This window comes from Carassius auratus, chromosome 5 (genome assembly GCF_003368295.1).
Source record: "Carassius auratus strain Wakin chromosome 5, ASM336829v1, whole genome shotgun sequence".
Classification (NCBI taxonomy): domain Eukaryota; kingdom Metazoa; phylum Chordata; class Actinopteri; order Cypriniformes; family Cyprinidae; genus Carassius; species Carassius auratus.
In genome coordinates, this window is record NC_039247.1 from 3,914,703 (window position 1) to 4,139,493 (window position 224,791).

The following is a 224,791-nucleotide window of genomic DNA, read 5'->3' on the forward strand; positions in this document are numbered from 1 at the left end:
AATAAAGACAATTCTAGCTCCATAATTTTGTCCTGTTGCTTTTATGGACTCTATGGGCTTCTCCCTTGACTTCATGCATCCACGTACCCCCGATAGCCTCATAGACAGTAAAAGATTGCCTGCGAACTTCTCCTCCTGTCCATACATGGACAGTAGAAGAAATGGACACAGGGACCCCATTGGATTCAACTGAGAAAAAATGAAGTCAATTACAACAAGCACGCACTTCAGGTCAGGCGTACTGCGCAGACTCAAACTGAGCTTGATAACATAGATGTCACTTGAGCAACCTGTAAGTCTTCTAATCGCTGTGCCAAGAGAAATCTGAATCACCCTCCGAATCTTGCAGAGAAGGCGAGCGTGAACAGGAACACATTTTGGTAAGTATTTTGATTAATTATCACCCTTGACTTTATGCCTCCACGTCCCCCCGATAGCCTCATAGACAGATTGCCTGCGAGCTTCTCCTCCTTTCCATACGGTAATTTCTCTACTGTGCGACATAGAGTCGCTGGTTATGATGCAATCGTTAGCCTATTTTTTACAAAAACTGCTTCTACGGGATCTTAACGTAAGATACAAGGTAATGGAGCCTTTTATACATTTTCATGTTTCTTTAGAAATAATTAATGGACAAATGGAATATTTAAACACCTCAGATATAAAGTTATTAGCTGTCAAAGTGACGCCAAAATGAATGGGAGTCAATGGAATGCTAACAGCAGGTGGAGGTCCGCTAGCCAATGGCAGAGCCCAGGGGTGCTTCAAAAAAATATGAAAAACTGCTCCCCTGTGTCCATATTGTAATTTATCTGTTACAGAGTCGCAGGTAATGACGCAATCATTACCCTTTTTTTACAAAAACTGCTTTTTCGGGGACCATCACGTAAGATACAAGGTAATGGAGCCTTTTATACATTTATGTGTTTCTTTAGAAATAATTAATGGACAAATGGAGTCTTTAAACGCCTCAGATGTAAAGTTATTCGGGTGGGGGTCCGCTAGCCAAAGGCGGTGCCCTGGGATGCTTCTATAAAATATGAAACTGAATTCGACTGAAGCCCCAACCGCGAACGAGGCAACGAGCCTTTTGAGCCACTTCCAAATCTGATGACACCCACCTTTTCCCTTTATTTTATATAATCAATGTGCAGTAATAGCAGTTCTTTCAGTATTAATAGTGTAAATAAATAGTGTTTTATATATGTATTGTGTATTGATTTTTATATTTATCATCGTGTATTTTATATTGTGTGTGTGTGTGTGTGTGTGTGTGTGTGAAAGTGGTTACCAATAAAGTCAGCAATGGTGCAGTGCTTTGTACCTGACTGCAATCACCGCTCAGTCGTCAACACATGTCGTTGCCATTACACAAATGTTCAGTAAATCCACAAAAAGGTATGCCTAGGCTAAATATTGTTTTGACAGTGGCATTATAAAATGCTTGATATGACTCATACCATATGAATGCTACAGAAGCCTAGCTAAAGTTGACGATAATGCTTACTAATGTTACCAACCTCCCTGCAAAACTTTCGAGGCAGCCCTTGGCAATCATGATTGCACTGATAAGCCTACCGTGCAAAAACGCAACACAGATTTTTATTTTATTTTTTTATTAATGATCTTCAGTCTTCACGGACCTTCGTGGGGTTTAACCAGACAGTTACAAGAGCTCCACCAATCAGATGCATCACTGTGGGATTGTGGGTAATGAAGTACTTAGCCAAGACATTGCGAATAAAAGGCATTTATATCAAAACAAGGTTAGTGCCCCATGAACTTTTGGCGTTTATATAAGCATATACTATCGCTTAGTACAGCCGTAGCTGTTTTTAAGTTTATTTTTACTTCCAGCACCAGCTGTGGGCAGGACTGTGATGCTCTATGCTTCCAACACACTTGCGTGCAGGTTGAAAAATAGGCGTCAGTTCTATTTCTAGCATGCACGTGTTTTCCGCACAGCTCACGCAGCAGACGGCAAAGAAGTCGACCGGAAGTTGAAGTCGGCTGCGTGCTGCCATCGTGTAGCAGAACTTCACTTGCGTTAGCATTCACATTGACTCCCATTCATTTTGGCGTCACTTTGACAGCGAATAACTTTACATCTGAGGTGTTTAAAGACTCCGCTTGAGTTCACAGTAGACTTGACAGTGTCCTGCTTCCTGACCTGCAGCACAGATGAAATCAAACACATGGCTGAACACCATTCATACATTCCGAGTCCAGCAGGAGTGCAGAACACGACAATGTATAAAGGGCTCCATTACCTTCTATGTTACATTATGGCCCCGTAGAAACAGTTTTTGTAAAAAATAGGCTAACGATTGCGTCATAACCACTCGGCTCTCTGTCGCATTACCGTCAGACAGGAGGAGAAGCTCGCAGGCAGTTAACTTAATATGGCGTACTGGAGTTACATTTTAAAATAATTTACAAAATAATCTGAATACTTACTCCTGCTCACTCACGCCAAAGAACTCCCCGCTCAAGCTCGCCGTCTCTGCAAGATTAACGATGGCAGTTTGCACGCACAGCTACTAGAGGATTTACATCTGTCAGACAGGTTGCTGACCTCTTCAAGCTTCATTTGAGTCTGCACGTCAGAAACGGAAGTGCTAAAAAATGGGCTTCAATTGTCTCAGTTGAGTTCCAATGGGGTTGCTGTGTCCATTTCTTTTACGGTCTATGTCACACAGGCAGTTTGGTTGACCTGTTTACACGTTCAAAACGTGCGTTTTGTCTGACTCAAAACGCAAGCCTTGGACGCCAGTTTCTTTTATGATAAACGCACGTCAAAAACGCGCGTTTTTGGTGACTCCAAAGCGCACGCTAAGATCGCGCGTTTTTACTGGAAATCACGCGTCAAGGACGCGCGTTTTGCTGTAAAATCCCACGCTTTTGAAGTGTCAATTTGCAAACTTCAGGCGTTTGTGACTACTTTAGCTTGCCATAGTCTGCAAGCTCTAACCTGTTAACATGGGGGCCGAATTAAAAACCGACACGCCAGCTGAGACGCTTATTAGGTTGTCTGGCTGCGTGGCGTCTCTGCTGCGTGTCAGGAGCGTGGCGGCTGCCTCGCGTTTAATCGTGCCTGACGCGGCGCGGCGCGCGCTGCTGCTCTAGGTGATAGAGGGAGACCGCCGACAATATCAACTTTTTAAATCCACTGCGTCAGAGACAGGATCGGAGACGAAAATAAAGGACTACACTTTGACTAGTAAATTATTAAAGACCAGCAGCATGATGAACTGAAAACGAGAGATTCGCCACGTGCACCAACTGTGAGCATTTTTTTTTCAATTGTTTTAAATAATCTACCTTCTAACTACATCTAACTCCCTTAATGGTAAGAGCGCTGAACTGCTCACGTAGACTAGATTCAAAGTATTAAAATATAATCCAAACTCTCTTGACCTTTGTATGGTGGTACTAGCGCAACCCAAAAGCCCTTTTTATGGATATTAAATAGGTTGTTCCGAAATTACACCAATGGGAGATGCTTACTAATGAATATTTAATCAGCTTACATTCTCGCCCTCCAATGGCGAAGGTTTTGGCTGCTGAATATTAAGTAGAATTCGTGATTCCGCGGGGCGGCGCTCAATAATGACGCCATCTCCCCCCGCACTGTGTTTTAGTTCCACGCTGCTGTCTTGTGAATGGGTCAAGACTGAAAAAACAGAAAGCTATCCGGTCTTTCGGTTTTAAACGGTTTACCCCTATGTTCCTCCGTTCATTCTGGACCTGTCAGATAACGAACCTGTCACGCGACGATAGATCAAGAGCTCTCAAATTTGGTGAGCGGCATCTATTTAAATTGTCTTGGCTAGTCGGCTAACCATTAACCACGTCAGTGAGGTTTGATGCTTTTACTGAGACTCATCAGATCCTTGCAAGGTTAAATCGTGTTACAGGCAACACATCAGTTGCGTGATTACGGGTAGCAGGGAATGTGTGCGTGTTCGAAGCTGTGACCAGACAGATGATTATAGATGGCCTGTTGTTAGCAGGGATGATTTAATGTTTATTATGACCCGCAGCTGTATGAGTACACAGACATGCATCAGTACCGCTACTCTTAAGATTTCAGGTCCTACGCTGCAGTTTGCTGACCAACCGCGATCTATAAGCCGAAGTCAATCCCACTTGTTTTGTTACTCCTGTTGTAAAACGATCATTATTATATAAGACCAGGCTGTCATACATTGTTGTGAACTTAATTTGTTGTCTTAAATACGGTATAGTAACGACGATGATGATAATAACGATAATGTAATTGTAACTTTCATTCTGTACATTAACTGTTAACATGTCAAGCGTTATAAAGTGTAATGGTATCATGTAGTTTTTTTAGGTGCTGCTGTTAAAACGGATAGATATAGAGGTGGAAGAAGGCCATATAAAGTAGAAATAAAGCGGTTTATTTTTTTGCAAATAAGAATTTGATGAACATTTATTGTAATGCTTAATATTCACAAAAATATGAAAACTGAAAATTTGATCTTAAATTGATGAAATAAATTGCAACTTTTCACAAATGTGAAATGTAACTTGTTGACCAGTAAACTCACCAGACTGATACATCTAGGTCCATAGATATTCATATATCAATATTTATTTATCTCCAAATAATTTTGAAGTATGACTAAAGCTTTGCTATGAAGTATAGCATTAATGATGATGATAATAACAATAAAGATGCATCAGAGGGCACAGAAAATGCAATTATAAAAATTAATTAGGAAATGTTTGTACAGAATATACTGATTTTTTTTTTTTTTTTACTTTACAGTGAATATAAATGTTTCTCCTTACATTTTTCGTCATCTAGAAATTGCTTTTTTTGAGAATCTTTAAAAGGATATTTGCAAAGTTCAACAATATGGACAACTGGAATTATGGAAATCTATTGCTCAAAAATGTATCAGAACCATGATAATAATAATATGATCATATAATAACCTTTTGTGACTAATAGCTCTTTATTTATATTGACATGTAAGAGGGAATGTGTACTTTTGTCTGTTTTCTGGTATAAAAATAAAGATAACCATGATTATAGTAATCACCCTGTTGATTACTCCTCTGATGCATCTTCAGTGACCAAAACATTCTCACAAAATCCCTGAAGGTTTGTCAGGTTTGACGTAGGGTGTGGAAGGCAGCAAAATTACTTATTATCCATTTTTCCAGCTTAGTGGTTAGGCAAGGGTTTAATTAATGCTGGCTGTTGATGCCTGTTTGTTGGTGGTAATTATTTCCGAGGTGGTCCCTTGAGCTGAAGGGAAGTGATCTCTGGCATTACATCATTTTCTTTAATGACAGGTCTGATGATTTAATTTGCAGTGACTCTGTTAACCTCATTGTCTCCTGTATAAAGAGGCTTTGATCACTGAGGACTTGGGCATTTGAAACGTCCTGGGCTGCATGTGTCAATTGCACCAGCTGTTTAATGCTGAAAGAGAACTTCTTTGACGTATGAGCAGCAGGTAAACCTGATTTTTAACATTGTTTATGCATTCAAAAAATGTGAATATGTGAGTTAGCGCCCATTCCAAAAATGTTCATATTTGCTTTGAATGATGCCAGAGTCTTGTCAGCATGCAAAAGGATTGTAAGTCTTGTCAGCAACAGTATTCAAGTTGTCTGCAGTCAGCAAATCTACTTTAACAGTCATAGCTCTCAAATTCCTTATGACCTTCAAGAGGGTTTGTTCAGTAGTACAAGTAGTAACTTGCTTTTCTGCATCACAACACATTTTGATTGCACTCTGTGTCTTAAGCTGTTTGAATTTTAACTCAATAAGTCACATGATTTGAGGTATTATTTATGTCCATATCATGTATGCACTGAAGTGTTGGTTTTCTAACCTTAAAAATGTAGTTCATCCAATTGAATTCTGTAATCATGTATTCCCCCTTACGTCATTCCAAACCTGTGTGACTTTCTGTGGAACCCGGATAAGATATTTTGAAAAAGTTTTTTTTTTTTGTACAGTGAAAGTCAGTGGTGCCCAATATTGTCAGTATCTTATTCTGTGATAAATGTTTTGTTTGTGGTTGAAATATGAGGATATATTTTATATACTACACTTTTACTAGAAATTAGTGTTGCTTGCGCAGCCAAACAACAGTGTCAAAAAAAAAAAAAGGTGTCACTGTAAAGCAGCCAGCAGGCATGTGTGTGATTTGTAGCAGCTATTCTAATCCAAGCCTGAATTCTGCTGCTTAAACTGCTTTTCTCATATTTGGCTGGATCGGGTTGTTTTGGAGCAAAGAGTATTATTGCACATCTTCCATAAAGGCAAAGTACACACTTCCTCTGCTGAACTTTGAAAGGCTTTCTAGTGCTTTCTTTAGAGATCATAGCCTCTTTCCGTCTATTGTTTTCCTGTATTCTTATAGTGTCTGCTTTACAACAGGTGTCTAGTTGTCTACCTCTTCCTTGTGGTAGTCATGCTATAAAAGCTGCCATGTCAGCAGAGTGCAATGCCTGTCAAGTGGAAAGATTTGCTCTCTTTTCCACTAGTGTTCAGGTTAGCCTGCATTCCTAATCTAGACACTTTCAGATATAGTGTGTGTTTAAAAAGCCTCTGTTAAGGGTGCTCCGATCCAGATATTTTGAGCCGATCACCGATCCCTACCAATACTGATCTTTTTGATGCCTTCTTTCTTTCATGTAGAAATCTTAATAGTGCTGCTCCAATCAGCTGATTTTCTTATTTGAAAATTAGGGCATTTTCCCTCTTTAGGTAACTCTTACCTTTTTTTTTTTTAATGAAATGATCCCACCTAAATGTTTGATCATACAGTGCATTTTTGTTTTTACAATGGGACACTTGCTGCACAATAGTTTACACACAGCACACGCCTGATTTTGTGATCTGTATGTGAGGTGGCCTTATACGTGTGCTCTTTGAGTGTGAATGGCCCAACCTTTTAACTTGTAGAAACTCACTCTTTGGTCACTAGTTTTTGCCTCACCATGACTAGCCTGAGTGTTTTCTAAAAGTCATATCAGTGTTTTTACAGGCTTCTTGTAGGTTCTTTCAAGTATTAAATTTTTTTAAAATCAATTTTAGTCAAATTTAAGGTTTTAAGAAGTCTTACATATCTTCAATGGTATAACAAAAGTGCTAATTATCATTTTAGGAGGTCTTAAATATGGGAAAGTAAACCAGGAATCACAATATAACCTAATGTGATGATTAAATCATCAACACATTTTATTATTAATCACAACCTTTTTATACAAAAGAAGGCTGATTTAACAAAATAAGCATGGCACCTTAAACTCATTATTATCTTATTGGAAAAATACAACATCAGTCATCTTCTAATTCATATGTATTGATATTAGTATATAAACCAATTAACAATACGTATATTGATTGCAAAATATTCGGAGATGCATGATTTATTTTGATATTGTTTGTTCTGTATGGTCATATTTTATATGTGCATGTGTTAAAAGTGTCTTAAATTTGTTTTTAAAAACTGATACCCTGTTTTATACTAAAATTGTTGAACATAGTTTCTTATAAATTATTAATATTTAACATTTTTGCATGTACATTTTTTGTTGAACTTTATTTTAGCACAAAACTTTTGAAAGTTATTTCTTAAAGACCTCAGTGCTACTTCTTACTTAATGATCATAAACTTGCAGTATATTGATTTAAGATGCTTATTATTGCTGGTTTGAGCACAGGATGGATCTCAAAGCTTGGCTTTGTATGCGACAGGTTTAATAATGGCGCTGAGATTTCATTGTAGAACCATTGTTTCTCTCATAGCTCTGAGTGACCTCTGAGCTGTGATCAATCCATAAATTCATCAAGTCTCATTCAGTGATTACTTATCCTTCTTGATGCAAATGCAGTGGCTATAGACAATCTCCCTTTAGACTGAATACTAGACATTCTTCTGACTTATCTTGTCTCCTGAAATAGCAGCAGTCCACAAGGATCTCTTCAGACTGGGTCATTATAACCCTCTGCCATTATTAGATGCAATGCTGCTGATGGAAATCATATCAGTGTACTGTGACAGTGTTGAGATGTGATTGCCTATTCCAGTATAGGCTAAATGCTGTTTTTAGCTGGGCTAAGGATTTAGCTTTTTAAAAGCCAAGAAAACATGAATGTATGGAAGGCTATTTCCGCCATATAATTATTACAATAAAAAGCTAATTACGGGATTTTATCTCACAATTTGGACTGACTTGTAATTGCATGTTCAGACTATTTTTCTGCAATGTGAGAAAAAATTCGAAATTGTAACGTAAAAAAAAAAGTCTCTGCGACTGTGCAAGGTTGTTCTACTGTGTAAATATTTATTATTATTATACATGGCCTATTTGACAGCAGTTGAACTGTCAGCTAATCAGACTTGTGTGCTGTTCTAAAAGCTCACCTTGCCATTCGGTGGCCCTCATATATTAATAATAAGAGGATCATATTTCCTCTGTCTCTTCAAACCACACACATAAGCGTAGTCCGCATACCACAGTCGACATCAGCATGGTGCGGTTAACCTCTCCTTCACACACCCTGCTGTTTTTGACACTTTTACACCCACACTGTCATTTACACCCTGACCGTGAGTCAGAATTATCAGCGTATAATGCTGGAGAATAAATATTGTACTTCTCCCTGATGTTTAGCATGAAATCAGATTAAAAAGGAATAATTCACTTTCTCGTATCTACATGATGGCAATCGGTATTGACAAATGAACAGGTTTTACTTCTTTTTCTCAAGCAAACTTTCGAGTGATCCTTCGAAGATACGGTCTCACATTCATTCAAAGATCTGGCCAGTTAAGGTTAAGCGAGGTGGCTGATTTTTGAGTTCTGGTTCTTGAAGGTCCTTTGTGAAAGGTTAATGGCACTTCATTAGTATATTCAGTCTCTTTAACCTACTGTAAACGAGTCGTGTGTCAGACTATAAAGTGAATACAAAGGCATGATTGTGAAATGTTATTCAAATTTATTTTTATTTATGGGTCTTAATCTTTTAACACTAATATATAAATTATCAAAGAAATCTGACTTGAAATGATCCATATATTTGATACTTTGTGTTTCTTTTGGCTGTAGTTTACTGGACATCTATTATTAACATCATGAAACAAAACACAATCCATCCAAAAGAATTTCCAAATAAGAAATGGCATCCGCTGAGAGCTGCTGTTATTTGTGATTTTCTGTAAATATTCTCACTAAATTTAATATTAATTTAAAGCAGGTGAGAATATTTAAATGATATGGACAGAAACGCACAAAAAAATATTTGATTTGCTTTTTTGGACCTGCATTCTTAATTTTTTTCATGATTCATCACAATGAATATTCTGCTGTACACTTCTGCATATTTATTGTTATTGAACTTGCCTTTTTGCATTTCACCATGAGGGTTAATGTGTTACACTTGATATACGATACATCATCAAAGATTCTGTCATTGGATTTTTAAAATAACTGTCCCCATTCTAGGTTGCTTTTGTGGTGGTTACTTTGCTTGAAATCTGCTGTTGTGTAAATCTCCAAGATAGTCATTAGTATTAGGCACTCAGCGATGGTAATGTTCCTTGCCGCTTCACGTTCTTGGTAATGACTAGTTTGTGTTTGCTCTGTCCCACTGCGTCAGTGGCCTTTGAGACCTGTTCCGAAGGGCCTCCCACTTGGGGCCAATTATCCCGTGTTTGTGACTCAAATGTTAGGACTAGGAGTTCATTCATTTAAAATGGAACTTTGCTTCTCATGGTTAAAAAAATCATGGCCTTTCATCCATCAGGACCTTTGCGGACACAGTCTCCGTGTCTTTCCAAGAGTGCTTGAATAATTTGTCTCTGTTGAAGAAAACCTGTTCTGTTTGCCTCTCAACAGCTCCTTTACTCAGGGCTTGACAGTGCGAGCATTTTACTCACATTTGCGACTAAAAATAGATGTGCGAACTGGAAAATGTATTTAGGAGCACGAGTGTGAATAAAATTTATTAAACATTCTAACTTATACGGTAACTTATAACAAATATATGAATTTATTTATGGAAAAACAGTGATACAGCCTCATATGATTATTGAACTTTAAAAAGTTCATTTAATTTAAATGGCACAGATGAGAAGGCGGACGGAGTATTAATATTCGCTTTAGTCTTTTTTGTTTATTTTTTTATTTTGATCTAACCTAAAACATGGACTACCTATATATCGACTGATTCGTTATTATTGTTCCGTAACACTTGACAATAGTTAACTACATTAGTTAACATGAATTAACAATGACTACATTTGTTAATCTTAGTTCATTATTTGCAACTTTTAATGATGCGTTATAAAATAAAAAATTGTGTCTGCTAATTAGATAATATCTTTCTAGTCATAGTGTATGGTTATGTATGTGGTGGGATAAAGAAGTCAATTTTCATTAATTTACCTCGTTTTCTTACCTCATGTCTTTCTGAATATAGTGCTCGACGTGTTGCTGGTAGAGTCATGACCCTGAGACAAGCCAATGGCTGCAAACAGCTGACCTTGACCATTGGCCTGACCCTGACTCTAGGCCTGCTGCAATGGCCAGTAGCAGATGTTAGTGGTCAGAATGGACCGTCTGCTACGCAAGTCCTTCAGGAGCTGCTGACACGCTATGGCGACAACACCAGCATCTCTGTCCCTCAGCTGCGAGCGCTCCTCATGCGCTTAAATGGAGACCAGATTGGAGACCATGTTGCGCAGACACAACCCACCAAAACCAACGCATCTAAGGTGAGTCAAGGAGCTTAGAGGAGAGGAAAGTTCCTCTGTACTTGATCTGAAAGTCATGTTTTCCTGCTTCGGTTCACATTCTTTGGTTTGTAAGAGATGTTTAAAATATTTTTAAAAGATTGGAGTTGGTAAGATTAAAAAAAATGTTTTTCAGCAAAGTGTCTTGTGCGCTACAAGGATGTTTATTTGCTAAAACTACAATAGTGCAATAGTATTGTAATATATTACAAATTAAAATGACTGTTTTCTATTGTAAAATGTATTTCTTATGCACGGTCTTCAATGTTATGTGGTCCTTCAGATATCATTATAATATGCTGATTTGATGCTCAAGTATTTTTTTTTTTTTTTGCAATGTGCTTTACTGTCACTTTTGATTAGTTTAATGCATCTGTGCTGAATAAAAGTTAATTAATAAAACACTTTTTGAAAGGTAGCTTACATGTGTGTGGCCATGTAGTGTTAAAATTCTTGGTTTTAGAATATTAACTGCCAGAGTGTTGCGGAAGTGCAAAGCCACAAATATTTGTCTTTGGTTTAGCATTTGTGTACTCATGTCATTAAGTGTTTTATCAGGCGTTATCGCTTATGCCACCTCGCAATTTGTAAGAAAGCTTAGAGTAACATGTTGTAATTTATCAGACTAAGTGTGTAACATTTACAAGGACCACAAGATATCTGCATGTCTTTATTCAAAATAAACAAAATATATGTTTATGACATAATAACATGCTTGCTGGGTTTGTTTTTAACTTCTTTTTGGCAGCTGAACAATTGTGACCTAAATTGACCTAAGATTAAGTTCTAGCTTTTTCAGTGAATTAAACATTTTCTGAATCCTTTTCAAAAAATATTTTACAATTTAATGTTAAGACATTAATTTCTGTTTTTATTTCATGATTCTAATTAAAAAATTTAAAGCGCATTAATTTCCGCTTCAGATGTTGATTTTTGTAAACACCGCTTAAGAAGTATATGACCCCCCGAGAGTTTACATAAAATGTTTTCAGCATTTTGAACCCTAATCCTCAGTACGACCTTGGAATATTGCATTGTTAGGCCTCAAAGTCAAATCTGTGGTTTCGATCGAGCACAAACCCTGCTCTCACCATGCTGTAATTCAAGCTTCTTCTCTGTGATCAGTAATTGAAACCTCTGTCCTGCCCTCTGTTCTCAGTGCTTGGCTGCAGACACTTTGGCAGTGTATGGGATGAGCGAACAGTCTCGTATAGATGGACGTGGCCTGCATGAAATCTGCCCTTCTATTATACAGCAGCTGGACTCTCAAGCGTGCAAGACCCAACAGGACCAAGAGTCTGAGAGCAACCCCAGACCCACTTATGCTGAGGGTAAGACTGACTGTCCATTAAAAGTCCGTGCATAATATTAAGGATGATGCTTAATTTTTATTGTCAGTCACAGTGATATTGTCATTATATGCTACATGGCCAAAATTATATTTACCCCTTATTTGGCTAATTTAGCTATAATTATTATAGTGACAAAAGGGTAAGGTCAGTCACACAGCTGTGCAAATTTCTTAAACAAACATTTGAAGTAGATGTATGTATGTTTATGCACAATTGCCCCATGCAAAAAGACTCTTCAAACCCAAACCTCATTGAACAATCAAACCATGGTCTTAAAAATTCAACCATCAAATATGGGTGTGATGTTCAGGTGGCCACGTATTTTGGCCCTGTGCCAAGGGCAATATTTTGCTTCTATCTGCTTTCTAATGAGATTTTGCACACTGTGAAATATCATGACACTTATTAACAGTTCTTGGAATATTCTCTCCAAACTCTCATGCGCTGCACGTCCCCAGGTAATGCCATTTGTTAAACTTTATCAGTATAAAGTGCAACGTCTTGGCATGTTTATAGCAGACTGGTTTAGTTCATATCTATTGTACACTGTAGACAATCTTTGACTTTGTCAGCAATTTAGGCTCGTAGGAAAAATACACTGAATCAGCAGAACTTAAAGAGGTTCAGACGAGTGCAGGTGTTCTCTTGTGTTGAGCCTTGATCTCCAGTTAAAGTGTGATAAGAGTAGTCAACTCTGAGCACTGAGAAGTGTAGAAAGGTCACTGAAATGGAAAACAAAACAGTTTAAGCAAGTGGCATTTATTTATTTTTTAGAATGATGGCACAAGCACACAAAATAATAGCTGTATACTACCAAAAGTTTGGGGTTGTTAACAATTTTTTTTTTTAAATGTGAATGCAGTCACTTACTAAGGCTGCATTTATTTAATCAAAAATATATCATATATAATACAGATAAGTTTTCTGTTTTAATGTTTTCAAATGTAATTAATGCCTAAGCTGAATTTTCAGCAGCCATTACTGTAATCTTCAGTGACATGATTCTTCAGAAATCATTCTAATATGCTGATTTGATGCTTAAGAAACATTTTCTCTTCTTATCAATGTTGAAAACAGTTATGCTGCTTAATATTTTAGTGGAAACCATTAAACATCTTATTCAGGATTTTTTTTGATGAATAGAAAGAACAGCATTTATTTAAAATGGAAATCTTTTTGTAACATCATAAGTACTTTTGACTTTTGACAATAAAGATATTAAAAACTGACCCCAAACTTTTGAAAAAAAAGAAAATGCAAAAAAGAAAAATATTGAAATAACCTTTTAAATAGTCAACCTTATTGGATCATGCTCACAGCTAATGTTATGAAATATTGCTGTAGTTACTTTTCTAGGACTATAATCATGTTTGAAGATATCCCTGGGTATGATCTTTTAATGCAGTGGAAATTCACTGAAGTCGATGTCACTGTATAGGCATAGATCGAACCCAGGCAAATATGTGCTTAACACTTTAGACAATTTGAAAGAATCTTTCATATCAGAATAAGACTTGACTTCTAAGATCTTGACTTTTAAAACTGCTAAGCATGTATATTTCAGATCCCAGCATCTGGATTCAATCACAGTACTCCGGTCAGACAGGAGATTTGAAGGGATGCTGTGTGCTTTCCAAGCCGAACTGAAATATCCCTTGTGTAGGCGACAGATATAAAAAGGCGATGCAGGGAGAGTTCAGAGAATTTTATGGGCGTGTGTGAAGTCTGCTGGGACATTTCAGGAGAGAAAGTCATGGACTTGGAGAACAGGAAATGATTTCACATGCACTTTATAATTTGAGATTTGTTATTTATACAGTGGGATAGGCGATACCACATATTTTGTTTTCGATGCAATACCGATACTTTTATTGGCCAGTATCATCGATATCGATACGATACTTTCTAAACTGAATTTTTAGATTATGAAATGTATTTAATTCTTATGAGTAAAATGGGTAATAATACCTACTTTAACTTTATATTTGAAATGCATTTTAACATTTTATATACCTTTATTGCAACTTATAAGGTTATATTTTTGTTTACACATGGTTAAAATGTGTGTACTGTAGTGGTAACCAAGGAAATCTACAAATGCTATAGTTAAACTGTTCACTTTACCATGGTTCATTGTCATAAGGGACTGCCAGTAATAGGCTGTTGCGTGTTGCGAATAACCTTTTTATTCGGAGAGTGTATGATTTATATTAACAATAAAGAATAGAACATGAGCAATATGAACTTTTAACATTTAAATAAATGTACTGCACAATAGGTTTATTGTGCACAATATTGTGCACAATAGGTTTATTGTGAAATAACATATAGCCTATATTTATTTCTGCATGTTCTGGGCTGCCTTTTTCAAAAACATAAATGCTTTCTTATTATAGGCTACGCTTGGCAAACGCAGCTCTATTTAAATGCACTGTCAGAAGTGAGTGAATGCTCTCTGTACTTGATTTATTCTGCCTTGCAACATTTGTGTGTGTTCAGATGAGCAGGAAAATCCCTTCCACACAATTATTTGCTAACATAGGTTATTTGTCCAATTGAAGGCATATTGTAGGCATTGTTTTTTGTTTAATAAACAAAAATCTCTGGTAAATATATATATTTTATTTGAGTATCGATACTTTCGATACTTGCATCAGTATCGATATATCGATACTTCAGGATCGATTCGCCCATCCCTAATACAAACATTGCAGTACAAGTGTGTTTTCGCCATAACTTAAAACAAACCGTCTATAACAGATTTATATATTTTTTTTGAATCAGCCTGCGACTCTTTGAGCCAGAAAACATGGTGCACAGATGTTAAACATGTCAAGTCACAGTGATATTTCCTGTCGCTTTGCATCATGCTGTTCTTTATCTGCTAAACAAGGCACTTCTGGGTTTTGGCATTTCTTGCACATCCTAGCAGCGGGAGAGGAAATGACAGGAGAAGTGCCACCGGAATCCAAGAGATAAGGAGAGAAAAGGGGAATTTTGGCTTTTAGAGACGGAGTCTTAGAGCATCCTGTTCTCAGTGCAGTCTTTCCCTTTCAGCTCTTAACAAAAAGCACTGTACTGACACCATGGTACAGTGATGGTTATATGAATGTGATCACCAAAAAAGATGAGGGAACCGGATTTAGGACAGGTAGCTGGCCAGATCCAAACCAGCATTATTTGCATGAGCACCACAACTCAGTTTGTCTGTAGCATGCTCCACAAATGTTCTGTCTCATCAACGGTGGGATCCTTTCAGGTGTTAAAGTATTTGTTGTACTATGCTTTCTACTACAACACTTTAAATTGCTTATAAATTAAAAGGTAGAATACTTTGAAATTGATTTTGCACAATCATAGAATGTTTTTACAATCAATAACTTAACAGGCCAGCTCACTCCAAAAATAAAGTCTGTTGTTTACTCGCACTCATGTAGGTCCAAATCTGTATGACTTACTTTCTTCTGTTGAACAAACATAACACATTTGGAATATTATATTAATTTATATTATATTGCTGTAATACACCTGCTCTGTGAAATAAATGGCAATATTTCAATGTAAATATATTAGTTTTTTTTTACAGTAGTAAATTTACTATGCTTTTATTTTTGATAAGCTTTTGTTATTTTTTATTATTCGTTTAATTTTTCTGGAAAACTGCAGGGAAACTTAAATTTTGTGAATGTGAAAATGAAGGATAACGGCCGCTCGCGCAGCCCTTTGCAGTTTAATGAGCGCACTAAGCCCTAATTTGATTTTAGTCCGAATGAAAGATGCTTTGCCAAAGCAATGCCGCAAAAAACCTCATCAGTTTATAATAAAACTGTGGAGGCCACCCCAGTCATTCTTCAGACGACAGCAAGGTGAGTAAATAATGACAGAATTTATATTTTTGAGTGAACTATTCCTTTAAATTACTTTGAAAGCCACTTCACTGAGTGGATTATCATTAATAAGCTGACAATATACAAGGTAATTTAAATGCTTAAACAGTGTATTTTATCGGGTCACAGTAAAGGGTAAAAGCCCAGTTCTCTAATCTATTAATTCCATTACAAAATCTCATGGTTTTCTTGAGATTTGGGTTTTTCTAATGAGCTTTTTTTATGATTTATCAAGGTGTATTTGTATGTTGCTTACAGTACACCCTGTCCCAAAGGAGCTTTAGAGCAATAAAAAAAGATAAATAAATAAAAAGTAGTGTGTTGTAACCATCTCGGTGAGAAAAAGTTCCTAACACGTTGGAGTAAGTAAATGAGGAAGTGTGTTATCATTGTGTTGTTGTACATGTACAAGCACACTCATGTCAAATATTTGTATTAATGTTGGTTATGAGTCCTATGAGGTTATGAGAAAAGAAATATATTTCCTAAATGCATCTGTGTTTTGACGAATGATTCTCTTTCTCTGTAGGAAAAGTGCTGACGGCTGTTCTCAGCTGTAAACAAATGCAACTCTTTTGGAGAAAGCCAGTTTATATATGATCTGTACACACACACACACTCACACCTGCCACGGTTCACTCCCAAATAATGACATTCTCTTTCAAACTGCATGCGTGTCCATTCAGCAGTGTGTTTATGACAGATATCTTGTGCTTCCAGGGATTCCAGTCCGACTGGGATAAATGGTAACAAAGCAGTGCTGCCGGCCTGAAGTCTACATTATAATCCATGCACGCAAATGTTGTGGGATGTGTCTGCTGGGGTGTAATGTTATGTAATTAAAGGTTGTGTGTGTGTGTGTGTCCTGCAGTGTGGGGTTACTCATTTTTGAGTGTGACTCTGATAAGTGCGTTCGCTTTGACTGGTGTGTTTGTGGCGCCCCTGATGAGGACGCGCTTCATGCGCAGAGTACTCATCTATTTCATCGCTCTGTCCATCGGAACCTTGTTGTCCACCGCCATCCTGCAGCTCCTGCCTGAGGTTCAGTATCCATCCACCCATTTCCACCCAAACACACTGAATCAACCGCGGATCAAGATTAATCTCAAAGGGGTGTCTGGAATTACCGCCTTTTTCCTTCTCTCCTCCTTTTACACACCGTTTTCTCCCTTTTAACACAACAAAACACCCGTAACCACAGAAAAGATCTCCTCTTCCTGATGCTCTTTCTCTGTTTTAGCTTTAATTTCTTTCATGATCTTACTGTTAGTACACATAAAAGCCATTAAAAACTTTTGTTTTGTGATCAATGTCTCACTAGCCCCCCATCTGTTTAAAAAAAAAAAAAAAAAAAAAAAGCCTTTATTAGAGCCATTATTTTCATTTATTTTAGAGATATTTATATTTTTTATTTTATATAAATATTTTATTTATATTTATTTGATATGAATTCATTTTATAGACCTTAAAAATTTGTAAATTATGATTAAATCTTTAGCCGGATCTATAAAAACAGATTAAAAAATAAATTAGTTAAAAATAGGTCCAGATTAAAGCATTTTCTATGTTTGTTTTGTTTGATTTTGTTTTAAATCTTTAAGCTGTTTGCAACTTAGATTGCATAACCACACATAAAACTTTTTCCTCAATTGCATAACCACGCATAAAAAAAATTCCTCAAAAACACAGTAGTGTACATATATGCTGCTCATTATTATTATATCCCAGTTTAGATTCCAGAGGGTTATTAAAGGACCATTGAATATGCCCAGGTGGAATTAGACATTTACTCTTAAGGAACTTGTATATTATTATCAGGAGCATAGCAGCCCTGAATGTATATTGGGTATAGAAAAGAATCAACTCCCTTTAAAAATTTTTTAAATAAATTGCTTTGCAGCCTGAAATGAAGATGGACAGAGTTTTTGTTTTATCCAGCTGTATTTACTCAGTGCAACTTATAACATACAAGTGAAAGATATTCACTTCATATCAGGCTGCAAAGCAACAAAATGTGATTATTTTAAAAGGGGGTGATTCTTTTCTAAATCCACTGTACCTCGAAAGCTGTAGGAGAAGTTGGGAATTTTGGTTTTGGATTGTTAAGTCAACGTAATGTTTGATGTTTGATCCAACTCTTTTTTTTTTTTTCTTTTTTTTTTGTGAGATGATCATTACCTGCTGCCTCAGCTTGCCTCCGCTACTTTTCAAATTGTTCTTCTATCCCTGAATACTGCTAACACTACAGTTATTCACTGGCTCTTTGGGTATGGAAATCCCGTCCTCATTAGAAGAGCCAATCGTGTGTTGGATGTTCTTTGTTGGGTTGTTGGTGCTGTCATAGCTCAAGCAGAGCTACAAGTACACCTTTTGTTTGCTGGGTGTTGATGGTTCACTGGCTGGTCAACATGAATACGGGTGTTTTCAGTTCCTCTGTTGCCTCGGGTGTTTAAGGAGGTATAGGAGGAGCATGTTCAGCTATCCTGTCAGGTTTGAATGATTATCAGTGACCTCGTGTCTCAAGGCATCATTTGGTCAACAGGAAGCCGCCTCCCCCTACTTCCTCTGTGAATGAAACAATGGATTTTAAAATGTGCACATTTACATTAACACATGTATACCTTACACTACCATTCAAAAGTTTGAAATCAGTCATTTGTTTTTGAATTAAAATTAAGTTTTATTCAGCAAGGATGCATTAAATGGTGACATTTAATGCATTTATAATGTTACAAAAGATTTGTTTAAATAGTTCTTTTGAACTTTCTTTTCATCAAAGAATCCTGAAAAATAGAAAAAGCTGAAAATTTTTAATGGTAGTGTAATAGCATGACTGAAATTTTTTATTTATTGCCATTAATTTAAAAAATTTACATCAAATCGGTGCAATTTATGAATGAGATTTAATATTGTATTAAAATATTTTCCTCATGTAAAAAATTCTTATCGTGGTTGCATGAATTGATTTGGTCATTCAGTGGCCCACAGAATTTAATTTTTCACCTCAGCGAGTAAATCTCACATTTGAGATTATGAATAACAATCTTTCACCAAGTATTAATTATTTAGCTGATTAATTAATATATTCTTCTTTTTTCCCCTTTCTTTTTTCCACTTCTCTCTCTCCCTCTCTCCCTCTCTCTCTGTCTGTCTTGGGGGTTTTTTGGCCAGTGTGGGGGTATGGTTTCCTGTGTGTGACAGTGATATCTCTGTGTTCACTGTTCGGGGCGAGTGTGGTTCCCTTCATGAGGAAAACCTTTTACAAGCGGTTGCTGCTGTACTTCATAGCCCTGGCCATTGGTACTCTGTACTCCAACGCCCTCTTTCAACTAATCCCAGAGGTAGAGTGGACACGTGGGGGAAACGGGTTTATAGACGTGTGCCACACAGCCAGACTGAAGACCGTTCTAAATCCACTCTCTCTAGAGTTCTAGATTTTGGCATTTAAAGGAGTTGTTCACTCAAAAGGAAACATTTTTAAATTACTTGCCCACATGTCGTTCCAGACTTTATATACAGAAAAAAATTTAATATTTTATGCAAAAAATTGTCAAGCTCAAAAAGGTATTAAAATAGACTAGTTTAAGTTCTCAAAATCAGATACTTTACAGTGCATAATATTTTTGTTTCCTGAAGATGATCAATAGAATTTGGTCGGGGTGACTTTGAATAATTTTTTTGCATGCAAAACAGCAGATTGGACATTCTGCAAAAAAAAAAAAAAAAAAAAAAAAAAAAATATATATATATATATATATATATACATATATATATATATGTATATATATATATATATATATATATGTATATGTGTGTGTATATATATATATGTATGTATATATGTATGTATATATGTGTGTGTGTATAATATTGTTGTTATACATTTTTTAGATAATATTTTTTTAAAGTAGATAATAAGTATGTTTTGGAACAACGTGAGGGCCAGTAACTGATGGCTCAATTTTCATTTTTAGGTGAACATTTCCTTTAAACACACATTTTAGTCTTTCTGGCCTCAGTGGTTCTCCCCAGCTGGAAGGCTAGAAAATAGTAAAAAAAAAAAAAAATCAATAAACTTTTATTGATCCATGGAACCGTTGTTGTTGTTGGAGTTTTCATCGGACTAATTATAATCACAGTAATGACCATTTAATGTATATTTTTTGAGGCAAGATGGCATGGAACTGGAGCGCAACATTTAAGTTTTAAGTTTATCTGACTGTGAAATATTCAAATTAATAAATAAATGAATGGCCCAATTTATGGGGAATATATTTTTTTTTTTTTTTATAAAAAAAAAATACATTTGGATGTGAAAAGCCTAGCAAAATATAGGTGGGGGGAAGCCCTGAGGCATTAGTAAACTACACGAAGACCCCATCTAAAATAAATCCTATACTCACTCTTCTTGACAGCTTGTAACTAAATATGAAATAAATGTGAAGAATACTGTTTAAAAAAAAAAAGCCTTCTGATTGTTTCTGGTGTCTAGGAGAGTGATTAGGGGTTTGTATTTAGATCGTATCTATACCAAATCTATTATGTGCTCGTTCATTGATTATTTTATTGACCCCAAACTTTTAAATTGTAATGTTTTTCAGCATTCTGTACATAGTTTTATGTTGATAAAAACACAATAGCTTATGTGATTTGAGGTTAATAACAAATGCTATATTATTTTACATTAGTTTGAATAAAAATTGTATTTAAAAAAATTGTACTTAAAACATGCTTTTTTCTGTATATAGGCCTTTGGATTTGACCCCATGGAAGATTATTATGTGTCCAAGTCTGCGGTCGTGTTTGGAGGATTCTACCTGTTCTTCTTTACAGAGAAAGTCCTGAAGATGATCTTGAAGCCAAAGGACAAGGTGAGCTTGGACTAATGATCCGTTCGGGGTAAACCATGAAACGGTTGTTTTATCAAACAGCTTTATCTGACATTGTCATTGTGACATGGGTTCCCAGTGACATCAAAACAAGGTGCAACAAGGATTTTATTTGTAGAACTTTTTAAAGTTCAAACTCGTGAAGTTTTGCTTTGGAATGTGTGAACAGTATGCACAGTGTGTGCATGTCTGGTTGTCTCTCCTCAGGGGATTCACTATTCCTTTATAGCATTCTTTGAAAGACGGTTTGAAAAAGATGTCATAAAAAAAAGTCATAAAATCATAAAAATACATTCACTGTTTTGTTGTAGTCTGTATTGGTTTGGCCAGTGCCAGCAAATCATTTTACATGAATCTGAAGATTTATGCTTGAACTTTTTTTGGCTTTTGAGATTGTAATGTGTTCTAATGCAGCACCCTCTAGTGGAGAAATGTCTTTGTAAGATTATTTACTTCCTCTAATTTGTTCTGCTTCCATTTCTTATTATCTAATTGTCTCTTGTGTTAGGGGGGGCATGGCCACGGCCACAGTCACTTTCCTGCAGAGCACTATGCCAACTCTAATGGAGACCTGGAGGATGGCGTGATGGAGAAACTGCAGAATGGAGAGGCTGGAGAAGCATCTTTACCCAGAGTGGAAGGTGATGTCAGAGAGCTTAGAGAAGATGACAAAATGATCAGCACTGGGCAGACAGTACAGGTGAGGAATAAAAGAAACGACTCATTTCTATTAGCTCAAAAATATTTTCCAGTTCACAAAATTATTTAATGTTTGAGAAGAAATGTGGTAATCTGCCGTTTCACTTAATTGGGCTTTAGTGACTATACGCCTCACCCACAATTATATCCCTTAAAAACCCTATTCAGTTCTGGCATGTTAATGTCATGCCATTATTACTGTAATTATGAGTTTCCAGCTTCTAAAAGCTTTCCAGATCTTTGTCGAATTTATAATTATAGTTTGGAAACTCTCAATTTATGAATGCTGAGGGTTTTTTTTCATTCATCTGTGAATAATGACTGATGACGTCATGTAAACGAAACCAAAACATAATGAATGTGCTTCAAGAGCATATAGATGTGAACAATAATATAGTCATTTTGCTGTCATCAGAGCCAGTCATGTTGTGAGAGTTGCCATAGAAACACATTTTTTCTGAGTCGGAGGACGGGAATAGCATCTCAGAGTTGTCTTCTTGTAATTGCCATAATTTCAGCACAATGTAAATGGGACATGATTCATCAGTGCGCTAGGTGTTTTAAGGTAAAAGATAACTGTTTTTATAACTTTAATCATTACAATGCAGCAACATCTATATCGAAAACATCTTTTTCTTATCTGAGCTACATGAACCCTGAAGAAGCTAAAAGAATGTTATAAATAAATGAATTATAAATGTATAAATAAAGAAATGTATAGAACCTTTTGCGCTGCTAACTCAATGCTCTACCACTGAGCCACAGGAACACATGTTTCATGATTCAGTCAAATTCTAATGGATACAATTAAGTACCAGACTAATTTATATCATTCTCTCTATATTACGTCACTCAAAAATCTGATTTAAAGATGCAGACATCAAATGCATTGCCAGTATTTTTCCATCTTATTTTGGGTGCTGTTCATCTAAGGTTACAAATAGACAATTTAACATGTACTTGCTGAATAAAAGTATTGATATTTAACCAAAAAACAAAAAAACAATGTTTATATTGTGTCAAAAGACTTTATTCATCAAAGACTTCTGAAAGTACCACAGGTTTTAAACAAATATGAAGTAGCACAATTGTTTCCAACACAGATAATAAATGGGCATATTAGGATGATTTCTGAAGGATCATGTGACCACTATAGACTGGAGTAATGATAAATTACATTTTACAGTGTATTCACATAGAAAACTGCTATTTTTGGTCAAATAAATGAGCATTGGTGAGCATAAGAGAAGAATCAAAAACTCCAAAACTTCTGAATGGAAATGGATATTTACTGTGAACTTCATTTTTCCTGTGTTTTTGTCCCTGTCGCAGGACTCTCAGAGTTCAGGTGGTGCTGGAACGGGTGGATGTTATTGGCTTAAGGGCAGGGCATACTCTGACATCGGTACTCTGGCATGGATGATCACTTTGAGTGACGGTCTGCACAATTTCATTGATGGTTTGGCTATCGGAGCCTCCTTCACTGCTTCTGTGTTTCAGGGCATCAGTACATCAGTGGCAATTCTTTGTGAAGAGTTTCCACATGAGTTGGGTGGGTATTACAGACTCTGTTATATGACCAATCAAAAATGGCCATAAACATGCTGAGTCTGTAATAATGTAAATGCTCTGCTGCATCTGTGTGTCCAGGTGATTTTGTAATCCTGCTAAATGCTGGAATGAGCATCCAGCAGGCACTCTTCTTTAACTTCCTGTCAGCGTGCTGCTGTTATCTGGGCATGGGCTTCGGAATCCTGGCTGGGAACAATTTCTCTCCTAACTGGATCTTTGCTCTAGCCGGAGGCATGTTCCTCTACATTGCATTGGCTGATATGGTGAGAATGTGATGCTGTTCGTTTGCTGGCTTTAAATGACCTCATTTTTGGAGGGCTTTGGGATTGGGTTGGATTACGTTCATTTTTGTTGATTCCTGAGGGTGAGTTTCTATGATCAGTGAAGTGCAAAAGAAGTTATTAGCAGTGCTATTGCAGGGTTTCTGCAAGCTTTAAAAAAAGGTCTTGAAAAGTCTTAATTTACACTTCAGAAATTTAAGGCAGGGGTGTCCAAACTCAGTCCAGGAGGGCCGGTGTCCTGCAGAGTTTAGCTTCAACCCTAATTAAACACACATGAACCAGCTAATTAAGGTCTTACTAGGCATACTAGAAACTTCCAGGCAGGTGTGTTGAGGACTGCAGGAACACTGCAGGACTCCGGCCCTCCAAGACCGAGTTTGAAGCAGAATGTCTTAAATTTAAAGTCATAGCATTAAATGGTGCTTGCACTTTTTTTTTTTAGGCTTTTTTTCTGAGAAATTAAACTAATTAAATGAGTTTATTCTTAAAACACACAAAAACAATCTGTCAATGTAGTGTGAAAATGACTTTTCTTTTGGAATTAATTAGACTTTTCTAAGCCGATTGCCAGATATTAAGTCGCTGGGGTATATTTTTTGCAATAGCCAAAAAAAAGTTTTTCTTTTATGCCAAAAATCATCAGAATATTAAATAAATATCATGTTCCATGAAGATATTTTGTAAATTTCCTACCCTAAATCTATAAAAACGTAATTTTGGATTAGTAATGTGCATTGCTGAGAATTCATTTGGACAACTTCAAAGGAGATTTTCTCAGTATTTCGATTTTTTTGCACCCTCAGATTCCAGATTTTCATATTTTTGTATCTCAGTACATCAATAGAAAGCTTACAGCATTTATCCAGCATTCAGATGATGAATGAATCTCAAGTAAAAAAAAAAAAAAATAGACATTTAAGTTTTGTGGTCCAGGGTCACATTTTTACAGACTTCTTATCTTATGTAACTTATCTTCTCAAGTAAATGCATCTTGCTTTAAGAGTCTTAAGATATTTGCACTGGAAAACAATACAAAAATTCATAATTCAAATTCCTTCAAATTCTAATGTTTGGGAGCAAATTTGTTATGCTAGTCTTATGCAATTGCTGTGTAAAATGATTTGAACAGTAGAATTAAAAATAAATTGTATTTTTAAACTTGAAAGTTGTGATAATTTAACTGATTGTGTGACATTAACCTTCAGAGAACATATTGATATATTCCCATCAACTTATTCTTATTCTATACATTTTCTTCTTTACTAGGTCCCAAGGTCTTTAAAATGTCTAAAATGTACCTTCATTAAACATGAGGAAATCCTGTATAATATGCTAAAATTAAGAAAAAAAATAATTTCTTTTTTTTTTTGGTGTGAGCTAAAATAATTTAATATGAAACTAAACTTAAAAACTGGAAAAATAATAATAAAAAAAAAGTTTGGCCCTCATGTTTGTATGTGAAAATACATTCTACCTGGAGATGGCGCTGTAGCAAGTATGACTTTTCTTAATAAATACAATCATTAGTTACTAAAACTATTAAACCTGAAGCCAATATATAACTATTAAATGGAATTGTTAAATAAAACATAGATGTATAAACAAATGTGGATTTGTTTTAAAAGAAATTATAAATTCTATTTAGCAGGGATGCATACAATTTATCATATGAGCAGCAAATCATCATATCAGAATGATTTCTGAAGGATCATGTGACAGAAAAAGTTAAGACTGCTGAAAATTCTGCATTAAAATAATAATAAAAAAAAATTAACGAATATGTAAATAAATGCCGAATTGGTGAGAATTAGAAACTTGATAGCAGTCTAACTTGATAACTATGAAAACCGAGAATGTAGTTATCCCAAAAACTGATGCTGTTGATTTGATCATTTCTCTTATAATTCATGTGTCTTCTTATTGGTTTGTTCCTGCAGTTTCCGGAGATGAATGAGGTGAGTCGTGAAGAAGAGGAGGCCGGAGGAAGTGGATCTCTGCTAACTTTCGCCATCCAGAACGCAGGGCTGCTCACAGGGTTTGGCATCATGCTTGTACTCACCATCTACTCTGGACAGATACAGCTTGGATAACTGAGGACCTAAATACAAACTCAGACACTGAAGGACTTTCTCAGCACCTGGACTAAAACCTGAGACCTACTGGGACCTCCAGACTTTAATATGAGCTAGCAGTGCTGGCTTGTTTTAAAACGTTTGCCCAGCTGGACTAGGTAATGTCATAAATTGAAGTATTTTGGGCATAGTTTTGGCTCAGAGTAAACCCTGGACTGTTTAAATGAGGCTAGAAATGACTGACCCGCGAACTTTGCTTTAAATTCATCCAAAACCTGGGACCTGTTGATGCATGTGGTACCATTCAATCTAGTTAAGGACTTCTCTTGGTCCTTAGCCTCAAAGCTTTAGGACACTGATGTCCCTATATCGTGTGGATTCTCATTCCCCAACATCTGGGCATTTTTGTATTGATTTCTAAGGTTCTCACGGTTTAATTATTATTGTGTTTTTCAACCAAATGTCTCTTTCCCTCAGAGAAAGGCCTTTCTCCTAATCCTGACCAAGAGATTTAGAGTATTGTCCTGTAACTGATGTGTAACGGGATGAAACTTTCGTTATTTAATTTTTCCCCTTAATGTCATTCCGTTATGGCAAGCAAAAACTATAGATGCTTGAAACACAAAGGCACTAATTCTTGTTTTTGAAGGTTTTTATTTGACCTCTTTAACAAACAAAAAAAGCAGAGACCAAGGTTCTTCTAGAAAAATTTCCTCTTTCTTTTATCTTTTCATTTACATGACCAGAATAAGTGGTGCATAGTTTCACAAACACCCTCCTATCATTTGTACTTTCTAGAACTTTGCGTATTAATTGACAGAGTAAAATGAACACATCGACCTCAATTAATTTAATTATTATGATAATTACTCTTACAAAACTCCATGAAACACCTATTTTCTACATGCTTTTGTTTGATCTGAATGCAGTACTCTTCATTATTTAAGAAATAATTAGGAAATGCAGACAAAATGTGTGCATAAAGGTGGTGTTGTAATGTTTCTATAATAATATGATCATTCCTCTACATACAGCACTGCAGCACAATACTTTGAGCGCTTTGCTAATTTAGCATCTAGACTGACAGAAGTCATATTGATTTAAAGCTGGAGTGTGTAATATCTAAGGCACTAGTTTAGTCATATGTTATTACAAAATTGAGTTTTGAAAAGTTTTTTTCAAATTCAGTGTTTAAACTTTTAGGGGGAAAAAATCAATAAACAAATGACTTGCTTGTAAAATTGATGTTTGCATATTAAGATGGGATAGGAGATTTTTTTCCAACATTGAAAAAATGACACTTCAGCATTAAAGATGGCTTAAGTTTTAGAAGTGAAATTTAGAAGTCAATTCCTAATTCTAAAATCTGCTAGTAGTAATATTCTTATACATATGATCTGTAATACAGATGTAGAATTTATATGCAGCACAATATAATTTCAGTGTTTAGAACAAGCTATGAGATTATTCAGAAACTGATCTTACACTTTTGATTAAACAGTATATCCCTTGGTTTCACTTTTGTCTTCCACATAAAATGTATTTTCCATTATGCTTCCATTGCTTAATATTCATGCTATATTCGTATCTGCTGTTGCACTACTAGTTTAAAGGTGTAATACACAGTACATCAGTTGAACCTGATACCCTAGTATGCTATTGAGCGAATAGTTAATAGATCATTCTGTTCATCTTCTGAAAGGTCATTTTAGCTCTCTGTGAATAAGAACATAAGTTATTGTGCGTATGGTCAACAACAGATCTGAGTAACTTACTATCGGCGTTATTTTTTTTATTTTTATTTTTTAAATGCTCCTTTGTTTGTTAAGTGTATTCAGCTTTGTGTGCAGCCATTGTTTCAGCTGGCGTCTTATTGCTATGCATCAACATGTTCTCTGAAGTGAGTTTATGCCTTAAAGAGAGGAGGTAGTCTCAACGCCATGCATCATTCAGTGGTAAAAATGTTCAAGTTTTTTTTTTACCTCATTTTAAATTCAGTTGATTTATGTATTTTGTCATTAGTAATTGTATTTAAATGATAAGGTGTTTTATTTTGTTGTTGTGTGAGAGTTTGTGAGCACTCTTTTTGTTGTTGTTTGTTTGTTTGTGGCATTTGAGAGCAAGTGTACTTGTTATAATGAAGGCATTTTTTAATTACTGTAAACATCTCAAGTGTTGTGAGTCATGATACCTGTGCAACATGTGAAATCTGATTGCTGGTAATTTTTTATTTTATTATTGTTAAGCCATGAGCTTTTAGTTCAACTTTTGTGCAATGGAAAAAAGAAAAGAAAAACATAATACAATCTGATCCAAATTTGAAACTTTTCATTCATTTAATGTGGTCTTGGTTTCTCGGTTTTTAAATGATAACGGTGACACTAATTATTTAAGATCATTATTTTACTTTATGGCTTTGCAAATAATTTATAGTTATATATATATATATATATATATATATATATATATATATATATATATATATATATATATATATATATATATATATATATATTATAATTAACTTGAATTGACGATCGAAACGTTGGCAGTAATTTGCTGCTACGTGTGTGAATATTCATGATATTCAGATTCTTATTGTATATGGTTTTAATTTAAGTCAGTAATTAACTCTAAATTAGTTTCGCATTTTAATGTGCTTTAAAACATCCTTAAATTCTTAATGCATCTATGAATATTGATGAGTAAACAATCGTGCATTTTCACACGTGAAGAATCGAAGCTTTTCGTTTGGCTAAAGCAGGTACATTCATAAAATTGTCTCTTGTTCTTAACGGCTGACTTTAAAAGCAACTTTTTGTCCTTAGGTTACAGTTAAACATTTCAGAAACTAAACTAAAGGATGATAGCGATATCACCTGCCCTCTACTTATGACTTGAATCAATGAATCAGAAGGAGTCACTTCACTGGAGCTGTGAATCACAAAGCTCTTTAAATCATCACGGTACAACGACATTAGTTTACTTATTGTAAATAAATATAGATGTGTTATAAACCAATATTTAATTCGTCTTGTACAAAAGTGCACTGCAATCGTGGTAACAATTTCTTAAATTGTAATAAAATTATACATCATTTAACAAGGTAGGCTGTAACAATAATCTTCGAAAGTTTAATCTTCAGAAGCTTGAAGGCACCTATTTATTTATTTGGTATATTTAATATTGAATAAATTGCAACTTCATTACAGTAGACTATATACACTAAAGTTTGAACGCATCTATGTATGTACTTAATATAACGTTACACATATGCATACTATTGATCATATTTAAATAAAATGCATGTATTCAGTAAATTAAATATTTACAGATGCTTCCATTTTAAAACCGTATATATACACTAATCCGTAAAAGTTTATTTATTTATTGTTTTATAGTTCATTTATTGATTTCAAAGGACTTTAATTCTGAAGCTTTATTTTTGGGCAATGGGCATTCCCGTTATGGTCACATTGATTTGCACACACCCGCTGTGGGCGAATTCCAAAAGTTGCGCGAGGTCGAGTTAAAAACGTTGCAATCCTAATAAATGTACACGTGCAATGATAATGCTTTGCGCAGATAGCAGCATCATAAGAAATACATGATATGTGCGGCACATTTCTTGTGCCTGGAGTTTCATTTATTGCCTCTTGTATGTTTCTGCAAGCTGCAGCGAGTCCTTGACTGTTAAACAGTTACAAGGTACGTCGAGAGAGAGACCTTTGTCACAATGTCATGACTGAGAACCACAGAGTTTAGAGTTTGCATACGACGCCTAAGTTGATATTAACATTTCGGGTTATTCTAGCCAGAAACAATGCTGTGCAAATATAAAAACAACATCCATCTCTGTATGTTCATAGTGCTGCTCTTTCAGCTGTTTTCCAGGACTGCAGGTAAGCTCTTCTTCTTACATGTACTGGACTGCAGTAATAATCAAATGTTGTTTCTGTTGTTAGCCTGTTATTCTGTCTTCTAGACTAGAGAATGCAGTTGAAGCAATGTTTAACTTCCTTTCTTAGCACAGTCATGTGCCAGGAGCTGTGGGGAGAAGTTTAACTCATGCTCCTGTCATGCAACATGTGAATCTCTGAAGGACTGCTGTGCAGATTATAAACTGTTTTGCCTTGACATTCAACCACACTCTGGCTCTTTGCTGGGAGGCACAGACTTTAAAATCCTCAATGCTACATTTGATCAGAGCATTAACCTCACTTGCAGGTAAGAGTGCAAGAAAACTTGATGTTCACTGAAGCGCACAAATCAACTGTTCATAAACACTGGAGACATTTCAAGTTCCTTGCAAGTTTACTGTAATGTCACAACAACAGTGTGTTTTTAAGTATTTGTTCACCGAAAAAGTTTCCATGTCCCATTTGTGTGTGTGTGTGTGTGTGTAGTTAAAGACGCTATAGACACACACACAAGATCATTTTGTCCAGGTTATCTTTGCATTTTGTGTTCAGTAATCACATATTCTGGCATTACGGGAGTTTTGGCTCAATGTTTTTCTCTTGATTTTGCGCTTCAAGTTTTCTAGAACAACGTTTGAGTTCAAATGTTTGTTTGGTACTAGCAGTGGCTTTGGTGAAGGCTGAAAAGTAAGATAGAAATGTTCTCCTGTCACTGCCAGCTTAGGGTGAATAGCTTTTTTGTGTTCCTCAGTTGCTCAGAATAAAGTGTGTCAGATCTGATCAGCGCTATAATAACACTCCAGTGCTGAACAGTGTGTGTTTCACAGGTTTCATTCAGAGATTTTGACAGAGGGCTATGTGGATGAGAGCGGAGTGGGCCACTGTATCACTCCGCTGCTCTACGAGTCGGGCTGGATCCCTTTTGAGGTGTCTACAGATGGAGTTAACTATTACAGATCAGGGCGCTGGCTCTCAGGTGAGCTACAGAAATCATAGTGCACGTGAGGTTTTGTGGGAAAATCAGTCAAAGTGTACCTTATTTGCACATTTCTTATTTATCAGTGAAAGGTATTCAAAATAATTTGAAAAGTTTCAAAAGTGACATTTTTACATAATCTGTTAACCTAGGATATATTCCATTCTAGAACATTTCAGTGTTGTTCTTTGCTAATATTAGTTATGATCGTATGGTTATTGCATTATGGCCGATTAGATATTGTAGTCAGACCTCCCAAATATTGACACAAGTTCATTGTAATATGTGTTTCTTAACGTAGAAGTGTTTCTTTTAATCATAAGGTGTTCTGTCTGATTGATTAGTCCACCACAGTAAGCTGAGTCCTTTTTACAAGATCATTTTTGACAATGCCACAAAGTGGCAGTACTATGGCACTCCTAACGTCAGCGGAGATTTAAAGATGATATGGATCCCATCTCTAATAAAAGCAGAGAGAGTCAACATTGAGCTGTGGGGTTACAATGAGACTGGTGAGTAGAGCACAGATCTATATTTCTGTCTTGTTTGTCTATATCTATATGTCTCCCGTTTCTATCTTTCTATTGCTCATTCTAGCTATTATTCTCATTCTGTCTGGTTTTTTTTTCTATCTGGATGTCAGTTGTTCTGTAATTCTGTCCGTCGTTTTTTCTTTCTGTCAGTCTTTAAGTCATTCTATCTGTTGGCTGTTCTGCCTTTCCGTCTTGTTTGTTTTAGCTGTCGTTCTGTCTGTAGTTTGTTGTGTCTGTCATTTTGAACTTCTTTTTGTCAGTCTTTCTGTCTTTGTGTCTGTCGGTTGTTTTTGTCGTTATGTCTTGCGGTCATTCTTTCTTATCTGTCGTTAGTTCTATTATTCTCTCTGTTGTTCTTTCTGTCTGTCATTTATTCTGTCTGTCGGTTGCTATTTCTGCCGTCATTTGTTCCTTCCGTCATTCGTTCTGTCCTTGCTGTCTGTCTTTCAGGTTGTGCTTCCTGTTAGTCATTCTTTCTCTCTTTCTGTCTGTTACCATTTGTTTTGTCATTCTGTTTGTCGGTTGTTCTTTCAGTCTGTCAGTTGTTCTGCCTTTCTGTCTATCTGTTTATAATCGGTACCGTCTATTGAAAATGCAAATAAAAGATATACATTATTATTAAACTAACAGGAGAGGCATATTCTGCAAACTGGGAGGCTGAGTGGAAGTATTTGTACACCGTGGGCAGAGATGTACCCAACAGTGGAGTTTTCAGTTTCACCCCACAAATCGCAGAACATTCATATTCCCTTTGGGACCTAGGGAGCATGCGGGTCAGTCCCAGCACTAAACCAGACGGAGCCCGGTAACAACTGTTATTAGTTCATATTAGTATTTCTTTTATAGTTTTTAAAATTTAAATTGTCATGGTTCCAAATTCCAATGCAGACATACTTGTCTGTGCAGAGATGTTAACTCACTGTGGAGTGGAGCGCATGCGATCGCGTGGCATCTAGAGGAGGCGTTCAGGAAGGACTCTGCAGGCTGGGCCCTGGAGAAGTGTATCAATTGGGATAAAGAAGAGAAAGCAATGCCCAATTTCCTTACAGAGATCACCGACTGCCCGTGCACACTGGCCCAGGCCCGTGCAGACACCGGAAGATTTCATGTAGGTGTAGAGTAATAAATAAATCTGATATTGTTTTGGACACAAAACATCATTATTTGAGAATTGTTTGTACTCTACCAATTAAAGATTTTGGCAATTAATAATAAATACATAGGGTAAAACAACTATAACTAAATGTGATAAAGCTATATTTGTTTCTTTATTAGAGCTCATTATGCTGAGTTGTGTGTATGTGTGTGTGTGTTTTTTCAGACTGATTATGGCTGTGATATCGAGGCAGGTAGTTTTTGCATTTACCATCCAGGTGCAGTTCACTGCGTCAGAGCCATACAGGGCAGGTAATATACCACTTAAGTCAAGTCGCCTTTATTTCTATAGCACTTCATACAATGCTTAGTATGTCAAAGCAGCTTAGCAATAAACATGAAAATAGCAGAATTATGGAAACCTAACTCAAATTCTGCTGTAAAGCAGTTTTAAAGAATAAAAGCATTGAGTCAGTTCTGTGTTGGTTCAGTTCATATAGGGCTCACAATACATTTACTTAATTGTGATGGCAGTTTCTGCTTCTCTCGATATATAAAGCATAATTTAGCTTTTCCCTTATATCGATACATTTTCTGCCCAGTGGTCTACTTGATCCTCCCAACCTGGCAACCACGTTACAGAACTAAGTGCTGATGATCAGAAAACTCATATAAGTTGGAGTTTAGTGATCGCAGATGATATATTCTGCCCAAACATGTCTTCTCAAAAAGTACATTCTTCTTTCACGCAGTCATTTGTGCTGTTTGTTGCGATTTTAATCTGTGAGCAAACCTTACTAGTTAATGTTCTCTAGATTTGTGCTTATTTGTGATTTGATTTATGCCTATTCCAATTACCTATTGACCAATATGATGTTTTTTTTTGTTTTTTTAATGTGCATATATGCTGGATATGCATGTATAGACACACACACACCTCTCTTGCCATAGAAAATGAATAGTTAAAGTTTAGGTACATGTTGGATTCCGAGATCTAAAATATGGTCATGCAGAATAAGGCATTAATATGTGCTTTGTAAGTACTAATAAATAGCTTTGTGCAGTTTGATTTTTAGTCTGTTAATGTATATTTTTCCCCTTGCAGTCCTGAGTATGGTGCCGGTCAGCAGTGTTGCTATGACAGCACTGGAGCTCAGGTGCTCACAGGAGACTCCATTGGTGGCAGCACCCCAGATCGAGGGCACGACTGGGGGGAGCCGCCATACAAGAAACCCCCCAGAGTTCCAGGATTCTCTCACTGGAAGTATGATGTCATCAGTTTCTACTACTGCTGCCTGTGGTCAGACAACTGCAAATACTACTTCACTCACCGCCCGTCCAGTGACTGCAGAACATATCGTCCTCCTAGAGCAGGTACAGAAAATATCTGTAATCTAGATTTTATTTCATTGAATAATTTTATTTTTAAATGTTATTAATTATAAATTTTTGACACTTACATTGGAAGCCAAAATAGAAAAAGGACATGAACTGATTGAGATATGTCTTGAACCATATGCAAACTTGTCAAAGCTGTGGACTAACTGATAATCTTTAGATTTTTGTGCAAGTGTTGGTTAATGCATCCCTATCTTTTCTATCTTTTCATCAGCTGCTGTGCTTGGTGACCCACACTTCATGACCTTCGATGGTGTGACTTTCACCTTCAATGGGAAAGGAGAGTACAGTCTGGTTCACTCTTCAGACTATGAGCTGTCTGTGCAAGGCAGGACTGAACCGATGAAATTTGAGAATGGTGAGTTCTGGAGCCTTCCGTATTAAGGGTGGATTGGATCAGACCTGGGCTAAGAAAATTGTTCTCACAGGTACTGTTGCTATGGCAACGCGACTCAGTTCGGTGGCCCTGAGGGAGAAAGACTCTGATGTCATCGAGGTGCGTCTCAGAGACCAGGTAGATGAGCTCCAAGTCTTAATGAACCAACAGGTGCTTCCCTTCTCTGAGCAAAAATGGATCGACCTTAAGGGTGAGACCAGCGTATTGATTCTCTCAAAGTCCGCTTTAGCTAAGCACAGTTTAGCAAAAGCACAAAATAGAAAAATAGTTTCTCAGCATCAAATCAACATATTTTACATGGTTTCTGAAGGATCATGTGACACTGAAGACTGAAGTTATGACAGCTGTCACAGGAATAAATTGCACTTAGAATTAAATTATTTATTTTAATTTCACAATATTACTGTTTTTACTGTATTTTTTTATTACGGTAAATTAATGCACCCTTGGTGAGCATAAGAGACATCTTTTATAAACATAAAACAAACCAACCCCAGCGTATTCTTGTAAAATGCATAATTATTGGCAAATAATTGAGCACATAATTGGCCATTATTAATTAGTGAAGCTTAAATATTTGTCATTAAATTATTTTTGTGTTATGTTTTTCTTTTATACGGTTATGGAGTACTTAAGAAGATGTCTGAAAAACAAATGAATGTGTTAAAATCTTGGCATAATTTCTTAATGCAGCCATTGACCTTCACAGTTTCTGTTATACACATTGTTAAAACAAGCACCCATTATCATGTCAGCAAATGTACATGATGAAAAATAGTATAGTCTGCTACGTTAAATGTTGTGTTACTTGTTTGTATATGTGATCTGTTTTACAATCTCTTGTTTTTTGTGTCTCGTTCCAGGTGTTTTTGTTTTTTCCCCTAAACCTACTGATGTGACGGTGATGTTTCCGTCTGGGACAGGGGTAGAGGTCAGGGCAGGTGGAGGGGTCATGACCCTTACCGTCCTACTGCCGCATGACTTACAGAACCACACACAGGGGCTGCTCGGTACAATGAATGACGAGCCTGAAGATGATTTCACCTCTAGTAATGGCCTGATCATCCCTCTCAATAGCAGTGCACGGGATATATTCATTTATTGTGCTGGCTGTGAGTAACCGTTTCACTTTTACATTACATTACATTACTTTATTGCCAGCACAGTTAGTTCAGTCAGTGTGTGATGAAATCGATTGAAACCGAAATTTATGAAAGGCTCCATATGTTGTAAAGGTAAAGTTTACTAATTTAAAGCCATTTCACATTCTTTCTATGACTATTCCATGTGGCTTATGTGGAATCAGGGATTTAGTGTGTCACATAAATACTGTAAATGCATATGTCTAGTTTTTTGTATTATTATTATTATTATCATATCATTATATATATTCATATTATCGTATATTCATATCATATTATTATTTATTTTAGTTGATTGTTATATATGTTTATGTGGTTGCAATGAAAAAAAAATCGAATTACTGTATGCTTTTTTTGTCTATAAATAAAATATTAATTGAAAACAAAGTGTTACTGAAGCTGTATAGCGGTTATAGAAACTGGGTAAATTAGATTTAATTGCACAAGAACAGCTGCAAATAAGTAAAGTACAAGAGTAAACGATTAAAACCAATCTGGTTTTGAGAGCATAATTTAATGCTTTAAAAGACCTTGAAAAGCAATGTGAAACATTTGTAATATTTCATGCTGTAGTTGAAAACCTTTGCCTCTTTTTTCCCCACAAAGTACCATATATTTTTCTTTTCTAGGGGCCATTACGAATGAGTCTTCACTGTTTACTTATGACTCAACCCACCTCCTGAATGAATATTACTATGCCCCAAAGCACGATCCATCTTTCATCCCAAACTTTTCCGTGACTGAAGACCCAGAGGATCCCCTGCTGGAGCCAACGCTGAACCTATGTGTCGGAGAGGGGGCTTCATTCTGTAAATATGACGCACTAAGCATGCGCAGTCTGGAACAAGGCAATGCCACACTGCTGGCCTACCGGAGTCATACGTCCACCAAGAAAGCTCTGGAGCCTGGTAAGTGGAACTATTTCACAGGAAACCTATAGTGAAAAATCTTCTAATATTTTTAGATTTTTATTTTTTTTTGCAGAAATATTAATTGCAATATTTCCTTTCCCAAACTTCTGTATGTTTTAGGTGCTCTCCTAAAAATACATTTTATAATCCATGTATTTCTGGCTTTAAAATCTAATTGGATGAGCCCTGTTCATAGTTGTTTATGTTCTTTCATAACCGATATATATGTACTCATCCTGAAGAATTATGTATTTATGCATCAAAATACCATATATGGCACTAAACATATACTTTTAATTAAAAATAATTAATATACTTAGAATGCATTTAAAAAAATACTTTATTTTTTGTTTTCTAAAAAGGTGCAAATTGTGGTCACCCGAAACTTGTATTAGTGCTTTTAAGATTTTTACAATGCTAATTTAAGTCTTATCAAATGTTATGTATTTATAACTGGTTGTGAGGATAAAGATCAATGCCAGCATTACATAGTGACGTTTTGCATCCCAATAACCTTTAGCTGTTTGCTGCATTTTAAACGCCATCAAATGCAGATTAAATAACAGCGGCATACTGTTGAAAATGTGATCTTTGACCATATCTCAGTTATGAAGCATTGGAGACTTGCATATAATCTGATTGTTATCCGTGTAATTTATTTTTATGGTTTGGTAATGGCTGTGATTTTGTGATCTCAGTGCAATCCTGTGGTTGGTTGTCACCACCTAATCACGGTCAGAAGGAAGGAACCTTGTACCTGGAGGGGGCAACAGTCACGTTCTCGTGTAACAGTGGATACCGTCTCTATGGGTCCCAAGAACGCACCTGTCAAGACGACGGCAGATGGTCTGGACAGGATACGCAATGTGTGGCTGGTAGGTAGAAGTGGAGAGTGAAAATTCTGAGATCAATTACTCATGACATATCATTCCAAACCACTAGATGACAGTGTTTCCCTTTTTAAAGGGTTCCATTTTTTCCTTCATAAATTGATGGCAAAGCTGAATTTTCAGCAGCAGTCTTCAGTGTCACATGATTTTTTTCAGAAATCATTCTAATATGACTAAAGAGACTTCTCTTGTCAAACTGACCGTCAGTCGTGCATACAGACAGAGAGCGCAGCAGTCATACAGACCGACCTGGATGTACTTGCGCTTGTTAACTCTTGACCCCTCGGTCTCATCAGAGCGGAACAATATACTTCCTCTCGATAGGAATCTTCAGGATGGGTCTGTACAGAATCTGATCTGGACTCTCTCCATCAAACACATGAATCGTTTATCTGCTCCACAGCTGCTGAGAATTCATCCCTGCTGGCTCGCTGGCCTTTCTGGGGGTTCGCTGCACAACACTTTACAAAACACATCAGCCTGTGAGCCAAATGATCGCACGCTGAATTTACTGAATGCACGCTATTGCAAACATGTTGGATCATTCGTATTGGGGGGGGAAATAATAAATCGTTTTGGTTGGGTTGGTGCTCAGCCAGTGCTTTGAAACTTGTAGTTTGTCAAACGTGATATTGATCAGTATTTGCCGTTTATTTGCCGGTAGTAAAAGTACATTGTGTGCAAGTACACTTTCTTAATCAATACAGCCGGAGTTACTTGCTTTATCGATCAATGATCGTGGAGTTTATTGTTTAACTTGATAATCATATTTGTGAACTCTGAAACTTTCAGATAAAGGATTTTTATTAAACTCACACAGTTAAATACCTGCAGAGTTACTTTGGATTGTGCAGGCACATCACTGCAGACCGTCGTTCTCCAGCCGCCATCTCGCACAGCTAAACAGATCATTATTTATCATCAGGAAGTTGTAGGAGAGCATTTTTCTTGATATATGGGTGCTCCCAGACCGCTGCGGTCAGACAGGTCAGTAATGTGCCCAGGGTTTTATCAAACTAAATTGGCTTCCCCTCCTCTTTACCTGTCGCACTCTCCTTTACCTTTTTCTCTCTCTCCATGTTTCTCTCTACGTTTTCTCTCTCCCCCACCTGCATTTAATAAAAATAATATCATGCTATTTTCTTTGTTTGTTTTACATTACAGAAAAGATTGTGATACTAATATGACTGTCCTAAGTTCTTTATTTTCAAATGTTAAGCTGTCCAGATTTTTAGTCAGAAACCTACAGGGAGCCATTAAAGCTCCTCATTTGTTGACAGGAGCCACTTTATAAGTGCTTCTCATTACAATTTTGGTAAGATGGGGCATATTGGGTTCCTAAATGCATGTTATAAGCAACCCAAACTCAGAGCAGATGTAGAGATAGAGTTCTCGCGGAGCAACATTTCCTGTAAACCGGGACTTGAAAACAACAACAAAATCCAATCGGTTCACATAACGGTTAATAACGTTATTTTAAAACTTTTTCTTTGCCAATAATAATAATAATAATCCTAACATTAAAATAAAGCGTTTTCTATTCAAAAGAAAAAGAAGAGATCTGGTATCTTAACCCATAAAAAATTGCGTTTTGAGAGTGAGAAAAAAAACAAGTCACATAGGCTCACATTTTATTAGGCTACATTCAGAAATAATGTGCTAAAATGCCAGTAAACCAAAATGTTTACAAACATAAATATATATATATATATATATATATTTATATATATATATATATATATATATATATATATATATATATATATATATATATACACACACACACAGTGGGGATCGAAAGTTTGGGCACCCCTTGCAGAATCTGTGAAAATGAGTAATTTTCAAAAAATAAGAGAGATCATACTAAATGCATGTTATTTTTTATTTAGAACTGTCCTGAGTAAGATATTGTGCATAAAAGATATGAACATTTAGTCCACAAGACAAAAAAATTGCTGAAATTATTAAAATAACCCCACTCAAAAGTTTGGGAACCCTTGGTTCTTAATACTGTGTGCTGTTACCTGATGATCCTCGACTGTCTTTCTGTTTTGTGATGGTTGTGCATGAGTCCCTTGTTTGTTCTGAACAGTTAAACTGAGCAGCATTCTTCAGAAAAATCTTTAAGCTCCTGCAGATTCTTCAGTTTTCCAACATCTTTGCATATTTGAACCCTTTCCAGCAGTGACTTTATGATTTTGAGATATATATATATATATATATATATATATATATATATATATATATGTATATGTATATATGTATGTATATGTACAGTACAGTACAGACCAAAAGTTTGGACACACCTTCTCATTCAAAGAATTTTCTTTATTTTCATGACTATGAAAATTGTAGACTCACACTGAAGGCATCAAAACTATGAATTAACATGTGGAATTATATTTGGAATTACATACATAACAAAAAAGTGTGAAACAACTGAAAATATGTCATATTGTAGGTTCTTCAAAGTAGCCACCTTTTGCTTTGATTACTGCTTTGCACACTCTTGGCATTCTCTTGATGAGCTTCAAGAGGTAGTCACCTGAAATGGTCTTCCAACAGTCTTGAAAGAGTTGTCTTGAGAGATGCTTTGCACTTGTTTGCCCTTTTGCCTTCTGTCTGCGGTCCAGCTTACCCCTAAACCATCTGGATTGGGTTCAGGTCCGATGACTGTGGAGGCCAGGTCATCTGGCGCAGCACCCCATCACTCTCCCTTGGTCAAATAGTCCTTGATGCCTTCAGTGTGACTCTACAATTTTCATAGTCATGAAAATAAAGATAACTCTTTGAATGTTAATGTGTCTCCAAACTTTTGGTCTTTGCTGTATATATATATATATATATATTTTAGGGCTGGTAAGCGATTAATGGTCATAACATGCTAACTGCTCTCTCTGTGTCAGCGGCAGTGCGAACACGGATCTGAATGATCCAGTAAGACTTTGTCAAAGGTTTAACAGACTCGGAGAATCATTGTCATTTAGAAATGAGATCGAGAGGGTGTCTGAATCGAGATCGCGATCTTTTAACGATTAATCGTGCAGCTCGAATGCTACCTATCAAATTATGATTTCAACACTGTATATATCCTACTGTAAGGGTAGGTTTAGGGTTAGGGTAGGTTAATAAAGCCTCACACCTTATTAATATCATGCTGGAAGCAAAATCTGATAGGTAGCACATTTCACTATCAAATTATTTTAATGTGAGTTAGCAAAATCTGACAGGGTAGGATATGGTCATACCAAAGCTGATTGGTTAGACAGACAGAAGCAAAAGATCACTCAAAACTGTCAAGATTTGCTATATAAATAAAACTGTAATATAAATAATCTGTAAAGCTTTTGCAAAATAAAGAAAACTCTTTTCTGTTGTCTCCTTTTCCTTTCTGTGAACTTTGGAACACGTCACAATAAACCGAAACGTAGCACTTTTTTTCCTTATGTTTTGTTAATCTGTCAGTGATTTGAATGCAATACATTTAGTGTAGGCCAATATAGCCTATAGTTTTATTCTGTTTTCTCCATTAACAAGCGCTGCAGCATTTGCATATCTAAATTCCTGTTTAGTTGACACCAAATTTCAAATATAAAATGACATTTAACAAATTAATGACCATTTCAAATTGTAAATTCTGTTCGGAACAAATTTTTTAGAATTTTGTTTCTGTTCCTGTCAAAAAAAAATTCGTTTCTGGTTTTCAGTTTCGTTCCTTGAACTGGTTCAGAGTCCTGCTGTCCTAATCCTAATGTCCTAATGTCCTAATAATAACACTAAGTCATAATTCTTTTTAGATTTTTAATAGTGCAGCCCAGTCTTTCTTAACCTTTAGCAGGATTTCCCCTCTATCTCTGAATGTGAATGTGTATTAACAGGTACTGACATACACAGTGTTGTTAGTAGCACTTACAGTCCTGTTCCGCATGTACATACTATGCACTTATTATAACAATTACTATAACTGGGTAATAACTAGGTACTATCCCTGAACCTACCTGTAAACCTAACCTTAACCAATGTATTCACCTAATACTAGCCAGTACTTTCTTGGGTAAATAAACTGTAAGAACTTTAAAATAGTGTATAACTCTGTTGTTCATGAGAATGACGTGAGACCATTTTGGAGGGTTTTTTTCATTTACAAAAGTAATTTTTCAGCTGTCATAAAAGTTTCTGACAGATCTGCTCTAGTTACCATGAAAGCACAACCAACAGATAACCTCCCTCTGTACATGAACATCTTTTCATTCTTATGGTGTGGCCATATCTATAGTCTTTATCTTTGTTTTGACTGGTGCTCATAAGAACTGACATGTATCGTAGTATCTTTAGTGAACAAGGTGTTCAGGCCGGGACTCCACCTCCACTTGAATTGATAGTCCCACTAACCTCTGCTTACTCCCATGTTTTAAGTCAGTGTGGTGTCTCAGTCATCTTTCTCCCTCTGTTCTCCCTCTCTCTTACTCTCTCCTTCTCTTTCTTTTGTTTTGGCTACTGGCTGATAAAGGTTGACATTCTAGCCCACATCCCTGTCAAGCATATCAGTGGTGCTGGGATCGGGCCTGTAATTGACTTCCCATTACAGCGCTCAGAACCCCCGGCAAATAACCCTCAACGGTTAGTTATTTGCATGCATTCCAGCCCAGTTCATATTCAGACGAGCAAAAAGCAAGAAAGTGAGGGTGAAATGAAGGAAGTGGCAATCATGTGGTTCTTTGAAGAGCTAAAACCAACAAATAATTCAACAATCTGATGATTTTTTTCCTCAATCATAATTTCAAACATCTCCCAAACAATGTGTGCAGAATTTGTTTCAGATATTAATCAGTAATTTTAACTAGTGAAAGGAATGAAACAAAATCTCTTTTTACCTAATGTAATCAAAAATGGCAGTTGTTCTAGATTAGATAGTATAATATTGCTTACTGGTTCATAATGTAATTATTCAGTTAAATTAAATTTCTTAAAGTTATTTTCTCTTTTCTATTTAGTACACAAAATAAGTTCACAAAACCGTATCAACAATATGGCAGTATCTATATAGATTTAAAATTTACTGAAATTTAAAAAAATGGTGACACTTTTTGCTAATTTACATTTGTGTATAAGCCATCTCAAATGAACACACATTAAATTGTAAATTTAAATCTAATAATTTTCTATCCAACTAGAAGTGTGTTTTTAATGGGAATGCATTGTTCCTGTTGAATAAACTAATCTGTAATGAAATTTAAGGTTGATTGTCAATTTGATTACCAATTTTATCAATTTGATGTTATAGCCCTAGTTTTGAGAGTTAAATAGCGCTGTTTGTCGAGTCTGACCTCATGAAGCCCATCTGGACTGTGTGTTTGTATAAATGTGAGTCACTGCACTGCAGATGGCCTGAGTCTCAACATATGGCACTGATGCTGTACCGCTTTGTCAACTGGTACTAACTCTCTATCCGTAAAGAGGCATAAGATGGGAAAAACGAGGCTATAGGGAAGGGAAGAAGTCTATTAGGGAGAGCAGTAGATGTGAAAAAGAAATCATCTCTCCAAGTTCCAAGAACAGAGAGGGATATATTTATTCATAGAGGACACTCGCATATGAATGCACATCCCAATGAGACAGTCATAGGCCTGGGAGGATGCAAAACGGCATGATGGGAGGGGGGCATGGAGAAATGACAGACAAAGCTGCCAGTGAAAATCTGTTGTGACAGATTGAACTCCGCTGCAGAGAGAGGAGGAATATGATGCAGAATAAAACTGACAATGCGAGTTTAGCCACTAACTTGCTCTTTTTTGTTGTTCCAAAGGCAACATGTCGTCAGCATTGTTCCAGGTCACCTGCAGCCCTCTTGTGTGTTTGAGGGGCTAAAAAACATGTGCAGAAACAATGAGCTCTGCATTGTTGATATCAAATATACCTTGTTGACTGATTGCAGTGCAGTAAAGACAGAGCTGTATAGATTATAAAGTGAAACGAGCAGGAGCTGTTCACCTTAAATGCTGAGCATAATTAGTGATACTTTGAAAAAACATCACTATTTTAATGGCTCATACTACCAATCAAAAGGGATTGGTAATTTTTTTATTGTATGTGAAAGAATTCTCTTATACCAAAGCTGCATTTGGTTAATCAAAAGTACAGTGAAAACATTATTATTGTGAAATAATAATTATCATTTATATTAAAATTATTTCTGTGATGGCAAACCTGAATTTCCAACAGCCATTACTGCAGTCTTCAGTGTCACATGATCCTTCAGAAATTATTCTAATGTGCTAATTCAGTGATCAAGGAACATTTCTTATTATCATCAGTATAGAAATCAGTTGTGCTGCTTAATATTTTTTCTGAAAACTGTAACAGGGTTATTATAGTTGACTAAAACCATAAAAACAGTTTTGTTACTTGAATTAAACTTTAAATAAAATATCAAAACTTAAACGTACTTTATTTCAGCTCATTGCAATGCAAAGGCAACATTTCATGTAGTTTTTGTTCTTAGATGAAAAGAATGTTCAGCTGGCATTTAATTTAAATAATTTTTTGTAACAATATAAAAGTATTTATTTTCATGTTTGATCAATTTAATACCTTTTTAGTTAAATAATAGTAGTAATTAAAAAAAAACTCCTCAGAATGACACCTCAAATTATATTTTATTGAACTGATGACAAAGCAAACAAAACCTGGCTCACCCAGATCACATTTACAGTAACTCAAAACACCTTAGCAACACCCCGACAACCACTAACAAACACTAACAATGCCATATTAGCCACATTCTGGGACCTGAAGGTTCCAGTTCAGTTCAGATGATGTATACACACACCTTTCTTTTGAGGAACTTCTTTTCAGTGATTGGTTTTGATCAACCTGTGTTCAGGCGCTCTTACATACAAATACATTTATCCTGCAGCCATATATCAGAATGTGGTATAACACACAGGGGTATATTAATCAGAAACTTTAGGAAGGAAGTCTCAGGACATGACAGGCGAGTGTGTGTGTTTGTGTGCCTGTTTCGTTCAATGAGCTTTTGATTTGTCAGTAGTTTTCTCCAGTGTCGGAACAACATGCGAAATGCACCTGGCTAAGACTCTCGGAAATCGTTTAACCAAACATGTCTTCGGACCTGTTTGACGTGTCAGGAATTTAGCCTGAGGCCAAAGGAGACTTGTGGTTCTAATAAAGAACACCGTTTTATTTGCATTGGAAAGCGCAACTGATTATTTAACCATTTATCAAGAGCACTCAACTGAATAAAATGCAAAGCAAGATTGGATCCTGCATGTCAGCTGTTGTATTCATCTTAAGTTACTTTGGATAAAGGTGTCTGCTAAATAAAAATGTACAGAATGCAAATACAGCGTAATGTTGCACACTCATATTACACAGGGGGAGGCACAATGATGTATTATTAATTACAAACAAATGTGTATTTCCAGATAATACGTTAGCCATTGTCCTGGGGAGTGTTGGTGCAGTGTTGGCGCTGGCTGTCATGGTGATAGCAATCGTTGTGTACACAAAGAAACAAAAGAAGTGAGTATGAATGTGTTTCTTTTTGTTGTCCAAATATGTTGTACATTTGTTTAGTAGAAATATGTTGAATATTTGTTGAAATCATGCCATTTAAAAAATACTTGTAGAAAAAAAAATCAGTTTTGTTATTTTTTTATTATTTTCATATCATTCAAACCCTTGCTTGTATTGTGTCTGAATATGCATAGTTGAGTGCTACATATACTAATAAATAACCATATATACTATATAGCTGTGAATGGCTATATAGTATTAAGCCACATAAAAGGAGTTGTGAATAGCAGTATAGAGACACAATGATGCTGGTAGGTCATGTGATCGAATTCATACTATATAGAATGTACTTTATAACACTTTGTGAAGAAAGTTTTTAAACCAGATATAGTGCCTACTAGAAATTATGCAGTTTCAGACACAGATTATGACTGTTTCTTCCAATAGAAGACACACAAGATATGCAATGGTCACTGTTTCTATGCATTTAGTTTGGATTTGGTAAGATTTCTAAAAATGTTTGTGAAAGACGTCTTTTGTGCTCACTGACACAGCATTTATTTATTCCTGTAAGGGCAAAGCTGCATTTTTACCAGGCATTACTCCTTTCTTCAGTGTCAATTATTCAAATATGAAGATTCAAAGATTTAATTGAAAGATTAAGTCTTCATCCATTGAAATCGCATGGATTACTAGGGGTGTGACGGTTAGTATATAACCGTGAGACCGGCGGTTATAGTTGAACACTGTCATTAGAACTGTATAACCGGCAAAACCGTGTCATTAAAATATTTTTTACAAACATTTTTTATCAAAAATTATTTTCATTTTTTAGATAGGATCATAAGATCCGCAATATATCGGGAAACATGGTTTTTACCACTTAATGAAGTTTTGTAAATCGTCAGACATATTTACCACTTCATTAAATTTTGCTTTGTAGAAAACCTTTCTTAAAAACGAATTTCGTTTTTTACAAATTTTATCTTAATTTTAATAAATGTTTCATCAACCAATTGCATGTATTTTAATAAATAAAAAGCAAATATAGCAGACAATGATAACCGTGACATGGAAGCACCAGCGCGCCGCGTTCACTTGCACTGCACTGTGAACTAGAGCGCATCTCATCGTAATGAAACTCAGCGTAGGCCTATGCCTCATACATTAGCATTAAATATTTTTGCTGCATCCTTTCTAGAATAGACGGGTGTGGCTTTGAAATTTGCTCAAAAAACTGTGGCGCGGATGATGAGTTTTGTGACACATCTCCTTAATAAACGGAGGTCTGAAATCTCTGCCCCTTTACCGATCAGAGCGCGCGCTGAAACGGAGTTAACCCGCTATCTCCAAGAACAACCAACTGACTCTACGACAGATCCACTAGCATACCCCCCCCCCCCCAGCCCCCCCCCCCCCCCCACCCCCCCCCCCCCCGACGGTTATGTTATGAACCGTCACATTTGACTCACGTCATAACCGCCATCACCAATTCTGAAACCGGCACACCCCTAGAAATAATACAGTACAGTTCTCCAAATCTGCCTTTTGTGTTGAATGAGTTTTGAACCATGGTGGTGCATCTATATTGTAAATTACAGAATGTTCTCTTTTTAGGGTGAACTATTGCTTTAAATATGCCAGTCAATATTTTTGTAGATTTGTCTCACAAAAAAAAAACAGGCTTTTTCTGATGAATTAATGTGACAATGTCAAGCAAAAGCGTCACGGGATGATTTGTTTGAACTTCCAACTGAAATGTGTGCTCATGTCATGTACAGTCTTGATACGTGATGAAGATAAACGCATAAAGCTCAGCTGGGACGGATATACCTCGTATATATACACATTCAAGGAAGACATCAGAGACATGATAGAATTCAACTGTTTTCCAGTGTAAACGCATGATTTATATTACCTATTTATCATTCCTGATCCATTTTCACCCTCATGCCTGTGATTATTTATTTATTTATATATATATATATATATATATATATATATATATATATATATATATATATATATATATATATACAGTATATACATACATACATACACACACACACACACACACACACACACATATATATATATATATATATATATAAAATCATCAACAACAAAGATGTCAACTGATGTTAACTCTCCTCTGCTAACCTTTTCTGCCCCCCACACTTTCAGTTAGATCATGTCTAGAGTTTCAGCCATGGGGGGTAATATGTCTCACCTGCCCCTCATAAAAGCCATCCCTCTTTCATCCTGTGGGGGAAGGTAATCAGAGAGTGCCGGAGACAAAGGTGCACACCTGTATTGAGAGAGATGTACCGTTGCCCTCCTATCTTTACAAATGTGCTGATAAATCTCAAGGGTGTGACACAGACCCCTTCATTATACCCCTATGCGTTCCGGCAGTAACTTTACATAACACTCACGGCACTTCAATAGCACACTTTTCAACTCATGAGTGATTTCAATAGAGTTTGACTTTACAGTGTTGCTAAAATAACGACATGACTCTGTCACGTATAAAAAGTTTTTGCAGAGCATGTTCCATTCTACAGAATTAGAAGAGCTATCTTGGAAATAATTATAATGTGTTGGAAGGGTTTCTATGCTGTCTAAGTAGTTAACTTAATATGTTTTGGAACAGATATATTGTTTGTGTTTTATTTTATCATTTGTTTTTATGTGTGTAATTATTTACTCATTTATTCATAAATAAATAAAATAAAATAAATGTTCTGTTCCAAAACCTATTAAGTTAATTAATACAGTTAAATATTTGCTGTATATATTGCCATAAACATAAATCATTTTAAAGCTGTGATGAACATCATCACTGATTATATACAGTAGGTAAATACATGCACTAAAATAATATCTTGGACAATATCTACAAATGACAGAATGTGTCTGTAAGGGGCAGAGTTACAGTTAAGGTTAGTGTATCGCTGCCATTATTAGCTTATTTTAAGAACAGTAGACACAGTAAAAAACACTTATGATGTGCACCGTTGTGTTCTCTTTTCTATTCTTCTGAGGAAATTTTCATCCCCATCAGGAAAGCAAAACATGTACACTGAATTGCATGAGAAAAATGCTAAATTCTGTATAATGCCATCCAATAGATACACACAGGGAACAAAAGAAACAAATATCTCTAGAACAAATATTTATAGATCTACTGAAGAAGCAGAATGGTATAAGATCAAAGTGCTTGTTTTCAGAGACGTTTATCCCATTGGAAAAATAAAATGCATTAAAAAATACAATAAAATAATAATAATAATACAAATATTGGTAACACTTTACTTTAAGGTTCCGTTAGTTAATTTTAGTTAATGTATTAAAAATACATTTCTTACAGTACATTTTTGTTAATGTTTATGAAAATACAGTTGTTAATTGTTAGTTCATGTTAATTCACAGTGCATTAATTTGTTAAAAAGCCCAACATTTGATTTAAAAATGCATTAGTAAATGTTGAAATTAACATGAACTAAGATTAATAAATGCTGTAGAAGTATTGTTCATTCTTGGTTCATGTTGACTAAAGTAGTTATCTAATGTTAACTAATAAACTAATAAACCATTGTAAAGTTACCAAAATAATTATAATCTACGATATCCATCCATCCATTCTCTATACCAGTTATCTTTATGTTTGTAGGAATTCAAGACAAATTCTTTGAAAGCAAGTCTGAATATCTAATTTTGTTTCTCAAGTATTTTGTTATTTTTAGGATGGATTAAGGTCCTGCTCTATGTCAGGTGTCTTTAAAGGGATACTCCAACCCAAAATGAATTTTTTTTCATTAATCACTTAACCCTATGTCATTCCAAACCAAATACACAAATAAAACTAAAATAATGACTTTATTCAACAATTTGTGTCACTCCACATCAGCGCAGCCCCATTTTGGAGAATCTGAGCAGTACTCAGGCAGCTTACGCTCTTCTGTGCAAGCGTTACTTGCAAATCAAAGCATAAATACACGTAGAAACATATCTTTATGTCGAGTACAGCTCAGATTCTCCAAGATGGGGCTAAGGTGCGATAAGAAGAGATATGGGAGAGCAAATTGTTGAATAAAGCAGTTATCATTTGTTTTATTTGAGTACAAAAAGTATTCGTTACTTCTCACCGCACTATACTTGGCTGAATGTCACATCACTTTCACTTTTTTTTTCACTTTTCACTGTTGAACCACTGATGGCAGACTATTCTGACAATGTCTTTCATACTTTACTGGACCTTGATAGTGTATATTACTTGACAGTCACAAGCCTCCAGGTTTTCATCCAAAATATCTTTAAATAAGACGAACAAAGCTTTGACGGGTTTGGAATGACATTGGGGGGGGGGGGGGGGGGATAAGTGATAAATAACAAAATTTTCATTTTGGTGTGGAGTATACATTTAACTACAGCTTGTAAAAAAATTCAGTTATGAACAATGCACTTATTGAATCCTCGAATTGAGAAATAATTTTGGTGCTATATTGATATAGGGGTGGGTCAACAGTGTGATTATACGGAAGATAATTACATGCAGGTATTTTTAAAGTAAAAATACAATACAATAAATATGTGTGTACACAATAAGTGCAATGACTCCAAGATTATTATTTTTTTCATTAAAGAATCAAATATCAATAAATAACATTTTTACCTTTTTGCATCTACTCTTTTGTCTTTAAACTAAAAGTCTTAGTTTGATAAAAACAAAATGTCAATTTTTCCATTACATCCACTTCAGGTCCTTCTTTGTGCACACGTTGTGTATACTGTAATTGTGTGTTTGTGGTGTATAGCCTATGTGTGTCTTTATGTAGCCACATATGTATCCGTGTCGGCATCGGTGTGTTTCTTTTGTTCCTCCTTTCATCTCTGTGTTCATGTGTGTGTGTGTGTGTGTGTGTGTGTGTGTGTGTGTGTGTTAAATGCTTACCTGACCCTGACACCCTGGTACTTTCCAGCGATTGGGTTTCACAGCAGGCCTCAGCAGGCCTTTCTCCTTCCCATTACAAAGTCATTAACACTGAATCTCTCTCTCTCTCTCTCTCGCTCTCTGATGTGCAATTATGGTTCCTCATTCTGGTCCTATCACACATCAAAGACAGAGCAGGGGCCCACACAGGAGAGATAGTTATCGGTAAACAAGTATGCCCATTGAACATTTAATGTATCTTGTAATTATAAAGGCTCATGGTGTGTATGAAGCTTCTAAATATTTAAGAAATTCAGTTGGTGAGGAGTTTATGTAGTGCTGCCAAATTCACGCTAAATATTTGGGCTACAAAGAAACTGCTTGGGTAAGAAAGGCAAAACGCTTGTATCTGATAGTCTTTCAAAAGAATTGTTTTTAAATAGGTAAATCCGTTCTTCAGTGGTTCTTGGCAGGACCTTAAGTTTAGTTACTTAGTTCATTGCTTTATTTTAAGTTGTATTTGGTTTGAAGCTATCTATATGCTAGAGTACGTTGAGTGTATGTACATGCATAGACCGACTTTCTTTCAAACTAGTTCTCATACCTTTGTCTGTTAGGCTGTGATTTATACATCCAAGAAAAAGATGATAGTCTTAATGAGCTCTTGGAATGCCATATAGAAAAAGCCTCAAGGATGTTTCTGAACATAATGGTGCGGACAGATCCAAAGAGCCAGGACTTTCTGTACACCTGTGGGTAGCCAAAGGGAGGAGACCTGTGTGTGTGTGTGTGTGTGTGTGTGTGTGTGTGTGTGTGTGTGTGCGTGCAAACATGCAATTTGAATGCTTGAAGGTTTTCACATGAGTTTCTGAAATATAACATAGCCATTCTTGATGAGTATACATTTTAATAACTGTTTAATTTTATTACATTTTTCTTTTTCTCAGAGAATCGATGAAACATCAGGACGACAAGGTGACTTATCAGCAGCATGGATCACATCTTTGATATTCATCAGAGGCATCATGTGCGCATTCTTATACAGATGTAAAAAGATTTTAATATGTTTTAAGGATACTGAAAAAGAAACACAAATGTCAGGGCATTTTAAAACTTCTCCATGACCCCAAAACACCCTCAGACCCCAGAGCGTTAACAGTATTAGACTATATTTAAATCTGTGTTTCTAATTTAATGTTCTTTGTTTGAACTGTATTGTCCGTGGACAGAAGTTTAGTGTGTTTCTGTCAGTCTGCTAATATTGTAAAAAATCTGATTATGAGATTAGGTTAATGGCTGCTTCTAGAATTATCCACCGGGGTAAGGCTGCACCAGCCATTTGTAAGTTCTTACTTAAATTAGAACGTTAATTCCACACTAGAGGTTTCGTAACCACTAGCTAGTTGCTCCGTAAAGTTATGCGAAGTCATATAATATGATGTTTAACCTAACTCATCCTATATAAACCTTCAAATACACAAGCAGAACTTGTTTAAATATACATTTTAATTTATCCTTCATTCTAACTTCTTTTGTCTCATGTATACTAACGGTAAAAACAAGTTTAAATAAAAAATGATACAATAATTACATTAGTCTATGTAAATAACATTCAGAAACTTTAATTGAATTCAATAAGGATCAATAAATACTGAAAGAAAAGAAAAACACAAGAAATGCCATTTATTTATAATTTCATCTCAAATGCAACACGGACCAATGCGCACAGAGCCGCGCTGTAGATGGGTTGTTGAACATTCGCTAAAAAATAAACTAAGTAAGTTTTTTCACATGGGCCTAATTGTTGTCTTAGTACGTGAGCGTAAATGTCAGCAGCGTCACATATGCCTAAAGGATTGCAGGTTGTCGTCTAAAAGAAGAGCATATTGATGCATTTCATTCTAACCATTACTCCTAACCAGACGCTTCCTTAAATATTTAGTTTATACATAGTTACACTTTAATTAAGTGTAATGGTGCAACAAAAAAATATTTAGCAGTGTGTAAATTGTAACTTAGTGCCCATTTACGTCAAAACATCGCTAAATTGTAACTTACGTACAGCTGGTGCAACCGGCCCCTGGTATGTAATGCTAACTTACTGTACACTGCTAGTTATGCCTTTTAAGTTGATTCTAGATTTGTGTTGTCTAGCTATGTGCCACAATTTTGAGACTCCAGCATGTCCTTAGGACAGTAAACAATAGATCTGTTCCAAAACCTATTCAGCTGCCCATTTTAAGGCATCAAGGAGCTTCTGAAAAGGTATGATTCACAATGATGCCACCTTCTAAAATACTCAAATATCACAGTTAATTCACTGTATTTAGTTAAGATGAAAGAAAATTGTTTAGCCAAAATGTATTTCAAATACAGTATATGCTTAATATGTGTTGTAGAACTGCACTATAAAAAAAATAAAATAAAAAGGTATAAAATCAGTAAATCAAGTCAGCATGTTTTTCCATTACTTTAACTCATCCAATTAATTTAATAGAGGCAGTTTAATATAATTTAAGTTGAACTGACTCGCACAGCCAATTTGATTACACTTAAAATGTTATGTTACAGTTTAACACAATTTAAAGTCTGCAGATTCGACGGAGACTCCTGAAATTCTATAATGGTTAGAATACTGTTTAGAGGGCAGTTGCCTTATAGTAGACCAAAATCAAGGCAGCTCACTACTGGAACAGAGCACATGTGTGAGTTTGCAGTTCTTCATACTCCTGTATCAGCCTTTTTTTTACATCTTTTTGTCTACTAAGTTTGATTTTGAAATAAAGCCTCAAACGGTGTTCATTTTGTCTCATTTTACACAAACACACACACACACACACACACACACACACACCGCAAATATCACTGGCATAACAAAAGCTGGCTCTGGATCTTTGTACAAGAGCAAATGTCCACTGAAAGCCTATCCATGTTCTAGCCACAGGTCCCCTAAATAGTGCTTGCACTGGAGTAACATTTCCTTGGGAAAACAAATGCGGGGAAGAGAATGGGAAACAGGAGGTATGTACAGCCCATGCCCTGATGACTCTGAGCGATAGATGGTCAGCATGTGCGGCCGCTGCTTACCCCAATTAAAATGATCTGGACCACTTGAAGAGAAGTGTTTCCACTGTGTATGTGATTTGAACTAGCACTTTTTCCCACTTGCAGATGTTCAGTGTGTCTTTTGCCAAACATTCAGTTTCAGAGGTTGCTTTAAAACGGTAAAACGCACAACTGTTGTGGAGCTCTACACTGGTGGTCCTCACAGATAAGACGTTTAATCATACTTTGTTCCAATTTCAAATCTTTCATGTGTTAGTCTGTGTTGGGAAGGAGATGCAATGGAGCAGGACTCATATGAGGTTAGTCAGACTTCAAATGAGATGAATACGTTCTTTGTGAAAGCTTTCAATGTGCTTGTGTTTATTTAGCTTGATTAGTTTAACTGAAGTAAAATGCAGGTACGTTTCTCTTGATTTGTTCTGGCCTGTTTACCTTCAAAGCCCAAATTTCTCATTACATTAGGCTTTTATCCTGTTAAACAGTGGGATTTAACACATCTTCTGCTTGTCTGACACTTTTGTGCAGGTGTAAATGTTGATAAAACTTATGTCAGCCAGTCTTCTAATCCATCAGCTTCAGATATCCAGACACCTCAACACCTTGAGAATTCCCAGACTCACCTTGGATGGGAGTTGAGCGATCTGACTGAAGACAAATGGGTCAAAAATCAGTTTCAAAACTTACCACTTGAATTGTATGGTTTTATCTTGTTGTTGACGCAATGAAACATTTGTATTGAGTCTACACAATAAATCTGCGTTGATGTTTTCTGAGCCTGGTTTTTGTGTTTAGATTGAGTTTGAAGGCTAACTTGTGTGGTGTATTTAGAGTTAGCCAGGGTTGCCATAATGCTGCGACAGCACTTCTTCTGCCACGTTACCTTCAAGACATCTACTTGAACCATGAAAGAAAGAGCAGAGTCCGGGTTTTGAAGAATAGTCACACTGGTAAACTTCCGCTTGAGTTGATTTACTGTAAAGCCATTTTATTTATTCATAGCAAACCATGAATGTGAGGAAGTTTGGAGGAAATAAACATGAACTCTGTAAATGGGTAATTTCTGGTTGTAATGTTTTCAGCTTGACATCTTATAAAGTCATCTACTGTTAAAAACAATTTTATAAAACGGAAACTGGAACAAAAGGAATTATGCAAGTATGAGCTGAAAACAGGTTGTTTTCTTTTGCTTTGACATCAACCTTTCTTTAAAAAATACGACAACGCGTAGACTGTTGACCTCTTATTTTGAATCAGTCACATATTTGATCATTATCCTCACCAGTACTTTCCAGAACTTCTGGAGTGGGCAGACAGTATGTCTTTCATCATCCCCTGAGTCACTTCTGTTTTTAACATTCTGCATCATTCTGCGGAGGCCACAGGAAAGGCCTGTACCTCGCTTTACTACACCACAAAGCGGGAGTGGAGAAAAAAAATGCTCACTCCTCCTTCACACATGTATTCCCCCTTTCCATTACAACGGAAACCATTAGAGTTCCCATCAATCCGCCACCTTTTTGAGGCAAAGCTCTAGGAATTGGCAGCTGCAGAGAAGTGCCAGCTCAACAAACATCCACTGCGTGCAAAGATATGGAAATTATGGAGTTATAAATATTTCTGCGCTAGATGTCTTTCATATATTCACTTCTTTTTTTTTTTCCTTGGACATTGTCTCAAAGTTTGTATTCCAGTTGTTTGCTTATAGCTTCATCGTCTCAGGGCATGCAAATTCTCACTGACTGCAGTCAATTCTTTTTATTTCTTCGCTTCCCTCCTCATTTCTCTTTGCCAACCAAGCTTGAAGACAACATGTAATCTCTGGTGTCTTAATTCAATTAAGGCCTATCATATTTCTTCCATCTCTTGTATACCACCATGAGTATTTAGCTTTGGAACTGTACCCTCCTGCCAACTTAAACAGCGCTGTTTTTTCAAAAAAGCTTTTAGATTGTTCCGTCTGACTTCAGTCTCTACAGGTTGCACTTTTAACTGACACATGCTCAGACATCAGACGTGCAACATTTAGTTTCTCACTATTACATGCTCCTTTTTTGATAATCACCGTGGATTTATTTTAAAACATTAAAGATGAACCATGTCTCAAAGTCTTAATCAAACCCAGTGAGTCTGGTTAAGATGGGCAGCAATGTACTGGCGTTTGCACATGAAAGTTGATTTACGCGACTGATGTGGCTGGAACCACTCTCTCTCTAAAGGAGAATCTAAATCCATCCCAGAATCCCCCCAAATCTGGGAGAGCTTTGTCCCTGCCATTACAGATAATGACTTTGACCCAGCATGGATGATTAAGTGTAATGGTCTGGGCTGAATAGGTTTGATCTGCCAAAAGCAAATTAAAAGCGAGAGAGAGGACAAAAAAGGGGGGTTTCCCCCCATTCTCCATCACGGCTATTAATCAAACAAGTCTCATAAAATGAAATATGACTTACTCTGTATTAGAGAAGAAAAGCAATATGTCATAGTAGTACAGAATTTACCATTTTCATCATCTTTAGTTAGAATGTCAAGTGTAAGTTTCTGAGTTTGAGATCAAATTTAAACATACACTGTAAAAAAAAATGCATATTACATCATTTTAAAATATTTAAGTTTTTGATAGCTATTTGTAAATATGTTTATATTATATATTCTTAGCATATTATTATTTGTAAAACTGACCTTCACATTCTTAAGGTTGACAAGGAAATAATCATAATTATTAATAAGTGTCAAAACAGGAACACTAAATGAACGATGAAATAATGTAATTATGTTTCTCTCCTGTCGCTGTTTGTTACTGTGCTTCAGAGTTGCTATAGTAACAGAATGACACTGTTCTTGATGATGTCACGTGGAACAAATACACTGACAAACATAACTTTTTTGCTGATTAATGCTGAAAATCTCTATTTATATTATATCACACTTCATGACTGAATACTGAACATGAAAGTAGTTTCTCACAAATATTACTCATTTAAATAATATTAGGAGATAAATCTTAGAGAAAATGTTTTTACTTCCTGGCTGAAGAATGTTAGTGTGTATTAAGTAATCACCATTTTCTTTCAGTGTTAAATGAATTAAACATGAATCAGGTGCCCCAAAGCTGCTGTATTCCACCTCTCACTTTACATCAGTATTGTAAATGGAGAAACGCACAAACTAGCACCATGTTTCAAATTCTTTCTTCCCCCTCAAGCACTGCAATGATGCATCCCTGCACCATAAGGACATAATCTGAATGTTTTACATTGTTAAAGATATGGTTCTCTAAAAAGGTTGTTGTTTGCATACTCTCGTGATTTTCAGTACCTGCATGACTTGTTCATTCATGAAAAAATAGAGTTAGTGATAACAAGTGAATAGTTAACAGTGACCAAAGACCATCAAGATATTATATGACTAGAGGACATTGATTATGTTCTTCAACTAGATGACCCATTTAGTTTTTTGTCCTTTTGGAGCTTGACAGTCCCCATTGTATGGAATAGAGAAGTGTAAACATCCTTTAAAACATCATCTTTTGTGTTCCATAGAAGAAAAATTGTCCTACAGGTTTGGAATGACATGAACTATTCCAAACAAACAAAAGCAAATTACACTGATTGACTGTATGCCAACTCATAGCTGAAAAATCTACATCCCAACAGCGACAGTACCAGATATGATCCAGATGGCTTTTATAAGGGATAATAGTAGATCTGAAGTGGATATGAAGTTACCAGGAAACAAAACGCACCTGCTACAGCAAGTGTCGATATCAGAAAGGGTACGATGTTAAAATGCAATATGTTTGAAATAAATTACAAATGCTGCATTATAGCTTTTGGCATCAGCAGCTGGTGTCCATAGTGGAACACATGTCAGCTCCAAGTCTTGACTCTGAGGCCTTTATACACAACAACATTGAAAAGGTTTGGGGTCAAGAAGATTTTTTTTAAATACTCTTGAAAGCAGTCTCTTATGCTCAGCAAGGTTGCATTTATTTGATAAAACAGTTATATTGTGAAATACTATTACAATTTAAAATAACTGTTTTCGATGTTTATATATTTTAAAATGTAATTTATAAATGTGATTGCAGATCTGAATCTGCTACTCCCGTCTTCAGTGTTGCATGATCCTTCAGAAATTAATCTAGTATGAAAGTGACGTGACATTCAGCCAAGTATTGTGACCCATACTCAGAATTTGTGCTCTGCATTTAACCCATCCGAAGTGCACACACACAGAGCAGTGAACACACACACACACATTGTGAACAACTCTCTAACCATTAGGCCACGATTGATTGACTGATTTTCATAATCAGTATTATTTAATGAATAGAAAGTTCAAAAGAACAGCACTTATATGTAATAGAAATATAAAATGCCTTTACAATCACTTTTGATTTAATACATTAATGAAAATTTCAGACCTAAAATTTTAGAATGGATTTTTTGGTGGTGTTATCCTCTCACTTTTTCCTCATATATATTGTTTTTGCCTTTTTTTTTTTTTAAATGTAATTAGTCCAAAGCAAAAGATTGTTCCACCAACAAACCTCTGAAGTTTCTCAGTTCCACCAATGCTGTTGGAAGAACAATTTTACTGTAATTAGCCTCAAGACACAAAACTGGCAAAGTAAAGTTTTTGTACCGAGAAACGAGCCCAGCGAACTGTAGGTCTATGTGCATAACATCAGGTTCATTAATCTACACAATACTCAAGCTTCTGTTAGTAATATGATTGACGCAAGCAGCAAAACAATGCAGCCAACTGTAGTGTCATCACAGAAATTAACCAGATGTTGTTTCAGAAAGATTTCAGATTGGACCAGGTGAAGGTTTTTATTTCTGTGCCGCAGGTCAAAAGGTGTTCTTCCTCTTGCAGGCTTTTAAAACGAGGAGGAGGATCAGAGGGTGCGATGAAGAACATCCTAAGCAGGTGTGAATCATTGCTGTGGGTGTTCTGCTTGTGCTGGGCTGCAGCTCAAAGGCCTTAAAGATGAGAGGTAGTAAAAACACAAACCATTCCTCTGGGTGACATTGTGCTTTAATTATAGAGCTCAAAGCAAACACAGGGAGATGGATGAGTGTGTGTGTGCAGGGTGTGTGTTTGTGCGCATGGCGTGTGTGTGGTGTTTTTTTTTTCTTCTTCTCCAGGTTAAGAATGGTTAAGAACGCCACTTTCATCTTTCCTTTGAGAATGCAAAGGCTTGAAAACCCCAAGGGTAAAGAATGCATAACTATGTATATATATATATATATATTTGTTGCTGGAGGGAGAAGACACAGCTTCAGATAAACTTAGGGACAAGAGATAGAATTTCTATATGTGTAAGTGATCAACTATCAAGCATATTTGCCCCCAATTCTCATTTTAATACAGAAATGTGTGATATATGTTTGTTCTTCTGTCTACCTGTCTATCCGTCCGTCTATCAGATCTGCTCTCAGTAGTGGCTCAGAAGCATAACAGGAGGCAGGCATGATGGTTGCTGTAGATGGGTGTATGCGTGAATTTTGGTTAATAAATCAAATTAAAATAATCTCTGTGAGGTGAGAATAATTGCACTGACAGTGATAAAAAGATTAGATGCGGAATAAAAGAGAGACACAGCCTCATTAATGATACCTTGGCTCGGATTCTCAGTTTTAATATCCAACCCTAACACTCGGAGTCCTTCAAATCTGTATAGATCTTGGGAAATGTGTTAACCATACAAACTCTAAAGAGGCAAGCATAACGATAAAATCCTGGACTTTCCAGTGAACCAATAACCTGCTTTTAACATGTTCTGACAAGTTGGAAAGATTGCATTAGATCCTTAAATCTCAGGGCTTTTGAGATGACAAATTAAGACAAAACTATAACATATGTTAAATAACTACTCAAATAAATGTTCAATATTATAACCAATATCAGCCCTGATACTTAAATAAATAATTCCTTCTACTATGAATCAATGTATCATGTATCTTACAGTATTGCACTGGATTTTAATATGTCTTATATTTGATCTCTAGAAGTTATATTTAGCTATATTTATATATGTTGTAAATGTGTGAGCATGTGTGTGCATGTGCACGTGTGTGTATGCATACATACAGTAGTTCACATTTACAACTTTCAATTACAAATTAATGACTATTTATAACATATACAAAACAAGCATATCATATAATTATTATAGTTTTAGAATATAAATATATAAAATGTATTAAATATAAAATACTATTTAATAGTGTATCCATATACTGATTTAAGTCAAATAACTGTAAACCCTTAAAGTCATACGAAAATAAAAAATAAAATGGATAAATTTCAATTTTCAATTATCTGACATGTATGTTTACTATTATAAGGAAAGGGAGTGTGTCCTCTCTCTCGCAAATGCTTATAATTATCACATACTTACAAACATCAGACAAAGGCTGAAGACACTGACACATCTAACTATCTGGAATACACCTGAGTAACTTGTTTGGGCTCGACAATCGAATTTTGATGTAGTCACATGGTCTTTTAAGTAAGAGCATTGACTTTGCTGATGCATGAGAAAAATCTAATCATGTTGGTTTGGATTTTTTTTGGGGGGGGTTGTAAGTTTACTGGATCAAGCCGTACATATCATCTGTAGACAAATTAGGACACCTTCAAGCCAGCTCTGTGTTATAGTGTTCCGACCATCCTGCTGATGATTCACTGCCTTATGGTCACTTTCATACCCAACCAAATCATTTCAAGCTTAAAAAAAAGGCAGCCGGCAGCGAGTGTTATTTTTACCAAGCCGTTTGGGGTTTTGGGTGAGTTCGTTTTAATTTCAGCGGTGGATGAAGTCACTGAAGAAGCCTGTTATGGCTGCTGTCCCCTGCATGCTCTGCACTGGAGACTGAGGTAATGGATCCTCCATTCGTGTGTTCTCCCACTAGAGAGAGACATTCTGCACAACTGATGGGCTGGAATGTATGACATTGAAATGAGGCTTCTGTTCCAGTGAACAGTGTCATTATTTACCACAGAAGTCTGTCAGGCTTGAAATGTACATTTAAGTTATATTCAGCCCGTTTATGTCAACACAGAAAGAGGGCAAATATTAACTCAGAATAATTGACATGATCATAAAACTACCTTATGAATCTATGGTATGAAAAAGTCCTTATTTTATTTGAGTCTTTTTTTTTCATGCATTTATTAACTGATTGGTTGATTCAAATAGTATTTGCATGTACTGTAAATTATTTTAAACTAACTCTAACAGTTTTGGGTATGTTACTTAAAAAAAGTGTATCAGTGTATTTAGATTACTGTACTAATTACTCTGTTATTACATACTGGTAATAAGAAATGTATAGCCTATATGCACTGTAAGTCGCTTTGGATAAAAGCGCCTGCTAGATATAGTACATAAATGCAAATGTAATTTACACTCTCTAAAAAGTATTGCATTTCTTAGTACACTTTCTAGCACAGTGAACAATACAAGGAAAGACATGAAACTGTAAAAAAAATATGTAAATTGCATAAATAATTCTTGAAACTGACCAAAGTATATTAAAGGGAGAAGGTTACATTAAAAAATAAATTTTAACATTAGATGTTACATTTTGATGTATATCTGGCTTAAACAGTTGCACAAGCAATATTTATCATAGTAAATAATAAATATTTAGTTATTTTTTTCATGTACTCGATTTATTTCATTAAAAAGCTATCTATCTATCTATCTATCTATCTATCTATCTATCTGTCTATCTGTCTATCTGTCTATCTGTCTATCTGTCTATCTATCTATCAGTGATTTAAAAGTCTTCAGGGATTGTTTTCTTAACTCTCCGTGTTGTCTCTCTCACATCTATCGGATTTCTGGCCAGCCCGCTGCGCGCAACAGGTACTGTATATACCCCCATGCATGGGGCAGGTTGAATCTATTGCCCCGATTTCCTGTCACATGATTTGAAATAGGATCCCTAGTTTTTCTGCTATCTGTCTTGTGTGTGAGTGTCTGGGGGCAGCGCTGATTTGCCTAGAAGTTCAGACGCTCTTAACGCGGACGCGCAGCGAGATTTCATGACATTCAGCTGCTCACTGCATCAGCTCGACTGACCTGACTGGACTCGAAACACTTCACCTGCGAGGAGAGAGGAAGAGAAGGTGTTCCGATCTCTTACAGCCTGCTACAGAAGAGCGATGGATTCGTGGAGAATCGCAGCCTTGCTCGTTGCCGCCTGCCTCAGCGCGTCCGCTTCAGACCAGCTCGAATCGGGTTAGTTCTCAACTCTCACGAACTGTAACTTTGTACATTCTGGTGCTTGTAGGTCTTTTATGAGATGTTTCTTACACTAGTGCATTGCGTTGCGCCCGCATTGTCCCGACTCCAGTCTCGAGCTGTGCAGCGCGTTCTGTCACTTTTCTTGCCTTGTCTTGCTTCGGGCTCAGCTTTATGAATCACACAATGCATTTAACGCTAAATAATTACCCAAACTCTCTTTGATCTCTCGACGAAGCTTAGCTTCGATTAGAGCCTCTTTGAAGTCTTAAACATCCGTATGTTTTAGATGTATCATTTATCCGAGAATAAAGAATCTTCAAGTGGATTTTACTATAAAGTGTGATGGTGAGAGTATTTAATATTATGTTTATTGTAATTATGCATGAAGATGACCTTTTTGGACAGTTGGATAAATATGGCTTGCTAACAGAAATGTTAGATAGATACTGTTAATATTATGTTTATAATACTATAATATACTTCATAATTTACTGTGTTTGCATGCTTTAATTTATTTTCAGTTGTCAGGACAGGTATGAAATCCTTTACAAAAATGTACCATGGTAACCGTAGTCTTTTTGTCAAACAGTTTAATCGGCTTGTTTTGTATAGGCAAGTTATGTTCTTTTCATATGATTTCACAGTAGCTGAAAGCTCACCAACAGATTATTTGCACTTAGAAACCACAAATCTCACTTCCAATATACCTCTCTCTGAGGTGAACTTGAGACTTTTAATTGTATCATAAATCCATCTTCAGCATCAGACAAACATCAGGAGTTAGGTACGATGAACTGCATATTGTCTATATGCAATACCCAAAAGAAATGTTTATTTAGATGTTTAGAAATCACCACATAAAGCAAACTTTTTGCCAGATAAAAAGGGTTGTGGATGGAATTGTGACATCAAACAAGTTCATTTTAGGGAAATTTTCTGTCTAATAGAATGAGGACAATCTGATGTAGATTATAATTATTAGGGGTTATCAAACTATCATCAACCTATTATCAGTCTCTTTCTTCTGTTATTGTAATAAGTGTGAAGATAATCACTTGCTAACTTGTATTAGCAAGTCAAAAGTTCATCAAACTTTTTGTCCAAAATCTTAAATACTGAAACACGCTGTGCTAATATTAACATGAAGGTTTATATGAGTTTGGTAACATGGTTAAAAAGTATTATGTTTTGCTAGATTTCAGGTAGATAAAAGTAACTGTAATTGAAAAATCACCCTGTAATCAGTGAAGCTGACTTGACTGAAATGCGCAAGCCGCTTGCGTTCATTACAATGGAGGTGCTTTGGGTCGTTGCATCGCTTCACTACCAGCATAAGCTGTAATTTGTGTTGTGTTTCATGTCTCAGAAGCAAATCCCCTACGCTCTCTTTTAATATATATATTTTTAATTATAGCCTTTCTTTATTCAAATGACAGGTTAGGCTATCTGGCCGATGCGTAAGCACTGCCAACTATAGTATACCTATGCATTAGCAATGTATTTAAAGCTGTTTTCTAGAACATATTCATAATAATTGCTCAGGCTTTGTGGAGACTTATTCCTCTTTACAGGTTTTTTTTTTTTTTACCATTTTGTGACATGGTGACTAATTATGACAAGTTTATACTAATTAGTGCTGTAATAATTAATAAGGCATGTAGTAACATGTCCATCCAGCCAGAAGTTTGAATGTGTTGCTGTAAAACATAATTTAGTGAAATGACTTGATGGCTCATTGCATGTTACTTGCGTTTCCATATAAAATATAGAGAAAACCATTCAACAACAATGAGTCAGAGAAACAATTTGCACTCAATTTGTGAATATGATTATTTGATTGCATGAATTATAAGGTCCATGTATTTTTGTACTTGCTCTGTTGAGGTGTTTTAGAGACTCATAAGAAATAGTCGGCTTATTTGTTAGGCCCTTCAGTTCTTCTTTTCTACAAATCAGTTATTGATATTTGATGAGTGAAAAGGCATTCGGTTGCTCATGTCTATGTGTGATAAAACATGCAGATTAAAGCTTGTGAAGGATGAATTACTTTACAGCTTAAATAAAGGTGTGAGGCATTTGAAGGATGGCACAGTGTCTGTGGGTTTTCATTAATAGAGAGAAATGCATTGCTGTCCTCAGAAAACCCTCAATTTGTTGTTTTTTCTTTGTATTGCATGAATTTAAATGATCAGCTCCTTTGCTTTTAAAGGAAGTAAAACCAAAAATCTACATTTTCTGAACATTTAATCATCCTCAGGTCATCCAAGATGTACAGTAAATGAGTTTGTTCTTCATTGGAACAGGTTTTGAGAAATATATATATTAGTGCTGGGCAACAATTTTTTTTTTAAAATTGCGATTAATCACATGATTGTCTGCGATTAATATGCACAAAATTAATAATGGATTCAAAAGTAGTGTATTACGCACATTTGGTTTGCAAACACTTTAAACAAATAAGGTGTTTTTTTATATAGAAGCAGTTAAAATATTTATTATAAAGCTTAACTTATAAAATGAATGTAATTAAATTAAATATAAAACAAGCTATATGTCAATGCTAGGACATTAATATTTTCATAGAAAATATTTTATACTTTGTTATAGAAAAACAAGTTACTGTTTGCTCAGAGTCCAGAGCCTCGATCATAACATTATAACAGACACCTTCCTATTAGAGACCTGCATGATCACGGCACCCATCAGAGCAGAGTGCGGTGCGGGACAACACTTGATGTGCGGGTAGAGACTCGCGTGTGTGGGATGCGGGAGAATAATTGGGTGTGGTCACACTAGGCAATCTTAACCCCCAAAGCCTGGTTCGTGTGATCGCTTTGTTTAGCAGTCCCTGGCTCGGTTGGAAGAGTTGGGCAAGAGCGCGGTTCAATTATATACATATAATTGATATATATATATATATATATATATATATATATATATATATATATATATATATATATATATATATACTGTTGGAGGGCCGTGTGTTACCGCATCCCATATGACTCAAAATAATAAACCACAAAGTTAACAAAACAATGCACTCCACTGTGTTGAGCGAGAGCGCTTCTCTGCTATCTCTACGTGCTAACGGAAACTCCCTATTTCGCATTTATGAATGATTATGAGCTCGTTGCATTATTTTCTGTTAAAAATAACAGTGGACAGTGGTTTATGAATCCTGATGCTTAGCCTAAATAATTTGATCGGGAGCATCCCCTCCTGTGACCCATGATTTGTCTGTATGTGTATTCAGAGCCAGTGAGCAACAGACTTTCATAATAATAAAAAATAATAATAACGCATTACCTTGCCCAGCCCTTATATATATATATATAACTTGCTCACCAATGGTTCTTCTGCAGTGAATGGGTGCCAAGAATGAGAATCCAAACAGCTGATAAAAACATCACAATAATCCATGCAACTCCAGTCAATCAGTTAAAAGTGAAAAGCTGTGAGAAAGCAATATCATGGACAGAGGAGTCGTACTTTAGAAGGAAGCAAGGGTTTGAAGTTAAAAATGTCATGATGCATTTATTTATTACAAACATGCAACTTTTCGCTTCACAAGACATTAATTGATAGACTGGAGTGGTGTGGATTACTTGTGACTCTCATTTCGACGGCACCCATTCACTAGAGGATCCATTAGCGAGCAACTGATGTAATGCTGAATTTCTCAAAAAATTTCTGATGAAGAAACAACTCATCTACATCATGGATAGCCTGAGAGTGAGTACATTTTCAGCCACTTTTCATTTTTGGGTGGACTATTCCTTTACATATCTAAGAGATACGAGCAGTTTGTACCAGCACTTTGACCAGGCCAAAGACCAATTTATCCTGAGATAAAACAAATTATTAAATGAATAGAGAATTGTCCAGGGACCAGACAGGAGCTTGCCTCATGTAAAGTGGATTTGGGTTTAGATGATAGATGTTGTTGACTGGAATTAAGTAGTTCCCAGAGCTAGAAAGGGTTTATGATGTCATTCTCGTTTCTGTTGAAAATTTGAAGACAGATGCATTGGTAACTGCCTCCCCCTTAAACTTTGACGTGGCCATACTTGTTTTGCTGTGTTTTTCAATGAAAGCAAAATGTGCTGATTTTTAAAATGAATGGAATGGTCATGGCTGAAGCACAAACTGAAGACTTCAAAGTGTCAGCAATTTTGCTTAAGTTATTAAATCCATGTCATGCCTTGTCGGTCGTGATACTTTCATCTTTCGTCTCATTTCAAAAGACAAAGCAAGCACCATGTGGCTAATCGGTCCCGACCAATTGTGAGAAATGAATATGGAGTTATCTGAAATGAGATCTGTGATCACAATCAGCAGCGTTTAAAGTTAGTTTTGCTCTTGATCATGTGATCAACTGAATCAGCACTTCATCTACTGACAATAAGCTAACTTAAATGTAATTTATTCTTGCAACATAGCTGAAAAGGGAACTCCAGAACGCAACCACTCTACTCTACTGTAGCCTACTGTAGAAGGCATCAAAATACTGCCTGATATTTCATCCGAACGGTCATCTGTTACAGGAAATCACGATCAGTCGACTACATCACTGTCAGTCAATTAAAGCATGATAAAACCACACGATGCTGAAAGTGTTAAAGGAGGATTTGCTGCCATATTGCTTTAGTGTCTGTTTGACAGATTCTTTATCGGTTCTGGATCATCTCTCTCCTGCTGTTCCACTCCTTGCCATTGCTGGCTAGCTCTCTCCTCCATTTTTATTCTCTCTCGATCTTGTCTATTCCTCTTGTCTTCCTCCTCTTTTTCTTGCCAGAGCTGTTTGGAGTGCGTTTGCTTTGTTTTTTGTCTTCACCCAAAGCCACTCTGACAGTGAAGTATGGCTTGGGAGGAAAACAGTAGCCAGGTGGTCGGAAATGTGGGCAGAGCAAAAACTTTTGTACTTTTTCTCTGTCCCTTTAACCACTTCCTTTTCTTTTCTTTTTTTGTGTACTTGTTTTTATAATACTGCTGCATTGACCTTTTGGAGTTCGTGGCTATTATTTCAAGACCGTAAATGTATGATTTCTTTTTTTTTTTTAGGGATTAAAGTTTTGTCCTTGCTTTTGTTTGTTCTTGTTCATCCACATAAAATGCTGTCAAAATATTTGAAGCCTTGACTAGTTATTCCTGTGAAACGTGCTTGTCGTGGCATGTTTACCTTAATGTATATGTGTGTAATGTGCGCATGTGTTTGTGTGAAAATGTTTCAAACTGTATGTCTTGTACATCAGCTAGTAGTTCATTCAATATCTACGGCAGTAGCTTTTGTTTTACTGCAGAGGTTGTATCAGCTGAGACTTTGAAATAAATGTCAAGTCTAAATAGGATTAAAACAAGATATGTTTACTTAAGAAGCAAAATTGCATGAGTAATTTGCTAAGAAAAAAAAATATATTAACTTATAACTTTGCTTAAAATAAGATACTCTGAAATAAAATAATAAATAAATAAATGCAATTTATTAGCTCACTCACACATTAATATCTCACTCACTCTAAATTTAAATTTAAAGATTTTTTTTTTTTTTATGTAAATTTAGCTTTTCCATCACTGGAATAAATGACATTTAAAAATGTCAAAAAAAAAAACAGAAAACTTTTTTTGTAATAATTGTAATAATATTTTACAATATTGCTGTTTTTACTCTAACTTTTTTATCCCATAAATGCAATTAAATGGTGAGCATATGACATTTTTTTCTTTCCTTTTTTTTTTACATTTATTTATTTATTTATTTTTTATGAGACATTTAGTTACAAAAACATAAAATGCATATTTATAATATTAATAAAGTGAAAGTGATTTTGAATCAATACATGGTCCCTCATAATGCCTAACCACAGACCATGTGTCCACTCACTCTTTCTGTGTATCTGTGGTGTAGAGGTGGTTAGCTGAGAGTGCTTATTCTAATTTAGCAACAGAAATGCCCACATCAGAGACTGTCGTTTCAGAGGGCACTGGCATTCCTTTGGTCCCTACATTTCCCAGAAATCCTTCCACCCATTTCCTGCCAGCATATCCTCACATTTACACACAACAGGCTGTAATTACCCACCCAGCTGATCCGATCCAGAACCAACCACCGAGAAACATGGAACACAAAGATGCCTCTGTAACCAAAAGTGACACAGTATACAGGCCGCGCTTCTTCTCTGGACAGAGACAGCCTGTGGTCGCTTCTGTCAATCCTGTTTCTGACTCTGTTTCTATGGGAAACTAAGCAGAAAATAAGCCGACAACACGTCATGTGTTAATGACAATACCTGAATGCCAAGTTCGGCTGGGATGTTAGGTGCCAAAAGAGGCTAAATGAACTGAAACATTTCTCATCCAGTTCTACCAAGACCAAATTATTATCTGAGCTTTGCTGCCCACTAGGAACAGGCAATCATTTTTCAGCCTAAAAAACTCACTGACCTTGAATATATATACATATATATTCAAGGTCAGTGAGTTTTTTAAAAAGAAATTAATACTTTTATTCAGCACGGATGTATTAAATTGATCAAAAGTGACTGTAAAGACATTTTTCATATGAAAAATGCACATGACATTCTGTGAATGGTTGAGTGAAGTCATTGAACCGTTCTGAATTGATTCACTGAAATATTTGATTGATTGATTCGATTTTCAAATAAATCCAATTTAATTAGAGACATTCTCAATACTTGCAATCCTTATAATTTTTTTACGTATTATAGTTTAATGTATACTGGATTGCGTAGAAAAAAGATTGCTAATGATATGTGGGTGTATACGGGAGATTTATGATGGTCATCTGCGTCCCTCTCTCTTTTGTTTGATGTTACACCATGGGTCAAAGGTCAAGCATTAGCTGACCTGTGGATAGTTAGGAGCTTCTGTTCTGTACCTGATGCCTGCTCAGACCTGCTCAAACCAGTTCACCTACTAGCTAATGTGGCATCTGCTAATCATTCCCTTTGAAGGCTATTAAAATGTGTTTTATCTTAGGCTACAATTTAACATGCTGTCTATAGACAGTGAACACAAGCCTGCTGATTGGGATGTATTTAATTCTTTCTCTAATCTTAATGTGTTTGCTGCCCATTTAATTAGTTAGAAATATCATAATGCCCTAATCACATTTATCTTTTGCATTTAGGGCAAAGGGCAAAACAGGTCTCAAACCTCCTTTTTTTTTTTTCATTGCACACTGCACAGGAATTTTTGTGTTTTGCTAAAGCTATATCTGACACTGTTATTTTCTCAGAAGTACTCAAGGGTCAGTGAGAGGCGAGAGAGAGATTGAGATCTGCTTAACCACCATCATGGTGTCCAACATGCTGAGATATGTCAGATGCCTAGTTTATAAAAATATCCATATTTATAAACATGAATTTGGAATGTGCTTGTATAAAGCTGGCAAGAGAAAGAATACCTCAGCCGCCTCCCATGCTGCTGTTTTCTGTCTGCGGCCATTTATTTTGGCTCAGGATGTAACAGCCCATGCCATCCACTCACGACTTCCTGTTGACCTTAGATTGGCGCCCTGTGGAGTCTGTACAGGTCAAAAGGTCAGCTATATCTATCTGCTGTCATGTAGGGAAGGGTCAAGATAATCAACTAGTGGTTACAGTAGTCCTTGAATTAGGTTGATTGGTGATCTTTTTCTTCTTTTAAGATTTAGCATGTTTAATCAGTAGGTGATGAATGTAAAAATTCTCAAAAACTTTTAACATGCTGATGTCATTTGAAAATGTTCTCCAAAATTGCTATACACTTTACATATATAGTATCACTACATCATGATACAAATCCAAAAAATAATCCAGATTATGATTAAATCAAGTCAACTTTATTTATATAGCACTTTTTACAATACTGCTTGTGTCAAAGCGGTTTTACAGTGTCAAACAGGAAAATAGTTTGTCAATAATGCAAGAGGACATTAACAAAGATACGTTTTTTCCAGCTAAAGTCAGTTCATTGATGATTCAGTGATGTCATCTGGCTCTCTTCCAATAGTGCAATCAGTCAGTCAAGCGACCCCAAATAAGCAAGCCAAAGGCGACAGTGGTAAGGAACCAAATCTCCACAGGTGACAGAAATGGAAGAAGAAAAAAAAACCTTGGGAGAAACCAGAGAGAAGTAAGAGAAGTAAATAAGAGAAGATATAATCTGTGATTAATAAAGGTCCTCAATGCATACGTTTACTATTGATGAAGTTACATTAGTGCATTGAGAAACATGGGATATATGTTTTCGAATTGCAGATATGATTAATTTCTTTGAGATGTGTCATGTTCTTGGGAGAGTTTGGAAGGCTTATGTATAATCCACATTATCACTCATCACCTGTCCAGAATCCAGCTGTCAGGGTGTGGATACTCCGTGCCTGCAGTGTGATAAAACTGAGTGGCAAAGTGAGTAACTCCTGTCCGACTTTGAATGGGCTGATAAAACCTGACAGGAATGATAGCTGTGTGAAGAGCGGGAGTAAGAAAGAAAGCGATATCGGGAGAGCGACGCCTCGGTTAGGTTTGTCATATCAGCCCTGTCTAATTCAAAGGAGCAGTGGAAGACAGTGGAACATTAAGCTGTCAGGCAGTTGTACCCGTGTCTGTGGATGTGTGCCTGTGTATTCATTTTCACAAAACTTATATAGTATCACACAGTGTAGTTATTTTTGATGGGAATTCTGTATTTCTAATTCTGACATTTGCAAATGCCTGGAAACAGAGCTTGTCATGTTCAGTACGAATTTTTCTCACACTCTTAAACTAAGAGTGAAAAAAGTCTTATGCACTCAATGATGAATTCATTTTAAAGAAGCAAACAATATTTTTCAGCCATTTGCATAGGGTGTGCCTGGCGAGCGCTTTAAGAAAATGTGAAAAAAGCAAATGAAATTGTTTGAGATAATGACCGTTTTCCAAACAACTATTGGTTTTCAGAGCTACATTACAATTCATACAGTATCTAGCACTGCAGCAGTGCTTAGGACAAAAAGTTGAACAGCTAAAACAAACAATAGAGCCACCAGCATGCAAACGCATCTGTCTGGATGCTCGAGGCCGTGAGTGTAGTTATCTACACTGCTGATCCAAGCAAATGCTCTTCTGAAAGCAACAGCGTTTTTGTAATGGGTTGCTCCAGTTCTCTCTAGGGGAGAATGAGATTAGGTGGCGCTTTGAAAGTGTTTGAGGGGCTTTTAATCTTTGTCTGGCCATGTAATAGAGCCGAGAACATTTAAAATGCGGTTGTACAAGATTTTATTCACTAGGGCTTCTTAAATGGCGGTAAAGTCAGCAGATGCTTGGCAAACGCACCTAAAGAGATGCTACCAATTGTAGTGAAAACTGCGCATTATCTGAAGGAAGTCCTCTAACATTCCCACATCTCTGAATGTCCTCTAACATTCCCACATCTCTGAACACCAAATCTGAGCCTTTTCAAACAAGCAAGCAAACATGTACTTATGTGGTGTTTTGTGCAGCTATGATTTCAAAAGCCATGACCAATATCATAATAGTAGGATATTGAACTGCCACAGAGAGGGACGTGACCTGTCCTGTGAACTCTGTTATGTGAACGCTGACTTTGGTTCTCAGCCACTGGCCAAAAGCTCTAAAGGAAGAAGAAAAGGGCAAAAAATAAAACCGTCAGACTGTCCTTCCCCGAATTCACTTGCTCGGGAGCCCAAAAAGACTTTTGCGGCGAAGAAGCAAATTGTCACCTTCCCTTTTCTTTTCGCGGGAAACTGTGACACGGAACAAACAGGAAGAGCATTGTGGAGGGTCAGATACTTGTGGTGGGGATGAAATAACTTTGCGTTTTGCAGTTCGAGCTAACTTGCAATTAAATGAGATTTAAGCTATTTTATTCATCTCGGAAACTTTCAAGCGTGTTTAATTTAGTCAAAGTCGTTTGACTTGAAAAGAATCCGTAACCTTTTGATTTAAAGGGATGGTTTACCCAGAAATAAACATTTTGTCATGATCTGTTCGCCCAAACCTGTATGATATTCTTTCTTCTGCGGAACACAAAAGAAAATATAAAAAAAAAATGTTTCAGTGTTTTTTTCCCCCCTCTCTCAATATAATGCAAAGGAATGAGGTCCACTTTTGTTTGGACGCCTCTGACTTTCATTATACTGACAAAAACAGTTAAAGGCTCAGATTATCTGATTTAGAATTCCACAGAAGAAAGAAAGTCCGAGATTTGGATGACTTACGAGCAAATTATGTTTGGATCACTTTATCCAGTATGTGTTAAACTATAGTAAGTTTGAAAATTAAAAGTGTTGAGAAAGTCAATTCTTCAGTCAGTCTTGTTGGTCTCTTTAATACTGTTTTTCTGTATTTGAAATCAGCAGGGTTCAATGGCTGGTTATCTTATCTCAATGCTGGCGTAGTCAATACACTTTTTTGTGTATTAAGGATGAATGAGGGCTATTCAACAGCGGACTCATAGAATTCTTCCTCAGGTCCAATTCGAGCAGGTCACTCTTAGTGCTATGTAACTGGATCTCCGAGTCCTCAATAGATCCATGAAACTGATCCCGTTCTCAGAAAGGACAACAGGGATGCCCTGGACTTTCTTTCTCACGCCTTCTGTCTCTCTTTCTCTCTCTCGCTATTCCATCTGTTCCTCGGCTCTTTAGTTTTTTCCTAGGATCTTTGAGGAGCTGAATTGGAGCAGGTTTTACTGTCTGCAGTGGGAGAAAGCAAGATATTGATGATTGTGTGTCTTGTGTGGCTGCTTTTGTTTTGTTTCAGATTGCGAAAGACTCATTTCATATGGTGTTTCTTTAGATGTTGAGAAAGCGACATGATATGGGGAATGATATCGATATCAGACCATCTATCAGACAGAAAAGAAAGACGAGGAAAAAATGGTAAAGTGAAGTGAAGAGTACTGACTTGTCTGCTAGAATATCCACATTTATGTTGTGTAAGGAAAGATAATGTTATATAGTGATTTAGAGCTATGGGTTCTCAAACATTTTTGACATAAATTAGTTATTTTAATTAATTAAATTATTATTTGATGAAACATCTTTCCAAATATAATTTAACACCTGTTCACTTGTGAGATATTCCTATTGTTATTTTTCTTGTTTTAATAAACATTTTATATGTATTTAAATAAAATAAAATAAAATTAAATAAAATTAAATAAAATTAAATAAAATTAAATTAAATTAAATTAAATTAAATTAAATTAAATTAAATTAAATTAAATTAAATTAAATTAAATTAAATTATTAATGCTGTTCAACCTGTGTTCTCATTCAACCCATCTGCTGTTTTTTCATGCTGATGTTTTATTTAGTTTTGTTATTTGATATATTTCAATTTCACAAACAAATGTGCAGCTTTTTGTTCTAAGAAACAGTAAAAGGACAACTTTTCATTTATAATTTGTTTAAATATCATTTACTTGAATCATGTGTATCACGAATCGCATCATGAGTTGAGTGAATCATTATATCCCTATTAGCGATTTATAATTTTCACCTGGCCGGATGGAAAACACAGAAAGAGGGACCTGAGCCAGTATCAATGTTTATAGACCAGAATATCATAGATGTTTGCGGGTTGAACTCTTTTGACTTTATCCTGTAAGTAACTCTGTAGCAATCTACCGGAACACCCTAGCAACCACCCAGCATTAAATCCATTAAAATCCACTCAGTCGCTTAGAACCCTGCAGCAACCTCATAGCAACACCCTAACAACCTTTAAATGAGTTTTACAGAGGCAAGTACCACTCACATTTTGTTTTAGAACATGCAATAAGCAAATTTTTGTTTATAATTTATTGTTTTGATCTTTAGCTTTTTGAATAAAAGCATCTGCTTAGTAGATGTAGCCTCATAATTGCTCTCGGAACAGCTCTTAGGGGCAGTCTCTTACTTTACAGCTTGCAGGGAACATCAGTCACAGATGGTGGATGTTTCTGCTCCACGCATGCATGAGCTGATTCTCTGCTGAGGGAAAAGCCGTGAGATTATTGGGCTTTTTTGGGCAATGCCTGTACCTGCCGTGTGCGGTAACCACTCATCTTTCTTTTTACAAAGTAAATCGGTCCCACACAACATTCAGTGTAATTAGATTTAATGAAAACACATGGCTGGGAGAGATTTTCAGACATGTTAGAAAATTAAAATGGAATAAAATCAAATTAAGTATTTCCCCTCCAAACTTCCCTGTTCCATGTTTAATTGGAGCTTCAGTGGAGCAAGTAAAATACTCTAATATAGGTTTGACATTGGCTTTAGGTTCATTGCATGCAGCGCTAATAAGGAAAAAATTAATGTGCACTTTTCATTTGGTTCATCCTTATAACATTTTCTACCTTTGTTCTGACATTATACTGTATAACATTTTCAGAAACAATTTGAAAATGTTGCATTAACTTAAACAACAGTTGCCAAAAATATTAAGGGATTAATATAAGAGTTATGTCAGGATGGTGAACTAGTTGTTTTCTAGATTTTTGCTTTGTGTTTTAAAGTGGATGAATTTGAGGACACAACTTTTCAGAGAATGTTTTAGCATAAGTGCTTTACCTTTCTAATAGTAACTGATGCTAAAGAATACACTGAGAATTGGCTCTAAGTTAAACCAGACTCCAATCTCATCCTGAAACCTTCTTTTATGTTGTGCTCCAAATTAAAGAAAGCATCCTTGGTGAATGTTTACTAAGAAGCCGTTCTGATTGGTGTCAGTTTTAAAAAATATGAACATTTTGTACATTCCTAATACTCATACACTAACATTACCTAACAATGGTATTATAGTGTTTTTTTTTACATGGTGAAATTTTGATGCAGTGGATTTATGTACTATGGTAAAAATGTTTTTTGTTTATTTTATTTAAGTACCCTGGAGTGAAATACTATGGTGAATCATATAAAAAATTATATTCAGTGCAGTTGTATATCAAAGTTGAATATAAGTCTATATGTAAAAAAGAGCTGTAGAAAGATAGACAGGTGTGGCCTGTTGCCTTTTGCCTGTAATTCATGAGACTTGACTCAAGCTCAAATTCTCTTGGACAAAAGTGTGGAGTCTTGGAAAGGAATGAAGTATATGTCTGTTTATATGCCTTTGATTGACTTAACCAATGATTATATGTACATGTTCTTTGAAGACAGTTGAATACAGTTAACACAGACATGGAAACGCTTAAAAATGCTTACTGCAGAATTTCTGTGTTTTGAATTGGGCTTGTTTGGCCTAAAGTAACATGAGACAGAAACTGTGCAGTGGTGAGGCCTATAATCACTCTTTCTCGGTATCAGAGGGTCTAACGTTGCACACACATGCTCTTCAATGTACCCGACACATGTCTGCCTGCCTTAAACCACATATAATTAACATTCTTGCCATACCAATAAACCTGAGCAAAAGCAGGGCGATCCAAAACAGGTGCGAGTTCGTGTGTACACATGTAATAATATACAACACAGGTCTTCGAGGTGTTACAAGCAAGTTGATCCGAACTTTGATCCAGCTTTGCTCTGTTCTGGCCAAACCCAAAGCCTGTGTGAGAGTCAGCCGGTGCAGCTTGGGTTTCTATAATTTAACTGCACTTCCATCAGAGTTGTGGTAATATAAGCATTTCTCATTTCTCAAAGTTAACCAATCCTGATTTGACAGAAACACTGTCCTAATTTGAATTATACATAAAACCATGAACTAGTAACCCAGTTTTCCATAGAAACATTTGGCTGTTGCAAGAGAACATCGGCTGATAATCTTTACATTTATTGAATCTCAGAGTTTAAGCAGAATCTATAGCTGATAGCACTGATTATTGATCGGCTCAGTTGTTTTCTCTATGCTAAGAGCTTAAACATATGTTTCACCCCGTTGTAAATCATGCTCTAAATGTTTTAAGGACCATCTGGGTGTTGTAATGCTGTGCAGAAGGGCAGAGTTAGAGAAGTAGCCTGTGCTTCACTCTTAAAGAAGTCATATCATGAAAAATCACATTGTCTTTAATCTTTTGAATATATGATGTCTATAAGCATGTAAAAATACAGAAAATTTAATGAATTATTTAATTGTCCACCCAGGCTCATTGGAAAAATTGACTGTACCTGTGACAAAATTTCTGCAAAATAATATTAAGTTGATTCATGCAGATTTCGTGACACGGTATAAGTGAAATCTCCAATGAGTTCACTTTTATCAAAAACAGATGAACATGGATCAGGCAATGTTTTATGATGTGTTATTATGGTTTTTGTACGTATCACAACAGTTTGGAAACACTGCAGGTAAATAGGGTAAAATAGGGTAAAAAAAAATAACTAATAGTTATCACCTTACTTGCCCAGTTGATTGATTAAATTGATTATTGCAAAAGATTTTTTTGTATTACAAGTTTTCAAAAATGTTATGTTTAAATATGCAAATGAGGCATTATTTAATGAAATATGTGCGAATTTGCATAAATGTCTAGTACAAAAATCTGAACAGTTTCAATATTATTATTTTTATTTTTTTGACATATTAGAATCAAATGTTTTTACTAGGGCTGTCAAATTATTAAAATTTTTAATCAAATTAATCAGAATTTTCAGTGGATTAATCATGATTAATCACTATTTGCAAATACACCTGAATCCTGACCATTTTTTTTTTCTGAAATGCGTACCAAAGGATAAATAACAGGACACAGATACATAATTTTCATGTATTGATTCATCAATATGTGGTTCTTTTTTTTCTGAATTTCAAAAGTTTAACATTTACTTAATCAAATCAATTCAGAAAATACTTTGAACAGCCAGGAAACAATATATTTTCAAAATTTTGGGGGAAATAAAATGTTGTATATAATCAAGGAAAATATATATGAACAAATCCTTCTGTAAAAACCTTCAAAACATAGACAGGAATAAAAATGTAAAGTGTGGTATGTGTAAGTGCTACTGAAGTGAAGATTTATGACTCAGTGTTGGAGAAAAAACTCATTTTTAAAAAACGGCTTTTAAAAATATGTATTGTAATTTAAATCTATTGACAAAAAACAATAAAGCGTTATAAAATAAATACTTAAGAGTGTCTTTTGGATGTTCCACTAGTTTGAAAAGGCACTTTATGAAAAACCAAAAAGCCCAAACATGAGTCTATGAACATGAGTCTATGAATTTTTTTTTTTTTTTAATCATGGCCTGTGTTTCACTGGACTCGTAGCTCAACTGTGCAGTGCTTTACCAGGTGAGCTTCCGAGCAAGTTTACTGCATCTGAAAAGACATTTATATGGAGCTAATTAAGTGATGTGCGTCAAAATGCTGAAAAGCTGACAAATCATGCATTATGGTCAAAGTGTTTTTAAAGTCATAACACGATATTATGGAAGGAACTGCATTAAAATAAACCTTTATTTAATTGATAATCTGCTCTTGTAATGATAAAGTATTTCATTCTTAAATGATTCAGTGTTTTTAAAGCATTAATGTGGTCGGACAGACTATTCATTGATTCACTCATAATGATGGTCACTTGCTGCCACCTTACACCTGTGGTGTAATGATGTAACTTTGATATAAATTAATGATTATATGACCCTTTTAAGCCTTACTGTAAGAAATCTAAATTCACTGCAGTAGAAAGTCTTGAATCCAAGTGAATAATTCTAGTAGTTTCCTTCTAGTTCCAGAATTGTCTCCTTGAACTCCACACAAAGGGGTTTCTTGGGTAATAGCGCTTAAAATAATCAAGGATCTGTGGGCGGATATCCGTTGAGAGGTCTTGATGTAAGAGAGAGGGTGCAAATGACACAAGCATTATGAGGTCCTGTGGGAACAATGAGCTCTAGTGTCCTCCCAGACAAATCCTGCAACATGACGGCAGTCTACAGCTTAAAACCGCTCTTTTTCTTTCACTCCTTCTATGAATGGATGGGGAGAACAAGAGGCAGAGACAGAAGATGATGCTGAAAAGGGAGGAATGCTGTGGGAAGAAGCTAATCCATGCATGCTTTTATTGCCACATTGTCTGTATCAGAGGTCTCTGTATGCTAGCTTTCATAGGAGTTGTTTTACTCAAGCATGCTTTTAAACAATAAGAATACACCCACATGCTGCCACTCGCTTTAGAGAGAGTGAACTGTTGTGTTTATTATCATGGCTTTGAAAATCCTGTTTATGTTGATGTGTGCAGATATTGAGCATAGGATACAAGGGAACTCAAAACCGGTGTCAGTTCAGGACGTTTGGACCGCAGCTATCTACAACCTTTGATAAAGCTGACAAGTTAGACAGCATATTTTAGCTCTCCAGCGTACATTAGTACAGTGTACATTAGTGCACGCTTACACAACCCACACATGTCTCAGATTCCCATTTTGTGTGTTTATATGCAGGCTCATTTGGCAGTTAGGGTTGCACTTCAAAGGCTGGCTTGAGCAGGTTTGGAAAGTGAACATGACCCCAGCGTGGGCGCTATCTCTTTGTTTTTCTGTTAATTTTACGAGTTTTGGCTTTGTGACCTCCTCCATAACAAAAGGAAATGTAAATGAAACCTGCATTTACCTCACAAGCTAAACTCAGTTTGTGGGAAAAATTGGGGCACTTGAGGAGAGAAGGACGACAATAAGCACATTCCTCCTTTTTCTTCCATTATCTGGCTTTTTATAGACTCTTTGTTTGTTTAGTTTCCTTCACATGTTCATCACCGTGTTTTTATTGCATGTTAATACTGTGGTATTCTTTGACATACCTTAGCAAAATGTTTAATGTTATTTTCGAAAGAAGTCTCTCATGCTCACCAAAGCTGCATTTATGTGATCAAAAATACAGTAAAAACAGTAATATTGTGATATGTTATTACAATTTAAAATAACTGATTTCTATTTTAATATATTTATTTCTGTGATAACTAAGGTGAATTTTCAGCAGCCATTCCTCCAGTCTTCAGTGGAGTCTTCCTGAATGCAGTCTTCAATTTTTTTGCAACCTTACTGAATTAAATAATTAACATTTTAAACTAAATAAATAAATTGATAGATCAATTAATAAATGACAAACTATGGTAGTGCTTTAGTCACAGTATAGTAATTTTTTGCACACACAAAAAACCCTAAATAAACATCTGGTAATATCTACTTGTTGTATACTTGATTGATTTAAATAATTTATTAATTAAGGGTACTCATTTAAAGCTGCATTCGGTAACTTTTGACGCTCTGGCGAATAATAAACAGAACTGCTTGCGTCTTGCGGAAGAACATCGTAGCCGGAACTACTTCTCTCTGTTTATGTCTATGAAGAATCACAAAGGTACTGGGTTACTCCGCCGCGGTACCCCCGAAGCAATCTAAAATAGTCCGAATATAAACACTTATTATAGGTGTACCCTAGTGATTCAGGACAAGCTAAAAACAGGGTTTGGAAAATGGATTCATGGTGTACTCGCTTATTATATACATTTTGTATACTTTGAACAGAAAAAAAAGTTGTAGCTCCGGCTACAATGTCCTTCCGCAACACGCAAGCAGTTCTGTTTATTGACCGCTAGAGCGTCAAAAGTTACCGACTGCAGCTTTAATTTGATCATTTTCTATATTTGTGTAGAACTTGATGGGAAAAATATGATTGTTTATACAAATACATAACACTGACACCAGTATAAGTACTGTTTTACATTGCCATGGTATTTTAATTTGTAAATACCACAGTACAATATATGAAAATGGACTACGGTACATACTGTATGAAATTACTGTGGTATTATGTGATTCCATCACTGTAGCATGGTACAGCCACAATATATTTTTTGCAAGGGAATTTTTCTCTGCTTTCATCTGTGTTATTCCCCCGCTGTTTACTTTCCTGTCAGGGTTGGTTTGAGGTGGTGTCAATGGCGTGTGCCAAGTTAGTCTGCCATTCCCACTTTTATTTATTTAACCTCTTGTGGTCCCACTTTCACGTCACTGCACATGGAGCTTTTGTTCCCGTATGGTATGTGAAGATGAAAGATGTCAGCAAAGGCTTGTGGATTCTGTCACAGTTTTCATCCAGCTGGACTCTGCAGGACCAGATATAGCATTGGAGGATTCCCACTGCAAGAGAGAATGTCTATGCATGAAATAACAATTTCACAGTGTCAGGCACTTGTATGTGTTGGCCAGCACACCAGATAAACCTCTTTGACTGCTCATTCAAGACCTTTATTATTCATCACCCAGAGCCAACTCATATACATCCATTCAGGGTTTTTTTTCTCTGAGAAACTCCGGTGGCGGTTTACATTAAAGGAACAGTTCTTCCAGACATGAACATTTTGTCATCATTTACTCCCTCTCATAATGTTTCCAGACATGCATGCCTTTATTTTTCCGTTAGTCACTGTTTTCATGCAACTTATAAAAGCATAATAAAAGTCCATATAACTTTGGAAAAGAACTAGGACAATGTTTCAGATGTTTTTGTTTTAAAAAGAACGAAAGTCATTCAGCTTTGGAATGATATTAAGGTGACTTTTTTTGTGAAATATCCCTTTAAATCCATAATATGTCTTTCCAATCTTTAGTAAATAATTTTTTAATTAATTCTCACCTTCCAGGAAAGTAGCAACTAGCAACATTGCCTTAAAATTGTTGCTTGCCTTAAGGTGTATCTCATTCTATTTATAATCTTCAAAGGCAATACATGGCACCAGACACTGCTTACTTTTCCCATTAAAGTTAAGAGGATTGAATAATGTGCAGTGTATAAGTGAGTTATGGAGAGGTTAGAGAAGGCTCAACCAGGTTAATGTTAAAGAGTACCACTGAGATGCTGCTATTCTGAACCTGTTTGATTTTACAGAATGTCCAGCGGAAATTTGGGGTTTTGTGAATGAGAAGAACTTAGATAGGTGATACCTTAAAGTATGAAAATATTATCTCTGGGGACAAGTAGTTCACCAGTTATACTATACTGGTTTTGATTCAGGACTAGGAAGTTATACAGTACAAAATACTGCGGTCATCGCATTGACCCGTTTATCCTGGCATGTTTTTTTTTTTTACTTTTGTAGTTTGGTTTTTAGTTTTTAAGGATGAAGCAATGTCATGCAAGATCATCTTTTTTGGCTAGCTTCTACCAAGTGACTTTTGTGCCAGGATATTGAAGATGTAAATAGGCCTATTTATTCCATCAAAACTATGCATGATTACCAAGCGGCAAATTCATCATTTGAATTAACCTCTTAAGCACAAATGCTATTTTGGGGATTTCCGTTTTTCATTTTCCTACCTAATTTTGAATGCCTGCCTATACTAATACTACAGTGTAAGCTCAGAAAGTTTGGTATAATTTCAAAGGAAACCCTTTGAAATTACATAAAACACTGTTGAAATTGATAAAAATGATAATATATGCTGTCTGTGTTATAATAAATAGGGAAAAAAACAAGGCGCTTTTTTATTTTATTTGTGTAAACTGAAGTTTGAAATGTTATAACTCAGGCATTGAAGGGGCTGGCAACTTCAGACAAATGTCTTGTGATTCTTCCAACTGTCTGCTATTAGAGGAAAACAGAAATTTCTTTCTATCCTAATCTATGCAAAAGTTATTCTATTCCAACTGAAGGAAGGAATAATAGCATTTTTGTATAAAATTTTTGTCTAAATAAGTATGAAGTCATCTTTTGCACACTTGCAGTATGGAATAATGTGATCTCTGTATATTATTTGACAGAAAACACTCAGAAGTTACATAAAAAGCTGCTGTTTGTGACAAATAGTATTATTTATGTTGTTTCACATATGATGAACCATCTCAATACATTGTCCTTTTTTTGTGTGTGGGTTTTCTGAACAGTCTTTGAAAGAAAATAATTCATATTTCACAATAGCAGCATGCATAAAATTATAAAAAATATCTGGTCTATCACAATCTAAAATAGAATCCACAATATCCAGATTCATATCGTTTCATTTATGTCTATTCTGCATCGTGTAGAGATTGAGAGACCTCGCCGTCTCTTTCATATTTCATATTTTGATTTTTTATCAGCGTGTATTTTGGTTTCGGTTTCTATATAACGTAAACAAGCTCCCCGAAGCTTTTGCGCGAACTTCGGTGCGTCAGCAAACTAATTTATGTTTATTCCCCCAGTACTGTACGGATTACTGTACATTCACTGAGATGCGGTCGAACACTGCACAGTTATGAAAATAAACATATTAGCTTATTGCTAGCGAAGCTTCCAAGCCTCAGAATAAAGAATCAAATGTATGAAAGCGAGTAGCACGCGTATAGGCTTACCAGATGCGCGTCCTGACCTCTCCACGGCGAAGGTGGCCACCCAGAACTTGTTTTATGAATATTATGCATTATAAATCCGTAGCGTCGGCCATTAGTAGTTTTTTCTTCGCGTGTCCTTTGTTTAGAAGAAGCCAAAGACTCAGTTTCCCAGAGACCATTGCGTCTCCACAAGCGGAAAAGAGTGGGCAGTCGCTGTCCAGTTCCAGCACCCCCGCGGTGCTGAATTCACACCTTCGATTGGAGGAACGACTTGTGAATGACAGCCATCAGGACAAATAGCGCTTCACAAAAGAGGTCAGACGTCTATACCAGAAGAAAGGCTTTTAGACCCATCAATATGAGTAAGAGATCTTGTCAATCATACAGCTCTTGGAGCGCTTTTGCGCACTTGTACAAAACGCTTTATATCTCAGCAATGGAAGCACGCAGAAACGTAAAAATGGTCTTGTTTGAAAGAAGAGATACTAATCTAAAAGATTATATTGAGTATATAGGTATGCGTGGCTGTTTGCGGCTGACTGAAGCGGTGCAAAATGTATAAATAATAAGGTGAGAAATTTTACATCGCGATTCTGTTGAAGATCATTCGATCTGTGATTGTCACACAATAAAATGATCTACATCATCAGATTCCTGAGAATGAGAGCTTTCTTGTGATATATGACTTGACTGTTTTGTGAAAAATATTTTAAATACACATTCTTACGAAAACGTATTCGCAATCGTTAGATGGAAATTTATGGGGGGGGAAAATATATTTCTTAGCTTAATTTGACTACTTTATGTATCATAAAACCCCAATTAATGGTATTCTTTGTAAAGAAAACACTCTAAGCTTTCAAATGAACCCATTTTTGGGCAAATGCCATATAAGGAAGGATATGCAAATGAGACACAAACATGTGGCATGCTATTTTCGGACCCGGTACCGGGTCTGCAGAGTTTAAGAAACTGTTTATTCCAGTCCTGTCAGAACAGTGCTGTGACCCTTTTAGGTCACAACCCACCGGTTGAGAAGCACTCTATTAGACCACCTTGGTGGGGCCATGTCAGATGCGATGCATCATGACACAAGCATCTCTTGAAATTGTGTTCTCTTAATGGGAACTGATTTTGATTATATAGCGGAGATGTTTCTGTGTCTAGTCCTAAAGTGGTTATTTGTAGTTGAAGTTTGTCCAATTGTTGTCAGTTCGTTTTGAAAGCACATCCCCTGAGGCAGCCAGACTCGGTGAGAGTTTCATATGATGTGGCGGATGAGCAGATGGTTTGGCACTGTCACTTTTATACATAATCATTTTCTCTGCTTGTCTCGTAGGCTTGCCACGTTCTTAGCTGAGCCCAAGGCTGGCTAAACCTAGTTGGAGTGGGGAATTGTTTTAGCCTCTGCCATTGTCTCCTCACTCCTTTCAGTGTGACACAGAATGAGAGCTAAAGGAAGCACAGTGTCCTATCGAATTACCTCACCCCCCTCCCAGTGCATTAGTCATTAAGACACACAGCCCACCAGCAAGATTGGGGATGGAATATGCAAATAAACACGGAAAGATTGTGACATGATTAGATGTATTTTACTTTTGAAGTAACTAAAAATCTTTATAGCTGAAGTTAGTTCACCATAAAATTATATACTCACCCTTATGTCATCCAAAACCTGAATGACCTTACTTCCATCATCTGTGGAACATTATATAAGAATATGATTGATTTCTTTTTAGTTTTAGTTGCATTTCATGTTTTACTAAGTTTAGTACTTCAGTTTAAACTAATTGTTATTTCATTTAGTTGCATAGCATAATTTTCATCTAATACTTCAAACACTGATATTTTGTTATTTCAGTTTTATTTCAATTGTCAAAAAACTTAACAAGTAAAAAAAAAATCTCCCTAAATGAAGTGTCAATTTGTGCCAGTGAATACTGACCTAAATTGGGGTATTTTCCTCAGACAAAGCTACTGATGGTTTCAGAAGACTTGAAATAGCCAAAAAGGTCATACAGACCACTTTTATGTTATTTTGCCAAAGTGTCTGGCAGCATTCTGTTTATTGTATAGAAAAGAACACTTAGGCCGAGGCACCCCACTGACCACAACAATGTTTAAAGCCCCCATCACCATTCCAGTTGTTTGTTATTACTGATAAAGATTCCAGTAGATCTATAAATCAGACTTTTGAATGTATTTTGGCTTATTTGAAAGCTTGTGTATTATTCTAAATGAAGTCATCTGAAAGCTCCCTTAGAAGTTTGCTGAAGCCCCCTAGTGGATCTAATTTCAAGCTACTTATTTAGGGTGTTCAGCTACACTTTTTATTTAGTGTTCCATATTTGGATCATTGAACTATTGCTTTAATGACAGAGGATTGACATTTCTATCCTCCTCCAGTTCTTCTGCTGAATTTAATTGAGAATTGTGTCACTGGTGAATCCTGGTGTCTTCAGTTGTCACAGACACAACAAATTGAATCAAATTTATTTATGCCCCTTTTTTTGTACTGTTCACAATACTACATAGTCTCTGTTCGTCACTTACAAAGATGAGCACATCAGCAAACTCAATATGGAACCAATTAGCAATGAATCCTTTCACATATAATAACAGGGCAACTAACTCTTTGCACAGAATCCACTTCTGTCCGCTTTTTTAAGACTCACTTGTTTCTGGTTCTGTGGAGTGGTTCCTCCCTTCCTCCTGATCTGAGCTTCTTTTTCTGTTGATGTACTTGCATTTTATAGTTTTCTTTTTCCATTTGCTCTTTCATGAGGCTGAGACTCTGTTTCCCATCAAGGCCTGTAATCCAACCACAACAAAGGCATCACATGGTGATACAGGGGGAAACTTGATGATGGATTTAGGAATGGTTGGAGGTGATGTTATTACGGCTAGAAGAGGGGGAAAGCTCATCCTCAGGAACATGCCAGTGCAAATGGTTTTGTTTTCTTTTCCAAAAATTGTGTTTCTTTGAACGCCGCCCGGCAACCCACACTGGGTTTTGACTACCCATTCATCTCAATGATGGACCTTCTTATCTGGTTCTTCCCAGTCTACTCACTGCTTCCCTACACTGCCGCAACTTAACGATGCCTCCCGACCACATCAAGTTAAGTTGCTGATAATTGCTACCCTTCCTCGGGCCCTTCTTATTTCAGCCATCCCGTCTGGAAACCTTTTCTGCCGAGGTTAGCCACAGCAGCAAGATGTCTGCCGGTTTGTGGCCCAATACAACGGCAATATGCAGCAGCAGAGGGTTATTTCTCATCACAGAGGCATGAGCAAAGTTACTCTTCAGGGGACTTTTGCCTTTTGCAGGTGAGCATTGCAAAGCATAAATAGGAATAATGAGTCCTATGCTGTGCAGAGAGTGGGTAGGAAGGACGTCCATCCCATTAGTAATGCATGGTTTGGCTGACAGTAACTCTGTCCAAGATTACAAAGAGGAAATCATGATTGCTTTGGGAGATGTGTGACTCTCCAATGTGCCGTAAACTCCCTGAGCTTCACGCGACAGCATCGACCGACCCCTAACGGAATGACAACACCATCCAGTCACACATTGCTTATTGGCATCCTTTATGAATGTCAATCTGCCTAAGTCTGTCACTGCAAGTGTGTCTGGATGAATGTTATTATAAAGCTTTACCGTAACCTTTTTATAATCAACACCATTTTAAAGAAGCACACAAAAGGTCATAATTTACTCCTTGTCAAAATGTATTTTTTAAAGAATATCCTGAATATCCAGTGTAACTTTCTTTTGTAAAGTATTTTAAAAACTGAATTACAGTTATTCACTTAATTTCTATATATATATATATATATATATATATATATATATATATATATATATATATATATATATATTCTAAGAAATATTCCACTAAAGAAAAAATCATGCATATTTCAAATGAAATGAATTGTGTAAATAATGTCAGAATGTAAACGGTTGAGTTAACTTCAGATAGTTCACACAAATTGGGCAAACCACATATTAATATTGAGACTGCATAGGTAGCTTATAAAAAAAAAAAAAAAACATGTCCCAGCGGGGGTTGTTTCTGAGTCTTGCCACCTGCATGACTTTAATTAAAATCTGCATGACACCTAAAAAGCAAAGCCTGTCATTTCACGTTTTAATGAGACCTGGTTTTCTTTCTTCTTGATTCCAGCGAGTATGACTTCCACAGTTCTGCCTGGACACTGTCCAAGTGTTCTCCATCTTTTAGGGCTGTATTTTCTGATTGGATACAACTGTTTCAGTTGTGCGAGCAGCAGCGCAAACACATATGTAGCTGCATGCTGTGTCCATTTGCTCGATTGCGCCTTTTCCAGAGCCAGCCACCGGAAAGCATTTGCCCTTTTTTTGAGGCGAGCAAGCCTCACACAAATCAAAAGTGAGCACTCACTTGAGGCGGTCCTGCCTGAGGTATGTTAATTGCATTTGATTAATGGCATTCAGAAAATTTGTTTAGGGAGGTTGTGTGGTTTTTTGATTTGTTGCATGATGCCCTACTCATCCCCTGAAGGAAGGGCTCGACCCACATCAGTGGTACATCTAGGCAACTCTCCTTGGAAAACAGAGGCTAATTATCTCAGGATCTTCCCTGTGTTCCAAAACGCTGGAAATGTCTGCAATACTTCACTCATTTGTGAAGTATATTTCAATATGTATGTTAAATGAGTGAAAAAAATATCCATATCCATATTCATAAAGAATCTTTCATTTTCAACGGTTCTTTCAAGTTGAAAGAGGTTATTTACATTTTTTTAAATGAACTCTTCACTAAAATCTTTTTTTTTTTTTTGGGAACTAAAAATAGTTATTCTGCAGCATCGCTTTGAAGCCCACCTTGATTTTTGAGTGTAAAATATCTGGGGACCAGAATTTGGGCTCTTTTTGACTTTTTGAGCAACCACTCAGAACATTATAACCACATGGCAAAGGAAATGGAAAATCTAGGTTGCTTATTATTATTATTATCAATATTCATATGAGATGGTATTTTTGCACATTTTCATTTTGTTAGCTTTTGGAGATCTTAGAAAGCAGATCAGAACGGAGATGTTATCAGATTTTGAGGTACCTCACATATGAAAGCCAGGGTTTAAATCCACATACCAGCTTCCTCATTCAAACCAGAACTCAGTCCAAATGAGATGCTTTGAAGTCTAGAGCTTAGAAATGCCAACAGATACCCTTTGATGGAATAGTTACCCTCTTGATTATTTTGACTGCGCATAAGTCCTGGGTCTCTGTTGTTTTTGGTTGAGAAAACGGTCCATATGGTTGCCTTCCAGACTTTTTTGTCGCAGTTTAGCTTTCGGCAGGAGTTGAGAGAAGGGTAAATGACACAATTGTCATTTCACCCGACTGTTGCACTCTTACGTATTTCATTTGCAGACAGGTCATACCACACAAATGCAATTTTGAATCATAATTGATTTATTTCCTCCGTTATAATTATTCACCCCCACCCCTTCCCCGCAGCGCTATGACTCATCCTGGGACAGCAGACTTGCATGCTAACAGATGCAACAACATCTGACTAAAACAGTTTAAGTGTTAAAATTACCATAACCACAATATCTACAAAACTACATTATTTTCTAAATGTATTGTTCCTATAAAAAAAACATAATAAATTAGTATGGGATTTCTATCAAATTTAGAATATTTCTGAATATCTCTGTCTGTTTGTTCTAGCTACCCACAGTTTGCTGGATAAAACGTGTTGAATTTATATCAAATTTCTGTGGAACATTTGGTTTGAAAGAATATTTTCTCTTGTGTCTCTCAGAGTGTTATACAGCAAATGGAGAGGACTACAGAGGTCGACAGAACCAAACAAGTCTGGAAGGAGGGAGGCCATGCCTTTTCTGGAATGAGACTTTCCAGCATCCATACAACACCATCAAATACCCCCATGGGGAAGGAGGTCTTGGACCACACAACTTCTGCAGGTCAGACAAATACTGTAGGGGTGGAAGGACAGCAAAAAAATAGTGAAATTCTGTAACATTTTGCATGATGAATGCAAATTTGCACGTTTAGCATCGCAGAAAGTGTTACTCCAAGGGGTTACACAAAAATGATATTATACTCTAAAAGGTCACGTTTTACATGTTTTTTTAAGCTTTTATTGTGTTTACAGTGTGCAATATAACATGTGTAAAAAACACCATATTTTGAGAAGCAAGTGGGCAGGATTTGTTTTGAAAACCTTGCAATCCTGATCTGAACGCATGTGCTGGAGATGTACTTCTAATCACAGAACGCCTTTACTGACGAGATGCACATGAAAATCGTTTTCGATTTATTTGCACAGCCCTAACATCTAGTTAACAAAGCTAAACAGCGTTGCCCTTTGTGTAATAAGTTACAGAAACTGTTAAACGCACCAACTTAAATAATAAAATACACTTACCTTTTGTGGTCCATAAACAATGCCTTCTCCAGACAAAGAGGGAACTGCTCCATCTTTCAAGAATAATCTTTGTGTGGATCCGGCATTAAACTGATTGAGATTGAGGAAGCTTTCCTCAGCAAAATGTGCTGCATATACGTCTTACTGTACATGTGGATTATAATTTTCGGGAACTGAGTTAAAAATAAATTGTAACCATTGATCTCTAAGTACAGCATCCCTGGGAAGCCCAAACAATGATGATTGGACTCCGATATGAAAAATAGGAGCATTTCGACGACATGGCGACAAACACAAACGCAGCTCTTCCTCTTCTCCGTCGGAGCGCAACAAGACCACGACTCCTTTTTTGTGTATTCCTGTGGGCAGAGGTTAGTCAAAAAACGGTTTCTAGTGATGTCATTAATGAAGGAAGTAGAGGGATGTAGTCCAAACGGGTCGTTCGATGTAGGCGAATTCTGTTAAATAAAATATCTCAGTGGGTTGTGAGAGTGTGCAGTCAAAGAAACAACATCAGCAACAAAAATGTTTTTCTGATGTGATCCTTTTATTTTTAAAAAGGCATGCATGAAAGCTGTTGACACTTCTGTCAGATGCAGTGTAAAGTAAAACGTGCCTGAGAAAAACGCACTGGCCCTATTTATTCTATTGTTATTTTCATAACTTCTTAAAAAATAATTAGTCTCTCACCTGTAGCGTGCACTCTTCAATTGCACCCACAAATGTGGCAACGCACACTATATATCATTTCACTAATGCGCAAAAGGAACTATGTACATGCAACGTGTGAAAAAAAGTAAAGTAGCAACAAATCACATAACTGGAACTTTGTGTATTAGCTGGGAAGGATTTGCATGAAGGTATGATATGCATTCTATTGAGGAGCAGTTTCCATTTTTCATTAACCTTTAATCTTTTCATGAACTTTTTATACCATTTACAATTTATGTGTATGTTAAGTAAAGGGGGATGGTACTTGTGTGTGTCAACATTTTTTGTGAAATAAATTTGCTTTATATATTATCACTTTTGATTTTGCCCCCATCATGAGCTGAACTCAAAGATCTAAGACTTTTTCTATGTACATAAAACCTATTTCTCTCAAATATTGTTCACAAATCTATCTAAATATGTGTTAGTGAGTGCCAAAATAATCCATCCACCTCACAGATGTGGCATATCAAGATGCTGATTAGACAGGATTATTGCACACACACGCACACACAGTAGGGATAGAAAAGAATCACCCCCCTTAAAATAATCACAATTTGTTGCTTTGCAGCCTGAAATGAAGACAGACACAGTTTTTGTTTTATCCAGCTGTATACTGTATGCTCAGTGCAACTTATAACATCCAAGTGAAAGAAATAACGCCAACATGTCAGAGAAAGTGTAAGAACATTTTCAGAATTATTAGGGGGACTGTTCCTTTAAATAAGAGAATGCATTTTAAGAGGGAACAACCAAGAGGGACACTGTTGCAAAATTCTAAGAGACATTGTGTGATTTTGGCGATGTGTTATAAGAATTTTATTGAGACATTCTTCAGTGTCAGAGTGTCCCGGTGTCGCCACAGTCTAAAACATTCACATCCTCAACATTACAGATGTTTTATTCATTCAAGTCTCTCTGTCTTTGACCATGAACAGTATTTATATCTATAAGCATCTTAAACACAGATTTAGTCTTTAAACCACCATACTAAATTATTCTGAATTTGTTTTATGTTGTTGGAGAGAAGCATTTGAGCTCAAAATGTTTCTCAGTAAGTCACACTGCAGTGTTTGACTGTGGTCCATGAGTGTAGGTTTATTTTTTTGTGCCTGTCATTATGTGGACTCAGCAGGGCTTGAAGAGTTTACATTTGCAAAGTCGCCCCAAATCCCTCTGTCCTGAAAAAAAAAAAAAAAATGCAGCCGAGCGACATTGTGGATGACCGATAACCTCTTTCTATCTTCAGCCTCTTTATTCTAGATGCACAAACTAACCCACAATGCAAGAAGCAAAACGTCATTGTCATAGGCCTGTTTTTGTAACAAAAAAACGGGTAATCTGACCGGAGTCTAATCACAGATATGCAGAAGCTATTTGGGCACGTGTAACACAATATTTCAGCTTTATACTTTTTATGAAGTTTGTCAATTTCATAAAAAAAAAAAAAAAAAAGAAAATTCCAATTCTGGCTGAATAGCAGTGTTTTCTAAATCTTCTGGAGTTTAGAGTTTCTCACAGTTTCCTCAGCTGTTATGTCACTCCTCGGACTGACGATAGTAACTGGAGTGGGATCAGAAAACACAACGAAGGTGATGAGAGATGACATTTAAGAGCATGCTACTGCCATACTCTTTTAAATGCTTAAAGGGTTAGTTCATCCAAAAAAGAAGATCATGTTATTGTGTACACTTCTTTATTGCTTGAATTCTATATGAATTTTTTTTTTCCATTAAACACTAATCTATGACTAGGAATATGACTTTTATGGAATACTTTTGTGGTACTTTGATTGTGATTTTTTTTTTTTTTTTTGACAAAGAAAACACTTAAACTAGCCTTATTTGCTTATCTTAGCTGTTTTAAGCTAGTCTCCCAGTCTAAGTCTATAAATAAAGCTATTTAAAAAAACAACATCTAAACAGACCTACATAACAAGTTTGGCCAGGCTGGAGGAATGTCACCTTTTATCTTTTTCTCTCTATTTTTGTACTCTACTAAAAGGAAGAATGTACATGAGGGTGAGTACATGACAGAATTTAATTTTTTTTATCTGGACAATCCCTTTAAAACAGCCTGTCTGTTGCTGTTCAGCCATGAGGAGTGGTGCTGTGGTGACTCTGTATATGTGTGAATGCAGGTCCAGCAGACTGTATGATATGGGAAGTGAAAGCCAGATTCAGAACGGCAGACAGAGATTAAGTGAAGAGAGGGTGATCACGGTCAGGAACACCAGTGTTGATTTTAGGCACACGGTTTGCATGGTGTTATGTCTGCTGGGTGTGTATATAGGAATGTCTTTCGGTGTCATAACAGACTTTAGGTTTTGGCTAAAGACTGGCTACAGCGAGGGAGACTTCCAGAGCAGCACTTGGATCATCCAGAATTCCCTAATCAATCAATCAGTCAATCAGTCTGTCTGTCACATATACATATGGTACGAAGTACACTCCTGATCAAAATGATAGTAGCTTTTTTAAGAGTTTACAAGAGCCAGGGAAAAGGAGACAAGTGTATGTTATTAAAAATATGACAAGCATGTTTTTATAGTCTCGGGTACGTGTAAGAGAGGAATGCTTCTGGAAAGCTGCAAGTATGTATGTTTCTCTAATGATGTCATAAACTGTTTGCATCTCTTTGTTGGCTTGTCTACACGCCATTTGACTTGAAAGGAGGAAATGCAGTCTTGGCATGTTGAGAGAGCCAGAGACCAAGAGGAAGAGAGCAATGGATGTGCCAAGTCCTAGTATTCCTCACATTTCTTCTTTATTGTGAGCTGTAAAATAGCTATGAAAACATTGAGAGATGGGGCTGAGAGGAAGCATCCTATTCATTGTGAATAAAAGGAGCTATGAATGTTGGAGAGAGTGAGACAGAAAGGTCTACAGCTCATCAGCTTCCTATAAGTTTTATATCTTGCCAATCATAAGGCTCAGTTAACTTTTAATACTACACTAATAGCAATGCTTAATTTAGGTTAATAGAAACAAAATGGGTAGAAATAGTGCTATTTAATTTGCAAATTATTGTATTTTGCTCATTTTTGTGTTTGTTAAAAAACACCAAAACACACCATGCCGGGCTCCAGACTGTAACTAAAATAGTTGCAATTAAATAAATAAATAAAATTGTGCTACAATAATTTAAAATCAAGTCAGAAAATTCAGTATGCATCCATATGCTTTTTGTTACATATAATGTCGCTATACTGCGCACCAATGTTTCCCGAATGCAGCAGCAAACACAGTGCGAGTCATGAAGTTCGATTCACAATCAAATGACTCCTCTGAATCATTCAAAAAGATTCACAAAATCAGAATCAAACTTGCTCAAGAATTAGCATTTGCAATCAGACTCACACAGTGAATCATTCTGATTTCCTCCATGGTATTGTGGATCCATCATAGTACTTTTTGTAGATGTAATTTTATGTTTTATCCATTTATTTTCTGAATTTGTTGAATAGTTCTGCATGATGGTGTACGTTAGGAAGGCCTGGGCAACATTACAGAAGTAAAATGGACTGTGAAACCATTCCATGTCGACTTTAAAAAGTCCTTAGAGATTTTTTTTGTTGTTGCTGCTTTGTATGTTGTTTCCAAGAGAAACTTTAAAGTTTAATTTTCCATACTCAATCTGTCAAGACTTTAGCTTAAGCGAAAGTGCAAGCAACCGTTAAGCATTTGTGCATTTTCTGTTTACACTGTTTACTTAGCTGTGAAATTGAATGGTTTGTTATCCACTTTCAGATGTCAGTTCAGTGAGGCAGGCTTGAATTGTTGTGGTTGTATCGGCATGTAATGCCACACGAGTCGCTGTTTGTGATATAGATACAACAGACAACCGATCGGTTTCTCAAAGGTGTTGGATGAGCATCTCAAATTATTGCTGTAGGTTGAGCAATTCAGCCCACTTAAAGCTACATAAAATGTAGCTACATTAAAAAGTATGCCATTGTTTATTTTCCTGCTTTGTTGTTTTCATTCGATTTAGTAGTATAATACTAGATCTTAGCACGTGTACAGGCTTATACTTGAGTCTCATTCCCGCCGTAGCATATGTTTGCCATGTTGACTGAGCATGGCTCTGAGCATATTAGGCAAATTTCCCTTGCTCATATTTGCTTTGGATACTGGTAAGCTGCAGCGGGCTAATAGTGTGGCTAAGGTCAACGTTAAGGAAAAACTATTTTCAGTCCTACCCTACTATAGATTTTACAACGCTTTTGTTTTTAAAGAATCCCAGTTTTTTTTTTTTTTTTTTATGAATAGCTCTATGCCAGAATTTTAAAAGTTTATCATCAATTTTATGATTATGGTGCATAAAGCGGTTATTAAAGAGAAGCGTTTGAACGCAGGCCAGACGAGAACAGCTGCTTTTCTCTCAGTTCAGATGGCCAGTAATGCTGAAACAAATTATAGCAAGAGAGAAGTGAAAAGGAGCCAGAGAGTGTTGCAATAAACCATAACAGCTCGACACATTGTTCTTGCACATCACATTTAGTGTTGCAATGATATTTGTGGTCACCGTAGGAAGGCTTCTAGTTTTATTTGTGAAAAACTGCACAGAAAAATATCAACCTTAATTTGTTCATAATAATTGTGTTCTGCAGAAGAAAGAAATTTACACAGGGTTGGAATGGCATGAAGGTGAGAAAATTATGACAGATTTACATTTTTTTTTTTATGAACTGTCCCTTTAAGAGATGGATACCATCATTTAATGACAATTAAATGACAAACATTTGAGTCCATTTTAATCCCAGACTTTGATTGCTGTTATCTCAGTTAAATCTCAGCAAATCTCATCTGTTCTAAAACTCTAGAGGAGACACATGAAATTACTGAGAAACTTTGCTCAGGGGAAATATCTGAGAAGAAAGAGGCTCTATTTGCTCACCTTATCATTGCTGTCTACAAGAAACAATTGAAAATGAAAGAAAGCAGCCAAATGTCCAAGACCACTAATGAAAATGCTTCTTTCTTTTTTAATTTAAAACAAATATTCACTTTACCAATTCAACTGTCAGAATGGTAATTTAAGTGGGGGAAAAAAACTAATAAATTATATATGGTCTTGGACTTCCCTGGCTGTTTATATAAACATATAAAATTGTGTATTTACATAATATGACATTTTACACAATATAAAGAGTGATCACAAAGGGTGATGGTTGATGTTTCCTAGGGGCAGTTCTAAAGTCTTGCCATCTCCTTAAGGAGGTTATAAATCTCCAAAGGCAGGGGTAATTCCCCATCCCATTAACCAGTCCGGACAGATGATGTTCCCGTCATTACGGTAACACATGAAAGGCCCTGAGATACTTTACTCGTTCACTGAAGGGACTTGACCCTGCAGGATTAACCGGACAAACACACACACACACATACACACACACTTATCATTGTAAAGTACACTCTTGCACACACACACATGCACATACACGTCCACACATTTGAGGAGTCTTGGGGGCAAACAGGTCTGCATTTGGTGATCAAAGCAACCTATTATATCTGGTCTGGAACTGCAGCCCTGCATTTTCTGTGGCTATGCTTTGCTCTCACCCTTGAGGGAAGGAGGGTGATTGATTAGAGGTTTTTAAACAGATGAATTAAAGGATTAGTTAATGGAAAAAAATGGAAATTCTGCCATCATTTTCTCATCACATCTCATTCTAACACTGAATGAGTCTTACACAAAGAATACAAAAAGAGAAATTTTGAACTGCACTGATAGAAATGAACTGATTGAACTGGGACCACAGCTTTCAAGCATAAAAAAGTATTCGGAATCCGTATGTAATTATCATAAAATATCATAAAAGTAATTAATATGACTTCTAAACAGACAATAGTTATATGATATGGTTTTGTTTGATGAACAGATCTTCCCCTCCAGTGAGCTGTTAATGGTTGCCAACTCGTGTTTGAGTTATTGAGTTGAACTCAAGGACCAGATCAGTCCAGTTCATGAACGAATCATTGAGATTTGTGACTTGATTCATTGAAAAGATCCTCTTCAGAAGAACAATTTGTTTACAGTTTAGAGTACGTGCCAAGAAGAGCTATCAGCGCATAGCAATTTACATTTCATCTATTACATGGCTTCAGAAGATTTGTAATGTAGTATATGAGTAGTTTGGACCATTTTTATTGTACTTATTTTTTTTATTTTATTTTGGAGCTTGGAGGCCCCAGTTCTCATCCATTTTTATTAAAAAATTCTTCAAAACTTCATTTTTTTTGAGTTTTACAGAAGATATAGAGTTATGCAGGTTTGGAACAACATGAGGGTGAGTAAATGCTGACAAAATGTTTTTTTTTTTGTGTGTGTGAACTTCCATTAAGTGCTTGTTGTATGAACCAAGAGGAAGCCAAGATCGAATTAAGCCATATAGAAACTTGGCACAAAGTATGAGTATGTTTAAATATGTCTGCCAACAAGACAGATTCCTCTTATAATCTAATCTTCTCCACTGAACCTCAATTGCCCTCAAGACTTCAACTCCAAACAGGTGTCTTTCCTGAAGAGGAGAATCCATTATTCAAAAAAGCTATGCAAAGTAGCCATTATACTTGACTGAGTCATAATGAATATCCCATCAGGCGTAGGGGTTTGTTGATCTTGATGGTCGAAATACACACTCGGCTCCAAAGCCAGACTGGTTTGTTAGCAGGCCAGATCTCATTCTCCTCAACAGAAAAGAAAAAAAGGAGGGAAAATGGGAGATGTTTAGCTGACTCCAACCTAAGGTTAAGTTTCCCCGCACACAAAAAAAGAAAGCACATGAAAAGACGCTTCACTCAATACACTTTCCTGTTGTAAAGAGAGAAGAAGAGAAGCTGGAAAGTGTTTTTGATAGGGGAAGAAAAGACCGTGGCACACCCTTTTGATTCCACCTCACAATGGCTGAAATCAGATAGCTGTCGCCTCAGGGTCGAGCTCGAGATGTTGCATTGTGACTTCTTAAAGACAAGAAGAATAGCTTTTCTCGCAATTATCGTTGTTTCTGACGGCGTGGGCACCAGTAGTGCACGTGAAGGGGGATTCAGTCAGACTTTTTTATGATGAATGTTCAGTTCATGAAGAAATCAACCAATCAGTGCCTTGTCTGGCTGTGCAGTTGTAATCAATACCCTGTTTGAAGGCTTTTTAGGGTTTGGGCATCAAGGTTTAAAGTACACACCAGAGAGCTTAAAGGGGTTTTGAAGCAGACAAAGCCGAAGAGCTCCGCAGGTCACTGTCTGGAAAGGAACAAAGCCCTTCCCCAGGCCCTCTCGTAGACGCCGAGTTGGACATGCTTGGATGGACAGGGCAGGGAGAGAAAGAGGCTCAATAAAGCACATAGGTTTCCGCTGTAGGGGGTTTTTCTGTCTGACTGACAACCTTTTAAAAGGCTTTTCTTTTTAGTGACAGCTACGCTTGAACTAAATTATCTGCAGTAACTAACCAAAAGCAGCGACTCTACTATCTTGACATTTTTTCAGTAGCGTGACAATCTTTCAGTTGTTTTTTAATAGCTTCTTTTGAAAAAGTATCTACACTAAGAAAACGTTATACCATTCAAAATTTGGTACAGTGTTGTTATTAATTACTTTTTGTAGGATCCATTAAATTGATCTAAAGTGACAATAAGGAAATTTCAAATGTTACAAAAATATATCTTTCAAATAAATGCTGTTCTTTTGAGTGTTCAATTCATCAAAGTACAATAACACCAATGTATCACAGTTTCTACAAACATATCAAGCAGCACAACTATTTGTAACATTGATAATAAGAAAAATGTTTCTTCAAATCAGCATATTAGAATGGTTTCTGAAGGATCATGTAACATTGAAGAATGATGCTGACAATTTGGCTTTGCATTATAGGAATCAATTACATTTTAAAATATATTACAATAGAAAAGTTTTATTATAAATTGTAACAAAATTTCACAATATTACTCTTTTTACTCTATATTTAATCAAATGCAGCCTTGTTGAGGATAAGAGATTTGTTTCAAAATATTAACACATTTTACAGACTCCAAACTTATGAACATTAGTGTAGAACGTATGTACCAGAGAAACGAGAGTTAATTTAAGTTATATGGTTAATAAAAAAATTCACTGATTCATTTGAATATTTTTTTGAACAAATCACTTGAATGAATGATTCACTAGGTATGTTTACATGGACACTTTTTGCTTCCATAGGAATGAATTCATTCTAATTGATGAATCCGAATGTAGTGTTTACATGAAAACTAAATAAATTGATCAGGTTGATATGCGCGTTTATATATCACAACCTTTTGATTGGATTGAATCTTTTGAAATGTGCACACTGCATTTATAAACAGTTTCCTGCTGTTGCCACACACTGTTTTAAAAAGCACACTTGGTATTTATCTACTTCAGGTCCTATAGGTGACAACCAGCACATTAACTGTTGTGCAGTGCTGCTTTCTTTATAAAGCAGTAAAAGTGCCCCCTCACGCGCTTTAAAACCAGTCATCTGTTGGTATAACCAAAAAAGTCTTAAAGGTGCCATATAATGCAAAAATCACTTTTATAATGTGTTTGAACACAGTTGTGTGGCAGCAGGGTGTGACAACAACCAGCCTATAATGGTAAAAATCCACTAACTCATTGTTTAATAATATAAGTCTCTCCACATGAGCAGTTCTAGATTATGACAAAAAGTGAAAGTGTCGCCCCTTTGAAAACACTCTCTGACATATTAGCATATACAAAGCCCTGAGTCAGAAGCAGTGGTCCGCCATTACTGTTATCTTTCTGTAGCTGCTGCAGATACTATGTCAGTGCCAAAGAGCCATTAAAAGTGTTGTGTGTTGGGATGCACCAACGAACATAGGAGTCTCCATAGACCGCTGAGGACACGGTGGTTAAATTTCATTTTCGGAGGAAACGTCCCAGAAAAAAAATGGAAAGGTCCTATACTTTGTGCTAGCATTTTACACCGGACTCGACTGCTTCACAAACAAGAGTCAGTTCAGCACTGAAGTTGTGCAAAGATTGATTCTGAAAGAGGGATCGATACCAATGCTTCAAGCACAAACGTCCGGACTCCAGACAAAGTAACTATCACGCATCATATTTTGTTTTCCAAAAGAGCTTTTTGGCTCTCTGTAAGGCTAATGTTGTTAAAGCTACCATTGTATCTGCCTGTTTTCACTGATTTTGCCTTCACGTGCAACCAGAATGAACGTGAATAGGAATGTGGTGGTTAAAAATTGCGTTTAGTAGCTGTGTGTGAGGTCAGTAACACAGTCACAGTAACACTGGTATGCCCGTGAGCTCTTGAAGCTCCGCACTCTTCTGAGAAAAGAGGGTTGCCAGGTTTTCACAACAAATCCCCGCACGGACATGAAAAGCCACCCATAGCAACAGTGCTAAAGTAGCCCAATTCCGTGGGAAAACGGTGAACTTGGCAACACTGGAAGGGAGGCGGGGGCACCAGCTCATTTTCATTTAAAGGGGACATACACATAAACAGCGTTTTGGCTCATACCTTAAAAGTGGCCATTTCAAGAAGCTATAAAGTCTGAGATAAAGTTGAGATAGAAAGTTGAGATAAAACTTTACATACTCACTATGGGGACATCAGAGAACAATTTTAAATGTTGTATCAATGTATTCTATGGCACCTTTAAACAAGGACTGCTGCTCTACTTTACAGACGCTGAGTGAAAGGGGAGTTTTATAATGATGGGACACTCATTTATGACACTTTATTCACTAGGAAGAACAGCTCGTTCTACGCGTCATATATCATTACTCTATTTCTATGTCACTGAACATGCGCAGTACTTTCCAGTTTCTTTTTTAAATCCGATCAAGTGTTTACATGTCCTCTCGCTTGGATTACAAAAGGAATAAACCACCCCTTACAATCCGATCAAAAATTTTTTGTCAGATCTTGCCAATTAAATCTGATCACTTTAATTCATAAAACGTTTTGGCTTCAAAGTCACTTCCCTAACAGTGATTTTAACAGTCTGTCTTTCTCACACAGGAACCCAGATGGAGATGTTCGGCCATGGTGTTACATCGCAGATCTCGAGGACGGAATCTACTGGAAATACTGTGATATTCCGACTTGTCAAAGTAAGAGTTTGAAGTGAAAATAACATAGAACTGACAATAAACAATGAGCACAAGCTACATTAGGAACTAGGCCAAGAAACTTTGAGTTCCCATCATCTGGATTATAAAACTGATGCAATTCCACCTTTTTGGAAAGGACTCTAATTGCTCCATCAGAAATCACACTGTCCCAGCATGCACAGATATGTTTGTGGTGCTTGTCATCACTTGATGTTTTTGCGATCTCCACCCAGAGACTGTATACAAGAGTTTGTGTGTGTACTGAAAGTATGTGTTTACTTCAAAAAATTTGATTGATAATTAATTCAATAATAATTCAACCATGGATTCAACATTGTTTCATACAATCAGTGCAGACAGATTATTTTTCTTTCTTTCTTTCTTTATTTCTTCGTATTAGTGAGTAAGTCTTTCTGTGTGTGTCTCACGGGCATGTATGTGTGTGCATGTGTATACGAGTACGAACTCATTTTCCTGTCAGTCAGATTTGTATAATCCCACTAAGCGTGTTTTCTACTGTACTGGCAGAGAAACAGAATGTGTGTGTATGTAATATGATAGCCCCTGCTCCTCAGTTTCATCTCACTAATCACACCCCATAAACAAGAGCTGACACATAGTATCACAGGATGGGTAGAGTGTGAATACAAAACTGTACAGCTATTGCATACATCTATTGAATCAATCTGAGTAGTTATAGTTTAGTCTGAAGTTCACTTCCAGTACATTTGTAAATTTTACAGCTTCTCAGTACAGTGTATATCATTAAAAAGTAAAAGTAAATGTATAAATTAGGATGGTCAATTTAACATGTTAATTTAGTTCAGTTACTAAAATAATAATAATAATAATAATAATAATAATAATAATAATAATAATAATAATAATAATGTGATTAAAAATAATAATACTAAAAAATAAAATGCATTTAATGACCGCTGGAGTAATTCATGCTTAATATACTTAAATTATTTCGGGAATCTGTGTTTACGAAGTCATTTTGGATCATTTCTGCAGTGAGGGATGGAAAATACAGTCAGTTCAAAATATCATATTGTTTTATTGTACTTAGTTCATTATGTCTAATGCCCTGTCCACCGTTTGTCCATTTGTCCACACGCAAATGCAGCACCAGGTCATTGAAACCGAACATTTTAGAAAACGCCTGCCAGTTTGAAGATTTTCAAAAACTCTTTTTGCAGTATTATCGTGTAGACAGTGAAACCGGTGTTTTTGGCTTGTGACTTCTGAGTCAGCTATGTTAACTCCGCCTACTGGAAACTTTTTCAGGCTTCTGATTGGCCAACGTGGCTTTACTGTTGAGATTATATCACAACCTGCTGGCTTGGCATGCTCTTGACAGTACACCATAACATGTATTTGCGTTTTCATGTGGACGGAGATTTTTTTCATTAAATTTTATAATTTTATAAATTTTATAAAAATACTTGTGTATGTGTGGATATGGCCTAATTTTCACAACCCATTGTTGGTGTTTTTTTTTTTTTTTTTGAAAGACTTACACTACCATTCAAAGCAGGAATTTTATTTTTTGTTAATTAATTATTTTATTCAACAAGGGAAGATTAAATTAATCGAAAACGTATGTAAAAGTCATGTAAAGGCTTACATAACATAAATGCAATAAATGCATCTTTTTTGTACTTTCTGTTGATCAAAGAACCCTGAAAAAGTTGTATCACAGTTTTAACAAAATATTAGCACAACTGTTTTACATTGACAATAATAAGAAACATTTCTTGAGCATGAAATCAGCATATTAGAATGATTTTTTGAATAATTATATGACATTGAAGACTGAAGTAATGGCTTCTGATCATTCAGATTTGCCATCAAAGGAATAAATTACACATAAAAAAAAATCAAAAATGAAAATTATTTAATTATAAAATTATTTTAAATTGTGATCATTTTTTTAAAATAATATTACTGTTTTACTGTTCTTTTGATTTAAAGCAGACTCAAAAACATTAACAAATCTTACCAATCACAAACCTTTGAATGGTGGTGTATTTTCAGTCTTTTATTGGCTGAAAGTTAAACTACACAGAAGAATGCTATAGGAAAGATGGCACTTCCATCCTTTCCATGGTGTTTTTCAAAATCTCGAACTTTACGTTTTAAACTTTTTTAAAAATCACTGAGACCATGTTGAAACTGCTTTTACCTTTCACACAACTCACTTTTTCTTCAGAAAAATACAAAAAAAAAAATCTAGTTAGGAATGTTAGTTTGGCCATCCATCATGTATTCCATTCTGGTTTTCCATACTAGTTTGAGGCCTGCTTCTCAGAGTTTATAGCCCATCTCAGGGTTGTGATGCTTGACTTTAGCTTAATCTCCAGTTGAACAAAAAATAACCATACCCACTGTCCAGCACAATTACACTCACTGACCCATTTCTCAAAAAGTGCCATACACACATTAATTTGTCTGGATGCGCCTTATCTCTGTGCCTGAGTGGAGCTAACAAAGCCCACCCAACGCCCCTCTAGGCTGAGACTGTCTTCAGTGGCAGACAGCTTTTGTCACAGTCAATTGTGTTCTGTGTTAGGCTCACTGATTTGGGTTTGGTTTACCTTAAATGTGTTTGTATATACCGGCTTGTAACCCATCTTTTTTTTTTTTTTTTTTTTTATGTCCCAGATTCCCGTCAGCTTTCAGGGCATCACCCATATCAAGTACAGCCCTTCATATGCTCCTGTTTCAGCTTGGGTATCATTAGATGGGTCTTGGGTCTTGGGTGGTGCCCTGAAGCCACGATGCCCACAATGCTGGCAATGAAAGCAAGGCGATTTGTTGGACTTTTTAGCTCCAGGCAGTCGTTATGTTGTAAAATCAGAAAGCAGTCGGCACAATTGTAGCATCACAATCGACACGCGTACGTGCACCTGAAGCTGCTTCCCTATTTATTACATGGGATGAAAGAACAGAATTTACCCCAATCTCCATTAGGCACGCTGTCAAGTGCAAAATGACACTTAATCTTTTCAGTATGTATGAGAGAGGTAGATATTTGCCCTTGTTTGTTCTTTTTAGGTGTTTTTCCCCCCTCTGAATAACAGTAACCTGTCTTATATGTCTGCTCATGTTAACATCTCTATAGACTTATTGTATCTTTTATCAACACATATACACATATTTATGCATTATTTCATATTATCTAGAAAAGGGATGTAGAAAAACCACAGATATGTCTTCTTGGCTGTAATGGTGGGGCTTGATTTTTATTTGTATGCTGATACACTTAAAATATTGACATTTATTTTGAAACAATTTTAACTTTAGAAATTACTAGTAAATTCCAGAAAGAATTACAAAGAAAAGGCAATTAATGTATATACAAAAAATATATGACATTTTGATTTAGAAACTGTATTTTCCTGTAAAACATGCAATGATCTAATACAATTATTATTATTATTATTTTACATTGTGACTGATTCAAATCACTCAATGTGCATATTAACATGATGGGACATGTTTACTTCCACTCTGATCTTTTATAGTAAGTAGATATTCAGCATGTAGGTTTGGTGCCAAATAACTGGATGGCTAAGAGTCAAGTGAGAGTCATAAGAGAACCAGCTGCATTCCTTTATTTTCTTAAAGTGAACAACAACAGCACCTGTTAAAGGTGTTTCTTTTTTTCTTCTTTTTTCCTTCTTTTTTTCTTTTTTTTTGTTTGGCGTTTAATCAATAATCATGCTCAGTTATCAGTCACAGGTGTGTGTGTGATGATTGGCTCAAGGTGATGTTTAGATATGCTCTTTAACCTTCCAGAATAACAGATGGGAAGACTGGTTTCAATGCTTCACTGACACTGTCAAATAGGCATGGGCATGTAATCTAAGGTTTTAATCTGTGTTTTTATTATTTATTAATTTGCTAATTTATATACAATACTACTGTGAAAACTCATTGTGAAAACTCATAGTGTATCTTTAACTGAATGTTATCATATGTGAATAAATAAGCTTTCCATTGATGTATGGTTTATTAGGATCGGACAATATTTGGCCAAGATACAAATGGAATCTGAGGGTGCAAAAAATCTAAATACTGAGAAAATCGCTTTTGAAGTTGTCCAGATGAATTCTTAGCCATGCATATTACTAATCAAAAATTGAGTTTTGATATATCTACCGTAGGAAATTTACAAAATATCTTTGTGGAACATGATCCTTACTCAATATCCTAATGATTTTGGCATAAAAGAAAACTCAATAATTTTGACCCCTACAATGTTTTTTTGGCTTGTTGCTAAAAATATACCCCAGCGACTTAAGACTGGTTTTGTGTTGCAGGGTCACATATGAACAACCAGTCAGAAACTACGCTGATTTAAATCTAACAAACCTTACAATAAGCACAACCTCTTTATGTGTTTGAGTCACCAAAGGTAACTGACTCATAAGAATCATTCATTTGGGAATTGCATGATTGCATGTGCGACTTGAATGCAGATCAAATTTTTCCTCTGCATTCTTCAAATGTACGCACAAATATGGTTATATGAATTCCCTCCTCTCTATCATGACATCATTTATCTCAAGACTGACTAAGCAGACTGATGAAATACATATAAATGACATACATATAAATATGTGTTAATCTTCATTAACAGCAACAAAGTCCAAATGTCAGTTTTTTTCCCCCACTCAGCAGATGCTGATGAACCCTCTTGTGTTTGGGGAAATCAAAGACAGGTGATATTTTGTATTCCCTTCTGTCTTTTTTAATTCTTTGGCCCACTGTACCTCATGACCCAGGGCCGGTCCAGCGAGGGATTGGAGATGAGATCTGTAGAGCTCTTTTCACTGTTGTTTCACTCATCTGCCCTCTGAAAACACTTTAATTATTCTGTTTCAATTGAGAACGCCTCCCTCGATCTTTAATTAAGCATGCAGTCACTCCCTGAAGGCCGTGGCGGTGAAAAGCATTGATGTTAGCTTCAATTGTGTTGTAACATGGCCTCAGGCACGACTAGTGCAATGTGCTCGCCACCTTTCAGATGCACAACATGGGAAAGTATGCCGTGAAGTTGCGCAGCAGGGCTTATGTGTCCCCTGTTAAAGGGCCTTTGGTATTGTTTGTGTTCCTTGCATGTCGTACTCCAACTGAAGATATATGCTCAAGATGTTTGTAACGACCCCATTGACTTGTTCCTTTGATTCTCACTTTTTCTCTCCCAGTATAAATCTTAGTTGCTTGCTACATGTATGATAGATACAGGGGTCATGGGTAAAGTGCAGCATAACACAAACAAAAGCTCAGTCAGGAACGCCTGCCTCATAAACAAAGCTGCACTGTCAAAACCCCCCGAGGAGAAAATGAAAGCATATTAATAGTCTTTTTTTTTAATGGAATGATCCACAACATCAACAAATTAATTTCACTCCAAAGCAGAGCCAGCTGTCGTAACTGTAAAAAAAATAAATAAATAAGAAAAAACTTAAACCAAACCACATGTACTCTGGGCTGGATAAGTGTGTCTGTGACTGAAGGGAGCCTGCCAAAACAGGAAAACAACTTTAGTATCAGAATTAATGACAGACAAGCAGATCCAAAAGCAGAAAAGAGGATGTGAGGACTCTTTTGAATGATTTACCAACAAATCACCAAACACCAAATGCTTAATATAGTAATTTTATAGGTGTTTTACACTAAACTGTGAAGTGCAGCACTAAAACAAGATAATTGATAGTGTTTAAACCCTTAAACCCTGCTCTACCCAAAAGCGGTGAATGTGAAATAATAATTTGAAGCAACATTAAGTGTAGGTATTTGTAGCAATGCATCAAGTAGAAGAAAGTTTAATTTTATGCAAATGAGCAGCGGTGGGATGCAGCAACTTCCAGCAAGATCGAAGTTTTCAAAGAATGTTTTGAGTAAATTTTGATTAAATGCCATTTGTAATTTTTTGTTTTAAACTTTTAAGTAAATCGTTTTATTGTGTTATATGTGATTTATGTTTTATCATTTCATTTTATTTAATGTTTTGTTAAATGCAAAGTGTAAATTAACCTCGAATTTAAATTAATTTTAATAAAATGTTATGTGTACCTTATTTGCTATCATTAAATTGAATTTACTGATAGCATTTTAAAAGTTAAAAGTTATTAGTGCATTAGTATATTTTTTAATAATAATAATAATAATAAAAAGATTGACATTATACTGTACATAGATATTATTTTATCTGTCATCACGCATCCTGCTCCCTATAGATCTGTATCAACACTGACTATTAAAAAAAGGTAGAAGTTTGTGAGCAGTTTCACTGTTATATATGACCACTGTTCTATATGTCTACCCACGTACACCGGCATAATAAGAAATCGTGGGCATTTCAAGAGATTTTGATTTATTAATTCACTGTCAGCCCACCAGTAATGTTAAAGCCTACTACAACCAACAATACGGCAACTAAGTGACCTCCAGTAATAAAATAGCTGTCAGTGTGAATACCCCTTGAGAGCACGAGGTGTTGACAAGACCGAAGATGTGTTAATGAAAGCCAGAGGAATACATCTGTGGAATAAACCTGTTGTTGTGGTGAGAGGTACAGTAGTCTTATGTGTGGGTTTGTTTATGGACTACACAAAAATAGACTGTTAATATTCTTTTCTAATCTAAAAAAAAGAAAAGAAAATTATGTCATTAATTACTCACTCTCCAAAGCTGTTTTACCGTTTTTCTTTTCTTCAATACATAACTGATTACTCTTGTACTGATTGCTCTTTTCCATGTACTATAGTGAGTACTAAAACAACTGCTTTAGAAGTCTCATAGGGGCAGTCTGCATAATTTCTGTAAACATGCATGCTTTATTTGCTGAAAATGTTATCCCTGGTTAATTTATGCATCCAGGAGCAGTTGTGATGTCACATAGAAGTATCAGTTTAATCCATCCTTGCTGAATACAAATATTAATTTCTCTCTCTCTCAAAAAACATATAACTGACCACATACTTTTGAATTGTAATGTAGAACATTCAGATGCCACAATCCTCCAAATTGTATCATCCTCTTGTGAGGCACCACCATTCTAAAATTTTAAAGACTGCGGTATATTTATATGGATAAAGAAGATATTATATGGAAAATGTTTAATTTTTATTACATTATTATTTTTACTTACTATAGTACTGTAAGGTGTTTATATATTTGAATAACACTTATACTATTTTATTAGTATTATTCTTTAAAAAAAAAAAAAAGTCTTTTTCACTGAATATTTCACCTTTCTGGACCACAGTTTGAAAATCTCTGTTTTGACTTTTACACCATACTATTATGGTGCTTTTGCATCCTTTTTGAAGCATGAGATCCCTATTCATCGTTGCTGCATGGAAAACAGCGACCAGTACATAATTAAAATTTCTCCTGTTGGGCTCTATGGAAGAAAGAATGTCATGTGGGTGAATAAACGTGGTGAACAAATGATGCCAGAATTAAAATGTTTGTCTGAAACATTCAGAAAGACAGACTGTCTTATTAACAATAACAAGACGTCTCTTTATTATTTCAGCCCCTCTGCCTCAAGTGTATCTCAGCTCTCGACTAAAAGTGTTCCTGGCAGAGTCAGCAGGGTGTGGCACAGAAAGGAACTTATGAATGTATTTTGGAAAAAAAGAAACACCCACAATCCTCTGCATAAAGAAAGAGGAAAAACTCACCCCAGATGTCATCTGAATTTATGTCTGTAATTACCTTATTTTAATAACACAGAGAGAGAGAGTGAAAGAGGGAGAGAGAGAGGCCCTCTCAGACATGCTTATCCGCTGCTTCTGCCAAGTGCATTTGCCAAGAAGTGCAGCGTTTGATGTTGTTGTGTTTGTTATCTTGGTGCTTCTTTCCCTCTTCCTTTTGTCAGGCTCTCTCTCCTTCTCCTTTTGAAAGCTATTATGTCTGCCTCTCCGCTTCAGCAGACTTGTGACACGTCTATCACTCTTGCGTCACCCCCATAAACCTCTGCAATAATGAAAATCTAAATTGTGAAAAGCTCGGATGACTCACCGCAGCTGAGATATGATGTGCAATATAAGGCCAGAGACCATTGTTTCTGCTCTGAACAATATCGCCAGTTCTAGAGCGCTTAAGAGAATATCAGTGGAATTGGACTGTCTCTGTAGAGTTTTTGAAGATGCGAGTGGAACTGCCACTCTTCAGAAGAAGCTTATTGAGGAAAGCAGACAGCTGGGATAATTCATGAGTGCTTGTGGTCTTATGATTAAGAATATGGGCTTGAAATTGAAAGTTATTGATGCTATATGTGGTTTTCGTTGCATTCAGTGACCCACTGAACTTACTTTCACCCCTAGCTGGGTAGGTAAATCCTTCATTTGAGGTTATTGTATATCAACATTTCACCTAACGAAGTATTTTAATGAGTATTTTTATTTCAGTATTATTTTACCATTTTAGTACTTCAGTGTATATATATATATATATATATATATATATATATATATATATATATATATATATATATATATATATATATATATATATATATATATATATATATATGTTTTCAAGACATTTTTATATTTGTGTTCACATTTTCTTTTTAGGATTTAAATTTTTCATCAAATATTTACTTTTTTTCTTTTTCAATCAACGAATATATTTTGTTTATAGTATAGCTATCATATGATTAATATTAATCGTATCCAAAATAAAACTTTTCGTTTACATGATATATGTATGTGTACTGTGCATATTTATTATGTATATATAAATATACACACATGCATGTATATATGTCAGAAAAAAATGGTTATGTTTATATATTAAATATATTTATTTATAATTTAAATTATATGAAAATAAATCTAAACATGTAAATATTATCAAAGTATATACTGTATGTGTGTGTATTTATATATACAAAATAAATATACACAGAACGCACATATATTATGCAAACAAAATGTTGTTTTTTGGATGCGATTAATCGCGATTAATGGTTTGACAGCAATAGTTTATAGTTTTAGTTAACAATAACAACACTGGACAACATGATATAAAAATGTACACTATTTGTTTTTTTTGTAACACATTCTAGGTCTTTTTGTGAATTATTCTTCAGTGCACGTTGTTCCAAATAAATCTAATGTGTCATGTATCATCTTTTACAAAAATTTAAAAACTTTTGTAACAAAAATATAAAGGTTGTACTTAAATTTCTCCAATATTCAGAAAAATCCGTATTAGTGAATTTAGACAGAAAATAAAACAATTTTGCTTTAATTTTATTGCGTTTTTTTAATAATTAATCATACAAAATTATTGCACTAACTTTACAGCTGTAATACGAAAAGGTCCCTTCCATTTTTCAAAATATTAGAACTATCCATTGGATAAAAGTGTAATCTGATGTGTATTTCACACTGTAAGCTGTATAGCAAAGTAAAGTACTTTTTTTTCTTTGTTAGTTGTCATTTAGCTGATAGTTTTCCTCTAAATTGATTCAGGATAAACTAACTCAGGTGCCTTGCCCAAGAGCACAGTTGTGATTGTCATCAGTGTTCCTGGGCCGCCCCGTACAACAACCAAACCCGCAAGCTTATGAAAACACAGAATAGATATTTTATCATGGGCCTGAGTAGCATCAAATATCACACTGTGTTTTTGTGAAGCATTTAATAATTTTCCGCATTTCAGCAGTGGAACCAGCCACATTCCCAACTGTGTTTCATTTAAGACTCCAGTCCTTTCCGTGTTGAGATGCAGATGCAGGCATGGCTGTAAAAAATAAAAATAAAAAAATACACGTGTGTGTGTGTGTATGAGTGTGTTGCATCTTTCCATTGTGGAAGTGTGTGTTTTCCTGAATGTGAGCCAGTCTAAACGAGGCACATTAGCACACATAATGCCATCGCATTCGCCAGCCAAGCGCCTTATAAAATCTTCAAATTCCACTCTACACTTTGAAGTCGATTGCATTACTTTTAAAGCATGGATATTTGCAGTTGTTACCCTTGTTCAGCACGTCTTTAATGCATGAGGTATGTTCTGCAGTTCTCTTCTGAAGTTTTCTGAGGCAAGTTAACTAAAAACAGCAGCTGTGTTGGTGAAAGAGGTGAGGCGGGGGTGGGGAGGGGTTCAAACCCTGTGCGTGATGAGAGGTTAAGGACAGATAAATTGATGGTAAAGTACAATCACTCTGTCAGAAGCAGAAGACCTGCAGTCTTTAATCTTGCATGAGCCCTGGAGAGCAGAATGTCCTGCTTTCAAGTTCAGAGCTATTGCCACTGAGTGGTGAAGGAACAGCCAAGAGAAATGTCTCTTCCCCCCTCTACTCCAGGCATGCGAGAGTGTAAAATGAGATTCTGTTCTCTATAAAAGCATATCAGTGTAATTAAGGCTTTTGTCCTCTGTCTAAGGATCATAATCACATGCAGTCTTCCACCCAGAAATTCCTCAGTGGCAGCGATGGATCATTTTCGGATCCAGTCCACTAGAACAGGCCCGTGTTTGACTCAACACGGCTCATGTGGACATTGTTCCGGATTTACGAGGGGGAGGAGCACTGCAGTTTGCGGTGGTTTTTACACTCTGATTAATGAGAGGAACAGACTGTGGATTATATTGTACATGTCTGTGTTTAGACAAGTAGGAAAGTTGTAGGCTTTGCACAGTCTTTGTCTGTTGAACTCTTCTTACAGTCTAGCTAACATTTATGTTACGGTCATTTTGAATATTACATTTACATATAAAGGAAAAGGAAATCTCCTCTGCGAAAGTGCAAATTTAGGATAATGCAGAACAATCAGCCAATCAGAACAGATGTTTAACTGAATTATTTATTTTGGACCAATGAGGTTTCACTGTGGGTGGGGCTACAAAGCATGATGCAAAACTCCCTCACAATGACATTAATAAGTGCATTAAATACACTACTGATTCAGCATTGATGAGGGTAAGAAATATTTACTGAGCATCAAAACAGCATATTAGAATGATTTCTGAAGGATCAGGTGACATTGAAGACTGGAATAATGATGCTGAAAATTCAGCTTTGTGATATAAATTTAATGCATTACATTTTTACAAATATATTAAAAACAGTTGTTATAAATTTCACTGTATTATTGTTTATGCAGTATTGTGAGAGACTTCTTTCAGCAACATCTTTGGGCAACATCTAAAAATCTTCTTTCAGCAACAGATGTTTGAATGGTAGCACGTATAGAGAAATAGTTCTTAAAGGTACAGTAACAACAACAGCCTTTTTAATTTTAAAGATCTCAAAAATGGTGTAAAATGGTCATGTTTTTGGGTTAAGGAATTGTAACCAACATAGATTTCAGAAGAAAAAGAAAATGTTATAAATTTGATCATGTGCCATCCTTAGTGTATTTATAAGTTAGCATTACCTTTAATATTTACTTTGTATAGTTTTATTTTTAACAAAACACTCGAGATTTGTTTATATGGAAATGCACTTCATCCAGCATGATCTGTCAGTAGTTAATCTGTGTTTGTGTTTTGATTGACTGCATGCACTTCATTATTGGACTTTTCCTGCTATAGAATTTCACTGTTCATCAAACAGCATAAAATATTTCAGTAAAACACTTTCCACAGACTCAGAGAGACAGAATGTGTGTGTGTGTGGCCTGAGTTGGCCCCAATCTGTATCCCTTTGAAAACAAAACTTTTCTTTGTATCCAGTGAGCAGGACAAGGCCTGAGCAAGTGCTGACTTGCGCCGAGATGAGTTCTCGAGTGTCTGAGAGAGTTCTTTTAATCCTTATCGGCAGTCTGCAATCAAACCTTTCACTATTTAAACTACACCGTCATCCAAATGTTCTTCAGAACTGTTCTGATAGAACAGATACTTTTACGTTCAAGCAAATAAATCCCAATCATCCATTTATTTTTTTGCATAAAAGGCATGTATGTGTGTGCTGAATGCCTCTGTGTTGCTGTCTTGTTTCTAGGGTGTTGTGAATGGTTTAAGCACATTGCTGCGCAGTTGTTAGGTTTTTTCTCTGTGGTTTCTAGGGGTTTGCTCTCCCACGTCTCCATGCTGAAAAACCCCTGTTAAAACTGGGCTAAACTGACTTGGATGGTGTAAGATGGTATTCAGCTGGTTGGCAAGATGGTATCTAGTTTTGTCATCAGTGGCACTGACATGGACTTTCAGACATATTTTAGATTCCAAGACTCTGTCTCCTTTTCTTTCTGACATCTGTGTTCTCTCACCCTGAGACCTCATTCAGTTCATAATTAACAAAACCCCCAGAATCCATCTGTGCATTTCCTTAGGAGGAGGTTTAGTCACATACAGCACTCTCCATTTTCACACTTTTCAGGAACATGCGTGCTGTTTTAATCATAGTTCATAAAACACCTCAGTCTTTAAGACACGTTTCCAGACGATTTACCGTAAGAGGGAAGTTAATGATTTGCAAGTGTGTCTGAGTTAAATTTTTACAATATGCCCATTATATTTTCCAGTGATTCACTATATATATATATATATATATATATATATATATATATATATATATATATATATATATATATATATATATATATATATATATGAATCTATTTACATATAGACTATTCATATTTATATACATATGTATTTATTTTCCCCATTGTCTGATGAATCTCCCTCTCTTTCCCCTTTAGTGCCTGGTAACCTGGGCTGTTTTAAGGACAGCGGTGATCCAACACCTCTGTCTGGAGGCTACCAGACCTCCAACAAACTCACTATTCAGAACTGCATCAGCTTCTGCCGCAACCAGAGATACAAGGTATGAATAACACCATGGGAAATGCAATCGACAGCAAGTTATAGAATCCTTTATTGATAATACTGCATATTATTTCGATTTACAAGTTAAACATTACTTAGTTGTTGTAGTTTTTTTCTTATTATTAATCAATGTTTTGCCACAAATTAACAAAAACAATATAAACATAAAAAACTAGTAAAATTATGAAAACTTTAACATTAAAATAAAAAACAGGAAAAATAAAAAATATTAAAAAATATGTATTAATATACACACTTAAAAATAACATTTTCCCTGTAATAGTGATTTTTGTCCTGACTTATTCAATCTATTTTATTTTTACACCGGAAATGAAATGACTTAGCAAAAAAATAAATAAATAAGAATCAATATGTGTTCTAGATGTGCATCTGATTGCATGGGAAGAAATCAATAATATGTATTGTATTTGGCTTGCTTTTCTGATTGTCTGCACTCTTGGGTTGCTCTTGTTTTCATTTGTGGATTTTGTTCTTTCAGCTCGCCGGTATGGAATCCGGCTATGCTTGTTTCTGTGGCAACGACCTTGATTATCATCGTCACGGTGATGCTCCAAGCACAGAGTGTAACCATGTGTGTTTTGGAGATCACACTCAGCCATGTGGAGGCGATGGACGTGTCATAGTCTTCGACAGTAAGTTTTCATAGTCTCATTACTACCTTACCACTGATTCCCAAAGTTAAGGAATGAATTAAGGACTAAACCTTCCAGGTTAAATAAAACCATCTAATTTACAGCTTCCCTTCATTATTTAGTAAAAGCTGAAGCTGTCACGTTTCTCCTATAGCAAAAGTAGGTGCTTGTGGAGGAAACTACACATCACCCTCTGCAGTAATCTACTCTCCTGATTTCCCGGACAAATACAGACCTGGCAGGGTCTGCTATTGGACCATTCAGGTACAATTAATACTTTAATATCCTAATGGAGAGAGGGCCTGTTAGAGCCAAAACACATAATATGTATCTGGCATACTGATAGCTGTCTGGTCTTTGTCATGTCGCTCTTCCAGGTTCCAGGTGCTTCCGTCATTCTGTTCAACTTTACTTTCTTCAATATCGTGGATCAGACTGATATGGTGGAACTGCTGAATGGCTACTCCAATCAGGTGGTGGCACGATTCGATGGCCGCAATCCTCCGCGGGACATCGTGAACATCACCTCAGACTTCGTCATTTTGTATTTTTACTCAGACAGGACCAATGAGGCACAGGGGTTTTCTATTCTTTATCATGGTGAGGATTCCTTTTGATGTCAAATTTGACTGACCACTTATATACGGTCATATCAAGGCAGATGATACACAAAAAAAGTGTGTGAAATTGAAATGCTCATATCTGCTAAAAAATTATACTGCTGTACAAAGGTTTGTGGTCAGTTGGATTTTTTGGTAATTTATGCTATTATTCAGCAAAAAATAAAATATAAAATATATATCTTGAGCAATGAAAATAGAAGGATATTAGAATGATTTCTGAAGGATCATGTGACACTGAAGACTGGTGTAATGATTTTTTTGTAATGATACAGTATTTAAATAAAAAACTATCTATCTAATTATTTTCGATCTAATTTTCTATTTAAAACTATTTACAGTTATTTATAAATACTTCCTTACAATAATACAGTTTTTGCTCTCTGTTTGTTAAAATGAATGCATATAGAATGCATAAAAATAATAGTTTCTTATGTGAGCATAATAAACTTTTTAAAGAACTTACAGACCCCAGAGTTTATTAGGATAGGACAATATTGGGCCGAGATACAACTATTTGAAAATCTGAGGGTGCAAAAAAATCTAAATACTGAGCAAATCGCTTTTAAAGTGCTCCAAATGAATTCTTAGCAATGTTTATTACTAATCAAAAATTACGTTTTTATATATTTACGGTAGGAAATTAACAAAATATCTTCATGGAACATGATTTATAATTAATATCCTGATGATTTTTTACATAAAACAAAAATCGATAATTTTGACCCCTACAATGTTTTTTTGGCTATTGCTAAAAATATACCCTAGCGACTTAAGACTGGTTTTGTGCTCCAGGGTCACATTTTGTAGACTTTTACAACTACACCAGCATATAGATGGCCTAAAAACAGACTAAAAACATTTTTAGTGATGACACCAAACACATTCAGTTGTTTTTTATGACTTAAAAATAAAATAGTCAAAATACTTGAAAATAGTCTTAAAAATAAATAAATAGAAGCCAAATACATGTAAGCAGTGCTCTAGGGATGCTTTTTGTCATATCTTTATGCTGCCACTTTCTGTTGTGTTGTTTTGGGAGGCAGAGTTCAATAACCACAATCTGAGAAAGAATAAAAGGGAGTGGGTATGAAATGGAAAAAGGGTTTTCTGAAAGAAAAGGTCAGCAAAGCAAATTGGCTTTCACTATTCACAGAACCTTTTTCACCCGCAGGCAGGGTTTGATTCGAACACCACATACTGCGTTTATATCTGTGTCTGCAATGCTGAATGAAAGACGTGATGTTATTTTGAAAGAGTTGAGAAATTTCTCTCTGTAATGTCCGGGGGGATGTCAAAAGAGACGTTATGAATTTTAAACATATCTTATGAAGGAATTTTTGGGATTTTGTTTGTGTTTCGTTAGCTGATTGCCACATTATTTCCCCACAGCCTTAAGAAATCAAGCAGTCTCTCCTGTGGAGGAGGATGATGTTGGTGATGAAGAGGACACCAGTACAGTGCAGCCACATATGGGAAGCACTACATCCAGTCAGAATGGAAAATCCTCCCTCCGGTACTACATGATCACATCAAGTCCTGCAAACATGCCAGGTCAGTGGCCTGGACCGGGCCGGACCGCGGGCCACAGCACCAGTATGTGTCCAGTTCTCTTCATTACGCTTCATTCTGCTCCTCTGACTCCTTTCCTCACTTATTTTTCATACTAGATATCATCACCAACTAGATGTAGACTTGTAGCCTGGTGAGAATACATGAAAATTTCACTGTATACTGTAGAAAACAAAAAAGAGTGGTATGTCCCGTTACCCTTTGTACCGTGGTAACCAAACTTTTGCCAAACTCCCTAAAAATGAAATCTCTGCAATATATGTCTTACTTTTAATGTATTTCCTCAGAAATTTGTTGCAAAGCATATTAGAAATGTATTTAGAAACTAAAAAGTCATATCTAGTTTAAAAAAAAAACTTTTTTGTGCTCCAATATACATAATAAAAACCACACATAATAATACAGCGCAATAATGATATACAAACAATACCATTCATAAGTTTGGGAATGTTATTTTATATACAAATTAATACTTTTATTCAACATGTTTGCAGTAAATTGTTCAAAAGTGTCAGTAAAGAAAAAATGAGATGCAACATATAATACAATTATATATATATATATATATATATATATATATATATATATATATATATATATATATATATATATATATATATATATTAGGGGTGTAACGATACGCGTATTCGTATTGAACCGTTCGGTACGAGGCTTTCGGTTCGGTACGCGGTACGCATTATGTACCGAACGGTTCGTTGGACTAATTAATTATATTTGGAAAATAAAGAAAAAATTGTGAAATATAATGATATGCGTTCAACAAGGTAGCCCAATAACCCAAACGACGTAACAGGCAACGCCCCTGACACCCCCGAACAAGAAAAAAAAAACACCATCTTATATGTTTATGTTAGGCTACTCAGCAGGCGCTCGCTCACTCAGTAAGCGCTGAATGCTCGTTGCAAAATGGCCAATGCGTTTAACAGACCACAAATAGAAGATCCTCCAATAACCAACAGGTCTGGTGTTTGGGTGCACTTTACCAATCGATCGGGGCATCCAAACAAGCACGGTAATCAAAATGGACTAGTACTGTACTGTGTCGGAATTTCCTGAGCAGTACGATTCAATTAACAGGCCTGCACGTTATAGAAGAACTGTTATAAATAGAACGTATGCACGGGCAGTTTTGAAAACTCCACCTACTTTGCTCTTGGCATAGTGCAGCGCAAATCGCGTTGTATCTGAAGGGCAACGCTGAGCCCACGATCCAGCGCCGCGCGTATCGCGTCCTGTGTGAAAGACCCTTTAGTCATTTTGCAACGAGCCTTCAGCGTGTGCTGAGTGAGCGAGCGCCTATAGTGGAAAACGCATGTTTTAAGAACATTCTTAATGTAATTTAGCCCCGTTACTATATTCCTTCACGAGCCCATTTCAGCCAGACCGTAATTCCTGCTTTGTTCCAAAAAACATAAGCCCTATAGAGAACCAATTGAGTAAAAACACACTCAATATAAAGAGTTATAGAGTTCCATATGAAAAGTTACATCTTTGTATTTGTTCATAACTACTACAACAATATAACATTTTCAATTTTTTTTAATAAGGAGCTGTTTTTGTTTTATACAGTATGCTGCTAAGAAAACACCATAGAAGATGGGTAAAGAATAGATCATTGTTCAATGTAAAAAAAAACAAAAAACATACTTTGTTGCCAATTTGTTCTTTTTGCTGTATCTAAAACGTACCGAACCGAACCGTGACATCAGTGAATCGTACCGAACCGAACCGTGAATTTTGTGAACCGTTACACCCCTAATATATATATATATATATATATATATATAATAAATGCTGTTAATTTGAACCTTCTATTCATCTTTCAAAGAATCCTGAAAAATGTATTATAGTTTTCGCAAAAATATTAACTAGTCTAAATATAAACTATTCTAATAGCACAGTTTTTAAGGAACCTAATGGCTATGTACTCTATGAAGTGCATTAAAATGATCACAATATTCACAATGTTGCTTAATTTTATATTGCCAGGAAAGTTATCATAAATATACTGAATATTATTTGCTTCTGTTATTGTTTTACTAAGATACATTTGTGGTGGCATTAAAATATAAATTTACCAAAAAGACAGAAGGGTTATGAAAGCTTCCTTGGAGATCCTATATTAATTCATTATTATTTTACAGTAGTAATATTACCTTTGCTGTAGGAGCTGGGAAGATGATTAATGTTTTATTGTTAGTGTTTAACTGTTTGCTTATGTTAAATCTGTGCTTTTCTTTTCCATAGCTAACCACTCTTTATACTAGTTACTTGAGTTTTCATGACGGATAACCTTATCTTTCAGTACAACTGTAATTATGAGGCTGCATAAGTTTTAATGTCACTAATAAACATGTTGTGTTTTACAGTGTGGACCATCTATGCATTAGCTGCTCTGCTAACGCTAACAGTCATAGCCATGGTGGCCAAACTGCTCCTGCATCTTACTGTAAAGTAAGTACATGCTACAAAACAATGTTTTATGAAGTTCTTTAATTTAATTTGCTCACTATAAAGCATCAAATGAAGATTTAAGATTATGATTGATTTAATTAGCTAACTAGCTTATCTTCCCCACAATAGTTTATTATATTATAAATGTATTCCTGGCAAAGGAGGGCCATGCTTTGATTTGCTACACTGTTGGCAGATTTATAGCGTCCATTTAGTTGTTAATGGATGTTTGCTTGCACATTTTGCATGTCATTTGGTTTTACTCAGCTTATTGTAGCATACATAAAAGTGTGATTTGAATCAACTTCTCCTCCCTCGTTCCTCATCTAATATTGTATTTGTCTTCCCCTCTCAGATCCCCGTCCATCCCGTCAATCAGTGGGTCAGATTCATGTGCACAGAGCACTACTCCTGAACCATGGATCATCTTCTACAGACCTTCTACCATCTCTCTGTTTAAGAAGAAACTCAAGAACCACCATGGAGACCTCAGCCCTCTCGTGGGAAACTAACCTCAACGCCTCTGACCTCTATGGCTGCTTTAGCCCCCTAAAGGATGCACACACTGTACACAATGCCGGTCTTCTGCTGCTGGGCTACAAAAAGGGATCTGATCGATGCCTAATTCGCTTCAAATGACCAGCGCAGGGTCCAGTCTATATGTGCCGATCAGTTGTTGGTAAAAAAAACGAACAAACTGCACGAAAAGAGATTGACTCTAGCCGATGCGCTTACTCTTAATTTGCATCCTAACCAATCACAAATCATGTGACAGGTGCACACATAAACCAAGCGATTTGATTAGCAAAAGAGTGCTGGGATGTTTCTGTTGCCACAGACCAAAGTGAACAAATGACCACTGGTGAAAAATGGACAGGCGGTTCTCCAGGTGCTTTCACAGAAGCGATCATCCGATAAGCGTCTGCATTAAAGCAAGCATGAGACACCCTGAAAGACAAAACCACGTCCATAACCAAAATAATGCCACGGTGCCCAACCAGCCCCTGTCGAGGAGAGATACGATTCTGTTTAACCTCTAATGTAGGTCACCTGTTGTTGAGAAGCACAGAACCCCTTTCTTCAGATGTAAGAGAGCTGGCTGAACCGGCGGAGGATTGATGTCACAATCATGTCGAGAGCAATTCGGACTCAAAGTGAGCAACAAAAAAGTCTCCAGAGAGGGAGAATTGGTGAGATGGACTGCGGAGAGCCAAAGCCTGAAATTGCTACAAGTTGGGCAATGTTCAAAATGAGCTGACATCCCTTTGGACCTCGCTTTCGTCTCTTGTCGTTTGTGTTGGGTTTTGATCTCTCTTCATTGCCTTTAAGTGCCTTCAGGACTGAAAAAAAAACACTCTTTTGTCTGTCTTCTAAGCTGTCACAATGTCTCGATGAAGTAAACAAGCATTGATCCTTCAGAGCATTGAATTGCAAATGAGAATAAGCACTAAGGAAGTGTTTTTTTCTTCTTGGGGATTCTCAAGACAAATGTAGTCCTGTGGGTGTCATTCGGGCGTATTATTCTTGTCAGGTTTTCGACTTGAGCAAGAGAAGCATTGTGATGAACATTGTGTAATTCTGTGTGGGAACAATCAAACATCATCCTCTTTCATTTCACTCCCCAACAGAGGCAGTGGTGAAATTCTTCCAAAACAATTTGCTCTTTCTCCCCCTTCACCACAACTTGAGCTCTCACATTCTGAAGCACTTTTCCAGCCAGCCGAAAACCATACGGATCACTGTACTGCTTGCTGCTTGGATTGAGGACGTTCCTATGAAGGAATGCGCAAACCGGTTAAAAGGGATAATTCATCCAAAAATGAACAATCTGTCAGCATTTACTTGCCCTCATGTCATTCCAAACTCAAAATAAGATACTTTGAAGAATGCTTTATCCATACATTGAAAGTCAGTGAAATCATTCATGCCTCATTCATGATTTTTTTTAATGCTTGTTATCGATTATTTTGAGAACCGGTAGTATTTTTCTGTAAGCTAAAGACTTTCACTGAATCATTTTAACATTTTACAGCATCATTACTCCATTACACTTAACCCTTTCCCCATCATTGACGAGTTATCTCATCATTTAGAAGACAACGCTTCTCCACCATTGACAAGTTTTTATGGCTTTTTGTGTTTTCATTGTTATACACTCACTATTACACATCTTTTGAATGAGTAAAAAAACCCACCAAACAAAAACACACATGAACAAGGACAGAGAAATAAGCGATCTCTTATGTAAAGAGATGCATATTAAAATTAATGCCATCATCAGCAATCATACTGAATATTATCCAGATGTAGTTTTTGACAAAAGTGTGATTTTTCTCAGCTTTTTGCTCAAAGTTATGCGTTTTTATAAAACCTACCTATAATCAGGGTTTTTAAAAAAAAATGCTTTAAACTAGAATAAAACCCCAGACAGCAAGCAGTTTCTGCCCAGATCTAGCTCACATCTGGCCCACATGGATTTCACGTGGGCCAGATGTGGGCCGGATCTGGGCCAACTGGGACAGATTTTTTATTTATTTTTTTATCTTTATTTTTGTGTATTGCATATTCACATATTCATACAGAAGCAAAATATACTGGAGTCCATCAAATTTGAGTGAAAATTATCAAAATCGCTGGCGGTAGCTGGCAACTTTTTTTCAAAAAGAGTTTCTAAAGGTTTTGAAATTTCATTGGTTCACTGCTATGTTTGATCTCTGTGAACCCATGAACCAGTGCCTATATGGTTTTTACCTGATCACGGACCAAGCACTTCTAAGTAAATCATTTTGCGAATCACTTGGTTCAATTGATTCAAAGTTTTGAAAAGCTTTGTTTCTCCCATCACTAACTGACAAATGTTTTACTATTGATCTAATGTTTACGATGCATTTGTTTATTAAGAGGACACTTTATAGGAAAATCCATTTTACATGCAAATTACACATTGGTTATATACAACTATATATGTTTGAATGTTTTCTGAATGAGACTCATTGTACCCAAATGACTTTCACTGTATGGGCAAAAAATTTAGTAATTTATGACAGAGATTTCATTTTTGAATAAACTATCATGCCATTCAGCACTTGCACAGCCATCAGTCACAGTTCAACAGTTTTGTACTTAGTTCTGTGTGTAGTACTTAATGTGAGTTTTAGTAATATTGTAAAGGCCCTTTTGAGAATATTCACATGGGTGATCTGTGGGTATGCCACTAATGCCACTCTTACCGACAAAAATGAATTAACAGTCACTAGCCTACATAATGCACTTTATTACAGAAGTACTTGTGTAATGTTTTATGCACAACCAAAAGCTTTTTTTTTTTTACTTAAAAAAACAAAAACAAAGCAATGATTATATCTCAGCTTGCATCTTTCTAAAAATCTAAAAATCAATATTGTACAACAAAACAAATCTGTAAAAAAAAAAAGCAAGCCACCCGTCAAATTCAATCGTTTTTCCTCAATCCAAGTGTATTTGTCTGACCTGATGCTGTATTTTGGTCGTGTTCTCATCTGCACTCTTCTAATTATTGCATACTTCATCATACCCTTAGCTCTGCAGTGCCAGGGGCTGCCCATGCATACTAAATTGTCACCAGTCACAGAAAGAGAGAGCGATAGAGAAAAACCCAAAGTGACAGGTTAAATCTAACAAGGTCATATTCATCTGGAAAGGCTGGTGAATAATGCAGAAACCAAAACCAAGGCGTCCATTTAATTTGCAACACCCGAACGCCATAGCCATTTTAGCAGTGGCAAAAAAAAGTGTCATATCCTTCTGTGGTCTGTCACAATGTCAGTGGGCCTTCCTTCTGAGAAACCAAGATAGGAATCCCTCCAATTTTGGGAAAGGGTGCTTCCAGAAAAAAAAGGTGTTGTTTTCATGAAATTGTAAATAAAATACTGAGAATTTTAATTTATACCATAAATTATTGTTATTTTGGAATGTAAAATGGGATATAATCTATCTTTTGTATAAGTACCTTTGTAGTTTTTATTTAATGTGTCCTGCGTGCAAAAATAAATATGCATGTTTCTTATGCCTGTCGTGTTTGCTTTGTACATCAAGAGTTGTCGCTAATGTCCTTTTTTATTAATGACAACATGCAATCATTTACATAGAGAGGGGGAATTTACAATGCAAATTACATACTTCAGGAGACTGCAAAATTTGCTTGCACGATGACCAAAGTTTCACACACAACCACAGCGTTCTTTTGAAAAGATATGACAAAGAGGGAATATGCAAACAAGAATGCATTTGAAAACTAGACAGACCTCCAAAACACTAACATCTGCTGAAGAGGAAAAAAGTGAAGGAAGGAAGAAATTCGTCTCTGATGTTTTCTGCGTTGCTCAAATGCTTATCAGATAAAATGACTACCAGACGCAGAGTGGATGCACAAACAAAGCCTGTATTACAGGCCCCATGTGTAAGCCATTTCCCCTGAGTGTGTGTGAGTGTGTGGAGGCCCCGCTGCCCACCTGCAGATGTTCATGGTGAACACATTCACAAAGAATTGCAATGCAGCACAAATGCAAATAATAAATAAATAAATAAATGTATTAATAAGGGTTGTTACTGATCTGTATAAATGATGCAATCCGAGCTAATTGCTAATGCATGTATTAAATCTTTGGTGATTTGTCTGATTACACTATAAACCCCATCAGCCTTCACTCATTAAATAACCACATTAAATAAAAGCCCATCAGAAAGGCAAATGCGGAGTTAGTCATTCATTGACATTAGGCTGAGACTTAGGTCTCTGCAGAGCAAAAGTGGGCGTTTATCACCATGTGGGTGTTTTCAAACAGCTGGGTGTTTCTGAATCATGCAATCTAAATGATCCCCCTTACCCAACCCCACCCCTAAACCTAACGTCACTATTACATCAATCAATCAGGTATCATGGTGTAAAAACACCTTGATCTGGTAACTCCCATTACTTTCCTGCAGAGACCTATATTTGTTGTGGCTGAGTTTAGTCTGAACTCTGAAGCACTGACGCATTAAAACACAACTATGAATCCTATAGTGACCTCTACTGGTAGGGCTCACTAAACACGTTGGTTATTGCCATTTCTTTAAAAAAAAAAAGAGACTTGAGTTATTGCCTATTTCCACTGCCGCGTCTTGCGTTTTTAAAGCAAGAACACGTTCTGTGTGATTTGTGAACGAATGCCTTTAAATATGTCCCGAGACAGAGCCTCCCCACACATCGCGGGGGTGTCCAGTACGCCGTTGGATGTCAAATATTGCTACATTCATTGTAGTCCATAAAAGATCCATCGGAACTACAACTCGTCGCTTTACGAGTTGATGACGCATGTGCTTACGTAACTGAACTTGAGCGAAACATGGCGGCCTCAGTCAGGACACTTGCCCTTAGAGCTCTCTCCGATTCTATCCGAAATATTCATCATGTTTCAAGGTGTAGAATCAAACATTTGTGCTGTCGTGCGGCAATCACTGGGTGTCGCGGATATAGCGATAGCACAGAGGGCAGAAGTACGCACTTTGGTTTCCAAACAGTCCCAGAGGAGGAGAAAGCAGAGAAAGGTGAGTTAACTTGCATGCATTAGTTTATTGGCTGTATAAATTCAGTCACTGATAGTGTGTGCTAGAGTTTTTTCCACTAGCCAGTAACATACGTTTCCGTTCACCCCGTTGTTCTTCGACTGTCAGTGTATAAAGTGTTTGAAAATGTGGCCAAGAAGTATGACGTGATGAATGACGCCATGAGTTTGGGAATACACCGTCTGTGGAAAGACACACTGCTGCACACTATGAACCCTCAGCCGGGACTACGACTGCTGGACACGGCTGGTGGCACTGGTAAATTAGTCCTTCATAAACTGTGTTTTAATGTGAACTTGTGTACCCTTGATAAGGGGGCTGCAATGGAAAAGTTGAGGATCATATTTGGCTTCCAAAAGTTTGTAAACCCCTTCCCTAGATGTTTGGGTAAATCCAGCTCTGTGTTATTCTGCTCTAGGTGACATCTCTTTTCGCTTCTTGGAGTACACACGCTCAATGTATGATCGTCAGCAGCGGTTGAGAGCAAAATCCCATCAGACACCATCATGGCAGGACATCGCTGATCATTATGTGTCAGACAAAGCAGGGTCTCCGCAGTCTCGCGCGGTGGTGTGTGACATCAACAAAGAAATGCTCAAAGTTGGTAAACAGAGGGCGGAGAAAGCAGGCATCACTACAGGTAGAGTCCTCTTTAATCAAACACTTTGTATCATTCATGTTTTTGAGGGAAAATATAATGTTGATTTCATTATCATATATTTGCAGGTCTTTCATGGGTCGTGGGCGATGCAGAAGAGCTCCCATTCGATGACGATCAGTTTGACATTTACACTATTGCATTTGGTATCAGAAATGTCACCCACATAGAGCAAGTAAAGTCTTTGCACTCCACATCATTTTGCATGAATACAAGTTCAACTACACTAAAATTTTACTCCACTAAAAGCCATTTATCTCCTAACACAAACTTACAAATTAATGTAGCCCTTATTGCTCTGCCTCTCACACTCTGCATTTTCTCTAATCTTAAATGTTACCACATTTCATTCTGTTATAATTTTTCATGAACGTGTTTGTAGAGTGAAGTGTTTGATGTCTTTGATCGATCTGTCGCTGTAGTTGATTGAAATGATGTCTATTTTGGCAGGCTCTACAAGAGGCTTTGCGTGTCCTCAAGCCAGGTGGACGGTTCATGTGTCTAGAATTCAGCAAAGTGACCAACCCTCTCCTCACAAGGTCATTTAACTTGTGTTATTTACTACAGATACTATTATAGTTTTTATTCATATTTTGAATAATTTTTATGTGTTACGGTTTTCATTTTAGCTAAAGTTTTAGTAACTTTGTTTTTGTCTTTTTATTTTTATTTATCATACATACTGCTATATAGTTTAATTAGATTTCAGTTTTAGTTGTTTTAGTACTTTAAATGTACATGAGAAATGTTGCCCTAATAGGTTTATATGTGTGTGTGTATATGTGTGTGTGTATATATATTAGGGCTGGTAAGCGATTCAATTTTTTCATTTAATTATTTGATATGGGGATTAATCAAATTAATTGCACATCAAATTTGGAGAAATTATTTCCAAAAGATAATTTAAAGTCATTGTGTTAAGCATCAAACAGACATTACAAAAAGTAAGTTCAGCAAGAAATATTTTGTTTGATAAAATTTATTACATATAGCATACTCTTTTGGACCATGTGAGTTCATGAGTGGGTTCAATTCATTTTTGGTTGGGTGAACTATAACTTTAATAATTTATTTTCTTAATTTTATTATCATTACTATAAAAATATAAAATTATTTCTTAAAGGAAATGATTCTCTAAATAATAAAGTAAAACTGCCAGTAGGTGGTGGTAAATGTCTTAATGGTTTGTACAGAGCCACTTCAAAGCCAACGCGACTATGGCCAATGGTTCAACACCAAATGGTTCACCAAATTCGATCACCAATTCTGGTTTGGCGAAATTGAGGAAAAAAGACAACATTGTGTCTAAAACAACACAATATTAAAGGGATAGTTTACCCAAAAATCTAAATTATGTCATTAATAACTCACCCTCATGTCATTCAAAACCCGTGAGTTTATCTTTGGAACACAGTTTAAGATATTTTAGATTTACTTCGAGAGCTCTCAGTCCCTCCATTGAAACTGTGTGTATGGTATACTGTCCATGTCCAGAAAAGTAAGAAAAACATCATCAAAGTAGTCCATGTGACATCAGAGGGTCAGTTATAATTTTTTGAAGCAAACTACGACTTTATTCAGCATTGTCTTCTCCTCCATGTCTGTTTTGAGAGAGTTCAAAACAAAGCAGTTCGATGTAACCGGATCTTTTTGAAACAGTTCACCAAATCGAACTGAATCGTTTTAAATGGTTCACATCTCCAATACGCATTGATCCACAAATGACTTAAGCTGTTAACTTTTTTTTAATGGGGCTGACACTCCCTCCGAGTTCAAACAAACCAATATCCCGGAGTAATTCTTTTACTCAAACAATACATTGACTGAACACCAAGCCGATCCAGATAACGAACAAAAGATTGACTCGTTTGTCCCATATCTTGAATTTTAGGGTCATTTTCTGGGCCCCATCATGCATTAAGTCACTGCCCTGGCCTCATATTAGTCATCAATGAACTGTATAAAATGGCAGATGATCCACATAGGTCTGGGGCGTCAAAGGCATTAATAATTTGAACGCGCTATTTTTCTCCATAATTAATCTAATTAACGCGTTAAATTACCAGCCCATATATATATATATATATATATATATTTTTTTTTTAATAATGATATGTTGTAATAGATTTAGTTAATTTTAATAACCTTGCATTAAACATGTCCCTAAAAACTGTTGTCTTCAAGATTCAAGATTTTTATTCGTCACATACAAAATTATATATAGCATATATAACCAGCAGTGAAATGTGAGTCAGGTCCGCTCCATGGACAGTGCAATTATTAAAGAAAACAACACAGATGAAAATATACATAAATAAAGCTATGTAAGAATGAAATAAAAGTAAACAATAAAAATATAAGAATAAAATATAAAAAATGTATATTGTAGAATTAAATATAGAACGCAAAATAATGTGCATGTGTGTAAACTGTAAACTGTCTTAAATATTAAGATGTACAGGGATGTACAATGTGCAATGTACAGTGTGTCTTGTTCACTGCATGGAGGTGATTTGTAAGGGGCTGTTCAGATCAGCATATACACTTATGTATTGTACAAGTGTTATACCAAAATGTTTTTTAAAACATTTATAATACTGAATTATATATAATTATTATTTTTTTTTTTTTAGCTTTTTTCAATTTAGAGCGTGTATAGTGCACTGTATGTATATTTTTTCATGTTTATTTATTTATTTGTGCAGGCTGTATGATGCATATAGTTTTCAGATGATCCCTGTGTTGGGTGAAGTGATTGCTGGAGACTGGAAATCATATCAGTATTTGGTGGAGAGCATCCGAAAGTTCCCAGACCAGGTAACAAAACCCACTTAAGTGTTACAGATGTTTTCTAGGCATGACAGACAAAACACAGTATCCTTTCAGACAATTCATGCAAGTGTAATAATTTCCTTGCTAAAACTCAGTCTTTAATTAAAAGTTAACATGTCTTTTTTTTTCATTTTGCCTAAAATAATACTGTGTGAAATTTGAGAATGTATAAGAGTGTTTAATAAACTGAAGGGACTTATGGCTTAGGGGCTAAGGTTTTTCTTTAAAGATTTTTATTTTTAAAATCACACAACTTTTTACAATTTTAAATGCCATTTTATAGTAATTTTTCAATTTATAATATTCTTAAAATTCATCTGAAGAATATTGAAAGTGGACATGAAGCTCTTAAATCATCAATATAAAAATATGACAAACGTAAACATTTAAAATAAAATGCTTACTGTAAATGACATTTAGATGTAATCTAAGAAAAGAGTACAGTAAACCATTTCCGTATTTGTGTGAAGAAGAACTGAGATTGTGAGAAAGCTTCATCAAATGATGTGTCTTCCACAGGAAACATTCAAGGAAATGATCGAGGATGCCGGCTTCTTCTGTGTCCAGTATTTTAACCTGACAGGAGGAATCGTTGCCATTCATTCAGGATTCAAGCTTTGAGTGTCAGCACACAATGATAAGAAAGACTGCAGTTATACACACAATGAGCGGAGGATGTTAAAACGAGAGCACTGGTGGACCAGACACTTGGTCTCAGGAAACTCTGCATGAAAACCCCTTTGTTCTTGTATTTGTTCTGTTGGTAATAGAAACACTTTAAACCTCTGAAATGCTGCGGGTTTGACTGATATGTTGAAAATGGCTTAATTATTAAAGGCTGATGAAATGTGAGCACTATTTTTTATTTGTGCAAGATGGACAATGTGTTTGGTTTTTGGGAAGCACATGCTGACCTAATAAAAGATTAAATATAGTTTGTTCTTTGATCCCATTATAAAATGTAAGTTTAGTAATGAATGTCAAATGCAGTGAATTGCAGAATGTGGCGTTCTTGTTCTAGTCTGACTCTAGCAAGTTTCAACAAAAGTGGATCCACAAACTGGTTCATAACATTAAAAAAAAAAAAAACGTGATGTTTTGCTTGGTGAAAATGAAACAGTCAAAGTGTGTTTGGACTTTAATAAAACCATATATTTTTTAAGCACTTTGTACACTTTTTACAAAATGGTACTAAAAATTTAAAATCAGTTTTTGGTCAGAGAATATTTAATCGTCTTGTGTGCAATTACCATGTATTTACAAAGTATCTTATTAGTGATCTCCAAAAAAAAAAAACAGACACTCTGAACATAAGACATGGCTTAAAGATAAATATATTAGTCAATAAATATTCAGAGAACATATTTCCATTTATGAAATGTGCTGCTATACAGATACAGAAATATACACAGATCAAGCTCTAACCTTTAACATTTGTAAAATGATAATGGAGAAAATAATTATATCTTTTAAAAAATTAAAAAATATTAATTTTTGTACACATTTTCTTTTATACAGTCTTAAGTGCTACAAACAATATGAAATATTAAATAGTGACTCGAGTACCCAGAAAACAAAAATGCTATATCTGCAGTACATATCTCTATGCAAGGCAAGAGTAGGATTTTTATGTTACGGCACTGTTTTAGTCTATGTATAAATAAAGTTATTTTAAAATGACCGCCTGTGTAAGCTGTATGGGTACATTTCATAGAAACCGTATACAATACTCTGTAAAAACAGAAAGGCATGATGATATGATGACATGTGTTAAAGCATGAGTGCAACATGTAGTTATTAAAGGTAATCATGCAGTTTTTGATATATATATATATATATATATATATATATATATATATATATATATATATATATATATATATATATATATATATATATCACTGCATTCCAATCTCTTTAAACCATTATACTTTGGCGTCTTTGACAAAATGTTAGCTTTAATAAAAAAAAAAAATTTTTATTAGGGGTCAAATACTAGACATCCTACGCCTCTAACCCTAAAGTAGTCAGGTTCTAATTCTACCCTACCAGTGGTGTTCTGACTGTACCCTGGAGACAAACTAAACTTTGGTGTGATATATACGTAGCTCAGTAGTCTCCATTGATAAAGTGTATATATATATAAAAAAAGAAGCTTTTTTTTATTGGTCTGTTTCTGTACAGAAAAAACAAAAAGGCCCTGAGAAAGTAAGAGAAAGTTTGAGTTGGACATATTCCTAGTTATGTTTTCAGAGAAATTACCTCAGCACCTGATGTGCACTCCCTCAACATGCAGTGATCCGTTTTGGTTTTTATTTCTCCAAATGAAGTTTAGTTGAGTGATACGACTTCTTAGTTCTTACTGCTCACCTGCATGCAATTCTGAATGATATACGTGTGAAAAGAGCATTCAAATCATCTTAGCTAATAACATGGAACTCCGGCATAATCGTAACTGTCAAAAAAAAAAGAAAATCATACAAGTTAGTCAAATACATGTAAAGACATTTTCCCTGGTCCTAGTCCAATCAGGAAAGAAGCATATAATGATGCTCAGTGACTCACATTTGAGTTTGTGTTGCATGAGGAAGTATGTGAAATTCAAAATATAGCTTTGTACGTTCGCCTATAACCATTGTGTTGATGTGACAGATTCTGAAGGCCACAGGAATGAACAACATCAACGCTGAAAAAAAAAAAAAAAAAAAAAAGTACATACGTAAAATCTTATTTTGAAAAACTCTCTATGCTAAGTACACTTTTAACAACAAAACTGTTAAAAACGGTTAACATTTATTGATTTTCAAGAGCTTGTGCTGTGTTGGGGCTTCCTAGCAGAGCCCCGATCCATCAAATGATGCTTTGCCACCCCCTTGTGTTTCAGACACGCCGCTACACCGCGAGGGAAACAGTGCTCTCGCCTCTTCATCTTGAGGCTGCTGATAAACTTGACCTCTATATTGTCCCGAGGTGAAAAACAAGTCACAAGTCTCCTCAGAAGTTCTCTCCTCTCTCTCTGCGGTAAGTCTGGGAGGGAGCAAACTTGTTTGTGGTTCCAAACCCAAGCCTAATTCATAGTCTGTATCCTCGGGAATTATGGGTATCCGCTGCGCTAGCTCACAGCAACCCTGTCCCATGCAGCTATCACTGTCTGTCTGGGCATACTGTATGTTAACTGAACAATCCTCAGCGTAGTGACTAGCACTTCCCTGGTGTACAGTCATCTCTGTGTAGAAGCAGCATGGCAGTCCATCATAGCTAACATGATCTGGAGACTGTAGCTGCTCGGAGCTAACACTATAAAAGTTCTGTGGGGAAGCGACCGCTTGAGATTCTGCGGCCCACCTGCAGTGTCCCCTGTCATCTCCTTCCTTACCTTTATGTTCTAAGTTGGGGACCTCAAAACAGTTACAAGCTAGCCCTTGCTCTCCACAAGGCTTCACAGAGCTGTGGCTCTTTTCAGCCACAGTGCCCTCTAGGGGCCCAGCTGAGGTAGTGAGTTCCCTGCTTTCCACCGAAGAGTGGCTACTACAGTTGGGCTCCAGGCTGCAGTTAGACAACTGGTCCCCAGAACTGTAACACGCTCCAAGCTGCGGTTGTAGGCAGTCCATCATCCCTGAAACTGTGGCTGAAGTGTCGTCAGCTTGAGCGGTGGCGGCAAACACTGTCCCGGCCTCCCCGGCTGATCCCCGACAAGGACTCTTACTGCGGTACACATAGGGATCGTAATCACTGCTTAGTGAACTCCGGAACGTTGAGCAGCTCCCATACACTCCCTGGTTGCTGACTTCTGTACAGTCCAACATGGAGTCGCTTGAGGAGCAGTGGCACTGACCCGAGCTGCTGCTGCTGTCACTTCCAGGACAGTCCGCAAGGTAACCACTACACACGGAGCGGTGCCCATGGTAGCAACTAAGTCCCGAGGTGCTTCCGGAGTCACCCAGGCGGGAAGAGGAAGCTGGTGCCATGTGCACCACAGTAGGATACAAAAGTCCTGGCTGGAAGGGTCGATTGTGACCTTTGTGGAGTCCATTCCCTTGCTGACCTTCAGGTTGTGGAAAGGTCAAGCCCTGAAAATAGTAGTGCTGGTACATGGTTTCGTATTGGGAAAAGCAGGCTGCACGAGAAAAATTGCGTCCATGGAATTTGGGCCGTTTGAAAGAATGGGTTTGAGGGTAAGCAGGGGCACGATGCTCCAGGCCACAATGGTGCGGGTTTAGCGTGTGTTCCAAGTGCAGGGCAGGGTAACCCCGTATAAAAGAGGATTGTGGAGGATAGAGGCCCTGCTCAGGGTGCTGGTCCACTGTTAGAACAGTGATGGGGTTGCCATGGGGGTCCATGCTGGTCCGTGTAGGGTAGGCCGTCACCTGTCCAGCTCTGTGCACCCTTCCTGGATAATGAACAGGGAGGACGACTCTCTGCTGGCGGCTGTGGACTGGGTTTCCTGGATCAAGACAAACAGCGCCTGGGTTTCCCTTCTTTTGTTCTGGGTAGAAAATAATAAAGCACAGGTTTAGAAATTAAAAAGTGATTCAAGAACATAAGTTTGAACATATCTGACAGCAGAGTCAGCATCTTATGCTCACCGATAATGTTGTGCCTGCAGTGAGGACAAGTGTGGTGCTGAAGTAGCCACGGGTCCACACATTTCTTGTGGAATCGGTGTGCACACGGGATCACTCTCAACTCCTGTAAAAGGGAAGGATTGGAGATCAACAGATTAGTTTTAACATTTTTGTAACCATTCTGGCATGCAATAATTGCAGGCCCCCCAAAGATGCTTTTTTCTTCTTCTAGTAACTAACGATTTATATCAGGGGTGTCTAATCCTGATTTCTCTCCAGCCTGTCCCTACACAGCCTGGTAGATTTTAGTACCCTGGAAGATCTCAATTAGCTGGTCAAGGTGTGTTTATTTAGGGATGGAACTTAATTTTACAGCAAGGTTTACAAATCCTCCAGTAGCAGGATTTTAATCAAGTTACTGAAGATGACGCCATGCAATGTAAACTGTAGATGGCACCACCGTAACACAGCATGTCAGTGCTCAAGATGCTAAAAAATATCTTAAAACTAGTACTCACAGGTTGTAAAAATTGCACTGCTGCTACTGCTTTATAAGACTAATAAGCCCAACACTTCAAACTAAGGCAAAGTGTCTCAAAATCGAAAACGTGAACATTCCCAACCCCTTCCGAGAAAGCTTTCAGTCAGAAAGCATAACTTCACCGATCTCACCCACAGAAGCATGACTCATCCCCCTCCCTCTGCCTTTCCACCCTGCTTTTGTTGCTTTTCTTCATCATCGCAGACAAACGCTTTGATGCCACCGAGCCTTTTATACTGCCACTTCCTCTGTGATTCCCAGACGCCTTGATTTCTTTGTTGTGTGCTTTCTTTTTAGCATGACACAAAACCGCAAGTGACGAATATAACAAATGCCACCAGGGTTAGTCTTCATATACTTTGAGACAAAAGAAGTTCAGGGAGGCTAAGAAATGGATGTGTATGGAGACAACACGGTCAAGAACCTCAGAGAGGCCCATTGCCCCATAACCAAATCAACCAAAATAAATACACTAGAAAGCATGACTAATTTTCCAGGGTTCTTCAGCAGTGGCTTGGCATACTCCTCTAGACTGTCAGCCTGTCATTTGGTTTTGGAATAGATATTAAAGAACTGACAAGGTGAGGAAAAACTGCTTGTTTGGCCAATGTGCAATACTTAAAAAAAAGTTTTTGAACATTTCTGAAGATCATTACCTCGCCATCCATGTATCTCTCAAGGCAAATGGCACAGTCTGATGTGGAACTACTGCTCACTGAGTCTGATGCTCCGCAGCTGGCCTCACGCTGACTTTTGACCTTAGCCTTGAACTTGCGTGTCTCCATCTTCTCCAGGGCCTGAATGGCCATCCGGTTCATGGAACTCTGACAGGTGGGGAAACAATTATGGACAGAAGAAGAGATAGAAGAAAAACAAGGCATGTCAGGAGAGCAACAAATGTAGGAGAACCTCCAAACGTAGGTTTGAGAGGAGCCTAATCATTAAGGACAGAATAGGCAGACAAACTAGTGAAACTTCTTAAAATTGTATACTTTTTGCAAAGGAATTCAATGGCATGTAGCAATGAGGTTGCATTATGGAGCCTCACCTGGCTGCGTCTTTGCTTGAGCTTTATCTTGATGAGGAGGATGAGGCAGACCAGAGACACCACAACGAAGAACGCCAGGAAGATTCCCATGTCAAAATACTCTGTGGGCTGCAATAGTACACAACGGCAGGAAAACGTCAGCACATTTTAAAGATAAAGTGTATGCAGAGAAACCAAATAAGATTACAAACTTTGTAAAAATGACTTAAATGACATAACGGAACAGCAAAACACAACCTGCTCTAGAGGGTGTACTTTAAAGAAGAATCATTTTTTTATAGCATGCTATGCACCAACTCTGCAACTATATAATGATATGATATGATATGATATATGATATATAAAAGGACAAAAAAAAATCTAGATAAACTTTGGGACCCATCTCTACTAATGTTTTAATGCATGCAATCCAAGCATCAACTCTTACCCTTGGCGGTCGGTGTTGGATCCTGGCTCGAGCAACTTTTTGCTTATTGACTATGTTCATCAGTTTAACCGCATCGGCTCCTTTGACATACACCACCGGCCTCTTTAAGGGGTCTTCTGAAACCTGGTTCAGCTGGAGAAAATCAAGAGAGAAAAGACAGACCTTGAGAAAAAAAATAATACAAGCTCTCATGGCAGACCACTTAACAAATAATGATAGTTATAGAGTTGGGTAGAGTAAAAACTCTCAAAAACAGCAGCAACAAAACCCATTACAATGCTGTGGCTTACTTGGAAAAATACATGTCATTTGTTTAATGAATAACATTTTCAATCTGCCAAATCAACATGAACTCGGTTGCCGGGGAAAAGCTCTGCCGACAACATACACCCATGTGAAAAAGCAACCTATAGAGTCCAGACGTGGAAACTGTGGTTGGACCTTTTCCTCTATAGAAGGGGAAAATAGCAGTAAACCAATTGCATGTTGCGAATATAGATGCTCGATTTAGCCTTGTAGCTCCCTCAGACTACAGCTCCAGTCTGTAATTTGAAAAACCTGAGGGAAATACCAGGGATATTCAAGCCTCTATTTCTCCCTCTGTCGTCATGTCTCTGATGTGAAATATGGGAAGTTGAAAGATAGTCATTTAAGTGTTCTTTCCCCCCTCTTATTTTTCAAATCTGTTCGGGTTTTCATTCAAGAAAAGATGCACAGACTCCGGGAAAGCCTCACGTTTCTCTATGATTATGCATTACAGTATGACAGAAATGTTCTAATGTTACAAATACGACAGAAGAAAAACTTGCTATGATGCTTGGATGTTTCCGAGGAAGATGTTAGCTAGATATGCAGTTGCTAGATTGTTCTGTTGGTTACTGGCCCACCCTCACATTTTTAAAAAGGGACCCTACATGTGCCTAAAGGGTCAGAAAATGAAATGCTATAAGAGGCTATGGGATTTTTCACCTATTTATTCATTCAGAAGGCAAAAACCAGATCATTTAAAAAGTAATAGCATTCATTTTGCATTAACCTGCACTATATGAGCTATCACAGATGTATTTGGTAATGTACGTCTGGTTACTGAGGGGGAGAAAAGAGAGAGAGAAAACGAATAAGGACAGAACTGGGTTAGGATCTGGGGTAGGGAACTAGAGTAGGATCTAGCAGGTGATGATGAAAGCTTTTCCCTTAATGCTCTGCCCCGTGATTAAAACTTTCCTCGTCCTCCCCAAAGCCTTGAGGCTTTAAACTGTAATCTGTGCGACAGAGGAAGCCGAATGAGTCTGGACAGAGGTGCTGGCATTGGAATGTTCTGCGCTGACTCCTTTCATGTGGTCTACACAGAAGCTCTTTTATCTCGTCTGTACACCGTTTACAACTGAACGAGGGAGAGGGGGAAAAAGCAAGTCTGGGCCTGGTTTGGAAGAAAAAAATACCACAGTGAAAGAGTGGGGAGTGGAAAGAAAGACCCTTGCTCACTCCAAAGCAGTGACAAATAAAAAGACTTCCGCAGATCAGCCTTTTCCACAGACAGTGGTGAGAATACGTCCTGCACCACGGTTTCCCGCTTTTTTGTTAGTATTTCTAAAAGTTCAGCAATTTAACTGTATTTTGCTTAGATTTAAGCATTGTCATGACAAAGGTACATTTTATCAAGACCCATATGCTCACCAAAGCGACATATTTGATGCATATGTTCTATTTAATATATTAAAAAACAAATGTAAAAAGTAATTTACTGTCACATGATCCGTAAGAAATTTTTTATGTGCTGATTTGGTGTTTTATATATATATATATATATATATATATATATATATATATATATATATATATATATATATATATATATATATATATATATATATAAAAAAAAAAAACACCAAATCAGCACATAAAACAATTCTGACTGATCTTTTTTAGTTTGTTTTTTTCTAATATATTAAAAATATTTAGCAGCACAGACGTATTCAATATTTTTCTGGACATGTAACTTTTTTTTTTTCAGGATTCTTTGATGAATAGAAAGTTCAAAACAACAGCATTTATTTGAAATGTAAATCTTGTTCTATTATAAAATTGTCTCTTATGTTCAATGAACTGCATCCTTGCTGAACAAAAATATTTTTCAAAATTGTTATTTTTACTTTTACACATGGTAGTTTTTTTGTTTGATTTTTTTTACTTTTTTACTTATATATATATACACACACACACACACACACACACACACACACACACACACACACACACACACACACATACATGGTTATTGTAGTTAAACCACAGTAACCACAAATGTACAATGGTTTAGCAATGGCTATTTTATAACTTCAACACATCACTGATGTTACACTCACTTGGTCAATAGCATCTGTATTTTCCGAGACGTCAAAGATAACCGCTGTGGCCCCTCTCTGAACGGCTCTCTTTGCCTGTGAGAACGAGAACAAAGAAAAAGCTTATTCAACAGTACGCTTAAGTTTTTCTTAATTAAAAAGATTTGTATTAAATTTTTTCATAAGTAAATATTTCAATCCCTGTTCAACCTGTTTCATTCCCAACCACTAGAGCTTGCTCTTACCCCTCAGCTAGATGGCTCTCGAGTCAGTGTGTAGAACAAGCAAACACACTTTGTGATGGCTAAAGTGGCTTTCTGTTCATAACTACAGCTCAAAGCTTTGATCACTGTGTTCAGTTGTGCTATCATTGCCTTATTTGTTCACTATTTTATTGCCATCTTGATGTTCATTGTTTTATTATCTTAATAGATGACTGACATCACATAACCAGACTTGCATTTTGTTTACACACCGACGGCTGGGTATGTTCCAACTCCACTCATGCGAAAAGAACAGGCTGAAATAAAAAAAAGCAAAATAAAGAGATCAAAGCGGCAATGTGCAGCTCTATAACTCTGTTATCAGAGTAGCAAAGGGATGGCACTGTTCCAAGCCCAAGGCATTCTGGGTACTATGAGAGAAAGCATGGCCTCTCCACAGACTGCTTGTGTGCTTATGCACGTCTATGAGTGTGTGTGTGTGTGGTAGGGACATTGCCAGTGACTGTTCAACTAACAATACATGTACCCTCAGACACCATTACACTGTTCATTTATGTCAAAGTAATTTATTTATCTCAAGCTCAATGTAAAAGGCCTAAATGAGAAAGTTGGTGTAGGTTGGGATTAAGTGAAAAGTTTATGATCATCTTAGGATATTTTTTCAACCTTTTTTTATCCACCATAGCTCCATTCAAATCATATTTTCTGCAAGTTTAACGCAGCACAATCTAACTACATGCTGTAGACGCTGGCTAGGAAGTTGACAATAACCAACTCAAGTAATTTAGTTTTTTGATGCGCACCACACTATGATGGGTCTGGTGATGTTGTAAACTGATCTTGCTAAATAGTAACTTAGAAGTCCAAATCAAATAAAACATTGGGACATAGTTAAAAATGTTGACGCCAACATTCAATATCAAATCCTACATGTTTTTTCAACTCAAGGCTCACTGAATCCCACAAGAAAATCACAGTGAAACCGATTCCCATTCTGACTTCTGTTAGCTTGAGCGAGAAGGACAAAAACAAGCCAGAGAAAACTCCTGGGACTGCAATTGTGTAGCACAAAGGCGCTGCAGCAGTATTACCAAATTCAAATAGAAAATGAACAAAGCAAACATTTTGAACACCTTCTCCACCTTTCCCAACATAATATTGGATAAAGCAAGCAATTTTAGGAGAGCTAAAGAAATTATAATAGTGAAAAGAAAAATGTTAAGTTAAATAAAATAAATCATGGCAGGAAAAGGCATTATAAAAGATAAGCAACACAATATTCTTATCTTAATTATTACGCCCCGAGACGTATTTTACAGTCTTTGATGAGATTTATAATTTTATTTTAAAAGGGAATATGCTCAGTAAACATCAGAACGAAGACGACATGAGGGAATCAATGGGATTCACGAGGGAACACCTCAAGAGATGAAAACGAAGTGGAAGCTAATGACTGTTTATGTCTTGTCAACTTTTAAATTCGTATTATCGTTCGGCTGATTGACTGATTCACAGGAATGCGGAAACAGACTGAACTCTTGCGCTCTACCTTGTTTGCTTCACATCAGTGTGCTTCAGCTCTTTTGAAGATGGCAATTTCGGTTAATTATTAATAGTGCTCAATAAAAGAGCTGTAGGAGGAAAATGAGGGTTTGAGAGAGAGACAGAGAGGGGTGGCTGGCAGAAAGAACGAGAGTGAGAGAGTGAGAGAGTGAGAGAGAGAGAGAGAGAGAGAGAGAGAGAGAGAGAGAGAGAGCAACAGAGTAAGAGAACAGGCCAGAAGAAAGAGACATGGAATCTACTTTGAGCAAGTGCTGTGATGTAGCAACTTGCCTAATGACAGCAAAAAAAAAAGCCTCTTAAGACGAAGCAAAAACCACCACGCAACCCCCCACACACACGTTGTTCAGGTGTCACACACACAATCCCCTCCAGCAGTGTTGAAGAAGCTACTCTGAAACTATAGCTACTCTTTTGAATGAGTAGTTGGCTACACAAGCTACTTACTGTACAAACTACATTAAAGCTACTTCTGAACCATACTTTTTTTTCCAGTTTTTTTAAATAAACATTGACTGAAGTAAAAAAAAAAAAAAAAAAAAAAAAAACAAACTTATTTTAGTTAGTTTCTAATTTTTATTTAGTTTAACTTGATATAATTAAACTAAAACTGAAAAATAATTAAATCAATAAATACATTTACGTTTAAAAAAATCAATTACAAAAACAACAAAACTAAAACTAAGCAAAACAAATGATATAAAATAAATTCAAAATATAAAAAGCTGTAATATAATATAATATATATAATATAAAATATTTGTCTAAGTGATCTCAGTACAATAGCATCACAATGACTGAAGTAAAACTTCTAAGGTGGCTTAAATATCTTTTTAAATACAAAATTATATGATAATACAATATCTAACTTAATAACCAGACTCATGGTTTTATTGTGTATTGAAAAGTGCTTTGAATGAAAGGCATCTTTTCCACCACACTTGAGTTATGCATTTCCATGACTGTTCTTCTGGTCATTAAAAATCATTTATAGCATCTGCTAACATGAAGAGAAATTTCTAGTCAATGAAATCTTCTTGAGCCGAGCATTAACCAGAGAGAAAAAATATATAAAAATTGGCTAAATCAGTATACAAATTTCAGATCTCAAAGGGCACAATTTAAAAATGTCCAGATGTTGAAAAAACTGTGCCACTCATTCACACAGAGACATGTACTTGATATTTGAATACAAGATTGTATGGTTCATTTATTCATCCAAAATTCCAAGATATATAGTGAATTCCATTTTTATGACTGTATGCCAAGATTCTGTCTGCATTTTCTTTGTTATGGGAATCAAAGTGCCATAAGGTCCTGTTACTCTACCTTTACTGTACAAATAAAGGTGTTATTGCATGCAACATATAGATAAAGATGCAATGAATGTACAATTGCAAGAAAGCACCACATCAACATGTAATGTCCAACTGGTCAAAAATCATTTATAGACCACTGAAGCATTCATCTCTTCAATCCTGTTGATTTCTCCTCCTCATCCCCTTTTATATTTCAGCAGTCCTACACACTCACTCACTCTCTGCATTGCTATAATTAAAGTAATTAAGTCCTCAGAAAGCAAAGCTCTGCCATTACGCTGTAATTTCAGGTTGCCTTCTGGCCTTTGGGTTTCCTCAAAGATAAAGGCATACTTTCCTCATTTAGAGTTTACTTACATGTGGTCACCCTTTATTTTCTCTGTAAGTGCCAAGACATTATTTAGGTAAGTCTAAACTTCTTGCAGAAAAAAAATGGAAATGGCAAAAAGGAGAAAATAAAATAAGCATCCAAGTCAGCGAAGTACAAACCTGTGCCTGCTCGGTTTCTCACAGTCTCTTTACTACTGGGTACATCTGGGCTACACTTCACATCAAACTCCAAACAACACTCTTAGCTTAAGTTTACACTGAGAACCACAACACTTTAACGCTAAATAGACACAGGCTAGAGCTGCCCTTTTGCTTTCATTTTTTAGATTACATTTCTGCAGTTGGAAAGAGAGTGGGAAAGAGAAAATTAAGAATTTTAAATAGAATTTACCTAAAATGTAAGACAAACTAAATAAAAGCACCCACAAATATGACTTAATTGACTGCCTGAGGTTAGTTTTCTTACAAACAAAATTACTAATTTGCTATGGTGCAGAAGTTTACATTAAAAGAAAATAAATGTTTAAATCACTGAAGTAAAGTACAACTTAACCAAATATTCAATACCATATTTTCCGGACTATAAGTCGCACTTTTTTTCATAGTTTGGCTGGTCCTCGACTTATAGTCAGGTGCGACTTACTTATCAAAATTAATTTGACATGAACCGAGAGAAATGAACCATGAGAAAACATTACCGTCTCCATGCTGCTCAGTTCTCATGTAGTCTACACTGAAGACAGAGCGCCCTCTTGCAGCTGTAGACGGTAATGTTTTCTATTGGTTCATGCTTCTAAATAAATGAGACTTATAGTCCAGTGCGACTTATATATGTTTTTTTTCCCTCATCATGACGTATTTTTGGACTGATGCGACTAATACCCAAGTGCGACTTATAGTCTGAAAAATACGGTATAATTATGCAGTTAATCAATTCCTTATATCCATGTGTTACCGTGGTGACAAGCACTATCCATAATGCACCAAATCATATTTCTTAGAATCTGTGCAAACGTGCCACAAACCACCCCCCCCTCCCCAAAAAAAAACCTTGTTTTCAACAATCTGGAACCATTAACTAGGTCACACACTTACCCTTATGGTTTAATACTATTCTTATGGACAAAGGAGTCCATTAAGCGGCAATGGCTTCATTTTACAGCAACCATGAGTACAGCGTGCTACAATTTAAAACTATTTTATGGGTGAAAAATGTTTATGAAGCTTGTAAATGTCATGTAGTCACACAAACCCCAGCATATAGTGCTAAATTAAACTTCCTTTCTCTCATATAAAATTGTTCGGGAGAAACAAAAGAAACTTGGATAGAAAAATAACTATTGAGTTTTCAATTTGTTTTAATGAGTTCGATTTCCCCCTTTATTTATTTACATTTATGCATTTGGCAGACACATATGCACACTTTAAAGATGAATCAGCAAATAAGTGTATTTCTATAAGGAATAAAATGTAAATGCACACAAAAATCCTTCATTCACAAGCATCCTTGGTGATCACTGAAAAAGTCTAAAATCAATCTTTTGGCTAACTGCAAAGTTTCCTGAATTCTCTGCTACTTAACGATTTAAACTGAACATTTAATGGTGTCACTTAGAGTTCATGTAGGAGCAGTAAACTAGCTTTAACATGTCTGAACTACTGCGAACAGATGGACACCTCTGAGACTGAAGTCACTAAAGTTTGATCTCAAGCTTGCGTTTACATTGCTAGAAGCGCTCTCTTTAAAGATGAGAAGTAAAATGGTCTTAACATGTCATCACACTGTCAGTGGTTATTTACAGAAAAACAGGTCTTGATTTTGGCCCGGTCCATGGACGCAGCGACCTCACTGAGATGCCAGTCTCACTGGAGGCCCCTGTTAAGTAGTGCAGAACTAATATAGGATAATTTCAGGGAAGGCACCAGAAGACCCTGGATTACAGGTCAGCTTCTAGTTCAGACCTGTTCTGAGACCAGTTTGATGCTGCAAGCAATAACAGTTTAAAGGATAGAAAAGATAAGGCTATGTTCAGGTAAGTGACATAATCATAATGACATAATGCTTTTTATAGCTGATTAACAATGTTTTATGAGGCTGTTTCACAGAGGGAACATTCACCTGTTAATTAGTCAACTTTTGGGGTGTGCTGTTTATAAACACACACACACACACACACACACACGTTCAGCTGAATAAAGCTGCCATTCATTTCTTCTACTGCTAGCTTGTACACTCTATTACATCAGTGTATAAATGTATTTTCTTCCTGCTCGATGCATTAATTTTTGCAAACAATCATATCATCAACATTTTTATTTCCAGTCAGTCTTTCACCTTCTCTGCTTTAACAAAATCTCTCATCACTCGCAGCTCCTGTTGCATAACCAGAAATTACACTTGCACTTGTTTAGTGTGTGTGTGTGTGTGTGTGTGTGTGTGTGTGTGTGTGTGTGTGTGTGTGTGTGTGTGTGTGTGAGGGGGCACCTAGCAAAGGGACTGACTCTGTCACGAGGCAAATATGAGGCCCTGCAACTATGCAGCCAAAGAATAACTCACAGGACTGAAAGACTTGTGTTCTGTGTATTCACAAGTGGACATTACATTTATAGACAAAAGAAAACAGAGATGCATCTGACGATCAGTTCTATTTAGAACCAAACATTTGTAATTCTTCAACCAAAATGTGACAAAATTAAAAGCTTCTACAGCCACATGACAATGAATATATATCCATTGATCTACGTATAAATCTATACAAATGTAAACCTATGTATATTCTTACAGAAAAAAAAAAAGAATAAAAAAAATGTCCCCCCAATTAATTCCCATGATAAAGTGTGCTGCACGTCTTGAGGGAGGTTATGTCAGCGGCTTAAAAAAAAGGGGGGGGGGGGGGGGGGGGGATCGTCGGGGCTTTCCTCACTCCACACCACATGGCTCAACAAACTGGACTGAACATTAAGACTAAACCAGGCCTAAACAAACAGACTTTGGTTTCAAACACTATTTTCAAAGTGGGTAAATGTTTCCTGCCACTAAAACCCCATATATCACTAGCATGTTAGCTCTGGCGGATGTCACAAGGATTTCTTCAACAAGCTGCATGTGGATGAATGCAATCAAATGGTGTTGATTTGGAAGAACTAAACACTCCTCCCCAGATGATACCCACTAGATCTCTCAGTGACGCCTCAAAGACAAGACACAATGGCGGACGAGGCTGGTGATGTCATTGAAGGTTCTGTGGGAGAATCTCGGTTCATTATTTCATCATTAATAAAATGAACTCCAGCTTTGGTTCTCGGCTATGGCAGCAACTTCCTGAGAGGTCGTAAAATTGCCCTCTTCTCCATTTATCATTCTCAAGACCCCCCCACCACCCCTTCCTTTCCCTGCACTCAAAGATCAGTCAAAAAACGCAGCCACTAATTTAAAGCCCATCGACTTCCCGCTAACTCTGGTGACTCCAATCCCTGCGCCTCAGGATGGACAACCGCTAATTAAATTTCCCCATCGGTTTTTTTTTTCTTTCCTCTCGCTTTCTTTCTGGGTGTATATTTTGTTTTTATACCGGGTTTCCAGCCTTAACCACGCACAGGAAAAGTAAACAATCCTGTCTTTTCTTTCTCCATTCCATACCAAATTTGAGGTGAGGTATGTTGCAAGAGTTTTGAAAGAAAACACATTTTAAAGTCTACTTGAATTGCAGTTTCCAACTCATTATACTTCAGTAATCTGACATTTCTAAGTAAAACAAGATCGTAACCTATGGAAACTTATTTCTGCCATGGGATAAAAATAAAATAATTGTGACTTATTATCGCACAAATCGCAGTCGAGTTTATATCGCACAATTCAGACATCTCACAAGTTAAAGTTGTGAGAAAATCTCTCGTAAGTCTCAAAAGTCATAATTGGAAGATATAAACGCAACTTTTTTTTCTCACAATTTTGAGTTTCTCTCAATTCTCACAATTTTTCCCCTCACAATTTTGTTCTTTTGTTTCCATTACTGAATTAAATTTCGATTATGTATCTTACAAGTCAGACTTTTCTTCTCAGAATTAAAGCTCCCTCTACTATGCCTTTAAGAATCCTAATATTGTAGGATTACTACAACCGCAGTAAGAATATTTCATCAAGCACGGTGAGTAATGGCTTCTCCTACAATTGTTATTTGCACCTCTTGCCACATGTACAGTTTATCTATCTCTGTCGCTGATGAGGGATTCACATGTGATAAATGCAGGGAAACAGTTAGGCTGACAGAGAAGATTTCAGAATTAGAGACACGCATCCAAACTTTAATTGAGGACAGTAAGAATGTTAGGGCTCTAGATATGGCTTTGGATGCGTCTAGCTCAGGGATTCCTGTACATTGTCCGGTTCCAGCAGAGCCCCTGCAGCAGGGCAACTGGGTGACGGTGAGGCAGCGTAGTCGTGGGTCCAAACACCGCTCTTCTGTTCCGATCAAAACATTAAACAGGTTCTCCCCACTCAGTGATGCACCCACTGAGAAACCTGATGAAAGTGCTCTAGTTATTGGCGATTCTATTGTACGGAACGTGAATATAGAGACACCAGCCACCATAGTCAAATGTTTACCGGGAGCCAGAGCGCCTGACATCTTGGCAAATTTAAAAGTGCTGGCTAATGCTAAACGTAAATACAGTAAGATTGTTATTCATGCCGGCGCTAATGATGTTCGACTTCGCCAGTCGGAGATCACTAAAAATAACTTTAAAGAGGTGTGTGAACTTGCAAGCACGATGTCAGACACTGTAATATGCTCTGGTCCCCTCCCTGCTTACCGTGGTGATGAGATGCATAGCAGATTGTCATCACTCAATGGCTGGATGTCTAAGTGGTGCCCACAGAATAACATAGGTTATATAGACAATTGGACGAGCTTTTGGGGCAGACCTGACCTGTTTAAAAGAGATGGTCTTCATCCCTCCTGGGGTGGCGCCACTCTTCTGTCTAGAAATATGGCAAATAGTCTTAGTGTTTATACTTGACTAACTGGGGCCCAGGTCAGGAAGCAGACAGACTGGCTAAACCGACCGTCTGCTAGCTGCCTCCCGTCACAGAGGTCAGTTAATTCTCAGCACATAGAGACTCTTTCACCTAGTTATCACACTATAGAGACTGTGTCTGTTCCACGAACTAGAAAATACAAAAAACGTCCAAACCAAGTTAAGGTTAACAATTTAATTGAGGTTCAACAAATAAAAAACAAATGCAATATGGATAAACAAATGATAAAGATTGGCTTATTGAATATCAGATCCATTTCTACGAAAACACTTTTTGTAAATAATATGATAACTGATCATAATATAGATGTGCTCTGCTTGACAGAAACCTGGCTAAAACCTGATGATTACATTATTTTAAATGAGTCCACCCCCCAAGATTATTGTTATAAACACGAGCCGCGTCTAAAAGGCAAAGGGGGAGGTGTTGCTTCAATTTATAATAACGTTTTCAGGATTTCTCAGAGGGCAGGCTTCAAGTATAACTCGTTTGAAGTAATGGTGCTTCATATAACATTATCCAGAGAAACCAATGTTAATGATAAATCCCCTGTTATGTTTGTACTGGCTACTGTATACAGGCCACCAGGGCACCATACAGACTTTATTAAAGAGTTTGGTGATTTTACATCCGAGTTAGTTCTGGCTGCAGATAAAGTCTTAATAGTTGGTGATTTTAATATCCATGTCGATAATGAAAAAGATGTATTGGGATCAGCATTTATAGACATTCTGAACTCTATTGGTGTTAGACAACACGTTTCAGGACCTACTCATTGTCGAAATCATACTCTAGATTTAATACTGTCACATGGAATTGATGTTGATAGTGTTGAAATTATTCAGCCAAGTGATGATATCTCAGATCATTATTTAGTTCTGTGTAAACTTCATATAGCCAAAATTGTAAATTCTACTTCTTGTTACAAGTATCGAAGAACCATCACTTCTACCACAAAAGACAGCTTTTTTAAGTTATCTTCCTGATGTATCCGAATTACTTAGCATATCCAAAACCTCAGAACAACTTGATGATGTAACAGAAACTATGGACTCTCTCTTTTCTAGCACTTTAAATACAGTTGCTCCTTTACGCTTAAGAAAGGTTAAGGAAAACAGTTTGACACCATGGTATAATGAGCATACTCGCACCCTAAAGAGAGCAGCCCGAAAAATGGAGCGCAGCTGGAGGAAAACAAAACTAGAGGTATTTCGTATTGCTTGGCGGGAAAGTAGCATATCCTACCGAAAAGCATTAAAAACTGCTAGATCTGATTACTTTTCTTCTCTTTTAGAAGAAAACAAACATAACCCCAGGTATTTATTCAATACAGTGGCTAAATTAACGAAAAATAAAGCCTCAACAAGTGTTGACATTTCCCAACACCACAGCAGTAATGACTTTATGAACTACTTTACTTCTAAAATCGATACTATTAGAGATAAAATTGCAACCATTCAGCCGTCAGCTACAGTTTCGCATCAGACAGTGCACTATAGACCCCCTGAGGAACAGTTCCACTCATTCTCTACTATAGGAGAGGAAGAATTGTATAAACTTGTTAAATCATCTAAACTTACAACATGTATGTTAGACCCTATACCATCTAAGCTCTTAAAAGAGGTGCTTCCAGAAGTCATAGGTCCTCTTCTGACTATTATTAATTCCTCATTGTTATTAGGACATGTCCCCAAAACCTTCAAACTGGCTGTTATTAAGCCTCTCATAAAAAAGCCACAACTTGACCCCAGAGAACTAGTTAATTATAGACCAATCTCGAATCTCCCTTTTCTGTCCAAGATACTAGAAAAGGTGGTATCCTCACAATTATATTCCTTCTTAGAGAAAAATGGTATATGTGAGGATTTCCAGTCAGGATTTAGACCGTATCATAGTACTGAAACTGCTCTCCTTAGAGTTACAAATGATCTGCTCTTATCATCTGATCGTGGGTGTATCTCTCTATTAGTTTTATTGGATCTTAGTGCTGCGTTTGACACAATTGACCACAACATTCTTTTGCATAGACTTGAACACTTTGTTGGCATCAGTGGAAGTGCATTAGCATGGTTTAAATCGTACTTATATGACCGCCATCAGTTCGTAGCAGTGAATGAAGATGTATCATATCGATCACAAGTGCAGTATGGAGTACCTCAAGGCTCAGTTCTAGGGCCGCTACTCTTCATGCTTTATATGTTACCCTTGTGAGATATCATCAGGAAACATGGTGTTAGCTTTCACTGTTATGCTGATGATACGCAGCTCTATATTTCCTCGCAGCCCGGTGAAACACACCAATTTGAAAAACTAATGGAATGCATAGTCGATATAAAAAATTGGATGACGAGTAATTTCTTACTGCTAAATTCAGAAAAAACAGAGGTGTTAATCATAGGGCCTAAAAACTCTACTTGTAATAACCTAGAACACTGTCTAAGACTTGATGGTTGCTCTGTCAATTCTTCGTCATCAGTTAGGAACCTAGGTGTGCTACTTGATCGCAATCTTTCCTTAGAAAGCCACGTTTCTAGCATTTGTAAAACTGCATTTTTCCATCTCAAAAATATATCTAAATTACGGCCTATGCTCTCAATGTCAAATGCAGAAATGTTAATCCATGCATTTATGACTTCAAGGTTAGACTACTGTAATGCTTTATTGGGTGGTTGTTCTGCACGCTTGGTAAACAAACTACAGCTAGTCCAAAATGCAGCAGCAAGAGTTCTTACTAGAACCAGGAAGTATGACCATATTAGCCCGGTCCTGTCCACACTGCACTGGCTCCCTATCAAACATCGTATAGATTTTAAAATATTGCTTATTACTTATAAAGCCCTGAATGGTTTAGCACCTCAGTATTTGAATGAGCTCCTTTTACATTATACTCCTCTACGTCCGCTACGTTCTCAAAACTCAGGCAATTTGATAATACCTACAATATCAAAATCAACTGCGGGCGGCAGATCCTTTTCCTATTTGGCGCCTAAACTCTGGAATAACCTACCTAACATTGTTCGGGAGGCAGACACACTCTTGCAGTTTAAATCTAGATTAAAGACCCATCTCTTTAACCTGGCATACACATAACATACTAATATGCTTTTAATATCCAAATCCGTTAAAGGATTTTTAGGCTGCATTAATTAGGTAAACTGGAACCGGAACACTTCACATAACACCGTACTTTCTACATCATTAGAAGAATGGCATCTACGCTAATATTTGTCTGTTTCTCTCTTGTTCCGAGGTCACCGTGGCCACCAGATCCAGTCTGTGTCCAGATCAGAGGGTCACTGCAGTCACCCGGATCCAGTACGTATCCAGACCAGATGGTGGATCAGCACCTAGAAAGGACCTCTACTGCCCTGAAAGACAGCGGAGACCAGGACAACTAGAGCCCCAGATACAGATCCCCTGTAAAGACCTTGTCTCAGAGGAGCACCAGGACAAGACCACAGGAAACAGATGATTCTTCTGCACAATCTGACTTTAATGCAGCCTGGAATTGAACTACTGGTTTCGTCTGGTCAGAGGAGAACTGGTCCCCCAACTGAGCCTGGTTTCTCCCAAGGTTTTTTTCTCCATTCTGTCACCGATGGAGTTTCGGTTCCTTGCCGCTGTCGCCTCTGGCTTGCTTAGTTGGGGTCACTTCATCTACAGCGATATCGTTGACTTGATTGCAAATTAAAACAGACACTATTTCAACTGAACAGAGATGACATCAATGAATTCAATGATGAACTGCCTTTAACTATCATTTTGCATTATTGAGACACTGTTTTCCAAATGAATGTTGTTCAGTGCTTTGGCGCAATGTATTTTGTTTAAAGCACTATATAAATAAAGGTGATATTGTTTTAAGTGTCTCCTACAATAGGTTTAAATGCATGCAACGGGAGTTTTAGCCACTGATCGATCTAACTGAATCATAAAAAAAATGGGTGTTAAACTAGTATGCATCCAGACCAATTAGAGTTTACTAAACCAATGTGTAAATATGTAACTGGCTATTGGTGAACCATTAAATATATTAAGAATTTTTATTAAAGACTATGAATACAATATATATTGTGTACCGGTATATATAATTATTTTTTAATAACACATAGATGTGTTGATCATTCACAATAAGACCAGGATTTTTTTGTCAAACAGGTCCGTTTTGATTTCATGACTTTAAAGAGGAGCTAACATCAAACTTACTACCACAAATATGTAGAGACTTACATTTACATTTACACTTACTGCTCTAAGATGATAAAACAAGAAATAGTAGCATTTGAAAAGCTGCTGCTTTGCGGTTTTGCCAGCAAAGCCTATATCCTTGTAGCTGTAAAGGGGAAATGTGAAGCTAATTGCATTTCTGAATGAATTTCTGAATCAACAATGTTGCATACACCATTCAGACGATTACTTTTAAATGGATGTGAAATGCTCTTGCTCAGTACAGTAGAGTATTCAGAGCTTTCAGCAAAGAAGTCATTATCAAGTAAGTGTGCTGTGGTTTCCCTGTCAGTAATGATAACTCTATCCAGACGAGTTTAGATTTAATAAGGGTACCGCAGCACGAGGCAAATAAACATACACACACAAGTTAGCTTTAATAAGGTTAACACTGCAGGGAGACACTCTGATGACACTGTCTCAAGACAATCAGACACAAAAGGCTGCCCGGGGTCACTGAGAGTTTAAAAATGTGGCGTCCCAAAGAGGTCAGCATCTATGCTATCTTTACAATCACCAGAACTACTCTAAAAATCAACAGCGATGCTTAAATATTAATGTTGGTTTGATAGATTGTTACACATACATACATACATATACATATATATACATACATACATATATATATATATATATATACACACACATTAAATGGTGAGGAATGATTAATCTAAAAAAAAAAAAAACATTTTAATAATAAAAAAATAAGTAGAGGCATTTACATGTGACCCTATTAATATTTTACTCTTTAAAAAAAAAAAAAAAAAAAAGTAATTGCAAAATAACAGTGTCATCAAGAACCTCAAAGTCTAATAATAATAAAAAAATAAAGAGGCATATGCAAATTTACACACAGACACACACACACACATATGCATATAGAACATTATGTTGTGTAACATTATATTTGGTATAATGAAATGTGTGTTTATGCGGTTTAAGGTTAAAAAAACATTTCCACACTGTACATTATTGTTGCTCCTCTACACCCGACTTTCTGAAACATTGATTTTTACAAAACTCATCGTTCTGAAAAGCAAGGTGTATGCTGATTAGCCAGCTATCCAGTGTATTATGATTGGCTGAATACCTCAAGCGTGTGACAGAAATGTTACGCCCCTCACCATACTGTAATGCTATGTCCCAGCACGACCAGACAAAACCAATAAAACCTATTACAAACAAGGTATTTGTTGCATCCAGTGAGAACATAATTACTGATTATAATGACTTATACTGTCTTTTTACGCGTTGCATTGCATATCGCGCTGCGTAAACATAAAACCATGTTGCGCTCAGAGAAATTACAAACAACAAGTGCTACTCTACACTGCTCAAAACTCACGTTTGAACCATCAGTGGCAAATTCTTTTAAAATAAAAAAGTACTTACAGGCTTAAAAGTACTTAAATCACTAAATTAGTCAAGCTGCGCTAAATTGACCAACCACTATTTACACAATACATTCCGTAAACTACCACGTGAATATTTACAACACACAGATACTACAGCGCACAAACACAAGTGTCTTACACCGCCCGCACGTCAACGCCTCATCAGCGTGCAACAATCTACAAGTGACAACAAAGTCTGATTAAGGTGGCGATCTTACCAGCTGTCTGTTCAGTCTTTTGAATTGGTACCAGATTGCGCACAGCTTCAGGACAGTTTGATTAAATTGCCACTTTCCTTTCTCGCGCTGTACTGGCATTGTTGGCGGTTCTAGCGGACACATAGAAAAGAAATGTGTGCGTCTTTTTCTACTCTAGTGCACACAGGTGGGTGATAATTAGTTCCACCTGATCGCTGACGAGAAGGGGCTTTTGCCACGACTGAGTCAGAAGCACCAGACTATCCTTGCGAAGTTGGAACTTCATAGAAACAGCCTTTGTGTGTAGACGGCTTTGTAGGCTACTCTCCCAGGATCAGGGAAAATTCCTCCATAAAATGCGCTGCACACATCTGAATATTTGGGTTGAACTGTTCTGGAACAGTGTTGTAAATACAACTTAACCACTGATTTCTAGTTGTGTCCTCTTCTGGAAGACCAAACAAAGTAGTTTCACTTTCACAACAAAACACACAGCGTTTTCACGACATGACAGTGGGGCAGCAACAACACTACAACGAGAATAAAAGTTACGCCTTCTTTCTTTGCATGAACATTTGGGAGGTGTTATGCAAATCTTCCCACATCGTGATGTAGACGTGGGAGCATGTTTAAACGAGCCATTTTAGGAGGGCGTGGACGAGTCTTAACTTTTAAAAAGAATATCTCTTAGGGTTTGGGACTTTAGTCTTCGCAACTTTAGGAATCGTATCTATGCACAAACAGCTTGTAACACCCCCCAAAAAAGGAAAACTTGAAATTGTATCATATGACCCCTTTAAAATAAGAATATACAAACAAATAAATGCAAGTAGGCATTACATTTTGCTCAATTATTCATTAAATGAAATATCTGATTGAAGAGCATCAGCCAGTGTGGAGTCGTCAGATCAGAGCTGCTCATGCACTGCGGTGAATGAGGACAGCTGAATGCGAATGACTTTAATTAAAGGAGCATGAGCTTTCTGCCTTCATACCTCTCTAATCTAACCTCCCCTTGAAGTGGCTCTGTGTGTGTGTGGGGTATATTTGAGCTAAGTTTCATGAGTGAGTATGTGTGCGTGTGTGTGTGTGTGAGTGTCTGAGTCTTTGTAATGGGATCTGCATTTGGCGAGCAGCATTTCTCCCCAGGCAAACAGAACAGCAGGTTTAGACTCGGCCTATACAAGACCACAACGGCTTTCCAGCACTTAGATTAACCCTTGCAGCGGGGGGATTTACCAGAAGACTTCAATGATTTTTAACAGGAGGGCAGCACTTTGATACAAGTACAAAAACCGGGGTGTCTTTCTTTCAATGAACGAAGGAATCTGATGGAAACTCCTTGCTTCCTCTCACACGTTCATTCTGTTTTTTTCCACCTCGGCCTCTCATTCATTCATCTTTCTCAAGGCTGTTCTGTATGAGAGAGCAGGAAAGAGGAGAAGAACTCTCCCTCTTGCTCTATTGTCCCTTCTGCTCCAGAGAGCTGTAATTCAACCAGCCAAAATTCCTCCCTGCGCTCACACGTCTCACACTTTAACAACCATATCTTTACCTGACACACAAGCCGGTGGCTTCGTGCACCTGAGGCTACCAGGTGTGTTAGCCAGTCCAGTTCTCAGTTTCCAACCCCCAGTTCGGCCCACAGGAAAGACAAATCGCACATGAGATCTGTTTAACATCTCAATTGTTTCTCCAAGATGGCAATGAGATTAAATAGAGTGCAAATGGAGACTTAAGGCTCCTGCAGAGATTCCCAGAGGCCCTGGTAATCTCACACGTCTCGTCTAGAGTTTCAGAAGAGACAAACCACGTTCAAATTTACAAAGATACAAAAGTCTGCAAGATTCTCCAAAACTATTTCTCATCCAAATCTTCCAAAACCAAATTATCTGAGTAATGCTGCCCACAATCATTTTTATAGCACTGTATTTTTATGATAGCAATTAGCTTCTTTTTTAATTCCCCTCAGGAATTTTAGGGGACACATCTGAAACAAAGGTATTAGGATAGTTCACCCAAATTGTGTTGTCATTTACTCACCTCCATGCCATTATGCCTTATTGCCTTTCTTTTTTCTGTGAAATAGAAGATTTTTTCGAAAAGGTTTTTTTTTATTATTTATTGGTCCATATAATGAAATTCGATATTTTGGACCCTCCTCTTTTGTATGAAATGTTTAAAAAATGTCTCAATCTTGGTCGAAGAAAGTAAGACATACAAGTTGGGAATGATCATTGAACTATTCACTGTAAGGTTCTTTGGAGGAGCCACAATGGTTTTGGTGGAACAGCCTTACAATGCATGGACCGAAATCTCTCAGGTTTCATTAAAAATATCTTCATTTGTTTTTCCAAGATAAACAGAAGATGATGAGTAAATGAAAATTACATTTTTTTGAGAAACTAACGAAAAAGTTTAATTCTTTATCAAATAACAAATTTAATTATTTATCTTCATAACCCATTTTACTTCCGTAAAAAAGTATTTCTGACACACAGCTGAGAAAAAAAAATAACTCAACTGGTAGAACAAGTCATTAGCAAACCAAGGTCAGGGGTTGAAAACAGTCAAAACACGCTGACAATGAATGCACAGAAGATAAAAACATCTGCCAAATGTATAATTAAGTTATTTTATCATGAAAACTTGTATTTTGAAACTAAGTTGAGTAAATTTTGATTTTAAGCCAACTTGAAAAGAAACAAAAAATGTCCTCAAGGCTGTTTTTTTTTTTTTTTATGTGAAACGAACAGTATATAGTGGCAGGCTCTTTGATAATTATGTTAGCATGTATGAGTTAGTTTATTCAATATTTCAATCAAATTGTGCCTAACAAGTTTGTGTAGTACAGAATAAATTTAAGCACTACTATCATTACCTTTGAGTTAGAGAACAAAAAATAAATTAAAAAAACGGTAATCGGTGTCCACAAAAGTTGAGCATTCTGAACTTATCGGGGTTTTATAGTGTGCATTTCCCTCTCAAGACTGTTTCTCCTCTCTCCCTCCCCTTTTCTCCCAATCCTTCGTTTTCCCTCACCCCCCTCCGTCAAGTCCTCAACTTCCTCTCAATTAGCAGGTGTGCTAACGCTTTCTTCTCCATTCTCTTTTTCTGTAGCCCTCCAAGTCACTCACAGCTGACCCCCTTTACACAAGCCCTCCTCACACGCACGTATGCACACACACACACACACACACACACACAGATACCTCCCCCCTCCGGAGTATAAAAGAGTCCTTAAACTCCAGGATAGAACTTAATCCATGAAAGGAAAAGTGGAAAAAAGAAAGCCCGCCAAGTGGCTCAGCCCATCCCAGCATGGCACAGCGTTCAAAGAGAAACACACACATTCTATTACCACATCTTGCAGACACAACATTACACGCTCTGTTCGCCGCACCACCCTAAAGTGACACGCAATGTGTATTCTGCTCGATTCGTTTTGGAAGGGCAGCCTGGAAAAATCCACAGGTGATTTGTGGAGTTCTTGATTTCCATTCTCTTGTAAACACTAAAACAAAATACTTCCTGGGGGAGCTCTTTGAACTGAGATACCGCCATGACATTTTCCCTGGCGGCTTATCCGTCTCCCTCTCTTGCACCCTCTCGTCCCCCTCAGCTCACTTTCCTCGAGCCCTTGTCTTAAGCTCCCTGGGTTTCTTTTCTTCTTTTTAAATAGATGGCCAGGACTGTGAAGTCTAATAATGGTCATTTTGCCTCCCATTGAAGGCTGGGTAATTCTGCCAGGCCTCGGTTCACTTTGAAACACATGACACAGGGAGCTTCCCAGTGGCCATGGCAACTCACTCAGTGGGTTCCAAAGCCATGATTTCATACTTGCGGAGGGACAGAAACCTCCCGGCCAATCGGAAGAAGCTCCGCCCACTGGGAGAGAACCTTTGACACCAAGCAAAGGAAAACCCAGTGAGATAATATCAGCAAGTTGAGGCATACACAAACATAAAAGAGGAACCCCAGAGCTAGGGCCCCATCGGCGCTCTGCGCTTCAAAAACGCTAACCGGCCCCCTCACCCCAACCATTCCTGCTACTTCTGGATGGTATGCGTGTCAAAAAATGTCATTCAAACCCAATGTGTCATGATCAAAAGCTCTTAAGATCTGATATTTCTACCAGTGTTGTTTTTGTTAACTAAAAATCATTTTCATGAATTCAACTAAAACGGAACTTGAACTAAAATAAACCACAGGCCAAATAATAAATGGAAAAACTTAAACCGAAATAGGAAATACACTAATAGTACTAAAAGTTATATAAAAATAAATAGAAACTACAGAAATAAATAATCAAAAATAACTAAAAACTAATAAATAAAAAACAGAAGTACATATCAAAACTACTGAAACTGAAAATAATGAAAGCTAATTCAAAATATGAATAAATCCTATAATAGTATATAAATAATACTAAAATAACACTTTAAAATCTTCTTAATATTCTTTTGATTAACAAAAAAGTTTAAAAAGTACTAAATACATTTTCATTGTAAAAAAAAATAGTTTTTACATATTTAATTTACATAGTAAAAAAAAAAAAAAAAAAACTTTTGACCAAACAATTAAAAATACATAAAATATGAATCATGTTTGCATGTATGAATCACCTTTTACGAGTGTCGCGATCTTTTCGTGTGATGGAAAAGGCTGATGCTTCGCATAAAATAAATTATTTTATTCATAAAGATACAGAATACAAATACTTTGGATGTTAAAATATTTCCTCAGAGCTGATTACCGTTTGTTTTGGGCAGGTTATAAAAGCAATGGCAGTATATTTCGGCTATGAGTGAAACGCAGGCGTGAGAAGTTCCCCGCCGTACACAACTTCAGCTCGGGCATGAGAACCAGCGCGGCACGGCGCAATTATAGAATAACAGAGACTGGTTAATAACACAAATTACTTCTGTTTAACATTTCATTTTTACATTTGATGTTTGTTAAATTAGTTTAAATATGGGCAATATGTATAGCCTATTAAAATTTATATTAACAACGCTGTAAATGATAAATAAAGGAAAATAAAGGAAGTTATCAGACAAACCAGTGGTTGTGTGGATTATTTTAGAAAAGTTTAGAGTATTTAAATTAATCTGTAAACATTATTTAAAGGGACACTGAGTAGGAATTACTCCCATCTAGTGGTGAAATTGTATTTTGCATTCAAACTAATTTTGCTCTCCAGCGCCTCGCTTTTTCAAATGCGCGTTGCATCTACGGTAGGCGATATGTACCAAAAAGCTTTGACAGGATGTCTTCTAATAGCACTTCGTCGAGTTTTCCTTCAGGTGAACAGGTGTGTTATTTCAAACAAACTGCAACATGACAACTAACAAACGAATGTTACAGTATGAATTACTGACTGTGGAAAACATGAAATATTGTAATTAGTAGTTATGTCTAATTTATTCGTTATATTTTCTGAATTATATGCATTTTTAGATATAAAAAAAATATTATAATATAGATTGTAACACTGACTTACCTGTTGAGAAGAAAACTGGCCACTTCAGCGTCTCTTTTGAAATCTTTATCCAGCATTAGCTCTTTCCACCTAGAAAAAGCTTCCCCGACATTAACTCTTGTTTTCTGTAATCTACGGTCACGTTTCCTTTTACGTTCTATTTTTTACTGTTTTGGCGACTATGTTTTCTTCTCCTGTGGCGCGGCATATGTATGGTCCATAATAAGAATGCAATCCAGACTTTTAAACTTGCCGGTGCAGTTTCAAGCGCCTCTCACTGCTCTGCACCTGCGTTTCTGGCTCTGACCGAAAAAATGGCTTAGTACTTTTTGTCCCTCTCTGCTATTATAGTTTTGCAAGATGGCGGAACTACATGGAAGCCTCCGTCGACCTACCCGTCCCATTTATATAAAGATAATAAATTCTTCATTTACAAGGATTAGTTTAAACATTGGCATAGGTATTTGTACACCATTGAGGGCATATTTATGAATAAAAATATTGATTTTAGATAATAAAATACCTAAAAAGTTACTTATTGTCCCTTTAATGTATGAAGTAAAAAATAAGCTAGTAATATAGTAAAAATGAATAAACCATAGCTGGGTTAAATTAACCCCTTATGCTGGGTTAAATAAACAACCCAATTTGCTGGGTAAAATTAACACAAAATGGGTTTAGTCCTAGATTTACCCAGCCCTTGGGTTAAGAACAACCCAAATTGGGTAGTTTTTTAACCCAGTGTTTTTTTTTAGAGTGTAAGAAACAAAACAGACTGAAAGTTTGAGCTTCAAAATCAAAACATTTCTGCATCCAAATCTGCGCTACCATGTAGCTTCATCTCTCTCTAGTTTTTAATCAAGGTGACTCAAGCGCTCTGCAGTCAAGAAGCAGGTGGGTGGAGGTGCTGTAAGCCGCCTCCGGCCTGCATTAGGATTTAGCGTCCTTTCTAGGTAATGTTCCAGCTCATCAAAGAAGAGCTCATCAAACGGTGATGTATGAGGAAAACGCACATACTGTACGTGTGGACACCTAGAAGCTATTCAAACGCTTTCTCTTAGATGCTTTCACATTTCTTAAGGGAATTAAAGGCAAAGGTGCAACAAATACAGCAACTGTTTAAAGATAAACATTTAAAGGAGTAGTTCTCAAAAATGAAAAATCCTGTCATCATTTACTCACCCTCATGTCTTTCAAAAACCCGTCTGACTTTCTCGCTTCAGTGGAACACAAAAGGAGCGGTTTATAGCAAAATGGTGAATATGGCTGTCAGGCAAGATCTTCAAGGCAATATGACTTACATTTCAGTTTCAGTTTTTGATCACTATATAACGTAATAAATACTTTTATTTGGCAAGGATGCAAGTTTCCACGGTTTCCACAAAAATATTAAGCAGCACAACTGTTTTCAATATTGATACAAATAAGAAATGTTTTTGAGCACCACATCAAATAAAAAAAGGCACTTTTTTTTATTCATATGCTAAAGTAACTTCAAAACAATTCAGGTCTAACACTTTTGTAAAGCACTGTATACTTATTATACCACCTGTCATAATAAAAAGAAAAATATTTATATTATATTATTATTATTATTTTTTTTTTCATTTATTTGGAAAATAACAAACTAAGACAACTAAATAGTCTTTATTCACACATAATAAACAGAAAAAAAAAATCTTGCTTGCATTCTTTTTATGTTTCACAGTCTCTGTTGTTATTGACTGTAATTGGGCATCTGAATAAAAAAAATATAATAAAAGAGCTTTATCATTTTTCTGCCTTTCTTGTAAAACAGCTAAATCATGGATAACAACAACTAGATTCTAGCATTAGAAACACTTTACTGGTGTATTAACCATTACAAAAACATAAAAAAATATTTTGGTAATCCCTAATACTGTTAGTTTAGGCCAGCTGTGGCACAAACTTTACACTGGGTGGTGGTGACCTAATACATTTGTTAAGCACTGCATGTGTGTGTGTACGTTTTTTATAAGAATAGCCACTTCCACTTGTTTATAACTAAGTGAAAGAACCTGGACGAGAAAATTCGATAATATTTGGACTTCTTGTTTCACGCATACAGCCATGTGGACTGATGCAATGGGAACGGGAAGACTCGGAATGTGGTCGGGAGATGAAAGGACAGAACCCCTCAGCCGGTTTTGCATGTGTCAGAGCTCAGCACTGTTTGGAAAAAAGGATATCATGCTGGCAAAGAGACAATAAAGAGAGAGAGAGAGAGAGAGAGAGAGAGAGAGAGAGAGAGAGAGAGAGAGAGAGAGAGAGAAAAGAGAGAGACCAACAAACAGATCAAGATGGCCCTTGAAAGAGGAGGGACCTGCTGGGAATTAATGAAGTACATTCAACACAATAGAAACAACAAAATCTGTGTACGATACAAGTAAGAGACAAGTTTCACTGCAATTCTTCATCTAAAGATTAAAAGTTCTAAGAATAAAAACTTTTTTTTTAAAATGACACCATTAAACATAAGAATGCCATACATTTCTCTAATGTAAAAAAAAAAAAAAACACAAAAAAAACAAAACCTTGTAAGCGAAACCAGAGCGTGCATTCACACACAACCCGCAAAGGTCCCGTTATGACACGTGACATCAGAATGTGACGTATAATGTACGAGTCGAAAACGCAAGGCACGTTAAGGTGCCTTTGAACTGGCGAACGATCTCAGCTTCAGCGCAGATAGTGAGGAACTACCTGATCTCTGCTTCATTACAGTTTGCACTTATTTTTTAATCGCAAATGTTAATCTGCCTTCAAAACATCTAGTAAAAACGCTGCACGATAAAGTGTGCCATCACTATGACCTGCCATTAGATCTGGCTTTTGTTCACACAGAGCTTGTACCGGGACTGAACCTAGGTCCCCGACCCGGAATCAATCCTGGGACATGTTTGCGTTCACACAGAAGGCAATCTGGCAATTTTCTGGGTCCAACGTGCAGTGTGAAAGGGGCTTTTAAGGATCATGGGTTCCTTCATGACACCACATCTCTGCAATTCAAAACAGGCTTCTTACTGGCTCCTGAGGAAATCAGTGCACAAGGCATTGGACATCAGGTCAGGCAGATACCTGAATGATCCATAAACACTTTAAACTAGTTTCCTGAAAATTTACAATATAAAGATCCACAATTTGATGAGACTAGTATAGGTGAGAAAGAATGGTGCAACAGAACAAAAGAATAAGCAGGAATGAGAGAGGAAGCAGGAGAGGTGGGAGGTGAGTGGAGCGATGGCTCTCTGCGGACAGAGACAGGAAACAGAGGAAGAAACTGTGTACATATACATGTCAGCGGGGCAGCTCCATCATGACCTTACACAAATCGGAGAAGCCTACATGACCTTTTCTCAAATATACACACAGGGCAGCGTGTGACGAACCAAAGACGCTTATATCTTTAAAGCCAAGACAAACCAATCACGCGGCCTACTTCACGTTGCCCATCATTCTAGGTAAGGATTTCTTTTTTGCATCAAGTTGGTTTGAAATTACTGTTATTGAGGATTTCAAACCAGCATACACGTACTTAGAAGGATAGTCCAACAAAAAATTATGGTGAGTAATGGCAGAATTTTCCATCTCCATATATATCAAATAAAAATAAATACCAAATGAAATGCTCTGTTAAAAGTTCAGGAGCATCTGCATCACATACTATACTGTGGCAAGAATTGTATTTTTAATACAGTGTTAGGGTGCTTTCACACTTAGTTCGACTGCTCCCCCCTCCCCCTGCCCCCGCTGGACTGCGTTCATATGATTTTATTTGGGTCTGAACCATGGATTGCTTGCATCATTAAGCCAGCACCTGTTTACCACGTCGCTTCGTAACGACGGCGCAGGAGAAGGCCGCACATGCATAACATTAATCTCTGCACTTTTACGTATTTACGTTTTTGAACCGTTCGTTTTGTTTACAAAGCTTTGGTACATAACGACACTCGCGTCTGTCGTACGAATGCACTGCAACTACTCTAAAGAACGCTGAAGGAGAACAGAAATTAGATATACAGCGCGTCAGTCATGCTTGTCAGGAAAGTGAGTAAAACACACACACAAACAAACATTTTCATCAAATAATACGTCATTAATAGCAATTCACTTCTGAATGAGATCACTCCTTTCAACCAAAGACTAATTAGATTACTAGGGAGACAGAAACATCTAAAAAGAATGCTTTTTCCAAGTTTTTTCTTATTATTAACATTGAAAACAATTGTGCTGCTTAAAATGTTTCTAGAAACCCTGATACATTTTCTTTTATAAAAAGAAAGTTTAATATAGAAATCATTAAAAACACTGGAAATGACTTTTCTGTCACGTTTGATCATTTTAATCCATTCTTGCTTAATAAAATGATTTTCTATCGTTCAAAAAAAATAAATAATAATAAATCTAGCTGACCCCAAACTTATGAACAACAGTGCATGTTTGAACAACAGCAGAAAGATAAAAGAGACAGTGAAAGGAAAAGAAGAACAAAACTAAGGGCAGGGGTGGCACAGCAGGGACAGACTGGCACAAGCAGGTCAAAGGAACACTGGCGAGACTGGACAGACACTGATGCCGGGGCTAGAACGAGAACCCCAGCTGAGCGCGGGCCTATATCAGAGGCCCGATTATGACAGTCAACTCTCTAATTATAGCACTGGCACAAAAGAAGGGGAGGATGTTTTTCTAACCCATTATTATGAAAGTAAAAGAGATGGAGTGAGTTTACCCCCCAGTTCACCTAAAGTGAACTTTCCGGAAATCATATAAGTTCATATTCAGAGTTAGTTTTTTTGGTTTTATGATAACCTGAAACCTTAACTGATGCAGTTTTGTGTCACCGATAAAGAACTGTTCACACACTTTGATTATGCTCCTTTGCAAATGTTGTCTAATAAAAAGAGCAAGGAAATGAGTATACTGACATCCACTTGAACTAAATCTCTTATAACAGCAAAATCATTGCATTGCACCAAATTGAATATTATTTCAGAACATATGAATGAATACGGAGAGCATGTTATGTGTAACGTTAAAACCATTTCAGCATTAGACATGAGAAAATATTTCACCGTTTTAGACCAAGAGCGTCCTGCTGAGTATAAATGTGTGGAAATTCTCAAATTTCCCCATGAAAAGGTCAAACATGCAAACAGATACTGGTGTCTTGAGACAGCAGAAAGCTCAGCCAATTAGGAAACGCTTCATCTGCGTCTGGATTTGTCTGAAAAGCACACATGGTAGCCAACACCACACTGAAAGTATTTTACCATGTGACATTCACAGCATGTCCACAAATCAGATGACACTATTTGGAAAGTACTGTATGGCAGTCTTGAACAACAAAACCATTCAGCAGGTCTTGCAAAACTGTATGAATCAAAGTGGAATTATTACGGTCTGGTTTTGCCAAAACTGCCTTTGACCAGCAGGACAACATGAAATAATTGGCACAAATAATGATACAAAGACACTATTTGCAGCATATATAAGAAAATGTCACTCCAAAAACACTGTTTTTTAATACAATAGTTTGTGCCTAAAAGTCACTGGCATTTATGAACAGAACTTTGAACTAATCTACTACAGTAAGTAAACATTGAGAGGCATCCTTACCTTGCCCAGTACTGTAAGACAGCTGGGGTCCAACTCGGGCTGCTCCAGTTTGACCACTCCAACCCAGCCATATTCGTACAAGTCCTCTTCATCATTATTGTTACACAGGCCCAAAGGGTGCATCTGCAAGATTGAAGAAAATCTCTTTTAATGTCTCATTCCAAATTCAATCCAAAAGATCATTTGAGCAACATACTCTTTCATCTCCAAAAAACTGAATAGAAATTGTAACAAAAGACTAACTGCAAGACAAAGAGAGTTTTAGGACAGATTAATGCATTGTTTTTTTGTTGTTGTTTTTTTTATAAAGAGTTTAATATTGCAATATTCCATGCAAAGGTGCACCTTTAAATGATAAGCATAAACCTGACCTCATGGTATTGCACCATAACTCTACTTTCTTAATAAACTGCCCTACACTAATGTCCCACGCCACACCCACAAACCAGCAAAGGTGTGGAAACTCTAAAAGGTCTCAGCGGCGCAGACATGATAATTACCATCATTAGGTGTGCACCAAACCATCAGAATATCAGACAGACTCTCTCCACTTGGCTGAAATCCCATCTTTTAGTTGTTCTAAGTGTGAAATCTAGCTCTTTTGATGTGTTGACAACACAGACATTTATCAATGAAACATTTCCAGGAGATAAAACCCTCCTAAAATGACAAAAAAAAAAAAAAACTAGGTTAAAGATTATTTAGGAATTACATAACCACAAAATGAGGCCGTGAATTGTTTAAGGATGGCTGTTTATTTCTTTATTAGTGCTATTACCTTCAGTAGACAATCATTTCACGGACATGTTGCTAGACTTTATATTAAATGAATGATAGCACTGCTGGCCTTTTGGAGAATTTCGAACATTAAATATCAATCTGAAAAAATACATTTTGATTCAATAACCTCCTTCATGAGATGATATTGGTATCGTCCTGAGGCATGCATTCATAAAACAGACAGTAAATCTGATTAAAATACCATGACAACTGGTTCAACCTTAGCTACCTGTTCCCCATCCATAGCTGAGAGCTTCTGGGCAAAAATGTTAAGAAGTGTGGCTCCAGATAAACAAATTGTTTATCTGGAGCCACAGATTTAACTGTGTAAAAGTGGCCTTTCAGAAGTCAAAGATGGAAAACAAATGTGGCACACCATTCCTGGACATGGCTTGCACTCTGCAAACACGTTAACTGACATCTTCCCTAATTTACCCAAGTAGTTTACCCTACTTTTCTGAAAAGCACTGACATTTGCTTCCCAACTTATGCTTTTTTGTGTAATGTTGATGAGGTTGGCTAATTTGCATCAGTTTAAAAAGATTATGTAAGAAAATTTAAAAAGAAATACCAAAAAAATGGAGAATTCAGCAACACCTGTAACCATTTTCAATTTGTACTTTAAACACACACCAACAATCATGTTTCCCGCAGTTCGCCCCAACAAATTTCCCCAGTAGGCCCCCACGACTGGCTGAAAGCCCAGTTGCACACTTTTCTCCAGCCCTGGGTCCCCAATTTCTGCGCCCAGCCATCTCTTCTTTAACCACCAAAACAGGTGCCCCTTGTTTAGCTCCGCCACCCTCAGCGCCACTCTTCTATCCTTCTCTTGTATAGCCGTTCAAATGTGTATTTCCTTTCATGAGCAATACTCTCAATGAAATCACTGGGGCAATCATTTGATTCGACAGGCGGTTGAACTCCTCATACCCAGTTCCACCTTAAGCATCAGCAGAATAAAAAAAGGTCAGATTGGTGCGGTACATAAAGTGCTGCAATGCTGTAAGTGATTCACAATGGAGCTAGCCATGCAAGTTATCTCCATACATGGAATATGGACAGCTGCCAATGCAATGCTTTTCACCCCATTTATTTGTTTGTCTTTCGCTTGCACTAAGTGATAATAAATATAAAATTATGTTACGAGCGAAGAAAAGCATGTCCTTCTTAATAAACGGTAACACTAACCCTTTGAAATATTTCTCAGAATAGTGTTTAAAAAGAAAATAGCAAAAAGGACAGATGGACAAACACAAATTGTTTGTTTGTCTTCCATGCCTCTGAGTGAGGGCTGACCTGATTTGGAGTTGGTCAGAAGTGGACGGCCAGTGGAGTTCTTTCCCATCTCAAAAAACATCAAAATGCCTCTCACACCAAATGCCAACTTGGTCAGAAACTCTATTCACTGATGCTTTGATCAAGTATTTCAGCCTACTCGACAGAATCAGTCCAGGTACCAGAGTTTCTCTTGCACCTTCAGTTTTAGAGTTTTCTTTTTTTCTGATGGGTTGACTGTTTGATAAAACTTTTTCGGGGTTCAAAGAGTCCTGCAATTCAAAGAAAGCAGTATGTGTTCGCGTATCTGCCTGGGGCTGAATCATAACAGTGGGGGCCAGCTTCAACTTAAATCAAAAACACTCAAAAAATATTTTGGCCATGCTTGGTTTCTTTCATTGCACCAAATATTAGGACCGGGTAAAATCAATTTTTCATTTAATCTCGATCTTCATTTGTACAATCCCAATACTGACAGCCCAAGATCAATCTGTTATGCTGTAGTAATGTGAAAAGGAAGACACGAATCTTGCCAGTGTTATTTTAGTTTTATTTAAATAATATTATAGCATTAGACTACAGTGTTTTAGTCATTTTCATTAGTTTTAGAGTTTTTTTATTTTTATATTTACCTTTATTTTAAGTTAGGGCTGGATAATATATCGAACGATATGATCATGTGCATCTCTTTAGTAAAGCCGGTTCTGTGATTAGCGGTAAATCCCCATTCCCCTGCTTTCAAATGGAGCGGCAGTTAATACACAGTATCGCGTAGCTTGTCAGTGAACTATGGCTCCGAGTTCATTATTGAAGATGAATCGCCTTCGATAAATGAACTCGATATCACGGAACCAATGCATTTTTACAATACATTTTTTTATTATTATTATTAATTTGTAATCGTTTTAGTTAATAACAACACTGGAATTGAATCAGTAAATCTGGATCGATACCCAGTCCTACAAAACAAGCGTGCAAGTAGTAATTTTTTCAGTGGCTGGCAGAGACATGTATTCGTTTAATAGCAATTCACTCAAAATCATCAAGAAAATAGTTTACTTCTTCTGAAATCCATGTGTAGGGAGAGCCTGAAGCCATTACTGAATTGCAATCCAATATTATACAAGCAAAACTGCTTCAAACGAGATGATAAATGACCATGTGCATTTAAATAAAAAGGCTCCAAGACTCAAGGACACTAAGCAGAGCTGGTCTAAAAATCGAACCATAAGATAGTAGCCTAAATGTTTTAAAAACACAGACCTCTTATCGTCAAAGCTGACCTAAACACGCGGGTGCACACAGAGCAAGCGTTCATGGATTGTGGCTGTGGTCCAGTAGTAGAGAACATAGAACAGATGAGTCGCAGCCACAGGCATGGCATTTAGGTCAAGGCCAGTATCAATTTCACCCACAACAATCAAAAAGCTCAACTAGCCTGAGGGTACCGCTCTGCTATCAAACTCCACTCCATACCCACACTACAACCACTTTCACTGGCTTCAACCCCATGTAACCCGATACCAAGATTTTTCATAGCCAATTTATGTCCTCTGATTAGTGAGTATAAAACTAACAAACCTACTTAACCGCAACTATAATCTGACAGGGGGCACATATATCATTCACTGCAACAGGGCCACAAGTCCATCAACTTTAAGCTGTGAAGATTTTGTTATGAAAAAAAACTCTTTCCTTCTGCAAAGGGACAATTTTTCTCCTTCCTCATGCCGTTGGTTTCACCAACCTCCTCCCTTTCTCAGTTCTGACCCTGTGCCCGTCACCCAGCCCCCACCCCCTGTCGCGGGAGTGCAGAATAGTTCCTGGAATAACAGACCATCCTGCCAGGAGAGGTGGGGGAATATTTGATCAAAGCCACAAGCGGGCTTCACAACCCTCCCCCTTCCTGGGCCCGCAGCCACTTAGAGAAACTCTGTCCTCGGCCGCGGCTCTCAGGGCAGCTTTTCAAACAAGGCCAAGAGCCTTTCAAACAAGCAAGAGTGCTGGGAGTTTTCAGTGCTGAGTGAACGCCATGTGCACGGGAGCCTTGAATGGCTGCTGGCTTCCCTCTCAGTTTGTATTTTGGTGGTTGACAGAGACAGAGTGGGATACTCCTGAGGTACAGAATTTAGAAGAGTCACTAAAGATATAGTGATCAAGACTAAACCAATGTTAATAGAAGCAGCTAATACACAGGCAAAATCCCATACTATATAGTATGTGTAAAGACTAGTATATCCAAATTCACAGTATTCATAACAGTAGGAGAAAAGAACCTGAATAATCTACTACTTCTGATGAGAACACACTTTATTATCCCATGTGGCTACTGGAAAAAATTTGTGGATAGCACTGAAGAAATGCTACTGATACCGGTAGGTCACATGACAAATTAAATATGTTCGCAAGAAGTCCACACTATATAAAAGCAGTGGGTAGCCTGGGCAGTGTAGCTGTGTAGCCTGGGTAGCCGTAGCAAATGTAGCACTGCCAGTTGTCATTGGAGATTCTTAGTCCTCGTTTCTGTTCTTCCAATCACTTTACGTATACATTGACATTCCATGTCCATTATTGTGAAACAAGAGAGAGACACAACCAAAACAAAGCTCCGATCACAGCCTCCTCCATCCTCCTGTTGTTAACGTTGTTCTTCTTTGTTTTCGTTGTTGAATGCCCCGCACAAGTGATGATCCCAGTAGTACTTTAGAACTGTACATTTAGTTCTGGAACTAAAAATGTGCTAGAGTAGTCCTATTCTTAGTGTTGTAAAAAGTACCAATGTCGGTACCAATAAATGTGACAAAAACAGCCTTTCCCGATAGGATTTTGAGTGCTTTTGAGCAGATTCTTAAACACCTCTGAATCTGATTGCCCACTGTGTTCATGCGCTCAACAGATATGTCTGTGATTGGCTACAATGATCATCGCTTCATGCTCTTCACGAGTGCTTACACAGATACACATGGGAGCGTTTGTAAGCCGCGTCTCTCAGCAGACCAGTCTATGAACAGATATGTTAGGGATCCGCTGATAGATGCAGATTTCAAACGCTTTTGGCAACACTACACATTCACACTATGAGATTACATCAATATATACACAACATAAATGTGTATCGGCTCATAATGATACAAATGCAAATGGAAACTTTGCTGCTAATCAGAATGTGTTTTGTAGAAATTATTTATTTAAGTTATATAAATACAAGTAATATAAATAACATGCATTAATTTTAGATGATTTAGAATTAGTAAATAAATAATAAAATAGAATATTTTGTTACATTTTTCACTCTCTTCACTAAAACGAATGAATATGACATGACAAAAAAAAATTAACTAAAAGGGTCACTAAAGCAAAAACAGTACATAAATCATAATGTACTCTGTTTGCAAGCCAGGCAAGTTTATCCACACAGGACTTGTTTTTGCACTATGAGAGAAAGGGGATGGAAAGCATTTCACGCCAGCAACCGTAGCTTAACGCCCATGCAAAGCCATGCCCTCTGGCGCAGACCAGGAGGTCATTTTCTCTTGAACCCTACGTGGATCCCTGCCGTAGCCATCGGTCCATCTCAGCTGTTACATATCTCTAACATTTCCTCATCTATAAAACTGGAAGGCCGTCTTGTAATCAAATGCCCACACATAGCAGGAAGAGCTTTGCATTGGGTACACAAGGCAACCCGGCCAGTTTCCTTTTGGCGCTGGTCGTCTGAACTCCCACCTACTATCCAAACAGAGGATGTACTCACAGACTCCAACACTATTCTGGTTTGTCTATCAGAAGAGTGTGAAATACTGGAATGGGACAGATGCCTACGGCTTCTCCTCTACTTGCCCTGGAATATTTATCTTTCTCCTTCTCCCTCTTTGCTTTCATCCCGCAGCCATAAAGCTGTCTGACATTTATAATCTCCCACTCCAATCGCAACGTGTTTCTGATCTGCAAAAGAAGCAATAATCAAAACAAACATTTTAAAAAGGAAAGAAACTCAAAGAGCAAAAAAATGCAAGTGCGAAAAGTGGGAAATATCTGAAGTTGGAGCATGCAGAAGTCAAAACATATTTAGATATACTTAAAAAGAGAGATAGTGAGTGAGAGAGGAAAGAGGAGGAGCTTGCCGCTCTGATTGCTTGTGTCTTCTCGTTTCCCAAGCACTGGAAATAACTTCAAAGGGGATCGCAGCCTTGAAGAGAGCACAGATAGAGTTACAGTGTGGCAGCTGGAGAAGCCTTGCAGGTGGGGCCTGCTCTGACGGTGTAATATTATCTCATAAAGGGAGACTGGGCCCTTTTTCAAAGGAGGCGACTTCCTCTCCTTTGTCGTCTAGACAAAACCGATGGAACGACAGTTGCAAAAGTCACCTCTGGCCAAGAAAGTCTTGACCAAAATCTCTTGCCCAGAAACCATATATATGTACTCAAGAAGTAAAGCACACGCTGCAAAGAAGGTGACATCATGAAGCACCAACCACAAGAATCTCAGATTTGCCCAAGTTTTAGAAAACAGGTTCTGCATCGGTGGCTATTCAAAGACAGTTTGCTTTCATGATGGCATGTACAACCATTTTTCTTTACAGCCAAGACATTTGTACAAACTTCAAGGATTTGCCAGCCACTTTTTATCCACTTACAAGTACATATTTGATCAGTTTAGGCCTTTCCCTGGGAAACGAACCTATGACCAACTGTTTGGGCCACAGGAACACGAGACCTCTTATGCCGTCTCCCTGAAAAACCATTCACACACTGTCCCCTTGACAACGACACAAGCAAACAAATGGTGCAATTCAGACTGGAGCGAACACTTAATATCATGTAAATACTCAAATATGTATCATCGAGCCACAGGGGAGATCATCTTTAGCAGAGGGGAAGTGACAGGCGAGTCTATTATAAGACTGTGAGTAGAGACTGAAACCATCAATGGCGTGAGAATGATTCTCTCTTATGGAAATGTCTACTACTCAAATGACAAAATACAAAGTACAGTTGAACAGGAGGATCATGAGAGAAGACAACAAGAAAGAGATAAAACATAATCAAACATAATAGTTTCAAACAATATAGAATGGCTTCTTTAAGAATAATTTCCAGGGCTTAAAGTCAAGCTATGTTATAGGTAGTTCTATATAAAGTCCTATGTTTGTTCAATAAAACAAGCAATATAGAGCATGGCATTAACAATGTCAAGGTCATGGGTTCAATTCCCATGGAATACACAATCTAATAATATGTACACTAGAAATACAATTTTAGACTAGTAATTTTTTTCATGTTTTGGAAAAAAAGTATCTTATGCTCACAATTGATGCATTTTCATCTGTATTAAAACAGTAATATTGTGAAATAGTATTGAAAAAAAAAAAGTTTTTCTGGTTGAATATATTACAAAATATAATTTATTCCTGTAATAATAAAGCTGAGTTTTCAATTACTACAACTTTTTTTTATTATTACAATCAATGTTGAAAATATTTGTTCAGTTTAATATAATTTTTGTGGCTTCTTTGATGAATGGAAATTAAAAAAAATAAAATAAAAAAAAAAAAAAAACAGCACTTATTTGAATTTGTAATGACTTTACAGTCTCTTTTGATCAATCCTGAATAAAAGTATTCATTTTTCTCATGGTCAAAATGTTCAAACCTTGATCGTAGTCAAGTCACTCTAGAGAAAAAAAGAGTCCACTCGGGCATAAATGTAAATTAATATTAAACTACATATCAATAAAAACATCCTTTTTCACAATGCAACAACTTTTATCAGTTCACACCCACTGTAAACCATTCAATATAAAGTGCCACTATCAGAGAAATTGGGAAAACCTCATGACAAAAACATTTACACTTCAGCCTGTCAAACGCCAACCTCTAGGTGAAAAAAATCCAGCATACGTCGAGAGTTAACATGACATGATTTATGGGCAAGGAAGGCAAAAGTGCACGCCAGAATACTACCACAACCACTCTTGAAGTTCAGGAGGCGGGTAAATCTGTACCCGGGAGGACTGTGGTCATCAACACCTAGCTTCACCAATGCCTTTGAAGTCCCTCCCTCACTTTGATGGTCCCGGCAAAGAGGAATGCCTGCGCAGGACTCTTGGAAAGCCCCCAGAGTTGTGGAATGTGGAGCAAGCCGCTGCCCGGCCGGCTGGAATGCGATTAGAGCGCTGGAACAGACGAGGGCTCCCGCGCCAAGGTCTGGTTGCTGCCACCACCAATGGAACGACACTGGCCCACTCAATTCAAAAAATATTTCATAGACAAAAAAATGGGCTAGAGAGTGGCAGAGGCAGGTGGAAGGTTGAGCAAGAAGATACAAAGTAATAGAAAGTGAATGTTAAGGAAATGTTTAAATAGAAAATTTAAGCCTTTTAAAAATATGAGAAAAAGAGCATTAGACTCTTCTAAAAATTTCAAAAAATAAAAATTCTGATTATTGTTTTTTCATAGTTTGGCACTTGATGGTCAAGAGTAAAATTCTATATTACTTTGTCTAAATAAAAATCAATCATCTTAAAACAATTTTTTTTTTATGGTCTAATGTTCCAATTCCCCTATTGTTAAACAGTAGAGTTTTACCGTTTTCGAACCCATTCAGCCGTTCTCTAGGCATACTGTGCATCTCCATAAGTAATGCTCCAAGAACCAACATACACGTTACTTCAAAGTGTTTTAGGTACAAACATCTGCTGAGAACATAAATAATAATCTAGAAAAATCTTTCACTATAAAAGCAAGTAATACACCTCCATATTTCCACTGGCAGAGACCAGACTCGAGCTGATCCTTTCCAGAATGAGCAGATTCACTAATCATATTTCCATAGCTCTGGGTTTTACGTGCATTATGAAACAAGTTTCTAGTGTCTTGTTGTTAGTCAGACATTCCAGCAACATGAGTGCTTGTTTGTGTGGAAAACAAACAACTATGACTCAAAAAAAAAAAAATTAATGAGCAGATATAGGCTGGACAATTCTATTTATACACACGCCCTCTCTTTCACACATATACGACAATGACCTTGACGTCTTACCACTTAAACAAGTGCGCAGGCATTGGGTCGGCTTTTGAAAGAGGGAAAGTAAAGCTGGAGATGACTGGGCTGATCCAGTGAGCTCTCTTTAAAGGTCAACACCATATAGACCATCTCCAATGAGCTCTGACACATCCCATCACATGGAATGACCTTCTGATATAAGCAGCATTGATAGCCCAACACGAGCAGGGAATTTTGGTGCATGGCCAAGATCTAAAAGGGCTTGAACAATTTTTAATGAGATACCTAATGTTACAATTCTGTTATCATTTTCTCGCCCTTGTGTCATTCCAAACCAGAATGTGCATTTTTTCATATCCAGGAAACAAAATTTGATTTTTTTTTTTTTAAGTACACGGTTTGACTATCTATGCTAGGCCAACTTATTTTTCATAATATCTTCTTTTGTGTTCCACATACAGGTTTGGAATGACATTAAGGTGAGTAAGTGATGACACCGTTCTCATTTCTAGGTGAACTACCTACTTAAAACATTAAACAAGCTTGTAATGAGATGGCAGTGCATTACATTCCCGTCAGCACCGATGTAAAAAAAAATCCACTGGAAAACAGATGAGCGCTTGCTCATGCGCAACCGGTTTTCAAAGAAAGCAAAAACATGGTTCCCAAGAGACGAACCAGTCAAAATATCCACCCATTCCCTGACAACCTCACACACACATAACTCGACCGCAAGCATCACCCTCCACCCCTTCAAACACACACACACACACATAACATTTGGCTCAGTTGCAGTGCAACCGGCTGAAGTAATTCAGCCCACCGTCAACCAGAGGATCGCAACAAGCAGCCTCTGTGCCAACGCCAACTGTCAATCAAAAGAACATCCCTAACATGGGCCAGTCACGGAAAAGGGGGTGGGGAATCCCTCGACGAAACTCTTGTAGAGCCTTCAAAGCTTACTCTAGCCTCTGGACCTGCTCGTTCTCAAGTTACAGAGATAAATGCTGGTTGGAATGATAGGACTCAAGAATGTGCAGCCATGGAAAACCGCACACTGTACAACCAGAGTGTGTTTTCTGCACCTCCACGGCCTCTAGCTCTCGCTAACCAGTCCCCCCCCTCGCTATGCCACTAGGTTAGATCACATTTAATTTGTTGGCTGCCTTACAGAAGAAAACACTTCATTTCCAGGTCAAAACCTATGGTGTGAGTACACATGTGAGCCTGGGACTGTAGAGATGGCTGGATGGAGGGTTTCAATGCCACATGTGGATTTAATTGAAGGTCATGCCCAGTTTCTTGCATTCAAAGTATGTGAGGACTGAGGACATAAGGCAATAATCAGTTAATGAGGCATGACATGCAGACTTCAGTCCATCTCCAGAGCACTGACGACTGGTTCCAGTGACTTCTAGAGACTAGGGATGCACAATGTACACTTCCGTTCAAAAAGTTTGGGGATGGGACGATTTTTAAATGGATTTAGGAGGATTCTTACGCTGACAAAAGCTGCATTTTTGTTATAGAGAGAGAAAAAACCCGGTAAAAACAGAAATATTGTAAAATATTACGAACATTTAAAACAACTGTAATTTTTATTTATAGTAATTAAAATATTTTATACATTTCATTTATTCCTGTGACACCAAAGCTGGATTTTTAGCAGCTATTACTCTAGTATTCAGTGTCTCATAATCCTTCAGAAACGCTGACGTGGTGCAAACAAAGTTTGGTAAACAGCATTTGTATGAAATAATTTTTATATTTTTTTACATTACAAATGTATTTTAATATCAAATAAAATAATTAAACAATAAATCAGTCACTAATGGATATTTCATAATACATGTATATTATAGTACTGTAATGCTAAAATTTTATTTTATCATTAAAAAAAAGACTTACTATACTTCACAAAGTGCAATTTGTTAGCACTAGACTGTATTGCATTGGGTGATAGAAACTAAATATGAATAACTATTTTCTAAATATTTATCTATTTATTGAACTAGTATACACTATTGTTCATTGCCATTTAATGTTAAGTATACATTAGATAAGTTGGTCCCACTTTATATTAAGTGGCCTTAATATAAAGGCCACGTAAACTACTGTGTACTTACATCAAAAAATACAGTACAATGTACTTATTGTGCTCATATTGTATTGCAAAACATTTTTGCTTCTATTGAAGTGGATATGGGTACGGTTAGGGACAGGTTTGGTGGTATGGCTAGGTTTAAGGGTGTGTTAAGGTGTAAGGGATGGGTCAACAGTGTAATTATAAATGTAATTACAGAAATTACTTACAGGTGTAATTACATGCAGGTATTGTACTGTAAAAACATGCATGTACACAATTAGTGCACTGTACAAAATTATTAATTTAAATGCAAGTACATCTGTGTCCCTGGCTGGCACCCAAATCCATCCATTTGAAGCCCAATACTACCACAATGTTAATTTACAAATCTATAAATCACTCACCCAAAATAACAAATGCTTTCAGTGTTATTTCATGTTAGCTACTGTTTTATTAGTAGTAATACTTTTGCTACTAATCTTGCTTGCTTGCTACTTTTCAGCTTCAGTTGTCTATGACTGAAACCACCTTAGAGATTGTTGAATTTCTCCCTCTTCCTTTCCCTGCATGTAGCTCCTTTCCAGAGAACTTGAACGAAGCTTGGGTTAAGGATATTCCAGAGGAAACAAGTGTATGTATAAAAAAAAAAAAAAATGTAAAAAACGCCAAGCCATTTCCTGGCGTTATGAGAGCAGTACAAGGAAAGACAGGTAGAATTTAGGAACAGCCAAGGCTTCTGGTATATTCCTTAAGGGAGAATCTTGGACGCCATTCCCTGCAACACCGGAAGCTATTTGGAAGCACATCAAAACAAGAATTGTTGTATCAATGCCATGGATGGAAGGAACAATCCGACGCTAAGACATACGCTCTCATTCTACAGAAGGAAAAAGGCCGATTTTAGGAGTCAGTGCACCATTTGATCATCAATACAGTCATTTTAAGGTTAAAGACAACTAAATCATATTCAAGAGAGCTTTCCCACCGGGAGGAAGTCTAAAATGCTCTCGATCCATTCAGTTACTCATGTAAGGGTGTACATAGAGATCAGGTTGGACAAGTCTCTCTATGCTGGCTAATACAGTTACACCAATATTTCTCCATGAGAAGAGAGATTTGCAGAGAAAAAAAGCTTCTGAGAGATTAACTCGGACTCAACAGTCTGTGTTGAGTTCACTGGTTTGCTCACACCCATCCTACCCATAAGTCTCTTGTACTAAGGCAGTGCATGTCTTTGATACTTGCCTATAAGGAATCTGGAGGCGTTGCATTCAGTACAAAAGAAACCTGCAATGCTGGGAGAACAAAAAAAGGAGCGAGAACCATGTGCGAGTGCCAAGACTGGGATTTTTCTTCTATATTCTCCTCCCCACAACCTTTTCACTCGCCTTCCCTCCCCCATACCAAACACCACCAAACCACTGAATCAGAAACTTTGCTCCCCCCAGTGTTTCCACTTCAGCAGCTATCTCTCTCAGAGTGGCATTAGCATCTGATCCGAGGTGGCAAAGGAGAAGAAACTCCAATGAAATATTCAACATATCCATATTTGGCTGTTGCTGATGGAGGGATCTGGGGTGGTTAAGTTGGAGAAGTGTTGGGGGTGGTGAGGAGGTCTGACTCCCCTTAAACCCATTACATCAGCTTTTTTCTGCTTCACGGATTTTGAGGCCTGTGCTTTTGTGGAACCAGAAAATGACCTAAATTGACATTCATTTGGTTGCTGGTGATTTAACATTTTGAAAGAAGAAAAAAAAAAAATCTCCTCTTAGTCCATGCAATCTTTTGCAACTTGAAATTAAGTTTGTGGAGCCACAGGCATACTAAACTTCACAAGAAGAGGAAAATGGGAAACTATTTTGCTCATTCATTCACAAAAGACCACATAGAATGCTATTAATAACAGCAAATGTCTTAAATTAAAAATAAAATACAAAAAATAAATAACTGAAATCAATAGTTTTTAAATAAGTGGTATTAGGGCATCACTACATTTTAATATAGAAAGTGAAAAAGAAATATTAATTTGAGATTTGCTAAAGGCTGCATTTATCAGTGTTACTAAATTATTAGTATTTTAAAATTAGCAAGTGAATGTTACTGTCAGATGACACAAAAGGTTTAAAGCAATTGAACATAAGAACTAAACATAAACAATAATGCAAATTAGATATTAAATATCCAATATTGAAAAATACCAATTCAATTAAAAAAAATAAAAATAACTTTTTTTAATGTCAACCACAAACATCAAGGCTGCATTTATTTTATAAAAATAACAGGAAAAACAGTGTGAAATATTATTAGTTTAAAATAACTTTTTTCTGCAATGCATTTCAGGTTTTATTTTATTTTATTTTAAGAGTTTATTTTATTTTATTTTTTATTTCTTTTAAGAATTCGGTCAGAATGTTTTTGATGAATAGAAAGTTCAAAAGAACATCTAATGAAATATTTCATAATGTGATAAATATTACTGTCACTTTTGATCAATTTAATGCTAATGCTACTATAAAATAAAATTAAAATTCATAATAATTTTTCCCTCACTGATTTGCTAAATCGTTGATTGATTGCTGTGCTTGTTTGTATGGCTACATAATTTGGTCAAAAAATTATAATAATTATACCAACCCCAAACTAGTAAATTTAATATCAGCCTATATGACCTATGGTACTGATATATTTTGCATCCCCAGTTAATATCAAACGGATATGGACAGAAACACTGGACTCTATTTAACACCTTTCGTGTGTTTAAATCCATTCTAAATTCTTTCCCCAAAAAGCACAGCAGAACATGTGGAAAAAGTCTGCAGAGAAAGTCTGCTCATGATGTGACCCTAAAAGCTAATGAAACCCATATCAAACCCCAGGCAAATGAGACATGAATCAGAACCATTCAAACAAACAAACAAATATCCAAGCCACTTCTCCACTGTGTGCCAGTGAATCCCGATCCCTCCATTATGTGCTCCAGCTGCCCAGGCAGTCAGACCCCCACTATCAGTCTTAGGCAGCATTATGGAAACATTGTTGAGGAATGGGACGAATGGTATGGCTTTGATCTCTGGCCGTTGACCTGGCAGGCCTTGGTCCCTCCTCCACGTATGTGGCGGCTCACATCAAAACCCTTTGCTCAGGGAGATCAGCTGCACAGCCAGTCCTAATCCCTCCACGAATTTAATCAGCCATCTCAACGGCTCACGTTACGCTTTTTAATTAGGAGGGAGTCATTGCTTCGGCATCACACCCAGCCGGAGTACTCGCTCTGTGCGGACCTCTAAGTCCCTGTGAGCTTATGTCAAATATAAGGTTTCACCTTAGGGCGAATAGAGTGTTTTTTTCTTTGACTCACTTTTTAATATACAGCAACTCCCTTCCGCCACAGATCCAAGCGGCCCTTCCACTCTACGTTCTCACCAAGTCTTGGTTAAGAAGATAGACATCTAACCAGGACCGACAGGGCTGTAGGATTAACTGAAATAAAACTGAATATCACAAAAAGGTAGCGATTTAATGAAATAAATATATGTGCTGTGCATTTCAGAGTGAAGCACAGCATGGTGTTTTTTTTTAAGTGTGAGCAGCTCATGATCCTGTGGTTTTAGTGTCTCAGATTGTTTATAATAGTAATAATATTATTAATAATATTAATAATAATAATAATAATAATAATAATAATAATAATAATAATAATGTTATTATTATTAATAATAATTAAAAATAAACTTATTGTATTATATTATAATAAATGTAATTCGTTTTGTTATTATAATTATTTTTTATTAATTATTAAATACTCCATTTTATTTTACAGTGAAATTTCAATAGTAATATTTCTTGTTTAAAAAAATTATTTTGTATTGTTTTATTACTTTAATTTACAGTGAAATACAGCACAGATTTCTTATTTGTATTATTTATAATTTTGTATTTAGTAATAGAAAATCATATTGCATAATGTATTGGTTTTGTTGTTGTTGTTGTTGTTATTGTTATCATTAATATCATCATCTTCATAAACTGATATCATTTTTTTTTTTTTGGCCAAGCCGCAGTGCCATAGAAAAAAAAAGCACAGCGAAAAATACAAATAAATAAATACGTATGTGCATACAAATAATAATAATAATAATAATACAGATAATAATTATCATCATCATCATCATTATTATTATTATTACAGTCAATAATAATAATAATTTTTTGACCAAATTATGTAGCCATACAAACAAGCACAGCAATCAATCAATAATTTAGCAAATCAGTGAGGGAAAAAATTACAATTAGTTATTTTCCCCCACAAGGACTGAACTGGGGATTCACAAACTTTTGATTCACTCAATTTTCAGTTACTTCTTGAACTAATACAGAACTTTTGTATCTCTTTTAGACTCGCCTTCCATCCTTTGAACAGAACTGCAGCGGCAGCTATTTGAACCAACAAGCAAAATCTGTTCCAACACAAGCCTCTATTCACAGGGCCTGCATCCATCAAAGGACTGGGGAGGACCTCATCCTTTCCAACCCGTCCAGAAGTACTGCAAAAAAAAAAAAACTCTAAAACACCAGAAGCCAGTCATTTCAGTGTTCGCCGGATGGAGTGGCCAGTGCCAAAGTGACCATATCAAAAGCCCCTCGGGCCCTGAGCCACCCCCTACAGTGATCAAACAGGGACTATCCCCATAGAGAAAGGAAGGGGTGTGGGGCCAATGACGAGTCAAAGAAAGACACAGATTGATAGAGAGACCAGCAGAGAGAGAGAGCGGGACAGAGAAAACAAATGAAGCTCAGGGACGAGAAACTGACCCAAGGCAAACAGCGAGGGGTAGAACCCAAAGACAGTGGTTGCCTAGGAGAGAGGGGCTCGCAGCAGAAACTATGTCCAGATCAAGCAGATCGCCGCTGGGCCGGCCCAAGTGAGGTGAGCCCTTACAGAGCCTCCGGAGGTCACAGAGAACAAAGGAGCACAGCACTGGAAAAACAGCTGGACAGAGCAGATCACAAATGAATAAGGAGGAAGGCATGAAAAGAAAGATCAAAAAGGGGGAGGGACGGAGCGAGCCAGAGGGAGAGGAAAGTACGGACATAAAAGGAGGAAATGTTTATTAAAAAAACGAAACAAAAAAACGCTCTCTTTAAACGTAAAGCAGTGGAACTCCAGATTTTCAAAAATACCTTTAGTTTAAAAAAAAAAAGAATTTTTTTTTTGGGGCATTAGCATTAACTGATAAAATTAGCTGATTTCTAATATTTTTTGCGAATTTAGAGTAAATATTGTGTCAAATAAGAAAAATAAATAAATAAATACTCTAGAAAAATAAAACCATGGATACGAGATTTATCATGAAGTTCTGAAAGGTCAAAAACAAAGCTTTTAAATCAGTAAATCGAAGAGAATTTATCACCACCACAGTGAAGATTTTTTTTTTTTTCACAATTTGCCAAAATTGTGCTTGCTTACATATTAAGTCGAACTATATGATAATAATAATAATAATAATAAATTAATTAAAAAACTAAGAAATATTAATATTTTTCATTTTAGAAAATAAAAATATAAACATATATTACAGTACAAGTGTAAAATACAAAGCGGCACAAGATGACGGAGATGAACGTGAAGCCATGTAGAAGAGCTTCGCCACATGTGCATCCACTCATAAGGGTGAGGTGAGTAAACATAGCTTACGGGAAGCACACACCACAATAACAAATGCACTCGCACACATACCACAACGAGCACAGTTTAGTTACAAACAGTACAAACACACACACACACACACACAATATCATACAGATGTAACGCCGATTTTCACTGCTTAGGAGAAACGATAGACCAGAAATCATTTAGTACAACTATCTGGCCGGATATGATGTAATCCAAAAAAAAATTATAAATAAATATCCAAAACACCTGTCACTGTAGTAAGACAAAGTGATGTTCCCTCAAAAAGTATTCAAGTTGCTCAGAGTTTGTGTAGATCGATGGAAAATTGAAAAGAAACCAAGCAGTCTACAAATGGACCGCAGACAAGAAAGGACAACATGAACCAGAGCAGATCCAATTCACAATCCTCGCCCAACATGGCTCCTTCAAGAAACAGGCCTATTATTCTTAAGGACCGTCGAAGGTCTTCTGGGGTTAGCAGTGGGCTGGACACGGTCGGGCTGCTGAATTCCACCAAACATTTGTACAGCAGCAATGAGAGCAGGCTACACAAACAGTGCTTTGTTCGGATCCAGAAAGCTACAGAACCCTCTGCCAAAGGTAAGCCAAGTATGTCTGCTTGGCAAACACAGAGAGCAGCGAGAGGTCTGGGGAAGAGAAGCTTCAAATGCTCAAGAGTTAAACATCAATCTTCTCAACAATGTTCACATACATACACACACACTGAACACAGGAAGGATCAGAGGGGGCCGTTTTCTAAAGGCAGGCTAATGGTCAACTACCTCTGAAGGTGATCTAGTCGGAAAATGGGTTTTTCACCTTTAAAGGTAATTTACTCATTGTAATGAGCAACTCATTCTCTAGACTTCAAGGCTGTGCGAGGCAGGTTGAAAGCAATTATGTCCCATTTGTGGACAAATCGTTCTTTTGAACAGGTTCTTGATAATGATTTGCCTGAATTGATTTGCAAAGCTTTCGCAAGTCCCTTGACTGTATGAGAGAACTTTAAGAGAAATCGAGCTGATTGTAGTTCCAACACGTCACCACCCAGTTTTACAAAAAAATTAAATAAAAATAAATAAACATTTCCCTTATGAATGTTACAGCATCAAGAACAACACTATTTTGAATAATAATATTTGGTAAACTATTATTATCATAATGTGAGTCTGATTCAAATAAGTCCGTCAAAAAGATTCAAAAGCGACACAGTGGTAGAAAATTATGAGATGGAAGCAAAAATCATATTTTAATGCAAAATAGTGCATTGCCCAGCAGAAACTGTGTGTTTACTCACTAAAGCATTTAAATATATTTTTCGTCTGACCTTATAATATTTCCATCACAAAAGACAACAAATATTTTGTGAATTGTTTTTTTTTTTCAAATAGATAGAAATGAATTTATATTTAATTACAAGTAACTGTGCCTTTTTCGAACAGACATAACCACAAAAACAAAACAAAAAGAGAAGGATTCTGTATAATTCACTAAAGGAGTCAACTAGTCAAACTAGTTTGTGAAAAGAACCAGTTCATAGGAGTCATTTGTTCATGAATCAGACATCACGGCTTGCACTGTGTTCATTGTTGCTTGCAAGAAACATTGGTGCACCCTCTAAAAATAATTAAATGTATCCTCACAGAATAATATTATACAGCATAGAAACAATTTGTTTTTATTTTTTTACTTTGTTGCATCTGTGATCATTTCTGAAGCCTTGACTCAAAACAACAGTTAACAAAAAGAACTGCTTATGATCTCATGAACCATGGAGCCACCAGTACTTTGCCAAGAGGAGACTCTTGATCTATAGCTTTACAACATATGACATCTTACAATGTCATCCAGAAGAAAGCACAAGCCACTAAATAAGCACATCTCCTGTGCATTGATAACAAATCCTTCATTCATATTTTATTCATATGAAAGCATGTGAAGCCATTAATAAACCCTGAGGGACAACTCTAAGCTGAAATCAACCATCTGTCTGTCATTTTCACACGTTCCTTCTGACATCTCACCATCAACCCCACCCTAGCTTGATGATGATCATATCTGACAGATGTTTGTATTTAGCCCCCAGGCTGAAGCAGATGAGCTAGATGAGCAATGCAGCATAGGAGCTCAATAGAAGATACACAAACACAAAACACAACACTTATTAGCAATGTTCTACCAAAAAGTACAGTACCTCGTAATTTAATTATGATGTTTAACATAACGCAGTTTCACTAGCTGTTCTTACTCCATGTTCAAAAAATATCATTGTTCAATGAAATTTCAAGCTAGCTAGTTTTTGCACAGGCAAAATCAATGCTGCTCCCTAGCAAACAATAACTTCCTTCCAAAAAAATTGTGAAATGGGGGGGGGGCTTTTGCAATGTCTCCCAAAAGTATTTCATTTCCCAAACAAACTATGCATTTGCTAATAAAACCTTTGCGTTCTCTCACAAAAGTATTCCGTTGATCTGAGAAACTTATTTTTGTTAACAAATGCAAAGAACAAAACTACTGTAAAAAAATGTTCCTCCCATTAACAAGTCCTTTCAGTGGCTCTGTACCTCAGTCATCTGGGAACATGCGAAATATAAACCGAAATGTAAATTGCAGCCACTGTGGCTAATTTGTTAAATGTAATATTACTTTAGTCTTAGATCATAGAGACAAAGCACTAAATGAAATCAGACAATTCTGGTAGGTACTTGCCAATTAAATGAATGAATTATTTGGTCACAAAACTTGAGGCAAAGTCACCTATTTGTTTCTGTGCATCCAGGAATTTGTATCAATAATTTTAATTTGTATGGTTATGACAATCAATTTTTTTTGCAAATCCTCAATGAATGGAATTTTAATGCAATATCCCAAAACGGTGCATAAAAATGTGGTTGGAAACCTGGAACCTTGCAATACTCTGCAACCTTCGACCTTTTGAAGACACCCATAAAAATACTAAGATACTAATTACCTGCAGTCACATGACCTACTGTGTTCATCGTCAGTGCAGTTTACCTGATGCTCCACAGACGCGCAAGTAGTGTGAAAATAAAAATGCAGAGAGCTCTACACAGAACAGACTACCTATTGTAGTCACCAGCATCATCCTGGAACCCTTACATACAGCCATGAGCCTCACGTATCTAACAGCATCTGTACAGAAGACTCTGTTCATACTCAACACAAAGAAAGAAGTGAGAGGCAACCATCCTTGGCATCTCAGGCATCCTGATATTCTCTACCGATATTGGCTTAGTGGCCTGTGAGCCCTTCATCCCTCTAACCTACTCTCATACATCTTTCCAGGGATAGATTCTACCTGGTCCAGGATTATTATAGATAAAACAAAAATATAGTTGAGCTTGTTTCTTCATCAGATCAGATTTGGAGAAATTTCACTTGCTCACCAATGGATCCTATGCAGTAAATGGGTTCCGTCAGAATGAGAGTCCAAACAGCTGAAAAAAACATCACAATAATCCTCAAGTAATCTACATGACTCCAGTCTATCATTTAATGTTTTGTAAAGCAAAAAGCTGATTGTTTGTAAGAAACAAATCTATTAGGGCTTTTTAACTTTTAAGCCTTTGCCAGAATAGTCCATAATCTATAACGCTTTGTCCAGTGAAAAAGTCCATTCCTGGTGGTCCTCTCACATCAAAATCCACCCACCAACATGTTGTTTTAGAATGGATTCATACCATTAACACGTGTAAACCCTGTATGAAATGTGCATATTTCTCACCTGATTCAGATTCAAATTTTTCACTGGAGAAAACAATATTATGGACCAAGGACTATTTCAGTCAGGAGCAAAATTTGAAGTTAAAACCGTTTTGATGGATTTGTTTGCTACAAACACACAGCTTTTCACTCCACAAGACATTACTTGATGGACTGGAGTCTTGTCAATTACTTGTGAATTGTGATGGACTCTAATTCTGATGGCACTCTTTCACTTCAGTCCAAGTGATGTAATGCTACATTTCTCCAAACCTGTTCTGATGAAGAAACAAACTCACCTACATCTTAGATTGGTTTCGCTTGGGAGTTTTGATTGAATGTAGTGGATGAAATGAATTGTAAATGTGGGAATTAAAATACTAGTATTGCAAAAGCATAGGTCTGCCATGCCTATGGTCTAAAACGTGCAGATCCAACCCTTCCAACTCTCTCTGACCATTCATCTTATCAGAGGCTCATCTCCAGCGTGCCAAGAGGGACACATACCATTCGCTCTGGCCCATCCTGTGAGCTCTCTCGTTGGCAAGAGTGGCCCTCTCAAGCACTTTGATGTGCTGATGGTTCGGTGACTCGCTCTGCATCTGGTGATAACATCAGAGCAGGCCTCTCTTGGGCTTGTGTGCCACGCTATGATAACAGAGGAGTTGATAAGAGGAAATACTAGCTGTCATGAGGAACACATTGAGTTGGATGCCAAGCTGCCAAAATCAGAGGGATGGCAAAAGATGCAGAGAAAAACATGGAGATAGAAAGACAATGCAGGGATGACAAAGCAATGCAAACGAGGAATAAAAGTCAGTAAAGCCGGTTCTTTGATTAGCAGTAAATGTACATCACCTGCTTTCAAATGGAGCGGCACTTAATAATCAGAGTCGTGGTTCACTGACAAGCTACGCAATACCACGTCATGATCACAGATGAGTTACATGCGATTATGAACGCATATTGCGTAGCTTGTCTTGTCGACATTACTGACGAGACACGCATGCCAATCACATGCGATAAATCGTGCAGCCCTATGGCCTACCATGCCAGAGTTAGACTAGAGACAGTACTAGACACTAGTGTTAAATATCCCAAATGCCAACTTTAAAGCAGCAACATAACTATGCAAATAATAGAAACATGCTAAAATGCTGCTTATGTGTTCATTCTGAACAAGTCACCCCTTCACACAATCATTCCAGGTGAAACAGCTTTCAAGAAAAGCAACAAAGATACATAAACCACAAAGGGAAATAGTGTGCAAATGTTTAATAATAATTTAAAGTGGAGTCAGATGGACAGACACATATTTGAATGATATAATGGAATAACACACACACACACACACACACACACACACACACACACACACACACACAGAACATGACTAATGTTTCCAGACATATAGAGTGAACATCTGGAGCAACAAGAAGCTTGTCACTAATGCTTAAATTCAATATGAAACAAAAATTGTGTTGGTCTTTTCTTCTCATATGAAAAAAAAGGCTTCTCAAACAATAATAAAAAAAATAGGATGGGGCTTGATTTCGTCCATTGGGAATTGATTGGATCATTGGATTGTTGTTGTTTGCTAATTGCATGTCATCAGAGAAGAAATGTTGTTGCGGGGGGAAGTTTATGTTTTTGATTAAAGCTTATTATAATAAACACTGTAATATTCCATAAAAGTTCAATGGTGACTTTGAACAACTTCTGAAGATAAATATAGGCAAAATATCTCCAACACAGATCACTGCCAGGCATATTCCACAGACAAAGCAGTGCTGAAACTACATCTTCAAGGCACAGCACATGAGTAATGAGTAAATCGTAAAGTATAAAATCACAAAAAACAATCATATCCTACAATTTTGCAGAAAGGGGCATGAAGTGGACTAAATCAAACCAAATCTTATTCCGCCCAACCAAGTGTAAACCCTCTTCAGGTCAATGCTTGGTTTCTGATCTGACGGAATCATCATCTCATATTATTCCACTACTGACACCTCGTGTGGTCTGGATCATCAGGATCTTGAGGTCTATCAAGAGAATAAACGTGTACCTAAGATCCTCCCGAAATCCCACCACCCGTATGGAGCACAGAACAGTAAATAAATTAAATATAGGGGTTCAAATCCTGCCAAAATAAGCTGTAAAGAGTGTTAAATACATACACTCAGACGAATGCACCAAAGGAAACAGTGAGAGAGGGATTTTTATAACCTTTAGAAACTGTTGTATCAACAAACAGCAGATCTCTAAAGCATTCAGAGTCCTGTAAGCCCCTTTGGGTTGAAACGCTGGCTCCATTCATAGCAGCTACACACTGAATGATTGTGTTTGAAGGTTTTTGAATAAACCCATTTGACCCACACACAATGTAGCCATGCTAATTCCAACATAATCCATTTTCATGAAATCAACCTAAAACCTTTATTAAAAGAGATGCTCTACAGTGACTCAGTCATTTAAACTATTATTGGCACTTTCAAGTGAACAGAAATCAAACATTTCATCAGCTAAAAGTCAAAAATCACCATTAGGGCTGTAACGGTCGCCATAAGAACCATGTCACCACAGTGGTCAGGTGCCACCGGCCGTAGTGCATGTGACGTCACGCACTCTAGTAAAAAAGAAGTTGTGTATACAAGTGTAATAACAGTAAAAGTTGCATATTATTATACTACAAGTCTATGGTAATTCACAAATTACCTCAAAGGCCATACACAGCATTTCCTTTAGATTGGCAGGTTTGTGCACAGGAAAATACAGTTAATGCATTCAGCAAATTAATTTTCTTTTGGGAAACCAAATACTACATTGCCGATCTGGAGCCATCTCCATTCATGTCACCCATCCGCGTTTGTACAAAATCCCATGATCGCAAACGCCTGGCTGGTCAGGTGTGGTGAGGCTTTCTCCAAACTGGCCAAATAAAGATGTTAACAAGAAATGTGGCAACAATTCCCATTTCAAAGAGAGCGACAGACATTTGAACTTAGTACTTCATAAATCGGATGAGCCAATTTAACTGTGGTGGATTTGTCATCTCGTGCCAAATCCAGTGTAGAATCACTGATTATAAATTTTTCTCATGCCGCACCGCTCGCTTCCAGTAGACAGGGTGTACTTTCTTGTTTAAACTGTATTATTTCTTTGATATTTATTTTCGTGTTTTGCAGATTGCAGACGGTAGTGCTAAATTAAACACGAACTGACGAGTTAAATCGGGTGTGTTTTATAAGTTAGATGAGTGAGACCGTGCTGGGCTGCTCCAGGACCAAGTAAAAATGCCATTTCAGAGAGATGTTCTTAAATGTGAATCATATAAAATATATTACATGCATGCACAGTTTTAAGGCAGCTTTAATTGACTTTTTGTAACTTCATGACTGACCATGACATTGCATGCGTGTAATCGCGCCGGTGCTTTGTGAGTGCAACTGAAGAGCATGGACTGCGAGCACAGGACCGTACGCCTGGCGCTGATGTGAAGAGGAGCGCGCGTCTGAAACATATCTTGTTCTCGGTCGTTCTGCAACTGAATAAAAGCACCTTTTGTCAAGAGAAAAAGTGACAGAAGCAGCAGTTGTGAGTGTGGTGACCAACCCTAGCCTTAAACTGAAAAAATGTATCGCCTGCGCTAACGTGCTAATTTTGAGACCACTAATAGCCTATATTATATATTAGTGGTGTCAAAATTAGCACGTTAGCGCAGGCGATTAATTTTTTTTAGATTAATTTATCGACAACACACCACCACGGTGTTAAAATTCTCCCACCATGACAGCCCTAATAATCATCCAGGAATTGGAACACAAACGTATACAATTGTGCGTTCACGAAAATGAAGGCATAGCGTGAATTTGGCCAAGCAAGGCCCCACAAAAATGTGTTTACATTTTCACAGCCATTCCAAAATATTTTAATTTCTGTTAACAATATCAAATCATAATAGGTTTCAAAGCACGATTTTAGAAATTCAGACCAATAATTATTTTCAAGATAAGGCCGATGACCAAAAAATGTATGGTTAAAAAAAAATATTTCTAAATATAGTTTGTCTAAAAAAAATAAGAATTAGGGTAAGATTTAAATGTAAAAATAAAAAGTGCATTTAATTGAACAAAAGTGACCACGACATTTATGTTACAAAAAAAATCATAATTGAAATATGCTGTATTTTGCAATTTTCTTTTCAAAGAACCCTGAAAGAAAATGTCACGTCACAGGAGCTGCTGTCAATAAATTATCTGCAAAATGATCTGGCCCGTCTGTAGGACCACCACCGTTTTCCTTGAGCATACTTCAATGAGCATGCACGCAAATAGATGAACAAACACACACACACACACACACACACACACAATGCTGTTCCTGTATAAACTTTACAAAACACAGAGTCAACTCTGTTCCACCTGTTGTGTACTTTAGGAACACCCAATGGATTAACTGAATCTGATAAAAACCCCACACTCAAGTTACTTCAGTCTGTTTGAAACATTCATCATATTCAAGTATGTGATCTGTGCTTTGTGTGTGTGCAAATATGTGCAGACAAAATGAGAGACAGCGATAAAAACAACACAGGTAGATTTCTTATTTCTAATTTTTGACTTATATTATAAAATGAAAACCTCCAAAAAATTTGACTTCAAGAATTTATTCTTTACCCGACTTGTCCAACGAACACCTCCACCTTTATTTGTGCAGGGGTGGATTTCGCTGCAGGCCTTTGATTACATCACAAGCCATTTGTGGTGCAGCTTTATCAGTCAGGCATTGCTCAGCCAGCTCTTTGAAGAGCCCGCTGGGGGCCTTTGATCTGAGCGTGCTCAGTGGCCTCCCAGCCCGGCCGATCCTATCAGCTCAGGCGGCACATTTGTGCTCAACCCAGAACCAGATTCCAAAGCCACCTCTCTCTCTCAGGTCTGACTGGTTATGTGTAATGAGGTAAAAGGAGAGGGAAGGGCCTCCACGCAGGCAGTAAATCCAGAGAAAACCTCTGCATGCGTTTGAAAAATACCACATAAATAGACAAGGTGTTGAAAGTCATCTCAACTCAACATGGAACTGCCCGAAGGAAGCCCAACTAAATGTTTTTTTTTTCTTTCCTGGTGTTAATAACATACCACATTAAAGCTACAGACTGTCTGTTTTAATATGTATAGGAAAATAAATATTATAATAATGACAACTAGAAAAATATAGCTGCAAGCAGCAATTACGGGGCCAAGCACTCCAACGGCAAATGTAGGAGCTAAGCATGGCACGGAGCATCACACCAAATGCATTAATGAGCAATAACAGCAATTTTAGGATTATTGTAATTAAAATGGCTAAAAAAATCATAAATACCACCTCTAGTAGCATGATTACTTGGCTTATCAAATTTGACCAATAGGTGGCACTGTTATAAAATCAATTTGGTGTACTCTGTGTGACTTTTCAATGACACACACAAAGTTTGGTGTTAATATGCCAAAGCATTCCAGAGATGCAGCCTAAAGTGTCATTTTTTCATTGTGCCTCAACTTCGTCGCTTTGGTATGCGAAAACGGTTTTGTCTATCGACACAAAATCCATAACTTTGAGTCAGCATAGTCAGAAGATCATTTGATTCGAATTTGGTGAAAATCGGACATACGGTTGATGAGGAGTTCGAAAAAGTATGTTTTCAACATAAATCAAAATGGCGGACCGGAAGTTCAGCTTACTATGGTATATTTGGTATCTATGTTATCGGCATAAGCCAGGGAATATTTTGAGCCCAGTTTCATTCAAATAGGCTAATGCAATAAAAAGTTATTAGCATTTTAAAAAGTGTAATTACTCATGGTTAATGAATGGTTTATTACTCTTGACCAATAGGTGGCGCTGTTACCAAATTTATGTGGCATGGTCAGTGTGAGGTGGCGATGACACATACAAAATTTGGTGCAAATATGTCAAAGTGTTGCAGAGATACAGCCTCAAATGCATTTTGGCACCCTTCCAGCAAATTCGTTGATGCGCTAAATGAGAACCGTTTCGTATATCAACACGAAATCCATAACTTTTTGCCAGCATGGTCTGAAGATGATTCACGTCAAATTTGGTGAAAATTGGACTAACGGTCTAGGAGGAGTTTGAAAAAGTAGGTTTTCAACATTAAGCAAAATGGCGGACAGGAAGTAAGGCCAATTTTCACATAATTGGTATCAATGCTCTCGGCATGACCCACAGAATATAGCGAGATCATTTTAATTTTAATAGTCTAATTTATTCAAAAGTTATTAGCATTTATGTGATATTTCATTATAACTATTGGCCACAAGGTGGCGCTGCCACCAAACTTTTTGAGTACCTTCAGGGCATGGAGCCGAATATTTTTGTAATTATTTGCGAAACGATACGATGCTGCGTTCAAAAAATACAGCATTTTAAAACATAATTCAAAATGGCCGACGCTTAAAATGGCCGACACAGGAAAATTGGATATCATTCGACTCGCCATGACTCACTGAATCTAAAGAGACCAGTTGTGTGATTTTTTGCCAAACCAATCAGAAGTTATAAGCCAAAATATGCATTTTTCATATCTCCTGACCACTAGGTGGCGCTGTGTTGAAACACTGCAGGTAGTCTCAGGTCATGCTTATTATAACACACACCAAGTTTGGTCTCAATATGCCAAACCGTTGCTGAGATATAGCCTCACGTGTATTTTTGCGTGCTTTTCATCATATTTTTTCACGTGTCATTCGAGAACGGTTGGAGGAATCAACTTGAATTCCATAACTTTTAGCCAACATGGTCTGAAGATGATCTGAGCCAATTTTCGTGAAAATCGGACAAACCGTCTAGGACGAGTTCGAAAAAGTATGTTTTTCGAACAATCGAAAATAGCGGAAAAACTAAACCTTGCGATTTTTGAATTTTGGGGTTCATTCGACTTGGCATGAGCCAAGGATTCAGAGGAAAAAAGAATTTCCATTTTCTGGCTTACGGTTCAAAAGTTATTAGCATACAAACATTGAAAGTTTGGACAAGTGGTGGCGCTAGAGAGTAGGAGTTAGAGACTTCAAATTAGCTATAGTTAATGTTGGGACTGTCCTCTATCAGTGTGCCAAATTATACAACTTTCCCGCAATCGGTTCTATGGGCTGCCATAGACTTGCGGCGGAAGAAGAAGAAGAAGAAATATAGCTGCAAGCAGCAATTACGGGGCCAAGCACTCCAACGGCAAATGTAGGAGCTAAGCATGGCATGAAGCATCACACCAAATACATTAATGAGCAATAACAGTAATTTTGGAATTATTGTAATTGAAATGGCAAAAAAAAAAATCATAATACCACCTCTAGTAGCATGATTACTTGGCTTATAAAGTTTGACCAATAGGTGGCACTGTTATGAAATCAATTTGGTGTACTCTGTTTGACTTTTCAATGACACACACAAAGTTTGGTGTTAATATGCCACAGCATTCCAGAGATGCAGCCTCAAGTGTCATTTTGTCATTGTGTTTCAACTTCGTCGCTTTGGTATGCGAAAACGGTTTTGTCTATCGACACAAAATCCATAACTTTGTGTCAACATAGTCTGAAGATCATCTGATTCGAATTTGGTGAAAATTGGACATACGGTTCATGAGGAGTTCGAAAAAGTAGGTTTTCCACATAAATCAAAATGGTGGACCGGAACTTCAGTAAACACTGGCATATTTGGTATCTATGTTATCGGCATAAGCCAGGGAATATTTTGAGCCCAGTTTCGTTGCAATAGGCTAATGGACTAAAAAGTTATTAGCATTTTAAAAAGTGTAATTACTCATGGTTAATGAATGGTTTATTACTCTTGACCAATAGGTGGCGCTGTTACCAAATTTATGTGGCATGGTCAGTGTGAGGTGGCAATGACACATACAAAGTTTGGTGCAAATATGTCAAAGTGTTGCAGAGATACAGCCTCAAATGCATTTTGGCACCCTTCCAGCAAATTCGTTGATGCGCTAAATGAGAACCGTTACGTATATCGACACAAAATCCATAACTTTTTGCCAGCATGGTCTGAAGATGATTCACGTCAAATTTGGTGAAAATTGGGCTAACGGTCTAGGAGGAGTTCGAAAAAGTAGGTTTTCAACATTAAGCAAAATGGCGGACAGGAAGTAAGGCCAATTTTCACATTATTGGTATCAATACTCTCGGCATGACCCACAGAATATAGCGAGACCATTTTAATTTTAATAGACTAATTTATTCAAAAGTTATTAGCGTTTATGTGATATTTCATTATAACTATTGGCCACAAGGTGGCGCTGCCACCAAACTTTTTGAGTACCTTCAGGGCATGGAGCCGAATATTTTTGTAATTATTTGCGAAACGATACGATGCTGCGTTCAAAAAATACAGCATTTTGAAACATAATTCAAAATGGCCGACGCCTAAAATGGCCGACACAGGAAAATTGGATATCATTCGACTCGACATGACTCACTGAATCTAAAGAGACCAGTTGTGTGATTTTTGGCCAAACCATTCAGTAGTTATAAGCCAAAATATGCATTTTTCATATCTCCTGACCACTAGGTGGCGCTGTGTCGAAACACAGCAGGTAGTCTCAGTTCATGCTTGTTATAACACACGCCAAGTTTGGTCTCAATATGACAAACCGTTGCCGGGATATAGCCTCACGTGCATGTTTGCGTGCTTTTCGTCAAATTTGTTTACGTGTCATTCGACAACAGTTGGACGAATCAACTTGAATTCCATAACTTTTTGCCAGCATGGTCTGAAGATGATCTGAGCCAATTTTCGTGGCAATCGGACTAACCGTCTAGGACGAGTTCGAAAAAGTAGGTTTTTCGAATAATTGAAAATAGCGAAAAAACTAAACCTTGCGATTTTTGAATTTTAGGGTTCATTCGACTTGGCCTGAGCCAAGGATTCAGAGGAAAAAAGAATTTCCATTTTCTGGCTTACGGTTCAAAAGTTATTAGCATACAAACATTGAAAGTTTGGACAAGTGGTGGCGCTAGAGAGTAGGAGTTAGAGGCTTCAAATTTGCTATAGTTAATGTTGGGACTGTCCTCTATCAGTGTGCCAAATTATACAACTTTCCCGCAAACGGTTCTATGGGCTGCCATAGACTTGCGGCGGAAGAAGAAGAAGAATAATAATAAATATAGCTGCAAGCAGCAATTACGGGGCCAAGCACTCCAACGGCAAATGTAGGAGCTAAGCATGGCATGAAGCATCACACCAAATACATTAATGAGCAATAACAGTAATTTTGGAATTATTGTAATTGAAATGGCAAAAAAAAAATCATAATACCACCTCTAGTAGCATGATTACTTCGCTTATAAAGTTTGACCAATAGGTGGCACTGTTATGAAATCAATTTGGTGTACTCTGTTTGACTTTTCAATGACACACACAAAGTTTGATGTTAATATGCCACAGCATTCCAGAGATGCAGCGTCAAGTGTCATTTTGTCATTGTGTTTCAACTTCGTCGCTTTGGTATGCGAAAACGGTTTTGTCTATCGACACAAAATCCATAACTTTGTGTCAACATAGTCTGAAGATCATCTGATTCGAATTTGGTGAAAATTGGACATACGGTTCATGAGGAGTTCGAAAAAGTAGGTTTTCCACATAAATCAAAATGGTGGACCGGAACTTCAGTAAACACTGGCATATTTGGTATCTATGTTATCGGCATAAGCCAGGGAATATTTTGAGCCCAGTTTCTTTGCAATAGGCTAATGGACTAAAAAGTTATTAGCATTTTAAAAAGTGTAATTACTCATGGTTAATGAATGGTTTATTACTCTTGACCAATAGGTGGCGCTGTTACCAAATTTATGTGGCATGGTCAGTGTGAGGTGGCGATGACACATACAAAGTTTGGTGCAAATATGTCAAAGTGTTGCAGAGATACAGCCTCAAATGCATTTTGGCACCCTTCCAGCAAATTTGTTGATGCGCTAAATGAGAACCGTTACGTATATCGACACAAAATCCATAACTTTTTGCCAGCATGGTCTGAAGATGATTCACATCAAATTTGGTGAAAATTGGGCTAACGGTCTAGGAGGAGTTCGAAAAAGTAGGTTTTCAACATTAAGCAAAATGGCGGACAGGAAGTAAGGCCAATTTTCACATTATTGGTATCAATACTCTCGGCATGACCCACAGAATATAGCGAGACCATTTTAATTTTAATAGACTAATTTATTCAAAAGTTATTAGCGTTTATGTGATATTTCATTATAACTATTGGCCACAAGGTGGCGCTGCCACCAAACTTTTTGAGTACCTTCAGGGCATGGAGCCGAATATTTTTGTAATTATTTGCGAAACGATACGATGCTGCGTTCAAAAAATACAGCATTTTGAAACATAATTCAAAATGGCCGACGCCTAAAATGGCCGACACAGGAAAATTGGATATCATTCGACTCGACATGACTCACTGAATCTAAAGAGACCAGTTGTGTGATTTTTGGCCAAACCATTCAGTAGTTATAAGCCAAAATATGCATTTTTCATATCTCCTGACCACTAGGTGGCGCTGTGTCGAAACACAGCAGGTAGTCTCAGTTCATGCTTGTTATAACACACGCCAAGTTTGGTCTCAATATGACAAACCGTTGCCGGGATATAGCCTCACGTGCATGTTTGCGTGCTTTTCGTCAAATTTGTTTACGTGTCATTCGACAACAGTTGGAAGAATCAACTTGAATTCCATAACTTTTTGCCAGCATGGTCTGAAGATGATCTGAGCCAATTTTCGTGGCAATCGGACTAACCGTCTAGGACGAGTTCGAAAAAGTAGGTTTTTCGAATAATTGAAAATAGCGAAAAAACTAAACCTTGCGAATTTTAGGGTTCATTCGACTTGGCCTGAGCCAAGGATTCAGAGGAAAAAAGAATTTCCATTTTCTGGCTTACGGTTCAAAAGTTATTAGCATACAAACATTGAAAGTTTGGACAAGTGGTGGCGCTAGAGAGTAGGAGTTAGAGGCTTCAAATTTGCTATAGTTAATGTTGGGACTGTCCTCTATCAGTGTGCCAAATTATACAACTTTCCCGCAAACGGTTCTATGGGCTGCCATAGACTTGCGGCGGAAGAAGAAGAAGAAGAAGAAGAATAATAATAACGCCAACGAAAACAATAGGTGCCTACGCACCTTCGGTGCTTGGCCCCTAAATATAGCTGCAAGCAGCAATTACGGGGCCAAGCACTCCAACGGCAAATGTAGGAGCTAAGCATGGCATGTAGCATCACACCAAATGCATTAATAAGCAATAACAGCAATTTTAGGATGATTGTAATTGAAATGGCTAAAAAAATCAAAAATACAACCTCTAGTAGCATGATTTACTGGCTTATCAAAATTGACCAATAGGTGGTGCTGTTATCAAGTCAATTTGGTGTACTCTGTGTGACTTTTCAATGACACAAACAAAGTTTGGTGTCAATATGCCAAAGCATTGCAGAGATACAGCCTCAAGTGTCATTTTGGCATTGTGCCTCAAATTCGTCGCTGTGGTATGCGAAAACGGTTTTGTCTATCGATACAAAATCCATAACATTTTGTCAGTACAGTCTACAGATCATCTGAGTCAATTTTGGTGAAAATCGGACTAACGGTTGATGAGGAGTTCGAAAAAGTAGGTTTTCAACATAAATCAAAATGGCGGACAGGAAGTTCGGCTTACTCTGGCATATATGGTATCTATGTTGTCGGCATAAGCCAGGGAATATTTTGAGGCCAGTTTCATTACAATAGGCTAATGCATTAAAAAGTTACTAGCATTTTTATAAGTGTAATTATTCATAGTTAATGAATGGTTCATTACTCTTGACCAATAGGTGGCGCTGTTACCAAATTTATGTGGCATGGTCAGTGTCAGGTGGCGATGACACATACAAAGTTTGGTGCAAAAATGTCAAAGCGTTGCAGAGATACAGCCTCAAATGCATTTTGGCACCCTTCCAGCAAATTCGTTGATGCGCTAAATCAGAACCGTTTTGTATATCGACACGAAATCCATAACTTTTTGCCAGCATGGTCTGAAGATGATTCACGTCAAATTTGGTGAAAATCGGACTAACGGTCTAGGAGGAGTTCGAAAAAGTAGGTTTTCAACATTAATCAAAATGGCGGACAGGAAGTATGGCCAATTTTGGCATAATTGGTATCTATGTTCTCGGCATGACCCAAAGAATACGGGGAGACCATTTGCATTTCAATTGTCTAATTTACTCAAAAGTTATTAGCATTTTTGTGATAATTCATTATAACTCTTGACCACAAGGTGGCGCTGCCACCAAGCTTTTTGAGTACATTCAGGGCATGGAGCCGAATATTTTTGTAATTATTTGCGAAACGATATGATGCTGCGTTGAAAAAATACAGCATTTTAAAACATAATTCAAAATGGCCGACGCCTAAAATGGCTGACACGGGAAATTTGCATATCATACGACTCGACATGACTCACTGAATCTAAAGAGACCAGTTGTGTGATTTTTGGCCAAACCATTCAGAAGATATAAGCCAAAATATGCATTTTTCATATCTCCTGACCACTAGGTGGCGCTGTGTCGAAACACTGCAGGTAGTCTCAGGTCATGCTTATTATAACACACACCAAGTTTGGTCTCAATATGCCAAACCGTTGCTGAGATATAGCCTCAAGTGCATTTTTGCGTGCTTTTCGTCAAATTTGTTTACGTGTCATTCGACAATGGTTGGACGAATCAACTTGAATTCCATAACTTTTTGCCAGCATGGTCTGAAGATGATCTGAGCCAATTTTCGTGGCAATCGGACTAACCGTCTAGCACGAGTTCGAAAAAGTAGGTTTTTCGAAAAATTGAAAATAGCGAAAAAACTAAACCTTGCGATTTTTGAATTTTGGGGTTCATTCGACTTGGCATGAGCCAAGGATTCAGAGGAAAAAAGAATTTCCATTTTCTGGCTTACGGTTCAAAAGTTATTAGCATACAAACATTGAAAGTTTGGACAAGTGGTGGCGCTAGAGAGTAGGAGTTAGAGACTTCAAATTAGCTATAGTTAATGTTGGGACTGTCCTCTATCAGTGTGCCAAATTATACAACTTTCCCGCAATCGGTTCTATGGGCTGCCATAGACTTGCGGCGGAAGAAGAAGAAGAAGAAGAAGAAGAAGAAGCAGAATAATAATAACGCCAACGATTACAATAGGTGCCTACGCACCTTCGGTGCTTGGCCCCTAATAACGCCAACGAAAACAATAGGTGCCTACGCACCTTCGGTGCTTGGCCCCTAATAATAACGCCAACGAAAACAATAGGTGCCTACGCACCTTCGGTGCTTGGCCCCTAAAAAACTAAAATGTATTTATTAATTGCATTTATTTTTTTATTGTTATAACACTACTATAGCTATATCATAATATTCTAAATATAAAGATTTGTCATATTTTAAATAATTGTTTTAAATCAAGACAATGTGTAACGATCTAAATAGAAAAAAAAATTAAATTTTTATTTAGAATATAAATATTTGTATAATATCATGCTTAAATGAAAAGCTAATCTTTTTACTAATTAAAAATAATACAATAAGTTTTTATTTTAACGATATTTTAATGTCTGAAACTGAAAATAATATAAAATGTCATATTTTATAAACAAAACAGTGAAAATACAATACATAATACTTATATTATATAAATAATATACATTTAATATGAAATATTTAAAATGCCATATTTAAAATGAAAAGTTTTTTTTAATTCAAATCATATAGAAAAACAAAAAAAAAATTACAATATTTTTATAATGTTTATAATAAGTATATCATGTTTATAATATATATTCAGAATATTTAAAACTCTAATTTTAAATATTTATAAACAAAACAGTGAAAATACAATACATAATACTTATATTACATAAATTATATAAATAATATACATTTAATATGAAATATTTAAAATGCCATATTTAAAATGAAAAGTTTTTTTAATTCAAATCATATAGAAAAACAAAAAAAAAATTACAATATTTTTATAATGTTTATAATAAGTATATCATGTTTATAATATATATTCAGAATATTTAAAACTCTAATTTTAAATATTTATAAACAAAACAGTGAAAATACAATACATAATACTTATATTACATAAATTATATAAATAATATACATTTAATATGAAATATTTAAAATGCCATATTTAAAATGAAAAGTTTTTTTAATTTAAATTATATAGAAAAACAAAACAAAAATTACAATATTTTATAATGTTTATAATAAGTATATCATGTTTATGATATATATTCAGAATATTTAAAACTCTAATTTTAAATATTTATAAACAAAACGGGCAAAACAGGCCAGTCTACCATTATGTGAACCTGAGAAAAGCATATCCAGAGCAAGCAAAGTGGCAAATGTAGGTCTCTCACCTAAGAAACATTCCTTAGGGGTTATTTTGGACAAGTAGAGATAAATCTCCTTTATAAAGTACAGACCAGTTAAGAACATTAAACAAAGAGACATCTCTGCCGCTTGGACCAGACAGCCTAATCTTTCAAAGCTGGAAGCCACTATACCAAAGGGACAGTGAATATCTCATTAAAAGGGAGCCAGGAGACACTATAAGGGACATTGTGAGGCACTGTAGTCTATTTTGGAAGCCACAGAGGATCAACGCCTTGGATGAGAGGTGCGTGTTCATTCGTCTATGACAAAATGAACACCTGGTGACCATGGAAAACAACAGGGGAGCAATTAAACAGAAGCCATGTGGAGTGAACAAAGGAGAAAACGAAAATGATGATCCATCACGGAGAGACGAGGTCTTTCTTAATATAACAGACACAGATAAGGGCCTTCATGAGGTTTCAAGCAGAACTCCCAAAACCCGTTGGGTTTTTCTTTAGATTCTCAGCATATGTTAGTGAAATATGTACAAAACTAAGAAATTAGCATTCGACAAAGAAATAAGGATATGATGATCCGTACTGAAAGTGGTGAAAACAAATAAGTGTTTGGTGTAATATTCCTGCGGAAATCGTTCATCTTATGTAATTCTCTGCTGGGGTGTATTACAGTATACTTTGAACCCAGTGTTCTTGAACTCAAGAAGAAGGTAGCATAAATGATAAGCAAAGATTTAGGCTTAAAATTCAAGGATTTCATGACTTGGTAAGTGTCCGTGAAGCTTGGTTTTTGTTGCAGTTACTTGTTTGTTTGAATAGAATGCAACATAGGAATAGTCTTAAGACAACGGTTTCAACCTGAACCTAACGGTGAGATCGATCAAATAGCAATTAGCAACACATATGGCAATAAGGATAACAACTTTTCTAAATGTGCTATACATCAATAAAAGACACAACTGTAAGTTATAGAGAGTATATAGAGATCAACATAAAGAGAGAAACTGAGATATAAATACTGTTGGTTCATGAGGCCAATGGCATTCCTGCTATCGCCCAATGACTGCCAACTGGAAACCAAAAAACACACAAAAAAAGATTTTGGTATCAAATTGTACAATACTGAATAAAAGTATAGGGTCTGTAAGTTTGGGGGGGGCATACCTACTCGTAGAAAAAAAAGGGTAAAAAAAAGGGTATTTGCTCAAATAAAATCAAGATAAAAAAACAATATTATGCAGTTAGTTTAACATATACTACAGAATCAACAATGTTCACATTCACAGCCTTATTCCTTCATTCATTGTTAATACGTCTTGCAACTATCCAGGAACAAAACAATAAATTACACATTACTCATGTTAAAAACTTACACCACTAATCCAAAATATGACTTAAAATATGCAAATTAAGACTTGATTTGACTATTTTCCATCATGACCGAGACTTGACTTGAAATCTTGAATGAAAGCTTAAATCAAGTCAAGTCTTAGTCATAATGGAAAACATTTGAATCCAGTTTTAAGTTACAGGGTTTAAGTCATATTGTGGATTGATGAAGTCTGAAATTGAAATCTGACCCTCAACACATGACTCGAGACTTGATGTCGAAGACTTGACAATAACTTGAACCCTTTTCTAAGACCCCTAGTCTTCATACTGAATGAGTGAGTCCCTGGAGAGTGAAGAGGAAAAGGAAACATATGAGCAAAACCTTCAAGTCTATGCTAACTGGTTAAGCAGAAGGGCAAAATCAGAGAAAGACAAAAGAAGAGAAGAATGCGAGTTCCATACAGAGTCAGAACATGACAGAGTGTCTAATGGCGTGACAGACGGCGATAAGTACAAGGAGACGATAGACAGAGAGACAGTTAGACACTGAATGAGGGAAAGACCAAAAACCAGAGATTGAAAAAAAAACAATGGGTCTGCTTTTTGGACTTCAGCCATTCGTCAGCACATTCCTGAACGAAAACAAAGCATGCCTGAGCCTCTGTGTGTGCCCAGAGCATTGTCATTTCATAACCCGCTGCTTTTGGAGAAGGAGAGTCTAAATGAAGTGAATATAAGCACATCAGCCATACGACTGTCAATAAAAGCTTATTTCTTGGACTCCAGTGTGTCCTCCAAAAAGCCCCACACTTCAACGCTCAAAGTTTCTCAAGGTGTAACCATAGCAACTGGAATGATGAGCTGTGATAAGCTAATCAATCTGCGTTGTCAGTCACCATCAGGACCGCACTTGCCTCTCAAGTGAACATCCAGTGCCTGTGAATGAGCTTTGATGGGCAAATCAATAAGGGGTTCAAGGGGAGAACAGAGCGAACGCTTGTGCCTTTGCAGGAAGCAAGAACAGTAAAGTCTCTTCAAGGAAAACACACACACAAAAAAAAAAAAATACATACGCAGACCTTTCTTTTGTGTGGCGAGTAATATAGAGCCAGTGGCCTGAATGTTCTATTCCTTTCTGCCCAAACTATTTGCCCCTTAAGGAAACAAACAAAATATCCTTTTTTTCAAGTGCATCAGAGTGAGGCAGACAGTGGTAAAAGAAGAAAGAAGTAGACAAAAACAGTTTAATCTTTTCTACTCCGGCAGAGGGAGAAAAAAAATAAAAAAGAACCAGCTTCAAATTACTTTGGCAAGGCTATGAAAGGCCGACGGGTTAGCGGTTTGAGTAGATAGGTCTTAAAATACAGCTGCCGCCACAAAACCAATAAATGGAAAAGTAGTCGTGCAGCACTTTTAACCTTTTAAACCCTCGGTTGTTGAATATTGCTACTGTTGCTGTGGACAGGGAGGGGCCAGTGTTTTTTGGGTACCCACTGTCTCGTGGAGGGCCGTTCTGGACTCCCATGGTTTCAGTCTGTGGGAAAAGCATGCAAACTCTTTAGGCCAAACCAAACTCTCATTATGGTCCTAATTTAAGCGCACAACTACAGCGAGCTTTGAGGAAAGACACTGTATCTATCACGCCACAAATCGTGGGCTGACTTTAACACATTTTGTAAGATAAAAAAAACAAAGTCCCAAATTGCAGTTTACGCATCTAGGAATGATTCCAGAACTCAAATTCAAGACCTCAAGTCCCCTCATGGTCTATTAAATGAATAGTAGTAGTAGGTGTTATTCAATGAATATCTGACCATTAAGTGGGCTCTTAAAGGGTAGTTAATCCAAAAAGAAACATTTTAACATCATTTGCTCACTCTGATGTCATTCCAAACCTGTATGCGTGTCTCATCAATCAATGCTATTTTGAAGAACGTTGGGGTCCAAATCGACACCAGTGATATTCAAAATCACTGTGTTTTTGTCCCACAGAAGTCCGTCAGTCATACAGGTTTGAGACAACATGAGTAAACAATGACTCAATTGCCTTTTTTGTGGGTGAACCATCTCATTAACCTCAGTGAACACGAAGCTGAACGAGACTCATACCGGTCAGATTTATGAACAAGTCATTCAAACCGGTTTTGTAAAATTCCTTCATGAATCGAACATCACTACTCACGCCAACTCGTGAAGATGCAACGAAGTACTACAGCGGATGTGAAGATTTCAGTGATTGGCAACAAATGTCAAATGACTTCAAAAATTTTATATAATAAACATACAATCGTATGAACCAAATGAAATGACATTTTTATAGTTTCAAAGATTCATTTTCCATTTAAATCCATGTACATTGGAAAAGAGTGGCTAGAGTAGCTCTTCAGAAATTCTATATATGTGTTACACAGTCATATGGATTAGAAACCGAATAACAATGAATAAATGATCTTAGAATTGCCATTTACGTGTGATCCATGTCTCTGAGAGAAACAGAAAAACTCACTGGCACTCTAATTCTAATAATAGTAATTATTATTATTGACATTATTATTATAAATTGTGTTTATGCATGAAAAGTGATGAGTGGATCAGAACCAATCACCCATCTCTCTGTTCTCAGGACCTTAAGGGGAGGAAGTTGACTGTGGATTGAAGCTATTACTATCATACAGTCACTTTCATGGTTCAGCATCATGCCCCTCCCTTGATTTCCCCTGGAATCCTAAAAATTGAAATCAAATGTGCTAAGCATTTGAAAGCATTGCAGTACAACAACAAAAAGCAAGACACCACAGAACACAAAAAGCAAAGGCTCACATCCCAACCAAAAACAAACACTGTGCAATAAGCAAGTCATTTTCCAATTCCAATGCATTTCTATTCCACTCCCACAGTTACCAGCCGCAATAGACAGGTGAGAACATGGTTAAAGGAAGAAGCACCATCTTACTTTCCCACATCCAGTCCTTAATGAGAACAGTGTCTAAAAGCACCAGACTGAAGCGCTAGCTCTTCTGCAGGAGGTGATAAGGAGAGTCATCCATCAAGGTATTTTAGGTCAGTCATGTGTAGATATGACACTGCAGTTCTGCCTGAGAGAATGTGGAGATGGCATCATTCTAATGTTGCCATGACAGCATGTCATCACCTGCACTGCCAGCGTTCACACAGACCATTTCATTTCACTTCTGTTTATATACGGGACTTTCAGCAGTAACGGTCATGAACTACACACAATCACACTTTTATAATGGTAGATGAGTGATAACAATAAACTAGTTTGATATCATACAGAGAACAGTTGGTGTGAGCGTAATCATCATTCTTCTTGAAAAATTTATGAGAGGTGCAACTTATGACAATCACAAACAGTTATATATTACAACTAATTCACTAAGTAATTTGTGACACAAAAGTTTAAGCCACATAAAATAAGTCTCAAGTCAAATAGTACTCATAACATTTGTTAATAATGTTATGCTATACTAATTTTACAAAATACTTTGTAATTTTATACTAATATATTACACCTATGATCAAAATTTTGGGGTCGTTAAGATTTTAATGCATTACAGTAAAAATTTAATATTGTGAAATATAATTTCAATTAAAAATAACTGCTTATGATTTATAATATATTATACATTTATTCTTGCTCTGGCAAAGCTGAATTTTCAACAACCATTACTCCAGTCTAGAGTGTCACATGACCATGCACAAAAATTTATAAAACATTAAAAAAAGCCCCCCCCCCCCAAAAAAAAAAAATCAGTTATTTTTAACCTGCTGTAAAGTTGTAATTAACAAAGTAAAAATCTAGGTATTAAAAAATAAAAATAATCTACGGTAAGTTTCCTAAAGGACAACACTATCAAAACATTCAGCGGACTGTTATTGTTTGAATCTCCAATGTTGCACATATAATGATCCAGGCCTAAACTTTGACACAACCTGCAATCACAAGATAATGCATTTTACAAAAACAATATATCAGCCAATAAAAATGTAGAAAGCCAGGCAACAGTATATTGGACTTATGATTACCACCGATGCAAAAATCATTGCAATCCAAACATGCAGCAGTATTTCAGGTTAAATATTGCTAACTTTCAGTCTTTAAAAAAAGAAATTTGTAAAGCCAAAACACTCCAAGCACTTCAACTGCGATAAGCATTTTAAAAAACCAAGAGCTAGTTAGTCTCTACTGGAGAAAAGGCCACGGAACTAACAGTAGGAACGAAACACTATATTCAAAACACAATTAGCAAGGCCTTTCCAAGAATTAGACTACAACTTCAGTATGTAAGAATTATTTAAAAAGACAATGATTTCCATGCTATGAGAAGACAAAATTGAGGCATTTGAGGTTCTAGCCAAGAGGAACATTGGTATTGTGTATTAGCCAAGAAAAGTCACTTTGGTTCCTGCCCCATAAGGTAGAGCATGTAGCAAATTGAGTTAATTTGTTTGCTTTGGCCCTGATGGCACTCCAGGCTCTCCTTTTCACCGACAAGGATGTACCAGAGCTAGTTTTCTGAAAGTGCTTGCTATTTCACTACATCCTACAGAATGAACCCTCCCAATTAACTTCACTGGATTCTCAACGGCCAACAACAAAGCTTCTTTATGATGAAACCGTCATTACACCAATCCTAGAGGTTCAAACACAAATCATGACCTAAAATGGAAACTGCAAACAGCATCTTTGGTTTGCCGGAAAACGTTTACCAGGTTTAAAAGCAATTTGGACAAACAGGACCAAGAAAAGGATTGTACAAGAACGCAGAACAAGAATTACACAACGCTTTTGTCAAACCAATTACTTGACAAATATCTTCATATGGTTCTTCAAACAGCTTCACAGCAAAACTCTCACATCTCAACACCATTCAAAGACATGGAATAATGACATTGCCGAGAAGGCAATTGTGAAAGATACATTGCAAAGCAGTTGAGAAAAGGAGAGAGAACAAACAGTGACGCAAAAGATCTAAAACATTGTGCATATACAATTATTACAATGAACACGCTCCCAACAGGAACTCTAACTTGGCCTTTGCGACAAAAGCTAAACGACGTCTGAAACTATGGCAAACCTCAAAGTCTTCTAAACGTAAAGCTGAGGTCCGTCATCTCAGCAGGGTTTAAAGATAGAGCCAAATGGATGTATGGCCAGTCTAAATATCTAAACCGCTAAATCTCTCATTTCAACCCACTACAGAGAGAGCAATCTCCTCTGCCATCACTGAAAAATGATGATAACCACTTGCCATTTTGAAGAATGTGATACTCACTAATCCTATACATGGGAACCTTCTAACATTACCAAGTACACAACTGTAAACACATACTAGCGAATGATGTGGGATGGACACAGCAGACCTGGATGTAAAAAAGCCTGTACTTTTCATTTTTCTACACAAAAACCACAGGGAGGAATGTATAAGAAAAGCACAGCAATAGTAGAAGCTTTGGAAAGATGGATGCTTACACAGCTATACTTTTGGGTTATGTTTCACTCAGAATACATTTTTGCATTCATCAGAAAGCATTTATGAGCATTTGCATGCATGCATCAGGCATTCACTTTGATCTGCATCATTGCATCCCTTCAGCATGCTCTTTCACAGTGCTGACATTACAGACACGGTCACCATCACTTCCCACAGTGCACTTCAGCCAACAGTGTTAACTCTAAGCAAGTGTTTAAAGGACAGATTATTCTTCTTGGCATGGCATTCAGTAACGTCTCGCTCTTTGATGCATGCTCTCTGTTTTTAAAAGAGGAGGGAAAGGAATTACAAACTTTCAACAAATCATGAAAATGGGCGCTCTTTTGTGTTCGCAAGAAGAAGAATAAATCACACATTGGTGTGATGGTTCATAAACAATTGATCAAATTGCACAAGTCCCTGTGGAGGTACTATTTAACCAGAGAGGGAATGTGGATCACATTATAGAGAATATTTATCAAAGCCTTCAATTAACCGTAAACAAAGGATACTTATAAAGACAGGTCTCATGGATATATTTAAACCATACCAATAGAAATATTATTAATATTATTATTTAAGAGCAACCTCAGGTCATCTTGAAGGACTTTTCGAGGCATGCACTGATTTCCACAGGATTCTCAAACCTCATTAAGGTTTCCTTGATATGTTTAGCACCACTAGAATAATTATATTTCCTATGGAAATTAAAGTTACAGGAGAGTCCTGGATAATTCTGACCTCTCCAGTAATGTGATTGCTTTTTTTTTTTTTATACATTTTAAAAGGCGCACAAGCATGTTTTAAAAATGATCATAAGCGGAAGAAAAAAAATGTTCGTGACTTTTTAAACTTTTATTAATTCCCATGAATTTTTCCAGGCCTAGAAATCCAGCATTTGTAATTCTTTGACCTTTCCAGATTTTCATTGATGGGAGAATCCCGTTACTACTAGGCAACGCTGACACATGGCATTATAACGCTGCAAAAGATCTAGGAAATGCAGTTATTAAAATTGATAACCTCTGACATATGTCATCTGCGCTACAAAGTTTACGCTGCGTTTGTTTCTGCGCGTTTCTAGTTTGTTTCTGCAGGAACAGCACCATTCACACAAGTTATGCATCAAAGTAACTTTTCTGCATGTACGTTTGCATGTTTTGCGAGACAAGAGGCCATTTTGCGACCGCATAGTTCGCTGGGCATGTACCATCATCCTCACGTAGTGAAGTGCAAACCCACACCCCTTGAATAGAAAGAGTAAAACAAAGTTGCGGAGAGCCAACACACCGCACAGAAATGAAGTTGTTAGACACGCGGTTAGAGCGTAAAATCCCCATGCAAGTGCACAGACAGAGACGGAAACATACTTGCACGATATCGCCTTCTGCGCTGATAGTGGCTCCGGCTCTGGAGAAGCGCCCTTGCAGACCTGTCGTGTAAGTGGTATAATCACCATTTGGGCTCGACTCAAAAAGCACAACTTCCACAAAGGCAGTATCCTTGGCTAGGACGCTTCCAAAGACCCAAAACAACACCAAGACCACCGAATAAGCACCACGACCGAACCCAGTCCTCGGTAAAATCATCATCTTGCCGGTTGGATCAGCGCCGATCGGAACATAATTTCCAAGGGTCTTCAAGAAAGTGTTGATTCAGAATCAAATTTGAGAGGCGAGAGCGTCCTCCCACAAATACAAACAACAACAGAAATGGACAAAACAAACCGCGATGGATGGTACGATGTGAGAATAGCGATCTTTAAAAATAAAAGTTTGTCCTTGAAAAGAATGTCGTGGCTTATTTCACCATTGCTGCCCGGACTATCGCATTGCTCGCGTATGCCTCGCTGGCTGCTGTTGCTCGCGCTCTCTGTACAAAGCGGATCTCCTTTGATCTGGGAACACGTGATTCCTTAATTTTTTTTTCCACAAAGGGTTAACCCCACCCACCGATCTTCCTGACCCTCTCCATTCTGGTGGTTAGGATTTTGATTCATCTAAATGAATCGATACTTTTGAATCACTTCGTTTAAACGATTCACTTAGTGACTCTTTCTGTAGGATATCATTCTGCCCATACTGTGTAGACTTTATAAAAACAGGTTCTGCCGAAGCAATTATGCCTTCTTCTTCTTCTTCTTCTTCTTTTTAAATCAGGTTATCTTTTTTATTATTATGCTGTATTTAAATTTGTGTTTCTACAAATCTAGAGGGGACTCCAAGGATATTTAAAGATAAGCCTTTAAGATTAGCAGAAATTTATTTTTCTCCACTTGTCAACTGCCGGGCATAACTTTTTTGTCAAGATATTGAAAAACAAAATAGACTAAATTATGTGTTTCAGTAAAGTCCTTACCCCATTATAAGCTACGTGTGTATGGTCATTTTTACATAGGCTATAATTCTTCTTGTGAACGTGGAACTTCAGCCAACTATAACCTGAGTTGCATCAAAGTGAAACCGAAGGAGTCGTTCATTTAAAAGACTCGTTCAAAGCAACCGATTCGTGAAGGTCCGTTCCATTTCTCTTCCCTGCAACTCTCCGCAATGAATCGTTAAGGAGGAGCGACACTTTTTGGATAATTCCAACGCAGAACTGTGCATGTGTATTAATAATTTTGAAGTTAATTTTAGAGATTGTCATTTCATTTATATTATAGTCACAAAAGCGTTTAATTACTTTTGATGAAAGATTGGTAAAACATTTCCCACGTGTCATTGCAGACTAAGATAAACTTTATGTGGACTACCTTAAGGACAACATTTATCTTCTCAAAATTGTTTAGCTTTCACTAAAGTGAATTTTACTCGGTTTTTATAGGCTTTTGGTTCACTTTCCCCACTTTATATTTTGTTTGTCAAGTATTCACACCTGTTTTTCCGAAAGAGTCTATTTCAATAGGCTATATTTGATTATGTAGGCTAGGCCTAATAGTTGTTTTAAATCACGTTTAAAGTCTTCGTAATACAACAGAAAGGTTAATCTGTCAAATAGGTATTTATAATATAATATATTATATATATGAACATAAAATATGAAATAACTAAGAACTAAGATCTCTGGGAAACACATAAGACAACAATGTCAGTATCAACAATAAATGAAGTTTAAGGTCTCTTTTTTCTGTGCAGGACTTTTTGATTAGCAAAATTACCTCTTACATTAAAACAAGTTAAAGGCTGTGATTCACGAGGAATGAGACCAACTTAAAGACCCTTTGCATTCAGTTTTATAGTGCCTCAGTACTTCAAAAATAAAATAACCTTTGAAGTATTCAAAGATTTGACCTGGGACTGAGAGCAAAAGTGCACTCGTTTGTAATCACTTTAGACTGGATCCATTTCATATAAGGAAGCACAAGTTTACATTAAAAGTCTGTTTATTTTCCAGAGCATGCCTTGGTTAAGTGCACATTTGTTGGCAAGATGACCATTTAACAAGGAAAAAAGTAAATAAATTAAATGCTGGAATTTGCTTTTGCAAATAATGTAGATGTACTCATGGATAAGGCTCTTTATGCTTTTAAATAACCTGGGCAAACTTGAGATGTCATATCTTTAATATGGCCTGGGGAGTATAGTAAAAAGTTGCATTTTATTCAGGCATAAAATAAAGGACCAAAGACATTATATCAGTGTGCAGCGGGGTTTTATTAGAGTTAACTAAAACTAAAAGTCATGTGAAGTCACCTTTATTTGTATAGCATTTTATACAGTACTGGTTGTGATAAAGCAGCATTACAGTGTCAAACAGGAAAATAGTTTGTCAATAATGAAAGACAGGCATAACACTAAAGCAATAAAACATTTTTGTGTTACTTGAGATAAAATAAATGGTAAGGTTTCATTTTTTTTTTTTTTTTTTACATAAGTTAACATGAACTTTCAATGAAAAATACTTCAAAAGCAATTATTAATCTTAGTTCATGTTAATTTAAACATTTACTAATGCAAAAATCAAAATTTGTGTCTATTAATATTATTTAATGGAATGTGAACAACAACAACAACAAAAAACAGTTGTCTTTTTAGTAACGATGTTAACTAATGGGATCATACTAGTCTTACCAAATAAACTTTGTTTAGTCTACCAAACTTATAAATTATGTATATTTATTCTACATTTGATCATAATTTTTGTGTTGTGATGTCAACGTTTGACTTTATTGAATAGTTCTGTGTTTGCTCGACCAGTGTAAACACATTATTCAGACAATCAAAGACTATAAATTCACATTTGCATGCAATAATCTCCCAAGATATTCAAAAAGCGAGTGGCTTAAGAGTCTTTGAAGACACTCGCTTTATGAAAACCAACTGCACAGCTCCTCGAGGTCAGGAATGTATCAGGAAGAAACAACGGATCCCAAAATGGCCAACATATGTTCTGATTCAACACAGGAAAACCCGAAAGAGCTTGCAGAATGCTAAAAAGACTGGTTTGCCTACAGCACGACAATTATTTACAGATCAGCTCTCAGCTGATGATGTCATCGAAGCTGTACGCAAATGATCTCAAGGATGAGGAGGAGAATGGCTCTCCATCTGTTTCCAGAGAAGACCCTCAGCTGTAATCTATAAAACTACCACAGGATGAGGGAAAAAATGGTCTCCTTTTCACTCTCGGTTCTTCCAAGCTTCATAGATTGCATGCATAGTCACTTGATAACCAAAATAAACATTGCATCATTTTAGTCAAATGTAACACGTGTCTATGGCACAATAATTTAATAAATCAGTTGTTGTTATTGCAGATAGAATTGAATTGAACAGAAGATTTAGAGATTGTAGAGTAGGTGGCGGGTTGTTTGTGGTGAGAAACAACAGACACAGGCACAAAGTTAAGTTTGAACTTGGAATGTAATTGTTCTTTTTGATATAAAGTGGAAATAATAAACAAAATAAAAGATAGAAAATTACAATGCAATACAAACAGTATATCAATAAAGATCAACTATGAAAACTTCCCTTGCATTCTTGCTGAATAAAATTATACATGCATCACAGGAGAATTCTTATTTTATTTTTATTATTAGCTGTGGAAATGACAGAAGTGATATGAGTCATTTTTTTGATATACATGCATTAATTCCAGTTTTTTATTATGGATTTTCATTGTCAAACTATCTACATCAAATGAATTTGAAAGGTAGCAAGCATTAAAAAAAAAAAAAGGTTCAGACAGGACAAACGCTTCCATGACAAAGATATGTTAAAGTTATAATAAAATCCAACAGCTGACACATATTAGTACCTAAGCTAAGCTTCAGCCCTCGAATGTTAGAGGTTACGAATTTCAAAAAACATTTGACCTAGAAGGAAACTGAAATGCTGTTCATAAACAATTACAAATGGAGAAATGTTGTAATAGTTTATGATTCATGGTGTAGATGCACCATATGAACCAGAAACAATTACAGCATTTCTCCATTCGTAATTGTTTTGTTTCGTGTGTGCAAGAAAAAGAAAGAGAAAAGATGAAAAGTGCAAACAGCCTTCAGTTAAATCAGTTCAACTCTGCCCTCTGGTGGTGTGTTTGCAAAACAAAATGTATCTGAAAACTAATGCCATCTGTGAGTGAGGTTTTGCTATACACTCTCTCTTGTGTATGTGTGTGTGTGTGTGTGTGTGTGTGTGTGCGTGTTGTGAGGCATATACTTTAAAACAATACATTTGCCTTAGAAACTGTTAATCGATCAGCTCAAATGGATTTTAGACTTAAAATCAACCTTTTTATTTGTATTGTCCTAATATGATTTAAATGCCTTTAAACAAGGCTAATTAGATTTGGTCTATTATGAATTAAAGTAAGCATAGGCCTACTTGTGTGTTGCGAAACATACAATATCGTCCGGCTGGAACATCCTCTCAGAGTCGATGGGAGAAAACATTTCCATCTGTGGGTGTCCAGGGGCCTCTTAATTGCTTTATGTAATAATACACTCCAGTGTTGTGAGTTACAGATGCAAAAGTAGGGCCTCCTCATCATCTCTTTTCTTCATTAGAGGATAACGTCAGCAGGGCCCCATCAAAGAAACGATTCACCGTGGGGACATCTGATTTACGAGCATGGTTCCCAGAGCATTGTGAAGATCGCACACATGCTAAATGGCTTCTCTGGTATTTATAGTAACCTAACTGGCATTGTGCTGGAGAGAAGGATGAGAACATGTTGGAAGGGAGATTGTGTGTGTGTGTGTGTGTTTGTGTGTGTGTGCTGAGAATCACTTTGCTTTGATCTCTGGCTCCTCCTCTCAGATAAAACTCTCACAGGACAAGAGCTTTGAACAGAAGTCACATAGTTCTTCAGTAATACGGCACCACACAATTATGTTTAAATATGTTATAATGAATGTATAAACACTGTGTTTATTATTATTGGACTTTGTCCAAGTTACATGAATAACAGTAATCCAGGGGGTAAAACCCTCTGCTATTTTACTATCCTTAAGATACTATTATAGTTCTAGTAATTTGTTTTTGTTTTTTTTATATTTTTCATTTTAGTTACAGGTTTAGTAATTGTGGTGGGGTTTTATCAGTTTTTTTTTATTGGTTTTAGTACATCCAGTTATTATCATTAAGCCTTTGCTTCAAACTGAAATGACTAACAAGAGAGGGAAGCTTCAAATATTGTATTATTATAAAGGGGCCAACAACTTTATGAATTACATAAAGCTTAAATAATATCATCAGAAAGTTGATAATTTGTAACTAAGTTAAGCGAACAAATCTTGAAATCTGTTATTTCATCGTTTACAGAGTAAAGAGGGCGAGAGAGAGAGAGAGAGATCAGTGAAAAGAAACAGGCTGCTCTGTGTTTTTAGAGACAACATAGATTAAACCACATTAGCAGCATGTCAGGAAATGACTTCAGACCATATGGCTGACATGATTGTGGTTCCTGCTTCTTTTAATTTATACTTCCACATCTCTCACCTACACACAAACTGCCACCTTCATCTTCTCTATTCCTTTTTAACATAGCAAATGGAAACTAAGCTTGTTACCACATGATGTCTTGGCAAGTGCGTCCATGAATTGCTCATATTTTAATTTGAACCTCATTGTTTTAACAACCCTGACCAGTCTCTCCAGAGAATAACACACTATAAAATGCCACACTCTTCTCTTTGAAGCCTCTCCAGATGCTTTGTCATCATTAGAACCTTTTTTGGACCCTTGTTGTAGGCTACAAAATAAAATATTTATGTTCAAAGGCTGTTTATGTCTGTCTTTTTTTATTTCACATTGTATTTGGACACTAACTAATACTACTAATGTATGTCTAGCACTGAGATTATATTTGATTAAATAAATAAATGAATAAAATAAAATAAATAATTAGTATTTGCTGATATATATATGATATATGTATATATTTATTTATATATATATATATATATATATATATATATATATATATATATATATATATATATATATATATATATATATATATATATTGATGACTGTATTATTATTATTTTTTTCACCAAAAGTAGGAAGGTAGGTATTTATATAATTTTTTTTTCTCACAAATAGACATGAAATATGCGCTTCTTCTATTCTCCACCAGATGGCATTAGTGTGTTGCCTTTCTCGTCTACGTCATCCATTTAGAAAACCAAATCTCACCCAGTCTTTGATACTAATGTTTAGAAACTTTACTACTCTCACTGTTTCTCCATATCCATTATGATGAACCATTATCAACCGTTATGCTTCATTTTTCTTTTTTATCTCATTGTTTGATTGTGTGGACTGACCGATGAAAAGTGCAAGGTAATGAGGTCACGTGTCGCACAGTATGCAGTAAGCAGGACACAGGTATTCCATTTCAAAGATAGCTTTAGGAAACGAGCAACAACAATTACTAGGGAGTTTAGGCCTAAATTTTATATAATTATCATGTCGATAATTGATGGAAACAGACAAAAAACCATCTTAAACCATTGATTTTACAGGCGGAGCTAAAATGGCACATAAGTCATAATTTATGAGATAAAAAGTTAATTATGACATAAAAGGTCCTAGTTAGAACAACATTTTCAACATTTAGGTCATAATATTATATTATGTAAAGTAAATTTATAATTGTATTTTATTTTTTTGTCTCTGAAGGAACTTGAAATTGTGACATAAAAAGACATATGACAAAAAAAATAATGTCAACATTACAGTTGTATATTGTTACGTCATTGTTTTATCTTTTAACCCCATAATAATGATTTGTTTTCTTATATGGGGTAAATGGGCATGCATACAGAAAATACATGTACACAAAGTATGAGTTTTTTTTCTCTCTCCCCATTTTGGGTGAACTATTCCTTTAAGAAGTTTCCAGGCTAATAATCTTATCACGTGTTGAGCTCAGGACTGTGTAATTGCACAGTATTTGAACTGTTTCTTCCATTCAAAAGATATGCTAAAAATAGTAAAAATATAGAGTTGTATAACAGCATGCAGTTATGAATCGTGCCATGGTGATACAGTTACCTCTGAATATGTGATCTGTTATTTTCCACCAGGAGGTGCTTCAGAGAAAAACAAAACCCTTAACCTGTTGACTGTGAAGCTTCAGTGAATCAGATTGAACAAACACTTCAATGTCTGCAAAGGCAACACCAGTTAATGAACAGAAGAGCACAAACACGAGGCAGTTTAGTGCATGACACAAACCAAGCTAAACTCACAAATGACCCTCAAAAGAAATGCATATTCAAAGTACAGACGTAGAACATAACCATGGTGACACTGTGCATAGCCAACTCAGTATTTCCATTCATCTTGGATGATTCAGTACAGCCGGAAGCGGATTAGTTTCCAAATGTATGTACATTATTTTGGAGATGTGGACATACTTCACTGCACATTCACATCCCCCTTTCAGCAAAAGACTCCTGCGAGGCCTGTGGGTGAAAGTGAGAGTTGTTGTTTGGGGTCGTGTAGTTGTTGTTGTTGTTTTTACAGGCAGACGGAGTGGAGGGGAGAGCAAAGGAGGGGGCGCAATGGCTTAACAACAAAGACCCCGCACTGTCAGCTATTCCACAAACAAAGCACAGCTTATCCTGCTAACAATAGTCTGCCAGAGACACCACGACAATTACGCCACACTCACAATAAGCAAGATCCCACTAATGAAATTTACGATAATTTACACAACAAATTGTTTTGGATCAAGGCGCACCTTCATTCATGACAATAAAAATAAATTATTGGATTTTGAAGCCCATGTATGTAATCCAACGCAATTGTTTACTTTCTATCTATATATTTTTATTTATTTTCATTTATACACTGATTTTGTGGATTTAGTCAAAGTTAACTTGGAAATCATTGATTGTGTAGATATATTACTTCTAAAAATATATATGGTTTCAAATGGTTTCATGCCTCACTGAATTCTATAGCATGAAAAATTAATAATAACAATAATACTATTGAAGCCAGAGGGACCAAAAACATTCAACATTCTTGAAAATATCTATTGTGTTTCACGGCCGAAAAAAAATGCATGCAGATTTGGAATGACATGAGGGTAAATTATGAAAGATTTTTTTTTTATTTCTGGGTTGGCCCTTACAGTAGCAGACAATATCCTATGCAGTTTGCTTGTACTATTTTGTACTTGTCATAAAAAAAATATATTAGTGAATTTGCAAGTTAACTAATAATATAGATTTAATAGCTATATTTTACAGATTTATTTCTTCTTTATTTATTATCAAACACAGTTTACCACTCTTCAAAGAAAAAAGAAAAAACGCTTCAGAGATTAATCTATTTCCAGTATTTAAAACACATGCAAATGCTGATAATCTCATGTACAGATATAACATAAAAAAGACATCCACTAGCCCAGACCGTTTGATCAGAGATAGTTTCCTTGGTTGTGTCACCTTTGAGGTTTCCCAACTGCTTACACAATTGCTGCTTCAATGAGACATGAAATGTGCAAGAGTACAAGGATGTGTTATGATACACACAACTGTTCACTACTTTTTTTTAAAAGAAATTAATACTTTGATTCAGCAAAAAAAAGTTAAGAATAAATCCCAGGAATAAATGACATATTAAAACTCATAAACTGTTATTTAATAATATTATTGTTGTTAGTGTATTCTGACTATCCCCAAACTTCTGAACAGTAGGGCAAATATAAGACCTTAAATAAGGCAAGGTCCCAAACTTTAAAGGCACAAATACTCAACAAATCTTTATAGAGGTCATTAATTCAGGTTTGCCAGTGTTCTCTGTCTGAAACTGGTGGGAAAGCAGCAGGCGGTTTGCATACATATGAGAGTGTGTTCTGGGATTGAGTAAACATTGTACAAACCCTGGGAGTAAAGCGGCTGTGTGTGTGTGTGTGTGTGTGTGTGTGTGTGTGTGTGTGTGTGTGAACGGGTGTGACCCTTACAATTCCCATTATCCCTAAAACACAAATAACAAAAGGTAAAATGCTAGAGACATACCCACCCTAGCTGGAGTGTCACTGTGGATTCTGTAAAAGTCAACAAGTGATCATGTGAGAAGACATCAGCCAAAAACACTTTAAATCATGCACTTGCACTGTTACACTCTTCTTCAAGCGATGCCACAGAAAAAACAGTTTTGGTTCAACAAAGAACCATACAGTCAAAGGTTCTTTGAAGAACCATCTCTTTCTTACCTTTTTATAATCTGAAGAAACTTCTTTCACCACAAAGAACCTTTTGTGAAGCAGAGAGGTCCTTCGGATGTTAAAGGTTGTTTCTGACATCATGAATCACCTTTATTTTTAAGAGTGTATCTTCATCGCCCCAATCTGACCCATTATCAGTACATGCTACACACTGATGTACTAATGAAATCATGCATAATTCAGCATTCAGAAACACTCTGAAACTATCGGTCTCTCAAAAATGATTCAGAAATGTATAAATACATTTAACTTCGAATTTGTTTACTATTTGTTCCATAAAAGCTTAAAAGTAAATAAAGCAATCTCTGTCATGCTGTAATGTGATCCATTGTTCTAGTGCTGAATAGCTCTATTTATTCATTATTGTAAACAAGTGCATGAGACAGAGTAGTGTTATTTCAGTATCAATGATGTACTGTTATCGTTTTTGTTAATATTTTGCATTAGATTTTTTTTTTTAATCTGTTTATAAACTTATTTTATTATATATTTTAGTAATTTTGTTGTTTTATCTTTTTTATGCCCACTTTGTTTTTATTAAATTCTATTTTAATTTACTTTTGTACTTCAGCTTAAACTAAACTGAAATTAGAAATGTTTTCTTGGCAACTAGCTAAAATAAAATACTTTTTATTTGTTATATTTTTTTCACTTAAGGAAAGGGAGTCTGAGAACTGCTGTATTTTTATACTTTCAACTGCAGACAAGTGCACAAGTGCCTCTCTGAATAAATTGTAATGCTAATTAATGCAAATTATGTTAGCACCACTGACTCTACATGCAAATGGTCAGTTTAACCCCCAATATATTTAACAGTCAGTTTAACCTACAATGTATTGGCAAACTTTGTATCAGAATGTCACAACAACTTTGTAAGAGTCACTTATAACAGGAATTGCTGCTAAGTTTCATCATCCTCTAGTCAGTTTGCCAACTTACATTTTTTTTCTTCATTTAAAAACACACTCTGTTCAAACATAGTTTCTGTTTCACAGGAAGTAGACCAAAACTAATACTAATGCATTATCTCAGTGAGAGAGAAAACCAGGTGTTCCTCAGAGACTCCCCTTTAGATTTTTCAGTAGAAATGTACGGAGGAGTGATGACTTAATTTGACAGTTTTGTTCTCGTTTTACATGTGATATTGTTGAAGAAACAAGAAAGATGTCCTTGTAAAAGAACAGCTAAAGGAACAGAAAAATGTTTCTCTCACAGAATTACAAAGCTGATCCCCAAAAATCTTAGTTCAGAAAAGATACAGTTATCAAAGTTCTGTCCTATTAGTATTAGTGTCCTTTAGCAGCACACTTAACCCCAGTTTGTACTGGTGGGGACTGTCCCTCTTATTAGTGTACTATAAGCAGCTTAAGGGTGGGAACATCTGCTAATTAACAAGTAACTCAACTCAAAAGTTGAGGTTTCAGTTCCCTTCCACAGACCACTACTCTACAAACAGAGATTACAAATGTCAAACCGAGTGGCATCTGCTAACTTCTCTTATTACGCTCCATGTTCCAGTGTAACATGTAAATTCTACATCTAAGTTACAACATTGATTCAACGGCTAGTACTGTGCAAGCAAACTGTCGCTGTTTGCTCTTCACACAAACCACATACTGTAGAAGTTGAGGTGACAGACTTTACATTCAACGGACAGCAACTCACAGCTACACCTTTATTACATAATTCCTGCACTACCACAGGATGCTTACAGAGGACCACCTGTAGATCATACAATATTTAATCCTTTTCCAAATTTATTTGAAAGTTCCTAATAATCGGTTGTTAAAAAACAACAACATACAATCTACATAAACAGATGGATAAATTAAATACATCTTATGAAAGTTTCTGAAATCTTTACTACAAGGGTTCCCATTATCAGAATCACATGTAGATGTAGATTGTATGAAAAGTATTTTACAAACACAGACTTTAAGCAAATTTATGCTGTTCAAACAGGGAGACACACTTTGCCTACTCTTTCACTCTCAGGAGGGATGTTTAGAACATGAAAGTCCCCTCAGAAGTTTCTCCTTTGTTCAGCTGTTCCTCTAACTATAGACTATCTTCACTCAAGTTTTGCTAATGAGCCTGTAACAATTGCAGCTAATCTGACCTTCTTAAGTGATCAAACATGCAATGGCATTTGAATGGAATTTTAACCACTCAATCATGTTTCCAAATGAACTGAGAGGAATAAAAAAAAAGAAAAGAAAAGAAAAGTTTTCTGATGCAATGACATACAATAGTTCAATGCAAATTGATATAGGCCTACTATATACTTTCAGAAACATTTAAAACAATGAATTTCATCAACTGAATAAGCTTTTTGTGTCAATATCAAAATAAGAGATTGGAAAAAGGAAATGGAAAAAGAAAAATCAAAAGCATGAGATAAAAAAATAACATAAGTTTTTATTAATAAAGTCAGATATGGTAATAAATTATTAAGGTCGCACTCATTTGTGATTCTTGAAGAATTTCTGATAAAATTTCCACAATAATTTCATTACGGAGTATGAAGAATCACGGAGTATCCATGAAATTTACATCAGCTATTTTAACCCAAGGAAAGACTGACGTCCAAGTACGTCAGTGGTCACAGCAGCCAATCGCAGCGCACCACGACTGTAGAAAAAGAACGCGAGCGTTTACACGCCTTCAATTTTCAGACATCGAAGGAGGAAGATAATAATACGGGGAACGAAGACAATTTTTCAGACGATTTCCCCACCCATAATCAATACAGAAAGGGGTCTGTACACAGATCCGAATCCAGAAAACCATACAACATGGTCGTAGTTACAGCAGGGACCGGAGGAGCCCATAAAGTCCTCTTGATATCGGGCAAACACAGCGATGCGTCCGGCACAACACAGGGCGGATACAGCCGTTCAATATCTGTCATGATACCGAACCAAGCCTCTTCAGACTCCGACTCCACCATCTCTGGACCACCACTGCGCAAAAGGCAGAGACTCACACATCTGAGCCCAGAGGAAAAAGCACTTCGAAGGTGAGACGAGTTTAGATCGAATTTCATCGGACTTTAAATCCGTTCTGTTGGTTTGAAACCGGTTAAAACCGAAATATTTCACAAGGGGAGCAATATTTAGTTTTAGACATTTCGTATGTAGACGTTATAGTATGTTACTGTCAGCAAATGATAAAAAAATGAACCAATTTGACCCTTCTACACGGAAGAATGTGACTCTCAGCCAAGATAAGTAGGTTTTGCCGGTCAGTCCCTCCCCCTCTGAATCAATATATCCACATCTGCCTGCGTGGCAGGAGGAACTTGACTGCGCATGCGCCACTTCCTCAAAGTCTGACCTGCCAAAATTAGTTTGCTTCGTACAATGACTTCTATATAAAGAAATTAAGAATTTCATAAATGAACCAAAAAGTTTTCTACTCTAGGAAATCCTAGAGTAAATCCTATATTTATTGCTAAGTCATATATTTGTTGTTTAGCCAAAACATGATTGTTGCTTAATAGCTGATTTCATTTTTTTTTTTTTTTTTTTTTTTTTTTTTTTTTTAATAGGAAACTGAAGAACAGAGTTGCTGCACAGACAGCAAGAGACAGAAAAAAGGCCAAAATGGGGGAGTTGGAGCAGCAAGTCTTGGAGTTGGAGCTTGAGGTACTTGACTCTAATCATGGATTTTTTTTTTTCGTAAATTTTTTCAGTTTTTTTAGTGGAAAGATTAAATTTTGACATGTTTTCCACAGAATCAGAAACTTCACATTGAGAACAGGCTGTTAAGAGCGAAGACGAGCGATCTGCTCAGTGAGAATGAGGAACTAAGACAGAGACTGGGGTTGGATACCCTGGAAGAAAAAGAAAAGGTAAGAGGACTTTGTTGCACGATCAACAAAACTCATGCTCATTTTCGTTTTTGTTGTTTTTCTCCACCATCCAACTAATGCCTCTCATTCTCTTTTAGGTCCAGGTACTGGAGTCCGCAGTGAGCGATTTGGGTTTGGTGACCGGGTCTTCTGAGTCCGCAGCACTCAGGCTACGTGTGCCTCCGCAGCAGGTGCAGACCCAGCAGTCCCCAAATCTGAAGAGTTCACCATGGATACTCCCAGCCCTGGCCCTTCAGACTCTGAGGTGAATATCCTGCAGGTTTTGGTTTTCAGAGGTTTATAGTTTTCAATCATTGGGCGTTCTGCTGAAGACAAATCACATTGATGGTTTCTGCTCATTCATTTTGTCTTCTGTTCATCAAATCTCATTTTTGTCTTTTCGTCTTTTCTCCTGCAGTCTGATCTCTTGCTTGGTATTCTGGACATCCTTGACCCAGAGCTCTTCCTCAAGACAGAACTCCCAGAAGCACATGGGCCCCAGCAAGAGCTTGTGCTGGTTGGGGGTGCAGGAGAGCAAGTACCTGCCTCCCCACCTGCAGCTTTGGGGCCCGCACCAGTTAAGCTGGAAACCCTTAATGAACTGATCCACTTTGACCACATCTACACCAAACCCACCGAGGTGGTGAGCGAGGAGAGCATTTGCGAAATCAAAAATGAGGATTGTGTCGCCTTCTCTGAGGTCGATGAAGAAATCGAGGTGGAAGTCGAAATGGTGTCCGTCAAAGATGAACCAGAGGAAGTGGTCATCCCTGCGGTGGATCAGAATTCAGACGGGGCTGATGATTTCCTCTCTGACGCCACTTCCTTCAGCGGCTACGAGAAGGCTTCATATCTGACGGATGCGTACAGTGACTCTGGATGCGAGAGGTCTCCTTCCCCCTTCAGCAACATTTCATCCCCCCTCTGCTCTGAGGGCTCTTGGGATGACATGTTTGCCACTGAACTCTTCCCCCAACTGATTAGTGTCTGAAGGTTGCATACAATATCCAGTTGCAAATACGCCTGCCTTTGCTCTTTTATTGTAAGTGATTGTCTTGTGCTTTATAGTGATCGTATGACAGTAGCATATAGCTCTGCTTGCAATGTAGACCAAAGGCATTGCTTTAAGGCTTCTGTTGTAATCATGCAGATCTGTTTGTGCACAAGACTTGCAGCGACTCTGTACAGTTCAAACACAGTATTTTTGTTGGGGAAGGGGTTGGGGGGGTTGATTGTTTTTAAAAGTAGATCTATTTATTTGTATCTCTCTTTTCCAGAGTTTTCTGTATAATGTAATCCGTCTGCTTTATGTACAACTTAATTTTATTGTAAATGCTCTCCTTAATCATACTGCATTAAAAAAAATCTGCATTGCATTAACGTTGTCTGACTTTGGGTGTGAATTTGAACATGTGCCAAATGCTTTGTTACACCAATCTTTAGCTTCCTTCTAAAGAGAGAGTTGACCCCATATTTAACAGATCAAGTCATACAAGTTTGGAACCACATCATAACACTCTGCTTCAGTAGGATTGTGTGGCAGATATTCTAAACTAGTAACCACCAAGACAATAACCCTTTAACTTGAACTTATTCATATGCTTTGCACATAGACTTGTGCATATGGCGAGAACCACAGTCTAGTATTTTTAGATCCAGTACCAGGTCAAATTGCCCTTGGGACTTTGCTATCTGCTTTCTGTACTTTTCTAAAACAAGAGGTGATAAGATAGGGTTTTTAAAGTAAACGATTACACAATGGCCATCATGTTAAAATGGCTGATTACTCGGAGGCATGTCAGTGTGGAAGCTGGCAGTCGAGGGTCTGTTCTTTTTGCAAAAACATTCTAAATAAACCTGTTGAAATGTTACCTGACTTTGAGGTCAAAAAAGTGGGTCAAACAGGGTGTAATGTAGTGTATTATGATTACAGGATGGTTTACACCTTTTATCCCCAGGCTAATTCAATCAGCTTGGTTTCCCAGTGCAGGGTGGAGAATGGGGAGCGCAATTCTCCAAAACCCCTTTGGGGATTAAATTCCAGGCAGCGCCACTCTTTTTAAGCAATATTGCGAGTTTTGACTACCTGATTTTCCTCTTTTGCAAGACCATGTTACTGTTATAGATAATTTGTTCCTCCATCATAATATTTACCTACGCTACCATTCAGAAGTTTTGAGTTGTTTAAGATATGTTTTTTAAAGAAGTGGTTTATGCTCACAAATGTTATAAAATTAATACAGTAACATTGTGAAATATTCCAATTTAAAATAGCTATTTTAATATATTTTAAAATGTAATTTATTCATGTGTTGGCCAGTCTTCAGTGACGTGTCCATTTGAAATTCTTCCAATATGCTGATCTGGTGCTCAAGAAATATGATCATTCTTCAATTCTTTGATGAGTTAGAAATATAAATCTTTTGTATTTTTTTTTAAATGTTACTTTTAATAAATTTAATGCATTTAAAGTACTAGTTTCTTTAAAAAAAACATCTTACTAAACCCAAACTGTTGATACTGTGCGATCAAAAAATGTAAGTCAGCTATGCAATGGTTTTGTCTTACAAACAAAAAATTTCACCGAGCGTCTTTTTGAAGAGGAAATCTCCCATCATACACTTGGCATATTTGTAATACCACATTGTGGTATATCTCGTCTCATCCTGTCAGTCACATCGAGTATCTGAAATTTGCTGAGGTGAGACACTGAAGCTGTCCGATAGTGCGAAGTGACTTTCATGACAACGCAGTAGAACTGAAGGTGTAGATTGCGTTTTTTTTTCCGTGTGAGCTATAATAGATAACAGAAGCAAGCTCTAACAAAAAAAATAAGGCTGTATACTTACATTAATGACTAATGATTAACAAGATATTTTGTCATACACATGATGTTATTGGTAATTCTTAAAATATATTTTGGGCCTATACTTTGCTATATACAACAAAACACCAGCTCAAATTAGAATAATACTATAATCACCTTGGGTGATTGACATAAATCCTACAGTAACTCTCATCTTACAGTCATGGTTAAACAGTTATAAGGAGATCAACAGCTGATGGACACTGGGAAATACCCACAAATGTCCCACCAGTATCAGTTTCAGGGACTATCCACCAAGCTTGGATATTGAAAATGGAAAGAATACACTACAATGTTATATATTTTACATTTTCTTTTTGCTTACATTTGAAAAACCCACTACTACAATGAAAGGGTGTTAACAGTGGTTGACCAGGCATTGTGCTTATGAAGATATTCTGGGAGATTTTAGCTTGTTGATATGCGGTTGCTAGGGTGTTCTGGGGGGTTGCATACTGCATCATAACAACCCTCCACAAGTCCCTTCTGTTGGCAATTTATGTCTCAGCACCAAAACATGCCTCAGATCAGAAGGAGAAACCATGCTGGGATGTATTACAGATCAAAGTCAACTGTGGAAAAGCATTTGGGCTGAACAGTTTTTCAGCCCAGAGAAGGATGGAAAAAGACATGTGATGCAGAAGGTCAAGCAGGGCAGCAGCTTTCACAAGGATTAACCTCTCAAGTCTTTGAAGAACCTTTTGAGTTTGTGAGTGTTTTCATGGTTCTACTTCAAAAAAAAAAAGAAAAAAGAAAAAAAAAAAGGATTTTTAACGAAACAACACACACCAAACTTCTTAAAAACATTTACATGGAACCAAAAGCATTGATCGGAAGCATTATAAGTATTAACTTATCTTACCTAATCACTAGGATTTTAATATTTAAACAATGTAATTAGAAGAAAAAAAAATCCTAAGTGAATGGTAGAATAACTGTCAAATCACATAACAGATTAGTTCATGACAAACAAATCATGGAAGCTAGAAGACTATAACCACCGGTCTTTCTTGAAAAGGTGTGTGAGTAGCGCCTGGTTTCAAGCTAACTCAGTTTGTCAAAAAGACTAAAAATACAAGCTTACAAAAAATTTTCAAATTGTTTTTTTTTTTTTTTTTACCTAAAGACTCATGAGGCCTAAGTCAAAAAGTTTACAATTAGATTTTCATATGCTTTCACTCTTAAATACCCCTACTTGTATACTTGGAAAACTGGACCTACAATTAACTTTTGTGTTCAACAGAAGAAAACAACTCATACAGGTGTGGAACAGCTTGAGTATACATAATGATAACAGAAATCTAATTTTTTGGGCGAACTGTCCCTTTAAGACACTTACCTTCTATCTGCTAACTGCTGAACCAACCACACACAGAATTATGTTAAAACCCTACACATCTGCACAGAATTTAAATAGGTTTAATTTCTGAACAAATCTCTACACAATCCCCATTTTACATGGTTGTTTGCTAAGAGTAGAGCACTAGAATGCACTTTAGAAATGTTGCCCTGGCCTACAGTCAACACATAAAATGCTGTTTAGAATCTACTTGTGCCTGCCAGTGGTGTACGAATGTCTCTGGAACAAAAGTATTCCACAAGACCTGAGTGTTGATCTTGATCTCTTTTAGGATTGAATCTGTAATCTTAGTTGCTTATTAAACAATTATACCTTCCATTTCATGGTTGAGGCATCATGTTGTTTAGTTAGTATTAGCTGAGAGAGATAGAAAGACTGATCAAACCACATTGTGCTGTTGCCATGGCTTCAACTTCCTGAACATGTGACAGCTCATATCATCAAATCACACATTTATTGCCACAAAACAATCAACCACTACATCCCTGCAGAAAGAACATAAGATAGCATTATGCTCAGACAACAATGGCACGCTATGCAATGATTTTACTTTTAGATTTTTTCATCTTATCTGATTAATATTATTAATCAGATAGGATTCCTAATAAAGACAACAAGTCTTTAAAAACTATTATTATATGTGACTATTTAAACTAGACTGCATTAAAACCCTTGAGAGGAGGTCAAAGTTCACACACCCACAAGCTGTACTAAGCACTAGCCAACAGTCAGTGAGCAGGAAGACAAGGGTTGCCAGGTCCACGTTTTTCCACCTGAATGTCACTTTAGATCAGTGATCCTCAAATCTGGCTTGCGAGATCCACTTTCCTGCGAAGTTTAGCTCTAACCCTAATCAAACACGCATGAGTTTGCTAATCAGTGTCTTCAGGATCATTAGAAAATCACAGGCAGGTGTGTTTAATTGGAGTCGGAGCTAAACTCTGCAGGAAACTGGATCTCGCGAGCCAGATTTGAGGATCACTGCTTTAGATCTTTCCATCTTTATATTTAAATAGACAGTAAGGTCTTACACTGTTAAAAAGTGTTTCAAACAAAAGCTGTTCTTTTAAACTTTTTCATCAAAGGATCAGAGACTTAAAAAAAAAAACAACAACACCAAAAAAACCCATTAAAAACCCCTTTGAATATGCCTGATTCAAAAAGAGGTTGATCTAATATTTACATTATATATTTAAAAGGAAAATGTTTAATGCTGCCATGTATGAATCCTAACTGTTCTGTGACTACACTGACATGCAGTTTTTGTTTATTCACCCGAAACTTCAATTTAACTTGTATTTCCGTTAAGGTGTGAATTAATAATTTACTTTAGATCGCAGCACTAGATTACTTAAGGAAGCAGGAAGAATCATTACACAACTTTTCCTGTAAAGATTTAAATACAGGTTTTCTAGTTGTTTCTGAGTTTCTCGTGATCTTGATTTCTCTGACACATTATATCCTGTGCAGACTGGCCTGAGACGAGATGGACTTTGAAGTCACATAAAAGCCATAAAAGGCCAATACAAATGTGTTACAATGTTCTAATGTTCTATCTACAGCATGTAGTCACTTAGTAAGTATACGATCTAGTCAGTTTTTTTCAGTAATGGGTCCTGAGGGCTGCCCCAAGGTCACTGATGTCATATTTACATCATCACTGTGACACTACACACCATCAGAAAGTTCAAGCTATCACAGTGTACACAATACACACTCACACTGTCATAACGACTTTTACAGGAATGTTACATGACAGGCTTTTCCAATAACCCATGGATTCCTAAAACCTTTAAGGTTAAGTTAAAAATGTGGGTTCATATTAGAAATCTAAAATATATTTTTACTATATATTAATATAAAATATACATTACTATATATTACTATAAAATCTATATTAATTTGAAATGGGCCACATGTACTAGATTTAAGAACATGATTTTAAATGGTACTAAATAAAAAAAATATTTTACAGTTTTATTACAGTAATGAGAATGTCCAAACACAGACACACACACACACACACACACACACACACACACACACACACACACACACGCACACGCACACGCACACACACACACACACACCACACACGCACACGTTTACTTAGCTATCTAAATGGGAACATTCCATAGGTGTAATGGTTTTTATACTGTACAAACTGTATATTTTATCACCATACACAACACTACACCTAAACCTACTCCTTACAGAAAACTTTCTGCATTTAAAAAAAAAAAAAAAAAAAAAAAAAAACTGTGTTTACTTTATTTTACCAGTTTTATGGGGGACGTCATGGTCTAATGGTTAGAGATTTGGACTCGTAATCCAAAGGTTGCAAGGTTCGAGAATCGGGCCAGCAGGGATTGTTGTGGGGGGAGTGAATATACATCACTCTCTCCACCCTCATGACTGAGGTGCCCTTGAGCAAGGCACCGAATCCCCAACTGCTCCCTGGGCACCGGTTTTAGGTACAAATTTGTCCCCAAAATATGGTTAAGTAGGCACACACACCAGTGTTGAGGTTAATGCATTACAAGTAACTCGAGCTATGTAATCAGATTACTTTTTTCACGTAAGTAAAAGTAACAAATTACTTTTTAATTTACAAGAAAATATCTGAGTTACTTTTTCAAAAATATTTTTAAACATTTGCTATAAATGAAAAACGAAATGTGATATTTCAGTTTTTCTTTTTTAATAAATGTGCAAAAATGTCAACAATTCTGTGTTTTTCTGTCAATATGGGGTGCTGTGTTTACATTAATGAGGAAAAAATAACTTACCGGTAAATGATTTTAGCAAATGGCTGCAATATAAAAAAGAGTGAAAAATTTTTGGGGTTCTGAATATTTTCCGTACCCACTGTATATATACATATCTTTTTTTTTTTTTTTAGATGGTTGTCAAGTAATTTCTCTTTTCATTGAGGTTGAAGTACTAAAACAGCTTATGTGATGACAAAGCTGAATTTCTTTACTGATTTGGCACTCAAGAACCATTTCTTACTTTTAGAATTCTTTGATGAATAGAGCATGAATAAAGCATTTTTTTTTTAAATAGTTTAGAAATTTATATATAATTAGACCATGTTTTTTTTTTGTATAAATGAAAAATAATTTCAAGGTTTAAAGTTCATTATATCATGTGGCTGAAGATCATGTCAGGTCAACCTTCCATCCGTTGTATATCTGGAGGGGGCTGCTGGTAACTGAAGAGTAAATATTGAATTTTCCTTTAAAAGAAACGAGACTGCAGTGAAGCGCTAGGACAGGCTTCGATTCTCGGCACACTCATGCAGACAAACAACTGAGCAGACACATGCCCACATGTGCCCACACACACACACACACACACACACACACAATCTCTTATGTTGCTCAACCTGGTTCATTTGGAAACAAATTAAATAAATAATATTCCAAATGGGCAACCTTTGGTCTCCTCTCATGCCTCTCAAATCTAACGTTTCTCTTTAAGTGCCTGGCAGAAACATGTAACTAATGCGGCTAAATTGCTGCATCCCTTTAGAACAACAAAGATGATGCAACAGCTAATGTGTTTGTAAGGAGGAAAGGTATAATGCAATCTACAGAAATCCCATAATCCTGAAAGAGGCGGAGATGTGTCCCAGACACAGATGCTGAGGCATTCTAGAAATGTCTGGAAAACAGCACACCTCCCCTTCTTTACCCATCAACCCCTTAGGTGAACTTTGACCCCAGAGTCAAAGGGGGGAAAACAGGACAGCTTATAATGGTGAATTAGAAATTCTGCTTTGTATTTAAAACCCTGCTGATTTTAAAGGGCACACACAAAGGTCATGATATCATTATAGTGACGCGTTTATCGAACATGGTTTATGGTTTATTTTTAGTCAAATAGTGTCTTTAATGCCAGAAAGAATGAAACAAAATACATATTATACTTTTTTTTAACAGTCATAATATTTGGTCTCACACAACATGATGACTGTGTATTTGATAGGGATGAGCAACATGAACCAAGTGTGATGAATGTCTTGAGATGGATTTGTGCTATTTGTGTTGGCCAAGCAATATAAATTGCTAGGCCAACTTGGCAAGCTGATGGAAGAAACAGATGGGTGTCTGCCATGGGTGACTGGAAGGTTTGGTTCAGAAAATCCCCTTAATTCACCCAAAAAATAATTTTGCGCTTGGTGTTTGTGTATTTAAATAATTTGAAAAATAGTTCATGCGAATAATGGGAGATGGAAATGCATTTGCTGAATAAATTCCTCTATGCGCATTAAAAAATTTATGTTACATTTTGCGCGATGGGACGGGATAACTTGACTAACCAGCGGAGCGATCTCGTTGCACTGCATCTCAAATGTTGTTTTCGTTGTTCTGCAGAGACTGAGCCAAAGTCTGTCATCAAAGTATTTCTGTATAATTGCCTCCCAGAACTGTCTAAAACGACTGTGTTCCCCAACATTCTCATCACTGTAATGCCAAAAGTATGGTGGCCGAGAGAGATCAACACGCTGCAAATTAAGAAAACACATGCAAATTGAAAAAACACCAGCAAAAAAATAAAATAAATAAACATCTTAATCAGT

General features: G+C 36.6%; 6 protein-coding genes across 10 annotated transcripts; 5 read left to right on the forward strand and 1 right to left on the reverse strand.

The window, feature by feature from the left end:
- Positions 1-3,031: 3,031 nt before the first annotated feature.
- Positions 3,032-27,863, forward strand: slc39a14 (solute carrier family 39 member 14). Of its 4 annotated transcripts, none has more exons than XM_026244776.1 (9): positions 3,032-3,284; positions 10,475-10,769; positions 11,947-12,118; positions 16,898-17,067; positions 20,775-20,897; positions 21,424-21,615; positions 22,947-23,166; positions 23,265-23,449; positions 25,405-27,863. In XM_026244776.1, the coding sequence occupies exons 2-9, from the start codon at positions 10,500-10,502 to the stop codon at positions 25,555-25,557; spliced, it is 1,485 nt and encodes a 494-aa protein (XP_026100561.1). In that variant the 5' UTR covers positions 3,032-3,284; positions 10,475-10,499; the 3' UTR covers positions 25,558-27,863. The 4 variants fall into 4 exon arrangements, with proteins under 4 accessions (XP_026100561.1, XP_026100552.1, XP_026100543.1 ...); XM_026244767.1 differs by lacking the exon at positions 3,032-3,284 and adding an exon at positions 3,623-3,800; XM_026244758.1 differs by lacking the exons at positions 3,032-3,284; positions 16,898-17,067 and adding exons at positions 5,345-5,492; positions 19,198-19,367.
- Positions 27,864-29,020: 1,157 nt separating this feature from the next.
- susd2 (sushi domain containing 2) lies at positions 29,021-52,068 on the forward strand. Its single transcript, XM_026244790.1, has 16 exons — positions 29,021-29,247; positions 29,354-29,441; positions 29,568-29,766; positions 30,287-30,435; positions 30,780-30,947; positions 31,599-31,773; positions 31,875-32,076; positions 32,290-32,375; positions 33,169-33,437; positions 33,676-33,819; positions 33,890-34,048; positions 34,722-34,970; positions 35,630-35,908; positions 36,610-36,786; positions 44,247-44,343; positions 50,218-52,068. Exons 2-16 carry the CDS (start codon positions 29,363-29,365, stop codon positions 50,276-50,278), a joined length of 2,493 nt encoding a protein of 830 aa, XP_026100575.1. The 5' UTR covers positions 29,021-29,247; positions 29,354-29,362; the 3' UTR covers positions 50,279-52,068.
- Positions 52,069-60,302: 8,234 nt separating this feature from the next.
- kremen1 (kringle containing transmembrane protein 1) lies at positions 60,303-120,094 on the forward strand. 2 transcript variants are annotated; one of them, XM_026244808.1, is made up of 10 exons: positions 60,303-60,590; positions 86,653-86,815; positions 98,014-98,105; positions 110,780-110,904; positions 111,406-111,559; positions 111,714-111,823; positions 111,937-112,159; positions 113,572-113,733; positions 116,142-116,226; positions 116,582-120,094. In XM_026244808.1, the coding sequence occupies exons 1-10, from the start codon at positions 60,515-60,517 to the stop codon at positions 116,736-116,738; spliced, it is 1,347 nt and encodes a 448-aa protein (XP_026100593.1). In that variant the 5' UTR covers positions 60,303-60,514; the 3' UTR covers positions 116,739-120,094. The 2 variants fall into 2 exon arrangements, with proteins under 2 accessions (XP_026100593.1, XP_026100586.1); XM_026244801.1 differs by having other exon boundaries at positions 60,304-60,590; positions 113,572-113,775.
- Positions 120,095-121,562: 1,468 nt separating this feature from the next.
- coq5 (coenzyme Q5, methyltransferase) lies at positions 121,563-126,464 on the forward strand. Its single transcript, XM_026244822.1, has 7 exons — positions 121,563-121,794; positions 121,921-122,070; positions 122,231-122,452; positions 122,539-122,645; positions 122,921-123,009; positions 125,176-125,287; positions 125,822-126,464. The coding sequence occupies exons 1-7, from the start codon at positions 121,593-121,595 to the stop codon at positions 125,921-125,923; spliced, it is 984 nt and encodes a 327-aa protein (XP_026100607.1). The 5' UTR covers positions 121,563-121,592; the 3' UTR covers positions 125,924-126,464.
- An 813-nt stretch (positions 126,465-127,277) lies between these two features.
- Positions 127,278-203,357, reverse strand: znrf3 (zinc and ring finger 3). Its single transcript, XM_026244814.1, has 8 exons — positions 202,812-203,357; positions 159,637-159,759; positions 134,250-134,324; positions 131,884-132,015; positions 131,457-131,564; positions 131,065-131,232; positions 129,889-129,991; positions 127,278-129,788 (listed from the first exon to the last, which is right to left on the reverse strand). The coding sequence occupies exons 1-8, from the start codon at positions 203,031-203,033 to the stop codon at positions 128,134-128,136; spliced, it is 2,586 nt and encodes an 861-aa protein (XP_026100599.1). The 5' UTR covers positions 203,034-203,357; the 3' UTR covers positions 127,278-128,133.
- An 11,417-nt stretch (positions 203,358-214,774) lies between these two features.
- On the forward strand, positions 214,775-217,360 carry LOC113071474 (uncharacterized). The gene is given in 6 exon segments (XM_074559888.1): positions 214,775-215,146; positions 215,678-215,774; positions 215,864-215,980; positions 216,079-216,135; positions 216,138-216,245; positions 216,399-217,360. Coding segments are annotated over 6 exon segments (1,176 nt in total). The 5' UTR covers positions 214,775-214,922; the 3' UTR covers positions 216,972-217,360.
- The last annotated feature ends 7,431 nt before the right edge of the window (positions 217,361-224,791 follow it).

Coding starts and splice junctions, on each gene's coding strand:
- coq5 (XM_026244822.1), top strand. CDS start 121,593: ATGGCGGCCTCAGTCAGGACACTTGCCCTTAGAGCTCTCTCCGATTCT. Junction 121,795..121,920: donor GGAGGAGAAAGCAGAGAAAG/GTGAGTTAACTT, acceptor TTCGACTGTCAG/TGTATAAAGTGTTTGAAAAT. Junction 125,288..125,821: donor TCCGAAAGTTCCCAGACCAG/GTAACAAAACCC, acceptor TGTCTTCCACAG/GAAACATTCAAGGAAATGAT.
- slc39a14 (XM_026244758.1), top strand. Junction 10,770..11,946: donor CCAAAACCAACGCATCTAAG/GTGAGTCAAGGA, acceptor CTCTGTTCTCAG/TGCTTGGCTGCAGACACTTT. Junction 23,167..23,264: donor AGAGTTTCCACATGAGTTGG/GTGGGTATTACA, acceptor CTGTGTGTCCAG/GTGATTTTGTAATCCTGCTA.
- znrf3 (XM_026244814.1), bottom strand. CDS start 203,033: ATGATGATTTTACCGAGGACTGGGTTCGGTCGTGGTGCTTATTCGGTG. Junction 159,760..202,811: donor CAGAAGGCGATATCGTGCAA/GTATGTTTCCGT, acceptor TCAATCTTGCAG/ATGCACCCTTTGGGCCTGTG. Junction 129,789..129,888: donor CTGCAGGCACAACATTATCG/GTGAGCATAAGA, acceptor TTTTCTACCCAG/AACAAAAGAAGGGAAACCCA.
- susd2 (XM_026244790.1), top strand. CDS start 29,363: ATGCTGTGCAAATATAAAAACAACATCCATCTCTGTATGTTCATAGTG. Junction 34,049..34,721: donor AAAATGGATCGACCTTAAGG/GTGAGACCAGCG, acceptor GTCTCGTTCCAG/GTGTTTTTGTTTTTTCCCCT. Junction 36,787..44,246: donor GGATACGCAATGTGTGGCTG/GTAGGTAGAAGT, acceptor GTGTATTTCCAG/ATAATACGTTAGCCATTGTC.
- kremen1 (XM_026244801.1), top strand. CDS start 60,515: ATGGATTCGTGGAGAATCGCAGCCTTGCTCGTTGCCGCCTGCCTCAGC. Junction 60,591..86,652: donor TTCAGACCAGCTCGAATCGG/GTTAGTTCTCAA, acceptor TGTGTCTCTCAG/AGTGTTATACAGCAAATGGA. Junction 86,816..98,013: donor GGACCACACAACTTCTGCAG/GTCAGACAAATA, acceptor TTTCTCACACAG/GAACCCAGATGGAGATGTTC.